Source organism: Emys orbicularis, chromosome 2 (genome assembly GCF_028017835.1).
Source record: "Emys orbicularis isolate rEmyOrb1 chromosome 2, rEmyOrb1.hap1, whole genome shotgun sequence".
Taxonomy (NCBI): domain Eukaryota; kingdom Metazoa; phylum Chordata; order Testudines; family Emydidae; genus Emys; species Emys orbicularis.
Window position 1 is genome coordinate 104,983,293 of NC_088684.1, and position 288,358 is coordinate 105,271,650.

The 288,358-nt window shown below is 41.9% G+C and overlaps 2 protein-coding genes across 3 annotated transcripts in view; both read left to right on the forward strand.

Moving 5' to 3' along the window:
* The window catches only part of ATP9B (ATPase phospholipid transporting 9B (putative)), a 292,171-nt gene extending 290,069 nt beyond the window's left edge, over positions 1-2,102 (forward strand). Inside the window, exons 29-30 of the mRNA XM_065397949.1 lie at positions 755-787; positions 1,966-2,102. Of these exons, the coding sequence (XP_065254021.1) occupies positions 755-787; positions 1,966-2,102 (170 nt within the window). The remainder of the gene's footprint in view (positions 1-754; positions 788-1,965) is intronic.
* A 40,112-nt stretch (positions 2,103-42,214) lies between these two features.
* NFATC1 (nuclear factor of activated T cells 1) lies at positions 42,215-186,796 on the forward strand. 2 transcript variants are annotated; one of them, XM_065398980.1, is made up of 10 exons: positions 42,215-42,356; positions 53,878-54,979; positions 67,895-68,054; positions 103,279-103,481; positions 107,272-107,444; positions 109,841-109,981; positions 128,137-128,192; positions 129,679-129,835; positions 151,741-152,427; positions 186,729-186,796. In XM_065398980.1, exons 1-10 carry the CDS (start codon positions 42,215-42,217, stop codon positions 186,794-186,796), a joined length of 2,889 nt encoding a protein of 962 aa, XP_065255052.1. The 2 variants fall into 2 exon arrangements, with proteins under 2 accessions (XP_065255052.1, XP_065255053.1); XM_065398981.1 differs by having other exon boundaries at positions 129,679-129,811.
* Positions 186,797-288,358: the final 101,562 nt, after the last annotated feature.

A 288,358-nucleotide genomic window follows, 5' to 3' on the forward strand; every position in this document is an offset into this window, starting at 1 on the left:
AGAAAATGAAGTTTTTAGATAACACATTCAGATAAGCCATGTCCCCCTCTATTTTTATATGAATAAGAACTTTTAACTAAATTAATAAAGGGTTTTTAAATATATTTCTTTTGAATGAGCATGTTTAACTCCTAAAAGTAATAAAAATCACAAATTTGGTGACATACAAACATTGGAAAGATTAAAAACTAAAAATATTTGACCCTTTCCTGCCGTTCTAACTTAGGCAAGTTACTCATTAATGATGAGTGTAGAATTGAGCTCATTATGCACATCTCTACGACATACAGTATACAGACTTATAGTGTATTTAGGCAGACTTGAAACTAAATCCTGTATATTTTGCAAGGGACGTAGTTTGACTAATAATAAGTATACTTACCAGAGCATTAACATTTCTCATGCTGCATCTTTCTAAAGTGAATTTGAACTCAGTTTTAAACTTGTAAGCTTCATTTGACTGTTGATGTAATAACTTATACTTTTGAGTCTCTTCAAGTGATATAACTTGGAGGGAACTGTCTGGCTACTTGTATTTTTAAAACATGCTTAATTTTAAAATATACTAAACTTTTCAAAATGCCATATTGTTTCAACTATATTGCATAGCATGAAATTATTCAGATTATTCTGATTAACACCACTTATATCTTTCTGATTTCTCTTACCTATTTCATTTTGTATAGCTAATCTTTTCTAATTTCCTTGTTTTTCTATAAATCTGTCCCTTTCTTATTTCCTTTCTTTGTAACAGGTATAGGCAGAGTGTCTTTTGGAGCTTTCTTAGGTAGGTAGAGTTACAATTTCCTCAAAGATAAAAAATACAGTAGAGAAACAAAGCCAAACTCACTTAAAAAAGACATTGCTGTTTCTAGTGTTCATGGGTGAATAAACTATGGCTTCTTTTATAAGACCATTATAAATTATAGGTAAGCTAACAATGTGTTTTCCAAGATATCTGGCTTTGTGGCCTTTGCATATGATTAGAATATAATCTGAATTTTACAAATATGACTAGGATTTCTCTAACAGTTTCAAAATGTCACAAAAGACTAGAAGTGAGATGTCTATCATTGCTGAATTAATAGGAATAATGTAAACCCTATCTCTTCCAATAATTGAGGCACAAGGGTAAGGGACCAAAGTAATTTAATTCTCCTGACTTGATCTTCATTTCTACAACCAACATCTCTGTTAATGACACACAGAAAATATGCCTCAACTTGCTGCTATTTATACAAATGGTGATGTCATTACATGTTTTCTCCTGTGAATATTCTTTCTATTTTTTGGCTAATTTTCACATCTGTGGTATAAGGAATGTTGGGTCTAACTGTCTAGTTCACAGAACATGAATCGAAAAATGGAAGGTGGGGTGCAAAATATGTTTTAATATTAAAATGTCTGAATGTGAATTTGGATTCTATCTTGGGGAAGACATTGTAAGAACAAGAGAAACCACGTGAAAATGAAAAAATGATTCTAACCCTTAAATGGATTCGTGAGTTTGATTTTTTTTCCTAGTGAGAATTTGTTCTAAACCCAAGCAAAACTGACGGAAATGTCAGGTAGGGATCAATAGCAAACTTTTCTGTACCAGAGAAGCAAGACATGCAAGAGTCTACCACTTCGTACTTTGTAAATAGTCCGATTCTTAGGTGAAAGCTTCACCCTCCCTCCAGCCACTTTACTCTGAGTAAAAGGACGGAGCGGCATAAAGGGGCCCTAAAACCCCTATATATGGCCCAAATTGATTAGATAGCATTAACAAATAATAAAGATAAAGGGGAACACTTAGAACTTACAAGTGTATTTCTGATTTAGTCAGTGTTAATTATAGCACAGTCTTGGATAATAGCATATGAAAACAATTTATAACTATTTAATGTCTTTTCACATTAGTGGAAGTCCAAGCATCTACACTACCGCCTCTTATAACTTATTTTCTCTTTTTCATTTCTACAGATGTTGCCTTTATCACGACTGTGACCTTCCTGTGGAAAGTGTCAGCTATCACTGTTGTAAGCTGTCTTCCACTTTACATTCTCAAGTACTTGAAGCGTAAATTTTCTCCTCCGAGTTACTCCAAGCTTACCTCGTAAAAGTGACTGTATTCCTACAGTTTTTTCACCCATGCCACTCTGAGAATTACTTAAGGTCACAAACTGTGCTTCAAGTGACAACATATTTGGGTTGGGCTAAAGAAAGAAAAACTAAAAAAAAATGGAGTAAACAGAGCACAAAAAGGAGGAGGGAACATCTGAGGTAACATAGAGAACTACACTTTACTGATAATATCATCAAAAGTAAAATAAACTTCATTTTCTTCACGTTGATTTTTTTACTTTTTTTCAATTGCTACAAGTAGAAAATAAACTGAATTTACCTTTGAGTTGACGATGCTTCTGAATGATTTGATCGCTACTGTAAAGGATGTTTTTCCTACTGCACTGTTCTCCTGCAAGTTGAACTAAAAGCTTATTTAATAGTAAATAATTTCCTAAAAGATTCAAATTATTTCCTTGTTGCTTTTCTATAGGAATATTCATTCCCACTTACATACAGTATAAAAAACCTAGATAATGTAAATGCCATTGTCCGTATTTGCTGCTATATATTACTCATCCTCAAACATTGATAATATGCACTATTTAAATGATGTACAGATGTCAGCATAGCACAGTATTACTTTAGGAGCTGTTGTCCTCTTTTCTGTACTCTCCATTCCTAGCATCAGTAAATATTAACAGATATGTGAATTCCGTTACATTGACAGCTGTTCTTTAAATGCACATGGAAGCCAAGTTGCACAAAATCTGTAAAAAAAAAAAAATTCTGTACATAATTCCATTGCGCCTACTGATTTGTACAGAACATCAGACATTGCTGTTCAGTAAATATGTTTTAAAAGTTCCTATCCAGTTTGTATATGTAAAATTGCAAATAGATTGTGTCAAGGTACATTTCTATATATCAAAAGTCCAGTAAACATTGTATTAGCTAATATGTTTAAATTGCCTTGTAATCTGTTTACTTAAGTTACTCAGGTAAAAAGAAAGAAGATTAACAATTTAATGTTACAGTAGGAAAATCCATCATCTTCCGGCAGGCATCTTTTATGTGTTTTATGAACCAGATTGTTGGATACAAAACTTGTAAAAAACAGAGGCGCAGATTCTCAGCTGCTGTAAATTTAAATAGTCCCATCAACTTCAGCGGAGCTGTGGCACTTTACATCAGCTGAGGGTCTGCCCCAGAAAGTGATATTCTCTAAAATGATACAATCTGAGGGGTCTACATTTTATGTACTGTATTGGGATACTGCGTATATGTTGTTTTTATTTCCTGTTGTGTATAAGTTTGCTTTTTCAAGAAATGTGTAACAGATTATTTGGCATAGTCTTTCACCGCTGAAGGAAAAATCATAGCTAATCCATGCTTCTCCATTAATGAGATTTATTTGTACATTTTTTTAAAATACCTTATATTGATCTCATCTTATCATAGATGTTTTGTTTGACTATGTCTTTTCTACACAAATCCTTTAGTGTCTGATAATGTGCCCTTTAAGTCATAATTATTATATTGTATGAGTGAAACTTTGGAGATGATAAATAACCTAACCACTTCCAGAAAATGAGACTGTTGCAGAGCGATTTGGACTGCCCTTCACTCCATTTGGTTTGTTTTTTTATGTTTTTTTTTCATAATAGCTATTATCTGCTTTTTATTTTTTAAAATTTGCATTCTTCATTATAAAAGCAATAAAGCCTAATTTCTACCAAATATTATTGATATGTGTATTAAACTTTGTAGTAGTGTTTCTTTTAAGTACGTAAGCATTAGTCATCAAAATAGTTTGCTGTGTCCTTATGAAAAATCATTTCTGTATATCTCCACAAGATGTCACTGTTTTTGTACTAGCTGAAACCTTTTCTCATTTTATGTCGAGATTGCCAAACTATTCTGTTTAGTTTAGTTTAAATGGTCATATTTAAGTTAGTTAAATATGGCCTTATTTTGTTGCTGATTCGCTTTAATTTCACCTTTCCTCCAATAAAGCATCAGATTATTTTGGACCATTGGGTGCATATAAACAATTTGAATTAATCCACAAATTATTAGCAAAGAGTAGTCTGCAGTATACAACCATTGTTAAACTATAATGATGACTTTTATTGTGAGCAATCACGTAAAGTAAAATCGAATAGATAAGCAAAAGCTTATACATTGTTGACCACCTTGTTTCTCTCTGTTATATATATGTGCACACAACTTTGATGTGGGGTAGAAAATTAAATAAAATCCTAAATCTAACTGGTTACATGTAAGGAATAGTATTACCTTAATGCAGCTATGTATGAGAGCTAAATTATATACATGTGCATTTGAATGTATTGTGTAGATATTCAAAATTTTGAATGTTAAAACTGCGAGGTTAGTATGAGAGTAGCTATATATAGAGATCATACATACAGACAAATCATTTCTTGTAGATAAGTTTACTAGACCAAATGCAGACAAACTGAAATGCATTATATGGAAAGTGAAAGGTTTGAACACTTCAGTGTTCTGTGAAAGGCTGTCCAACACAAGGAGTTCATTAGATACAAAATTGTTTCACTCAAGAGTAAGGGATTACAAATGCTATTTATTTTTTAAATCATCCACTGGTTACAGGAGAAAACACTAACCATCAAACACTTAAGGCACAGCCTAATTTCTTCTCCAATGTGGTAGGTATTTTCGTGCATATCAAATTGCCCTCTGTCAGAACTTAGTTATCCTAACTTAACCTCAGTTTCCTTGGGGCTGTTCTACTCTGAGGTCCACATCAAAAGAAGAAAAGGTATCTCTGGGCTACACTATTTCTCAGGCGTAGTCTAGATGGAGCAAAGGCTCAATAAATAAATATATGGAGATATACCTATCTCATAGAACTGGAAGGGACCCCGAAAGGTCATCAAGTCCAGCCCCCTGCCTTCACTAGCAGGACCAAGTATTGATTTTGCCCCAGAACCCTGATTGAGCTCACAACCCCGGGTTTAGCAGGCCAATGCTCAAACCACTGAGCTATCCCTCCCTTGAATAATTCCTTGAATAAATAGTTTCAAAAAGCACTTGACTCTAACAGCTGCATGGAATTTTTCAAATTCAGGCCTGCTTTCCTCAAGGCCCTGTTGGAGCAATAGAAGTAGAAGATAAAGGGCATTTTGTGCTCATTTATGTTACTCAGGCACACTCCATTAACAGTGGTATACAGGTAGCAGTATTGCACAAAGCTCAGAAAACACCATGTTACAATGCTTAAAATAAAGTGTTAGTATACTGTGGAATTTAGTGCAAAGTGAATAAAATGGCAAACAATTGACTCTGCAAACAGTTTTTCAGATTAAAAGTTGAAAATTAAAGCTGTCTCTCAAGCAAGGATCTGAAAGCAGAATGAATGGTAACACATTCAGTACGTGATTGAATAAAATATTTCCTGAGAATCTGAGTCTGCTCTCAGTTTACATCAATATACATTAGGAACAAATTAATTGATTTACACCAGTGTATGTAAGATCAGAGCTGGGCCCTGAATCTGTAAATTTTATCCTCCTAGGCACATTAGTGGGACCATCAGGGTAAAGTAAATGCTTATTTTATCATATTTGATGTAGACGCTAAAGGTGTAATTTTGAAAGTAATTAGTGATATACTTTTGAACATACTTTTAAGAAATCAGGAGGTGGGGTAAGAGGCACAGCTGGGCGAGACGAGACCAGGATGGAGCCAGTAACAAAAATTGTGCACTCCTATTTGCCCAGTAATTACGACAAATCTTGTAAACCAAACCTGGCTGAGTCTGCTCCATATTTGGATGGGAGAGTTCAAAGAAAAGCACAGGTGCTGCAGAAAGTGTTTCACTTCTATTTGTTACTTCCTGTTTCCTTCAAAGTCACTGTTCTTCTTCAAGTGATTGTCTCCATGGACTGCACTCCTGATGTGTGAAATCAGATTCTTTTAGTTGCCATGTCCATGGGAGCCATGCCTATGCCTGTGCGCACCCTCACCCAAAGCATAAAGAGTGGACTGGGCCCAGTCATTCCTCAGTTTCTTCTTACCACCATTGGCAGCAAGATTGAGCCCCTGCAGTGTCAGTTTACTCTGCGCACTATGCAATTGTCCTTAGCCTTGGATATTGAACGATTTTCTAGCACTGAAATAATTTTGCCTTTACTTCAGTTCCACAAGATCCATCCAGCAGCAGTGTGTGCACATCACCTCTCAAGCCAGGGCTGTACTGTATTCTCCCATCCTACAATGGCAAGATCCCTGAAGAGCCTCATGCATCTATTTCCCTCAATTTGTGAGCCCCGCCCTCTTGGGACCTCAATATAGTGCTGAGGGGGTTGCTGGGTACCCTGCTTGAGCCTGTAGAAACCGGTACTCTATACTACCTTTCAATGAAATCTGTCTTTCTGGTATTTAGTTACCACAGCTTGAAAGATAGGGGAGATTTAGCTCATGACAGGTCCGCCATATACATTGTATCATAAGGACAGGGTCACTCTTAGACCTCATGCCAAGTTTCTGCCCAAGGTTGCCATATAAATCAATCCATTCACCTCCTTGGTTCTCTTCCCAAGTCTCACTAAACTCTGGGGAAATCTAGACTTCATATGCTTGCTGTAGTAAGGGTGCTGTCTTTTTCTTCAAATCAAATCATTCTGGAACACACCCAGATTATTTGTGGCCTTTGCTAGTAGAGTTAACAGGGAAATCTATATTCTCATAGAGGTTACCTAAGAGTCTTTTCCAGCTGAATAAGAATGTGGTGTGAGTTAGCCAGGTAAGATCTACCTAGCCATATTAGAGCTCATTCCACTAGAGCTAACTGCAAAACTAAGCATCTCTGATGGTATCTTCTAGACTGAGCACTCAGTCCCATTGGGTAGATAGAAAGATTAACCTAAATAATTTATACAGAAGCCCCCAGAACCCCATAAGATTGGGTCCCTAATCCATGAACTATTGGAACTCATTTACAAAACTTTTCTTAAACATTACATGAATATATTGTCTTAGACTGCCTCTTTGAGGAATGTCTCTATATCCAAAATGTGTAGAGCAGCTATGTGCAGTTCAATCCACACATTTACAAGAGACTGTTCCTTACTAGAGGCTTCCTTATTGGATGTCAGTTTTGGCAGGGCTCATCTGTAGTCATTATTTAATAAGGACTCCTACTACCCACCTTCAAGTAATTAGACAACTACTTGTTGGTCCCCAAGACCAGGGTGATTTTTTTTAAAAATCAAAATTCGGATTTTTTTGATAAAATGCTTTTTGAGGAAAAATCTATCTAAAGGTAGTTTTAATTAAGATACATTATAGCTCAAAGATATCTCATTATGGAATAGGGATTATAAATTCTAATTCTATAGTATAAGACAATATATTCATGTAATGTTTAAGAAAAGTTTTGTAAATGAGTTCCAATAGTTCATGGATTAGGGACTCAATCTTATGGGTTCCGGGGGCTTCTGTATAAATTATTTAGGTTAATCTTTCTATCTACCCAATGGGACTCAGTGCTCAGTCTAGAAGATACCATCAGAGATGCTTAGTTTTGCAGTTCTCAAACTGTGGATTTGTGTCTCCAGAGATAACGTGCTTGTTAACAGCAAAAATGTTTTTAAATAAATAATATAGAGAGGTGAGAAATAACCAACCTCAACCCTATTGTCCCTCTGCAAATTTGTGTACACAGAGTCAATCCCTTACATCTCTCTAAAAGTGCAAAGTTCCAAAAAGTTCAATGACTAGAAGATTGTTGAGGGCGGAATAGATCTGGACAAGGAGAAGTCTGGAGAAAAATGTGAGAAGGGAGGGACAGGCAGTAGAAACAAAAGTGAAACTGAGCAGCACATTCCAGAAGTCTTGAGGTCTTTCTGAGTGTAGCCTTCATTGATTTGAGCACTACCATACCATTCTCTCACTAGAAGGGAAAACCTATAATGGCAGTAGGCTGTAAAAGAGACCCAGGTTGGGAATAAGAAATATATGTCTGCTGATGATGTTTTAAAGAAAGTCACTTTAAAACAGATGATGTTTTAAAGAACTGGTGGAAGTCACTTAAGCGCTTGGATTCAGAGACTGTTGAAGTGATAAAATCACTTTTAACAGCAGTAGCTTCTTCTGCTGGTGTAGAAAGACTATTTCCTTCCTTTGGACTAATTCATTCCAAATTGAGAAATCGTTTGGGACCTGAAAAAGCAGGAAAGCTTGTTTTTCTTTTCCAGATTATGAGCAAACAGGAAAATGAAGGTGAAGACGACTGAGTTAGCTGCAGAAGCCAATATTTTAAGTTTCTCATGTTGACCTGGCTGACAGTCGATTTTTTTTAATCTTCCATTTAACTACTTTAGCTAAAAACAATTTTAACAAAAACAAACCTGATTTTAAAAAACTTGAATGTTTAACTAAAGTCAAAAATTCATATGCTTGTTTTGTTAAAATATTGAATGTTTGCTGTTGAAGAAAAAAATCCAGAATACATAACGTTGTTGTTTTAGTTAAATAAAACAATTTAAATGTCTGTCTGGTGATGTTCTCCTCCTAATACAGCATGGCAAGAAAATCCTCCAAATATTAATGATTAACCTGTTGAATTGGAGATAGTTCACCTCCCAATGACTTCATAAATATCTGCTTCAATTACTTTTGGTAAATGAAATAACCAAACAATCATACATTTTCTGATATAGCTGTAAAACTAATCTGAAAAGTTTTCAAAATAAATCACTTTAAAAATGTATAGTGTGTACCTTCTAAAAATGAAACCTACGTCTGAGTTGTGAAGAATATGTACTAAGGTTATAACAACCAACACAAATGCTCTTTTATGTAGAAATCCATGATTAAATTGAGTCTTCCTGACTAGTGATTTAAATCAAATCCACCCTGCCCAAGAGTGGAATCTGTGTCGACAACCCAGCTTGAAGAACCACAGTTACTGTATGGCAAGGGTTTCAAACTCAATTTACCTTAGGGCCAGTGCCAGTTCTCAAATCCTCCCAATAGGCCAATAATGTCACCTCGCTCCCTTGGCCTCATGCTGCCTTGGCTGATTCTGCCGGGCAACTAGTGATGGTATCTCTGTCCCTCTCCCCCAGCCAGTGGGAGCTGTGGGGGGCAGTGCCTGCAGCAGAGTCAGCAGCGTGGCTACATGGGTCTCTCCTCTGGGGGGAGGGGCATGTGAATCTCTCCTGCCCGCTCCCCTCCCGCGCCCCCAGACACGCAATTTTAATAATAATGGTGTAACTTCAGTGGAGTTTCTCCTTATTTACACTGGTGTAAGAAGGAGTAGAATCAGAATCGCAGGCTGTATGAAGAACTTTGTGGAATGATCTCGTATCTAGGCTGGTAGTATAACTCACTTGAAAGTTAAAAGATAATCAAAAAAGCCCTTCAATCTCTCCGCCCCCTTCTTTAAGGCAGAAAATCAGTATGAATGAACACAGACAGCCCATATCAAACATTATATGTAAACAAACAGAAGGCACAGTATCTTTAACATGGTGTTAAATAGCATAGGAGTTTCTTTTGTAAACAAAACACACTCAAAACAAAATACTTCCCTATAAATATTAACTACCCAACAGATGCCCTCAGCAGGGTTCACAGCTGTTGTTGTGAGTGGGAATTTGCTCAGCCCATTGCTAATGAAATCTTCCTTAAATAGGGAATCACACTCAAATACCTATTTGCCACTCCATCAACCAAAAACATAATTTCAATCAAAATATTCTACAGCAAGGCAACACAGACTGATGCCTTGAACGGAATAAGGAAGGAAAGGTCTGCAATGATACATAGTCTCCACTTCTACATAGTCTTCCAATCTTGACAAAGCTGAGATAAAATTGCAGCTAAGCATTCACCTAGTTCAGATTCCACTTCCCCCTTCTCCCTCCCCGCAGGGATGGCTCTGTTTTTTGCCGCCCCAAGCACGGCAGTCAGGCGGCCTTCAGCGGCACGCCTGCAGGCGGTCCGCTGGTCACGCGGATTCGGCGGCGTTTCTGCGGGTGATCTGCCAGTCCTACGCCTTCGGCGTACCTGCCGCCAAAGCCACGGGACCGGCGGACCTCCCGCAGGCATGCTGCCGAAGGCTGCCTCAATGCCGCCCTCACGGCGACCGGCACGCTGCCCCAGGCACGCGCTTGCTGCACTGGTGCCTGGAGATGCCCCTGCTCCCTGCATCCCTCCTGCAGTCCCAGGACACACTCTGTGGCACTAAACTGCTGCATTTTTCTAGGAAGGGACTGGTGCTTGGGAATATGGGAGCTTTAGGCACTACTCCAATACAAATAATGGAAATGTCACCACACCAAAAAGAGGTGGTGGTTCTTTTAAATTGCTGAACATAACAAATATTTGTGCCCTTTTGTTCTTCCTGGAGTAAGCAGCTACTGTATTTATTATCACTGTTTCACCTGAAAGAAACACTAGGGGAGGCTCTGGTCATGATGTTTCAGTAACTTTAAGCGAACAATTAAAGCGGCATTGTAAATCCTGCATGCAGAACCATTTTCCATTGTTTCTCTGTAGCACACACTTGAGTTTCGCCATTGTCTTTTTGCATTTTGCTCCTAAGCATCGCCTTGCTCTTACAAAGCAAGCCCTGGATGATAGGCAAATCACAGGCAATTGCATCACAAGTCTGTTGCAAATTATTAATTTTTCCTCATAATTTGGGTTGGGAATTTGTGATATTCCCTGACTGTGCTTTCCAACATGAGGCGGGAGGGGAATTCATGTGGGACATAGCAGTGGCAGTCACCCGTTTCCTATTTGGAGGGAAAACCAGGAGGTTATTTGACCACACTGTTACAGATGCTCATCCCTGAGAGACTGTGCTACCTATCTCAGGTCAGCAGGGGAAGCTGAGCTACTGCCTTCTCCTACATACAGTCACCCACAGCAGCTGCCGCTCTGTGTCCTTGTGAACTGCCTCGTCAGCCCATCTCACTGTATGAGGGATGCATATATGAGAGGTGGGAGATGGGGGGGTCACAGCATTGTCAACTGGTATAATATTTGGTATTTTTCTTTAAGTCCCAGCTCCTAGAGTCATGTGATTACAAGAGAACAACTTCATTTTTTTAAAAAGTAAGTTTCTAGCCCTTATGATGCAGAGAAAAGCTTTAAAAGGCTTAAAGGGTCAAAACTTGAGACAAGGTGCAATTATTCCCCACATTTATCTTTTAAAATCCTGTAATTTGGGGAGCCTGCCTCAGGCTTTTTGAATGTCTAAGGATGGCAATGTTGTGGGGGAGGCGCTGAAAGGCTGTGGAAGCTGGAAAGGGTCTGGAAAGCTGAATGGCGGAGCTAAGTGACAGGAAGAGCTGAGCGCTTAAATGTCTGAGGGAGTGGTTGATTCTGAGTAGTTAAGGGAGCTGACTGGTTTAGCTGAGTTTCTGAATGTACTGTGGGGCACATAGGAGCTGGAGGCTCTTGGGGGAGTTGGTGTGCTCTGGGACTGCTGTTTGAGGATTGTTTTTCAAGAGGAAAAACTGTGAGAAGTGGGGGGAGGGGAGAAAGAGAGAGAGAGACCGACCCCAAGAAGTGGGAACAGAGCCACAGAAGGGGAGATTCCCACTGGTAAGGGAAAGAAGGGGGAGAAAGAGAGTTTGTAAGCTCTTGCGGGCAGGGACCATCTTTTGATTCTGTGTTAGCACAACACCTAGCATAATGGGGCCCTGGTCCATGACTGGGACTCCCTAGTCACTACAATAATGCAAATAATCATAATACAGATACATGGCTGGGGGAAGGATGACTCAGGGGTTTAAGGCAGGAAGAAAGAGACAGCAGATATGGGTAAGGAAGAGAGAGAAAAGAAGCCAGGGGATGAGGAAATGGGCCCTAAAAGGAGAAATGGGGAAGAAAGCTAAGGGCATAACTAGAGAAGATAAAGAAGACAGGGATGCCTAGGGAGGGAAGGAAGACTCCAGGATAGAGGTGCTGTGAGAGGGAGGAGGATAGAAAGGTCACAGAATGAAGGGGAGGAGGGGAAAGAGACCCAGGCAGAGGGAATGGTCAGTGATGGTAGACAGACAGACAGATGCTAACTCTGCTCGAGCTAACACGCTAACAATAGCAGCGTGGAGGTTGTGGCAAGGGCTGTGGCACAGGTTAGCCACCTGAGTACAAGCCCACCGGAAACCCTGGGTCCATACTGCTAATTCTAGTGCACTAGCTCAAAGGGATCTAGCATGTGTCTACCCAGGCAGGGAGGCATGTTCCAGCTGCAGTATAGACACTTCTCCAGGGGTGTGGGTTAAAGCTTATACTTCACCAAGCTAGCAATGCAGTGGGGACTCAGGTACTCTGCTGCTGTTACGCTGTCCGTGCAGCTTGAGTGCTGTTTTGCAATGTGGCCACTCTCACATGAGCTACACTAACTCAAGAGGGGATAACTCCAGTTAACACTGCAGTGAAGCCCCAATTAGACGCCTACAGAGTCTTCTCCCCTGGATGCTGGAGGTGGGGACAGAGGGGAGGTGGACAGGGAGCCCACTGTTCCCTATGTGCTGATTTTGGCATTTTGAATATTTTTCTCCATAGAGTTCCTATGGGCACTTGATGGGAGAGGTGCAAGGATACATCTGGGGTGGACTTGAATACTGCCATAGCTGCCAAATTTTGTGCAGCTCCATGTATGATATTGAGGCAAATTAATTGATTTGCATATTTACATGTATTTTGAACACTGCCATAAGCATAGGTTTTGAAAATGCTGTGTGGATTTAGTATTGAAGAAAGGCATTGGATGGAGACTACATTTCACTGACAGGGCTTCTCCCAGGCAGTGAAAGCAAGTATGGAGAGATAGGACTGGGGGTATGAGCTTGTGGGAAGCCAGGGGAAGTGTTGTTGAGTTACCAGGGGACCTGAAGGGAGCCTATAGAGAGGCTTTAGCCCCTATTAGCTCATAAGTTCTATATAAGACTTAGGTATTATTAACGCCTGTTACCCCTGTTCTGTTCCCCCATTAGTGCTAGGTTGGGCACTCACGCATTCTTGGGATACCTGACATTCTGGTACTTCCGGGAATGGCACGTGCCGCCCCCAATGGCATGACTCTGTCCCTGCCGGCATGACCTTGCCTGTGAGGTCACGCAGCACAGGAGAGCACCATTTTTAAGAGTGTCCCAACAGCGTGACCTCTCACGCACAGGACATGCCAGCAGGGATAAGGCAGGGCGCTCTTAAAAACTGCATCCCCCATCCGACACCAGCCAGAACCACGGCTGGATTTGTCTCAGTACCAGCTGGGGGACAAACCACCAAAAAGAGGACGGTCTGGTTCAAAACCCGACAAATGGTCTTCCTAACTAGTGCCAGCTCCCCACAGCCGCTCCTGCTCCCCTGGGTAACTCCTGTTCCCATCTTTCCCCTGATTAGCCTCTCACCTTTTCCCCACAATCTCCTATTTTGCCCCTCCTCCCCCAGCAGTTGCTCAACAAATCCCTTTTCTTTTCTATAGCTCCTGCTTCTCCCACTCCTCTCCCCACAGCTGCTTGTTCCCTACCTCCCTGTCCTCCCACTAGTCCCTCACCTCCCCTGCTGGGGTACTGACCCTGCCGCAGCAGCCATTTGTTCTCTCTGCTGGGTCCCATGTGGTTGGGAGGAGCAGGGAGTGGGGAGGTAGAGAGGCTACCCAGGTGCCTGCTCAGTATGTGTCACAGTGTCTGGTGGGAGCAGCCTAGCTAACTGGCAGACTGAATCCTCCTGCTTGCCTGGAGCCCAGCTGACTGCATGGGTTTAGCCTGAGCTGTGGGATACGAATCCGGCATGTGTGAGCGTCATGTGAGATGCGTGACAATTGCAGGTCTGGAATAGTGCACATTTATTGCTATTGCACCCGAACCTAAGCTACCACCTGCAGGTTCTCGTCCCCCTCCTCCAAAATTCCAGCTCAGGACTGGACCAGGAGAGGACTGATTCTTTTTGGCATAAACGTTTTACTTTGAAATGTTTTAAAGACTTCTAAAATACAGGGAACGGTGTTTAAAAATATGCTGGCAGAGGACACACCAGATCTTAATAGTGGATCCCCATGTGGGCATGGCTGGTTACAGTCCTGCTCGGCTCCTTTGTATAATTTTTTGTATGACGATTGGATGCAGGACCTAATGTGAATTGGGGATTTGTATGTGGATCAGAACTTCCCATCCATCTGTAGGGAAGATGAGAGTATTGGGCATTATAGAAATGGCTCCGAAGTGCAGGTGTATGGATCCAAGGGTCCAGTTTGGGCCTGGCCCATCTCTGTTAAAGATCTGCCAGTCACCAAGTGCAATGGTTAAGCCTATCCCATATAAAAGAAATACATTTGGAAATAATAATTGAAAATCATTTCCTCACTGAGCTGCCAGGACTTTAGGTCAACGCCCTGTTCCTTCTGCTGCTAATACCTTATGTGTGTTTGTGGTGCCACCAACTCTAACAAAAGGGACATAAAACCTAGAACTGAGATCTTGGCAAGGAAGAAGACATTTTTTAAAAAGTAGATTGAATTTGTAATTTTAAGGCTACACATGTTCTCTTAAAGTTAGAGAAACAGAAATACTGAAAAAACCCACGAACATTTAAAATGAGTGTTTCAAACACAGACACAAAAACAACTTTGAAGTGTGTGTGTGTGTGTGTGTGTGTGTGTGTGTGTGTGTGTGTGTAAATAGGCTTATTTTTTTCAGCCCGCTCTAGTAACAAGCCTTTCCCCACTGAAGTGATGAGCCCTATGCAAGCAGAGACTACCTCTATCGTACTCCAAGATCACTGACAGGGTACACGCTGACCTAACCATAAAGCAGCAATGTCAAACAGAAACCCTGCAAATTCTCCCCTGTGGTAGAATGTTATTCCATGTGTGTTTCCATTTTACCTGTAGAATAGTAATTGTACAAATTTGTCCTAAATGCTTGTTATGTGCAGTAAACATCGTTGGATCAATAGACATGGATGCAAGTAGGCCCTAGTTGAAGAACTTCTATTGCTAAACTGATAATCAAGTCCTATATAAACTGGGTTGCGATGCTGGAATGGAAGAAGGGCAGAGAAAAATAAGCTATCCGTGTTTGGCCAGAAGCAGATTTCTTTTGTCAGAGAGTGGGAGAAGAGCCAAATAGCTAGTCACACAACCACACCACTAGCCTACCATCTGTCCAAAAGCAATTACTGGGAAATGGCAGGTGAGCCGGGCAGAAAGAGGTTATACCTCAGCTGTAATGCAGAGCCAGCCATAGTCACTGATCTAGTACTCAGTGGTCTGTGAGTCTCTTTTCTTGACACAGAAGTAACTCATTCTGCCATTGAAGACAGATGAACAAAATGAGTAGTGGAGTTCACCGGTCGGGAATGGAAGGAAGGTTTCTTAAAGGAAAGTCTGTCGTGCTGGCAGCTACCTCAGGATATGGGAGATGTGCTGTGAGACATTGCAGGCACAGTTCCAGGAAGACTCTGGCCGACCACAGGAAACATGCGAGGGATGAAAGAGTGGTGCGCAAAACAAGTGCTGCTAAATCTATTTAGTTCTGTAAACAAAACTAACACAAAATCAAAGTGCAGAGAAAAACATAAATCTTGCACTAACTATAGTCCAGAGTAACTCTCTGCTACTTCCTGCTCCACCTCTGCCATTATGAAAGGAAGGGAGCCTTGAAGGTCACAGGCCCTGTGACCAAGGGACTTCTTGATGCCAATTGACAGAGGGCACAGGAGATGCATAGAGTTTTACAGGGATCCCCTGGCTTAGCGGGAATAATTCACCATAATAATTCACCAAATGTGAGGCAGGTGAGGTCTCTACTAAGAGCCCACTGGTTGTTATAATCACTGCAAAAGGTACGTACGATTATTTGTTTAAGGCATTATGTATCTGTGCTGCAAATTATATTCTTAAGGTACGTGAGTTAAGGCAGGTCACCAGAAGGTGACACTCATGATCCTGTCAGGTAGGAGGGAAGAGACACTTATCTCTTTCTAGCTGGTAATGTGAGTATTGTCCGCTTCACAATGGAGGCCTGTTTGCATTACTGAGCCTGATGCTAATGAAGAGCTTGCAAAATCACAGGAGAGCAAAACTGCAGGAAAAACACAAAACAGGCGGGGGGAGGAGGATTCTGTTTTCAAGCAAAGACAATGGATTTGGGGGTATAACTGAGGTACACGCTGGATTCTTCACCGAGGATACCACCTGTCAGTGTGTTCCCTCTTAAGAAAGGAGGGTCACAGCCAGGCTGGCTGGAAAATGCTGCAAAGCCTTGGGGTGAGCTAAACTTCATTAGACAGGAACATATCACTAATTAAGTCTAGGCTCTAAAGTGCATGTTATGATTCTATTTTACATGTAACTTTTTTTTTTTAAACAATACCTGGTACTTCTTGAATTTCTCTGTTAAATTAACTTGGACTTGTTTTCACTATAAACCTATCTAAGTGCTGTGTGTTAAGCAGAGCTATGATCTAAGGTGTAACTGGTAAGCTGAGGGTACTCTTTCTTTGGGAAGCAGCAGCTCTGTGAGTGCTGTGATTGTCCAGTGGACCAGGGCTGGACACTCCAGGGAGAAGGTCGGAGGGCTCTGGGAGTTGGAGCATAGCTATTGCTAAACTGCAAAGGGACAGCAGAGCCTATGTAGGCTAAGAGGGGAGAGCTTGTGTTGCCTGTGCCTGGTGGAGTCAGGGAGTGGACATCTTGCAGGCACAGACGAGGTTTCCTCACACTAAAGACAGGTGGTTGTGAGGTGCCTCTCAGCCCTGGGTTCCCCCAGGAAGTGTCACAGGCCCTGCCTTCTTCCTGGGTTACTTCCTACCCTGATGACCCATCAGCTACCCTCGCTACTTCCCTATCATGCGTATTTATCAGGAAGATGTGACCGACCCCCTTCCCCCCAGCCCACAGATCTCTAGGAGAAGGAGAAAGCCAGAGTCCACCTCTCTCACTCTCACCTGCTTAAAAAGGGCCCACACCACATTCTTTGTCAGCGATAGCACGGTCCATAATTGGACATAGGGGAGTTATTACTTTATGCAGAATGTATTGTCCTCAAACGAGTGAATAGACGTGTGGGATGATCATAGCAGACCACTTGGGGGATTTCCACCAGTGTGGTGTCCATCATGCCCCAGGCCTTTGGGAGGTCTGCTGTAGACCCCACAGCTGCCGCAGGACCCCCCTTAGCATCTTCCAGTTGTTCCTGTGTCTGGGGCTATGTTCTGAGTAGCTCTGTCCTGTAAGTAATCTGGATGCCCGTAAGCTCCTTGAAATTGTAGCGTGCTGATCTCGTAGCTGTTGACTCAAACACAGTCATGTCTGCGGGTGGCTCAGTGTCGGTGACTATCATAGTGCACTGGCTGATTTTAAACAAAAGAAGGAACAGCAAGTAATTCCATAAGAGGCATAATCATCTGGCAAGTGTGTGATGAGGGTGAGTGAGCAAACACTGGTGGCCTGAGCTGCTCTTGTCTCCTGTTTTGGCAAGCTGAACTCAACACACGTTCTGCTGCTTTAGTTTAGGCAGAAATTTTGGAGGGAAACTCCAGATAAGGTGCACTCTGACAATTATGTGGATAAAGATAAACACAGGCAAGGCAAAGAACTTCCTGCAGCCCTCTCCTGTTATCCACCTTTGTCTTTTTTTTTTGCATTTCAGGCACCTCCTCTCACTGCTGCTTTGGCTACTTGAGATCCCTTCTTCCTTTTCTACTTCAGCAGTTCTCCAAGTCCCAGGAGATGCGAGAGCTTTTCAGCATCCAAAATAGAGGAGATTGGAGAATCCCAGGTGGTGCAGAGAGAGAAAAGGTCCCAAGCAACTTTTAAAGACAGAAACAATACTCGAAAATGTGGAGCCTTTCTTGTGCGCAGGGCAGGTAGAGTGGGGAGAGAGTAATAGCTTCCGTAATTGGTTATCTGCTCCAAACCTGTTAACTTTATTATCGGTTAAGTTTTTCAAAGGTGACCAGTGATTTTGGTACCTTCAGTTTTGGGTGCTCAACTTGGAGACGCGGGGGCTGATTTTCAGAAAATGCTAAGCCACCCACCCTCTAAACAATCGAGCCTTTCAAGGTGTCTCAAGTTGGGCATCCCAAACCTTGGCCATCATTATGTATGGACTGTGGTAGGATCTAGAAGTATCAAACAAGATTCGGGCCCCACTGTTCTGGATGCTGTACAAACACGTAGTGACAGTCACTGCTCTGAAGAGTTTCATGTAAATTGGGACAAGATGCAACAAGTGAGTGCAATGAATGGAAAGAGGCAAACAAAAGAGAGGACAAAGGTAACAAAAGCAATGTTTGTTGTAGGTGTCACAATGGAGGGGGGGCTTGAGGAGGGACATGAGGAAGAAGAGGGCTCAGGGCAGGTTGTAGCTTTACAGATTAATTCTGAAAAAGAGTAATTCAGAGTGTGGCCTTAGGCATTATCTGAGGAATTCAAAGGCACAGTAGGGAGAAAATAATGGGAGAAGATGCTAAATAGAGGGACATGGGTGAAGGAAGTAGGGTGGAGGGTCACATGGGAGGGGACAAATAAGGGTAAGGACATCCTACCCTTGAAGATGAAGACAAGATGATTGAATGTGATGGTGTTAAACTGGATTCACCAAGGAGACTGAGGTAGTCAGAACAAGAGCCAAGGAAGATGATCCTAGAAGCTGCATTTTCAGTGAAGTGGAGGAAGGAAATTGTGCCTTCATTTGGCTTGCAAGGAAACAAACTGTTATCTTTAAAATTGTAAACCTGTTAATTTTAGACCCACAGTGTCCTTTTGTGCTTTGTTTGACATTTATCTTCACAGTATTATTCACAGGGTTTTGCTCATTTAATCAGTAATTTCTTTGCCTGGCTGTTTGTTGGGCTGGCTGGTTTCTGTGGGCTTTGGGCCCAGGGCTGCTTTAACTTTTTGACTGAATCGTATGCAGTTTCTTGAAAATCAATCAATAACATTAGCATAATACACAGAGTTGCCACCACTTTTTTTTTCTTAACGAATTGACTACTGCCAGCCTCCTGCACACACTGCTCAGTGTCCATGGTTTGCCCCAAGTTCACCAGTGATTTCAGCAGAACCGCAGAGTCCGTGGTCAGTATGGCCCTTGTGCATGGTGGAGAGGGATTGGAGTGGGGAAGCTAAAGCTTCCAGGTATACATCATAGGCATATACATTTTTGTGGTGAATGGTGTTTTTATTTTGAACTCAGGAGTAATCAATAAGGCTCCTTCAAATTTAATTCATACACTACAGGAAATATCATAGGTCTATTATAAAATACAGGAGAGGAAATACCTTAACTGTATTATAAAATTGCACCTTAGTGACACTTAATCCCTCTGTTGTGTGGTGGATGGGTGCTCAACACCAGCTCCAAACAGCTGGCTCTGCAGAGGTCATGAGTGCAAGCCAGGGGAGTATTTGTATGGGGCGTATATTTAAGGGCACTGCTAGAAAGTGGCTGCACTGAAGCTGCATGGCCTACCTGTGGTTTGGGGAGTCAGTTCCATTCCCCCAAGCCACACGGAGCCTGGTTACTCAAACTTTGCCCCATTCTTTTTGCATTGCATGAGTTGTATGAAAATATGTTTTTAATCCTAGCAGTGGAAACTATGGTTGTGCTGCTTGAGTTGATTAATATGGAATTTAATTGGTTCTCATTAGCCCAAGGTAAAGAAGACGGCAAAGCTAATTAAATTAACTGGTTTCACGTTTTACAGTATGCAAAACAAATTTCACATCTCCTGCCAAAATGCTGCCTGTAAACTAGTAACAGAGCTCAAATCACACACTGTTGTTACTCCTGCAGCATCCAGTGTCATGCCATTCTCTTCCCTAGGCTTATGGTGACCAGTTTGCTTCTTTATGGTGTTTCCTGGCATTTGGGAATGGGAAGGAAGAGTAAATTCAAGACACAGATAATGATTTGTACTTGAAGAATTTTGAATCATATTTGCTGCAGGCATTAGAGAGTATTAGGGACATTCTGCTTTGAGAGAGGTTTTGATTTTTAGCACACCATGCACAATGATACAGAGAGCATAGATACAAAGAGAGAATGCCCTAACATGACACGCTGAATGCAGAAGCTCACCAGTATAACACTGCTGGAGAGCGAAGGCCTTTACAGATCCACAACACAAACCTGTGTGCTGCAAACAGTACATCTGTCCCTATGCTATAATTACTTTTAATCTAATCCCAAAGAAACTCTCTAAATGCAATGCACATACACTCTAACATAACATTGGAGTTCTCCAGAAGAGGGTAGCGTTTGAATTACTGGTGGTCTTCTTTATATAAGTTGTTTACTTGGGTCTGAGTGAAGATCACTAAATATATTTTACTTTAGCCTTGGCCTGCTGTGTACCTTACTTATAGCTGTGTCTTCTTACTAATATTATTTGAAGTGTTGTTGTAGCCGTGTTAGTCCCAGGATGTGAGAGAGACAAAGTGGGTGAGGTAATATAAGAAGTTGGTCCAATAAAAGATATTACCTCGCCTACCTTATCTCTCAAAGAGCAGTTTCCTTGCTAAGAATGCAATCCTGGCATAGTCCAGAAGGGGGCAATACAAACTAAGAAATAGACTAGAAATAACACCAACGGAAGTAATGATAGCAAACAAAAAAAATCTACTTGTTTCAAGATACGTGAGAACTATTTTATGAAATCATATTTCAGTCACTTTGTAGGTAACAGTTCTCTTGATACTTCTCTCTTCCATCTGTATATTACTGCGGTTTGCTCAAACAGCAATCATTGCTCCAAAAAGGACTATTAAAAATGTAATTATCAAACAATATCTTCTTTGTACTGGAATGAAACTCAGACATATTCTACACTTCGTAATCTATTTTAAAATATCCCAGGAGATGCGTAATGGGAGATGAAGGTTATTTTGTCAATGGTTTGGCACCAGCCCAGGTAGACAGTGACCAAAAGTCTTTCGCTGTTCAGAGCCTATGTATGAAATGAATTTGTGTCCTCAGTCTATCTTTTAATGGAAGAATGTCCTCACCATGAAACCCTTGCTGGCAAGCCCATGGGCAGAGCAGTCAATGTTCCAGTAGGCTTGGAGACTGGTAGACCCTCAGGGTCAGGACTGAGGTGTATTGAAGGGGCAGTGTCAGGGGCTGGTTTTAACACTTTCCCCCATTCACAAAACAGTAATAAGCAGTCAAGAAATGTGCTACAATGTGGTTTGAATCTTTGTGCATGGCTTATATCGGCTGCAGTCTACGCTTCACAATCAAATGAAGACTTTCTAGTGGTGATGGAAGAGTCGTCTGTTGCATTTCAACAAGACTCTGTATCTCCTTTTGTCAGTTCTTGATCGTAAGAGTCAGTCACTAATTGTTTTGCCAGATTTAGCACCTTGGGTGGGCCTGTGTAACAATTTTCTGCCAGCCCCACAACTATAAAGGATTCCTAGTCTTAGGATCAGCTCTCTAACGCACCTCAAAATCATCATGGAGATTTTGGCAAGGGTGAGTCAGATGATCCTTTGGCACATGTCCCAAACTTAACTGGAACTTCACAATTCTCTCTCTCCCTGCTTATCCACTCTGGTTTCTTATCACGTTGCCTAAAATTAGTGATACCAACCTTAATCCTATGCTTGGCTGCTTCACCAACATCTGTCTTTATCTGTCTGTCCTCATGACACTTGGAACTCCCTCCCCAAACTGAACTGTGAAGCCACTACACTGTCCTCCCTCAAATCTCCCCTCAAGACTCATTTTGAATGATGCCAACAGGAGATTAGCAAAGCCAACTAGTAACTGCTAAATCGAGGGCCAGTTGGGGGTATTTGATATTGCTAGAAAACGTACATTGATATGTATGCTTTGTCTCTCCTCGTCCTCGCGCGCCCCCCCCCCTTTCATTTGATGTTTGTCTTGAGTTGTGAACTCAGGGCAGGGGCTTGCCATAGGTTTGGACAGCACCTAGTATACTGCACTCTACAATGATAATGTGTATGTAGTATGTAAAGATGTGAGTGCATTTACTGGGTTTTGTCCGTCTCCTCCCGCAGGAGAAGCGGAGCCCAGTGACTTGTGTTCTGGGTGAGTCTGCACATAGCTGCCAGCATGTAGAAAAGATTTGCCAGGGACAGGTGTCCAAATGCTCTGGGGTTCTGGGGCTTGCTTGGTCCCCACTCACTGGAAGTGCCTTCTGATGAATGTTAGGGTTTATACATAGCACTTTGCAAACATTAACTATGTAACTGTTGCTGCCTCTCTGTGGGTGGGTAAGTGTGGGTATCCACAGTTTGCAGATGTGGGCACTTGAGGCACAGGAAGATTAAGGACATTTCCAAACTTGGGTACATAAAGTTAGGCACATTAATAAATGCAGATTGATTTTTTAGAGGTGCAGCCAATAGAAGGGGCAGGTGCTCAGCACCCTGATTTCAGTGCCTACCCCTACACACCCAACCTTACAAATGTTTGACTCATGTGACATGACGGAGGCCACAGAGGGAGGTAGCATCAGAGGCGGAATTTGTCTCTTGCTCTCGTTTCTTTGTCAATGTTGCCTTTCATATTCCTGAGCAGCTCCTTTGTGTGGCAGAGCTCACGCCGGCTGCTAAAGGAAAGGAGCTGGTCAGTAGAACATTTGCTGTGGCCCTCAGACCATAAACGATAGGCTGGATGGCGCTGCCCGCTACTTAACTGGGATCATCCTAAACATATAGCTATAGATTTCATAGACCCCAGAGCCCAGCCAGGGATCTGAGAGTAACCTCTGATCTTCAGAGAAAATCAGGAACAAGCTTTCATTCCTAGTGATTGGTTTGTATTTTCAAAGCCGCCTTCCCCAGAAAAAGGGCGATAAGCTTTTTTTTTCCTATTTAAATAAAGGCTAAGATTCTCCTTTACACTTCTAGTTTCCTCGAAATCAGGGAGGCCTGTACCGTGGGCTTTGTGGACCTATAAAGGCAACTGCTAGACACTGTGTGGGAGATTGCTCTGCCTTTGTTGTACCTGTTCTGTGGCTAACCAGAAGGTTTAATTGCCCGGGGCTGTGTTTTTATGTGTATGTTTGTTTTGCCTTTTTATCAATATACACCAATACTTACAGGGAGCATCCTGCCTGTACAGTATGTTTGGAAAGGCTTGTTCCTTTGTACAGCAGCTTACAACTCACGTTACTTTTTTTTTCAAAACAAAGATAAACTAAATTGGTTGGGAGGGACGGGGAGAAGAACAACCCCTTCGGGCAGAGGAGAGGAACTTGCATATTTGTACATTCTAGGGGACATCTCAGACACCTGCTCCAGGGCTGTTTATTTGGCATTAGTTTAAAAAGAAAAATTGTGTGTGAGAGAGAGCGCAAAGCAGCGATCAGATGCTGGGGAAAACTGAGCATCATGCGGTCTCAATACGTGCTAGCCTGTCACTACAACGCAATTCATGATGGAAACATCACGACAAAATGTCCAGGAGTTTCCCATGGGTACCTTCTGATGCTCTGCAAGGTCATCTCTCTGGCTGTGCAAAATTGAGAGCTCTGTGTCCAGATCTAGCCCACTCTAGGCTGGGTGAGCGGATCCTGCAAAACATCTGTGAGCATTGTGAAAAACTTCTGCTTCACACACAACAGTCAGCAAAACCCACACTAGTTTTTCAGCACCTCAGTTAAAGAGTCCTAGCTCTAAGTTAGGGCCAGATAACATTTAAGAATGTTCCCTGACCTAACTGCGTGTGGATTCTGATTTTCAGATACGGTATCGGATGTGACCTAAGAGAGGACAGGTCATTATGAGACCTTCCAGATCTGCATGCTCCCTTTGGAGATCATTTAATGCATTTTAATTGCCTATGTTTCTACTTGGTATTCTCTTTACAGGCACCCATCAAAAATTGACTAAGCTAGATTTCAGCCATGCAGGCTGCTAATGGAGAGACTTTTTTTTATTTTCTTTATTCTTGCTCCATAAAAATGCCGCGAAACCTGAATTATGTTAGTCAGTAATATAACAAACGCTTTGTACCTAGCTGTTCTTTCTACTGTATCACATACAAGCTATTGCAAACCAACACCACATTTAGGGCCTCAACTGGCTCCCATTCCAGAAATGGGTGTTTTGCCATTAACTTTGAGGGGAGCAGCCTGAGAGCCCCTCCAACAAATATTCCCTACAGAGAAACAGCCCTTTTCCCATTGAAAATTTGAGTGAAAAGGAGTGGGAGATGATGTTTTAGATGTGTGGAAGTGAAGTGGTAGATTATATGATGGGGTTGCCTGTGTTAGTGTTAGCAGAGGACTGGACTTGGTGACCCAAGAGGTCCCTTCCAGTCCCATGTTCCTATTAGACTGAAAGTTATCAATTGATCCAACTCCCTAAGGAGTCCCCCTGCATAGAGGGAACCTTCTGATGCAGTAGAGCTGCTGAAGTGGATCCTATGAAACAACACCTCATAGAGAGCATTTCTGTGAAAAGAGGAGATCCCTTTTTCCCCAGAACTGCCCTTAGGGGCCATGGACAGCCAATATGAACTGCAGCAGCCCTGAGGCTGCTCTACTTTATACCAGAGACTGGATAAGCAGCCAGCCAGACCCGGATCAAAAGCCATAGGAGTGGCTATAAACCACTTTGAGCTGTATCAAGTACAGTTGACACAGCATAGGATCAGGACACCTCAGTCTAATAATTTCCATCACTAGTAGATTAACATGTTCTTGGGGAGCTACTGAGTTAAGTCTGCCTGAGCATTTCCAAAAAACCCTGCTTTCAGTGTCTCACAACTTGCTGTAACTTTCATCCATAAGACTGAAATGTTCCAGGCCTGAGGCAAAAAAAAATTTTTTTTTGGATGTCTGAGCAGTTCAGTAGATTTTTAAGAACAAGGAGAATGGGAGAAAATATGCTTTTCCCCATTAGAGAATTATCAGTCATTGTTGCCAAATTTGAAATGCAATTTCTAATGGAAATGAAATGTTACCCATGTGCGTCGCCATATTTCAGTAGCTACTCCCCCCCCCCCCAAGTAGATCTAGTTGGATAAATCTGACTACATGTCACTTTTTTTCTCTATGCTTCACTTCTCCATCTCTAACAGGGCGATAACAATATTTCCTTCCACCCCCATTCTCACTCACTTCCCTTGTCGGTCTTGTCTGTCTATACTGTACTTTCTGCAGGGCAGCAGGAACTGTCTCTTACTACATGTCTATGCAGCGCCTAGCACAATGAGGCCTGAGCTCAGTTGAGGCCTCTAGGTTCTACAGTCATCCAGCTAATTAATAAGCATAAGTTTCACGACGGTGGCCAAAGGAAAGAGAGGAAATATAAAATGGTGGCCTTGCATCAGTGCCAGTGCTAGCCCATTGGGGTCCCGAAGCAGGTATACCCTCCCCCCCATGCTCCCAGCACATAATAATTAATAGGGGGCCCCTTGAGCTGCTTGGGGCCTTAAACAATTGCTTAATCTGTTTATGCCTAGCGCTGGCTCTGCCCTGCTTTTACTGGAGTTTAACAGCTTTCTGATTCTGTATCACCAACAAGGTTAATAAAGAGTATTCAAGTTAACGTAGCAGCGTTGGGTGTAAAAAAACATGAGCAGAGACGAGAGAGGTACAGTAAGTAGGAGCATACACATGGAAAGAGCGAGCAAGTGGGATCCCTCAGGGCTCAGTGCCTAGACTTGTTCTCTTTAAAACTTACATAAATGAGCCTGAGGTTGGATCGGGTTGCTGGGTGTCCAGACACAGATGACATCATGATAGGAAGGAGGCTGTTGATAAATTTCAGGAATGCACCAGACTACAGGAGGATTTGGAGACACTGGGGAAATGGGCTAATACAATGGAATTCAATATTACACAATGGAAGGTTCTGCAGTTAGGGAGAACCGACAGCACATTTAAATAAAAGCTTAACAAAACAGAGCTGACGTGAACTAATGAAGAAAGCGAGCTGGGGTAGTGGTGAGTGATGGTAGGAAGGTGCAGCGGGGCAAGTGATAGCAGCTGCAAGAAAAGCAAATAAAAATGTACGAAGAGAGGAACTAATTCTGCAGCAACGGAGATAATGACTCCACTGCATCTGGCCCTTCTCATGTGGAATCCTGGTGCTCCCAGTACCAAACTCAGAGTTCAAAACAGGACGGTCACAGGTTGGAAAAATTGCACAGGAGATAATGAGTCTAGTTTAAGGATGACCGGGTCTGTCTCCTGAGAAAGGGCTTGGAGGTTATAACATGCTCAGCACTGAAAGGAGGTAGCTAAACAGCAATCTTACTATGTGCCTAAAAGAGACAGAGAAGGCTAATTGCTTCACTGTACAGGATCAAAAAGGATAAGAGCACAGATTAAGGCATTAAGGAAAGTAGGTATCAGAAGCAGGATTTTGCAAACAGAAAGCTGGATTCAGCCAGTCTCATTGCATTGAATAGCACCTTTCTCCATCAATAGGATTAGGCGGGAGTTTTGTGGATTTTAGTGGAGCCTAAAATTGGGATTTAGGCTCCTAAACCGCACACTTAGGTCCCTAAGTACCTTTGTGGATCTGATCCAGAGTGACTAGCATGTAGAAAGCCATTGTCAAAAGAAATATCAGAGCAAAAGAAACTAGGGTTAGATGAGTCGACGTCAGAATTTAGATGGTTAAAATCCACTGTCAGGAATTCACCACAAAAGAAATTAAGAATGAGAGACTCTATGAAGGAGATGTGGATCCTGCTTGCACCTGTGACTGACTTGCTGTGTGACCGTGAACAAATCATTTAACCTTCCTGTGCCTTGTTTTCCCCATTGTGAGGTAGAGATAGTAAAATGTAACCATCATTGGAAAGAACTTTGGGATCTACAGATAAAAAGAATGATGGAAGTGCTAAGTATTGTTGTTTAGGGAATCATCACATTTCCAGAGTTTGATTCTCAGACCTTCTGAGCACTCACAGCTCCCATAGTCTTAAGCTGGAGTTGTAGGAGCCCAACACCTCTGAACAGTATCTTAATGCAAAAGCTAGTCCAGTGTGACTTCTGTTGTACATGTACATTCTCTTAGAAAACTCTCAACAAATCAAATCCCTGTAGCTAGAAATTTCTCATGTTTCAACTCAGCCCAGAGATGGGTTGTTCTGGAAAGTTGTGGCAAAATCGGATGAGACATTTTTGAATTTTGCACCTGTGGAAAAATGTACATGTCTGGATTTTAAGAATTGTCACTTTTTTTCATAGCTTTAAAATGCCATGCCTTAATAAGTGTGAACTTGCCATACAGTAAGTTCTTGATGAAGACAAGTACATGTGACCTGAGAATATTTTGTTTAGAAAGGAGAAAGTTAGCATTTAAGTACCTTGAATTCCTTAACCTATTAAGGTTCATCTACTCTGATGGTTCCTGCAGGTGGTTCTCCTTACTGTTAGAAGGGTGCTGCACATTTTGTACAGTCCATATACAACTAATGATTAACTTTATGGATGTGAGTTGTTCCATTAAGCGATCAGAACCTTATCTATCTATTTTAGGAACTTACATGGCCCCTGTTACCATATTATCTGAGTGCCTCACAACTGTCAATGTGTTTATCCTCACAACACCCCTCTGAGGTAAGGAAGTGCTATTATACCCATTTTGAAGATGGGAAACTGAGGCACAGAGAGACAGATTAGCCCAGGGTCACACAGGAAGTCAGTGATGAAGCAAGAATTGAATCCATGTCTCCCAAGTTAGCATCTTAACCACCACCCCATCCTTCTCTCTCTAACATGGTCTACAATAGTAGGGGGCTTTGTTCAAACTAAGTCATCTTTCATATAGTCTCATCTGCTGGTTATAATATCACATGATCAAATACTGTACTCCCTTGACCACTTACCCTTGAGCACAGATCAACATCCTTCTTTGTTTTGGCATATCTATAAGTGTATGCTGATATACATAAATTACAAGAGAGAGGCTAAGTTGCAGCTGAAGAAGTTGCGAGTGGTTGCTTGAAAACAGATAGTCTGAATTGCTAGTGCTTTCTTGATGGGGGAAGTGGGAGCAGCTAATGCAGCCAGCAGTGTCTGTGGTCCCTAAGGATTTGGTCATCTGGCATAGAAACATGACCAAGACTCCAGCCCCCCTAACCCTGCTGCCCTTACATTGGCAGCATGGCCTGGAAGAACCCAGAGGGCTGCTTTTGGGACCAGCACTAAAGAACACTTCAGGGCACAGTATCCTCCCAATCCCAGACTCATGAATCATCCTGCTGTACACATACAAAATGGCCCAAGGACCCTCCACTCAATTCTTCTCTTTCTCCCACAGTCCCAAATGCTCCTCAAACTCATAAGGGCCTTCAGAAGATTTGCACCTAAGAACATAAGAACGGCCATACTGGGTCAGACCAAAGGTCCATCAAGCCCAGTATCCTGTCCTCTGTCAGTGGCCAATGGCAGGTGCCCCAAAGGGAATGAACAGATTATCATCAAGTGATCCATGCCCTGTCACCCAATCCCAGCTTCTGGCAAACAGAGGCTAGGGACACCATTCCTGCTCATCCTGGCTAATAGCCATTGATGAACCTATCTTCCATGAATCTATCCAGCTCCCTTTTGAACCCCGTTATAGTATTGGCCTTCACAACACCCTCTGGCAAGGAGTTCCAGAGGTTGACAGTGCATTGCGTGAAAAAATACTTTCTTGTGTTTGTTTTAAACCTGCTACCTATTAATTTCAGTTGATGGCCCCTTGTTCTTGTATTTTAGAAGGAGTAAATAACACTTCCTTATTTACTTTCTCTATACCACTCATGATTTTATAGACCTCTATCATATCCCCCCTTAGTCGCCTCTCTTCCAAGCTGAAAAGTCCCAGTCTTATTAATCTCTCCTCATACGGAAGCTGTTCTATACCCCTAATCATTTTTGTTGCCCTTTTTTGAACCTTTTCCAATTCCAATATATCTTTTTTGAGATGGGGCGACCACATCTGCACGCAGTATTCCAGGTGTGGGCGTACCATGGATTTATATAGAGGCAATATATTTTCTGTTTTATTATCTATCCCTTTCTTGATGACTCCCAACATTCTGTTTGCTTTTTTGACTGCTGCTGCACATTGAGTAGATTATTTCAGAGAACTATCCACAATGACTCCAAGATCTCTTTCTTGAGTGGTAACAGCTAATTTAGATCCCATCATTGTATATGTATAGTTAGGATTATGTTTTCCAATGTGCATTACTTTGCATTTATCAACATTAAATTTCATCTGCCATTTTGTTGCCCAGTCACCCAGTTTTGTGAGATCCTTTTGTAGCTCTTCGCAAAGACTTAACTGGGACTTAACTATCTGGAGTAATTTTGTATCTACAAATTTGGCCACCTCACTGTTTACCCCTTCTTCCAAATCGTTCATGAATATGTTAAATAGGACTGGGCCCAGTACAGATCCATGGGGGACACCACTATTTACCTCTCTCCATTCTGAAAACTGACCATTTATTCCTACCCTTTGTTTTCTATCTTTTAACCAGTTACCAATCCATGAGAGAACCTTCCCTCTTATCCCATGACTGCTTATTTTGCTTAAGAGCCTTTGGTGAGGGACCTTGTCAAAGGCTTTCTGAAAATCTAAATACACTCTATCCACTGGATCTCCTTTGTCTGCATGCTTGTTGACCCCCTCAAAGAATTCTAGTAGATTGGTGAAGCATGATTTCCCTTTACAAAAACCATGTTGACTATTTCCCAACAATTTATGTTCATCTATGTGTCTGACAATTTTGTTCTTTATGATAGCTTCAACCAATTTGCCTGGTACTGAAGTGAGGCTTACTGGCCTGTAGTTGCCAGGGTCCCCTCTGGAGCCCTTTTTAAAAATTGGCATCACATTAGCTATCCTCCAGTCATTTGGTACAGAAGCTGATTTAAATGATAGGTTACAGATGACAGTTAGTAGTCCTGCAATTTCACTTTTGAGTTCCTTCAGAACTCTTGGGTGAATACCATCATCCCCATACTCACCTGATGAGTACGGGGATGAATTTTCACTTGAAAATAACTGATGTGCTAGATTTCTTGCTTCTCAGTGATGACTGACCCTTATGATTTCCCCCTACTTGTTTGTCATCTATCTTGCTGTCCCCTACACATAGAACAGCCCCCATGCCCCATCTCACTCTCTCTCATCCTCCATATACCACCTTAATATCCACATCTTATTCTAGAAATCCTTCCCTCCTTTTCCTCCTCCCCTGTAATCCCACCACAGCTTGCCTGTTCCAAAGTATAGCTCAGTGTCTTGCCTGGTCTTGCCTGTCTTAGATGGTTGGGATGGGGAAAATATCTTGCTACATTTCTAAAGAATGGTGTAAATGTATGGCACCAGGCAAATGATTTAATAATAGTGGATATACATTTTGATAAGATTTTATTTCGAACAATGCATATAGTTATTTTTTCCTGGTGGCCTAGTGGGAATGGTCTTTATTTGACAGTATGTAGGAGAAAGAGTATGTAGGAAACATGGGTTTCATTCCTCTCCCATTATCTTGTGCTTCAGTGAATACAGCTAATAAAACCACTCCCTGCACTTATGCCATCATAGGCGATCAAAATGTCTGACTTCATAAACTGAGCAACTGTGGCCATGGATTGGATGTTATGTCTCTGGAAACCTGGCAAAGAGAAAAAAGGTTGTGAAACACGTCTGGCTTGGCTTATCAAACTGCCGCGACAATTTCAACTCCTGTGGAACCTTCTCCTGCAGTTTGTGTTGCAATTTCTTCCCCTCAACAACTCCCTCCCCTGATCATATTAAGGAGGGCCAGGTTTGATGTTTGTCTCTCGAGTTGGGGAGACAGGACTATCTGGGCAACTGGTAGGGTGATGGGTTGGATTTACTTGCCACTTTTCTCCATTTTTGTTTTTTCAAATCAAACTTACTTTGGTTTTAATTCACTTGAAATAAAAATGTTGTTAATCATAGAATCATAGGACTGGAAGGGACCTCAAGAGGTCATCTAGTCCAGGCCCCTGCATTCATGGCAGGACTATGTATTATCCAATACTGTACCTGACAGGTGTTTGTCTAACCTGCTTTTAACAATCTCCAATGATGGAGATTCTACAACCTCCCTAGTCAATTTATTCCAGTGCTTATCCACCCTGATAGTTAGGAAGTTTTTCCTAATGTCCAACCTAAACCACCCTTGCTGCAGTTTAAGCCCATTGCTTCTTGTCCTATCCTCAGATGTTAAGGAGAACAATTTTTCTCCCTCTACCTTGTAACAATCTTTAATGTACTTGAAAACTGTTATCATGTTCCCCCTCGGTCTTCTCTTCTCCAGACTAAACAAACCCAATCTTTTTCAATCTATCCTCATAGGTCATGTTTTTTAGACCTTTGATCATTTTTGTTGCTCTTCTCTGAACTTTCTCCAATTTGTCCACATCTTTACTGAAATGTGGCACCCAGAACTGGACACAATAGTCCAGTTGAGGCCTAATCAGCGCGGAGTAGAGCAGAAGAATTACTTCTCATGTCTTGCTTACAACACTCCTGCTAATACATCCCAGAATGATGTTTGCTTTTTTTTCAACAGTGTTACACTGTCAAGCAATAATGTTGCACTCAAAATTCCCCCCCGCCAATTTTTTGTATGGCTGATGCAGTTAAGGCACATCATTTTCATTGCCAACAGTACATAAGAGAGTGATGTGACCAGCATCACATCCAACGACATTTGACTGCCCTGACCAGATGGATCAGGTACCCATTTTGCAGCTGGGTGAACTGGAAGTGGCCTTTTGGTATGAGATTGAATGAGACTCGAACTGATTAGTTCAAAATTGTTGTCAAGAGCCTTAGTCACTCAGCCTCTGCACTTCTGGAGGCTGGGAGTTTATTAGAGCTGAGAAGTCTCTCCTATCACATTTTGTCCTCCTTGCATTCAGTGCTAGCAGAAAGTTCTGAATCATAGCCTGACTCATAAAACTGAATCTCGGGACTCTGGAAAAACTGACTTGCACAGAGTGAAAATGAAGGTGCAATTCACATGCCTCAGAGGTGAATTAGGTGTAAGTCTCACAATGGGTAAGAACGAATATGTACTTTAGGTCTCAGTCTCTCTCGGGCATCAGAAATCTCCTCCTCCTCCCCAGGGATTTGTTCTGCTGCCAGTTTGGACCTCTACATTAAAAAGCACTATGTCTTCACTTAATTAAACAACTTAAGCTAAGGCAAAAATATTCATACCATTCACTTCACTTCACTAGAAAATGGAGAAATCAGTAACAAATGGAACTATCCTGGCACTAGTATTACAAACGCTTCTTATTTTTGCTTTGTCATATGAACTATTAAGAAAAAGTCATGATAATAATTAATACTTCCCTTTTATATAGCATTTTTCATCCAGAGATCTCCAAGCACTCTGCAAAGGAGGGTTAAGTATCAATATTTAACATTGTACAATTGTTTCATTTTACAGATGGGGAAACTGAGTCACAGAGCTGTGGCGATCTCTTGAAAGGGGTGAAGGCCCAAGGTCACACAGCAGATCAGTCGCGGAACTAGAAATTTAACCTAGATTTCCTTACTTCCTGTCCAGTGCGCTATCCACCAGAACCAGACTGCCTCCCCAGTTGTAGTTAATCAAAATGTCACAAGAAAGAAAACTGTGGATTTTTTACTAATGATCTGCTGATTACATTAAGCTTGTTATGTCTGTAGCCCTGATCCCTGAAGCCAACAAAACGTACACCCTATTACATGGGTTCTCAACCTGGGGATTATGAACTGGTGTCAGGGACATGCAACCTCCCTGTTCTTCCTATATTGTTAATGAGAGGTGACCCTGGCTAAATCTTAGCTGGATGGGAGGCAGCCACTGGAATGGGAGTCCAGTGTGAAAAAGGGGGTGCTAATATGGAAAAGACTGAGAACCACTGCCTTACTCAGAGCATGAGTGTGATCTGCAGTGAGAAATATAGCATGTTATATTGTCAGAACACTCAACCAAAGAGAAATTTCTTCTAGAAACCGAGATAAATACCCCCTTAGCACCCTCACATGCCTAGGATTCAGGAAAAATGTGACCATATTATATGATTATGAAATTATTTCTGCGAACTACCATCTTTGTCTAATGCACTCTCCCTTTTCCTGGATATGGACTTGGTGTGGTTGTCTGATGTCTGTCTTTATTTAAAAAGTCAGTGTCTGAATGAGCGACTATAACTCCAGAAGGGTTTATGGTCTTTTGCCTGCAGTGCCTGGCTGTGTTCCTAAACAGTCATTTTTTTAAAAGCCCACTAAATCAAAAGCCAGGTAAATCAACGGAGCACTCTGAGTCGTAATGAGACCAGTTATAAGGTAAATTACAACATTATTCAAGCACACAAAATTCCTCCTCTGGCACTTGTCCTGGTAAGTGTAATGCACCTTCAAAGTGGTCAAATGTTTTCTGGCAGCCTCTGAAAGAGGCTGTGTCTGGGGGGATGGCAGGCTGCACTGAGCCTGTCGGTTTTCACAGTTTCCTTACTTTTGTGACATTGCAAGGCCAATATGTAGTTAGCAATTGTTTGAAATGTGCATTGATGTGTTTCCTAAATGATGTTGTATCAGCTACAAAAATCAGCTGCAAACTCTCAATTTCCAGTAAATCCTGTGACAATTTTCAAAGCAGGGGATTAGAAAGACTTTAATCAGGGGGTTGAGTGGGGAGGTTTGAGACTTGTACATTTTTGTTACAATGTATGAAATTATGAACAGATGCTCATGTCTCAGAAGCTGTCAGAGTTCCAAAGGAGGGAGCAAAGACCCAAATAGGGTAGCCACCTAAAATGTAATAGGCCAAGAACCCTCAAGTAAAGTGTAATAATTCATGTCTGTAGCATAAGTAACATTTCCTGATCTGTAGCTTTGGTTACATGATTTAGCATATCCCAAGTAAATACATGTGAGACAGAATGAGGGAGGTAAACTTGAATCGAATACTTAAGAATACTTAGCACTTATATAGCATTTGAACCCATAGATTTTAGAACATTTTACAAAGGAAGATAAGTATCAATATTCCCATTTTACAGATGGGGAAACTGAGGTGAAATTATTTGTCCCAGGTCACACAGTAGGCCAGTGACCGAGCCAGGAATAAAACACAATCCAGTGCATGATCCACTGGACTATGCTTCTAAAATAAGGTCTCTCATGAAGAGATGCAATTGAAAGGGTAAAAGTTTCTAAGCTTGCCTGAGAAATACTGTAGTTATTTTGTACTTGAGGGACCAGACATACTTCTCAATCTGCCAAAACCTCAATCAGGAACACAGTCTTGGGCAAAAATAAAAAAGAGGGAGATACCTGCGCATGCGTGCGCGCACACAAAAATAAGAGTAAAAAGACTTAAAATAATGTGAGATAAATTTCTTTAGCATGAACAATATTTCTCTGTAACCTCAGTTTCATGATTTGGCTGTTCTTACGTAAATACGTGGCAGTAATAAAAATGGGATAACTTTAAATTTGCATGAGGATTGAGAGTAAAGGGCCAATTTATTCCCTTACCTGCAAAGATACCCAGAAGGGGGAAAGCCAGTCAAAAGCTCTGCAAATTTAAACTTGTGGAGTTTCTAACTCATTCTTCCTTCAGTGGGAGAATCATAGAATCATGGAAACATAGGACTGCAATGGACCTCGAGAGGTCATCTAGTCCAGTCCCCTGCAATCATGGCAGGTCTAAGTATTATCTAGACCAGAGGTTCTCAAACAATGGGTCAGGACCCCAAAGTGGGTCATGAACCCATTTAAATGGGGTTGTCGGGGCTGGTGTTAAACTTGTTGGGGCCCAGGGATAAAGCCCAAGCCCCACTTCCTGAGATGGCGGGGCTCAGGCTTTGGCTTCAGCCCTGGACGGTGGGGCTCAAGTAACAGCCCCCCTGCCCGAGGCTAAAGCCTTTGGGCTTTGGCTTTGGGCCCCGGTCCAGGCTCAGGCTTCGGTCCCCCCTCCTGGGGTCTTGTCAGAAGGGGGTCATGGTGCAATGAAGTTTGAGAACGGCTGATCTAGATCATCCCTGACAGGTGTTTTTCTAACCTGCTCTTAAAAATCTCTAATGATGGAGATTCCACAACCTCCCTAGGTAATTTATTGCCATGCTTTACCACCCTGGCAGTTAGGAAGTTTTTCCTAATGTCCAACCTAAACCACCCTTTCTGCAATTTAAGCCCATTGCTTCTTGTCCTATCCTCAGAGGTTATGAAGAACAATTTTTCTCCCTCCCCTTGTAACAACCTTTTCTTTACTTGAAAACTGTTATCATGTCCCCTCTCAGTCTTTTCATCAGACTAAATAAACCCAGTTTTTTCAATCTTCCCTCATAGGTCATGTTTTCTAGACTTTTAATCATTTTTGTTGCTCTTCTCTGGACTTTCTCCAATTTGTCTACATCTTTCCTGAAATGTAGCACCCAGAACTGGACACAATACTCCAGTTTAGGCCTACTCAGTGTAGAGTAGAGCAGAAGAATTACTTCTTGTGTCTTGCTTACAACACTCCTGCTATTACTTCCCAGAATTATGTTTGCTTTTTTTGCAACAGTATTACATTGTTGACTCATATTTAGCTTGTGATCCACTATGACCCCACAGATCCCTTTCTGCAATATTCCTTGCTAGGCAGTCATTTCCGATTTTGTATGTGTGCAATTGATTGTTCCTTCCTAAGTGGAGTACTTTGCATTTGTCCCTTATTGAATTTCATCTTATTTTCTTCAAACCATTTCTCCAGTTTGTCCAGATCATTTTGAATTTTAATCCTATCCTCCAAAGCACTTGCAACCCCTCCCAGCTTGCTATTGTCCACAAACTTTGTAAGTGCACTCGCTGTGTCATTATCTAAATCACTGTTGAAGATATTGAACAGAACTGGATCCAGAACTGATCCCTGTGGGATCCCACTTGATATGCCCTTCCACTTGACTGTGAACCACTGATAACTACTCTCTGGGAATGTTTTTCCAACCAGTTATGCACCCACTTTATAGTAGCTCCAGCTAGATTGTATTTGCCTAGTTTGTTTATGAGAAGGTCATACGAGACAGTATCAAAAACCTTACTAAAGTCAAGATATACCACATCTACTGGTTTCCCCCAACCACAAGGCTTGTTACCTTGTCAAAGAAGCTATTAGATTGGTTTGACATGATTTGTTCTTGACAAATCCATACTGACTGTTATTTATCATCTTATTATCTTCTAGGTGTTTGCAAATTGATTGCTTAATTATTTGCTCCATTATCTTTCTGGGTACTGAAGTTAATCTGACTGGTCTGTAATTCCCCGGGTTGTCTTTATTTCCCTTTTTATATATTGGCACTATACATGCCCTTTTCCAGCCCTCTGGAATCTCTCCCATCTTCCATGATTTTTTCAAAGATAATCACTAATAGCTCAGATGCCTCCTCAGTCAGCTCCTTGAGTATTCTCGGACAGTGGTTCTCAAACTTTTGTACTGGTGACCCTTTTCACATAGCAACCCCCTGAGTGTGACCCCCCCCCTTATAAATTAAACACACTTTTTTATATATTTAACACCATTATAAATGCAGGAGGCAAAGTGGGGTTTGGTGTGGAGGCTGACAGCTCGCACCCCCCCATGTAATAACCTCGTGACCCCCTGAGGGGTCCCGACCCTCAGTTTGAGAACCCATGTTCTAGGATGTATTTCATCAGGCCCTGGTGACTTGTAGACATCTAACTTGTCTAAGTAATTTTTAACTTGTTCTTTCCCTATTTTAGCCTTTAATCCTACCTCATTTTCACTGTCATCCACTGGCATGTTAGACGTCCGATCACTACTAATCTTTTTGATGAAAACTGAAACAAAAAAATGATTTAGCACTTCTGCCATTTCTATATTTTCTGTTATTGTTTTTTCCCCCTCGTTGAGTAATGGGCTTATCCTGTCCTTGGTTTTCCTCTTGCTTCTAATGTATTTGTAGAATGTTTTCTTGTTACCCTTTATGTCTGTAGCTAGCTTAATCTCGTTTTCTGCCTTGAGCTTTCTAATTTTGTCCCTACATACTTGTGTTATTTGCTTTTATCTATTCTTTGTAATTTGACCTACTTTCTACTTTTTGTAGGACTCTCTTTTGAGTTTCAGATCACTGAAGATCTTCTGGTTAAGCCAGAGTGGTCTCCTGCCATACTTCCTATCTTTCCTATGCAGCGTTAGTACTATTCTGGAGGGAATAAGATTGTGGCATCTAACCTGTGCAAAGCAAAAGGATCTGTAGGGAAAGCCAGCATCAGACCTGTGGCTCTCAGGGCATCCATGCAAAGTGGAAACTCCTCTGTTAAACTCACTACTATGCCTTTGCTTTGCAATCCTTCTAATGTGGCTTGCTGAGCAGAAATTAATGTTGCTCCCACCAAGCAGCACTAAATTCCATGACCTATACTGACAGAAAGTCTGAGGGGTTCATAGCGGGCCATGCCACAGCGTGGTTGTTACAGTTCTGCCATCTTCTCTACCATGACATAGCCCTAAATCTGATCAGGCTCAATCATGTTGTCTTCACAGAAAAGGGCTTATGGGATCTCAAGAGTTGGGGAATGGTGCCACTGTGGCTCTGTTTCCCCTTTCCACATGTATCAGCCATCACCCTCAGGTTGACCATAGGCAGCTAACATGTTTTAAAACACTAGTATCTTTATCTAAGTCCTAAGCAGTGTTCTTTAGCATAGATTAACCAACAAACCTTGTGTTCCCAATGTAGACAGGGCCTTCATTTGTTCCTCTCCCTGTTCCTCATTCCTGGGACATGTGGCTGGAATGGTGCTTAGTGATGGAGATCATACAAATACCTACATAGAATGGGGCCCAAAGACTAATCAGGGGAGCTCTCAGCTGATAAACAGAGAAAGGGCCACTCCCCAGACCACCAGGAAGCTCACTGCTCTGAAGGGAGAGAGGTAGAGGGAGAGACTGACTAAAAAGCACCAAACAAAGGAGCGTTTCTTGCTCTTACATGTGAGGAGTCCCCTGGTAGGCATTCATTTCTCTGCTTGGTCTTCAGTACTCACTAGAGCAGGGAGTGCTGGTGCTGGGTTTATAGTTTAACCACAAGTGATTAGGATTCAGGCAGGAATTACAAGGTAAAGTTCTCAGGCCTGTATTATGCAGGTCAAACTAGGTGACTGAAATGGTCTCTTCCATTAAACTCCTTAAAATCCATTACCAAGCCAGCAGTTTGTAGGTATGTAGCATTCCCACACCATCATTAAGACTGAAGGGAAGGAAGGGGGAGATGGATAAGACTGAGAGTGCAGAGTAAGGACATCCAGGTCTCTCTACAGAACTCTGCAAGTCTTTCTCAAGTCTTTGACTGCAACTTGAGGAAGCACAGAACTCTTGAGTCAAAGCTAAAATAGGAGACAGCCCACACTGTAACACACTCTGTAGATGAAAGTCCTACAGAAGGTCTAAGCATTGCAGGGCAAGAGAGAGCACCCCACTCCTCCGGATGACCCAAGTTCACTAGAATTGCTCTGAACATTCCCTGATTGGCCCATTCTCTGTGGAAAGAGTTGTAGGGTTGGGTATTGGAAACACCAAATTAATTAAAACCAATTGTATCCATAGCAATTATGTGTAGGATTTAGCTATTTGATTTGGGAAAATTAAAAGAAAACCAACAGCAACGAAAACCCAACCAACCAAACCCAGGAGTCCAGGCCAGCTGCAGGAGTTGGACAGGCCTGTGTGTTTCAGCAACAGTGCAGAAGAAAGGATTTGGCATCTGGAAGTGGCTTTAGAAATAGGGAGGGTGTATTTGCTACAATAATCCATTGAAACAACAGCCATCTAAAAATAGGGTTGTTTTCTGTACTAAGCTCTTTGTTAGTCATCACCCACTCCTAAAATAAAACCCATGTAACAGTCGCTCCTAGTAGCGGCTGTAAACAAACTTCAGGAGGAGGGAGGAGAAGGGAAAAGGGAAGATGAGCAGCAGCAGCAGCGGCGGGGGGGTGGAGCAGGAGCAATTCCTTTTTGGGGTGGCAGCCACAGCCGCAGCCTGAACTCGAGGCCGGCTGGGCCCAGCTCACGGTCAGGAACATCTGGAGCTGGGGCCAGCTGCGAGCGGCTCTCTGGGCTCTGGACCAGGCGGCCACGGTTAGCTGGCTGCGGAGATTGCTGCTGCTGCCGCCTTCGAAAACTCCCTGGGACTTGGAGCAAAGCCACGGTGGTCCAGGCAACGGCATTAAACAGGAGGAAACAGACTGGGGATTCCGTCATTTCAGTGGAGAAGGGGGGAAAGGAAAGCACTGAAAGCAGACAGGAAAAGAGAGGCAAAGAACGAGAGAGCAGCTTTCGCCCTCCACTCTCTTCCCTGAGCTGCCCCCTAAGCACAGCGTTAGGGGCCGGGCACCAGCAGCCTAACCTTAGGGCTCTGTTATGTATGGGAGAGGGAGCCGCTGGAGGTTTGTTGGGACTCTCTCTGGATGTGTGCGCATTACATTGCAGGGAGCAACGTGTGTGTGTGTGTGTGTGTGTGTGTGTGTGTGTGTGTGTGTGTTCAGCAGAGTGACTCACTCGCTGGGCGTCTGGGTTTTCTCCGCATTCCTGGGAAAGGGTCTCCCTGCTCCTCTCACCGCCAAGCAAGTAGCTCCCAAAAATCGATATGCCATTAAAATGTACAGCGGACACGTTAAGGGGTCAGAAAACAAGCACTTTAGTTGACCTTACACCTCCCCAAGCCTCTTTCCAGAGCGCACAGGGCTGGCGCTTCCCATCTGGAAAGGTAGCTCCAAAAACTCCTTTGGCAAAGAGAGAGACTAAAATAATAGCTGCGATTTGTCATCCGCACTTGTCTTGTGGCTCATTTGTCCCGCTGCTCCCCCCCTCCCTAGAAGAAAACACCCCTTATGTGCCGAGCCCAAGTCCCTAGTATCTGACACTGAAAAGCACAAAGTCCCACAGAAGGAAAACAAGCTCAAAATCAAAGGCCGTTCCGAAGTGAAGATGGCTGGAGTAAAAATACAGTGCCCCCTAGCAGATTGTTTATGATTACCCCTTCACTTGAAGCGTCAGTGTCCCCTGCTGTTGTAATTGTTGCATCAATAAGCACTGATGTGGTTTAATAGTATTTTTTTTTCTGCAACTAATGAGAGGTGACCGACTAGGGAGGAAATCTTCCAAAACTCCCAACTTTTCAAAAAGAAATTGGCTACTATTCAGGACCGATTCCATCCATCGCCCACGCATTCAGTTACCATAGTGATAAAAATATAAAAACCTAGATAGATTAGACAGGATTCTACTTGGACTCTTAAATATTTTTTTCACTTTTCTGAAGGCATCTCTAATATGTGGGAAAGTGATACTTGAGAATACAAGAAATAACTGTATTCCAACCCTCCCTCCCTACACGTATGCATATAAGTATATCTAAATCGTATAACACACACTTCCTATCTGGAAGCCTCTTACGTAACAATAGATAACTGAAACAATTAGATCTTTGCTTTCTCATAATTAGTAATTTGGTTCAATTTGTTGTAGGAATAAGTTACTGAAGTTGGCTAGAGTAAGCAAACATTGAGCTCACTTGAATTTCATGTTTATAGATTAACAAAATCCCTTTTAGATTCTTGAAAAAAAGTTTTTGAAAAGTCTGCCTTGAAAGACATGTCTTCGTCTTTGTAATATCTGAATGGACAGTTCCTCATTTGGGGGGAAATATTTTTCTCGGGGCTCATTGTTTGAGGTGGAACATTTTCAATAATGACTTAGTACAATAATTTGCCTCAAAGAATCTTCTATGGCCTCCTGTTCCCCAGAAGCAGACAGGATTTCGTTTATATTGGGTTTATTTTAAACCACATCTGGGTGTCATGCAACAGATTTATGATTTTTTTTCATACACCAGATATTTTAACCGCCCTAACTCTCCATTTGCTGCTGTCCAAAGTATGGCCCTTTTTGCCAGCTGCGAGGGCAGAGGGAGAGGGTAGGAGCTGAAAGGGAAAATGGACTGAATTAAGAGAAGATTTAACTAATATCCCCCCCCCACCCGGCGCGCACTCTTTTAAAGCCTGTCTCTCCCAATTACTGCAAGCTTTGACACTGTGTCCTGTTTGAACTGAGGACAGGTCCTGTGAGATGCTATTTGCGACCCTCCGCTGGTCTCTTTGCCCCAGCTCCTAAGCGATGTTACGAGGTTGTGTTGCTCTGATAGTTACAGAATAATAAATAAATAAACTAATAATAAATCTGAGTGGCTGAAATCAAATCCGTCGAGTCTGTAAGTAATTTAGCAGAATGGGATTTTCCTTTTTCTTGCCTGCCAGTGGATGCTCTTTTCCAAATTTCCACAGCGAGGGAAGCCTGCGATTTTTTACATAATGATTTCAGCATGCAGGGCTTTTTTCCCCCCGCTCCCTCCCTTCCCTCCTTTTATTTCATGAACTAAATGTGCTGCTTACTCATTTGAAACAGACACTCACAAACTTTTAGAAATCTAATGAGTTTTGGGGGGGTGCCAGTTTCTGTGGGTGGGGTGGGGTGTGTGTGTGTGTGTATGCTCCGATTAATCTAAGTCTTTGTGCAGCAGCAGGAGCTGCTTCTTCAGCAGAATCAGAGGTAGGCGAGCGAGGGGGCTCCGCTTGGACCTTTCTCCCTGGCACTGAAGCTTGAAGCCTCCTGCTGGCTCCTCGCGCGTGCAGCTGAGAGGAGCTGGCAGGCCCCGTGACATCACGGGACGCTGGGCGGGGAGAGGGGCTGGGACGGGAAGGCGGGGGGGTGTTTTCCAGCTTTAAAAAGGCAGCCGTCTCCGCGCAGCCCTGCGTCAGAGAGAGACTTACAGATTCTTCATGCTCACTGATCAAAATACACCCCCCTGCATAAGACCCCGGGAGACGGGAGGGAGGGAGAGAGACGAACTTCCCAGGGGCTCCCTAGCAGGGCTCGCCGCAGTGCTACTGCCTGGGTTATGCCCACTCGCTCGCCCTCTCCTCTCAGTGACATTGCCCTGGGGACAGCTGCTGCCATCTAACGTTTCCCTTTAGGGTTTGGCTTCCACTGTGGGAGGGGAGGGGGGTGACACACACCGCACCTCGGTTTCCAAGCAAGCCAGAGAGCGCGGGAAGCGGGGCGAAAGAAGCGAGAGGCAGCGAGAGGGATCCCCCTCCTCCCCACCCCACCTTCACCCCCTCCTTGCCGAGTGGATGCCAAGCCCTGGCCTTCCCACTTCCAAGCACTTTCTAGCCGGACCTCCGGATCCAGCTAGAGGGAGAGAAACTTTGGTGGCTTTGCAGCGCTCTTCCTGCCCCTTCAGCAGCAGCAGCAGCATGAAATCAGCAGAGGAAGGTAAAGACCTGGGGTTTTCAGAAGGGTTTTTGCATGCCCCGTTGTTTGCTCCTGCTTGGGATTTGCATTTTAGGGAGGAGGGTGGAAGAGTGTGGCCGGGACAGTGCCCGGGGCAGCTCGTGTCGCGGAGGAAGAGGACCGGCCGCTGCTGGCGCTGGCTGCAGTGATTGGGAAGCGGTGTCCCCCTGGTGTTTCCCCAAAGCAGCCTTGAGGTTTGAATGCGACTTTTTGCCAATAGGTGTCTCCTTTTCCTCTTGCGCTGCATGAACTTGGCCTTGGCTTCTGGATCCTTGAGCTGCAGGCGGCACAATAAAATACAATGGAGTGCTTTTTTGGTGGACCTGTCAGAATCACAGGCAGGGTCTGTTTAGATTTAACCCGAACAGAGCCATTTTTTACATGTATTTTGTAGTTTGATTAATGCAGGCTCAGGGTGGAACAGTTCTCTGTCCAGCTGAAGGCATCCCAGGATACTGTGGAGTTAAAGTATGGCTGTGTGTTAATGTTTCGCGGAGTTATAGTGGGCAGAGCGAAGTTAGCTTGTTGAATCATTTTTAACCACTAACTTCTGACATGCAAATAGCACATTTGAAACGACAGTATTATGATTAAGTGCTATATGGTTTTCTGCTAGAATACACCCTATAACTAAAACCATGTGTAACCTTTCGAAAAATTAGAAAACCCTGTAAAAACAAAAAGTCTCAGGGTAATCTGAAACCTAATAATGATGATCCCTCCTCCAGGGTATCAAAACAAACAAACAAAAGCTCCAAAGTTCCTACTACGTTATTCTTTCATGTACACGAGGGGGAATATTTTCTCACACCTACTGTACCCTAATTCATAACATGCAATTACAGTACACATTATGCTATTCATGACAACTCATTTCCTTTTTTTTTTTTTTTGAATGCTCTTTCGGTACCCATAGTCCCAAAATGTTCTAAATGGGAAAATACATTAGCCAAGTTAATAGGAAAATCTTGGGTGCAGGTCTTTTGAAATATTTTACTGTTAGCACATGTTTAGGGTTGCAAATAAGGTAACCTCTGACCCCTAGTTGTTGTTTTTTTTAAACCAAGGGCCTGATCCAGTGACTTAAATGGGAGTTCTAGTCCCAGGACATTTTCTCCCCTAAGGCATCGGGAACCCGTGGCACTCTCTACAATAATAAAACTATTGTTTTAAAGAATAGTATTACAATCAAAGCCTTTTGGTGGAATCACCATTCTTTTTGTTATGAATGACAGACTGTAGCACAGATAAGTCACTTTCCTCTCTTGGCAGGTGTCATGTACGTTTCAGCTTTCTGTTTTGGAATCAGTACAGTTACCGGGTTCAGTGTAGACTCAAGCCTTCAATCTTCAACATGTGGGAGGGCGTTTGATATACCGCTCTTCAGTGTAATTAAAACCATCTTAAAAGGACATGGTGATTAAAAAGCTGATAGTGAAATTAGTCAATAGTGTTTATTCGAGCAGTTCTGAAGTATAGAACATGCTGCTTATTTTCTGAGTTTGCACAAGCATGCTAGGCTACTTTTCAGTGTCTACCTTTTCTGCACAGCTGGTTTCACTAGATTTCAATTGAAAGAATCCTTCCCGTACAATAACTACATGTGCTGCTGGATTATTGGACTCTGATACTGAAATCATTCAAACGCCTCTTTAGATGAAAGTTACGTATTGCAATATTAGTAGAGATTTCATGGCTTTTGCCTTCTTGAACTTTCAAATGCTGCATGCAGAGGACTTCCAAAATGTTTAACTTCATAGACAGTTAATGTTCTAGCTTCAAAAAATAATCCCGAAGACAAAAAAGCAAAAACATAAATGGGGGGGCAGTTAAAAAAGAGAGATTCCTCTTTATTTCTATGGTTTCCTGCTTAATTAAATAACTTTTCTTATTCCTGTGCTAAAATGTCACAAGCTATCGGCAATAATTCACTTTATTGTTGATATATTTTTCAAGGGGCTTAGAAATTAGGCCAACAGAAAGAATGATCTAATGCAGTAAATACATAGGGGAACTCTACAAGTAAAGATTGACTCTCTGAAAATTAAGGTTTACCACTGCCAAGTGGCAACAATCAAATATGTTATTTTAAACTTTAACTGTGAAGAAACTATCGCATCACTCTTGGGGGAAAAGTTACTATATAAAGCCTTATGGATCAGTACAATGATGCTTTGGAATCTACCAAAGTGTGGAGGGCTGTGCGTTAAAACTAATCAAACATGACTGTTATTTAAAGCTGAAACTGTCTTTCAGATTGTGGTGAACACAACTGGGGCGAGAGCCTCAGCTAGTATTAATTGTTATTGCTCCATTGAAGTCAATGGGGTTATGACAATTTGCATCAGCTGAGGATCTGCCTCAAAGTCATTTTGGGGGGCGGAAAGAGTGTCGATGTAACCTTGCAACCATTCGCAGAGTTTTTTTTTTCATAGAAATAGAACAGGTTTTCCCTTAAGTAATGAGGGTCTCCCTAGGTTAATGGCATTGTTTTAATCCAGGTTGTTAACAGACAGGACACATTCACTCAATCTTAACGCATTCCATCACTTGAGTTCTGTATTCCTACACAGTTCTTCAGAGGCGATGTGCCAATCTCAACATTTCACCGGCGACACTAATATTTGTTGGATTGGCAAATCAAACTGTCTGTGAATAAATAGCTCCGAACCATCGATCAATATCGAAGGTACCAGGGTGTAGAAACAAAAATGAAAACGATTCAATAATAAATGTAGCGGATATTTTGTAATGAGTCTCCCTTCCTCCTCCCCCTCCTCGTGTATCATTGGCAGGGACTCAGATGGAGAACAAATATGTCCTGCTAATCACAAATAGTTTATTACTATTTCATGTGTTAAGGGAAGGTGAACCGGTCTGAAGTGATGGAAAACTAATCATTTGTAGGAATGATACTGACTTTATAGAATGTCTTCCCTTGGATCAGCAGTAATAACCTAATGATTGACTATGAGCACTTGGGGGGTTTGTTGGGTTTTTTGGTCAGGAAGTGCACTTCTAGTTTACCTGCGCTTTTAGCTATAATTCAGAACCCAAAGGCTACAAAATACAAACATTTGCTTGAGAACTATTTCTAAAACAGGGCAAACCAAAGCGAAGTGTAGCTGGGTAAAAAGAAAATGAAACTCGCAATATGTAGACTCAAGGAGAAGTTCTGCATAGGTTACCGGTTTGAGCGAAAAGTAGCAACGCCTAGAAAACCAACGGCCACAAAGCCCAGCACTTTCAACTCCTAAAGTTAGGCACCAAATCCATATTTAGGCAGCAATACCTGGCCTGATTTTCAGGCTCGTGCTGAGCATTCCCACTGAAGTCAATAGCAGCCATGGCTCTTCGGCCTCTTTGAAAACCAGACCACGGTCTGAGATGCCTGAATATGGATTTAGGTTGATAGTGCTGGCTGTAGAGGACAAAGAAAGAGAGTACATTTATTAGCCTCGGTGGAGAAGGCATTCCATTCTCCCACCATTTTCTTCTGCTCCCTCAAAACCTTTAAGCCAGGCACCTTAGTGATCCTGCTGTTCCAGAGGTTTGTTTTAAGTTGATGCCAAGGCCTTTTACATACTCTGGTGATTCAGCCTTGCTTAGAACAAACAGCTGGGGGCAAAGAAATAATGGAAACCCTGCAAAGGCAAAGGCAAAGAAGGTTGGTACACAAGCATTACACAAGGTATTAGCAGTCTGTCCTGCCAATCGACTGCACAGATGTGCTATTCACAGCCACTACAGTCTGGTTCGCTCCAAAACCAATCCCCACTCAGCCTATCCCAATTCTGGAGTTGTAGGTGAAGACTGGGGAAATTTCAGTCGTTAGCAATATCTGTAACAATCAGACAATAAGTCAGAGACCACCACAAGTTCAACATCAGTTTAGTAAATTGCCTGAGGACAGATGTTGGCCAGCACTGTGTAAATCATAAGAAATAATTTGTAACTGCAGCACAACACTTTGTGATGGAAAGAAAAAAACAGAATGAATTCTGATGCAAAAAAAAATGTATTTTCTTGGCACTTTGTAATGGAGTTTTCAGCCATTAGCCTGGAAAATGGTATTCCCTGAGTTTATAAGGGAATGTCGTTTCCATAACTGCTTTAAAAATATTCCTTTGAAATCCAGCCTTAAAAATTCTGGGAGCTCAACAGTTTCATCTCAGTCCTGGCTCCTGGGACGGTGAGGTCATTTGCATTTTGTAGTCTTTAAAACTGGCTCGTATAATCCGAAATAAATATATTCCCAAATAGAGAAGAACAACATTCTTGTAAAGTGTCACTTTTAAAACAAAACAGGGCAAAATACAGCAGACACCATTCAAAGAGCACTGCAACTTTCCTTCTCAGCTTTAAAGGAGGGGGAAATAACGACGTTTATATGAATCGCTAATTCGGGGAGGGGGGAGCATTGTGCTTCTCTTTTAGATTGTCAAACAATTTGCAAATTCCCCTCAGTATGAATTTGAAGACTTGACCAAGGGAATTTCTCCTTTCCCCCACCGTACGTGTACAATACAATAGATAATATTAAAAGTCCCGTTGTAATGTGTTTTTATGGCAGTTGGCACTAGTGGGTGCTGCAACTAAATGCAAAATATTATGGCTAGCCAAAAAAAAAAAAAAAAAGAGAGAGAGAGAAAAAAGGCAACCCAGGGGCACTGCTGTGACCAGAAAACGACATTTAGCATGTAGCACAGCTTTGCACTGCAACCTGAAGTCCCCAACCCACACAGACTGGCAAGCTGAACTCCTCATCATGAGGGCCCATTATTAAGGTTTGTCAGTTAGCCAAGAAGAGAGAACTCCCCCCCACCCCCGTTTTGTAATCAGTGCGGTCCGGGAAACTTGAAACCGGTGGCAATTAAAATGTGTCTGCCAATGTGGTGGAGTGGAACAGAAACCCCTTCATTTCCCAGGTTCCTACTCCATGGCGGTTCCCCCATCCCGCAGTACAGCTACCCTCCAGCTTGCAGCTGTGGCTTGTGAGCCTCTGCAGTCGTTTCGCTTTGTTCATGCTTTATTGAGACACAGATTTTTTTTAAAGGAAGTTCAGGAACATTGCAAAAATGGAGGGAGGGGGAGAGGGCTAGAGAGAGAGAGTGTTCATCCTGGCGGTATTAGTAACCACATAAAGCGGCGGAGCAAAGCTCTGTCAGAAGCGCGCAGACACGTGTCCGTAGGAGGGGGAGGGAAGGGAGCGTGGGTTTCAGTTTTACGGTTCACGTTAGCAAAAAAAAGGGGACAGAAAAGAGACATCAGCAAGGGCAGCAAAACTGCCCGCGGCAATCGGGAGTTTAGCGAGGACCATCACTCAGCTTGACCCTGTCTGACTAATCAGCCCACCTGTCCAAGCCGCCTCTCTGGTGGGGAGCGGGGCAGGGGGAATCCAGAGCGGTCTCTGTAACTCGCGCCGGGGGGTTATTTTAAAACAAGGAACTAGCGAGAGGCAGGCAGAGCAACTCGATTGTTTATATAAACCCGGAAACATCAACAACGAGAGAGGGAGGATCAGAGACACAGACAGGGAGACACAGACAGTGGGGAGGGTCACATTACAGCCCAGAAGCCGCCTGCAGCAGCCGGGTGACTGTACCTGCAGCAAGCAGCTCCGGCTGATTGAATTACACAGAAATTACAGAGGAGACCAGAGCCTGCTTCTCCCACTGCTCACAGCCCCGGCGGCAGTTAACCCACAGCCTAGAGCAAGCAGCAGCCCATCGGCTCTAGCCCATCCCCCGGTGTCCCAGCCCGAGACACAACAGGCAGAGCCTGAGAAAAGTTGCTCCTTGTCGCCCAGCTGGTGGGGTTGGCGGCTTGGGCGCCGCGGCCGTCTCCTGAGACATGACTGGCCTGGAGGAAGACCAAGAGTTTGATTTTGATTTTCTTTTCGAGTTTAACCAGGGCGATGATTGCACCGGTGGCAAAGGTTGGTACAGACTAGGCAGCAGCAGCACTCCTTTGCCGGGGCTCAGGGCTTCCCTAGTTGTAGAGCTCTGACGACGTGCTCCATGCTGCAGGTGGCGTGGTGCTGAGATGCTATATGGGGGCACGTAGGAGTGATCACAACGCGGGGCTGCCCCCTGGGAAGGAATAGGAAAAGTAGTGGCGTGCTTGGGGGGCCAGGCGGAGGCGGAAGGGGGTTTGTATGGTTCTCTCTCTTTGTCCTAAGAACAGTACTGCTCCTAACAACAGGAGGTGGAGGCACCCCAGTGCTGCTTTTGCCAGATCCTGCGGCCCCCTGGATCCTCAGCGGTGTTGGGAGGAGGAGGGGGGGGGGCAGATAGAGGCTATAATGTTTGCAGGGAAGGGAGCCCTTTTGCCTTTCTTGGTTTGGGAGCTGGGGTGGGGATGGAGAAAACATTCGACTTTTGAGGTGTACTTAGTCCAGAAAGAAAAATGTTATTTACTGAGTGTGCAATCTTTTGAACAATCCTTGGTACAAACACAGAGGATGGTTGTCTATAGGAGTTTACCATCCAAATGAGAGAGAAGCCTGTAATATTAGGATCCACGTCTGAATTTTAAATATTGTAGAGTTGGGGATGTTTGCATCTGGGGTTTTGATTCCAACCTGTTAAAAAGAAGAGCTAGTGGTGAAATTCGGAGCTGAGTTTGGATTTCAAACCTCCCCCCACCCGCTTCGGGGGCCAGGTGTGTTTTGATCTAGAATTTTGCTTCAGGCTTGTCTTTAGTTGGTGTTGAGTTAGACGGTACAGTTCAGACACCATGAGACACAGTGTGAGAGTCCAATGGCATTTTTTTCATCCTTGGGGCGAAACCTACTGTTTGGCACTGAAATTGGCATGTGGAGAGAAGAGTGTTGTCACTGCATCCCGAGGAGATGTCACTTGCCACTTTTTCAGTGCTGGAGTTGCTCCCAGTCACACGCAACTGGACCCTGTAATGGAATCTTGGAGACACCCATCCTCCACCTCCCTGAGCATCACTAGAGCTACATTCCAAAGTTTTGACTTTCAGTCAAAGCAACACTCCAAGTATAGTATTGCAGCTCTTCAGTGTGCAGGTTTAATGTGCTGCATTTGTATTACTTACACTGTGACCATCTATTGCCCTCTCCTCTGGGACGTGCATGATGTCCAAATGCATTAATTAATAATGTCACAATGTTTTGCAAATCTGGATGCCACAAGTTAGGCACCTAGGGCTGAGATTTGCAAAGGGACCCAAGGGAGTCAGGTGCCCATTGAATTCCCTTAGGCATCTTGAAAATATGGACTTAAGCAACTAAATAGAAATAGTCTGATCTTCAAAAATCCTCTTTCTTAGATGCCTGGCCAGTGTCTCTTGCTTTCGTGCTCAGGGTCTAACTGATCACCAAATTTGCAGTCGGGAAGGAATTTTCTTCCAGATCAGAATGGCAGGGACCTGAGGGCGGAAGAGGGGGAGTGAGCTCCTTTCTCTTTGTGGATTGAATTCAGACAGTGTGCTAGAGACTGTACAAATATAGAGGCCTGCTGTCTATAGAAGCTTACCATCAAAATGAGAGAGGGAATGGATCATTTCCTAGGGCTTGTCAGGGCATATCCAACCTAATCAATTCCCTGCCATTGCAGGAGACTCAGGCATTGGTGGCCCCTTGGTCTCTCCTGTTTTGTGCCTGTGGACTCCTGAGGACTAAAATGCTTTAGTCTAACAAAAGTCACTGGGCTTAGTATAGGAGTGTTTGAGTTAAATTTGATGGCCTGTGATGTGCAAAATGAGCAAATGGTCCCTTCTGGTCTTAAACTCTGTCAAGTCTGTGAAAAGGGGTTGAACAACCTTAGCTCCCCTTGAAGTCCATGTGAGGTGCCAGTTTTTGTCACCCTTAAAACAAAAACAAAACAAAAAAACCTGTTTGTGTGCTCAACACTTTTCCAGAGGCAAACAGCACTTTGCAAGGTCAGGCCCCTAAGGCTGTAGAAGGATTGAAACTTCTGTTATAATTTAATTGGGGGGAGGAGAGAAGGGTAGTTCTATGTCACCATAAAGTGAAAAGTAGTATGCTTAGGAGTTGTCACAAAACAAGGGGTTCAGTTCCAATATTTGTTATACTACTGTGTGCTAACACACAATGCAAGGCCCAATATTGTGCAGTGCCATAATTTCCATGTAAGTCAGTGGGAGTTGAGGGTTCTCTGCATGTCATCGCATTGGGTGCAGACTATTGAGCTAATTTCCAAAATGGCACCATCAAAGCTGTCACTATCCATCATGTGAATTCACTCCACGTGTCAAAATCCAGATGAATTTTTTGTTGGACGTGTACTACACATGCTCAGTAGCCACTCGGAAATGTAATGCCTTGATTTTCTTTGTTGTTTCAAATTTTTCTTTTCAAAATACCAGATTGCTAAATAAATCAGGTTTATTATGGAATCCAAGACAAGTCCTTAATTATATTGGCATGAATGTCACCTATGGTGATCATAATAATTAATATGTCTTATTAAGATGCCACCATTTTGCTACTTTACCTTAACAAAATGGTGACAATTAAATTCTTTAAAAAATCTGCTTGGGTTCTACATGATGGACATGTGACAATTAACTTGTGGTGCTTAAAAGGTATGTTTCTCAAAAGTCTCCTTGTAGATGCATTTCACCAAGGCTTACTAGCTAGGTGGTATTATTATTATATATGCCCTTTTTGTTGCATTATGGGAGGAGTCTTTTAACTAATTGATGAGAATGTTTTCTGACCACAGAAGGAAATGATTCCATGGCTATAATTTATTTATTAATAATTAATACAGTACTGCCTAGGGGACCCAACTGAGATCAAGGCCTCATTTTGCTAGGTGCTGTACAAATGCAGAGTAAGATGGTACCTTCCCAAATAACTTACACTCTAACTAGATAAGACAGTTAAAGATGGGAGGGGAAACAGAGGCACAGAATGGCAAAGTGATTTGCCCAAGGTTGCACAGCAGGTCAGTGGCAGAGCTGGGACTATAAAATAGGTGTCCTGAGTCTCAGTCCATTGCCTGCCAGCACTGGACCATGCTGCCTTTCATTAGATCCAAATCTATTTACAAATCACTCCCTGTCATTCAGATTATGGGTTGGTGTAGTACGAAATAACCTATTCTTAGGCATGAAATAAGGATTATTTTAAATAATGCAGGTTAACAAGATTTATTAATACAGAGGAAAGATTAGAGCCTTATCAATTGCATACTGCTAGGAAGAAAGAAGAGGATGACAAAATTACATACCCTTGTGAACGGTGACACTGGCCAGGTTTTTTTTTAATAGCATTTTTCTTAAGGTATCTCCTCCCTTCACGGTGTTTGGTTAAAGTGTCAAACTAGAATATATTCTGAATAGTCTTGTTTCATCTGTAACATGTTCTAGGGTAATGTAATGAACCTCTCTTGGTAAATAGCCAGTTTCCTAAGGCTAAGTAGAAAGTGATTCAAATAGGTGTTGAACACATTAATGGTGCCTGACATGATATAAATCAGTATAAACATCTCAGAGTTACTATCAAATAGCTAAAATATATTAATTTTATGTAAATATAGTCTTTCTTTGAATCATTCACATTAAGAAATCTGAACACTGTTTAGCTGGATAATGGCATCAAATTGAGTAGGGTTGATAAACAAAAGGAACGGAGTAAGCTCCTGCACTGGTGCAACAAGCTCAGAAGCTCATTTGCATATTCAGTGCTACTGAGGATTGGGTCATGTTGGGAATAACAGCTATGGAAATTAACAAAGCTTTTCCGGATCTCAGCATGCAAGGTAAGGCATGATCACTGCCTGGGGTGTTTGCCTCTGGAGAGGGAAGGAAACAAACACTGTGTGTGAAAGGGCTCCTATTGTAGGGAAGCCTTACTTCCAATATTACTATCATTCAGGAATGAAGACGGTACCTCTTCCATAACAAAATCCTTAAAAGGCTGGTGAACATTAGAGCTAGTTGTAGTTTTAATTCAGGGAATTAAACTGAAAGCAAAGGATCATCTGAACTCAAAATGCAGGGGCTATTTTAGGAAGGCTTTGTTTTCTTTTCCCAATATGGGGCTAGATAGTGTGTAAGGGTACTGGCCTGCGGGAGGGGTGATCCAGAGCTGTCTCAACTCCAAAAGGAGCTCGGAAAGACACCGGTGAGTTGTGCCCACAGCATCGTCTCTTAATGGGGTGGAGGATGCATTGCCTTTGGTGGCCAGCTAGCTTTGCTGTCTTGTGTGAAGGGGAAGGCTACGGCTGCAGCCCCACAAAGGCACTAGCATGGAGCAGTATGGTAGGTATCCCTGGCTCCTGCACAGAGATATTGTGGGTGAGAGAGAGGCTGTGTGCAACCGTACCTCATTTCCTTCCTCCAAGTCCCAATCAAAAGTGCACCATGTGAGAGCAAGTACAATGTAGCCCTTTATAGTCCAATAGACAGAGGCCCCTGATTTTTAAAGGCATTTAGGCATTATGTTGCTCAGCATTGCAACACCTGACTGATTTAAGAGTCTAAATGTCATTTGCAAAAGGGATTTAAGCATTTGGGATAGCCTAGTCAATGGGGTCTTGGCTAGTAAATCCCAAAATTCCTCTTGTAAATTACATTTAGCTCCTAAATCAGTTAAGTGTGGTAATGTTGAGTGCCACAATGCCTAAATACCTTTAAAAATTGGGGCCTAAGGCATATGAAGTTCATGTGACTCACTAATGGTCATTCAGTAAGCCAAATGGTATTGATTCAAATTGAATTGTTTGATGATCTCTGACTCTCCTAGATTTCTGCACCAACTGTGTAACTGTGCCAGCACTTCAAAATGTGTATTGTAATTAATGTTATGAAATTGATAAAATACAGGTGAAGAGAGAGAACACAGTCAGTGCTTAAATGATAAGAGGATTATTGGATATTATTTATTAATGGAATTCCAGCGTATTTCATCACCGTGTGAATCCTTTACCTGGTCTCTGCTGGCTTGTCCCAGAAACCAGAGTAGGCCAATAGACCTGTTCTATTCCAAAATCGAGTTGTTAACTGGAACCAGTTGGAAACGTACCATAGTGGAACTTCTAGTTGTATGTGATTTCAGTGCAATGTATTTGATCATGTTGTTCATATTATATTCTCTCCACCCTGGTTTTTTAACTATTATTTATTTTCTCTTTGGGGACCATGGCTCACTTACACCAAGTGCAAGTTTCTGTCTGCAATATCACTGCAGTCTTTCAGCTCTGTGGTTTGAAGGCAGAATTCTGCTTTTAAGGTTTGTATCCAAGACTGTTAAGAAGAGTGCCTTGGAGATAAAGAAACTCAATTTCCCCAGAGATGATTTGCCTTGTTGTGCCACCAAAATACCAACATTTTCAAAAGTACCAGCCTTCAGTATTTGAACTACTTTGCATGTCTGTGTTATAGATTGCTCAGGAATGCCAGTGTTTTCATGTGATTATAGCATCATGCTCCACTAAGACTCAGTAGGCTAGTAGGTTAGTATATATGTGCAACACACCTCATGTCATTCATTTTTTTTTTTCAGAACACTATAATTATGCATCTTCAAATATAAATGCCGGTTTGCCTCTAAATGTGGCACATTCCTCATTGTCAACTCCATGTCATGGCCTTCAGACATCCAATCCTGTCATTTCAATTGTCCCATCAACAAATCATCCTTCTGGATATGGAGGACACATTGACGGTGGGGCCTCTGGATATTATCTGTCTCCAAATGTCAGACCTAATGGAGCTCCAGCATTAGAAAGCCCCAGAATTGAGATAACTTCTTATCCGGGACTGCATCATAATAACAACCAGTTTTTCCATGATGCTGAGGTTGAGGAAGCTATCCCAAATGCCAAGCGATCACCTTCTACTGCCACTTTGAATTTACCAAACATTGAGGCTTACAGAGACCCATCTTGCTTGAGTCCTGCAAGTAGCTTGTCTTCCAGAAGTTGCAATTCTGAAGCTTCTTCCTATGAATCCAATTATTCTTATCCTTATACTTCGCCCCAGACATCTCCATGGCAGTCCCCATGTGTGTCTCCTAAGACCACTGACACTGAGGAAGGATATCAACGCAGTATGGTGGCCTGTACTTTGCTTAATTCACCAAGACATTCACCATCTACGTCTCCCAGAACAAGCATTACAGAGGAAAACTGGCTAAGTGCTCGCAACTCAAGACCATCTTCTCCCTGTAACAAAAGAAAATACAGCCTAAATGGTAGGCAGACCTCTTACTCACCACACCACTCTCCGACACCTTCTCCTCAGAGTTCTCCTCGGGTTAGTGTAACGGATGATACATGGCTGGGAAACACTAACCAGTATACCAGTTCTGCTATAGTTGCAGCTATCAATGCCCTTACCACTGACAGCACAATAGACATGAATGATGGGATTCCTATTAAATCTAGGAAGACTGCAATAGATCATACCCCATCCATGACTCTCAAGACTGAACCAAGTGGTGAAGATCATGGGACCATATCACCAACTGCTGATTTATCACCAGAAGAGTTTTCCGGGTTTCAGCACATCAGGAAAGGAAACTTCTGTGATCAGTACCTTTCTGTGCCACAGCATCCATACCAATGGGCCAAACCAAAGTCTCTGTGTCCTACATCATACATGAGGTAAGGTTTCCTGAATCTATGAAGAAATTCTAACAACATTTTTATATGTACTTTTTCTCCTTTTCCTGTTCAACTATCCTTTCCCAAACACAGTTCCTCCCACTTCTCCACCTGCAAATATTTAACTGCTCTATTTTGCCATTTCATAATATTGCATCTTTGGTGTGTGGAGTGACCCTCATGAAAACACTGAGTGGTAAAAAATGCAGTTCTAAGAGTCACTCATCTGGGGGTTAAACTGGCAAGACAGTATTCTTTTCCCAGGAGACTAGAACCCCATTCCTGGCAGTCTAGAGACAAGGAATACAGGTACATTCAGAACCGTGGCTCTGTCAGTCAGTAGGACAACATGGTGCTGCTACACCATTGGATTTACTTAATTAGTTCAACATTTCATTTTTTCCCCTCATAAAATAATGGCATGCCCCACAGGTATGCCTGCTAATGGGGGTCTTCCAGGGCTCTTTCCATGTTGGCTTTTTATTCAGGGCATAAAAACACAACATGACTTGGTTATATTATGCAATACAATACCCTTATACACTATGCTCCCTTCATCTGAAAGCTACATCTGCCTTCCTTTGCGTGGAAAGACAAAGGTTTTTTCTGACATTGTTCTTTCAATTATTAAAAAAAACCTCATTGGAACTAGTAACACAAATAGATCCTGTCCCATTTATTTATCACACAGTAACACTGTATTGTCAGCAAAGAAAAAGCCAAATTATATTCAGAATTTTAAAGAGTAATAACCATGTCCTGTCCTCATGTACAGGGTTTCGTTCTTAAGTCTTCCTAGAAAAAGAATGAACACAGAGGGTGATGCTCCTTGGGATAATGCTGTAGAGATAAGTTTGGTTTTCAAATAGTTCAAATGCTAGTCTAAGACCTCTAATTCTGATCATAAAAGTCAGTGAATTTGCAGGCACAACAAGCTATGTACCTTGATGAAAGTTAAACTTAAACCGTGTTTTTAAAAGTGAAGAGAAAAGGTGGCTATGTAGGGAAAACACCTATGCCCACCACCCTCTTCTCTCCCCACTTCACACTTTAATCAATGCGGCATCTTCCTATCAGTGGCATCTTCCTATCATCTTCCTGTTTTCAAAAGTCAACTAAACAAATTGTGGCACCTTGTATCACAACAAACAGTACTGTGCCTCTTCAGCCTCAAACCCAGTCCTCCTCCTCCTCCTTTGTAGGTAGAATGATCTCAAGCATCTGTTTGAGTTCTCTTTAGCAGCCTGATCCTGTACAGTGCTGATCAATCCTGGGAGAGGCTAAGCACTATCAGTTCCAATGAAGTTGCTGGGTAGTGAATGCTCAGTGCCTTCCAGGATTGGGCCCTTGGTTTGTATAGCACCGGACAAATCCCTTAGGGCCTTCTTACATATTTAAAAAGGCTTTTGTGTTCTCCCTCCAAAGGTATAAACTAGTCTAAATTCATTGAAAGAGGCAGGCTTCTTTTTGTTTAAAATTTCCAGGGAAATAATATGACAATTTGACAAAAAATATCTTTCAGTTACAGAGAGCCTCTCTTCACGTTTTATTATATACACTCAGAATGCACACAACATTCCTATGTGCTAATACAAACAAAAAAGGTGAAATGTACAAAACTAAGCATCCGTATGCTGTGTATTTAACATTTTTTCCACTGTTTTGGTCTTGTGTAAAATATGTTTCCTGGTTTGCAATATGTTTCCATGTGATCTCATTAACTTGTGCTCCAGGGCAGCTGGAAGCTACCGTAGAAATGAGATTTTAAGTTATTTCACCAATCAAATACACTGACCAAGCTTCCTTCCACAAAAAATACCTCTCGTTTTATGTATATGAAAGAGTGCTGGGCAATTGAACACAGACGTCAACAGGATCACAGACTACGCAATAGAAATTGTTATTTTAAATCTTTCCAAAAAGACTGGATAAGAATTTGTCACAACAGGTCTGGATTTTTTTCCTGTTATTTTACACATCTGTTCTATTTCAAATGCAGGGATTGTAGGGTTAGGTTCCAACAAACAACACACATTCCAAAATCCACTCATAAGGATTTTTAGATAACCATATTTAATTACCTCCTGTATCTCTTCCTGAATATGTATTATAATTTTAATAAAAAGAAAGGGTGATTTGGAAAATCACTGGATTTCTTTCTTTACTTTTCTTAACCCCTAATTTATTAGTTTTCTTCAACCAGACCATCTGCCAGTGCTAAGGGCCACATCCATTTAGATTTATCTACAGAGGTCCTTAGACAATAAAGGAAACTATTTTTTTTAAATTGTTTCTAAAATTGGTGACATTTTTGCACTTACTGTATTTAAAACTAGTCCAATAATTTTAGGGTTTACGGGGGGGGGAAGGAGGGGAAGGAAGGGAGGAGAGTGAGAAAGAAGGAATAGATAACTGGGCAGAATAATTCCTACCTCAACTGAGGCTTGCCTGATTCTATGGTCCTTGTGTACATTAATTTCAGTATGGGTTCAAAGCATGCATAAGGATTGCAGGATTGGGCCAATTTAGACTCTGATCCCTATTCTGAGTTTAATGGCAAAACTCCCATTGACTTCAATGGGAGCGGGATTGGTTGGATGCTTAGACCCCAATCCTACATTGGGGTCTGCTAGCATGAACCCTTATGCTCACAGAGAGACCCACTGAAGTCCCTGGAACTCTGCATGGGTGTTGTGGATTCCAATGCAGAATTGTATGTATCTACATAGAGTTCCATTCAAGGCACGTGGCATTAGAAGATGTCGATGAATTGAGTCTGCCCACATGGCTCTCTCTGCAGGATCAGGACCTTAGCCTTTAAACTTGTATGCTGCACTTTAGGATGCAGAACATGTTTATAAGGGAAACAGATATTTACAAGATACATGTTCAGCGATATAAGCTGAGTGATAGCAATGTGAACCATTTTGCTTGCAGCAAAATGGAATATCTGCTATCTAAAATTCTCCATCTATGTAGGAAAATACTCTACTCTAAAGGTAAATTCTTATATGGAGGGTAAAGAAGAAAGGAGGGAAGATAGAATATTATGAAGATCACTTCCTAGTGTTTATTCCAAGATCTTTGTTATTAGGCTGTCTAGTGCTTATCTCACTTTTATTACATTCGTGATTTATCTGTAGACTCCATAAAACAAAGCAAGTGTAAAAATGTGACTCAGGCATCCTCTTGAATTGTACCTGTCTCAACAATCTGTAAAACGGATCATCTTCCGTTTGTAATTCCTCTTCTAGAGTAAATGCAGTACATAATTAAAAGGAAACACCTTATCAGCCATTTATTTTGGAAACAGATATTTTTCTGTATTTATCAAGCAATCTCTATATAAGTTACATCTCTCTATATGTACCTAACATACTTTCTCAAAATGTTTTTGGACTAATGTTTACTAAGGATGATAAGTTCAAAATCAAACTAGAAATACTAAATTTTATTTCACTTTTAATCTTGGGCATAGATAAAGACAATATCGTGACCAAATAGTATTTAGGATTTTTTTAACAAAGAAAATAGGCTTTAAAATAATTATTTGCATGTCCAAAAATTCTCTTTGTAGTATCAAAAACAACTGGCATCTCACTTCACAAAAATTCCAGATTTCTGAAAACCTCATGTAGGGTATGTATTTCTGTCTGTTGAGCTGATAGATCTGTATGTCTGGACTATATAACATTTGAAATTTCCTAGAGACTTTACTTGTCCATTGAAAAGCAACAGCTTCCTTTTGTATATCATACTTATTTTATCACATGAATCCAAAAAGTGTGATGGCCTGTAACATTCGTGTTTGCATTAATTGTAGGGCAGTATAGTATTGCTACATTCACTGGTCATGCATGGTATGTATGAGGTGTACCACATGAAAAGGAGCTTCCAGGAATTGAATGTCAGTTTCAGGTGGGCTTATTAAAGCTCCCTACTATGTTTTCTTGTATGGCTTATTTTTTCTAAAAGTTGAAAGCTAACTTTTTAGCTGCAGTCTCAATTTTTCAGCCTTAAAAATATACATACAAGTACTTGTGCCCACAGAAATGCACATTCATATATATATATATATTTACACATGGAAGCTGTAATTTACAAATACAAATTGTGTGGCAGGATACCCATCTACCTGAGTGGCAAACACACATTTGGTCTTTGTGCATGTGTACTTTTTTTTCATGGAATTGGTGTTAGATTCTTAAACCTCCAGTTTTGCAAACTCCAAGTGTTCAAAAATCACAAATCAGCACTCTTTCCCCCTCCTCCAATAATATATTTTTAAAATAATATATTTAGGATTCTTTTTCTTTACATTTCCCCTTTCTCCTTCTTGCAGTCAGGCAGAATTGAAGCAGCTGTGCTTAGGGGAGTGCATGGGCTGCTCCATCGGAAAGTATTGCACCTCAAGGGGTCACAGAGTTGGGGAGGCCATGGCTCCATCCCATAAAGATGAGCCAGCAGAGCTGTCCCATGGGGGTTAGTAAGTAACACCCAACAATGGGGTGTAGCAGTGGGCACACAGTCTCTGTGTGCCTGAAGTATCTCTAGCTATGCATCCTACTCCCTATAACAAAGCATCTTCAGGACTGGTATCAGTTCTCATATACCCACATGTTATATTTGTTGTTTAGGTAAAGTTGATTGCTATAGTATCCTGTGGGGCTGAGGTCCTGAGCTTGTTCGATTGTTGTAGTACGGTTCTGAGGGCTACCCTGGGGCAGTGGCTTAGTTAAACTGAACTCTTCTCTCCCATTGTTTTGGAATGTGTCCAAGCTCCCTTGTGAGATCTTTGTTAATGGCCTTTGTTTTGTTTTTTTTGATGGCTAGTTTTAGCATAGTATAATATTAAATTCAGAGCAGTGAGGGAAGCCTCCAATTTTTAACTGTGCTCTTTTTATGAAATATTTCTTTGCTGTTTCCATGCTCTTGTCTGAAAAATCAATAAGAATAAATTTTTGTCTATGCCAATACCTTTTGAAGTATAGGCTATGGGATGCTCAAATTCATAAGGATTGCCCCTGAGCATCATAATAATAATTTATATTTATATACCACCTTTCATCATGAAGAATCCCAAAGTACTTTATGAACTAGAAACAGGAGTCACTTGCTTCACATACCAAGGAAATGCAGCCACCTCTGTAGTGGAACATAGCATCTGTTTTAACAGCCCACGGCTGCATTTCTCTACTGTGTAGGATAGGAAGTGAGAAAAATCTATGCAAATAAACCTGCAGGGGGAATATACAGTAAATATATTTCTCATATTGCAAGCGCTTCAGGACTGTGACTGTGTCTTCACATGTGCTTTTACAGAGACTTATCCTATGAAACTTCTGTCTTCATTATTATCTCTGAGTTCTATTCTAATATAAATATTACTAATAACAATTATAATAGGTAGGCCAAGTATAACTAGTTACCACACTGGAATCTAGCTAGGGCATTTGTACTAACTACCCTATTCTTGCAAAAAAGTATCATGAGACCTTTAATAATCACCAGCAGTCAGGATCTTCCTTTTAAACTATAGGTAAGGCTGAACTGCTGTTTTAAACTAAATGTTGTTGTTCTTAGGGTAAAGATGAGATGTAAACTGGTTATTTAAAAAAAATGAATTGTCATGAAACTAAAGCTTACCATAGAAATTGGCATTAAGAAAGAAAAAACTTTCTCTTGACATGATATCAGAGATCTTTCCTAAACATTATTAACTACTCGCGTATAAAAATATCAGTTAAATAAATACAAGACTTTTAGAAGGACAGCACAAAGGTTTAAGATAGACCAGTACATTCCAACTTAATGACCCCATACTTCAGAAGCTTCCCCATTTGAGAAATTTTATTCATAGGAGTAGGCTTATTGAACTCAGTGGGACTAATTGCATGAGTAGATATATTCAAATGCATAAGTGTTTGAGAGCTCAGGCCCTAAATCTGTCCAGCTGGCCTAATTCTCAATTGCACTTTTCCGATGTTTAGGGCAAGGATGGATGTGAGAGAGGGGAAGGGAAGGTGGCTTATAAAAATGAATAAAAGGCACGTTAGCATTCCCACATTCTGGGCTGTCCAGGGGCAAGACTGGTGCCTGGTATAAACTTAGGCTTTACATCCCATGGTCTCCTAGCAGAGGATAGTCATGGTGAAATACATTCCAGCCATGTCCCCTATGCCAGGGGCTGGGAGCAGGGCCAGTGCAGAGACTTCACACCAGTTTTTCAGTGGTTAGGAAGACATTTTGCACTGGGAATATTCTCCGGGGTTGTTTCCACCCTCTTTAGGGCCTCATTACACTACCAGAGTGATAAAGAAGGGCTTAAGAGGGCCTGATTCTCAGTCACCCTGTCTTTGTACTTAGGCATTAGAACAAACATAAGGCTTGATTCTCCAATACACCATTTTTACACTGTTGTAACACCATTGACTTCAATGGATTACTCTTGATTTACAATGCTATACTGGAAGTCAGATCAGAATTAGGCCTCATGTAAGATCAATCACAGTGCTGAGACCCTTAAATATGACAGGGTCAGTTAAAGGGCAAAATCTGCAAAAGTTTATGAGCACAAGCTCCTTTTTGAAAAGTGATGTAGGCATTTAGAAACCTGCATCCCATTGACTTTCAGTAAGACTTAGGCTTCTAAATGCCTGTCACTTTTGAAAATGCAGCGTAGGCCCAGAAATCACTTAGGAACCTGTGAAAATTTTACCCAAGATCTTTTTTATTTCAACTGACATGATAACATACTGCTTAATATATTCTTTGTCCGCTAATCTAAATTTTTTCTATTAAAGACCGAGGTCAGTTAGACTGGCTAATCTATGATTGATTTAATCACATGCTTTATCTGGGTAAGTGAAAAAAGTCACTTTTCATCAATCTTGTAGCCTGATTTATGTCCTACTGGGTTCAGGTGATCCAGTTTTTTTAAAATTTAACTGACTTGAAACAAGCAGGCCTGCTTATGGCTTTTAGAAGGATCACAGCTGGATTTATCATGTCACAGGAGAAAACTTTCATTCTTGAGAAAGAGAATCTGGTGTGAACAAGTCCATGGAGCTACACCAATTTACACCAGTTGAGGATCTGTCCCGGTGTTATTTTCTCCACTACAATAGGGGCTTCACCAGCTTGTAGAGTTGAGCTCTCCCAAATTGATAGGGATCTTTTCAGCACTCAGATTAATTTTTTAACACTAAAATATTTGCTCCATGATTTTTTTCCTTTAACCATATTATGCTGCAGGAAATTAAGTGCATGATGAAGATAACCTAAAATAGGAAATAGCTCTGACAGCCACAGCCCATGAAACTGTTAAATTCATCACTCTGCTTCCTTTATCAGGAAAACTATCATTAATTGTCAATTTATTATCAGTCAGGATTCATAGTGGAATTTTGATGATTGATAGGAAGCTAACAGCAAACCAGATTTTTATGACCAGTGTTACATTAGAATCAGTAACTTTCCTTTGTATTTTACAATTTTAAGTGCTAATTTAAAGATTTTAAACAAAGAAACAAAATCAGGGGAGATCAGGTTATTTTCCAGTCAGTTTCATGTCTTTTATTATTATTTTTATTATTAATTATTATTATTCCTTTTGCACTTGAGGACTCTAAGGTTTGTGCTGGTAGTTGGATTAGTGCTTTTTTTATTTAGTGGTAAAATGTCTTAATCCAAGAGAGGCCATGTCCTCAGAAAAAGAGAGAAAAGATCCGTCAAATATGAACATACCTAAAACCAGAAACATCTGTTTAAATATGTGTGCTGATCATCAGCAGGAGATATGCAGGTGTTTTGCTCTGGTCTTTGTTATTTATTGTTGCAGTCAAATAGAGTTTCTCCAGAAAGTTTTCCAGGAATCTTTCAGGCAGAAGTATATCCAGAATGCAATATGTACACAACGGTGGTCTTAAACACTTGCCAGCTGCCTTTCAATAACTAAGGGCCAGGTTCTGCTTGTGTGAATGCACAGTGCTGGGGGAGGGCATAAGAGACCCTATCATCCTTCATCTCCTTCCCCCTATTGTTGCCTGCATAAGAACCAGACAGAATTGCAGTCCCTGTGCTTGGGTGAGCTGCTTTGCCCTTAATGCTTCAGGGGTACACAGCACACCTAAGTGTGGTAGGCAGGCCATGGTCCTGCTGCTCTCTTGCATCATTTGAGGTGCTGGCTGGCCATGTTGGGAGTAGTAAGCCAGCATCCCATAAAGAGGGGTAGTAGCAGCATGTTCTCCTTCCACACTGAGGAGTTCCAGTAGGCAGTCTGCAACTCTACCACCCAGAGCTCTGCCAGGGCAGGGTAGCTCCAACCCAACCCTTACTGTGGGCTGTGCCTGAAGGTACTATTGAGCCCAAAGGACTTCATTTTGCCCTCGTTGTATTCAGTGGCAAGCTTCCCATTGGCTTCGGTGGTGCAGGATCCAACCATAAGTATTAGCAGAGAAATAACTTCAGTACCTACAGTTTTCAAGATATATTCTATAGTAAGTATAAAAAAAAGTACAAGAGAATCTTAGATACCTAGATAACCATGTTTGTGCAGCACCTAGCACCGTGGAGCCCTGGCCCATGACTGGGACTTCTAGGTGCTACTGCAATACAAATAATTTAACAAGAAATGTATCTTAAGGAAAACTGGAAAATTAAGGGCAACTATAATACTGTAGGTATGTAGTATGTGTATGTATATATAATATAAATTACACAAAAAAAGATGTTTAAAGAACATTATTAAGGTTGCAAAGTCAAGCATGCAAGTTAGGATATGCCAGACTTAAGGTTTCCTGTGCAAATATTGAAAAAACAGAAACGCCCACCATGTGGCATCATATTGGCATCTACATCATATTGGCATCATCAGGCAGGTTGGAACCTTTAGATACACTACACTGATTTCTGCCACTTGGGCTAATAGAGTAACTGATAGTAGTAGATTGTCATCCTCTGTGGACCAGCACTAGCAGGAGAGGAGACACACACTTTGCCAGATAATTTCACAGATATTTGCTGACAGCAGGGGACTGGTGAGACTCTGGAATCTTGGGTTTCATTTCAGGCTCTGGAGGGGTGTGTGCCCTCGTGTGTGTAGGCGTGGCTTGACATGGGTGAGGCCTCATTTCTTGGGAGACAGGATTACGGAGGTAAATGGAGCAGCACAGACTCTTCTGCCCATTTCCCATAAGCTTTTCCCCTTCTGCCTTAAATCTGTCTGAGTCCTGTCTCTTCTTTCCCCTCTTCCCCCCGCTCCTTATCCCAGTCCCATTTTCTTTGCCTAATCCCAGTCTCCATTCCCCCAGTCTCCTTGCCCAGCCAGTCCTAATCTCCCCTCCAGGGATCTCAGTCTGACCCCATCAGTATCCTCCCCTGCTCCTTATCCCAGTCTTCTCCCACCCATGCCAGTGCCAGTTTCACCACTCCTTTTCCCAATCTACTCCTTTTCCTTCCCCCGTCTGTCTCTTGTCTGCTTTGCATTTGATTCAGGCAGCTTCCTTTTCCCCATGCTGGAACTCTGGCAGCGTGGAGGGTCATTGACAGGACAGAAGAGACGGGCTCCCTGCTCTCAGTTCCTGTACCCCTCCCCTCTTGGGTCTGTAGCCACCTTTGACCCTGTAGACCAGGGCTGGAGCATGTTTAGCCACTATGTGAGGATGGTGCATGTACAGTCCAGACGCAGGTGGGAGCTATGAGGGTATGGCGTATGCTCAGTTGCTCTATGGGGATGGCATATGCATTCTGGTCAGCACTGGGAATGTGAGAGTATGTCTATACAGGACAGAAAAAACGTGAAGCTGGCCCATACCAGCTGACATGGGCTTGCGGGGCTTAGGCTGCGGGGCTTTTTCATTGCTGTGTAGACATCTGGGCTTGGGCTGGAGCCTGGGCTCTAGGAACCTGTCGGGTGGGAAGGTCTATAAGACTATAACAGGGTTCAAAAAAGAACTAGATAAATTCATGGAGGATAGGTCCATCAATGGCTATTAGCAGGGATGGTGTCCCTAGCCTCTGTTTGTCAGAAGCTGGGAATGGGCGACAGGAGATGGATCACTTGATGATTACCAGTTCATTCCCTCTGGGGCACCTGCCATTGGCCACTGTCAGAAGACGGATACTGGGCTAGATGGACCTTTGGTCTGACCCAGTATGGCCATTCTTATGTTGAGCATACCTAGTGACAATGGAATCTTTGGAGATTTTAGCTATTAAGCTAATAAGTCTCTTCTGAAGTGTGATTTTTTTGGAAAGTTTATAACTTGGCCGTTCCTGCTCCAAAGCATGGTGATGTTAGAGCTGTTCAAAGTAAGGTCACCAAAAATGTGTAACATGTGCAAACCAGCATTTTTTCCCGTAGCTTAATTCTCAGAAATGGCTGAATCATTTTGATTATGACATTTTCCAAAAAACTCAGTCTGAGGAGACACCCAGCTTGGAAAATCTCAGCCTAAATGGTTAACATTTGGCAAAGTTGAAACCAACTGAAAATAAGGTCTTATAATGGGAAGTGTTGGGCAATACGGTGCTAGCAGCCCGGCCTATAATTACACACATGTCCTCCCAGTTACAAATTAAATGTGCTGGTAAAAAGGTACTGAATAAAAATTAAAAAGCAATTAGCTTTTATCACATATCTAGACTAAGGCCCCAATCACGGAAAGACTTGTGACTGGGCTTAACTTTATGTGTTGAGTCAATGGGACTATTTGCAGTGGCTCAAGTAAGCAAGTGTATTTCTGTAAAGTGTCAGGTCCTAAATAACAGACAAGGGGAGGAGGATATTGGGCTTCTGTCTGTCAAAAGGTTTTAGTGGTGACACAAACGATAAGAGTCTTGACTGGTTTGTGGAGCCAGCAGAACTCTGAGATGTAATTTTCTGCCTCAGATTGAAAAGGTGCTTGCTTGTACACTATGTGCATTCAATAGGGAACCTCTCTTGTGCCTGTGGCGTCCTTAAGACAACTAATTTCTATGAAAGAAGGTGATTTAAAAAGAAGGAAAATGCATTGCATGCCCCCAGCATAAATTCCTCACGGTTTTAATTCCTTAAGTTATTGTATTGGAAATATTTTTAAAAAAATATTTTGTTCTCATCTTTGCTGGATGCCATGGAGCTGTGTTCATGTCAAAGGCCTCCAGCTGACTAAGCAAGCAGCAGAGCCTGACAGGGTTGTTTAGGGGATGCTCATAGTTAACTGGTATAATGTCTTGGAGTGTATGGAACACTATCTATGTGTTATAACATTTTAAATGACTGGTACACATTTGATCATTCATCATTGGCTTGTCTCTGCTGTATGCCCATCTCAACATGTCTTTTTGTAAAATAAGCCAACCATAGACAGAGGGTATCTCTGGTGGATTATCTAATGCAAGTATCAGAACTTCGAACTGTCCCATTCACAGCACTAGTTCACTCTCCTCAAATCCTGGCTGTAGCCTAAGAATGGCTATACTGGGTCAGACCAAAGGTCCATTTAGCCCAGTATCCTGTCTTCCGACAATGGCATTGTAGTGGTCAGAGCAGGGGACTGGCTAATTCCAAATGACACTCCTTCATACAGAGACCAGGGAGGTGAGGTAATATCTTTTACTGGACCAACTTCTGTTGGTGAGAGAGAGAAGCTTTCGAGTTTACACATGGCTCTTCTTCAGGTCACTCCTCCTTATATGAACTTGGGCAAGTTAGCCTCTCTCTGTCTTGGCTTTCCCATCTGTACAATGGGAGTAAGTGCTTCTGTAAATCAAATTGAGATTCTCATCTGAGGCTTGATCCCACTCCTGTTCCTGTTCAAGTTAATGGAAAAACTTCCACTGACTTGTATGGTGCATGATCGAGCCCAGATATGGTAAGGCGCTATATAAATGCAAAGTATAATATGTAACTGTCTATTTTAAATATGTTGTACTATTTGAATACTATTTGAATAGAAGGTATGTTTGAAGGTCATTCTATTAAGAGACTTTACCAATTCCAGGGTTTTGAAAGATTATGCAGTAAACCTAAAACTTATTATTTCTATCAGAAGGCTGTGGCTAGCTTTAATTTTAAGACCAATAAAGTTACAGCAAGCCAGAGCCTATCAAAGACAGTTGTAACCAATGGTTTTATTTTGTGACATAAACAGTACATTTCTTTCAGTAATGCTCTCCCCTGACATTATTTTAAAGTGTGGTTCTCTGAAAGTGGCTCTGTAAAACCTGCAGCTTCTTATTGTTGTATTCAGTCATGTCTGATTGTTTAGTGACAATAATATGTCTTTACTATTTTTACTTCTGTTATAATTGCAGAGTCAATATAGAACTGGGAGACTGAGTTGGATTCTATTCTGGCTTGTATATCATCATCAATGTAATTCTTAATTAAGTTCTGCTTGAAGATCTACATTGTTGATGAAATATCAGCCAGAAAGAACCCTGCTTAATTTTGAGAATCCAACATGAGTTTTCAGGCTTGGAAGTTGCGGTGGGGAATATTTTTTTCTTGTAAACGAAGCAGATTTGATCTAGTCAGTGAGATACATTAAATGTAGAACTTCCACAATGCCAAGTTAATAGTCATTTTTAGACTAGAACCACTCTTTAAATTCCTTTGTATCCACCTTTGTCCTTTGATTCAACGATCAATACATTAAAGCGTTTTTAAACCATGCTTAGAAAATTTTCCATTTTGTTTACAAATCTGATAGCATCTGGCCCATCAATTATGCTTTACTCATAAATCTTCATAAAATAACCATTGCCTTTTAAATTACTTATGTCATGACATCCATATTGATGAAATTTTAAATGTAAGATGGTGAAGGATGAACTGCTAAACATGGTCTCTAAAGTAATAGAACCAGATTCTTGTGGTCTGTGATAGTCTACTTGATGTTAATATTTAATACACTTTCTCTTCCATTATAGCCCATCCCTGCCTGCCCTTGATTGGCAGTTGCCATCTCACTCAGGACCTTATGAACTTCGGATTGAAGAGCAGCCCAAATCCCATCACAGAGCTCATTATGAGACGGAGGGGAGTCGAGGGGCTGTGAAGGCATCTGCTGGGGGACATCCTGTTGTGCAGGTATTGATATTTGTAATGGCAAGGATGCTTGTTTATCCTGGCACACTGGGGCTAGCACCCCCTTCCTTTGCCAAAATAAAAAGTGCCAGGAGATCTTTAAAGACCACAAGCAGCATCATATATACCTTTAACTCCATAGACTGGCTGTAAAAAAACAAGGCCTCTGTATATGATTGTTTTCTTCCTTTCCTTTCTACTGTTGCATCATATTGAATAAGAAGATACAAATAAATGTGTATCTTATATCTGTGCACTAATTCCTAGCTTAACAAATACTTGATTAGAACTTAAATATTCACCGTGGCATATATCTGAGCTCCGAATCTAGTATCCTGGGTTCTACTAAACTTTTTAGTTTCTAAATCTTCAGTATTTAAGTAAATAGTGTCATAAACTGAATCCTCTTTGTTTTGCTCATGTGAGTAATCTCATTCATTTTAATGGGACTTCTCTCAGTAACAAGACGAGCAAGATTAAGCCCTCATAATATTTTGCTGAGTTGCACTGAGAACTAATTCAGTGAGAACTCTTTCATAGACATTTTTAAAATTATGGTGCATTTTGCTACACAGAATGACAACGAGCAGGGTTTCTTCTAGTAAGAAATGTTTAAAGGATCAGATAAGTGACTCTCCTTCCTTCCCTCCCTCCCCCTCTGCCCCCAAACATATTTTAAAGTATAGTAGATTCTCAGAGTTACGAACAACCTCTATTCCCGAGGTGTTCGTAACTCTGAAATGTCCGTAACTATGAACAAAATGTTATGGTTGTTCTTTCAAAGGTTTACAACTGAACATTGACTTAATACAGCTTTGAAATTTTACTATGCAGAAGAAAAATGCTGCTTTTAACTATCTTAATTTAAATGAAACAAGCACAGAAACAGTTTATTACCTTGTCAAATCATTTTTTAAACTCCTCCCCTCCCCTTTTTTTTTAGTAGTTTACATTTAACACAGTACTGTACTGTATTTGTCCTTTTTACCCTGTCTGCTGCTGCCTGATTGCATACATCTAGTTCCAGTGTGTGGCTGATCAGTCAGTTCATAACTCTGGTGTTCGTAACTCTGAGGTTCTACTGTATCAGGGCAGTTCTGTTTGTGTTTTGATTCTACCTGTAATGAATTCTGCTTATAAAGGCTCACACCTTATTCCCCTTACTCCCACGATAGTGTCCCACTGAAGTCTGCTAATGTGAGTAAGGCCAGCAGAGTTTGGATCAATACAGAAAATGATTGCCTTGAAGCTACAATGTTTGTTCTGGGAGTAACATCCTTTCAAAAGACCAGCTGTATTGCTGGATGGCTTCAGACCATGTAGAGTCTGTGCACACAAAGTCAGTATGTGTTTATCTACTTTAAAATCTATTATCAAACACATTATTTGAAGGAATTATGCAAGATCGAAATGATACTCAGTGGAGGAATGCTGTATATATTTAGTGAGATAGCTAAGGAGAGAGTGAGTGAGAGTCTGCAGAGTCCTAGTTTGTTGTTTGTTTCTGCCAAAAGTCATTGGTGACATGGGGTTATGGGAGAGACCTGCTGAAAGATGAAGAATTTTAGCTGAACGTTTGTGAATGGTCTTAAAGTGAGATTTGTGGCACTTGATGACAATGAATACATACTCTATTAGCTGCTTGATGCAGAGAAATGTAGATGGGAAGCATCAATTCACAGTGGTCAACTTGACATTTAAAAATTTCCAACTCGCGTAGTGGAAACACTGAATACGCTGCCAACATTTAATTGGGTTACATGTGTCCAGGCACTTCCCCTATAATCTCCTGCTCCAGTATGCAGGGAATGAAGTATACTGCCTCTGAATAGAGAGGACGGCAGAAAGGAAGGAAGGAAGGGGAAAATGAAGGGGGCAGACAAGTGGCAAAGAAAGGAAGAGGAAAGAATTTAACAAGGAGTAAGTACCCAGCTTGATCTGTTGGTTTGATAAAGATGAGTCTATTTTTCAATCCTTCTGTTATAATAGGGAGATTAAGTGCTACGCCCCTCTCACCCCAACCCCCACATTTCCAAAGGGGACAGTGGCAGAGTGCAGGGAGTTAACAGGCGAGCCTGCACTCTGATCACTCTGACACCCATTAGTTTCCCCAGGGAAAGCTGATTGGGGTAATTAAAGGTAATTAGCTAATCAGGCTGGTGAGCTCGGTGGGCTAACAAGCCAATTAGCTCATCAGCTCAAAACTGATAGAGCGACACAGGAAGGCAGTGCCAGGGGAGAGAAAGAAACAGAGCTAGCTGAGCACAGTCTCACAGAAGCCTTGGGGACGGGAGACCTCTGCTCCTCTCAGGTCCTGAGGTGAGGGCTGGAAGCATGGGGGCTGTTGTAAATAGACTGTTACACAGGATTGCAAGGGTATTGGTGGCGGAAACTCAAATAAATGGCACAGGGAGACACAGGCAATAGAAGGCAGGAGTGGACTGCCCCAGCTACATGGACAGAGAAGAGTTTTCCCAGATTAACCCTCTCTTCATCCATCCCAACTTTTACAGTGTCATCCACTCAGGAATATGGTGAGCCTTAGTTTACTGGCTTGGACCAGACTTGTATCTGTGTTTGGATTTTTTTAAAAGTAAACTATATAAAAGGAGAGATAATGTAGAACGCCCGAGCGTGAGAAGTGAGAGCATTGATTTCTGCAATAAGGCCCTCTGCGTAAGGGGACTGTCTGATGAGCTGAGGACAGACCAGAGCTGCAAAGTTCAGATCTGAATCCATGCTCTACCGGAGTGCAGGGGTGTTTTGATCTGGGGTTTTGGTTCAGGCTTTTTGCTCTGATACAGTGTAGCGTTTTTGATTGTGTTATGTTACTGAAATCCATTATGAAATTCTGCTGACCTCCACTGCTTCCCCTGTATGCTCTGCTTCCAATTTTCCTGCTCTGGTAGCTGCATTTATCTGTTGCTGTTACTTTTGGAGGGTTCATTTTAAACTTTTAAAAAAATATTCCCTTCCCTTTCCTTCAGCAACACAGAAGAGAAAATGCACTAGAAAAGACCCAAAGATGCTTCCCCCACGCATTGGAGACATTTGCAGGGTGTGTTAGGCCACAGGGGAAGTAGAGCCAGGGAGCAACCGCTGTGTGTGGCATGGTCCTCAAATACAGGAGGTTAAACTCTGTGGCAAATTGCCATGGAGGTTACTCTTCTCTAGCCAGCCAGTGTTTAACTCTTTTCCAGTCCGCATTAGCTCCCTCCCCCTAGTATTCACTCCTCCTGGAGGAGAGGAAAATGCTCAGCTGCAGTTGGGAGCCAACGGCTCTTGAGGGAAACATGCTCACTGTCAGGAGAGAGCATGGAAGGAAGGCAGGCTCCCCTCACAGAGGTGACGGGCTCTGCAGGGTGTAAGCCTAATTTTCTCATGGATCCTCTGGCTCCTCGAGGCAGGTGAAATTCATCCATGCTACAGAGGGCTGCACCATTTAAGCCTTACAATGGGGCTACATGATGGGAATGCAGGCAAGGCTGCTGCACAATAGGTGCTTACCCCCCCTCCCACTGCATGCCGTGGACATGGTCACCACCATTTTTATTATCAAGCAATGGGTCAGTATGGGGAGGGGCTACAAGAGTCATGTTTACACTGGTCCACTATCCCCCAACACCCAATCAAGTGGTATAGAAGGGCTGTAGTTGCTATTCTGTGCCATAGGGTTGCAGTCCTGGGCTCTGACCCCCAGACGGGAGGATGTTGTTCGCCTCCCAGCCCCCTTGCATCATCCACATAGAGCCTGCTTACTAGGGATTCCTGCAGGTAGGATGGATTTCCCCCACGTTGATGGCTGCACCCTCCTCCATGCATTTACCTATGATGATTTTTTCTTTTGCATTTAAAATTGCATATAGCGATGCTCACCTACCAGCGTTCCTAATGCAGTGTTCCACTCCTGCATATTTGCTCTCTACCTGCTTGGGTGTGGAGCTGCCACGGCAGCCCGGAGCTATCATCAGTCTTGATTTCTAAATGTTGGGAGAGCAGGATGAGCTGACACACCCAGCAAGCTAATAATGCTTCAGAACACTGGCAAATCAAAGGTGCTGGTTAGTCAGTGGCGATGAGGTAATGGTTGGCAAGGGTTTTTATACTTTGGCTCATAGAAATATGCTACTAGTCATAATTGCCTTTAGTGTTTAATAGGTAGTATTCTCCCCTCTGAGTCAGTACTGCATCAATGCCCCAGCCAGTGATGGGGGCATATGGTGCTGCTGGAGGTGCCATATTTCAGATGAGGGTTGAAAATTGAGAACCTGACCACTTGAGAAGCAAAATCCAGGCCCTGAACACATGGTTCTTAATGATAATGTTTCACTTTTTGCAAGAGTTAAGGTATTAACCCTGGAGTTTCCTGAGAAGTAATTTGTGATGGGCATTATAGAAAACCCTAAGACAAATTCATTAGATAGTTCTGGCCAAATTCTAGCTGAGGTTACACCAACAACGAATCTGACACATTCGAAGAGTCTAAAAGCTTTTCCCAGTTAGAGAGATTTCTCATTCTTCATTCTAAACATGATTGTCTAGTGTTGTATAAAATGGCTGCTGCATTCTACCTGGAGGTGGTGGCATTTCATCTGCAGGTCAGTAATCTAATGAATACTGCTTGTGTAGCACTTTGAGGGGAGGAAAGCTATTTGTAAAGTGTATATAGTCATGGGGAGGAAAGGCCCTAGATTATAAATGTAAGGTATTTGCAAGGTAGCCGGTATATAGTTATTCTAATTAACAACTCCTCTTTAGTGAAAGAAAAGTATTTTGGCTGCTTCTGATGGTATTTTTACAACCAGGGTGTGGTGTATCTATGAGAGATAAAATCCAAATACTCAAGAATGTTTAATTAAAACATTTAGCTACTCCCATAATGGACTGGACTGAGCAGTAAAAGAAAATATTCAAACAAAATGGAATAGGTTAAGATCTGCGTTCAAAATCTTATTTATTACCTGAATGCTTATATGTAAAGAATGTAAGGAATTTTCTGCAATATCAGCAGCAATTTGAGGTAGGTGTATGGCCAAGGAAGAAAAGTAGTTTTCGTTTGTTTTTTAAGATAGGGAAACTTGGTGTTAGAATTCGTATATCACTTGAAAACACATTAATATTGGAAGCATATTTTTCTTGATTCCACTCCCCATGCAACCCCACTGAAATTGCTGTGGTTACACAGGGTGTGTGTCAAAGCAGAATTTCATCTAATCCTGTGAGTAGCTGAGTGCGCTCAACTCCCTCATTTTATAGCCATAAAATGTCCTTGCCTACTATTTTATGCCACTAACCAAAATGATTTCCATTCAAATACACTTTCCACACACAAGCTGGATGGTACTGCTTTGTGGTGGACATTCTGGATGTTAAATGGTCCCTTTTACATCTAATCTATGCACTTTGGGCCAGCTTTCCAAAGGTATTTAAGCTCCTAGTGGGATTTCCAAAGGTGCCTATGCAGGCGAGGCTACTAACTCTCATCGAAATCTATTGGTGCTTAAGCACTTTTGGAAATCCCACTAGGCATCTATCTGCATCTTTAGGCACCTAAATACTTTTGAAAATATAGCCATGTGACCTTCTTTAACTGGTTGCTGTCCATTTTCACACTTGTAGAGTGTTAGCCTTTTCATCCAAAATATTCAAGGATTACATAACCAATTAATTAAATGGCTCGAAGACTTCAGGGACCAAACTCCGACTGCAGGGCTGTCTAGATGCCTTCAGGTCTCAAGAATTCTTATGAACTTTGTCTCACGCTTAGCCAGTAGCTAACATCATATTGTTTTAACTTTATGAGGCAGTGCCTACTCGAACAGTCACTAATGTATTTGGATCAGGCTTTTACACCTCCATTTTTTTTTTGTAGAGTGTTTTTCACACAACTGTATTTCAAATGCTTTACAGTATTAGGGAATAGAGTTGCAAAGTTAAATCAACAATGTCAGAGGGAGAGAGAAATGAAGACATATAGGCTAAGGCAAAAAAGAGACATTTTCAGATGATATTTGAAAAGAGATGAAGAGTTAATGAGCTGGCAAGTTTCACAAATGTTGTTCCAGGAAAAGGAGCTGCAGACAAAGCTCTCACACCAAGGCTCTGATTCATCCCAGCTCTTAAGCATGTGCTTAACTTTAAGCATGTGACCAGTCTAATTTAAATCAAAGTTAAATGTGTGCTTAGATACTTTTCTGGATTGGGGCCCAACCTTGATGTGCTTGTTTGAAGATACAGAAAGGACTCATTACTGGATGAGTCAAAGGAATTAGAGCGGTCCATGGGAGTAAGTCCATAGTGGGTCTAACTCATGACCATCTGACACTTGGTGAAGCGGAGTGGATATGCAAACAACCATGTTAAATTGTTTTCCTCCCTTCCTCTCAAAGGGAAAAGAGAAAAGGCCACTTTTTGTTAGTTAGCAGTGATTCCCAATTTTATTGGGAAACGATGAACTACATCTATGTGCCTTTTTAAACTTCTGCTTAAAAGCAAGCACCACCCTTTCATCCAGATAGAAATATAATCCTTTTTTATGGTAAGAATGTAAAGACGGCAGCAAGCACCTGTTAGCCAAATTGCAATTAATAGCACAAAGCCATACAACAAACCAGACAGGGAGTCTAGATTTTATAGCCCCATTTTAGACAGCCGGTACTACTCAAGAATAAATCTAAGCTGAATGGCTTTCACACTTCTTGCATCTGCATAGTTAAAGCTCTCCTCAAACTAGCAGACAGATAATCAAAACTGAAAAGTAGAATGATCTGGCAGATGTTTTATGGCTGCTTATTGCTTCCATAAATCTAACAAATGGGGGAGAACTTGTTGAAAGCTTTTCACCATTAAATAGGGGTCTTTTTTGGGGGGTGGGGTGTTGTGGCAAGAGGGCTCTCTTTGGTTACTTCACATAAAATTGCTCCCACAAGATTACTACATAAGCATAGCTACATCAGTGGCTGCTATCCTCCCTGGAAGGGCATCTCCAGAGGAAAGTAATAATCTGTATCCATGTATCAGCCGGTCAAGATTTTCTGACAATGTGAAGTGCTACTTTATCCCCACCTTAAGAATAGGGTTTTGGGGACAGACCTCTGTAGTTTGGAACAACAGCCCATTTCAAGTGGGAACCACAATTGCCAGTTGTCTGGTGATGCGTTCAACTCTCTCTTAAAAATGTCTTTTGCCTATGCTCAAACAGACACGCTGCAGCACATACTCCTACTGCTAAAGAGGCCCTATTGGTAGCAAAGATAATCAACTGACCATTCTGACTGGAGGGATTTAACAAACCTCTTGTCTATGATTCACATTTTATTTCCACTAGGAAAGGACAATACAGCAGGATGATGGTGTTGGGTGTGGAGGGTGTTTAATGGCCACTGTTTTGGCTGACACCAGGGATTGAACCACCAGAGCTATCAGCCTGAGTCACTACAGCTTCAGCTCAAGAGCCAAGCTCCGTTTCTGTGCATTCCCGTCTGTCTCTGTCCATTTGTTGTGTGGTGCTAGGACCATCTTTTTGTTCTGTGTTAGCAGCACCTAGCACAACCAAGTCCTGGTCCATGATTGGGACTTTTATGTACTACAGTAATACAAATAATTATTAATAATAATCCTCTCTGGATTGGACATAGAAAGGGACATGTAACACATGCTGACCAGGGGGTTATATTTGGTTTTTGCCTATGTTAGGAATGAGTCTGTTTTGGAACAGCCTTTATCAAATACACTAGAAGACCACTCAAAGTAAACTGAAAAGTATTTATTTTAGGGAGGAGGGAAGAAGAAAAACTGTCAAACTGATATAGAATGTCCTCCGTTGCTTCACCTTCACTGTCTCTAGAAATTATACTGTTCACTAGTTAATGGGGATATCTGCTCTCAACTTCCCTCCTTCTCAACCCTTCCCTGTTTTCCTTTTTGGCTGACTTTTGAGATGAGGGATTCAACAGGGAATATCACATAATTCTTCATGATCTGTGGATAATCTTCTACTTGTCCTTTGGTGATGATAGATGTGATGTGGACAGTGCCAACATTGCTTTCACGCTACTTACATACATTTTAATGGATATTTTCCATCGTGGTTGGATGTAGAAGGGAAGCAGGGAAGGAATCTATGTCTACCAATTTGCAGAACCTGGTCTGTCTGCTTCTATTGTCTGATCAATTTTGGTGCATTCTGTATACAGCCTAACCGTCTAAAAACAGTGCAGAGGAAATCTTTATAAAACAAAGAAAAGCAAGGAAAAGCAGAACAAAAAGGTAATCGTTCTTTTTCTCCTGACAAATACTTAGATCAGTATTACTATACTTTTTTACAACCATGACCAAATACCAAAAATTAAATTCTTCTGCTCCTTTATATCAGTGGATAATGATTCCACATTGTATAACATATGGTTCCTCACACTGATCTTTTCAGTTGTGGGTATTGTGTGCAGAGTGAATGGGGTTTTTTGAGCACCATGTGATAGGATGATCTATCATTATTTTACAGTGTAGTTCAAAATATCTCTGCTCTGACTGATGCTCATAGGGTACCATTAAGTAGCAGCTCCCTACTCCAGCCCTTTCCTTACCGTTCAGCCATCTGCTCATCATTATAGGACACTTCTTGACTTACGGCCTGTGTCTATGGACAGATATTCTTCTGTTGCCTGTAAGATGATGTGCTCTTTGCTCGCAAGCATTGAGTTCACAGCAAAGCTTATCTTAAATAGGGAAAAATCTCTCTGCCCACCCCACAACACCGAAGAAAGGGTAGTTCTGGTTGACCGAGTTGTGTCTTGGTTGTTATGATGGCAGAAAATGAGACATACAAGAAATAAAGTCTGACTGAAATGGACCAACTGACTCTTTACAGCTCCGTGCTAGGGAAATGGCTACCTGAGTTGCAGCAGATTAGCAAGGTGTTTGTAGTGCTTCTGGTCAGACTGTACTGCAGATACTCCTACAGAATTCATTGTTGCTAATTCAGTTTTATAAATTCAGTCTTGGCTGAGAGCTGTCAGACACAGCCCATGAGCATGGTATTTTTTTCTCTCTCACTTTTTAAAACTATATTAAAAAGAAATAGTTCATCTTAAATTAAACAAGAGAGAAGTCGACAGAGATGACAACGAGTCAGGTCTCTGAGGATTTATTTGCACTCATAGGAGTCCAAAACAGCTATAATTTAAAAATAAAAATTGACAAGCAGTTAATTGCATGGCCTAATAGATTTCTGTCTTTTGAGAAAATTATTCAGATGTCTGAGATATTAATGTTGAAAAGTGGTCCCTGCATGTACACAGTATTTACTCTGTAGCATTTTCAATAAATCTATGCTATTAGGCACCCTACAGTTGGAAATGCCTGGTTAGAAATGTTTATGATCAGACTTGCTAATTTAGAAGGCTCCAGTTCTGCAAGCTTCACACAGCTTGAATACACTTACTGTTAGTCAGCCTCAGTAAGCATTGGAGAATTGGCCTCAAATGTTTGTGGCCAGATTCTACAAAAGAAACAAGCCCTAATTCTGCACCATGGGACTGAAGGCTGGGAGATCCTAGAAAATCCAATCTGGGTAGCTTTTACTGCCTTTAATTTCCTAGCACAGATCCCTAGAATGAGTCTTTACTGATCCAGTTCTTAATGCACCTGTTATCCTCTAGTGAGAGGAAAAAAACAAATTAGAAGTACCTGAGCACTCAGTAATATCAGTATATAAATGCCTCATTACATGGGTACTGGACACACCAGGATGTGTCTCGAAGTAACAAATAAATGCTTTGGACCAGATAGTGCATGACTTCTGGACAGAGAAGGGTAGGGCACAAGGAACCTTACTCCCCCATTTTTGCAGTCAGTGTGAAAGGAATCCCTGAGAGTACTGCACCAGCATACTGTCCAGGTAGCCATGGGAGTGGATGCTCCTGAGTGGCAGAAGAGAGGTAAGGAGCGTCTGCATGGAAGTGCCTGTGGATCTCCTTGAATCAGTGTTGATCTCTGGAGATCTTCTGATCAAGGGAGTGGGAATCCAGGCTTCTGCATTCCATTTCCCCTGATAGAAGAATTCCTAGGATGCTCTCTATGTTGAAATTTAGGCTTGGTCTACACTACCGATTTATATCGGTATAACGACATCACTCTGGGGCGTGGAAAATCCACCCCCCTGAGCGACATAGTTATATCAAGCTAACCCCTGGTATAGACAGGCTATGCTGATGGGAGGGCTTCTCCGGTTGACATAGCTATCACCCTTTGGGGAAGAGAAGTACCTACCCCGACAGGAGAAGTTCTCCCATTGGCATAGGTAGCGTCTTCACTAAGTGCTACAATGGCACAGCTGCTCCGCTGAAGCTCTGTAAGTGTAGACAAACCCTTCCGTGGTTTCCTATGCAGATTATTCCCACATAGAGAACAGAGCCCTTTAGCCTCAGTCCAGCAAAGCACCTAAGTATGTGCTTACTTTTAAGTAAAAAGGTAGCTTCACTGAAGTCAATAGGTCTAGTCACATGCTTAAAGTTAAGCATATGCTTAAGTGATTACTGGATCTAGGCTTTAGTTATTTTCATGTTTATGTCGTGAATTGGACTTCTGTCTCAGTGGAGGATTGGGCTCAATGACATTAAAATGGAGGTACACTTTCAGTCCTGTTTATTAGATGAGTGAGCCAAGGCTTTGTGAATGCAGGCCAACTATTTATGACTTATTTGCTTGCAATATTAATTTCAATTTAGAAATCATGCACCAAAGTTACAAATGAATAAATCTGCTCCAGACTTGTCAGATTATTGCATGTTGACCAGCACCCATAAGCTGAAATGAAACAGTTAAAATTAAAAAGCTCGACCAAAAGCCAGATGCTTCTTTATGAACCATACTAACCTACCTGCAAAATACCAGCTAACCTGCATGAAGCAAGTGATTAATTTTTTACAAGTCTGCTTTGGTAACTAGACATCTGTCCTCTATTCTTAAAGTAATATCTCAGGGCAAATGATTTTTTTCCTCCTCCCTACTACCAATTACATAAAACATAATTTTCCTGGGCTATATAGTGTGTAATACAGCATGTATTGTATAGAAATATATAATAGGACCCAATTTCGATCTCACACCATTTTTATACCAATGTAACTTCATTGGAGTTATTCCTGATTTATAACTTTTTTTATTTTTGAGACGTTATAAGAATAGAATCAAACCCATAGGTATATTGTAATCTGTAAATATATTAATACAATATCTGTGTATGTGATTATAATACATATTTTCCTTTTGTAATCAGTCTTTGTTCCAACGAACAAAAAATGGAATAGGTGGAAAATATAGTGTCATGTTACTCAGACACAGTAGGTTGCAGCTTTCACTCTGAGCATGGGTTTATCATTTCTCTTCTCATGAAGCATAGCTTAAGAGATCTTCTTTGTTATGAGCCATGGAAGAGAGAAAATCCACCACAACATCTGTTATATAAATAAACAGCAGTAAAACATGTTGCATACAGTCCATGCAATGAAATCAAATAAACCTACTCCACCATGCATGTGTTTGAAAAAATAATTCAGCAAGAATTGCATATTTTCACTGTAACAATTGGAATGGGATAGTGATCAATTTACTTGCTTGTAGTAAAAAATGCAGGTTGCAGAGAGATCTGTAATATGATTTTTAATATAGGTTTAATGGTTTAAAAACACCTATTTTTAATGTTTCATTATCCAATCAAACTAAGGAACTTCTGCTTTTTGTTTCCACACGGACAATATGTACATTAGGGTTTAAAAGTCCAAGGTGTACATTTCAAATGGAAACCCATTCAAAGCAATAAACAGCTCTTAAAGACACAACGTCATTAAGTTCCGAAGAATTCTACAACATTACAGTGCCAAATGTTGAGGCACATTTTATTGACCTCTGCTCTTTGTGGCATTGATAAGCGTTATTGCCAATGCCTGGTCCCACTGACATCAGTTGCCAAATTCCAATTGTCTTCAACAGAACAAGAACTTGGTCCTTAATGCTTGCATCCCATACATGTAGAAACATTGATTGATACATCATCATTCTAGCAAAAGAGAAAAATCTTAACATAGACAAGCTCAATGTGACCTTTTTATTACTGTTCATTAGAGCACTCTAGGCATGTGCTTATGTCACAGTCAAATTAAGCTAAAGTTAAGCACTTGCTTAAGTGCTCTGCTGAATGGGGCAGCTTTGCTGAATTGGACCCATGTTGAGTTACTGATCATCTCTGTGCCTGAGTTTCCTCCTTTGCACAGTGTGGATAATAATACTTCACTCACCTCAGATGGGTGTTTGTAAAGCACTTCATGATCCTTGGATGAAAGGTGCTATTAAAATGCAAATTATTATTTATTACTGCGAGGCTTCCCATTATGAACTAAGCTTTACATTTTAAAAATGTTTAAATTTATTTTTATATGTAGATACCATCTGAAATGGTAGTGTTTTTATGAATAGCATGCATTTGTTTTATATATCCCGCTGATCTGTTGCAAGTCATCCAAATTAATATTGGCATTACAAAGCAGCTCTGGACTGGAATCACCCACTGGAACACAAAGATGTCCCTGTAACCTCTGATGCACCAAAATGCTATGCTGTCATCCTGATTCTCAGATGTGTTGTTTCTGGGAATGTCATGGGTTTTGGCTGAACAGCATTTCCCTGCTGCAGTGGTGGATTTTTAAAGCTCTCACACCCTTACGCATGCACAGATCTTGAACTGCACACTTGCAAGCTAGACATATACCAAAATATATATTGTCTACATATTTTGTTTTAGGGAACAGTACTTTTGGGGGAAAAACATGGTCAGTAAGATTGTTCCAAAATGGCAGTCTTACTTCAAGACCACAGTTTATTCCTCCTTCTTCCACAGCTTGGAAGTACCCATTTTGTTTTCTGTTACTATTTGATCTCCTCAGAGGCTGCTTATGATACTGATATTTGATACTGGCCAACATGTTTAGAAATACAATCCTGCATCTCTTTCCTTGCTGAGATTGTTCATTTCATAGTGGTTCTTTGGTCTGTTCTGCAACGGATGCAAAAATCTCTCAGCATATCAAGAAAACTGGATTTTCTGAATGGTATACATAATCTTTCATGTTCGCTCTATTACACCAAGGAGCACATTAATGGCTGCCAGTTACTGCAGGCTGACTCAAAATGGTTAGAAAAGGGGGCAAAGGTAGTGGAATCTCTGTTCTATCTTCATCCTTGACCTCTCTGCTGCTTTTGGCAACATAAATCAAGGCTTCCCACTGAGAGCTCATTTACTTTGGGCTTCCATAATATGGTTCCCTCCTGGTTCTCCTATACTCTCTCTCCAACATTTCTTTTGGTGTGTCCTCCTCTCCCACTGTCTGTGGGGATACCACAGTCCTCTGCCTTTGGCCTTCTCATTTTCTTACTCTATTTTCTTTTTAAAGGTGATGTCATCCTCATGCAGTTTTAAACACCTCTCATATATATATCTCCACATCCAACTTGTCTCCAACAATCCAATCCCACATCTTGACCTGTTTCTCTCACATCTCTTCCTTGATATCCTGCCACAAAGATAAGCCTAATATTGCCCAAAACAAACTCCTTATCTTCCCTTTCCACTATTCCTTCCTCTACTACCATTGAAACACCACAATGCTCTCCATCACTTAAGTCTGTAAACTGTGGGCCATTTTTTAGCTTATCCCTATCCCCACCCCCATATCTAAGCCATGTCCAAATTTTGCCGCCACTTCCTCTTCAATACTTCTAAAATGCATCATCCTTTTATCCCTGGAGTGAGAGCTCTCATCCGAGCCCTCAAATCTTGATTTTTTTTTCTATAACCTCCTCTTCTCTGGCCCCCATGACACCCACTTTGTCTCACCCCCCCTCCCATCCATATAGAACATTGCTTCTAAAATGATCTGTCTTGCCTGTTATTTTGATCTTGGCCTGCTCCCCTTTCTCCCCTGCCCCCTTTGAATCCCACTAATAGATTCTCCTTTTCCACACACCATTTAAGATTCATGTTATCACTTTCAAAGACATGTGTAACTCTGGATAATTAGGAAGTGGCACCCTTGTTTCTTTCTGCATCATGGTCTACTCCATCAATAATGCTAGCCTCATCCACCCATTTATCGGCTTCTCACACCTTCCATTTTTTCTTTCACACTACTTCTTCTGCATTCAATTCCCTCCCAGAACTAATGCCCAAGGCCTCTACCCTTTCCTCATTCAAATCCCTTCTGAAGAGTCCTGATGCCCTCAGGGAAACTTGCTGATAATGTCAACCTTGAGGAGTAGGTTTGGGATCATTTACATGTCTATGTCTATATTTATTGAACATAACAATCATATATGCTTCCCTATATATACCCCTTCCGCCAACCCTATGTGCGTTTGTGAGGAGACGGTGACTTCTTTTCTGTTTGGGAAGTGCCCAGCATATCGGCGGGAGCGCCTGTAAATAAACAAGAGTGAGTTACAGCACATCTCACCTTTTAATTCTGGAAAGCTGTTCAAAACCTGATTAGGGTAACCAATGAAAAGTAAGTTTGGAACTTTCATCCCATTCCCACATATCCATTTGATAAAACCACTCACTCGGAGAAGATCCTCAGTGCTGGCACAAAAGAGGCCCAGGACCTGGATGATTGCTGCAGGTCAGGGTTGAGCAGCATGCATGAGGCAGGACTACGTGGAAAAGCTCGCACAGCTTTTGCCCATACTGTCTCTGGCTCAAGTTAAGGCTGTCAGTGCTTAGGAAAACTAAGGAGTTATTGCGGCAGGGACCATCTTTCTGTTCTGTTGATACAGCACCTTGCACAACAGGGCCTTGATCTCCTAAGTGCTACAGTAATACAAATAATATCATTTATATTAATTTTCAAACATTTATTTGGGAGCAGAGGGAAGAAGCCTGCACATTCATGCTCTAGATGAGAACATATTTCACCAAAGTTAGCACTATTTCGAGTATGTTGTTTTTAGGATGACCATGGAAATAATTCCAATATATTTCCCAGCTCTGAGACGCCACCTCTACCCCAGTGTGGTTTAAACCACGCATGCTGCATTAAAAGAGCTGTGGGGCTGTAGCTTCACCATTTCTAGCATGTTTTGTTGTTTTGTTTTGGGGTTTTTTTTGTGGTAGAAAGTAGTTGTTTCACAGCATGTTTTTAATTGGAAATGTTCATTAAGTGTTTCAGAGCAGTGCAGTGAGTGTTCTTCAGAAGAAAGATAATTTAATTTTTTCTGTTCTGGAAGCTCTTCATCCCTGTCTGTGTGAAACTACTTTATTTACTGTGCCTCATTGAGCTTTGCACATAGCTCTGATTGTGTGCGAAGTTGTAAACAAACCCAGTGTTTCAGTGAGTTGTTAAACAGCTGCTGTGATCAATCTAGAGGTAGCTGCATTTCAGTGCTGAATTAAGTGATCCCTTAATATATGTAGTTTGTAAAGTAACTTGGGATCCTTTAGGAAGAAAGATATACTCTGGAAGGGTGTGATATTATTTTGGGGCCTCTGAGTTCAGATATTTACATTATTTTAAAGTACACAACATACACAAAACATGTACATCTTAGGAAATGAATCTAGATGAGTTGCACACACAGCATAAGCTACCCACAACCAATGGAGCAAGGGCTAATTTGTGTGCCAGTATATAAAGGTGCATTGACTTCAATGGCATGTCACTCATTTACACTAGCAAAGAATTTGGCCCACAAATGTAAATTTTTTACTGGCAATTTCTGTCACAGAAACATGCAAAATTGTATTTGACCATTTTACTAACTCAATCATCAGTGTTTGGCTGAAACTCCAGGGCAACAGTGACTGCTAAATAATATTACAGTAGAATCTCAGAGTTACGAACACCAGAGTTGCAAACTCACTAGACAACCACACACCACATTTGGAACTGGAAATACACAATCAGGCAGCAGCAGAGACGGGGTGGTAAAAAAACTAATACAGTACTGTGTTAAATGTAAACTACTAAAAAAAAAGGAAAAGTTTAAAAAAAGATTAGAGAAGGTAAGGAAACTGTTTCTGTGCTTGTTTCATTTAAATTAAGATGGTTAAAAGCAGCATTTTTCTTCTGCATAGTAAAGTTTCAAAGCTGTATTAAGTCAAGGTTCAGTTGTAAATTTCTGAAAGAAAAAAACACAACATTTTGTTCAGTTATGAACAATCTCCATTCCCGAGGTGTTCGTAACTCTGAAGTTCTACTGTACTCATCTTGACAATATTTAGAATTGTTTGAAAATAAGTGAAATATGTTGAAAGCTTTGTCCAGGACTCTTCATCATCTGAGGAATATTTATTGGAGATGACTTATCTGTGGGGAGGCTTAGTGTTTTATTCAATCACTGGTTGTCCATTCATATTTTGTTAATAAGAGGATCAGTTCTATTGCATATATATTGCTATCCTGTTTTAATACAATTCACAGGCACATCCTTTATATTAAGAGATAAATGTCACAGACTTCTTTTTTTGGTGAATCAGGCAATACCAATAGATGGGCTTTCCATTTCTCAACCCATGGAAATTCAAGATACAGAATACAACCTATTTGCATTTCTCACAGCCTAATCAGAATTTTGATGTTAAAATCATGAAATCCCAGCTATAATATATACCTGATGTACTCTTATTGCCAAATTCTCTATTAGCAGCTTACACTGTGAGGCGTATTCTCACAGAAGAAACTACAAAATGATGGGAATCATAGTCGATGAATGGAAATTATTTGTATTCTGTGGCAGGAGAATAGAGCCACAACTGTGCATTGATCAGTCAGTAGACCTACACCTTGTGCAAGCTGAGACCCCAGTCATAGATAAGTGCCGTAACAGGCCAAAGGTGTGTGTATATTGTCATCTGAGTGTGCATTCATCTAGCTCTTCTTGGATTGTGCCAGTGTAAATGAAAGCAGAATTTGGCCCTTTGTCTTTAAAAACATGTGAAGACAGATCGTATCCTACTGGCTAAAGAAGTGAGGGGTCTTAATAGTCCAAGTTAGTCCTTCAAAGGTCAATTATAATTTATATGTTAGAATTAAACTCCAAATTCAGATGAGATAGTAGTATTCCTAAAATAATATTGGCATCTTACATGGGTCTCAAAATGATTTTATGTTCATTAATTAACACAACACCCCATATGGCAGTGAAGTATTATAACCCATTGTACAGGAATGTGAGGCACAAATTGGTTAAATGTAGAGCAGGTTTGAAATCTAAAAACCTTTTGAAAAAGCTTCAACCAGACCAACTTAACTTACCCAAGGCATAGCATGTCTGTGGCAGAGCTAGGAATGGAAACTAGATCACCCAGTTTCCAGCCCCAGTCCCTTAATCACACGATCATCCTCTCTCAACAATATTTTGCAATTCTGTCCATTTTTTTGGGTCAAAATACCCCCCTCTTTGAATTCATTTATACAGCCATGGACAAGAAGTGGATAAGCGCTGCAAGTTTTGGAAGGCAGCAGAATTTTTGTGAATCACAAGATGAGTAAGAAGGCTGAATTCAGACCTTCATTCTCACACCTCTGTCCTCCTCCTCCCCTCCTCCACCCCCCAAAAAAGAAGAAGAAGAAGCAATCAGAGTTAGACTTATGGCCTGTCTGATTATGATAAGTCCTGCTGGGGGCATACAACTTTCTAGAATACTAGTGTCTTTGCTTTTTTCATTGAGTTTTCAGGCCTTACTCTGTGCTGTAGCTTTCTATGCAGAATGCTAATAGACTAAGATGTCTCAAATACAAATATTCTGTTGTCTTTGAAAAGGAATCTTGGCAAATCAGTTAATATGAAACCAGAAATTAAATGTTAAAAATATATTAATTTTCATGTCAACAGAACAGTAAGCTGAATATGAATATTCTGAATGTGGTTCTGTATTGCACAGTATTTATAGCACTCCAAATATTTACAGAGATAAAGCCTGTGAACATAGTGCCTAATTTTCTGTCTTCAAATGATGTAGTAGTTTAAATAGGCTTCATTTGGGGGGAAATTGATAATTGGGGGGAAGGGACAATATATTTATTTTCAATACGCAACAGTTTTCTAACCATCGGTGATCTAATATCTTATTGCTCTCTATAATCATCATAACTAGTCTGTATAGAACAATACTGCACCAAGTACCTCTGCATCTTTGTTCATCCCTGTGTGTAATAAAACCACACCTAATGCCTTAATCCTGTAACGTGTCCCATGGACAGACTGTTGCATTCACGCGAAAGAACTTGCAGGGTAAGAGCCTGAAATGAATACACCTGATCAACTGATGAATATTGGTTGTGTTCAAGCAGTGAGTGTTAGCTCAGTGTTGGGGCAGTCTATGATAGATGGTCTGAAATCCTGACACCCCTCCCCCCCCCCCAAAGTCAATTTCAGTGGCAACACTGTTTTGCTTGACACTGGGGTTTAGACCCATCCTCAAATCAGGGGAATGTAAAAATGGCTTAAAGTTACCTGCTGAGCTGTGCACATCTTAGGCGGGAGGGTATCCGAGCTGGGCTCCAGCCTGAACAGGAACCTCTATGCTGCTATTTTTAGCCCTGTGGTGCAAGCAGGGGTGGCCCTAGACTAGCTGCCAGCAACTGGCGCCCTAGCGAACCAGGCAATCGCTAACCTGCCCCCCACCCCCAAACTCCAAGGGCAGATCTAGGCTGAGGTTTTTGGTAAACTGGGAAAAATTTTGCCCCTTTTTTTCCTTTTAATGTTTTTTTTTTAAAACAGAAGCTTAATTATTCGGTTTGTCTGTCCCTCTGTCCAACCAGTGTTTCTGAGATCAGATAAAATAGAGACACGAAATTTTCAGAATAGATTTGTACACGACAGCTAGATGATATTTCAGTCCGATTTCAAATAAAAATACATTAAAAATGTAAATAATTTGTATTATTACAAATCCAAAATCATTCATTACGCTACTATCCTGCTTTAACTGCCATTATCACCACATCCAATATAGAAAGAAATAAGAAAACTCTCTTCAATGAACTTTAACCTGTATTTACAAAACACTCCGAATAAAAAACACTCTGTGCTCTTAAAACATGACTTTTCTTGCTTTAAGTTTTGAAAATTCAGTCACTAGTTCTTTTAGATCCAGTCTTCCAGCTATTTCATGCTCTATTGACATTGTGGCAAGTCCAACAAGTCTCTCTGGCACCATTGTTGAACGTAGATATGTTTTTATCAATTTTAACTTTGAGAAGCTACGTTCCCCACTAGCTACGGAAACTGGCAAAGTTAAAAGAATGCGTAGAGCTATAAAAATGTTTGGAAAACTGTTTGTGAGTTTATTTTCACAAACTTCAGTACTTCTTCAGGAGTGGAATGTTTCTTAAGTCGTCTTGAGAAAGCCTGAAGCTCACTACACAAATCTGTAGCATCAATGTCTTTTGAATTTTCATGAGTCAATGCCGACTCCAGTTTTATACAAAATTCTCTTGCTGTTTTCTTTTGCAAGCTGTGGATATCATCTAGAAGGCCAAATACTGACTCTAGTTGCTGCATCTGTTGAAATCTTTCGTCAACCGAGTGAATAGCAGTATCAAGGACTGCGAAGTAGAAATTCACTTTGAACCTTTGTTTTGGGTTCTGAATGGGTGTGTCTCGTCCTTCATATGAAAACTGCTGTTTTTTGCCGGATGCGAACTGACTCTGGTTCAAATTCTGTTGGAAAGTCTATTTCTTCAGCAAGCTCGAGAGAATCTACCAGTGTTCTTTCGAACCCTTCATCACTTCTGAATTCCTGCAGAATATTTTTAGTTTGCTGCAGTTTTTGAATAGCAGAATGTATGTTCAAGTTCTTTTCCTGAAGCTGCTTACTAGTGAGGTTAATCTCGAAAAGGATATTATACCACAAAATGAGTGAAGTCACAAATTTGAACTTGGAAAGGCCATCTGCAAGAGCTTCTGCATCTGAACGTGACATATTGCCAGATGATCCAGTAAAGGTAGTATCATCAGAAATTTCAGTTAGGGCATCATAAATGTTTCCAAGTTCATAGCGAAGAGTCTTCAAAGCATCAATGCGACTCTCCCATCTTGTCTGACTAAGTGGTTTCACAGTTAGAGAATTCACATGGCGAGTCAGAATCTCCCAACAGCGTGTTGAGCCTGAGAAAAACACATAAACATGTTACACCAGGTCAAAGAAACTGCTTGCCTCCAAACAGCATCTAGCAGCATCATTGACAACCAAATTCAGAGAATGCGCACTGCAAGGAACGAAAAAGGCCCTCGGATTGATTTCCATCATTCTCCTGTGCACACCATTGTCTTTACCCTTCATATTACTCCCATTATCATAGCCTTGGCCACATAAGTTTTCAACAGATAATGACATTGTTTCAAGCTCTTGTAGAATAGTTTCAGTCATAAATGCTCCAGTCGTCTCCTTCAGTGGTGTGAAACCCCAAAAATGTTCCTTTATGAGCACTTCAACATTATCTTCATCCGAAGACTTTTCCATATCCACAAAATGAATGATCGTCATTTGTTCAACATGACTCACATCTGGTGTACAGTCCAGTATTATTGAAAAGTATTTTGCAGAATGGGCAGCTTCTACAATTTTCTTTTTAATGGCATTTGCTAGGATTTGAATCAGTTCATTCTGCATATTTTTTCCTAAGTAATGAACCTGTGTTTCATGATCAGTTATTTTACATAGATGCTCCTTCATGACTGGACGAAACAAAGCTAGGTATTCAACAAATTTTAAAAAGTTTCCATTACCTGTAGTGTATAAATTTTCATTTCTACCGCGGCTGCAGAATGCTAAATTTTGCACACCGAGAACTCTCACTAAAGCAATCAGATGCTCTAATATTTGTTGCCAATATTCTTCTTCTTCCTTGATCACACGTAAATTTTCTTCATTGATAGTTTTTCTTTTTTTGCAATCATAATTCAAGTTCTTTCCAATTTTGAAAACATTCCAAATGTTCTGTACTACTTTCATGTGAAGAGAGAATTGAAGATATGTTTTCCCAGTCCTTCGAACCATTTGCAGTAAGTGTTGTACCAATTGCTTGATTTCTAAACAACTTGCAACAAAAGCAAAACACAGAGTCCTTTGACACTGAATATTGTAACCAGTTTTGATGAATTTCTTCCCCATTAATGAGTTTCCTCTTGTAATGCTGAGCAGAACATTTTCTTTTATTTCTATCCTTAAGGAAGGGAAATTCACGAACTTGTTCGGGTCCATGTTCCACGAGAATTTGCCGCACACTGTCATCACATCTGGGCCATGAAGCTGGGTCCCCATACTGTAACTTGTTTGTAACTTCCTCATCCTTTCTTCCTTCTACTTCATTTATTTCAATTTCTGCATGTGTCTCTGAAGGTGAATAAATTTTCTCCACTTCCATATCAGTCTGATGCTGTGAGCTGCCTTCATCTAGAAGTAAGTTTCCATCATCTTGAGTTTCCAAACTGCTTTTCTGTGGATGTGAGCTACCCTCATCTCGAAGTAATATACCTTCATCTTGATGTTCCAAACTACTTCCATGCGGATATGAGCTAACCTCCTCTCCAAGTAAAATTCCTTCATCTGGGTGCTGTGAACTGCTTCCATCTTTATTTGGATTAAAGAGAAGATATTTCAGGAAAGATCCCTGCTGTTTTGCTTGGTCCTTTTCCTTCTCAGCCTTTTGTTTATGATACACAGCTCCTGAGGGTTTTCTTTTTCCTCTTTCTTCCATGGGGCATTTGAATATTGTTATGTACTGTGCTTCCGACTGCAAGCATTATAGTGTTAAAGATGGCTGACACACCCACCACATGGTTGGTGATTTAAACCACATTGCTGCCATCCCAACACGTCTTTTCACTGCTTAAAGGTTCAATGATTAGTAACATACACTCACTTACCTATTAAAACAGTTAGTTACAGCGTTTACATGGAAACAAAATGACCTTTTTCGACGTTCTAACCCAGCACCGGTTGTTTAGAAAGTAATCCCCTTTCTCACCCGCTTGGAGTGTGACGTCATCACTTTCATAGTCTATTAAGCGTTAACGCTGTTACTTTTCTTTTATGGACCTTATTTATTACATGTGAACCAGTTATAACAAAGAAAAGTTCATAATTATACAGCCCAATAATAACAGTAAGGTTTAATAACGCTTAAAGATACTCACATTTTGGATTTATAATGCTGAAAGATGCTATTCTTTATTCTTTGGCACCAAGAAACATAATTTTCCACGGTATTCGCCCGATTCTTAACCATCTACCTGTGACGTATGTTAAAATGACGGTTTGACATGTATCAACTCATGATATCTCCGCTCTACATGAATTTCCGGCTATGCGACCTTGATGTATATTCGAGTTAGGTGTCACTAGCATTGCAGCTCTTGCCGCTGGCGGATGTGTTTCACTGCGGCTGAGTTATTGCTTATCAAAATTGCAGAGTGGGTCATCTTGACCCTACGTCGCAAATTGAAGAAAAAATCGCTAAAATATTATTTATTTTTGCAGTAAATAAAAGATTTGACATATTAATAAATTATCAGAAATGTAGAGAAATGAATTATAATTCATATTCCCTCCGTATGCGCACGAGAATTGAAACAATGACATCTTCGTTATTTTATTTGTATTTTTTTCCATTTTTTTTTAATTTATTTTTTTCCTCGAATTTGGTGCCCCATTTAACAAGGCACCCTAGGTGACAGCCTAGTTCGCCTATATGGACAGGCCACCCCCGGGTGCAAGTCTTAGTTAATTGACCTGGGCTCAGAGACTCACTGCTATGGCTTTTTCTGCAGTATAGACGTACTCCTAGGCTCATCCAAAGATCTGGGCCTGTTTGTGCACAGATATGCACATTCCTAATATAAAAACTGCACACGTGGCACTAGAGGCGGATTAAGATTTATTGGGGCCCTGGGCACAAAGCACATGTGGGTCCTCCACAACTTGGGGAACTGGGAGGGTCAGGGGGGCCGTGCCCATCCACTTTTTAACATGGGTGTAGTAGCCTCAGGCAGGTGTGGAGCAGCGGCAGCATGGATGTAATTTGAGGGAACAGGGGGGCATTGCCCCCCCCCCCAGACTGAAAGCTGCAGGCAAGAGGTGACAGGAGGAGCAGTGTTGCACATGGTTGCTGCCTCGGGCACAAAGCCCAGGCGGCAGTGAGGCAGCCTGTCATCGGGAGCAGGAGGGAGCCGGTGGGGGCAGCCTGGTAGCAGGAGCGGGGTGCAGGCACTGAGCGAGCCTGCTGGAGTTTGGCAGTCGCTGAGACCGGGCCAGTAGCAGTGAGAGATGCAACGGAGGAGGCCCTGCCTGGCTCCTCACTGCCTGTGACCTTCCCAGGGCCCTTGCCGCCTCCCAGCTGGGACAGGGCCTCTGCTCCCTGCAGACTGTGTCTGCAGGCGCCAGGGAGGGGGCAGGAGGCCAGACCAGAGCTCCCGCCCCTGGGTACCACTGGCAGCAACATGCCCTGGGGGGCAGGGACACGGGCTGGGGGCTGCTCTTGGGCACCTGGGCTCCCTCCCAGAGCAGGCGGAGGGTCCGGGGCTCCACACAGCAGCCCAGGCTCCCTGGGCAGCTCTTACCACTGCCCAGCTTCCAGGGGGCAGGGCCTCAGGGAAAGAGGAGGAACAGGGAACAAGGCTACAGTTCTGGCACTGGTAGCCCCCCACTTCCACCCAGGTTCCAGTGCTCCTGTGGGGTCCCCCAAATTGGTCAGGACCCTTGGGCACAGGCCCTGTGTGTTAATCCGCCACTGCGTGGCATAACTAACAGCATGTTTGCAACTATAAGTCTGTGTGGGGTATCTGTCTATACACATATTAAATCACTACTGCACTGCTCATCTACAGTCTTTTAGTAGTTACATGGTCACAAATATAACTTTCTAATTAAAAGGTGCATATAAGTGCAGAAAAGCAACAGTGTGAGTGGATGATCACAGTAAACTGATTTATAGTTGAGTTTCCAGGTAGGAAGGCGTAATGGCAGATAAAATGGAAAGGAAAGAACCTCTCTGTATGGGGAATTTTTTTAGCCAGGACACCAAAATGTGGGGCTTGAGCCATATATTTTTTTACACCAATGTAACTCTGTTGACTTCAGTGGAGTAACTTCTGATTTATACTGATCAAAATCAAGCTTATGGTATTTAAGTTGGAGACCTAGGAAGAAAACACTGGAGATAGTTGGTTTTCCCCCCTCCCCTCCCCCTCTGAAACGTTCACAGCCCTTCCCTACATTGTACAAGTGAGTTTATTTAACTGTAATTTGGAAGTCTCTCATGCTTCAGTTTTAACTGCTATGGATCCTGTCCAGATAAAAACACAGACAGCCTGCTGGGATATAAAAGCCACCAAAGGTCACATATGGTATATGTGCAGCAAGACAAGCTATCCAGAGGAAAAGTCATCATGTTGCATAGGGGCCAGCTGCAACCTACCAAGGAATCATGGAGTTGCTCATGGGAAGAGTTAATTTAAATGAGCTACCTGGTTCTAGTGCACCCCAGTTCCATCTCGGGTGCCTGATTCTTTACTTTCCACACCCTTGATGAGGAAGGCCTTGCAGCTTTGGAAAACTACTACAACTCTAGGACTGGAGTAACCGCCCTTGCCTGGGCGGGGGTGGGATGAGGTGCGATAGGAGAGGGAAGGGGAGAAACCAGTCAGATTGCTGATACAACTAGAGACAGGGGAGAGCTTCTCCTCAGTCTCACCGTGGAAAATCTCTCCCCTTTTCCTCCTGATTCCTTTTGTTGGCAGAGCACAAGGATAGTAACCTTAAGTACTGTGTGTATTGGGGCAAAGTGCTCAAAATGGCCACCCCTTTACATGTGTAAATTGTCAAATGAAGACCCCCCCTGAATTAGGGTATCATTCCCTGGAGTCTAATGACTTTGGAAAGAGTGCAAGCCGGGGTGGTTGCATTGTACAGCTGCTTCTGTGGGGGGAAGTCCCTTCTAGAAACAGGGAGCAGCTTCTGTGGCTGTTTAGCCAGGAGATTCCTGGATATGCTGCAAGCCAGCAGCCACGAAGGCTGTTTTCCTCTGGATGGAGACCTAAACGCCTAGTGAGCCAGTCATTGAGTGCACAGCATCTCTATTACATTACAATTAATTATTCCTCACAGCATATTTGCAGCTGGAAGTTTTATATGGATCTTTATTCATCATGATGTGAACAGCTGCTCTTTTGCTGCACTGTCAAAGCAAAGTCCAAGTGGCAGCGCAGGAAAGTGGCACATAAAACACACTCCAGCTGTTTTCCATTCACTCTCCTCCTCCCTCTGCTCCCCTCCCCTGGCACCCTTCACCCTCAGCCCATCCTTGTTTCTTTGGGGATGGGAGTCAGCTTAATTTTATTTGTGGACCAACTCTAATATTTGGACATGTGAATAATACATCTGGATTTTAAAACAAAGTTCAAATGAACTCAGAAAAAATTGGTTTAGTATTTCAAAAAAATATTGCAAACAAAGAACAAAAACTCTTGGTATTTTTATTACATTTTGACTTGAGGGTGGGTGAAGAGAGAACATTTGTATTATGACACAAAAAGATGACATGAAATCATTCTTAGTTAAATATGCAAGCAAATAGTCAAGTAAAATTCAGCCTAAGTTGTCATGTTCAGAGGACAACTTCAGATCTGCAAGAGCAGATTTTATTTTACTCTCAAATCTTCCTGCTTTGCTCTTTTAAGCTAGACACCCCTCTTCTTTTGACTTGCACATTCATCAAAGAACGCATTGTATAGCAGAGTTGATATGTATCCAAGGGTTAGCACTTCTACTTTTTCCAAAAGAGCCATGGCCTCGTCAGTGATGACAAATGGTCAAGAACTTTGTTTTATGTTGAATCCCATGTTGCAACAGTAGAAAGAAGCAGAGTCTGGCTCCCAAGAATCATCAACACCGTATCCTACAGGAATTAGGTGTTCTGTGAGTTCTTCCCTTGAAGTGCCAACCCTCATTTAACTTTGCTTAAGTGGTGGGCTATCCCAGCACAAGGCAGATGGCTCTGGGCAAAGGGAAATAAAGGGAATATATGACATCTCAATGGTATAGCAGTAATTTAAACACCATAAGAACAGTAATGTTAAAGGTTGAAGGATGCAGCTGCAAAAGGACAGAAATTCAATGAGAACCTTCAGTGATTTCACTCAAGCCTCCAACCTGGGATTCTATTGAATTCTATGGAGCTAAGTATCAGAGGGGTAGCCATGTTAGTCTGGATCTGTAAAAAGCAACAGAGTCCTGTGGCACCTTATAGACTAACAGACATATTGGAGCATAAGCTTTCGTGGGTCTGACAAAGTGGGTATTCACTGTCGAAAGCTTATGCTCCAATGCATCTGTTAGTCTATAAGGTGCCACAGGACTCTTTGTTGCTTTCTATGGAGCTGTCACTCAATGGGCAGGTGGAAGATTGCCTGGAGTGCTTTTCATCATTTGCAACTGGCAAAATAATGTCATGAGTTTCTTTCAGCTGGACGCTTCACTACACTTATCCATGCTCTTGCCACCTTGGGTTTGGATTACTTTAATGTACTCTACATGAGCCTACACTTAAAGACCATTTGCTACTGCAGAATGCAGCTACCCACCTATTCAGTGATACTTCCCCGAGGGAGCACACTACACCATCGCTCCTCCATTTGCACTGGTTACTAGTTGATTTTTCAGGTGAATTTTAAGATATGGTTTTTGATCTATGGAGTCTAAAATATTTTTGGTTCTATCTTACAGACCATCTCTCTTGACCAATGTACCAGCACTTGTGATTAGCAACAGGGGTCTCATTTGCTAAGGGGCAAAGGGGTCAGTGTCACCCCCCCCCCCCAATGTTGGTTTGTCCTCCCAACTTTTCATAGGTCTATATGCTCCATTACTTCTTCTATCCCCTGCCCCTCACCAGCAATAGTTTGAGGGATATAACATATACTAAACCAATTGGTTTATATACTAACCAATATACAATGTTCTGCATGTTGACACAACTTTGCCCTCCCCCATCCCCCATAATTTTTTCTGAAATGATGCCTCTGATTAGCAGAGGTAATTAAGGTAACAGGCTCATGGTTTAAATGGGAGAAGGCTAGTGGCTTGGCATCTGGAACTCCCTCCTCCCTTCCATCCCCTACTGATGCTGCAGAGCCCTCAGGGCACCCTTTAAGGCTCATCTGTTCTCCAAGCTTTCCCTGGGAGTGGAGTTTGAGCAAGGTTATGCAGTGGCTGGATGGAGAAAAGCTTATTTTGATAGGTATGATGGTTGTTTAATAGTCCTGTTTGAGGCAGTCATAGTAACTGGCTTTCTACAGAGAGGAAAAGATTGTGCAGTCTAGAGGTCTGGAGAGGCACGCTTTAGACATTGAAATAATTTTTCACATATGGGGAAACTGAAGCACTGCTCTGCAGTGACTTACCCAAGGTTACAAAGGACATCTGTGGTAGAGACAAGAAAAGATTCCCATGTCTTCTGACCCCTGTGTCTGTTCCTTTTAATCACATGACAGTCATTGCCCACAAGAGCATCCTTTCCCTCTTCCCAATTAAAGATCTAAAGGGGTAAGGCTCTATATTACTCTTAGGTGTTAACTAAATTTAATTTGTTTTCCTAAAATTCAGATTGAGTCTACATTGATTTGATGCTAAGTGTTCAGTACTAAAATTGCGTATGCAGCTAGTTTAAACAGATTGATCCTAAAATTCTCTTTTATATTGAAGAATTTGAAATGTTTGTGTCAAGCTGAATATTAAGGAACTTTTAAAAACCTGCCTATTTGTTGGTTTTTAATAATTTATCATGTGCAGATACCATAAAAAAGTCCTCCTGGCTGAATAGGGTTGCATACAGCAATACTGTACATAGCTCACCGTTCTGAGACTTAAATACATATGCATCATTTACTTTATAGGTCTTAGATTTAATTCCCTTGTTTACCTTTTTGTGAACATCTGGCTGCAAACATGCTTACCTAGAATATCTTCTTTTTTCCCCATATACTTGGTGGCCAAAAAACCCTTCCTAAATCAAGGTATTTTTATTGATTATCTTCCTTAAGGGCCTGATTATGACACCCAAATAGCACTTTACTCCTTGCAAGGTACTGTTTGCAAAGCTAATAAACACATGTATTAAGAAGTTTCTGTGTAGAATAGAGCAGTCAGCATTACCTTTAGTTATTCTTTCAGTCAAATATATACATTTTCTAATTCGTTTCTGACTGAATCTTCTTCTCTTGTGTCTTTGAGAATGGGATCATTCTTTCAGCTAGCTTTAGGAAGTCTATTTGTTAGAACAGGTTTTCTAAGTATTTTGCCATACTTTAACATGCCAAAGGCATAAAGAGATTGGAAGGAAACATGCAAAGTATTTGAACTGCCTTTCTCAAAATAAATATTATGGTTTATAATAGAAATGTACTTCCCAATATTGAAAATAGCCACTTTTGCTGAAATTATGTATGACATATTTGGATAGGATAATATCCACAAATCATTGCATTCTACAAAATATAACCGTCAACGGGGATTTATAAACGTTCACATTAAAATAACCTATTGGCAAATCCTACCTGTAATTTTCAAATACCATCATACTCCTCCCAACCCTGTCATTTTGCTAATTTAAGAGATGGACCCAAGGTGTAGAGTTTGGATCCTGATCTGAACTTCCCAAAGATCCAGTTTGCTCATTTTTGGAGGCTTGACTTGGTCCCATCTTCTCCATCACAAACACTACCTTGTGATTAAAAGTTTACTCTCTAAGTAAATCTTGCTGGTGAACGGGGGTTGTTTGGTATTGTTTTTTGTTGGTGGTGGTGTTTTCCCCATGCTTCTCTGGCTATTTGCTCTTAGAACACTTCAGGGACTGGATGTGCCAGTATTAGCAATACAGTTCTGCATGCAGCACGTACTATAGGAGAAAAGTTTGGATTTTTTTATTTTTTTTGGCGCTGTCAAGATGAATAGCAGTTTATAAGTGAAAATCAAGATATCTCAGTGGGAGAAGGTGTTGTGAAAGAAGTGACTTCAGGGTTTAGGAATTCCAAAGAAACCTTACTTCAGGCAATATTAGCATGATTATCAGAGCAAAGAAATTTGCCAACCAGGGTATCCTGTTTCTCACTGTTGCACAAAATTACATACGGTGACATGGGGCTTAATTCTGATCACAATCACATTAGTGTAAATTAGGAGTGACTCCACTGATTTCAGTGCAGTTAGATCAGTGTAAAACTAGGGTACATGAGATCAGAACCAAGTTCAGAATCTCCATTACCAGGTGAAATCAAATATCAATTGATGCTATTTGATATATCTCTCCAAATTGAGAAGCGCAGATTAGTCAACGATTAGTCAAGATGACAATAGAAGATAGATGACCTATTTTCACTCCAAAACCAAAGCAGAGATCTTTATCTGTGCGCTTAAGCTTTGTCTGCATCTTTTAGTCTATATTAAAACAAGGTCTTGGAGAATGTACTGCACTGAATGTTCAAATTTACTCAGCAAGGGGGGAAAAAAATCCCTCACCAAAACTACTTTGGGTCTGATTCTTATTTGCAGTAAAGCCCCTTTACACTGCTGCAGCAGAGGCCTTAGTATAAATTAAATTCAGGCCCTTTGAGTGCAGACATACTCATGCCAGATAAAATGTGATCTATAGGAGAGCAACATTTTTATTATGAATAATGTAGCTGAGAGCAACCTTGTTGCCAATGTTCAGCCACTGGGGTATTAAGAGAGGAGCTTCTGCTTTGGGACTGTGTTACAGAGGGAAAAAGATAAAAATAGGGTGTCTGACGCATGCATCCCATGCTGCAAGCCAGGATACAGAAATCTTTATAACCAAATACAGTATTCCAGAACATGCATGGAAAATATGCACGTGTGTGAGTGTGTAAAATTTTTTCCTAACCAATAGGAATGCTCATTCCCCTCCCCCCCCCCCCCCCCAACCGCCTTCCTCTTTTACAGGCATCTTGTATATATTTCCTTTACCTGCTTACAATTGTAAAAGTTCAGTGACTCTATTCCAGCTATGCCTTCACTGCCCACCCTCCGGTCCTTGTCACACGCTTAAATATTTAGAGAGTGCGGCAGGATATTCTTTCTTGTGACTAGTTCAGAGAGAGCAAAAGCTAGTCCATTCTCTAGACATCTGCTAGCTGCCAAAAATTCATCAAAAGCCCAAGTCGGTCTGTCACAGCTATTGATAGTGGTTGCCTGATCTAAAATTAGGCAGGCACAGTACAGGTCCTTTTAAAATGTTAATCCTTGCATTACATTTTGTTGCTTCTGTTGGCATAGGGGATTATGTGACATAATGCAAAAGTAAATAATATGATGCAATGGATAAAACTTAATGGAAAACACAAATTTGAGATCAGGTGCCTCATACTGCGTGGCTAGATCCCTGCAGCACTTACCCAAACAAAACTTCCATTGCAGTGGATAACATGAAGTCAATGGAAATTTTGTCTGAGTAAGGACTGCAGGGTCAGCTCTGTACTGATTTGCTTAGTGAGCAACCTATCAGAATTATTTATTTATATTTTTTCACTGAGTGGGCAGTTGAGCATCTAATGCTTTGTCGGGGCTCGAATGTCCATGTTCATTGAGTACCATAAATAATATCTATTTTCAGATTGGGAATTAAATAGATAACAGGGAATAGGTCTTCAAAGCCAGCCAAGTAGTTCATCACCAATTGAGGTTGTTAGGCAAAGAGCTGCAGTCTTTCCCAGGCATACAGAAATCATGAGCTGAGCCCCCCAAAATCAGGGTTGGCTTAAATTTAAATTCATGAGTGGCTTAAAATTCATGACTCTTAAAAAATAAATATATTTGGAATCTTTTTATTTGTTTTCTGGTTTTTGAACCTTTCAGGGTCACATTTTCAAGCTTTTCTCCACAAGCAAGAGGGTTAGAAACTCGGGTTTCTTTTTTAAATGAAAGCTGAGATTCTCACATATTAACTTGACCCCAGGAACTGGGGCTGTAAGAAAAACACCAAATATCCTGAGGTGAGAGTCATGATAAAGTCGTGAGAGTTGGCAACACTGGTCAGCTTTGATTTAAAACAAAACAGTCTTATGATAGCAGAGCCTGATCTGAGTCTACCATTTCTTCAGTCCTTTTGTCCTGATTCAGCAAAACATGTAGGGCCTTAAGTACGTGCTTAGTGTGCTACTTTTGCTGAGTCAGGGCTTTGACAGTTCTTCACTCAGTCTATTTTAACTTAAATCTCACACTCCTTAATATATCTAGATCCATGTATGTTTATTTCAATTTTTTGTCGTCCATAGTGAGTGAGTGGAGTTAGAAAAGAGAATCTTTAAAGGTAGCATTGTGGAGTTATATATTTCATCTCTTTCAGTAACTTCCAAGTCAAATTTGTTCAGATTACAAGTAAAAATACATTTCTTGCCAACCCTGTATATTCCACCTGGCACCTAAAGATCCAGCTGTATTCTTTCTGCCTCTTACATCATCACCAGTTCTGCCTCTTACATCAATGCTAAGGTTCTATGATTGGAAATGTTGAAGAGGTATGAGGCAAAATAGATTTCAGGTCACTCTGCAATGGCTGTATTGAGTCTACTGTGGTAACAGTAGTAAACAGCTATGACTCTAAGGCATGCAGGGGCAGATCCACATTGAGGTGCCTGTTCCACAGGGTCACAGCTTGTACTATAATTGCCCTTTAACTGTTCAGACTGGATCTTGAGACATTAGGAATTAAAGGTGAAACATCCCATTTTCATATACAATATAAATATATATACTTACAACAAGTCCTTTTTGTCTCATAGGGAGAGTCAAGTGTTTTGTGTGTGATACTATTTTATGCATTACAATTGGACTGTGTATCATATTAAAGAAGAATTTAGTAACTATATGCAAGATTAACAGCAGGAGTCAGATTCCTAAAGTAGAAAAAAACCTGAAAAGACAGTGAGGATAATAACATGTTCTGAAGACCCTGCTAGTTTGAGGAGCAAGTTACCACAAGTGATATAGAAACGTGGTAAATATAGAATCAAACCAACAAGAGACTTAGAATTGCTACAGTACAATGATATATAACCTTCTTGCAGTTATGCTTAAACTGGTGGCATAAACCCCTGCTGGAAAAGGATATCCTTTGTTAAAACTTCCCTCTGAAAGTCTTGGAGATAGAACTTCTTACACTCATTCAGGCAGCAAATTAGAAAGCCCCTGCTCATGTTGGTTTTTGACTCAAAAGAAAATAAGACTTTTCCCTGGTGCTAGTGGCTGTTGAAATGGTTAATTGAACTAAGGGATACAGACCATGGCACCTGTTTGAAGTGAACACTCAGACTTAGGTCTGCTTTTATCTTATAATAGTACTAGCGTTGGCTTAGTGCCATGTACTGGGGGTTCAGAAGAGTTAATGAAAATCATAATGCGTTCAACCTCCTCCATAATAAGCCATGCTTGCTTGCATTCAACCAAATGGGTCGTAGGCCACCTGTTGCTACATGTAAGGGCATAGGAGGGGCCAGTCTAGCTAGTCTTTAAAAAGAAAGAGAGAGAGAGAGAAGATGCTAATTGAAAAATCAGACTTTCTAACTAATTTTACTTCATTTAGATTTATATTTGGTAATGTTAATATAAAAAAAAGTAGAATGCTTTTAAAACACTTCCCACTCAATCTGCAGGTGAAAGCCATTTATGTGGTGTCCTAGCAATGCAGATTAGATAAAATACTACAGCAGTGTAGCTGAATCACTCTCTTTTTTTTCCTCCCTCCATGTATATTCTTTAGATAGGAAAATAGAAATTGCCAGACCAGATAAAACCATTTGGCCCAGTAAGTCTAGTCTGGCCACTACAGAAGGCAGGGATGTCTGAGGCTTCAGAGGAAGGTGAACAAATGCACAGTACACCTGGCCAGTGCTGTGTATGGGAGGAAATTTCCTGACCAATGTTGTGATTATCTGAGGGTAGGTCTACACTTACCTGGTAGTTCGGCGGCGAGCGATCGAACTTCTGGGTTCGACTTATCGCGCGTCTTGTCTGGACGCGATAAGTCGAACCAGGAAGTGCTCGCCGTCGACTGCGGTACTCCTGCTCGGCGAGAGGAGTACCGCGGAGTCGACAGGGGAGCCTGCCTGCCGCGTGTGGACCGAGGTAAGTTCGAACTAAGGTACTTCGAACTTCAGCTACGTTATTCACGTAGCTGAAGTTGCGTACCTTAGTTCGACTTGGGGGGTTAGTGTAGACCTGCCCTAAGAACCTGCAGTATGTGATTAACATTATTATAATATGTGCATGTACTGGGGGGAGGGGTTAATGTTTGTATGTATGCTCTACAGGATTTTACAATTCCTCAGGAAGGACTTGATTGGGCCAAAATAGCTTGAGATCTCATCTTCTAGCAGCATTTCAGTTCCTGTATGGTAGAAATACCAAAAGAAGACTAGACCTCATGTTGTTATTTTGACCCCCCACAATTGGCTTCCTGAGCTATTACTTAAAGAAAAAATAAGCAAAACACCAGTATCTATTATATTTGACTTTGGGTTTAGCCACATATTACTGTTTTCAGCTGTATTTGGGTTTGTGTTGCATCTGCACATGCAGCAACTAAAAATGTTATTCATAAAATGACTATTTACGGCACCTGGGCAATTTTGTGTGAACTGTTATCAGCAGCCACTAAGCTTATATCATATTGAAAAGCTAGAAGATTATGTACCACCAATGTACATATGGCAAAAAGCACACCCAGTGCTCTCCCAGGTCCTTGCTGTATCCTCAGTGACTTCAGGATGGATCTTAGCAGCCAAAGAATTCAAAACCAATTTTTGTTGTTAATATTTTTCTGTGTCTGATCTGATGATGATATTAGGAAACAGCTAGTTGTGAAGTATCTTGTTTTAGAGACAAAGACATAAATGGGAGGAAACTATAGAGCCCTTTGTGTCTGACTAGTGCACACTTTTGCAAGCAGCAATGGGCTCCATTTGCCATGGCATTAGTGATGAGAGCCATCAGCAGTTCTCCTGGCCCCATGTCTGCCAGCTAGTAGTCAGACACTACAGGAGACTTAACCAATTAGGAGAGTTCCTCCCACACTCCACACACCCCCATCTGCTGGCTGGATTTGCTTGGTTTGAGTGTGCTGTTTGTTATTCCAGCCAAAACTATGATCTGAGACCCTCCTAATCTGAAGGTGACAGATCAACCAGGTGAGCCAAACCAGCAGGGGTTGAGCTAAGATTGTCTCAGCTTGAAGTCACTCTTCGCTGGATGATATCTACAGTATGCTCATTTTTGATTAAGTTTTAGTTGGGGCTTCATTTAAATCTAAAAATGTGTGTCAGTATCATGAGAGGGGTTGCTGTTAGTGTTATCAAACTATTGGACTAAGTATCCAAACAGTAAGCCAGCATGATAATTTTTGGTCAGCTTCTCGTGTCCCACTCCATTAGGTCAATTTCAGATCTCTTCTACACCCATGTCACTCCATCAGTGCAGCAACACCACTGCCTGAGTCACTGTACGTTGACACCAGTGTAAATTAGATCAGACTCTAATCCACTGGGCCTGATTCTGCTCTCACACCAGCATACATCAGCATACATAACTCTGACATCAGTAGGGCTACTGTGGGATAGGTGAGGCCCATTGACTTCAATGAGATTTGTGTGCAATTATCCAAGAATTTGACACTTAGGTGAACAAATAATCTCATGCATATACAATATCCCCAGTCTATTCCAGGCAGCATTTACCAGCATTTTACACCTTCTAGTGATGGTGGGGGAATACAGGAAGTTCAGGGATGAATTGTGATGGTCCCTTCCAGTTTCATGTCCATTGGTTTTGCTGCCCTTAGTATTACTGCGGGAACATTGAGTCCATTGTTTTTCATAAAAGACTGCTATAGAGAAGTAATATGAAATTTTTTGAATGCATGCAGCAGGACTGTTTAAAGGCTAACTCCAACTAAAATGCCTCAGGTAACTGAGAATAATGAGATGTTTTCTGAGTGCACCTTTTTTATTGTACCAATATTATGTTACAGAAAAAAAGGGGGTTTAACACTTAGCACCTGTCACAAGTTTTCTCCTTGAATTAGACTCTCTTGCTTATAAAAATTTAATTGATTCCCAGCAGTTTATGTGGATGGTGCTTAGTAGGAGTTTTCTGTTCTCTTGCCAGCTACACGGTTACTTAGAAAGTGAGCCGCTCACGCTACAGCTGTTCATTGGGACTGCAGACGACCGCCTGCTGAGACCTCATGCCTTCTACCAGGTTCATCGAATCACAGGGAAGACTGTTTCCACCACCAGCCATGAAACAATACTTTCCAACACCAAAGTCTTGGAAATTCCACTTCTACCAGAAAGCAAGATGAAAGCAATGTAAGACCCATGCACTTTACCTGACTGCTTAGCAGTTTCCTCCCAGTCTATCCACTTGGTTTTTTTTGTTGAGTGTATGCTGCTGCTTTTTTTTTTTCCCTGCTGAATCTTATAAATAATCCAGCTTCCAGCAGTTTTCCAAAGATTTGTTGGGACAAATTGCCCCTAATCAGCTTAATGCCAGAAAAAACTTTGCAAATATTAATGACAACTGGTTAGTTTCATTCTAGAGTTTCAGTCAATGTCCTTATTTGCCATTTAAAGTGAGTATCTCAGTTACAGAGCTGTAAATATCTTCTACCTCAGCTCCTGCATTTAGGTTCTACACATGACACCTATTTACTCCTGTATGCAGTACTACAAGGAACAGGGCCTGTTAAAATTTATCTTTGGGCTGGGGGAAATCTCATAAAGAATATTTCCAAATAATTTAGTCTTTGTTAAGATAAATAGAACATCTTTTATTTATTATATAAAGTATCATTATTCTTTTCCAGTGAAATTTGTTTAGGTCAAGCCAAAATAAAATGTGACAGTAGAAGCAAAACAATTAGAATTAAAAGTAGCAAAGATACATTTATTTCTCAGTTAGAGCAAGGTATAATTATTCTCACAATCTCTAAGGGTGAAATTTACTCCTATGCAGAGGGGCCTATGCACCTTTTAATTCCCAGATTAGGTCTTAAGTGAGATATGTGTAGGTCCTCTTCACACAGTTGAATTTCATCCTAGGATAATACTGGTAGCGTGAAATTCATCCCAGTTCACAGGGCTTGTATGAGGTTCTCCAAATCCTTTAAGCTCCAGCATTAAGGTCTCAAGTGATATAGAGAACCTTGTATGGGTCCTCTGAATTTCACCTAGATGTATACATATATGGGGTGAAATCCTGGCCCCACTGAAGTCACTTGCAAAGCTCCTATTTACTTTAATAGAGCCATAATGTCACCCATAATGTTATATGTTTGTATATTTATTTACATATATACTTTTGCAAAAAAACAAAACAAAAAATCAACATGCAAACAACAAAAGCAGCAACAACATGTATGTCTGAATTAACTCCATTAAATCTCAGAAGATGCAAATTAAGGCTAAAACTCTGTGTTTAATTCATTTTACAAGAGCTACAGTGGCACTTGCAGCGGGGCTAATGGGGATCAGAGTGATTGCTGAAGGCTCAAGATGTTGGGACCTCTAGACTTTCATTATGCAATATAGTAGAATAGCCCTGCAACACTTTTGGCCAAATTATCTGCAGGTGTTAATTGACACAGATCCATTCAAGCTAGTGCAGCTGCACCATTTTATACCAGCAGAGTATTTCTTTGGCCTTCTATTTGATTTTTTGACAAGTAAGTAATATATTATTTTTTCTGTCACCAAAGTCATTATGTCAAAGGTGGCTGAAAAGATCTTGTGCCAGAGATGATCGATTTTCATATCAAGTTTGCTAGGCTGTAATAAACCGAGCTAGGCGAATAATTGATTTTTTGATTTGGTGGCTGAACTGAAAAAACAAACAAAAAATGTTTAGTTTTAGTTTAAGGTTTAGGTTTTAGGGGTTTTTTAAAATTAAATCTAGCTAAATTTTGAAATGAAACATTTCATTTCCACATTTTTTTAAACAAAACATTTTGGCTTTTTCAGAATCCCCACCCCCTTTTTTTTTTTTTGGCCAAAATTATTGCTCAGTTCAACCCAAATTGGTGAATAGTTTTGCGATTTTCAGCCTATAAACTATTCATCCCAAAAATGTCACCCAACTGCAGTAATAAAGTCCCATCAAGCATCATACACAATGTTTTGACATTTATAGGACTTTATATCTCTATGGCTTAGGGCTCACACTCCCTTCATGAAATCTGAACAATAGGATTAAAGATGAAGTGCAAGTCTTTCTTACAATTATGTGGATTTAGGCCCCAGTGCAGCAAAGCCCTTAAGCACATGAGAAATCCCATCTGCATTCACTAGAGTAGTCAAGCACATGCTTAACTTTAAGCGTATGAGTATTCCTATTGGCTTCAAATGGGACTGCTCAGATGCTTAAAGTTATGTTTGAGTTTAAGTGCGTCACTGTATCAGGGTCTTAAATTAGAACCTTAATTAATGGTGTGTTAAATTCCTTTGTTTTTAAATAGAAGCTAAAAATGATAACATACACAACATTAGAAGTGCAGGTTTCAGAGTAGCAGCTGTGTTAGTCTGTATCCGCAAAAAGAACAGGAGTACTTGTGGCACCTTAGAGACTAACAAATTTATTAGAGCATAAGCTTTTGTGGGCTACAGCACACTTCTTTGGATGCATATAGAATGGAACATATATTGAGGAGATATATATACACACATACAGAGAGCATGAACAGGTGGGAGTTGTCTTACCAACTCTGAGAGGCCAATTAAGTAAGAGAGAAAAAAAATTCTATATGCATCCAAAGAAGTGGGCTGTAGCCCACAAAAGCTTATGCCCAAATAAATTTGTTAGTCTCTAAGGTGCCACAAGTACTCCTGTTCTTTTTAGAAGCGCAGTATCTACTCCTTTGTATTGTAAGATCATTGTACTAAATTTTGACATTGACACGGATACTCCATAGCTCTTATGGCCTCTTCTGTCAATGCATATTGTTAATCCATTCATTAACACTGCATCTCTGATCTTGTCAGCAAGGGCCTCTGTTATTGTTAAATCCACACTCTTAAAAGGCATGAAGGCCAAAACTGGGGATTGCCTTCCACAATTCATGTTTGCAGAGTGTGTGTTTGATGAATAATCTTTCAGTTTGCTTCAGAATAGAATTCTAGATGTCTTGGGAAAAGGGAAAATGGGACACCGTGTGGGACTGGCCCGAGCCCTGCCCTCCCTTCCCCCCTGCACATGGGGCAGGCCTGAGCCCTGCTGCCTCCCTCACGCACAGGGCTCTCATCCAAGTCCAGCCTGCTCTCCGCAGGGGGCTGGTGTTGCCCCTTACCTGAGCCCTGCCTGTCCCTCCACACGGCTGGCGTAACTGCTCACCTGAACCCTGCCTCCTTGCCATGTGGCGTCCACCCGAGCCCTGTTTACACACACACCTTCACACGGCTGGTGTCACCGCTCACTTCCCCCCCACATGTTCCTCTGCGCCCGCTAGGGGTGCGTGCCCCACTTTTTTTACAAAAGTGGGCATCTGTCCTGTTTGCTCTTGCCAACTGATCATCAGCAGTTGGCAAGAGCAAACAGGACAGATGCCCACTTTCACCAAAAAAGTCAGGACGGCCAGGACAGGGCTTAAAAAAGGGACTGTCCCAGCCAAAACAGGATGTATGGTCACACTACTTGGGAGGGAGGGGAGAAGTGAAACTGTTTGAATGAATTTACATGTGCACTGGTTATTTTATCTAAGTGCAAAATAAAATTAAACTGTGCATATTCAGTGTAATAAAACACATGCTAGAAATCCATATCCAAAAGGAATTATCATGCATATATAGTAGTAATGTCCAGAATCTTAGTGTTTCTGCAGTTTTACTTTAGTTTTTTAGTGCATCTCGTATGTGCATTATGAATTAATGTTCTGCAATGTTTAATTTTGATATGTCCATGCAAATAAGTCCAGCAGGACTAGCCTTACTAGTGGGCACTATTTAGGAATTCCTACTTGTCCCAAAGATCCTGTGAAGATGTTAGGCTGGGGCTCAGGTTTTAAATAAATAAATAAAAGCAGGGGAGGGAAGGTAGAAATGTTGTATTTGTGACTTTCTGGAACCTGCAGAGAGTTAGTTGAAATGTCCTGTGTCGTCTTTTGGACAGCATTGACTGCGCTGGAATATTAAAACTTAGAAATTCAGATATTGAACTACGAAAAGGAGAAACAGACATCGGAAGGAAGAATACACGAGTGCGGCTGGTCTTCCGAGTTCACATCCCACAATCCAACGGGAGAACTCTGTCTCTACAAGTAGCGTCCAACCCTATTGAGTGTTGTAAGTAGCAATAGCCTTCTTGTTCTTGCCAGGTATTGTACAACCAATTGCCTGACATAAAGCCTGTCCTTGTCAGTATGTTAAATGTTGTTTCATCGCATCTGTCCATTGTCTGAAACGTGCTGTACATCTCAAAAATGTATTTTACATTGCATGAAAAGTATTACCTGTTTCCTTGGCAAAACAATATCTGGTCCCTTGTGCATTCACTCCTACAGGAAGTTCCTTTGCAATACAAGAAGAGCCATGTTAAGCTGCTGTTTGAACTTGAATTGACTTGGACAAGTTCCTTTATGCTGAGAGGCCCTTTCACAAGGGTAACTGCTATTAAGAGTTTTGGAGAGCTCCAGTTCAGCCCCATTTCTCCCCCACCAAAAAATCCCTTTGACAAGGAGCTAGTGAGGTATTTAAAATTGCCGTATTAGTGTTAGTTTACTGCAGTTTCAGGAAATTCCTAGAAACTGACCTTCAGTATTGGGATCTTTTTAATAGAACAAACATCACTTTATAAACCTGTCAGATTTGGACACAGACTTCTCTTCCCCCCCCACCCCAAGAATCCCATTTCATTCTTGCTCCATGAGCCTATTAAATACAGAAAAAGCCCTTTGCTTCATTTAACTTTACAGTTTTTGTCTAGCTGGGGAAAATCAAGTTTCTTTCTAACTCCTGTCGCTTCTAGTGCTGGATGAAATTCCACAAGCTTTTGGAGGTTCTTTTTGACTCAGATTAGCAGCCGCAAATTCAGATTCTAATTAACTGAACCCTTTTTTAGAGGACCCTTTACCTATCTCTTTTACTTCCCTTTGTTCCCCTGGAAGCAGCAACACAACTGAGAACAGTTTGACAGTCTGCCTTCCCAAATTGCCGTAGGCGTAGGATCTCAGCCACGGCACTCTTGAGGGGGAGGGAGGCTCTGACCCTTCCATCATCCCCACCCATAGCATCAAGTTCTGTTGGTGGGTTCAGAACCTGCTGCTGCTCTTTGTGCCATTCCTAGGAGAGGTGCTCCAGACTGCACAACATACCCGGGAGGCCCTGTGTAATGTAAGATTTGGGGTTTCTTGGAAGCACAGTGCCCTTTTGGGTATGTCTGGAGAAGAAGCATCAGAGAAGAGCAGACCCAGATTCCACCACCAGAAACTGATGTGTATCTATCAGGTCTTGAGACCAGAAACCCTTTTGCCTACAACTTAAAATCTTTCCTTCCCAAGCCGATCTCATTTAAAGAAACAAGCGTTTTTTTCTAAGAAAAGTTAAGCCTGTACTATGTATGAAGAGTAGCAGAACCTGCCTAATACTAAGAGCTAGAATGGCACAAGCTGGTGTCCTAAATACTATATCTATATCTATCTATCTCTATATAAAAATATGTATTTATTACATTTTTTCCTCCCTCCCCATTCTTAAAGGATTCTTAAAGGCTAAATTTTGCTAAGGATCAAATTCTAGCCTGAAGTGCACCTACAAGTAAAGCCAAAAATGAGAGCAAAAATAGCCTGATCCTACCTCCTAATTAAATCTATGAGTGTAGGATCAGGCTGTAATGCCTAATATGCCAAATTCAACTAGCCAGTAAAAATGAGGTTGGCTATGTCTGTGTGCCATGTAAGTCAGGATTGCAGTGTAAAATACTATGGACTGAGCGGCAGTGCAGTGTATTATCTCCAAACAAAGCAAATATTCTTGCAATATGACAAATGCAAAAAAAAGTGTACTGTATGTTATTTCAAATGCAGAAATCTGAAATAAGCAAGTGTCGAATACTCCATAATCCTTTGGTGCATGTGAGACAAGGAGGACCCAGTAATATGGATAAAGTACTCACGTCATTCTCTGAAGCACAGGTGTGCAGGCTGAATACCTCAGTCAAAAATGATAAAATATATGCCATGGGGATATAGGATACTGTTAGCATGGTCCATGTGCAATTTGGTACTCAGAGCTTAATGGAAGCATGCTCTCCAGCCATGGTCTGTAACTGGGTTACTGAGGTCATGAGTACAGTGCCATATAAATATTTGGCATAAGTATGATAGAATATGGCTTTATGTTATGGGAAATTCCTTTAAAAATAAATAAAATAAATATACCGTTTTAAGTATCACAGAACAAACTGGCTTTTTTAATTGAACAGAATGTTCTTTGTATGGTTATTTTTAATCCATAGTATCTTATCTAATAAAAGCATTGTTTATAATTAAAGCACTTAAAACCAACTGTACACTGAGTTTCCTATAGACCTCCTGAACTTTCTTGAGTTTCTATATCAAACTCAGTTTGTCTAATAAAAGTAAAAGTTGGGTCACTTATTTAAGCAATATTTACTGATTTTGTGTGTGTGTGTGTGTGTCTGTGGTTGTTTTGTCTTTTCTTCTCCTTTTAAAACTTTCCAGCTCAAAGATCTGCCCAGGAACTGCCTTTGGTGGAGAAGCAAAGTGCTGACAGCTTTCCTGTGATTGGAGGGAAAAAAATTATACTGTCTGGCCATAACTTTCTACAAGACTCCAAAGTCATCTTTGTGGAGAAAGCGCCAGGTATTTTCTTTAAAAATAGACAGTCTGCGTCCTTTTCTTGTTTTGAAACCCAATGGAAATTTGATTACTGAATGGTGGTAATGTAAACACTGTCAACCCATTTTCATCCACATGTTTTCCATGTCACTGGGTGGAACTGTGTAGGTGATCTCAGCTCTATGTCATGCTATGGTTGTATATAATGCAGTTATAGTTGCAGATATGTTTCATTGCAGGCATACAATTGTGACACTGAAAGTGAGAGTTTGGAGTTTATTTTTGTAGCAAACCACAATTGTGCCTGGCAGGTTTTCTTAGTTATTCTAGTCAAAGGCATTCTAAGAATTTCATCACATTTTAGTGCAAAAACCTGCAAGATACTGCTGCTTCTTAAACATTTTTATAATTAGTGGGGAGATCACATTGACAGCACCTTGGTGCGGTAGGTTTGGTGGGGAAGGGGATGTGGGTTTTTTTCCTTTTGTGGTGAATTTTTTTTATTGACCTTTAATCCTCAGTGTCAGGTTGTGTAGAAAATGTAAACCTTGAAGGGCTTTGATAATTTATTAGGTGTTGGTTTAAGAGGATTAACATTGTCAAAAGCCTGTCCAGTGCAGGCTCATTCATTTCAAAGGAACAATCTTATTTTTTGCCATTAAGAACCAAGGTTTCTCTCCCACACACACTTTTATTCATCAAGTTTATCGTTACTGTGACTGATATTCTAGCATCCTGAGTGTCCCAACTCACCCTCAATGGGCATTGAGGGCACTCAGTACCTTATGGGATTAGGCCCTATTTGAAGTTTCAGGTTAAAGCATCTGTAAGGATTGTAGTTCATGTAATGTTAATGCAAAATATGGTACTTTATTTCTGATGAGATGATGGTTAGAGTGGAGCTGTGAGTAAAAGGCAGGCTCTGAAAGGAGATAATTACAGAGGAGGAGTATTCTTGTTTTGGAAAGGGTTTCCCTGGTGCTGGCACAAACCATACATTCCACGGCTGCCTGCTGCAACCCCCTGAACTGTAAGCTGTCTTCTGAGCTCCTCAAACACTTAGCATCTCACAGCCGTTCAAGTGCAGGCTTTGACAGTCTGTCTGTTTAACCCTCACCATTCATTAAGTTCCAGTAAGACTGCACTTCCCTGCTGTGTGACTATTATCAATGGTATGTCTGTGGGAGGCATGTGTTTGTGCTGAGTCAGGGAATCTCCTTAACAAATCTCGTTAACAAATCAAAGTAGATGTGAGTTTATTTCAGAGTGGTCCCTTCAGCACTTGACCCACTCAAAGCAACCCAAAGAGCCTGTCTGAAATTTCACAATGGGGTTCTGATTTGGCATAGTCTAGGTAATCAAAACTATACCTAGGAATAGCTCCATTAACGTGAATGGCTCAGATTCTCTGTTGGTGCAAATTGGCTCCATTGACTTCAAAGGGCAACTTTTGACTTCAGTGGAACTACATTGTTTTCACACCTGCTGAGGATCTGGCCAGATGTGCCTAAGCAGTAACGCAAATATCTGTCCATTTTTTAGAAAGTGGAAGAATTACAACTTAAAAATATAAGTTCCAGAGTTTGTGTGAATTGGGAAGAGGGAAGAAAAGTTTGTTTCGTTTCTGTTTAGTCCTCCATGTATGAAAATGGGTTAGGATGACATTTCAAAAATGAAAACCTAGATTGGACTCATTACAGGAAGGAAACTGCCTTAAAGGCTGCCCTCTTTGATGCATGTTTTTTCTGCTTTACTTTCTCACTGCATTGGAAAATTTTTTGAAAGGTCATCCTTAAAGGGTACCTCTGAATATGAAGGTATCCAGTCATCTGCAGGTAACATCGCCTGGGTATATAAAGCTATCCCCTTTTGCAATATTACATGCTAAAACCAAAATTTGCAGTATGCAGCTTTCAGCTGCAGGGATCCAAATAAAGGCCCAATCCTACAGTTCTTACTCAAACAAAAATCCTGTTGCAGTCAAGGGGAGCTTTGAAGGCTCCTGGAATGCAAGATCAGATCCAAAATACAGTAGAACTTCAGGTTACAAAGTAGCAGCCATGTTAGTCTGTATCCGCAAAAAGAACAGGAGTACTTGTGGCACCTTAGAGACTAACAAATTTATTTCAACATAAGCTTTCGTGGGCTACAACTCACTTCTTCAGATGCATCATGCATGAAGTAGAACTTCAGAGCTACGAACACCTCTGGAATGGAGGTTGTTCGTAACTCTGAAATGTTCGTAATTCTGAACAAAACATTATGGTTGTTCTTTCAAAAGTTTACAACTGAACATTAACTTAGTACAGCTTTGAAACTTTACTGTGCAGAAGAAAAATGCTGCTTTTAACCATCTTAATTTAAATGTAACAAGCACAGAAACAGTTTCCTTACCTTCTCAACCCTTTTTTTTAAGCTTTCCCTTTATTTTTTTAGTAGTTTACATTTAACACAGTACTGTACTGTATTTTTTTTCTTTTTGTCTCTGCTGCTGCCTGATTGCATACTTCCGGTTCCAAATGAGGTCTGTGATTGACTGATCTGTTTGTAACTCTGGTGTTTGTAACTCTGAGGTTCTACTGTAAATGTAATTTTTTAGGATTTAAAAAAAAATGTAATAAGAAATCAAACAATGTACAGGTGAGCACAGTACAAAGTATTTATTATAAATAATGGCTATGTGGATGTGTATGCTGAAGTGGAAGTAAATAATAGAGTTCTTCCGCCTCACATAGAAAAACCCACAGGAAGAGTCCTGGGGCACATGGTATTGTGGGTAGGGGGAGATCCATATGCTAAGGGTTCCCTCTGCATGTGGATAACATCAGAAGAATCCCTCCCTGCCCCCAAATTGTCTAATGAATCAGGAGCTATTTTGCAATCAATGGTAAGTATTCCATCTGTTTCTACTAGAGAGTCCAGTTTGGTGTATAACTGAGTCTGAAATCATAGTCCAGTTTAAGTAATCTGGGTAGGTTTGTTGTACCCGTATGATGAAAGCCTTGTTTGGTACATTCAAATGGTTCAACCTTACAAGGCGCTGAGCAGGACCTTGAACACCGATAAAAGTTAACGGGAATCAGAGGCACTCAACACTTCGTAGGACTGAACCCAAGTCTCTACAAGCGATATTGCAGGCCTTCCTAGTGACACAACCTCCTTGAGATCCAAGATCCCATAAGAGGTAGCAAGAAGACCATCTGCCTTCCACTGTAAAATGATTAATCCCTTAGACAAAATCATGGCTACATTCAGAAAGTGAAGCTAAATATGTTGTCTACTTAACTTATTTTTCCTCTTGTTTCCTCGGCTCGGTTCCTCATTTGCTGCATCACCTAATGTAACATGACATTTAAAACAACTGAGAATGATGCATCATTGTCTCACTGACGGGCTTTTCCTAATTGTTCTTCAGCAAAATCACTAAATTGATTAAATTATTAAACAATAATTTCAATTACCGTTCATTCTCCTGATGGGATCATCTAGCAATTATACTTTTAAATAAAAGTAGGGCAGGAAATGGAGCTCCAGTGTAGTCAGTCTCTCTCTCTCCCCTTCCACACCCTTCCCCCCTCCCGCACTTAGAAAGTTAGGTTACTAATCTTTGTGAAGATTACTAGATATATTACTCACTTTTTTGTTATTGTTGTTGTTAAATCTAAATGTTGATCACATTTCTACTGGGTAGCAGTTAACTCTAGGATTTCAACTATTACAAATGTAATAGACCTTGTGAAAAATTACAATCATAAAAAAAAAAGAATGTAACAGTTATATATAATTTTACATTATGCTACGTGGGTTCCATTCAGTATTCCCTACTCAGGCAAAATCCCTAGGCTAGGGTGTTGATGTAATGTGAATAAGATCGTGATATTCTGCATGTTTAATTGGTTAATGCAGGATGGGATTTTTGTCTGAATAATTTCTTTGTCTGCTGAGTGCATTGTAGTCCACTGAATGTTTTCCCATGCATGAGTTCTGAGTTTTCTGTCTTTAAGGGCTAACCCTCAGCTGTTGTAATCTCCTGAGGAATGGCATTATCCTGGCCTCTTTGCGTGGGGAGTCTGTCTATCTTAACAATGACTCATACAAAAGGGAATCCCTGAAGAATGATCAAGTCGGTTCTTGAACTGGGGAGGCAGCAAAGTCGTGTTTTCAGTTAACCCCTTAATTGCTATTTTTCAGCAAAGAAGTGTTTGAAACCATGTGAAATACTAACACAGCCTATAAGATGCTGCATCTCTTGTGGAGAGGAAAGTGGTTAGTTGAGGGGATTAGTTGTATGACAAAGGGCTTGTTTAAAAGTAGAATTTCTTTGTAATACAGCACAGCATCAAGGCAGCTCTTACAAGATAAATAATGCGTCTCTTCAGAAGCGCACTATAATATGCTTAGACCTTTTATACTATCATAAAAAAGTTCAAGTACTGAAATAAGTCCTTATTTCAAAGGATTTTGGTCAATCCTTTATTGCTTGCACATCAGACCATATTTTCCAGTGATGAAAATCAATATAAAATGTACATCCAAGAAACTCAGCCACAGTAGTAGTAAAAATGTGAATGCCAGCTATGCTTAAGAGGTTTGACCTTTTAAATTCAGAATTCCCTGACATCAGTGGGTCCCACAATGACTTTGTTCATTACCCATTACTCTTACGTATGTTCTGCATTTTCAGTTTACCTCTCCATTTAAAGTTTCTGGTTTTCTCCTCCTGCTTGAAACAGAAAAAACCCAGATTTTCAAAAATGACAAGTGATTCTGGGTGTATCAATTTTTGCTGCTGGACGTTAGACACAGTATAAAAGCCTGGTTTATTTACTTATTTATTTTGTCATCATCTTCAGACGTTAGAGGCTCAACAATTTTGGTTAGACACTTGCAGCATGTAAGCACAAAACACCTTCATATTTGTATACAGGCATTTACACATGAAGAAAAGGCATGCATTTTATTTACATAATTTGATACAATTAGAAACACATTTGCTTTCTGAGGAAGTACACTGGGCTTAGAAATGACAAAATATTTCCTTTCTGACACAGTGACTCCAAAGAACATAGGTGCTGTTCTAATGTTACAGGGGATGATGCTGAGTAATTTGTTTTTCAAAACTAGTTTTTAAGTAGCAGCATTAATTTGCAAGCTGTAGAAGGCAAAGAAACACAAAGACAGTCCTATACCAACCCCAGAAATCACCATATTGGAGACCATGCTGCTGATTACCTTACAGCAATATTATTATGGAGGATGACCCACAAAACTGAGTATATAATTATTGTGACAGTAAAATAACAGTTTCTCCTCAGAATAGCTCACAAAAAGTTTCATAGGATAACCGGCCAGGAACAGAACCAAAATCCATAGCACCAAAGGACAGCAGAGACTAGGGACTGAAATGCTCATTACTGGCAGGACTTTTTCAGATTCTCCAGACTTGTCAGCTGTGGTGCCAAATAGTTCTTCACAGGATTACGTGTGTATTCCGTATCTTTTTTAGTAAGGCAGAATTCCACTAATTCATTTTAAGCCCCATACACACTCATTTGGTTCTATGCTTAATGACCAGATCAGGAGGTAAGAGAGTTAAAAATCTGAAAGGTAGGAGTTCAATGACCAAGATCATCACAGAACTGGTTTTTTAAAATAAATTCAAACCAAAGTTCTGTTTTTTCCCTTTAATTTATAGAGGTGTCTCTTTATGGACAAGGATATACATTTGTACTTCCCATGACAAATGTAAGTGCCCAAGCATTTCTCATACTTCTGTCATGGATATTAGTAAATTTCACAAGATAGTAGTATTGCTGTTTCTCTGGATGACTTCAGTGGTTTTGAACATGTTGTTAATTACTCAAACATCAAATCAGCAGTGATTACTAGCACCTATATATTTTGAGACCCAGCTACAAAGCTGACTGTCCTTAGATATTATGCCTAAAGTCTATGAAGCCTTCATAGACTTTAGGCATAATATCTAAGGACAGTCAGCTTTGAGCATATTATAGTCTCCAAAGAATGTCATCTTTGTCTGAGCATATTATAGTTTCCAAAGAATGTCATCTTTTTTTCTGTTTCTGGAATGATCTCAAACAGAACAGGGTTTTCTCAGATTTAGTCATTATTAGAAGCTATTAAACAAAGCTTTTTGTAAATATCATTTATTCTGTCATTTGCTATTTCAAACAATTGCTGAGTTGCTTAGCTGTGATTGTTTCTCTTCCTTGATAGGGCAGGTATAGCTCTTAAAATCTATACAGTTAGATGCCATGGTAAGGGATAGAGCCAAGCAAATAGCTGATTTTTTTAAATTATTTATTTGGTTTGGTGCTGAATTAAAAAATATGGGGAAAAATTCTGTTTATTTCCAACTGAAACAGATTTTTTTTTTCTTGATGGAACAAAATTTTGTTTGGGTCAAGTGAAATGCTTGGAATGTTGATTTGAAATGGCATTTTCTACACAAAATGTTTGATTTAAAATGAAATATCAAAAGAGTTCATTTCAAAATGTCAAAACAAAACATTTAGACATTTCAATTTTTTCCCCAAAACTGTTTGCCAAATTTGACCTAAATTCACTAGTGGTTTTGATGCCCCCAAAAATGCAGTTACTGGTAAATTTACTATTCACCCAAAAATTTTTGCTCGGCTCAAGTAACAGGTACTATAGAAAAGACTTAAGATAGTTAACGAAAATCAGGTTTCAGGTACATATGCTCAGAGAAAGCACATTTTAAATTTGCTTTCAGCAAGTATTTCACCAGGCAAGCTTAAATTCAACCATTATAAACTTTTGTGCTAGTAAAACCTGATCTAGTGAATGTTCACCGCCAGCAAACACAAAAGGGAAGGGACTACAGCCAACGCGCATTCATTTAGAAATGTGAACAAACATCTTGCAGATTGTTTTGCAATTTTCATGATCTCTAGCAAAGAATAGAACCAATGTGCTGCTGCTGTAAGGTAAAACTTCTGTCTAAAAGCATAGAAAACTGTTGGGAAATCTCAGCTTTGCCTGCTGAATATTGCCCAAACAAAAGCTTTTTCATACAGCAGGCATTCAAATGCAGTGTTGTCGCATGAGGTCATTTCGTTTACAAAACATCTGATAACTGATATGCTCCTGAAACACCTTTGCGTGTAATGGACAGTTCTGAGGAATCATGCGGGCTTTTCATTTTTCTCTGATGCACTGGAAAGCTCACGGCTTGAGTCTGTTTTGACGAGATGTGACGTGGAGACTGGTGACCAGCATTTTGGCAGAGCTCCATTCGGTAAAAGATCTTACATTCTCAGAGATCTTTCCATTGCTCTTTCTATTGCCAGTAGCAGTCACAGTTTGGGGGGCAACTAGCCAAAAAAAAGGGTAATGTTACACACTGGTAATCAAACTGTAGTTCATATAATAAATAAGAAAGTGGCATAATGTCCTTATAGATGAGCAAATGCTACATAATTTTGTCTTTGTCCGCCAGTTTATCAGAGGTCAGCACACACATTCCACTTAGTACTAAGAGTTTATGTACTGGCTCATGTGCAGTGAGATAGACTAGAAACTTGAGAGGCATATAGTTGGGAGCACAGAGCTCATGTGAAGGTCACTTGTACCTTGTTCCTAGAGATCTATTGGTAGCCTAGGAGGTTTCTGGCCATTGACCAGAAACAGATATCCTTGGGCTGATAGTGTCATCAAATAATGGGGTAATTAGATGGCTGAATCTTTTCATGTCTATACAGTAGCTATGACGTAGCTTGTAGGAAATGTCAGCATGTTTCAGATTTCCCTGGCTTTTTAGCCTAAGGAATGGTAAAGATAAAATGGGACAGCATCTGTACACATGAGATGGTATCATCACCAAGCCTCATTAGGGTGCCTCTGTCACAGTTAAGAGTAGTATTCATTAAGTGCCTTTGGTCAAGTACAAGCATTTACTGTGGACTAAGGACAGGTATTTTATTTTTTTTAAAGGGAGGCAAAAGATACGCAGGCAAGCGTGCCTATAGTTGCATGCTACTGCAATTGCACATGAAAATGAAAATTTAGTGAGCTACCTAGCCATTTGAGGGATAAAGCATCTGTTTTGTGCATGCAATGGTGTTATTTGTGTGCAGACCTCAGGCTTCAGCTTTGTACAATCTGATCCTTAAATACTATATTAATGTATATAGTGCATCACTTTAATGTTACCGATGATATTTGATGCACACCCCATCCACAGAGATAAGTAAAGGTCCAGTGAGCTAAAGAACTGTAGATCCCAATAGTAAAGCTCAGAGTGTGGTTCTATAGAAATGACTCTTAGAAAATGTGTGGTATTTTCAATCACATTTTCAATGAGGTTTAACCAGGATGTAATGGCAAATTCAGATGTGCAGAAGTTGACTGAACTGAGTAGGGGCAGGTTCTCTGGCGGTATCTATGGTTAGCTGGACTGACTTGTCAACATTCCTTCAAATAAGACAGTGACCCGGAGACCACGAGTCCAGTTGCCAGACAGTTGTTTGAGCATCCTTGTGAATTTTAGGTTACATCTGTGTGGAGCTGGCAAGAGGGCTCCTTCCTCTTCCCTCCTTTCCCCCACTCCCTGCTACTCTGCAAACAAACCTGATTGGCTGGGAGGGAGTGCCACCTAAGCACACAGATTTAACTCTGACCCTTTGGGGATTGGAGCTAATGAACAGACAAGAGGTGATGGGACACCAGCCTAGGAAGGATGATAACATGATTGAAAATTGACTATAAACTTGCTCCTTTCTACACAGATTTGTGCCCTGCATTTGCAGTTGTATCTCTTATTAGTAGGTTAATTTCTTGTAGGTGGCATGGTAGAAGTGGAGAGAGAAGGAGGAGAGGATAGTGGGTCAGTTCAAGGAGAGCATTCCATGTATAAAGAACAGCAAAGGAGAGAGTATAAAGATAAGGGAGAATAAGGGGCTCTGTCAAGGCTTGCATCATTTGCGGAGAGGAGTGCTGCAGAGGATGACATAAGAGACAAGGGCAGATTAAATAGGGAGGGAGTATCAAGGGCATTTAGCTTGAGCTGGATGTTTTTGGAGTAGAGGGAACCAGTGGAGGGATTCAAAAGGATTGAGGAGTGGCAAACTCAGATTGACATGCAAGGAAGATGTACTTATTATTTTGACTAGATCCGAGAGTGATGTGGGTGTGGGGGAGGCTGGAGAGGAGGTTGCAACAGTCATGATGGGAGAGGATGCGAGCCTGGATGAGAGGTGGCCAGATTTGGGCTCAACTTGGCTGCGCCAGACAAGAGAGAAGGAGAAGTCGAAGATGACTCCTGGGTTACAGGCCCAAGTGCTTAGGGAGCAGAGGGTGGAGCTGTCAATGATGACAGAGGCGTGGAAGGAAAGGAGTGGTTCTTGGAAGGGAAGATCTGGAGTTCAGTTTTGGTGGTGATAAGTTTGTTGACTGTAAAACATGCATTAGAGAAGTTTGAGAGACAGGATGAGACGCAGGATTAAGCTGAGGGTGTTGGCTCAGGATTGTATGGGAGAGAGTATAATTTGAAGATGGATAGACCTACGAGCAGAATTTGGTCTGAAGAACCATTCATTACTACTGTTGATAATGTGTGGAAACGAAACTGCTTAGCTTTAATTTCATGTTCCAGAAGGAGTTTTCAGGGCTGAGAATTAAGAGGAGGAAAAAACGATGATTTTACTTGTAAATGGAGTATATTTGATCTAGAATCATTGAGAGACAACAGATGTAGAACTCCAAATTCTGTTTCTGCAGTCAATTTTAGCAAAGAAACTTATTTAAATGATCAATCTCAAAATATAGTTAATTTCAAAGGCTTAGTTGAACCCAAAATAATGCAGTTTGCTAGAAACCATGTAAAAAAGTTAGATAAGAAGATACATCTTATAGACACTGCAAAGTGCTTTGTACTCAGCGGTAAATGTGATGCTATTGCTTTGGGGGTGTCTCAGTTTGAGAAACTTTGAGAAACTCCCAATCTGAGAAAATGTAATGGAGTCTGACTTTCAGATGGCGGGTGCCTACACATGCTGTGATACATAGAAGATGCAGGCTCTTATCTGATTTTTATTACATGGCTTCTCGACAACATTTTGTTGTTGTTGTTGTTCAATTGAGCTTTTTTTATTTAAACAGAACTTTGAAAGAAAAAATAACTAGCATTTACATCAGAGAGTGTGTGTACGTTTGAATACAAAACTCAGCTCAAATCTGCAAAAAATATATATGAGTAGGAACACAAAACTCAGCCTTACATTGCAAAAGTGTGTATACAAATACACCCAAAAGCCCATCATCGTCATAAAAATAAATATATTCCAGTTACGGGTGAACCTGTAATGATGGGTTTGAATTCGGCATCCAGAAGTGCAGATACTTATCAGAAGACCTTCTTATTCTTTGTTCTCCTAGAGACGGTCTCCCCCAGTAGGCACTGACATCTCTGGGAAAAGGCAACAGGTTGGGGGGAGTTTCAGACAGAAAGGGGAAATGAGCAGATGAAAGGGTTCTTTCTTGTCATGGGGAGCAAAATGGCTGGAGGGAATTGCTGTCTGGAGGGGTTTCTCTGGCAGGGAAGAGGAAAAGGTGGAAGGAGGGAGCATGTAGCTGGGTGCCCTTTTGACAGAGGGAGTGGGAAGAGCCAATGGTGAAAACAATATAACCAGAGGAGAAAATCGGAATGATGGCTGAGAGACGCACTGGCAGATAAGAGTGTCAGAACAGACTGAGCCCACAGCAGGAAGAGGAGGGGAGGGAGAGACAGAGGTAGGCACAGGCAGGAGATGCTGCCAGCCTGGGGAGAGGAGCTGATTGCATGCAGAGGATGGAGCTGTTCTGAAGTTGGCTGTAGTCAAACCCTACACCCTTTTATTTACATAGATGGTAGGGGGAAGGAGGGATTTGCCAAACTTCCTACTCAGTCCCTGTTAGTGGAGATCTAAGAAGCCGAGTGGTGTTGGGGAAGTTGAAAGAAAGGCCCTTATTGTATACACAACAGGCATTCTCCTGTGTTGCTCTAAACAATGTTTCCCCTTCCAGAGACAAACAGCTACTTAGCCAGTGCTGTTAATATTTCTGTTTTGTATTTGCTAGCGCACACCCCATCATAAGGCTCTTTACAAATGTAGACTGATACACAGTCTGTACAGAGTGATCAACTTCACCTACAAGTTATTGAGCCCAGCAGTATTTGGTTATGTACAGGGAAGAATGATTCCCTTCACTGGAGGAATCACTGGGTTAGGTTCTGTGGCCTGTGTCATGCATCAGGTCAGACTAGATGATCATAATGTTCCCTTCTGACCTTAGAAGCTATGAATTTCTGAGCCTTGGAATACAGCCACTTGTGGTGTGAGATAAAGCAACTGTTTAGCGGTGTGTGTAAGACAGTAAGTGGGGAGCATTTGTTCAGTACTGACTTGGAGAGAAGAGTGCCACCTTCTGAATCATCAGCATCATCTCCTACAGTTACTAGGTTTTAGGGCTTTCAAGCGATTAAAAAATGAATTGCAATTAATCATGCAATTAATCGCCTTGTTAAACAATAAGAGAATACAGTAACTCCCCACTTAACGTCCTCTTGCTTAACGTTGTTTCAATCTTACGTCCCTGCTCCATTACAGAACATGCTCATTTAAAGTTGTGCAATGCTCCGCTATAACATTGTTTGGCTGCCTGCTTTGTCCACAGCTGGCAGCCCCCCATCAGCTCCCCTATGTCCCCCCTAGCGCCTCCTGCCTGCCAGCGGACTCTGCGGATCAGCACCTTCCCCCTGCTCCCCCGCCTCCTACCCTGCGGCAATCAGCTGGTTCGTGGCGTTCAGGAGGGAGGAGGGCGGAGCGAGGACTCAGCGCGCAGGCTCCCCGTCCCTCCCCTGAACGCCACAAACCAGCTGATTGCCGCGGGCAAGAGGCAGGAGAGGGAGCAGGGATGTGGCGTGCGGAGTAAAGGGGGAAAAGAGGTGGGTTAAGGGTGGGGGCTTGAGGGAAGGGGGGGTGTGGGCGGGCCGAGGGTTGAGCCCCCCACCCCGGTGCTTGCACAGTAGGGGAAGCTGACGCTGCTGCTGCACAACATGCTTCTCCTAGCCTACAGCACCTTCAGCCTCCTTGCTTGCCTCATTGCCTGCAGTGCCAGTGGGCTGTGCCTGTGTGGGGTAAGGAGGGGGCACCTCCTATTGCTTCATACTCAGCAATGATGATCGTAGTATTAAATTGTTTCTTTAAAATTGTTTAAAACTTATACCTGTATTAAATTGCTTGTTTAAAACTGTTTAAAATGTATATAATGCCTTTTGTCTGGAAAAAAAATTTTCCCTGGAACCTAAACTCCCCCCCCCCCCCATTTACATTCATTCTTATGGGGAAATCGGATTCGCTTAACATCGTTTCGCTTTAAGTCGCATTTTTTAGGAACAGAACTACAACATTAAATGAGGAGTTACTGTACCATTTATTTAAATATTTTTGGATGTTTGCTACATTTTCAAATATATTGATTTTAAATACAACACAGCATACAAAGTGTACAGAGCTCACTTTATATTTATTTTTTATTACAAATATTTGCACTGCTGGCTACAAAAGTGCCGTGTAAATGCCTGTTCTCACTTTCTGGTGACATTATAAATAAGAAGAGGGCAGCACTGTCTCCTGTAAATGTGAACAAACTTGTTTGTCCTAGCAATTGGCTGAACAACAAGTAGGACTGAGTGGACTTGTAGGCGCTGAAGTTTTACATTGTTTTGTTTTCAAGTGCAGTTATGTAACAAAAAAATCTACATTTGTAAGTTGCACTTTCACGACAAAGAGATTCCACTACAATACTTGTATGAGGTGAATTGAAAAATATTATTTCTTTTGTTTATCACTTTTACAGTGCAAATATTTGTAATAAAAAATAATATACACTTTGATTTCAATAACACAGAATACAATATATATGAAAATGTAGAAAAACATCCAAAATATTTAATAAATTTCAGTTGGTATTCTGTTGTTTAACAGTACGATTAAAACTGCCATTAATCGTGATTAAATTTTTTAATTAATCCCACGAATTAACTGCGATTAATCGACAGCCCTACTAGGTTTCCATTGGAGGTTTCTTATCCAAGTACATACCTGACCCAGCCTGCTTAGCTTGTGAGAACTGATGGTATCTAAACACAAGGCTGGTTGATTGCAGGTCTGAATGAGAGGACTCCAACTTAATATCCACTCTCTCCTCTAGCATAGAAACCTACCCTTCCCTCAGGATATAACTGCAAATCAATCATCTCCATGTCAAGCGATAACATGAACATGCTTCATAAGGAATGAATGATTAGAAGATAAATCTAAAACTTGTGACTCCTATAATGCGGAAGGATTTGGATGGCAGTGAAATACACATTAACTTGAATAAGGGTAGGGTAGGCTATGTCTGTAGGGCACCCAAAAATCAAAACATATGGTCATGCCATATTCTGCTCAAACAATGTCTCCGTTTGGACCCCAGTATTGCACAGTTTGCTGTGGATCTCCTATATTATAAGGTGAACTGAGCTGTTCAGGAAATCAGTGTTGACAGCAAACTCACAACAATTAAGCAAACAATGGGCTCCTTTAGGAGAAAGTAGTTCCAAACCTTTGGTTGAAAAATATATCCGTGTAAAAACTACAGGCCCAATTCACCATTGCAGCCAAGCTCGGCTTAACTGCAGACTGGAATGAGGCAAAGTATAGGCAATTAAATCCTAGATAATATCTGTTCTTTTCTATGTCTTTGAGTGAGTGCATGCTTATTGGGGAAGCTGGAATATTTTTAACCTATTCAAGTAAAGCAAGACAATATAAGTGTCTACAAAGTCTCCTGTTATGTCCATTTCATGGAGGCAAAGGAGTGATCACCAGACAGAGATGTCATAGGCTTTCTGGTTTCTAGTTCTTTTTTGTTTTGGTAATGCATATTCTTTGATCTTGCTGTTCCTCTTCTTAATTTTTGTGTGCCTATAAAATCTTCATGTTAATGTAATCTTCCAGCTAAACTGCTGGTTTGAGTCTTGTGATCTCTTAAACCTCTAGCTATTCAAGAGCAATTTTCTGGTGTGTAGAAAGTAAACACAGTCCTAGAGATATATAAAGATAATTTCTGACATACACCAATAAGGATTAGAAGACAGCAGAACAATTCTTTGGAAAGCCTTTATAGCTCTTTGACTCTAAGTTACGGCCGTATGAAGAAAAATACTGAAGCCTAACAAACCACAATGTATCTAAGTAACTGATACTGTGAGGTTTACTCAACTTCTTTTAGCGCTTCTGCTGTGTTAAAACAGGCCTACAGTGCCTTTTTATGTGGAAATCTTCTAGTTGGGTGTGGTGGGGAAGCCGTTTCTGTGACTCATGCTGCAGGGAATTCCCTAATGATTTAGAATATTTTTACTTCTGGACATCTGCACAGTTTCCTTTAACTCTGCAGTGAGCAGTTGATAGGAGTGAACTACAAAGAACCATTCACTGTTGAGCCATTCCATTTTAAATGGGTGTTTATATATTGAAAAGTTCAAAAAAACCCATACTAATGAAGTAGGTGTACCGTGTTTTCATCACTAGTAACTCCAGGTGCTTACCACAGACTGAAAAAGAGTGATAAAGCGGAGCTGGATGAAGCGCACTCAGAACAGAAAATGCTATCAATAACGGCACATCACAGTTATCAGTCTTTAAATGTCAGACTTCCCAACAAATCCCTGTGTCTTCAGGTGACAATTACACTGATCACCAGCTGTAAATGATGACAAACAGCACTAATATTGCCCTTCCAGACTCTAAGATCCATCCTGAGTAGAAAGAGCCAAACGGTTTCCTGCTTGCATAGAACTTGTGTTATTTGTGTAGCTGGTTCCTCACACTAGGCCTGATCCAAAGCTCATTGAAGACTCCCAGAGTGGGGCCAAGATTTAATCTCTAGTAACGTCAGTGGGCTTTGCTCTGTGTTCTCTGTGGCGTGCCTCCCTTCCCCGTGCAAAAAAATTAAAACCCTGAGGCATTCTCTTGATCCAAAAGAGAAGCAAAATGTGAGCTTTGGAGAGAGATTTCCCATACGTCTATCCTTTCAATATACCATAACAAAATGTTAACAAACACTCTGACTGAAACGAGGCATTTGATTTGGAGAGCGGATTTTAAAAATACTTTGTAAACGTAAATAAATAAATAAAATAAGTTGCCTGGAAAAGACTCTCTCTCTTTTTGTATAACAACTGCCCATTTGGGTACAGTAATTCCAGAGAGTAAACTTTAACGGGAATGCCTGAAATGTGTCTGCTTCAGCTTTGTGTTATGTCTGTAATTTGAATTATTTGCATTTTGGAAAGGTATAAATTGCTCTGGTGTACTTTTGTTGGCCCTTGGCCAAGCAGGGAGTTGCCTTGGGCTGTGAGTCAGCCAGGCTGATGCAGATGTGGCAGACTTACAATGGAAACTTTTGTGGTTTATCGGTCCTCACTCCTCAGGCACATTCTGACAAGAGACGGTATCCTGCATACTTGGTAGGATACTGGGCATATGTGGCACTGGAAGAAAAATACTTTTCCCTGAGATAGGCTAATGTTTCAAGCCCCCACAAATTGTTCCATTCCCATCTTTTTTTTTCTTTCCTTTTTTCTTTCTTTCTTTTTTTTAATTTCAGCTGAACTGTATAAACCTGCAAAACATGTTTACTGTGAGAAGTTGACGTAGTGGTCTAAGGTTTCCCTCCTGGAGTTGATCCCAGTCCGTGGGCGTTGAGATTTCCTTCTCGGTTCACCAGACGTAACATGAAGAATTGTCTACTTTTTTTGTCTCTGCTTCATAACAACTTCTCCTCCTTATGTTTTGGTTAAATGAAATGTCACTAACTCTTAATGAGTCGTCTGTTCCCCCGCCCCCTTAAACAGCAAAGGTCTGGACATTCTCAAGAGAATTTCTTATTGGAGCAAAGGCTAGTGCTCTTATTAGCTTCTAGATAATAGCCAAAGAATAAACACAGCTCGGGATTATTTTATATATAACAGTTTAGATTATATCATTTAAAATGTTTCTGAAAAAACTCACTCTTTGTCATCATAAAAATTTCATAAGCACATAATGGCAGCACTGGATGAGATAATTGAAAGATTAGCTGTAGAAGGAGCCATTTTGAATTTTACAAAAATATTGGCAAGAAATAAAAACAGAATCCTGAATCAAGTCATTCATCTTGCAAGGTGGAAATTAAACATAACAAAAAAACCTGAAACTTGGTAATCCACTTACAAAGGCAAATTTAACACATGCTCACTACTAGACTGCACTTCTTTAGGTAAAAACACTACTAAAGCAGAGGTTCCTAAGCACACTGTAACTCTGAATAGTTTGTAGTGCTGGCAAAATTCTGATACTTTCAGAATCATGTTAATTTCGACTTCAGTTTAACTTTTTTTTTTTCACGGAGAAAAGATGGGTTGCAGTTTGACAGATTGTGGTCAGGTTTTTTTATTGTCAATTTAGAAAAAGCATCTGGTGGATTAATTCTGAAGTTATCCCCAGTACTCCTGCGAGGTCTGTTTAATCCTGGCAGTCCTAAAAGACACTGCTAGAAAGATTTGAGTGCTGGTATAGCTAATTCTTCTCTTCTTTCTCCCTACTATTGCAATACCTACTGCAGAGATTCTTTTTCTTGTTAATTTTTATTTGGTGGCATGATTTAAAATGGAGGAAGAAACTAAGGCATATATGCTGATTAGTTCTGATAGAAAACATTCCAAATTAGCTGTGCTCAAGGTGTGTAGCGTTCACACTGTGTGTCTCTTTATGTTAAAAAGAAATAATTTTAGACATAAAAACAATCACCAAAAGCCAGTTCCACTACAGCATTCCTTTCACAGTGGGAGTGCTGTACACAAAAATATTATTTACAGACATTTGTAATAAATCAGACAGTTTTAAATGTATCACCTCCATCCTTGGCATGAAAGAGAAGAGAGAAGAAAAAGTGCATTCACTGGTACCTTCCAGAGAGGCTGTTTTTTAAAACATGCGAACAGCTGTGTGGTGAAGTTCAAAATAACTAATATTTGCATTTGCATGTCCCAATGCTGCAATAAATATACAAAAGATATGACATCAAGTTTAATTTTCCCATTCACTCCAATGACATCTCATGCGCATTAAACCACAAGTGTCCCTGCTGCTGAACTCAGACAGTGATCTGTTTGTGGCCATTTGTACATATTTTTCCTTTTCTAGGTTCAGGGAATGGAAACCTTACATTTTGTATTATTTTTCTCATTTCCCTGCTGTTGAGTTTTGAAGCACTGAAGAAAAAAATCTCCTCACTGACCACTTGTTCCTGTATCAGTGAATTTTTTAAAAACAAATATTTCCCAAAAGAAAGCACCAGAAAACCTAAAACTCATGGTTTAAAATTAATCTCAGGTGGACACATTGAACTAATAGAACAGGACTGGCCAAAGCACAGCCTGCAAGCCAGATGAAGCCCCAAAATTCAACAATGTGGCCCACAGATATACTAGGAGCAGATCCTTCACTGGTGTACATCGATCTTTAATGTGGAGGTGTCACGCACAGACACTACACTTCCCAGCAATATTCCCGCTTGATCTAAGCAGCAGAAACTTGAACAGCTTGTGTCAGGCTGCTCATATCAAAATAGAATATTGCATGCTGGGACCTATTGAAGATGAGGACAGTTATAATTTGATACCCTTCATTACACTGTTTATCCTAACTTTTTAATCCTAACTTTTGGCTCTGATAGTATTTATCATTCATATATTTCAAAACACTTTCCAAAGGAAGGCAAGCATCAATATTCCCATTTTACATATGTGGAAACTGAGCAGTGAAGTGAGTTACTCATATTAGTGGTGGATTTTAATCCCAAGCTTTTTACTCCCATCCTAGTAACCTGTCCACTGGACCATGCTCCCTCCCTTTTAAACAAACTAAATGGGACCCCGTGCTCCAGGCAAGTTACTTATGTGCCTTCTTGGTTGGGCAAAGTTTGGGCAACCCATCAACAGAGCTATTTTCCTTCTTCCTCCACCCCAACAGAATTTTCATAACGTGTCAACAGCTGTAGGCTCAGGCTGAAGGGGAGAAAACAAAGCACAGAACTAGATTTATTTTTCTTCTTCTTTTGTCTTTTAGATGGTCACCATGTGTGGGAAATGGAAGCCAAAACCGACAAAGAAATGTGCAAACCAGTAAGTATGCCTTAAATATTGTAACATCGCAATTAAAAATATATTTCATTTCTCTAGCACTCTTCTTCTAGAGTGGGCTTTCCAAGACTTTGGCACTCATTCCCAACCCTGACAGAGCTTCCCTCTTGGAAACCTTTCTTTTAATGGGAGTGGGGACAAAAGGCCTTCAATGAAATCCGTTCTGAAAATAAATGCATTTGGAATGTGTATTTTCAATATCTGGATGGGGCCAGCCTGTGACTTTTTTTCTTTTTGCTGGCTTAATTCCACTTTGAGCTCAGCAAAGAAAGAAATTCAGTTCTGGGTTCTGCTTTTGCCAAAAAACAAAAAAACCCACCAGACACAACACTTTCTCTGGCTTCCTTGTGCCTTCTCCAGAAAGATTTGGAAGCTCCTTAGGAGACCAGCTTCACAGTTTGAGAACCATACATCTTTACAGACTGGATCACTGAAACCATCACTGAAATGCAGCTATTTATAGGTGGGAAGCACGGCCTCTATTCCAGTCCAGCAATCCTACACAACAGTTTATTAGGAGAAGGGAAGAATAATTTATCCAATGGAAACTACAGGGGAAATGTAGGCAAACTGTTTAAAGAATCTGAAACCAGCCAGGATACTAATCACTATCAGTCACTCTTACTCATTCAAAAAAGTCCTTGGGGTGTTTTGGTGATCAAAAATAGAGCCACAGTTTTACTTTTGGGTCTAAAAGCTGATGCCGTCAGCAGCTAAGTTTGTTCTTAGCACCCTGTTGGAACATTGTTCCACTAGTAATTCAGGGAAGAGAGCTGTCTAAGGGATCACCAGCACCACTTCATGTAGCACTTGGTGTCCTTTTGAGATTTCCCACCCATGCATTGATCAGGCCTAACCTTTCCGGGGTGAGAAGAGCTGACAAGATCAACCCCCAAACTGACATGGCTGGAGAAATATGTTAAATAAAAAATATTTCATTGTGGAACATGGAAATATTAAAAAAGGAAAATATTTTTGTGATACCAAGAGTAAGCGCTAATCACACCATTTAAAGCTTCTGTTCTTTCTATAGTACCCGTACTGGGCATCAGAGCAGCTCAAACATTATTAACAAATGTCACCCAGTAATGCCCAACTCTGATCTCATCATTCTGGAAACTACTCCTCTAAAAGTATAAATCCCTGGCAAGTAACATCTACAAACATGTTACATGTGGTACAGCTTTGGTTATCCTTCCTTCACACTTCTGACCCCAATAATCAAACTCATTGCTGAAGAAACCCATATCTAGGCCGAGCTGCAGGAAGTGTTAGCCAGAAAGGACCCAAAAAACCTGCTGCAGGCACAACCTTCAGTCCCACCAAGGCTAGCTTACCAGTTGGTATGCAGTGACGATATTTCTCTTTGGGAATTCAGCAGAGACATTCCCATAGTTGATGTACCCGTATTATTGTGCAGAGCTACTGTCTTAGATATGTACTGACTGTCTAATGTTTGTTTCTGTAGAATTCATTGGTGGTGGAGATACCACCTTTCCGCAATCAGAGAATTACCAGTCCTGTTCAGGTCAATTTCTATGTCTGCAACGGAAAGCGAAAGAGAAGCCAGTACCAGCTATTCACCTATCTTCCTGCTAATGGTAACAATATATTTCTAACCCCAGGTAGTGGAAACTAGAGATATGAATATTTGCTAAAAAGATATAGAAAAAAATAGAATGTAACTGATAATAATTCTGTAGCTCACTCGAGCAATTCAGGGCTGTAATTATTGCTATAAAATAAAAAATGTGAGCTGCCCCATTGGGCTGTCTCTTAATTTGCTGTCTGAGGAAGACACCTTCCAAATAAAGTGTTTCCTTTTTGGTGGTAGAGACTTCTGAGCTCTCTCTTGTTGGAACAAAATCACAACAAGCATTATTCGTTGTCTGCGAAGCCTGTGGCCACAGGGGGACCCTGGATTGTGCCTGTGCCTATATATGCTCAATACATAGAAGATGTTCTCATGTGGCATATGAGGAGAAAGAAGGTCCTCTGTGCCCATGGGCAGCAGAAAGACTAAAAAATAAGATTTCTGAGCTGTCTCTCAGGCTTCCTTGAGAGACAACGTCCCAACCCCAGAGAGCATATCATTCGAACAATGCTTCCGAACTCACCCCACGAACTGTGCTGTGCTCTGACCTGGAGCTGGCATGGGATTTGTCCTGCCACCCATCCTTCACCTGCCTGCCTTTCTGGGGTTGGAAATTGAGTCTCAAAGGCTAGGTCTACACTACCCGCCTGAATCGGCGGGTAGAAATCGATCTCCCGGGGATCGAATTATCGCGTCTCGTCGGGACGCGACAATCGATCCCCGAATCGACGCTCTTACTCCACCAGCGGAGGTGGGAGTAAGCGCCGTCGACTGGGAGCCGCGGAGGTCGATTTTGCCGCCGTCCTCACAGCGGGGTAAGTCGGCTCCGATACGTCGAATTCAGCTACGCTATTCGCATAGCTGAATTTGCGTATCTTAAATCGACCCCCCCCATAGTGAAGACCTGCCCAAAGTGAGGTGAGAATCCCTCCCAGTGTTACTTACAGGCCACTGTGAGTGCTGAACACACACGCTCCTTGAATATGGAGTTGAGAGGCCAGTTCTAGCCTAGGATTGGGTTGTGGAGTAGTTAATGCTATTTGTAGGACAGGTGCCTGGCCCCAGGTCAGAGATGAAGTGAAGTCCATGGCGTCCTTTTGCTGTCTGTCAAGTTGGTGGGCCAGAAGGACCTGTCAGTGACCCTCTGTAGAACAGGCCATACAATGGAGTAAGAGGGAGCAGGCATTGCTAACTCACTATTGAGCAGCTTGGCTCAAGAAGCATTTTTCTTTCCCTTGAGAAAAACAAGGCCCATTGCACTCATCTTTTCTGGTTGGCTCTTGCAAAGTCTGCATGCAAGAGGGTATTGAGTGTACCACTTAGGAACTATTCCAGGATCTCCCGTGAGAGAAATCGGATTGTGTGGCTATTTTCTTGAAGTGCCTTCTGTCCCCCGACTTTCTTAACATTCAAATCAGAAGATTGATTTCCAGCTGAATCCTACTCTGGAGCATTGCTGAAAAGCATAATGGGAAGGGAAATTGGAAGGTGTCTTATAAAATCCTTTATCTATATGAAAGGTTTGGGGTATGGGGACTTTCACAAGTGTGGTAATCTGTGCTGTTTTGGAACCTCATGTTGCCAAATGCTGTGAAGTGATGGTAACCTACCAATACTAGGTGCATTCAAGAGAGAGGTGTGTGCAATATTCATCATAAAAAAGATAAATTTACTCCTGTTTATTTACATTTAGTTATAAACTTTAAAATGGATCAATTTCAGAGAGCCCTTTTTTGGTGAGATAGGAAGGTTTATTTAAAGTGAAAGTGATCTAATTGTTGAGGGAAATGGGTTGGCAAGGAAAACATGCTTAAATTCATACTTTTCACATAGCCATTTTGTAGGAATTTTACACAAAGTAAAATGTGAGTTGCATGATATGGCTTGGAAAAAACAACCCTGCAAACATTCTAGATGAAACTCCATCAGATACAAATGTTGAATTTCACACAACTCTAGTTTGAGGCCAGTCCTGACTTTTATCATGACTTTAATTCAAAATAAAGCATCATAAAGTAACAGGGAATTTGACAGCAGCAGATTACTCCTTAAATGTAATAGAAGAACTCTACTGAGATGGTTGCCTCAGGTTTTGTTGAATTAGCCTAATTTTGCCAATCTTCCCTGCAGTGTGTATGTCTATGTATAGTCGAAGATTGTGTAACTCTTCTAGATGACAAACAGAAGAGTTATCATTCTCTTACATGATGCCTTCAGCAACAAACATCTGTTGTGATGGCCAGAGCTAGTGCTTACCTAGCCATATAACTTCCATAGATATTTAAATCTCAAGTCCGTTGCTGACTGCTATTTGCACTATCACACCTTCTTTCAAACAATATTCCTTTGTTTTTCATCTACCTGGCCCTGATTCTCCATTGCCCTGCACCTTATGCAGTCATGTACATGAGTGCAAAGTGGGTATAAAACACTACCCTTCGGATTTGGTAGCACTTTACAATCTCTTTCCACTGGTATAAATAACTTCCCAAGAAACAGGCATTGGAGAATGATTTCCTACTTTATTATGTTGAGCCCTTACGACAATGTCATTTTTTGAAACACTGTGGGCCTGATTCGCCACTCCGATACTGGTTTTATGCCCATGTAACTCCAAGGACTTCAAACCAGTGCAGCCGTGATTGACAGGTGTAGAACCAGTGTAAGAGAGTAAAAAACCTGATATATAAATAATTTTAAGAAACATGCTGATTTGTTTATGAACTCCCTTATGCCTACAGAAGTAGTAAGGACAAATATATTTTTGTAATCACCTGTAATTATTCAAAGAGTATAATTTTTGTATTTGGTGATGCTTGTAGTTGTTTGCATCATGTCCTTTACTGGTAAGGATGAGACATCTTGATTATTCTTATGTATGTATATACATGCAAAAATTAGACTAATAGTTTAGCACCAAACTCAGTTATCTCCAAATATGCTATATTTAATGCAGGCTTTTTTTAAGTTGCACTGGTTTATCTAATTTAATTCACAAGCTTCTTGTAGTTTGCCAAGATATTATAGAAAACCAAAGGATCCTTTACAAATTACATGATACATGTTACACTTTACATCTCAGCTAAACATTCCCAGAGCAAGGTACAATATGGTACCAGCCGGGTACTAGCCTTGTGCTGGTACTTTCTGTGGGGTTAGAGGGAAGGAACTGACACACACTCACACACCATAGGGTCACTTTCCAGCTGCTACCATAGTCTTAGAGCCAAAGTATTCCCCGCGTTTCTCCCCATTTTACAGAGGCAAACAGCCAATGGATCCAGGTAGTGATGGATTCACTCAGTCACAAGCCCTGTGAATGGCCCCATACAGCATCCAGAGAGTACAACTTTATGGCATGCTGAGAGTGCAGACCACTCTGTACAGCAGAACTCTCTGCTTTCCCTGCAGTCAAGGACTTCCTGGGCTGTGGAGACATGGCAGGATATTCCCCTCTCTATATAAATGGAAACAATTTGTAGGACAGGAGCTTACTTGCGGGATCATGAGTTTCTTCATCACAAAACTATATCCCATAAAGGGAAAACTTGTACATAAAATAGAGGCTTTACAAAGGTGAGGAGGGAGGAGAAGTGGAGCTGTGTTTTTGAAAAGAGGAGAGTCTGTATGAAAACTCTGGCTCGGACAGACTCAAACCTTGGGGGATTCAAAATCCAGTTCTGGTTCTGAATTTTGTCTCTTGGGTCCACCTCTGCTGAAAGTAACTAATCCCACCTCTCACTTTCCTATTATCATACGTAAATTACTCAGATGTTGATTTTTGGCTATTGGCTTTTTTTGTAAATATTGCTGCAGTATTATTCAGGCCTGAGCTACTGTATATCAGCTTTACCCTGAACCCTACAGGCTTTAAACTTTTGACATTATACACTGGACATATCTGTCACACAGAATATAAGCAATTTCCTTAATGTAGGTGAGTCCGCACAGCTCATTTTTTCATGGCCAAATACCAGAAAATATCCCAATTCCCCCCCACTGTTAAATGGTGTAGACCGTTAATCTCTGCAAATCAAGATGAAATTACCCTTCAACAGTCCACCCTTTAAAGGCAGTCTTCATAGTAGCCTTTTTTCAATATTTGCTCCGTAGGCTTTATTAGTATAGAATGTAATGTTACTTGTGAAAAAGCATTAGCCAACTCTGCATTTGTATTGTATTTTCATCTAGAAACACCATTAGTATGTGTGCTAAATATTTTTTATTTTGTGTAAGATTGGATATGTTTTTGTTTATATGAGTTTGTTATATGATTAGTTTAATCATTTATGTTAATATGAATATTAGTGGGCATAATCAGTAGGGTTTGAGGAATTACACCTCTACCCCGATATAACGCTGTCCTTGGGAGCCAAAAAATCTTACCGCGTTATGGGTGAAACCGCGTTATATCGAACTTGCTTTGATCCGCCAGAGCACGCAGCCCCGCCCCACCATAGCGCTGCTTTACTGCGTTATATCCGAATTCGTGTTATATCGGGTCACATTATATCGGGGTAGAGGTGTATCTAATCTGAAGGATGTTATAGGAGAAGGAAAGCACTTAAAATGTATGCTACTGTTAAAAATCCATTTGAGATTCCCTACAGCATGTGTGTGCTACTCTTAAGAAGGTCTAGATAAGACTAGGGTCCAGATTTTTAAACGGGTTAGACACCTAAATACCTTTGAAAATCTAACCCTAGTTCCCTGTCTCAGATGTAGATGTTTAAAGTTGTCCTGTTGCGTGGAATTTTGGAAAACGTTGAGAAGATTTTAAGAAATTCATTAACTATTAGAGTTAGGTGTCTGCTTATTCAGATTTCTTTTGAACAGATACATTAAAAATCAAGGAGATCTTTTTAGGATTTTGTCTCTCACAAAGAGGGGCTTAGTGCCATCTAAGATATCTGTGCTGTCTGCAGAGTGCTGATGTCACATACTGCTTTAGTTCATCCAAAAGTTCTCTCTTCCATTACATTTTGCCATGTACATGTTATTTTACAAAGCAGGGAAAACAATCAATGAGTTCATTTGTCCAGGAAAGGTTGTTATGATGGGGGAATGCTAGGACTTCCAAACTGCCTCTGTAAATTAGATCTGAAAATAGAGGCCAAATTCTGCTCCCAGGGCATGTCTACATTGCCCCACAGTTCAGACTGTGAGGGTGCAAAGAGCAGTGCACACCAAAAAGCTGTGCTGGAACTCCTCCGTGTGGATGCTGCAGGTGTGAACTAAAAGGTTCCTAGTTTGCATTAATGTAGTCCTCTTCAAATAGGACTATATTAGTGCGAAATAGGAACCTTTTAGTTCACACCCACAGTGTCCACACAAGGGGGTTAAGGTGCAGTACTTTGGTGGCACTGCTATTCACACCCCAGGAGTCCAAGCTGTGGGGCAGTGTAGACATGCCCTCAGATACACGAGTGTAAACTCGTATAAAGTAAATCTGTTGTCTTCAGTGAAATTATACCAGTGCAGCTGAGATCATAGGTTGATCTTAAAGCACTAAAAGATGTTTTAAGGTGTGTTAAACATAATAAAGAAAACTAGATCAATCAAACAAAAAGCTACCATTTTGAAAGTCTAATCACACAGTCTGAGACAGGAAATACCACTCTTGATCACATTAAAGAAAGGGAAGAGACTGTTTTTTCACACGATTTTAAGCAAATAGCAAAGATTTTGTGTATTCAGTGTAATTTTCCCCATTTAAAAAACATTGTTTGTTTTTTAGGAAAATTTTTGTGTTCCATGGGTGAAGTTAATAGGAAGTTGAAAAAGTTGGTGTACCTGTTACAATGACACCAAAAATATTATTTTGTACATTGTTGTTGGTAAAATATTTCCTGTTCTCTGTTTCACTCATGCTTTTAACTCTAATGAATTATTTTAAAATAATAAATTACTTTATAAATGTTATCCCTACCACTTTTATTATTTAGTTAAATGCAGGTGATAAGCTGCGTGATCTTCATTTAAAAGCTTAATATATTGGTTACATTTGGAGACGTTTGCTTCACCATATGTGGGCCAATTTTCAAAAGACCTCCGCTTCTATTTCAGCACCTAAACAAGCACCCAGTGTGCTGACCTCTTTTGAAAATCTGGCCACTTATTTAGGGGCCTAAATAAGAGCTAAGTTCTTTTGAAAATCTAACGCTAGCTTTGAATGCTACGCTCTTCTGAAAACCTGGTGCTTAGTTACTAGATATATCTTATTAATGTTTCATAGCTTTGCAGTATGAAAGTGATGAACGTTCTTAGTGTGTTTATGAAAATGGTGATCTGTGCCCACTGCACATTTTTTTCAGCATCCTACTCAGCTTCCTGCCTTAGTTCTAAAATTATCTCCTGACTATGCTGCAGAGGAGTACAATCAGCAGTTTTCTAGTGATTACATTTAGCAGTCACACCTCCATTTCGTCTCACCTCTTCCGCCAGCAGTTCACTTTCTAAGTTAACATGCTACATTAGTCATATTAGCTGAAAACAGTAAAATGAAGATGTAAAGCAGTGAGCTTTAATGTGACATAGAAAGCAGCTTTTATTGATAGCCACCTGACACATTTCAACTTGGAACTTTTGGTGAACTTTCATATCTGAGGTTGGCAAAATATGCATCCTTGCTATGTCTGCAAACTGATCATAGGATTACATGGGGAACCTGGGCCAAATCCTGTCGTGGGGTTGTAAAAAGGTCATAAAATGCACCAGGTCAGGTAACATAAGGTTAGAAAGAGGAGCTGTTCTTCAATGAATTTGCAAGATAAGACAGGTGAAAGTGACGTGGGCTGTATGTGTGTGATCGACAGACTAGCAGAGTTGTAGACCCTGGCTTGCAGAGGCCGTTCGGAAAGCTGCTGACTGACACAGCCAGCGCTCATGACAGACAGGCAGCTAAACCCAGATAAACCAAAGCAGAAAGAGAAAGTAACCCTCACAGCTGCTTATGCTACCACACAATTCAGTCCCATAGAAAGTCACTTTTAGTTAGTTCAGGGCTAACTCAGAAAACCAAAGAAACAACAGTGTAAATGTGCCTGAAGGTGGATGTAAATTGTATTTATGTCCACTGTAAATCAACTTTTTGCTGCCAAAGCTGTGCAAAGGGGAGCTTAGTATAACTGTGAATTAGGCCCAAACTCTCAAATATATTAGAAATGATATTGTCAGCATTGACAAGCATTCTCCCCCATCTTCTTTTTATAGGCAGCAAGATTCCTGAAGGGTGTGCAGTAAAGTCTGCACTAATCAGGGCAGAATAACAAGGAAGGTGGAATGGCTTGGAGGGAATTTTTCTTTACTTTTTTTTTTTTTTAAGGTGAAAATACGAATCATGGTTGCTCATTTCTACACAATGTGCTGTTACAATTTATTTCATTTTGGCTGCTATGTGGCTGAAAGTTACTTTTGACATTTAACAGTACAACAAAAAGCAAGCAAGGCTTTGTCAGACTCCTGTTTCCACTTAAACAGTGGATAAATTCATCATAACTGGGCCATCAACTCTTTTGTTACATTCCAGCAGCTGAGTGTGTTCTAGAGCAGCAGGAGAAGTGGAATCTCACTTTTGAGCCTTTTTTCTCCAATATTATGCTGTTGGATTCCTCCCCACCGTCTGCCCCTCCAATGTATATTTAGCTCTAGTGCAAGGGCTTCCATACTTCACCCAAATGAGAATCCCATTAGCCACTGGCCAGGAGTCAAATAGCCTCACCTCTTTTGCCGATTGCGCTCATCCTGGCTTTTAATAAAGAGATTTGGACTATGGACCCCACTGGTCTCAGTATGCAGCACTCCATCTTGATCTGAATGGCCTCCCGCAAAGATCACAGAGGAACATGTCATGATGAGACCTCTCTGTTGAGGTTAAAGGTGGTCACTTCCTACACTGAACTCCAGAGTTACAGTTGACCTGTAAATTCCATCTTGGTGCTACTGGTCACGTGTAAAAGGTAATTCTGAGAATTCAGGGCTATATTCTGGCACCTTAACTCTCACTGAGCAGTATCTCACTTAGCAAATAGTCCGACTGACTTCAAGGTACTGTTCAGCCTGAGTCAGGATGGCAGAATCTGGCCTGTGGTCCTTATCACTGAAGCTTCCTGAGCTCTCCCCTAAACTTTAGCATTTTAAGGGCTATCATCTGCCACCCTTACACAGGTGACGCCAATGTGAATACTCAAGATGTAAGTGTAATCAGGGTTGGACCATTAGGCTCTTCCAACTGGTTTAAAAGCCAAAAAGTAAAACTTCCGTAAAGGAGATGAGGTTTCAAATTGTAAGGGCTAGATAACATAACCATTTGGTTTTGTTCTCCTGGAGTGGCTGATCAGCATAATTAATCTAGCCCTGTAGTTGATGCTGAAGGGAATGCTGTCCTGGTGATTGCATCAGATAAACTATACACGAGAAAATGTATTTTGTAGGCTGTGGAGAAGGACTGTCTAAGTCTCTGAAGGAGAAGGCTGAGTAAGAGCTAAAATGGCTCAGAATAGCCAAGATCAAAACATGCTGTAAAGAGGGATGAAAAATGACATGCTGGGGTAAAGCCAGATTAGCCTGCTTGGTGCTGATGGTAGAGTAGGAGTAAAAGTATTGGTGGTATATTAGAATGTAGCCATTGATTGGCCAAAGAAACCTTCATTAAAGCAATTTACAGCACACTCTGTGTGTTAGTCTGTCTAGAGCCACCAGACTCTGGAGAGAGAGAAAGGAAGAGAAAACCTAAATAAGAGAGGGGCTTACAGAAATCCCAGGGCATATAAATATTTATAGCATAGAAAGTGAATCTTGTGAACTAGTTAACAATAATTCCTGTGTTTACATGATGAAAAATATGCATGTTTGATTGTGATTCTAATCTCAATGTACAACTTCCATCAATAAATAGTCCTTTAAACCAACAACCCCCTTGAAGATTACATCCCACACTGGCTGTACAGTTCTGCCTATATACAATAGGATGCATAAATTATGGCTACTCCCACATTAATGCCTCTTTGGGCACTCTGCCCACAATTTACATTTTAATATTCACAACTCCCTGGAGGGAAAGCAGACAGAGAGAGGGATGCAAGAGTAATTTTAAATATCTTGATGTAATATTTTACCATATTGCGGAATGAGGGTGCCTGAATCCCACATCTGTGTATTTATTAGGGCTGTCAATGAATCGCAGTTAACTCAAGTGATTAACTCAAAACAAATTAACTCGATTTTAAAAATTAATCGCGATTAATCACAGTTTTAATTGCACTGGTAATCAATAATAAAATACCAATTTGTTTATTATAAATATTTTGGATGTTTTTCTACATTTTCAAATATATTGATTTCAATTACAGCACAGAATACAAAGTGCACCGTGCTCACTTTATATTATTTTTATTACAAATATTTGCACTGTAAAAAAGCTAAACAAAAGAAATAGTATTTTTCAATTCACCGCATACAAGTACTGTAGTCAATCTCTTTATTGTGAAAGTGCAATTTACAAATGTAGATTTTTTTTTTGTTATATAACTGCACTCAAAAACAAAACAATGTAAAACTTTAGAGCCTACAAGTCCATTCAGTCCTATTTCTTGTTCAGCCAATCGCTAAAACAAACAAATTTGTTTACATTTACAGAGATAATGCTGCCCGCTTCTTATTTACAATGTCACCTCAAAGTGAGAACAGGCCAGGCATTTGTATGGCACTTTTGTCGCCAGTTTGCAAGGTATTTACATGCCAGATATGTTAAACCAGTGGTGGGAAACCTGTGGCCCACGGCCCGCATGCGGGCTATCAGGGTAATCTGATTGCAGGCCGCGAGACATTTTGCTGACGTTGACCGTCCGCAGGCATGGCCCTCCGAGCTCCCAGTGGCCACGGTTCACCGTTCCCAGCCAATGGGAGCTGGCATCTGGCCGCCGCTTCCTGCAGCTCCCATTGGCTGGGAACAGCGAATCGTGACCACTGGGAGCTGCGGGGGGTCATACCTGCAGACACTTAACATCAGCAAAATGTCTCACAAACCGCAATCAGATTACCCTGATGGGCTGCATGCGGGCCGCAGGTTGTCCACCACTGTGCTAAACATTCGTATGCCCTTTCATGCTTTGGCCACCATTCCAGGTGATGACACTTGTTAAAAAAATAATGCATTCATTAATTTTTTACTGAACTCCTTGGGGGAGAATTGTATGTCTCTTGCTCTGTGGTTTTACCCACAATCTGCCATATATTTCGTGTTATGGCAGTCTCAGATGACGACCCAGCATATGTTGTTCGATTTAAGAACACTTTCACTGCAGATTTGACAAAATGCAAAGAAGGTATCAATGAGAGATTTCTAAAGATAGCTACAGCAGTCGACCCAAGGTTTAAGAATCTGAAATGCCTTCCAAAATCTGAGAGGGACGAGGTGTGGAGCATGCTTTCAGAATTCTTAAAAGAGCAACACTCCGATGCAGAAACTACAGAACCTGAACAATCAAAAAAGAAAATCAATCTTCTGCTGGTGGCATCTGATTCAGATGATGAAAATGAACGTGTGTCAATCCGTGCTGCTTTGGATCATTATTGACCAGAACTTGTCATCAGCATGGAACCATGTCCTCTGGAATGGTGATTGAAGCATGAAGGGGTGTACAAATGTTTAGCATATCTGACACGTAAATACCTTGCAATGCCGGCTACAACAGTGCCATGCAAACTCAATTCGCTAAACAAGAAGCAGGACTGAGTGGACCATTGTTTTATTTTTGAGTGCAGTAATGTAAAAAAAATTCTACATTTGTAAGCTGCACTTTCACAATAAAGAGATTGCACTACAGTACTTGTATCAGGTGAATTAAAAAATACTATTTCTTTTGTTTATCTTTATACAGTGCAAATATTTGTAATAAAAAATAATGTAAAGTGAGCACTTTGTATTCTGTTGTAATTGAAATCAATATATTTGAAAATGTAGAAAACATTCAAAAATATTTAAATAAATGGTATTCCATTATTGTTTAACAGAGTGACTAAAACTGCCATTAATTGCAATTATTTTTTTAATCTCGTGATTAATCACAATTAATTGTTAATCTTTTGACAGCCCTAGTATTTATATGTATTGACAAACTGACGTGTCATGAAAACCGGTCACTTTTACCAGTGTTACATTTATGTGCATAGTCAAACTTCCCTTTAGTCATCAGTGCATGCAACTAAATATTATGCAGTGAAAACACCAATGAAGTTGGCATATAGGCTGTGAAACTGGAGAGCAAACCTTCACATCAGTAGGAATACCTTAAAAGAAAGACATTGGTGTTGCTTTTCTTTTCTAGGTAGGCTAAATCTTCTTTCCTCCAAGCAGCAAAAAGGAACATTTGCTATAAGAGATGATCGCAAGAAATCTTAATGAAACAAGTCCCATTTCAGACCTAAAATTAATCTATTCCAACCAGACATCTAGTTCCAACTCAGAACTTTCAAACAACATCCCAAGTGCTCAAGTCACATTATTTTGGATTGCAACTGGATCATACAGGCAAAGGCAAAGTATTTGGAGGTCATAAAGATCTGACAACAGTAAAGTTTTGTTTTAAAAAAATAGAAAGAAAGCTCTAACTTGTTTCACATGTTTTTTAAAACCATATTTTGACTTGATTTACTCTTGTCAAAGTTGCATGATTTATTTTCTATCATAAGACATTAATCATGTCTCTTAGAACTCTCTTTCCCCCCCTGTATTCAAAGAAATGTAATACATACTCTCTCTTCATTATTAACAAGCACACAAATCAGATGTCCCTGGGCTATCCCTCCAGTTTAACAGAGTGCACATGTCTCTACAATATGTAGTATCTTGTCTTCATTTGAATATGTGTTGAACAACCTAATAGTTTAACAGCAGTTGAAAAGCATTTAGTAATTGAATTACCTGAATGTACTTTCTAATCAGATAATGGTGCTGTCTGAGAATATACGCAAAATGAGATTATAGACATGATCTAGGTACAGGATTTCAGTCTATTTGGATACTATGCCGATACATACACACACATCAGAGCCCTTAAAAACACACATGTAGAAATGTTCAGGACAATCATGCTGACTAATTGGAGAATTGCTTTGAAATTAACAAGATGAAATTCAGTAAAGACAAGTGCAAAGTACAGCACTTTAAGGAGGAAAAATCAAATGCACAACTACAAAATGGGGAATAACTGGCTAGGTCGCAGTACTGCTGAAAAAGATCTGAGGGTTATCGTGGCTCACAAACTGAATCTGAATCAACAATGTGATGCAGCTGTGAAAAAGGCTAATATCACTCTGGGGTGTATTAACAGGAATGTCATCTGTATGACACGAGAGGTACTTGTCCCACTCTACTCGGTACTGGTGAGGCCTTAGTTAGAGTACTGTGTCCGGTTCTAGGTGTTACACTTTAAGAAAGATGTGGAGAAATTGGAGAAAGTCCAAAGGAGAGCAACAAAAATGATAAAAGGTTTAAAAAAAAAAAAGCCTTGGCATGTTTAGTTTTGAGAAAAGATGGATGGGGGGACCCGATTACAGTCTTCAAATATGTTAAAGGTTGTTATAAAGAGGACTGTGATCAATTATTCTCCATGTCCACTAAGGTAGCACAAAAGTAATGGGCTTAATCTGCAGGAAGGGAGATTTAGGTTAGATATGAGGAAAATCCTTCTAATTATAAGGATAGTTAAGCACTGGAATAGGCTTCCAAGGGAGGTTGTGGAATCTCTGTCACTGGAAGTTTTTAAGAACAAGTTCGACAGACATGTGTCAGGGATGGCTTAGGTTTACTTGGTCCTTTCCTCTGCACAGGGGGCTGACTTTGATGACCTTTTGAGGTCCCTTCCAGCCCTATGTTCCTATGTTTCTAGCACTGCTACTCATAAGTAGGGAAAGCAACCAATCAGCTTTAAAGGTATCTGATTTCTTTCCCCTAAATGGGGGCAGCAATCAAATGAATCCCGTAAATTAACAATTCCTGATTCACACTGGTGGAAGCAAGACAGATCTCTTCAGGTTCCTCTATTAGTGGCCATCACAATAATACCTGAGATGAGAATTGGGCGCCGGGGCTGTGTACTGTTTCAGACGGTTTAATCCCATCACTCCATAGAAGACCCAGCAGGCCAGATCCTAGTCTGTGTTTAGTCTGCTTAAAATTGTTCTTGTGGTGTAAAGAAGCCATAAAGCTGGCAAAAACACAACCTTTCTCTATCCCTCCATCATAGAGGTGCTCTAGTAGCTCCTGCCCCAACATGCCTCTGACATAGAGGGTACAGCAGGGGAGGGGAGGGCCTTGTTTGGGTGCTCTGGTGATCCCTGAATACCTGAGAGTAATTTATGCCAGAGCCTGGCCCAGTCAGGCTTGAATAAACATGGTTTAAAACTAGGTTTATTTCATATTCCCTCCCCCTTCCCTCTCCCTCCTCTAGTCTTTCTCCAAGCTCAGCTCAGCGATCCCAGGGACTCTGGGTCAATGACTGAAGTTACTCAAGACATACTTTGTGGCCCCAATAAATAATAAAGCATTGTCATTCCCATCCCACCACTACCACCACCGTAGCCATCTAGGCCCTGGTGTTTACAAACAGGGGAGGACAAATGCAGTAGGGGAAAATGGATTTAGTACATGGGCCACATTGCCACATGAGTGCTGTGCCCCCATGGTGACTCAATCTGTTTTTTGTTTTGTTGGTTTTTAAAACCTAGCCTTAGTCCTTCAGAAAACGTATCTTTTTCAAAATGAAAAAATAAAAATAGATTAAATGACCTATGTGTTTTTTCAAAGATTTCTTCCTTTCCCCCCTCCCTTCCCTCAGTTCCTAGAATGCTTCTGCATTTTCATTCCTCTTTCCTTAGTGAATAGCTGTTGGCTGAGAGAAGAATTTTTAATGGGATTTGGGTTCTCCCTTGTTAACAACACTGTGCCAGTTGTCAGCTAAGCAGTGGCAAAAAAGAAGCCACAGTTTACATAATCCCTACAATTATTAAAAGAGCACAGGTTGGTTTACTATGTATTGCTGCTGCTTTGCACATAAACGACTTAAAGGTTCTAGATTGCTCAGGTGCCTTTCATTTCTGTGGCACTGGTTCAGTTCTGCACCAAGATGTTACAATCTGATAGTTGTTTGGTGACCATTAGGAATGAATTGATTAATACAGTTCCTAGTGGAACATGTCCACATCACACACAAAAAGCACCATCTCAAAACACACCTTTGTTGAGAATCTCAGCAGAGAGTCCAAGAACTGAATGGGCCTGTAGACTGAGCTATCATCTTAATCACTAGAACTGTTAGTCCCTCCATGAGAGGGCTGAGACACCCTGACAGAGTATTGTGAGGTAGTTTGCATTCTCTCTGCAGCTGTTATGTAGTAAAGCCGGAGACTTCAATCTTTAGGGTGGACAATTTGTCAATTCTCACCAGCACTGACTTTTGCTTAAAAATCAAAATTTGGGGTGAAATCCTGGGTGTATTGAAGTAACAAAAATATGCTTAAAAGGTAAGTAAAAGTGGGGCCAAATTGATAACCATTTCTAAATTAGTGAGAATTAAGAGACTTCTAGATCAGTAGCAGATGAGATGACAGGTGTGGTATCTTCTGGAGGGATGTCTGGTTCTCTGTAACAGGGTTGTTCTGTTTGGATCAAGACTACTTGATGAGAGAGCTTTTCAAAGGCACATATAGCATTTAGCTGCCCATCTCAATCACAGACTCTAAGGCCAGAAAGGACCATCATGATTATCTAGTCTGACCTTCTGCACATTGCAGGCCACAGAACCTCACCTATCCACTACTGTAATATGTCCATAACCTCTGGCTGAGATACTGAAGTCCTCAATTATTGATATAAAGACCTCAAGTTACATAGAAGCCACCATTTACTCTCGTTCAAACCAGCAAACGTCCCATGCCCCATACTGCAGAAAAAGGAAAAAAAAATTCTACCCTAATATCTCTGCAAATTTGACCTGCAGGAGAGTTTCGTCCTAAACTCTTTTATGCTCCTTTGAAAATCCCAGCCTAAATTGTCACTAGTGGTGAGACATTTATTCCCAAGGAATTTTGTGTGTGTAAGTGATGAAAAAATGATGTAGCTATTTTTAATACAGTATCCAAAATTTGTAGATAGGTTCCAGATGAATATATCATATTCTGCACCTTGAACGGTGGATATTTTGTTTGATATGCTCTATCAAACCAACGGCAAAATAAATATAGGACAATAAATGTCTGGATTGTTAATACATGTGTGGAAATGTGACTTGATTAGGTTACAGTTAATAAGGATAAACATCTGTATAACTGAAATGATTATATTTTCTCTGTTCATTTGTGTTAATAATGACAAAAAATAAAAGGGTTTTTAAAAAACCCATCTGGATTGCTAAAATGTAAAAGCAAACAGACTTGTTAGAATTGTCTATATATGTGTGTACATATATGTACATTTTAAAAGCTTTTAGGAACCCTCTCGTAAATGTGCCTGATTTATTATTTTTCTTCAAGGCTTGATATATTAACTTTTTACCTTCTCAGAAAAACGTTTCAGTTAAACCCAGGCTTGCAACACTCACTGAAATATTTCTCCCACATTCAAACCCACACAGAGGGCCATTGTCTTAAGCCTAGTGACTTGATATGATGTCATAAATGCTAGTCTTTCTGAGCAAGAATTGGAGGTAGCTTTGATTTATTATAGCCAGTGCTGCTGCCAACACATGGTTCTCAGAGCTTCACATTAAATGAGATGACATAATGACACAAGTCCAGCAGCCTTAGGTGATATCACCAAGCCATTTAAAAACAATTAGCACAGTTAAGCTGCTTATCAGATTAATTTAGAACTTTGAACATTTTCATATTTTAATATTTCAAATTATGGACTGTCCAAGATCATCAGTAGACCAATCTAGTGCATTATATAAAAGCAAGTATTTTAAAATAATTAACAATGATAAATCAGATATATTTATCATTCCTTTGCACAGTAAGAACCTGATCTTTGCAAAGGTTTGGGATTACTCAAGTGAGTAAAATTACTCCCATACACAAGTCTTTGCAGGATCAGGCATCCTGTTTGTTATTTGCTCTTTTATAAACTGTGATCTCATTGTGGTAATTTGTTATTGGTACGTCTCAGAGTGGAGCAAATGCAGTTTTTAATTTTTCATTGTAATAAGCTGAGAGTCTGCAGTGCAGAGTGTTATCTCACCACCACAAAGCAGCCCTAAAGCAGCCTGCTTATTGACATTTGAGACTGCTGTATTAAATTAAAAAATAGTCCCCTTCATGCTAATAGTGCTGATAGATTCTGAACAGCTGCAGGGCTTTTTGTTGTTTGTCATTTTAACACTGTTTTGTAGCTAGAATTGCAGTGTCTCGTTCAGCTTGGTGTCATTTAAAGAAGACATTTGAGCTGACAGCCAATTTTAAATATTTGACCTGATAGTGTAAAGGAGATTAAGTTAATACTGTTTTCTGTTAAATATTAACTCCAGAGCTATTAATCATATTCTTGGTATCACATGGCTTTTCCCCACACATAATATGGGACATCTTATGTCACATGAAGCAAAACAATCTAAGAGTCATAAGTGTCCAAAAACTGAATGACAGAGGCCCAGCAATTAGCTTCATGGCAAATTATGCCTTCTGAAGGGTGCATTTGAGACTTAATGCCCGGTATCTGGCCTCAGATTTCTAAAGGTTTGAAGTTAGCATGAACATAAGACATAAAGGTAAATGGTGTCAGATACATTATGCTTTACCATTACTCTCCTGTTGGCTGATGACCTGCCACAGCCATGACAAAGGAACCCACTGGATTGGTCCCTAAGCTAGAAGAAGAAGTCTTGATAATGCAAGCTGATATTTAAGGGGCCAGGCTGCTGGTGTAAACTGGTGTGGCTCCATTGGGTATGTCTAGACTCTACGCTGCAGCTGGGAGATGTGATTCCCAGCATCGGTAGACAGACTTGCGCTAGTCCACTTGAGCTAGTGTGCTGCTAAAAATAGCAGTGTGAACATAGCGGCACAGGTGGTGGCTTGGGCGACCTGCCTAAGCTCCAACCCAGGGGGTCGGCAGACTTGAACTCGGGTGGCTAGCCTGGGTTTCCACCAGGGCTACAATGTCCACACTGCTATTTTTAGCGTGCTAGCTCAAAGTGAGCTAGTGCCATGCTGGGAATCACATCTCCCAGCTGCAGTATAGACATACCCAAAGACATCTGTGGAGCTATGCTGTGTTCTTGACCCAGATAAAAGTCATGAAAGGACTGTAGGGATGGGGATATCCGTTAGCCGGTATGTGAGGCCCTTCTTAGCCTTATAATGTGACAAAGCAAATACTTGTAACTTGTTTGTGGTCTAAAGAAATGCCCTGGTTTCCAGGATAATAAACTGATGCCACAAACAGAGCATCGAGTAGTGAATGGTGATGAAACTAGAGACAGACCAGAGAGGAGAAAAAACACCCTTAATTAATTTTTTGATGATGTGCATAAAATATATGGGACCTGATCGTCCCCTGTGTAGTCATTTGCAAAATGAATGTAAAACACCATCTTTCTGACCAGTAGCCTTTTATACCAGCTTTGCACAGATGCAAATCACTAACGGACTGGTCAGGTAGTGGAGAGTCAGAGCCATGGTTTCTTCCAAACTCCATTTGAAAAGTATCAGCTGGTGCATATTACCAGCTTCTGCTATTCCACTTGACAGAATTACACATGCTGGAGAGAAGCAGATACTGGATGGAATGTCACAAATACACTACAAGTCAAGTAATATAGCCATCCATTCCTGTAAAGAGACTAAGGTCTGATAAGAAAACTAACTGTAATGGTTTTCATCTGCTCCTTTCTGCAGACACACTCATCTTTACAAATGTGATTCTAGCTCTTCTGGGTAATTCCTTGAAAACAAAGATCTCACAGGGCCTAATTCTCTACACTTGAACCTGGTGAAGACATTTATAGTTCCGTAGAAGTGGAGTAAATGCTACTGTCGTGATTTGGTAGAACTTTTTATTCTCATTTTACACACTGTAAAAGGTGCAAGGCAGTGGAGAATCAGGCCCACATTCTTTAACAATTTCAACATTAATGCTTTTTTTCCCCTCTCCCAGTACAATACCTATATTAGTAATGAGATTAGCAGATAAACCGTATTTAACACTGGGGACCTTTCTATTACACTGGAAAAACACTTTGGGGGATTTAATAGACAAGATTTAGCTGAATTAGTTCAGAAACCTCCAAGTACATGTCTAAGTAGCCACTATTTACCTGGAGACCTCATAAATTAAGAGGTGCACAAAAGTTGGTGTAATTGACATCGGTAGGCCGGGGTAAATTGCTGTAGCTTGCATGCTGATGGAGGAGGAGGAGGTGGTGGTGTAGCAAGAAAAGCAACAAACGGGGTGTAAGATTAAGCAGGACCCAGACTTTGTCTTTTCACCTTCTTACATCATCGCATTGGTTACTTTTCTGGCTATAAACTCACTCTTCTGCCAGACCACATCCTGTAGATTACACCTACTCATCATTGTGGGGCCTGATCCATCTCTGTATTACTCCAGTTGTATACCAGTGTGACTCCACCGAACACAAAGTTAGCATGTCAGTGTCGGCTGATTCAGAACTGCTTTACATCAGTTGTCTGACAGCACAATCAATGGAGTTACACCCGTGTAAAGCGGGAGTAAACCAGTGGTGAATCAGGCCCGCACTGAGGGCTGAATCCTTTCCCTCTGTTCTGCTACTGAGACAGTGCAAAGCAGCTGGAAAGCCAGAAAAGGGCAGCCAAGGATTCCCCCCATGCAAGGGTATCCTCAAGTTGTGCAAAGCTGGGATAGTCAGCCTCCCACACACACTTCTGCATAGAAGGCATATTGGGGGCCAAACCTTCAATTGTCACAGCTATAGGCTGCTCTAAATTATTCTGGGGGCCTTTTCAGCCCCAGGCTGGCCCAGGATCAGAAGAGTGGAAAGCCACCCTCCTCAGCTGTAGCAGTGATAAGTTTGGTGCAGCTAAGGACTGAAGCCAGACTTATCGATACATAACTTTCCCCACCATTTACTTTGCTAATGAATATGGCCTTGACTGAGTTGCCCCTTTATAAATGTGCTGAAGACAGAAACAAGGAAATATACATATTGCTAAGTGAGGAAGCAAAGATGTGCACTGCAAAGGGTGTGAAAAAGAACAGCCTGAGGTAATAGAACAGTGGTGGGAAACCCACATGTGGCCCATCAGGGTAATCCCATTGGCCGGGAACGGCGAACTGCAGCCACTGAGAGCTGCGGGGGGCTATGCTTGCGGATGGTCAACGTCAGCAAAATGTCTCGCGGCCCGCAATCAGATTACCCTGGTGGGCCGCACGCAGCCCGTGGGCTGCAGGTTGCCCAGCACTGTCATAGAATCAGTGTTCTCAATGCTTCCCCCACCAGCCCCATGTGCCACCACTTCAACATTGACACCATAAGATTCATAGGGTGTGTCTACACTGCAAGGTGGGAAGGTCCCAGAGGTTGGACTGCAGTCCGAGCCAGAATGTCTACACTGCAGTTAAGCAGCCTCTCAGCCTGAGCCTCACGAGCCCGGGTCATCTGGCATGGGCCAGCTGCAGGTGTGTAATTGCAGTGTAGACATACTCACAGTCTCATAGTTTTAAATGAATGAGATACTGCAAGGGTTATTGAGCACTGAATTGTCAGTGGATTTATTTGGAATTACTTAGCACAGGTGTTTCTATAACTAATATATTGGGAAAATTCAGTATTCAGTGATCCTCGTATTTCCAGCTGTGCCAGGCTTTGTGCTCGTACAGTGAACCTAATGTAAAACACATGAGGATCTTGTGAAAGGTATTTTCTTACAGTCTCTGTGCGTCTCTGTTTATTGAGGTGTGTTTCTTTGGTCCTGAGTTTTCATAAAGGGTATAATATGGGTTTTATAAAGCTGTCCTTGAACCTAGAATCTCCTTCCCTGCAACCAGTACATTCCGAACCATGCTAACTAGCATGCAGCATGTGAGCAGGTGAAAATAGGAGGAGGAATCTGACAACAGCCCATTATCCATAATACATGCATCTTGAATGGCACTTGTGCACCTATTATGTACTTAAGCATGTTTTTACTAGTAGCCCAAGAAATCTTGAAGCAAGTGTTGCAAGCATCTGTGTGTAAAACAATATAAAAGGAGCAAAGTTAACAAGGGACTAGGAGGTTGTAAAACAAGGGTAGCAGAGTGCATTCACCAGAAGTAAAAACTGAGAGCATTAAAAGAATTTAACTATAGCTAATATACGCATGCATTTTAAATGGACTAAAAGCTCTTTTAAGGGTTCAAAATCCTCAAACACATGCATACACTTGGAACTGAATTGTTAGGTCACGGTACCCGGAGATATTTCATTGGTATCTACTCTACCCTAGCAGAATAGTTATTTTTATACCCTAACAGATATCCTGTGATAGTGCCATAAATTGCCAGCAGTGCCTAAGAGCTATGAAAGTATCTGCAGGTTTTTATTTGGGCAAGAAGATAAACCCTCCCATGAATCCAAAATCACTGCTCTCTTTATTTAAGTTTGGGTCTGGCTAGAAAAAATATGTTTATTCAAACTCCTTGAAGTCATTGAGGCCCAGATTATTAAAGGTGTTAGGCATTACTGTGCTCAGCATTGCAATGCCTAACTGATTTAGGAGCTCAAATCTCATTTTCAAAAGGGATTAAGACATTTTGGAGCCAAAATCCCATTGATAGTCAATAGGATTTAGGCTCTAAGTGCCTAACTCCCTTCTGCAACTGACATTTAGGCTCCTAAATCAGTTATGTGTTGCAGTGCTGAATGCTTAAGTACCTTTAAAAATCTGGGCCATAGAGGCCTACCTGGCCCTTCTAATTTATAGTTCACCTGACCTTGGAAGTGGGGATCTTTTCCCTGTGAACTGCATGTGCTGCTGGATATCCAGGAAAGGCAAAGTCCTCTCTCCCCTCTGAATTGCCTTTATTAGAGAGAGGCTCAAGATTTTTTTTCATGGTCAAAGGTCTGCTGAAGTTGCAAATTCCATACCAGTCACCCTTCATGTTTCAGAGAGGGGCATTCTCTCCATGACTGACAGGTACAGCCTCTTCAGCACACCTTTGGGGCAGGGGATGGAGGAAACAATTTGTCCACAATAGGAGCAGATTTCTTCTTGGTATGCAGAGTCTGGACTAACATTCTCCAGGAGTTGGCATTGGTAGTTTGGATCCAACTTGTGATCTCTGAGAGCTGGCTTCAACTTGTTGAATATTTTACACCCATTGGCTGGGTAGTAAGAAACAGAGATTAAACACAGTTATGTAAAAGAAAAAATAAATGAGATTCCTGGTCTTTCACCAAAAAAAAAAAAAAGCGCCTTATTATCAAAAACTCCTTGTCCATAACAATATTGTCATTTATCTTTGCAATTTTATTTCTGTTGAACTCTGAAAGCCCCATCTCCACCTTATTATTCTTGAATTTACCAAATGTGCAGACATTTATCAAATGGGCCATCAGTAGCAGTAGAAATGCAGTAGTACATCCAAGTTAAAATTTTTGCTTTGATTACTACAAATCCATGGAGCCCTTGGGTCCAAGGCTTCTACTGCAGCACAGCTATTTGCAAATAGATTTTTATAGCACATTAGTGCTGAAGGAGAGTCCAAAGAAAATAGTCCTTTTCAATATTAAAACCAGCTGTGACTTTCTTGTGCTGATGACTCATTCATTTTTTTATAGGGTGGGAGAACTAAGCAAAAGACACACAGAGTCTTATTCAAGACGTTGTTTGTTTTGCAAAGGGTATCCTAGCCACAAGCCAACTTGATCATACCAATATGCAACTCATGTTTATTTAAAACTTTTTTTCTCTTAACAGTTCCAATTATAAAAACAGAACCCAGTGATGACTATGAGCCTGCTCAAACCTGTGGACCAATGACCCAAGGATTAAATCCTCTCTCTAAACCATACTACAGCCAGCAGATCATGATGCCTCCTGATCCTGGTTCGTGCCTTGTGGCTGGCTTCACTTCCTGTCAGCAGAGAAACACTGTGATGTCATCTTCCCCCAACTCAAGCCCCAAGCTGCATGATCTTTCATCTTCTGCTTACAAGTGCATCACCAACCCAGGCCACAGTCACCTAGGACTTCAGCAGCCCGCTGGAGGTGTCCCCACCGTACAGGAAGTGCCAAGGTCTATAGTTGTGCACCCAAGTTCTCCAGAGCAATCATCTCTCATCATGCTGCAGCCGCAGGTGAGTCAACATCTGAGCAGTAGCTGTTCCCTTGGTTACCAACAAACACTCTATCCCAACAGTCCCTCTTCTCCAGTTCCATCCGTTACCCAAGAGCCAACCTATTTGCAGTCCTGCAGTCCAACTCACTCATCCATAATGGGTCAACAGCAGCACCAACTGCCGAAGGTTCAAAGAAATGAGTCTCCAACAAACCAACCACTGTCATTGCCAGAGTTGCATGAGGACAGTAATCATAATTTGGCCCCTATTCCTGTAATGATCAAGCGAGAACCTGAGGAATTGGACCAGTTGTACCTGGATGATGGTAAGTCTTCCACAGCTGTAGAGGTTTGCATTCAACCATATTGCTATATCAGTGAGTTCTTTTAACCCCCTTCACAATTCTGATGGAAGAAAGTGCGAATTAACAGCTTTGTGGAATGGTGCAGAATTTTGCTCTGATGTTCTCTGTCTGAGAAAGAGTTCTTTAATTTTGATTGCAATAATGAACGTGTATTTTTAAGCATTAAATGCTGTTAGTCACTGTAGAGCTAGCTGCATGACCAATAGCTACATTGCAATAATCTTAACCATATGGTCTTGGTTTCTGCCTATGCCAGTGACCTGTGGAATGGCAGTGAAAACATATTTAACATTGTCCTGTTCGTAATGCAGTGAAACTTCAGATACACAAATCTGATAATTGGAACTAAATCATAAACTGCTCTATTTCAGCTGAGAAAACTCAAATTAAAAACTGAAGCATGTCCTCCAGCTGATGGCTTTTCAGTCTGGTAGCATCTGCAGCTAGGGCTTTTTTCTTTAGTTCCTACTGTAGATTTGTAGCCAATGTTTTTTTAGTTTGTAAGATTTTATAGAGATATACCCACACGCACCACTCAAATGTTAAAATGCTGTGATGAACTTGTCAGACTTCGGTTTCCAAAGATTTATTAACAGAACATAATAAAGAGGGTAATCTGGAATTTGATTATATGACCTCCCTGAACTGTGATTTAGCACTTACCGCTAAGTATCCCAGTAGTATTCTGAACCTTCACTTTAATGCAATATGTGAGCTCCCTTTCAATAGCAATATATTTTTATATAATATACTACGCTATTTGGAAAAGGAATGTCTTTGAAATGTCTGTATTGAAACTAATTGGTACCAAAGAGCTTCTGAATGTGATTGTCTTTCAGGGAGAAATTATAACAAAAGACAATTAATTTTACTTTTTTAATATAATTTTGGCGACAGTTATTCATTTGATTTCAAACTGCATGATACTTGCTGAATTAGGATAAAAACATTAGTATTTTTGAGCTTGAATAACAGCATTTTGCTTTTCAGTTCTGAGAAAACATTTTTCCTTAATAGAGATCCTAATCAGTTACATGACAGACAAATCGAAGACATTTTCCTAATTAGGAGCACAGTTCATTAAAGTTTTACATGGCTGTTACATAATTTCATTGCATTTCTTTCTATGCTGAGGACAGGCTAGTCTTCATATAGACATGGTCCATTTTTTCCGCATGCATACTGCCATGAGAAACAAGATTAAAGCTGATGCAACCCCCAAAATGAAATAAACAAAAAGTAAAAAGCCCTAATCAAATGAAAGATTGATAGAAAACAAAGATTAGCCAGGGTGGGACTGATCACAAGATTAACAGCTAAAATCTTCATATAATAATCTTGGAGATTCAATCCATATCAGTAGCCGTCATGTAACTATGCCTCCAGAAAAGCACCACATTACCCCTCCACAAATTATACCCATCATCCCCTCTCTTCCTTTTTTGTTTAATACAATTTATTTATTTTACGACTAATAAAAAAATTAAAAGGATTACTTTGGAAGAGAGAAGTATAGGAATATCAGAACTCTCTCATTCTGAGCCACACTGATAGGCTGTGCAATTGGTGCAGTCCCACTGGGAGAAACACCCCGTCAGCATTCAGAAGGGTTCTCTGCTGCTCCCCATTGGAGGGGCATGGTTGGGCTCAGGAATATTGGATGCAGGGATGCACAGATCCGCTAGCCAGATCCCCCTCAGTGAAGAGGCGCACAGCAATCTCAGAATCTGCTACAGCTCCTAGCTTGCAGTAGATGTCACAGGGCTACTCTGTTGATGCTCTGTGTTCTGGAAAAGAGAATTTCACTTCCCCACCCCAAGCTTATTTTCTCTGACATAGCGTAAATGACTTTGGCACAGTAGTTATTTTGCAATCTCCGATCACTGTAGCCAGGTGATAGAATCCATACTTCAGTATGTATCATGCTATTTAAAGCCATTCTGGGACCAGCCACAGAACTAGAGACCGAGAAACAATCCCTGCTTTTATTAATAGTAAAAGAAAATACATGACTCTATTGTTACCCTACTTCCGCAAATTAAGGATCACTCTATTAAAGCAGTGGTAGTAAAATAATAGATATATATACATATTTAAGGGACAGAGGAAATTCTCCCAATTGCATCAACATCTGACTCCCAGAAATGTACCTGAGAAACTGACAAACTTTTCTCACAACTATAATGTTATGTCTCCTTTCCCTCCTCATCTCTTTCTTTCCAACTGATTTACACTGTTTACTTCCCTTCCTGCCAGTGGCAATTTTATTGATGCTTATTATTTTTATTATGTTCTATGTGCTAGTGCCAATAATAATGTTTTGGTTTACGTATGGATTACACTTTACATTAAAAAAAAAAACAAATTCACATTTCACCAGTGCCACCTCGAACACTATCAGTCCCCACTACGGTTAATCAGAAGTTAAAGTAGTAGTAGAAGTCTGTCCTTTTAGGGTTGCCCCATCTTCCCTAACTGTCTCATTGCTTGCAAGTGTAGCGAATAATTTTTATGAGGTTGTTTCAGTAAAGAGCCACCTTCTCATACCCAAAGACAGATTATAGAAGGATGGAGTTTTGACCTACAGGCACAGTTCAGAAGGGCAGCTTGGTTAGTGCAACATCTCTTGGTTTCCCAGTTATATATTACTCACTGAGATTGTGATACCTTTGCTCACAGTGAATAGTGCATTACATCATGAATTGTTTTACTGAAGTAATTGGAGCCAACTGTAGGTACTAATTGTAGGTACTCACCACTGGGAGTAAAGATATCACAAAGTGGGTCTGATTAACTAGGAAAAAGACCCTTTTGTTTGCTTTTGTTTGGCTGCAGTTAAAATCAAATCATCATCATTATTTCCCATTAGTATTTTATGCATCTTCAAGTGTTTTTTTTGTTTGTTTTTTTGGAGAATTATGTAGACTGTATGTATTTTGTAATAATATTTTGAAGGTGGAAAAGCAGAACACCAGTCAGACCAAGGAATAAGTAGCCAATTTCATCTTTATTGTTAATAGATTAAAATCACCTTCTATTTATAATTTAAACATTGATTCACTCATGTCTCCTTCAAACTGTTATAGCTAATTAAACTTTGTTTCTACATCTTTGTGTGAATAAACAATACAAAATCTGTCAAAATAAGTTAATTTTAATGCACAGCATTCCTTCCCTCCTACCCAAAATACACTACCCAACTCCCCCTCTCCCTAAAAGTAATTTAATAAAATCTAAGAAATCAAAACCAAAGGCCCTACTCTGTAAAAGGAGACATGCCAGTGATTCCATTAAGCCCAATAGTAACTTTTATAGCTATTGATTTTATATGGAAGGCGCTCAGATACCACGGTGATGGGTGGCAGTGTAAAACCCTAAAATAGATAGACAGCATGCTAATGTGACCACAGGACAAATTAAAAATCCAACCCTGGTTACACAAAGTGACATTTGATTCAGAGTCTCACAAACTTGCCTTTTCTTTTTCTGGTTTGATTTATATATCCCTAATTCTAATACATTTTAAGTAATCTTGGACCTGGAATAAACAGAAGTTTTCCAGGTTCGAAGCCTATGGGATCAAAGCAATATTAATTCATTTGGTCTGGAATAGGTCCAGACTTAGGCCATCTACATCACAGAGGTCCTTGTAAAAAAGCAGTCAGTGTGTTTATATAAATATATGCACTGTATATGATGTTTCAGTGTTGGTGTAATGATACTCAGCTAACATGGTATAAAGAAAAAACCCAAGGAGGCTTCTATTTTGGCAAGTAAGTGTTGGTTTTGGCAATTTCATTTTAAACAAAAACCAACAGTAGCCACCTGGGCTACTGATTCGATTGGTAGCCTGTTTCAGTACATGAATATCTGTCTCAAAAACATTTATAAAACCCTTGAAACTCCCCTTGAAAAATCATATGAGCTATATGTGAATATATTACTAATATTGACGTGTGTCTGGCTCAGTTAGCACTTTTGTGTCACATGATGCTGAGATTTAATCCCAAACAAGACTTTGACTGACTCCCAATGCTGACACTGCAGTAGTAAGGGCTGAGGTACTGTTTAAGGTGTTGTCCTTCAGATGAAAGAGTTAAAATGAGCTTTTATCCCTGTCTCTGTTGGTCATCCATGAAATTCCATATTTCTTTGCAAAAAGAGTAGGAGATGCCCTCCATGCCCTGACCACAGTCCTTATTCAGTAATGCAAGTGGTAATGTCCAAGACACTGTGTGTGGGAGATATTGCTGATTGCCTAATGGCTTCTCCCTTAGCAGTATTGAATTCGGGGTCTGATCCAAAGCCCAATAAGGTCAATGGGTATCTTTGATATGAAAGGTGCCTTATTAAAAGGACAGAGGTATGTCCCAAGCAGAGGCTCCTATACTGGAGAAAGGAGAAGATTTCATGAATTGCACGAGGATCGAACCTGGGAACAGCTCAGACACTAGGGTGATAGGACCTATAGAAAACCCTACAAGACAGACAGACAGACAGCCAAGACAGACAGACAGACAGCTAAACACAAATTCTATTCTGTTAAGTGTTTTCAGAATCATTGATTTATCAGCAATGAGTCTTCAATACAAAGCCAGGCAGAAGATTGTTCACAGGGCTCAAGATAACTGCCACATGAAGGAGAACTGGGCCCAGGAACAGTTAGCTATCATTGGCTTGCCAGGCCACTGGAGTACAAATGAGCTATACAGCCATTTGCAAAACAGAGCAGAATTATCACTAACTAGCCAAAGAGTCAGCTGCTTTGGGGAAATTAAGAACTGACCTGAACTTTTTCCCATCCCTGGAACCAAACATTATTTCATGTACTGAGATGTGAATGCTCGGTTAATATTTATTTTACACTTTTGTATGCTTTTCCTTCCTGCTCTGAGTCACAACTTGTGCCAAAATACCGCAAGAAAGTCCATTCTGATGGTATTTTCAGTTCAGTTTTGCTGACCAAGATGGCTCAGAGAAGTTTCCAAATTTTTGATTGCTTTACTCAGATGTTAGAAATAACCCTTTGTGGCCATAAGCAGCTCAGTAGAACTTAGTCTGTGGACTGGACAGGCCCTTGGTTAAAATCAGAATAGGGGTGGCCAAAGGTGGCTTAAAGTCATCTTCCCTGCCCCCACTTCCCATTCCTGTGCCTAGTGTAGCTTGGGTGGAACAAAGAATTGAGCCCAAATCTTCATATTGCAAGGACAGAGAGAATTCAATTAGGTGTTTTAATGCCAAGAAACGTCATTAGGGTTATGATTGGCACCCCCGCTGGCTGATACATTTTTTGAGCTGCAGCAGAATGACACTCAATTGTGAAATTATTTCCTGCCGTTAAAAACATCAAAGAAATGGCTTAGCATTCATTGGTAATGATATCTCTGCAAGCAAGAGGGAAACACATTGGTACCAACAGGAAAGGGATTTCATTGTGATCTGTCTTCTCAACACATTTTGACAGTTATTATATAGTCTTGCTCCCAGTTTTCATTTTAATTAGTACCGAGACAATAACAAATACGTTTTAATACAAAAACAATATTTATGTTTTGAATAAAGGTTGTGCTTGAGCTACAAAGTTCAAGTTCGAAACTTGCCCAAAGCCCATGACTGTTTGGACTCAGACTTTTGGGGTAAAATTCTGGCCTCACTGGTTTTTAAATTTGTTTCCTAGCACTTTTCCTTTGGGTCTGATTCCAGATGCTATGGATTTTAAGAACTCTCATGTGCTGCTTTGAAAGTTAATTCCTCCCCTCCCCCGTTTTTTTTGTTTGTTTGTTTTTTTAAATAAAGGGTTGGCTTCTGATCTTGATGCTATTGGATGTGTATGTTTAACTCCCTGCATAGTGACGAGAATATATACATCATAAACAAAGAAGTGTCTGAATTTTTCAGTATGTGGCTGACAGCAATTACTGAAAACACATCATCAGCTTCTTTTTAAAACAAGTAGGCTTTTGCCCCCATAATTATCTCGGTACAGCTGAGTTTTATCGTTCTTTGACCATGAATGCACTCTTTTCAGCTTCTTTTTTTTAATCTAAAAAAGTAAATTGGGAGCATTAAACTCCCAATAATAAGTAAAAGTGGCAAAACCACCGGTAAAGTGTTAGTGAAAGCTGCAGCCTCCCCAGCCATTTCATTTTAAACACGGCTCTTTTAAAAATAACTTTTGCAGTAAAAGTTTAACTCGTGGATGTAATGTGAGCTATTGCTAATGTCATTCCCATGAATTGCTTATATTGTCGCACTGTTAGATGTCTGACAAGTCCATATATCTCCGATACAGTATATATGAAATTCGGTTGCCTCTAAACCATATGTTCATTTTTTATATCCCTGTATATTTCTGAAGTGCACGTGATTTGGTGATATAGTTTATTTGAACAGGAACTGTAGCAGACAGAATTATTCTTTTGCTGAAATGTATCCTTTTTCATACATTTCAGCTTTGTGATTAAAGTGATTGGCTCTCAAGGCATTAAGTTTAGTCTGGTGCTGCCACAATTATGCCTTTGAAAACTTCTGAGTTCACTCTCTGATTTCCAGTAGTCCAGATGTCATTAGAACAACATGCAGGTAGTCTACAAAGTCCAGTAATACTGTCTACACTTCAGTCTGGATATGAGCTTTCCCTCCCTCCCTGTTGGCCTGGTCTAGCAGCTCTGGGGAAAAAACAAAAAGCTTTCCTCATGGAAAGTTTTACTAAACCTGGCCCCATGCTTGAGTCAAGACCCTTCTCATTTCTAATGGTAGTTGAAGGTGTACATGCTACTGTGGTAAAACATGCTGTGTCGTTAACCTTTAGGATGTAGGTGATATCTGATGGGTAGGAGAAATAATATAAAGGACTCAAATAATTCATTAGGGTCAGACCTTTAGTGGACGTAAATGTCTGAGTTTGAGTGGTAGACCATTAAACTAAACCACGCATGGTCAGGATAGCAAGATTGCCTTTTCACTGTTCATAGCAGTCTTTGTGAATAGAATCTCCCTGGAGCCTCACAAAAAGAGAGCCTCCAAAACTGTAAACGACAAAAACAGGTGTCATTTCCTGATTCCGCCCAGTCCAGTGCATGCAACCTATTGGTGCTAACATTTTAGATGCTGTGTGTTGTGAAATATAATGGTGAACTTTGATTTTATTCTTTGAACATTAACACAAGGTCTTTAAGAGTCCAATTCTTCAAGGTGTTGAGATCTCTTCTGAGATTGGTTGAGTGTCCTCAACTCCCATTCACATCCAGGGCTGCTGAATGAGGGTATTTTGCGGCGGCAAGGGTGAGCAGGCATCCAAAAAGAGGAAGGTCTCAGTGGGCAGTAACTTGCAGTAGGGATATCCTATGGTATTTTTAGTGTTCAGGAAACAACACTTGCATTGTGTGTGCCTTTGCATTAAACATTCCAGGCCATTAAGTGCACGCTGAGGCTGTGTCATACTGCATCTCTTCAAACTAAATACCAATTTCACTCTGCAGCCCTGGTACTCCCTGTGCAATTAAATGGGGGAAAAAATCACGTCTCACTTCTACATCTTATTCATTCTCTTACTTCCATAGTAATGGATATTGGCATTGGTGTTTCAAAAACAGGAAGGGGTTTTTAAAGTTTTCTTAGGTGAGCTGGGGAGAAGGACTTGCTGCGTTTCAGCTTCAGTAACATTACGTCTGCTTATAAGCCTGGCCTGGTGCCAAAGAAAATTTGTGGCTTGCAGAAGCAAAGACTTTCCTGAGAAAGCTTTGTTCGGATGCTAGCGCTCATTTTTGGAATATGATATTTGTTTAAAAGATTTCTGAAGAGTGTCACCATTGAGCTGTGCAATGTTAGCTGGTCAGGAGTTATTATCGTGTGAGCCACTTAAAGTCCCAGTACTCTAGTGCCCTGACCCGTCTTGACAAAAGGTATCTGGAGAAGTTGTTTCAGAAAGAACCCTTTTCTCCATTGACTTGAGTATAAAAGAAGTAACACATAGATCCCTGCTATATCTAGCAGGAGTTAGATTTAACAAACATAGAGCCCAATCCTGCCAACACCTAGGCATATGAGGAAGTTTACACCCGTAAATAGTCTAATTGACTTCAAGAACAGTGAACTTTGCTACCAGTTAGCAAGCTATTAATGTTATTAGATTACTAAAAAGCAAAAGATCTGCTCCTATTCCTGCTTAAGTCAACATTCCCTTTGGTTTCACAGGGAGTAGACCAGGCGCAAAGCTAGCAGTTAAAATGCATAATAGCCACATTCATTGAAATCTAGTTGTTGATAGACAGTCAAAGACTGGAGTCTCTTTTGGGAGAATTCTATGCAGCATAGTTGATTGTTTCATCTACATCTGCTTGACAACTGTGTTTTTTCAGTCAGACCTTTGGTGCAGTAATAGATGCTGTGTGCTTGCTTTCTTTGCAAGGCTTTATGGCAGCTTGAGCATCAGTCGTCTTCAGTGAGCTACTTGATAGGGTAACTCCTGTTCTTTCCTGTCTCAGAGTTTTCTGAGGGACTCTAATTGTATTGCCACCAAAGGGGAAGCTGTTTTCCCTGAGCTACTGTGCTAACAGGAGGTTTATCACAAAGAATCACCCCCCAGGCCCTCCTTGTCCTCCGCATCTGGGAAAGGCTGCCCAGTCTTAACATTGTAAATATCAGCAAATAAGCCATGTAGTGGGAAAGCATGGGCCTATATCTCTTTGACAAAATTAGCTGATTTCAATTGCAGACCAAAGAGCCTGCCCTGGGGCTCTGCTGAGGTGACAAAGACAGACTTTGAGGTTGAAAAGGCCTTTTAGTGTGGTGTGGGTTTGTTGGTTGTTTTTTTTTTAAACTTATCATATTTTTTTAAAATACCAAAGAGTATTAGGTGAAGTGAGATGGTGCTGAAAGAATATACAAACACTTGAGTTTTATAGTCCTGGAGCACCATATTTGTAGTTCCAGTATTCGGACTACCTTGAAAAACATGCTGCAGGCTACAAGAAGGTCATAATCAGTGGATCAAATCCTGCAATTTTGCCTTGGATTATAAAACACAGCCCCCAAGCAAAATGTAAGGAAATGGGCCACAGAGTTCCCCTGCACAACCTCTTTTTTTCATCCCCCTGCAGCAGAACCATGATTGTTCCACAGAATTTTGGCCATAACATATCCAGATAGGAATGGTGGAGGCAGGATTTCAGGCTCTGTTCTTACTCAGCCAAACCTCCCCTGTAATATGGACTTCAGTGGAAGCTTGGACTAAAGATTTGTAGGGTTTGGACAGTGGACTAAATTCTGTCCCTGTGTAAGCATTTTGAGGTCTGTGAGGTTGAATCTGACTGATAGTGGAATGTGACCCACTTTGACCAGTTGAGAGCAGAAATTCATGGATACCAAATAAATAACACCTACTAGAGACTGTATAAGACAGAGAGGGAGGACATGCTGCTGTTGCTTGCTTTTGTTGTTGTTACCTCTGAGGCTTGCAGAAATATGAAAGTGCAAAAGATTTATTAGAAACAAAACTAAAATGATTAAAATAAAAATAATAATAAATGGAGATATACCTATCTCATAGAACTGAAAGGGACCCCGAAAGGTCATTGAGTCCAGCCCCCTGCCTTCACTAGCAGGACCAAATACTGATTTTTGCCCCAGATCCCTAAGTGGCCCCCTCAAAAATTGAACTCCCAACCCTGGGTTTAGCAGGCCAATGCTCAAGCCATTGAACTATCCCTCCCCAAGTCATATTTATATACTATTGAAAACCTTTCCCTCACGGATTTGAATGTGTATGTGGGGGTGTGTGTCTTTCCTATTCATGACTGAGCTCGTTGAAAATTCTCCACGTCTATTGAAATTCTCCACATGTACTGGAAATATGAGGCCAGGCGGATACCCTGTACTATGGACTTTCTGCTGTCCTTAAACTATTCCAAAACTGAACTACCGGATGGCAGTTCTGAAACTGGCTCCACACTTTCAAATGCAGATGACTCTATTACTGAATGTTTTCCAGACATTTGAGTATTTGCTAATCAACTATTTTCATAGAAAATACAAGCCAACTGTAAAGATTATTTCTTCACTAGTATTAATTAGGTGTTTTCAATCTTAAATGAGAATAAATTAGAGCTCTAAAGCATTCCAAGATTTAAACATAGACTAATTTCTTGAAGACTTTTACCTCTGTGCATCTGGATTATCCATTGATGACCACTCCAGACTGAATCGCTTTATAATAGAGAACCATTGTACAAGCATTACTAGTGAGGTGAAATGTGCTTGTCTGACCTAAAATGAGGATGTGTTACACTTTAATGTCAAAAGAGACTTCAAGGGGAACTGTTATTACTGATGATAACTCATTTATATTGCTTGTTGGTTTTGTTTATTTTATATTTAGATAGACAGACAGACCTTTCCCCACTCCATTAAATGTTCTGTGGCACAAGATTATGCGTGCCTGATTCTGATCTCACACCGGTGTAAATCAGGAGTAGGTCTGTGGAAGTCAGTGGAGTGATACCACTGTAAAACTGGGGTTCAGAACTAGGCCAGATGTCTCTTCTTTGGCAGGAGAGTCAGCCAGAGTGCTCAGAATCATGTGGAAATATCCAGAGTGTTTTTCAGTAGCGTAAATAGTTTGGGAGGAGGGGTTTCATACGCAGGCAGGGGTGAATTTGGTTTTTGTGATAAAGACTGATAGCCCTGGCTGTAGCCAGGTATGTTTCTCATGGTTCTCTTTGAAAAGGGGCCTCTGGAGGCAGATCCACAGGCCCAGCTTCAATCCCAGCCTCTTTATGTCTATTTAAACCAGAATAAGTGATGGGATTATTACTTTGTCACACATGAATGTCAGTAAAATTGACTAGAAAACTTATCAGAAAAAGGAGAGAAGAAAAACTGCTTCCAAGACAGAAAGTCTTAGACTTCAGCAGGAATGTGCGCTCCTAAATGATCGTACACAAGCCAGCAATGGCTGCTCTGGAGGACTTTCCAGGAACTCAGCAGCTGCTTCCAGCAATCCATGCTAGATGTCTGCAGCCCAGACCAGAATTACTGCAACCTGGTCCAACTTTAGACTCAAAACTAGAAACACTGGGTGAGATTCTCCGTCGGCATGAATCAGCGAACCTCTATTGATGTCCGTGGAACTGTGCTGATTTAGGCCAGGTGAAGATCTGGCCCATCCTCTGCTAGAATGGCAGAGACTGAGGAGAGCAGCTCTTTGTAGAGATGTTAAAGCCTCTCTCTGCCAGCAGAGAATTTTAAGTGTTGCAGAAAGGTTTACAATATTTTGATGATAAAACTGAAGACTTGGGAAAAGGTTACAGTGTTGAAACCTAAGTCTAAGGTTTTGCAGAGGAAGCTGAAGGAAAAGCCTGGGAAACAGAACATCATTTTTTATAAATCAATGTAGCAAATGGAGATATGCTGATGGGAAGGCATTTCCTCTATTGTTTTGGCAGTCAGGTTGGTTACACATTGAGTGATAGGCCAGATTTTCATCCTGTGTTCAGCATAGCTCCATTGAAACATGCATCTGAGTCATCCCATTGTAATCAAGTTTATACATGCTTGTAAGATCAGATCTGTGTGGCGGGACCCTTGTATTCAAGTGGAGCCTGACTTAAGTGGGGTGCCACGCTGGGACAAGGATCTAACTGCAGTATCAGGCCCTATATTTGGTGATGGATATAAGCGTGTGTGTTTATATATATTTACTCTATTTGGAAAAAGATATCTCTATTTCATCTACAGTACCAATATTTTTGCCATAATGCTGTAAAATGTAGATACACATTGTAAAGTTTAAAATGAGAATATATGGCTGGTTTGGTGGTGAAACTACGTGTTGGTATAATTTTAGGGGAAGTGAGAGAGAATATTAATAAGAGGAAGGGGAAATAAAACATCTCCATTAAAAAAGATGAACAAGGAAGCATGAGATGTGGGAGGAGTAGGGTAGGATAAATGTGTGTGTGGCGGGGGAAATGGATATACATCTGAGACTGCACTAATGAATAACAATAGCCCATGATTTAACTGCTATGGAAAATATTATCTAAAGATGATAATGTCAGTGTGTGGGGGAGGAGGGGGGAATGACAGGGGGTGCATTGAACATAAAAGGATTAAACTAAACCAATGGGAATTAAAAAGCCACATTAAATTACCTTTATAGAGAGTTGTTGGGCTTAGCGTGTGGGTGGTGTTGGTGGTCTGTGATATACAGGAGGTCAGACTGGATGATTTAGTGGTCCTTTCTGCCCTTAAACTCTATGGTTCTGTGACTGATTGTCACTGACTTGGGGTAAGTCCAGGATGGACTCACATCATCCCTGCTGTGGTCCCATGTAAGTCACACAGGAAAAATTAATACAGCCAGGAGCAGCAATGGCCAGAGAGTCCCTGGTAGCATGAGTCTGTGGAGCAGCACTGCCAGCGAGCAGTGGCCAGAGCGACAACAGGGGTGCAGAGCCTCTGTACAGATGATTCTGGCCTCCTGAAGATATTTGGGGATCCATGTGGTTTGGGTAAGTTTTCTATGGGGCAGAGAAGAGCAAACCTCCTCCTCTGATCCTGGCAGGATAATTTGGTGTTATCTCTGCATGGATATCCTTTTGAGATATCCATGTACAAAGTTCCCTCCCACAGCTTTTCAGCAGGAGGGTATAATGTGGCCCAAATAACTCCAAAATCGGATAAAATGGTGGAAAATTACTCTTTGAGCAAACAAATACCAATACAGTCCAGTCACACCTCACTTACTGGCAAGCACTCAAATCAGCTTTAAGGGGTCACATACAGTAATAGAGTATTCACACAAAAAGCAAAGAGAAAAACAGAAAAAGTAGATTTTTTATTGATTAGATGGCTCACCAGTTAGAAAACATGTAAAAAAATATTAGAGATGCTTATTACATGAAGGAATTCTAGATGAGAATAAAGACAATTAACCTCTGGAAAGGCAGAGAAAGCTTTAACATGTACTAACACCAGAGCATATGGTTGGAGGAATGAAACAAGAAATCTCCTTACTTAGTAGCTTTAAAAAGATGAAACTCAAAATGCAGTTAGGGCCTGATCCAAACCCTATTGAAATCTTTCCATTGACTTTGATCGGCTCTGAATATGCCAAATCTGGGAAATAATAATAATTGTCACAAACAAATAAATAAAAGTTTTGCAACGTGTTATCATACATGATTTTCATCTGAATCCCAGGAATTCATTATAGAAGGATATTTAAATAAGATAGATTTACCATCCCCACCATTAGCAGAGAAAAAAATTAGAACTTGAAAAAAAAAAGTATAACATCTGCTTAAGTTTTCAAAGCTATATTTAATATTAACTCAGGGAAAGCACCTGGACAGAATGGTATGCACCAGAAATTCATAAGTGCTTCCAGACCAAAATCACCCTGATACTTACTAAGGCATTCATCTACATAACTGAAAAAGAAAGCTCTTCTCAACAGTTCAGTTTAACTACTACTGGTATCTCTGTCTTAAACCAAGCAGAGAACCAATGAAATGTGAACAGTCTCCTTGAACTATGACTGTAAAATATTCCTGCAAATTGAAACTTTAAGGCTTGAGAAAGTGTTAACTAAGGCCGCCTTCTGCAAGTTGCTGTGTGCAAGTGGAGCCCTGTATCCATATGAGACAGCTTGCTGAATCAGGGCCTAACCTTGTATATTCAGATCACACAGGCTTTGTAGCAAGGCCAAATTTATTGGAATAATGAAAATTACTAAGGACTCAAACAACAAGAAGAAAGAATCTAAATGCTGAGAAGGCCTTTGATAAGGTGGAGTGGGATTGCCTTCTAACAACACTAAAAACTTGATTTAGTTTTTATTTTTTAAATGGTTTAAATCAATATATAACAAACCTATGGCTAGAATTAGAAACATAAACATATCATCCTGCTTTTGTTAGGAAGAGGGTTCAAACAAGGCTACCCACTTCCTCTCCTGTTACTTGTGACCTTCTTGAGAGCCTTTTGATCAGCTAATTTGAGATCATCCAACAATGTCTGGCATATTGGTGGTTGAATATAAAACAATGCTTTTACTGTGGTTAAATTTGGCTTTGAGCAAGGGCCAACGCAAGTCCTAAGTCCTCACTTAAGCTCTATTTAAAGGCAGGACGTAAGTGATTCATAGGGCTTATGAGGGCCTCTGAATAGGGCTGAATTTCACTCTGTATTGTGGATGATACTCTACTTTACAGCACAATCCCTAATATGCCCTACATACTTTCATTAACTGAAATTTTAAACTCAGCAAGTTATCAGGATACAGAATTAAAACAGGAAAAAACAAAATGATAAACTTAAATTGAGAGGGCCACACCACTGAAGAAAAAACATAAATTCTTAAAATTATTTTAAGAACTCTTCTTCAAGATAGCTATGTATGAATATTTTTTCAAGTTCTAATTTTTTTTTCTTTGCCAGTGGTGGGGAGAGTAAATCTATCTTATTCTAAATATCCTTCCCTCTCACATACAGTGATGGGAATCAGAAGTAACTCCCCTGAAGTCAGTGAAATTACAGTGTTTCATAACTTGTGTAAAAAGAGAAGAGAACCAGTCCTCCTTGCTTTTATTCCAATAGGTGGTCTCATATACATATTAAACTATTTCAAATAACATGCAATGGTAACAGAAACAGTGTATTTAGTCTCACCTGGCATATTTGCTTGTATTCATTATGGGCCTGTCCAAAGCCCACTGGAGTCATATTACGTTAATATATAAAGGTTAAGGGTATATACAATAATCTGAAATATGATCTGTGCACAATGGGGATGATGTATAGATACTTGGGGGGCTATCACTTTGACTGTCCTAACTTTCTGTGCCTTCAAAAAAATGTTTTTTTAAAAATTTGGTGTAAAATCCATAACATACACGCAGCACTCCTACAGAGTCAACAGGGTTCTAATTGTGAGTAGTAAACATATTTTCAGTGGCAGATATACAGGCCTGATTCTGATCTTCTTTACACCGAAGTAAGTGGAGTTACCATACACATATTTTACACCAGTGCTCGTGAGATCAGAATTATACCCACAGCCTATAGAATGTTACCAGGTCCAGTGGTCATATGTTTGCATTAGCATAGCTTAGTATGGGCATTAGAAGTATCTACGGCTAATTCATTCCTTTCTCAAGTCTCTTGAATTTCTGTATTCATTTTCATGGCCTACAATATGGAAACCATAACATTACCTTAATGTTTTTTCTTATTGAATGTGGGATTATTTGAGATCATTCGGTGCTCTATAATGTTTTTCTTGCAAGCAGAGATCCTTATGCTGTATATGTACAAAAACTGCATTGCAGCTATCTACAGCCATGACAAAGAGAGAACATTAAAGCCTCTAGCTCAAAACATTCATCTTTGCTAATCTGGCCTGCAGAGACATTAGCTAATCAAGGCTTGATACTCAGTACAATAGGACAAGTGCAGTAAAACTACCTCTGTTATCCTAGTGAGCGCTAAGAGTTATCATTCCCATGGCCAAATTACAGGGTTTGTTTTGTTCTAACAAGGCCCACAGCATACAAGACTATCAACCGTAACAATGAATCTGATGTAGTGTGTGTGTTATCAACTCCCTAATAACTGTCTCTCTCTCTCTCCTTTTTTTTTTTTTTCCCTTTCCCACCCCATTTGTGTGAATTTGTCCCCTGGAACTCTTCTCTATCAGGCCCTTGCAGCTGCTGTTATTTTAGATATGGCAGGAAGTAGGTACCGGAAAACAGCAAGAGCTCACAGCACTCAGAAAAATCTAGAAATTCCTCTGCTTTACCCAAGGCTCTGGCTCCAATCAAAGCCAGTTTAAAAAAAAAAAAAAAAAAAAGAAGGCGCAAGCAGACAACTGTGTCTGGGCTGCGTATGTCAGAACTGAGGTTTTAGCCATCACCTTCTGCAGGGTACTCCAGAGTTATTTGATACGGCTGTGTAAATCACAGAGTACTTGGCTCAGAGAAAAGTTCCACTTCAGTTACACTGTAGAGGTGGAACTGACACGTGTGCAGAACTGACTTCTGCTTGCACAGTCTGTAACCAGCTGAGAAAACCCCCTTTTGAGTCCCCAGAGACAAGTGCTTCTAAAAGCTCATCCATTTTTATGCTATCCCCTCTCATGTCCCGTGTACACATAAAGAGGATCCGTTTACAGGTCCGTCCAGTGTGTTTCTCTAAATGCATTTAACATCGCTTAGAAAAATACACTGGCCAAGGGTACTGACGGAAAATACATGGCAAAGTCTCTAAAGCAGAAAACTTACATCACGATTGTTATTGTTATTTGAAAGTTTGGATGGAATACTACTTAATCTGTTCACTGCAGAAATTTGTAGCCATTTTGAATACATTCATTTTTGAATCAGGCTACCTCTAAAAACTGACTGAAAAAAAAAGAAGAATGTAAAAAAGAAACAGACAGTTGATGGGTAACCCCCCTCCAAAATCTTGCAATTCAGTAAGGGATCTAGTAAAAAAAAAATTAACCACCCCTTAGTCCTCCAAAAGATGTCACCTTTAGAACTGTGGGTTTTTTAATAAAGAATTCTTGATATTTGACACAGCAGATAAGGAGGAAGACGTCCGCCCACAGACATCTTACACCATTAGCAATCTAGTTAACATCTGTAAATGTTTTAGGGAGAGAAATTACATTTTAAGACGTTTCTTTTTTAATTGCAGTCTCCAGATGAGATTTGTTAGAGCAGGGAAGTGTATCCCGTAGCGACTGATGTCAATAGTGAGTAGTCCCTAAAGCCAGCCAGGACTGGGAAAGCCATGCTGTTTGCTGCTCTTGGCACAGCTCCCTGCTTTCACAATGTCAAATTTAGACCCGCCTTTATATGCACTTTCAATTTTTTTTCCACAGTAGCTGTTGCCAGCAAGCTGTAAACTACCGTATATCACTCAGATTTAAGAACCTAAACTTTAAAACAAATTAAACTCTTGTTGACATTGTAATAAAAATCGGAATCGAACTGAACAGCTCGGTAAAAGTGCACTTCAATTATTTTATGGATTTAAGATTGTTTTCTAGGATTCCCAGACTCCCAATACAGCAAAGTTATTTCCTCTTGGCAGATCACTGGGAAAAAAAATTGTTCAAGGGATAAAATTATGTGGCAGACACTAGGTTGAAGCCTAGAGGGAGGAAGTGGTGTCTCCCCAGCACCTGTAAATATTTGTTCTGTGTCTTGACCAGAAGAGCCTCTCATCCATACTCTGAAAAAAATTCAAGGTATTTATTTCATGAGTAACAAAAAAAAAAAAGTTTAAAATGTTCATCTGGCGAAACTTGGCTTTTAATTATGTGTCTACGTGGTTTTTGAAAGAAAACAGCAAGATGAGTCTGATCCACCCTTTAGAACTCTATCCAAGTGCAGGTAAATGCATGTAGTGCATTAACTCCCTATCACTAGTGTCTATTCATCTTTCATCTCTATACTTAGCAGTAATGTTTGATATTCTTTTTATATTTTTTTTCTAATCTGTAAACTGGAAACAATGGAGGTTTCCACTGGATTAAATGCCAGGTTTCCATTCTTTATAACATTTCCTCTCAAAACAATTTGGAATGAAAGTATTTCAGATATGTGAGTAGACAGAAGCTACTGTCGATAATAATTTGTTAAATTAAATACTGTTTCACAAAAGGTGTGGTGTACTGGGAATGCTATAGCATGGAGCAAACACAAATCAGTCTACACAATCTTTGATCAAAGCCTTTTTTGCAATCAACTTTTTTTTATTACACCAATAAAGTACCTTCTTACTTTTCTAGGGCCCAAACCTGAAATGTTCTGAGTTCCCAATTATTTCTGTGGGAGTTGAGGATGCTCAGCACCGGATACGATCCTGTTTTTACTTCCTGTCACAAAGTTATTTCTGAAGTTAGGGCCAAACCTTAGACACTTGGGCTCTAAGGCTATGTACCTACGTCTATATTTAGGCACCTTAACTAAGCGTTCTAGTTTTCAGAGGTGCTGAGCATATGGAGTTCCCATTGGAGAGTTGGGAGCATTCAGCACATTTCAGGAGCAGGCCCCAAGTTTGTCATTATGGAGATTCTCCATGTCTGCTGTATTAGAAACTGGAGGTGGTTATCCCTTCCGGTTAAACTTCTGAGTCCATCACCCCACGTGACTTAGCATTCTGATAGAGGCAGCCAGTTTTACTCATTGTGTAAATAGATTTTTAAAAAGAAAAGGCTACTCATATAGTTTTAAAGCTCTTTCACACAATTTTATTGCCTAAATTGTCTCTGAGTCGATCAAAGTGCACGCTGAATTCCCAGTAAGTTTTTGTGTACTGCAGAATCATAATCCTTACCAGGGGAACCCCATTGTAACTTTTCAGATCCCAACATGGTGAGATTTTTGAGTATTTCCAAGTGCTCAAGAAATAGCAGGACAGATTGTTGTGGCTGATTGTAAGTGATTGTTTAGAAAGTACAGTGGAAGTGTTTTGAATTATGTTCCAGCTCTTTAAGTGTGCTTAAAAAAAGAACATTCTATGTCTCTCTTGTTCAAGTGCCTTTTTCCTAGCTCTTCAAAGATGGAAGTGGTGTAGCAGGTTTGTCAGTGATTAGATCATGTGGCAGAATAAATTTCTCCTGTGAATATCAGTGCACTCAGCAGAGTTCTGTATGTAATGCTTCAAGCTAGCAAGGTAGGGTGGTGAGTTCTTCAGTTCTTACCAGTCAATGGAGCTTATTGAGTTTCTGCAGCCAGATCTGGTGTTTACTATATGCCAATAACTCCACACAACCTTGTCAGTCCACACTAAGGGCCATTTGTTGGGTCCAGACAAGCTATGTTTGGTGACAGGACTTGAGAGCTGGGAGGAGGGGCCAAAGCAAAGGTGTTTTATCACCATCCCAATTTCCTAATCCTGAGGCTTATTTGGCCTCCAGAGAAAATAAGAGCCACTTCAGAGCTGTTCTAATTTGTGCCTGGCTGCCAAAGATAACAGGCGTGCAGCAACACTCTGGTCCCATGCACTCTATCCTGACTATGCCAGTGGGGAGATCCTTAGCTGATGGCTTTAAAACCATAAGTGCGACACAAAGGGACCTGGGTGGTCTGAGGATCTGGTCTCTAGGTTCTGATTCTGTTCTCCCTTACACTGGTATAAATCCAGAGTAACTCCATTCAGGTCAAAATTTGGGCCAAATCCTCTGGGCCAAATTGACTGCAATGAGTTATATTAGTAGAGATTTTTACCCAGTTTAGTTACCTAAATGTAAAACTGCTGTGAGAGCAGAATCAGGCCCCTGAATTCTGCTAGTGCAAGGACCACTAACAGATAGAACATGTATGTCTCTTAGAATTCCATGGGTTTTTAGTAATTGACCTTTTTGTGGTTAAAACAAAATCCCATGGAATTAAGTATAGTTCATGTTATGGTAAGGGCCACGTCATCTTGCTACAGACATTTCGCCACAGACATCTGGTTTCTGTGACAAGCTCACGCCACATTTGTCACATGACTCTTTGTCTGTGCCATTCCCTCCAGTACATATTGCCAATTTTAACTTCTCGCTCTGTTTTTAACACTGGATAGGAATGACATACTCATGACCAAATGACTCTGACCAAATATTGTGTGAGGTTTTGTCAGCTTTTCCCCAACATGCTGAAAAGTGAGTTGCTTCTGCTTCTCTGATACACCATCAACTCAACAATATTAGCCTTTTTGCACAGGACAGTTCATGACTACACACCAAATCATCAATGGCTGTCCTCTCATCTTCAGACAGAAGAAATTATGTGCTGAATGTTGACAAACAGAATCAAGCCTTCACCATGTATTTCTGGTCACAATGACAACCTCACTCAAAATGTGCACGTGACATTTTGTTTGCAGGCATTGCATACTTGCCAGCACAAACACATCAGTGGTTTGGAAGACACATCAGCACCCAGCCTTGCACTCCATAAGGCACTCTGAAATCACAGAATCATAGAAGTATAGGGCTGGAAGGGACCTTAAGAGGTCATCTAGTCTAGCCCCCTACCATGAGGAAAAAATAAGTATACCTCCTAGACCATCCCTGAGAAGTGTTTGTCTAGCCTGTTCTTAAAAACTTCCAGTGACAGAGAGCCTTCTTTCTGTATAACTTTGGTAACTGTTGTAAAAGCATCTAAAACTAAACCAAATTTGAGGGCTTACCCCTTAACCTGCCAGGGCCCAAAAGTGGAACACATGCACGACAGAGTCCCAAGATGAGAGATATCAAAAATCCCTATTAATTCAAGAAGACCAAAACACTGTTGGATTCATTTCTTCTCTTTTTAAATCCTCATTTTCATAATTCTTTATTGCTGATGTAAATAACTTTCAAGAACAAAAGTGAGGGGATGCCAAATTTGTGTGGAACGAAGGTGATTTTGCAACTAAAACAAGTGAAGAAGCTCCTTAGAATGAGATATAGTGGAGAGACATGACTTGGGACGAAAAGAGGAAGCCTACCAGGGTTCCATGACTCTGTAGCTTATAAAGTCTCTGGGAGATTTATGATTAAGGCTACGATTTAGTCACAGCAGTCACGGATTTCGTGACTTTATCGGACCTCCGTGACTTCTTCCACTTCAGCTGTCAGCCGCTGAAGCCAGGGCTGGAGGCGGGACTGTGGGCCCCATCCCTGCTGCAACTGGGGCTGGATGGCTGGAACCAGGACCCTGCAGCCCCTGCCCTGCGGTATGCACCCCTGTTCCGCAGCTGCAGCCAGCTCCAGAGTGGGGGCTGTGCACCCTCCCGCTGTGCTCCATCCCCACAGCTTCTGCTGTGGGCTGCAGCTGGGGCCGTGTGCCCCTGCCCAGCAGCTGCAGTGAGTGCCGTGTCGCCCCCTCATGGCTTCCCAGTGCCCTGCGCCTTCCCTCCCCCCCAACCTCCCGTTGCCGCCTAGACTTGGCAGGGCTGCAGCTGGACTGTGCGCCCCTGTCCCGCAGCTGTGGGTCTCAGCCTTTGGGTCTCAGACATTGCAGGGGGTCTCAGCCTGTCAGTCGCCGCCCCACCCATGGGACTCCATTTCTCCCCCTACTTAGCCCTCCCCCCCCCCCAGTTATTTTTAGTAAAGTCACGGACAGGTCACTGGCTCCGTGAATTTTTGTTTATTGCCTGTGACCTGTCCGTGACTTTTACTAAAAATAACCGTGACAAAATCTTAGCCTTACTTATGATCTCCTTGCTGAACTCCTTCCAGTGCAGTTGCTGCAGTATCAAGCCTTTGTTTTTTTGACTACTACAACTATCCTAACCATAGTGGGCTGCTGTACTTTGGACCTTCACAGAGCATCTTTTCAGGACACCTTTTCAGCCAGGAGCACCTAATTACAACTTTGCCTGAGCAACTACCCATTTGTACACACAGATGTCAAGAGTGTGTGTGTGTGTGTAAATTTATCAACCTTAAAAATATCTAGGTTTAGGCTTTATGTAATCTACTGCACACATTGGGACAAATGTGGACCTGGTGTGAACATGTCAATTCCTATAAAGTCAATAGTGTTGCACCTGCTCAGACAAGGTTTGAATATGTCCTGTTATCTGTAGAAGCCATTTCTAGTTTTGAGGCCCGATCTTGTGCTCACTGAAGTCACTGAAGTCACTCCAAATTTTGCCATTGATTCAGTGGAAGCAGAAATGGGTCTTTTACTTGTTCCCGGATGTGAAAGGAAAAGGATACTTGATGAAAACTCACCTGTGACCCACCTTCTTTCGCACTACATTTTATGTATATATATTTTGGCTTATTCAATATGCCCCAGCTGCACCTGAGCTAGTCTTTTAAAAACACTAACGAAAGGCTGCTCAGTGAAGAGTGTTCCTGATGATCACCAGGGGCCACCCTATTATTACATTAAGTCAATTAGAGACCATACATGTATGTCCTGTTGATTTGATTTAGAACTAACTAAAGCTCCAGTAATGTGCAATTACAAGAAACTTAATGACCCCTTTATATCAGATGCAACCTCCATGGCACCTAATATACTTTGATGAATTGCTCATTATGTGCAATGTTAGAAAAGCTTCTATAAAGATTAATAATTGTATAATCAATAGAGAAATTCAATCTTGTTTTGGCTCTTTTTAAACTCTGAAATCAATGGACCCTGTTTTGTTCCCCGCTTCCCTTATGTAACCCCAATGTGTGTGTGTGTGTGTGTGTGTGTGTGTGTGTGAGAGAGAGAGAGAGAGAGAGAGAGAGAGAGAGATGATATTTTGTCAGGCTAAGCCACTACTTTGATTATAATAGGAATTCCTCATCAGCCCTTCCTAACACATTCTAAAAAATGTTTGTTCTTTTTCTGTATATACTACTCTCCAGGTGTGCCCAGCTTTTTCTAGCATTGAGGTGTGTTTCTGGATACATGATATGGACAAGTATTAAAGTACTCTACCCGATATGTCCATAGTGGTAACACTGAGATGCCAGAGTTAGTCTAACCTGCCTGGACCTCCTAAAGCTGAGTGTTAAGTACTCAAAGTCTGAAGCAATCCCTGAATATTTCAGTTTGCACCATATTTCTCAGGATAATCTGGTATTGTTGCCATATGGTACCGCTTGCGGCTGACCAACCCCATCCAAAATACCTCCTACCTGGGAAGGGGAGAGAATAGTAGATATGCAGGGTGAAATTACCCAGTTGCAGAAGGCCAAATAAGAACTGTGCAGTACTTAAGCTCTGTTTTAAGGACTTAACTGGAACATGCTGGCCCTCTTCACAGGGATGAATTTCACTTCTAAGGAGACATAAAATAGAACAAGAAAGGGAAAATAGTGCTGTGCTTCGAACTTTCTTTCTCTAATGGGTTCCTCCTCACCACCTCCCTCTGTCATTCCCCACCTTAAGTCAAGCACGAGTATCAAGTCATATTCTGTAGCTAGATTAATGGTGGCCCACATACATTAGATCTGGGCAATCTCCAGAACACTGGAGTTTTATTTTTCCAGATAGCCAGCTGCAGACATACATATGCATGTGCATGTAGGGGATAGGAGATAGTACCCTCAGAGCTGTAATAAAAGCCAGAGACAGTAGTTCCCTGATACTAAACTTCAGCAACATGCTTGGTACCTTGGGACTTGAGCTAGCCCCTTATTCCTCCCCACCACGCCATGAAAATTACTAGTTTCATTACCCATTCCAGCAGTGGAGTTGAAAATTGTTTTGACTGTGAGCAGGCAAGCAGGCAGACACAGAGGACTGCATGATTTTCAGTGCCACCTCATATAGCTACTTGACCGTCTTCCTTTGTTGCCTCTGCAACAGCTCTAAGGCTTTGACTAGTTTGTTGTAGAGGAGGCAGGAGCTGAGGGTAGTTAGTGTAAGGACACTACCATGTAACTACCTGGTTCTCTGGAATGGCAGTCAGTACCCCTGTAACCATAGGCAAAGCAGCCACAGGCTAACCATTAATTACTAATATTTTCTCATCACTAGTTTATGTGAGGACCCATATGAAGCTACAAAGCATATGGAAGTAGAGCATTTCTGTGGCCAGTTCTCTTTGTAATTGTCACGCTTTTATCACTATATGGCACTGGAGGATGTACTTGTGAGTTAAGACTGTGAGATTTCACTGAGATAGGGTATAAAGTGTGCGAATGCACCCACACAGAAAACCGATGCAAAACTAAAATGAGTCAGGATCTTATCAGTTGCTTATTGTGTAGTTCGGTTGGTTGTTGAGATAACGCTGGTACTGGTGACTTGCAACATAGTCAAATAAAATGTGGACACTTTACAACCTGGTGCAATTTTGTGCTGTTTAGCTTGTGGTCCAGGAGTTAGCTACGTCACATGCGATCAGATTAAAATTCTGAGAAAACAGCAAAAATTATATGGTCAAAACTTTTCAAATGTGGGAATCTAAAGATAGGTGTCTAAATACTTAAATAAAAGTGGCCTGATTTTCAAAGATGCTTGTCTCCATGGGAGCTGCTCAGTTCCTCTGAACATCAGGTGGCTTTTATTTATGGTTATTTTTTGTTTGTAAAATGCTTTGAGATCCTTGGATGGAAGGCCAATTATTTCAGATGTTGCTAGCTCACAATTTTATCATGAGTCTTGTGATATTCAGTGTTTTTCTTAAAGCCCCACCTACTGGAATCAGGAGATGGCATGGAAATCTCAACTGTCATTAAAAAAAAATTCTAACTGTCATACTTGGGGAGAAAAGGTTGAAAACATGAAGCTTGTGAAGCCTAAATGCTCAGAAACCAGGAGCCCCACAATGTATTGTTTTGAAAATCTCATGATTTTTAAGACATTATCATGATATTTTGGGGATTTAAGTCATGATTTTTGAATCCTGCGGGTGCTGTTTTTCTGTTCTAGGAAATAAAATGGAAGGTACCATTGAGGGTATGTCTACACTACCCGCTGGATCGGCGGGCAGCCATTGATCCAGTGGGGGTCGATTTATTGCGTCTAGTCTAGACGCAATAAATCGATCCCCGAGTGCTCTCCCGTCGACTCCTGTACTCCACCGCCGTGAGAGGTGCAGCCGGAGTCAATGGGGGAGTGGCAGCAGTCAACTCACTGCAGTGAAGACACCACGGTGAGTAGGTCTAAGTACGTCGACTTCAGCTACATTATTCACGTAGCTGAAGTTGCGTAACTTAGATCGACCGCCCTCTCCCCCCCCTCCAAGTTTAGACCAGTCCTCATTGTCAGTTAGAACCGGTCTGAGACATTTCATTCCAAATGTTAGGGGGTGAAGCTGCATCTTCTGTAGCAAAGAAGTCTGTATGCCTAGGGATGAAGACACACCCTCTCTTCCATCCCACCCAGCTTCTGTCACCACTGATCTTGAGCCTCAGCAACATTATGTGACATTCTCATGAGTCTTTTGTGGCATGGAAATTCCATATAAAACTTGCAACTGTGCCTATTTTGTTTCTCTTACATGTGCTCTTAGGAAAGTAAACACATGTTTTTGGTTAAAATGTGGTTTATTTGTCCCCTTACCGCTTTTTGTGTGTCGACTGTGGCTTGCATCATGTCGGGCCAAATCCTGTGGCCTTTACTCAGGCAAAATCCCTGCTGAACTCAGGGGGAGTTTTGCCTGAGTGAAGGCTGCCAATTATAGTCTGTCAAGTTTAAACTTCTGCTTTAAGAAAAACAGTGTCTGATCACTGTTGTCCTTAGAATATAGGGGGAAAGGTTAAGGGCCAGATCCTAAGCTGGTGTAAATCAGTGGAGCTTCCCTGACTTCAGTGCTGTTTCCAGCAGCTGAGGGTCTGGCCCTAAAAATGTATAGAAAAGAGTCTCAAAATGCTCTCAGGCTTTCATCTGTGGTGGATGAAAAACATAAAACTAGCACGTCTTGCATGATGTGATATGGTGAGGCTGGGGACTGGAACTCATTTAGAATGGGCACCCAGTCAAAAGTCCCAGTCAAGTTACTGCCACACAATGTTGTCACCACACTTCAGTGAGGAACTTTTCCCTGTTTAACCCTCCACAATGCTTCCACTGTGGAAGTTTTTGCATTATTTGGCGTTATCGGGCTAAATAAGGAAACAGGTAGTGCAGGTAGGAAAATTATTCCATGTTAATGGCTGACTGTCACGTCTAACAATACTATTCATCCGTGCCAAACCTACATTCATATTGAGGATCATGTTTTATTAAAACCTGCTACTTGTTGTCACTCACTTGCTCCACTGTCCTATTCACTCTTTCCAAAAATAGCATGCCCCGTGGTGATGGCTTATTATGATTAACAGATAAAAATAAGTTTAAGGTTTAAATGCATCCAGGACACCTGAGGTAATACAAGATCTGACTTCTGCATGGAACGTGTGAAGTTATATTTTCCATTGCTTCACAAGACTGGGGTTTGGGGGTGTTTTTTTTATGTTTTGTTTTGAATTCAGTAAGTTTCAAAGTGATCTGTGGTTTCATGTTGCAGACTTGCACCTCAGGAATTAATATCACCACTTTTTGATTATAATTTTTTTCTATTCATAGCATAGTTCCTGCTTTTAAAACACAACTTCTAACACGACCATTTTTTCCCGATCATTGTTATATAATATTGATATATATATATATATATATATATATATATATATATAGTGATGACATTTATCCATAAAAGAGAATTGCTGCTTATTAAAAGGGAGGGGAGGAAGGCTCTCTGGCAACAAAAGTAGGATTCTACTGTTTCAAAAGAGTGCACACCAGGAGCTGTATCTATTTACTAACCGTCTATGTGTTTATATTTAGCCACTTCTCTTTAAAAAAAACAACAACAGGGGAGGCATTTTCCTTGTGGTGTTTCTATTTCCTACTTATTAATTTGTGACTTCAGACTCCTCCTTGATGACGTTGATGTACCGCATTTGGGCTACATAGCTGTAGCATCTGAAATAAGGTCACATGATAGTACAGGAACCCTAAGGATCTAGATTTGAAGTCTCCAGTGGAAAAATCAAAGGACAGACATTGTAGGCAACAAAAGCAAATGCCATAATATGTTACATTACTAAAAGAAAACATAGTATTAGTGCCAACCTCATTGTCTCTAATGTTCTGTTTCTTTGGATATAGCTTTTATTTTTATTATTCATTTGCCAAGTGCAGACAGTGTGCTCAGTACTGTACAAAATCGAGAAGAGAATGCTGTCCCTGCTCCACAAAGCTTGCAACCTCTGATCTGCTGAAGTCAGTGGGAATTTAGGACACTTAGCCCACGGAAAGATTAGCTACTAAACTCAGTACACAGTAGAATCAATACATAATTGTAAACATCCATAACACGAACAGAATGAATTGTTTGAGAATACAGTCGGTGCCCTTTTTTTTTTTTTTTTTTTGTTTTGTTCAAGTTTAGGTGGCTTATTTTGTTCAGGTCCAGCTTTGCAATCTACTATTGTTCTGTTCCATCTTAAAGGTGATGATCCATACTGTTCATAGTTAAGCAAAATGCACACAGTATAACACTGCATATACAGACAACATAACTGCTGTTAACAAAAGCCTGATCTGAATATGATGCAATAGATTCCTTTGAACATGCTGTATAACCATTCTTAACAATGGGACAAAAAACTGGATCAGAAGAGACTTCTCAGCGTTTAACTGTTGCTATCTTCATTTGCATAAAAAATGCACAACATGTTAGTGACTCACAATATATGTGATTAACTGAAGGCCTTTTGATGCCACTTTGTTTTAAATATATCAGACTTCTTTAAAAAGAAACAAACAGAGTACAGTAAAATCCTCTTGATCAATATAAGCCCTCAGACATTTCCTCTGTAAACCTCCATCAGACTTCCTCTTGTAATTATTTTGCAGCCTTGCAGTGACTTATGTAGAGAGCTACGCGTGTGGGGAGGAAGGGAGATGGGGGGGGAGGCAGATGGCAGCGCATGGAACAGGTGACGTACAGTGTGCACATCTATACCGCTGCAAGCCTTTCTGCCTTAATAACTTGGAAGTACACAGAAGTCATTCTGTTCTGTATTTTAATACAGAAAGATATTGATAATGGCAGGCCGTGTCTCCTTTTGTAAAATTAAGAAACACCAACACCGTTGCATTTGTAATCTCAAAGTGCAATCATTTATTTATGTAGCATTACTAGTATTTGAACCGGGGATGGGGGAGGGTTCACTGAAGGTAGCTTCTTGCCTGGAGCAAAAAGACATCAGTAGTGGTTTGGGTTCTTTATAGGTAAAGTGTGTAATCAGAAAGGAATGTAACTATAACCCACAGCCTCATTCGGCATTCTGAAGATACAGAACTCTCAGGCCCCAATCCAACTCTGCTGAAGTCAATGGAAAGTCACTTATTTCAGTGGGCTTTGGATCAGGCCCATAGTGCTGTCTGACGAACTTGCCAGCTTCAACCAATCAGAAACTTGAAACATAATCAGGGAAGGAAGGTGAACAAGGAAGGTTGTGTTAATGTCAAATTCTCTCTTCCCTACATCCTAGTCAAGTACTTAGGCTTACTGTAATATATTTTAAAAAATCAGTGCTACCTATCTTACATCATTACCCAAGGGTTAACTCCAGCTTCTTACCTGCTGTAGGCTACAGCTCCCGGCCCAAGTGAGGGCCACAGAAGGGCCTGAATGGAGCAGGACCAGTACAATTCTGTTGCAGAGGCAAGAGCAAAAGCAAAGAGGCCTCTCAAAGGGTTTAATCCCCCCTCCCCCCTCCGAGCAGTGTAGCGCACAGCTTCACTGCGGCCTCGGCTGTGGTTCTACTCAGGCAGTGTGCAGGGAGAAGGATGTAGGCACTTGCACCTACAGCTAAGCAAAGTAGCTCTGTGGTAGCAGAAATATTCCTGGGTAGGCGCCTTAAACACTTTATGAAACAGAAGCTCGGAAGTGTAGGTAGGGTGCTATTATTTGTAATAAAGTTCATACATATCAGGATACATTCTTAAAGGGGCATTCTCCTGGCTTCTTAATCTACGGAGGCAACTTTCTACATCTAAGTTTTGGGCATCTGTGGCTCTAAAGTCAGTTGTTGTTTTGGAGTCTCTTTGGGAACATTTGGCCCTTGAGACACAGTATAATATTGTAAAGCCATAGGGGAGCTGATCTAGCGTTCTTTGTGCAGCAAAAACCTTACCCCAATAGTTTATGGACCTGTTTCACATTGGCATTATTCCCATTTTACATCTATGTAACTCCTTTGATTTGAGTGGAAGGACACCGCACAGTGGTGTATCAGACTTGATGTTGAGTGTGCAAGGAAAGCAGAACTTGGCCTAGGAAGAATAAATATTTTATTAAACCAAAGTGCAATATTGTTATCTCTATTCAAAGCAGTAGTCAAATATAAGGAAAGCAGAAGTTTGCAGAAAACTTTTCCTTTTATTTATGTTTGATGCGAATCCATGCTATAGACCAAAAATGTAAAAGATATTTCATTTCCTATAAAGTTCCTATCCATATAAGGAATCCATGTTTCTTTAACTATACAGGTCTGTCTCATCTTACGCGGGGGTTCCGTTCCGCGGTTAGCGCGTAAAGCGAAAACCACGTATAGCCAAAACCCCATTGAGTTCAATGGCGGGCGAAATCACCCGCACTACAGGTATAGTATTAAAACTGTTGTTTTTCTCTTTTTTTTTGTTTTTGTTTTTGCTGACCGCGTAAAGTTGAAATCGCGCATGTTAAATGCGCGTAAGATGCGACAGACCTGTATCCGGTACCCTGTTTAAAAAATAGGAACTTTACATGTTGCATCCGTGAGATATTGATTTTGCTATTTAGTAAAACAAAAGTTTCCATTTCAAGGACATTTTAAAGCAAAGTTAAATATAAGAAGAAAAAACTCCTTATTAAACTAAATTGTGGTGTAACAGCTCACCACATCCTGCTGCAGTGGCATCTGATGTTTAGCAAAGGAAAGGTTTCTCTTTCAGGCTTCTGACAGGTACAATGGTCACATGTTACCTGCATTTCTCAGCACTATTATTTTTTTTTACTTGATGTCAGTGGAAAAGCTGAATATGAAGATGGAAAATATCTGTTAAGAGAGGGCATTGTGGGGAACTGTAGGTGTTAGCTACCAAAGCAACAATGCCTACCTCTTTCTTCCCCCTAACCTCCCCACCCCCCGAAAAATCACCAGAAAAACAAACTAAAAAAATCTGATGACAAATGCACTGTAAATCATCATACTCAGCTCTTTGAATTGACAGGAAGGAATCTGTTGTTCTACAGGAACTATTGTTCTAGACTGTAGGCATTGAAAGTTAGAGTGTTTAGTTCTATTCCAGATCTGCCACTGAGGCCAAGTCTACACTGCAGACTTCTGCCTACATAGTTATGACGGTCAAGGGTATGAAGAGGTGTGATCCTTGACTGAAACAGCTCTGTTGGCACAAGTCCCTAGTGCTGACGCAATCATACCAACAAAATTGCACTTTATCAGTATAGCTTGTTTCACTCATGGGGCCGTTTTACTATACTGCTACAAAGCAACAAACGAGGAACATTTGCCCAGTATAGTAAACCTGTGTATCTATACCAACAAAGTTTCCCTATTGTAGACGTAGCCTGAATTACTGAACGACTTCTGGCAAGTCAGGGCTTATCTACATGGAGCAGCAATGCGCGCAAGAGGGGTGTGATTTCTAAAACACATCAACATGTTGTGCACTAATTGGCCCATGTAGACCCTTCTGGCACAAACTAAAATGCCCTACTGTGCATTAATATAAATGGGACTACTTTAAAGTGCACTAGTGAACTTTTCGTTCATGTTAGCCGGGTCTATATGGGCCAGCTAGTGCACAGCATGGTGCACATTAGAAATCACACCCCTCTAGTGTACATTGCTGTTCTTTGGAGACAAGCCCTTAGTTAATTCTGCATGCCTCAGTTTCCCCATGTGTAAAATGGGTATAGTAATACATACTGCACCAGAGTTCTATGATTGTTATTTTAATTGCTGTGTGTAAAGCCATTAGTTAACATGGATTATGTGAGTGCAAAATACTGCTACTACTGGGATGTTTTGGCAAGTGAGCAGTCATGTGCCCTGTGTTATTTGAACCCAAAGACCAAGTTTGCTTTAGAAATAAACTCCAACATAAGCCAAAATATTCCTTGTGCTACTTACTCCATATACACCATACCACCTCATTTCAGTAACAGATTTGCAATCCAAAGCTTGCCCATACATGAGAGCAATAGGTGAATCTCACTGAACACATGTTGAATTTTTTGCTTGACCAGAGGGAGCAGGAGCCATTCCATTATGGTTTGCATAGTAGGAGTGCATTTCACTTGCTGTGTGGAGCCTGGTTGTAGCCATATGGTACTGACAGAAAAGCAGGGTTCTTAATAAAGGTGCTAGATGCATGTAGATGGAGAAAGTGCAGAGTTTCATTAGTCAGTCGCAGCAAACATCACATAAAAGAGCACGTACTTTGGTCCTAGACCGCACATACATGCTGAATGATTTCTGCCTGCTCACACCCACGGAAGGGCATTCCCTCCCAGGCTCAGGTGCTTTAGTGGGCAGCAAGGGAAAGCCCGCTCTTAGCATACTTCTACTGTTCCTTCCCCTTTTATCTTTTCAGACAGATGTTATTTTCCACTTGTATCTGTATTGCAAGACTTACGATCTTTCAATACTTATTGCTGGGCAATAAGATAGAAATTCTTTTGCATCAAGCCATCCTTTGTTCCTCAGGGTAAACCTCATTCCAGTACACGCTTTAAAGGACTCGTTCTTTTCATTTATTGGCAGGGTAAAAAAAATGAAATGAAGTAAAGAATCACACAGAAAAGACTTGGAGACCTATCCTTGAATTCTCTATAGGTTACAATAGATGAGAGTGATGTGGAACCATGCTGCCAGCTACTATTCTGGTTCCTTATCACATCTCAGTTCCCTTGTTTTGGACATTTTGTGGCTATCCAATGACAATGGCTACATTGTAGGCAAGGTACAACTATCTCTTGGGTATCTGTTGGCATGGTGGAGCGGCTGTCGTTCAACAGATGTTCTTGGCATCTGCTTCATCAATTAGTGCTTGTGCACTACAGGTAAATTGAATAGTATCACCATTCTTGATTTTTACAACATGGTGGAGTGGCTGTCGTTCAACATCTGTTGAACAGAAAATTGTGCGTGGCTGTCACACCTAAAAAACAGTGGAAGTCCACCTATAGCGAGAAAACTATATATAAGGTGAGCATGAACCTCAAACCCTCATCCCCCTGATCCCCGGTGACTTCAAGAGCTCCCGGATTTGGCCCTGATACTATTGGGTTTCATTATTTTGAGTTAGACAAGATGTTGGTGAATGGCAGTTGTGATCTAGTGGACTAAGCATGGGGCTGGGAGTCTTGGGGCTGGATTCCATTCCCAAACGCTAGGGAATTGCTGTCTGACTTTGAGAAAGTCACTGAATAGCGATTGGTAACATTTTCAAAAGCATTTAAGTGACTGAGGGATCCAAAGTCCTATGTTCAAAAGTGACTTAAGGCACTTAGGAGCCTAAGTCTCACTGAATGTCAATAGCTCAAAAAGCCAAAGGTGCTGAAGTCATTTTTGAATATACAACTTAGCTCCTAATTCAATTAGGTGCTTTCGAATTTTTTTCCCGTTTGCCTTGGTCAGTTTTTGCTGCTTTTTGACCTTTCCCTTGACATCTGTGTCAGGTATTCCAAGTTAAAGTAAATCACACTTTCCTTGACTAGACTACAGAACATGACATGCTCTTGGCCTGAGCGTCAGGAGATCTATGTTCTACTGGTTTTCCCACTGACTTATGTGGGCAAGCTCCTTGATCTCACTGCCTCGGTTTCCCCATATGTGAAATGTTGATAATAACACCTATCTACCTCCTTTCCAGAGCTGTTGTGAGGATAAATTAATATTTCTAAAGCAGTATATATAAAGGCTAAGTGGTAGTATGAATAATATCTGATTATTATTCAGTGTTAAAGAAACATATAGAGTCGAAGCAAAGGTGTAACTCTATATCTGGCCCTCAGGTAGTTTGCACTTGTTGCCACATTTTACATGCCATATGATTTGTAGTGTAGCCAGTGTTGCCAGAGATGCTTATCAAGGTAACTTCCTTGACAAGATTGTCATGGAAAATCTTTCCCACAGCATAAGTGTTTGCGTTCGGGGAGAGGTGCAGTTCAGAAAGCTGTCCTGAGCCTTGTAACCTGTAAGTCTGTGGTATTATTACCCTTAATAGGCTATGTGCAGCGTACCTCCTTGTCACAGTGCAGGGGCTGTGGCCTAAATTGGTTTCCACTGGTTACTAATATGAAAGATAAACTCCATGGCACCATCAAAAGAAGTGTTTGTGTCTTTACATGTCATTTCCATACTGCTCTTATAGGTTTTTTTAAATGAATAGGTAATCACCAATACCACTGCTAGTCTATGGCTGAAGAAGGACCTGCTTATGAATTGGTATCTATCAATCCACTGACCGCCTTCTGGGACTCAAATCCTGACTGATTCGTGTACTGTTGGTATAAAATGTGCAATAGGTCTGAAGAAAAAACATGTTCAACAACTAATTGCTTCAGGAAGTTGATTTTAGCCAGGCCTGGCTCTCGCCAACAAACACATGGAGTTATCTGGATGGCAGCGAACTGCAGCCCACGAGCGAAGGGAAACTTGGGCTTTTCCATGGTCATTCCATGACGTGGGCATGTGTTTCCGCCTCCCAGTAATGTTAGGAAACTCAGCAGTGATGACAGCCTCACTGATGGCATTTTGTCTATCTTCATGTAAATCAGGTGGTCGCAGTGGTTGCAGGGAGGTGGGGTGGAAATAGAAGGGATGTTGTGCAGTTCACTGTAGATGGCCTTTGCCAGGTTCAGTCATTTCCTGTCCGTCTGCCAAAAATCACAAGCTGATAAATGGACATAGGTTGAGTGTGGGAAACTATAGGGTTGATGATCTTTGAAGGGGAGGGAGTGAGGAGAATGAAAGAAGAGTCACGAGTAAAGAAAACAATGCTTTTATCAGTGGAGATGCAGTCTGACTGGCTGATGCTGAGATAATGCGTCTTGCTTATTCTTTTCTTCAACTTCTGGCCAGGGTTTGAATTTGCTCCTGCCCAGCTCTCACTCTTTATTCACACATTCATGGCTGTTGATCAACATGAAAGGAGAGTATTTTTATTCATTTTACAGCTACCAGTAATGGAGAAACACGCACACACATTTTTATCATCATTATTATTATTATTTATTAATGATACCACACAGTGCAAGAGCCCACATGCGTAGTCCTGTTCTGCAGAGGCATTGCAGCTTCAAGTGCTCAGTTCAGCACCCGGCAGCTTTGCGTTTTGTGCACGCCACTCTTGTGGAAAGAGGGCTAACAAGCAGTCCTATGGGCTATTTGCATGGAGTAGATAACGTATTCTAAGACTTTCCAGGGTTCGTTACTTTGAGCTTCAGAGCTTGTTCTAAATGACATGTTTTTACTTGTAACTAATTAAAAATGTTAAATATGTTTAATGCAATAGAAGACCCAAGATGCCGCTGTTTTTGTGATGTATTTTGCATGTTAATAACCATGGTTAATCCTGCTCTTTTGCACATAGGTCAGTCTCTATCAGTTACTTACTAATGTTACACTTAGTGTTCTAAAAGATAGCGAAACCATGAAGAAACTGATACAAGCTTCAGTTAACGTATTTTACAGCAGAAGAAATAGTAATTGCACAGCAGTTTCATTCTAATCGTTCTTTTTTTTCCCTTGTGTTCTTTCTTTACAGTAAACGAAATTATCAGGAATGACCTCTCCAGCACCAATGTCCATTCAGAGCTTGCAATACTGGACTAGTTCAAATCCATATACTTTTAGCTCAGCTGGTATATCAGCTACAGCACAGAGCTGTCAAAACTGAATAAACTGAAGACATTACCTGGTACCATTCTGATCTTCCGCCTTACTGAATGTTAGGAACTGAAGATTTACCTCTTGCCTACAAAGAAGTATCTCTTCAACCAACGAAACATCTTCTTTAAAGAAAATCATCTCAAGAGGAGAAAAAAAGGGGAGGGAATAAACTCTAAGATGGCACATTTCATGGGATAAAACTGGGAAATTCAACAAAAGCTGATGGCTTGTCCCCAGCACTGAGCCTTTTGGCACCACTGGAATTCAACCCTGGAAGTGCCTTATTTTTCCAGATTGTGGCATCAGGACATTTTTAATAGGCTTTGAATTTTCTACCATAAAAAGTATTTGTAGGTGCAGAAGCTATAACGCTTGCATTCTGGCAACTGATATTTTAAAAATCACAAGACAGCCGGTTGGAAAGGGAATGACATCCCTACTCAAAGTCAAATACATTTATGAATTCCAGAATTTCTTCAGCTTTTCCTCTGCTGTAATGTACAGCCTGTTGCCTTATTCTCAGTGCATTTCAAAAGCCTCCCGATTTGTCATCTCAGCTCTTTCTTTTTTTCATATACCGTCCTTATTCTCTGCTAGTGAATCATAGGATTGTTAGTCATAGCATGTTAAGATTTTGATTTTAATCTGGCTTCAGTCATAGCACAAGTATGTTGAATAGCACAAAATAATAAGGTTGATGGACAAAAAAATTGAAATCTATCTATTACACGATAGATGTATGTGTATGCATGTACATACATTCTAGTATATATGCATATATTTATATATGACAAGTAATATAGGTGATTGCCTGGCGAGGGCACTGAATTCAGCAATAATTTCCATTTCTGCAAATGCATTTCAGATCCCAAACAATGTTTCAGCTACTTTTGTTGACGGTTTGTAACACCTAAGACAGGTATGCATTTTCTTTCCTCATGCAGTTAAGCAAGCACTTTAGACAGTCAAGAAGGATGCATACAAAATACATAATTATTTACCAAATGGCAAAATATGAAATAAAGAAATTGTAAATACCATTATGAAAGAGTGTAAAATATTTGTTCAATTATAAGATTATTATTCCACGGAAGCCTTATAATTCTCTGCTACATGTACGAAAAATAATATTACCAAAAAACAAATGTTTAATATGCAACGCTGTACAATATGTTTTCAGATTAGCTAATGTTTATGGCGCACCAGATAGGCTTGTAGCGTAGTCTTTAACATTGTATTTTGTACAATCAATTGCTTATTATATAACTAGCAATGACTTCTTAGTTCATATAACCAAAAAAAAAGAGAGCATGGTTTAATTTAAAAATGTTTAACGTTAATATTGTGCCTTAGGAATCAGCGACCCCTACTGGAAATATGCCTGAACAACACCTCTGTGTTGAGGTCGTAACTAATTAACCACAATGTTATAAAATTTGAACAGATTTCACAAAAAAGTGAAATTCTCCTAAACATTTTTTAAATATATTATTCTGTACAATTATGTCTTACTTTCTTTTTTTTTAAATATTGAAAGCCATATATGTCACATTTGCACATTACTGTGAAGACATGAGAATATAATATGGCTCTATGTACATATTATGCTGTTTCTGGTCCTAATAGTAGTCTGTAATTCCCAATCTGTTTAATCCCAGTTATTTACCCTGTGTTTAGCATTGTAGAACTTGCATGAAACGTTTCTTGTAGACTGCCATATAAAAAAATAAAAAGTTTGACAGATGTCAGCTTAACTTGTAGTTAGAAAAATAGATCCAATAAAGCAAGTCTGGAAGCTAGCGTTAGAGTGGTTCATTTTATGTTACCTTGAAAAATCTTCCTTTCTCATATCAAATAAGCATTTTACATTATATACATATTTACATATATATCACACGCTCTTCTATTTGAAGCTATTTGCATCCTGCTGCAGCCTACTAATATACTTATCTTATTAGAGAAGTAAATGCCTTTTGACAACAGAATCACACTTTTTTCTCCTTCTTTTAAAAGACATTACTGCCAAAGAAATAAAAATTGATATATGATATAATTCTCAGATGCTATTCACTCTGTACTTCAGAAATGTCAATAAAGTGTGAGTGGAGGAACCTATTACAGAAATATCCTTGGTGAGGCTTTGAACCCCTCCTCCCACACACACACAGTCTGCATTTCTGCAATAACTTTAGCAAGATAATCAACTGTATGTTTTGAATATGTTGCACCTCCTTTGTCCTTAATTTTTATTTTTCTTCTTTAAGCTATTCTGAAAAAAAAAATCTGTTACTTTTAAGCCTGGATAATGGAAGATTATGCATCTCTTGTATATGTATTCATAAAATAAAAAAATGCAAGCAGAAATCTTTCCCTTATGAGTATGATACCTTGTGTTTGTACGTGTGTTGTAGTTGTTAATTTTATTTTTTTAAAAACTTTTCACCAGATTTATTTATTTTTTGTTTGGTTGGGGGTTTTTTTGTTTTGAAAAACAATGGTTCTGAACTGAGCAATTATTTCCCTGGAAAACCGTTGTAAAAACGTACAAAGTGCCCTTTGCATGTATGTTTAAAAAACAACCCAAGCCATTTTCTTTTCTCCATGGATGATTCTCACCTTTAAAAATCCCTGACAGATCAATTTTGAAAATGAATCAAACAGTACAATATTAGCCTTGCAATCAAATATTTGTATTGGCATTGTATTAATTGCACCACTTTCTGTTCTGTAACCCCCTGGAAGCCTTTCTGAAGTCTATTAGCTGCAGCGGGCAGGATTTGGCCCTGCTGTTTTTAATTCAGCATATGAATGAGGTCTTTATGTTGGATTGGGGGTGTATTGCACACACATAAAGAAAAATTCACTTCACCGAGCCCGTGGGCAGTCTATCGTGCCAAGAGCAAGGATATAGAAGCTTTGTAGTATGGTACCTCGCCCCATAGAATGTTTTGTTTCTTCTGAAAAAACTAGGAGGATGTGAACATAATCAAAGTTTGGCTGAACTCTCTGAGTTTCTGGGTCATCTCATCAGATGCTGCAGTTGTATGTAACACTGTAACTATGTAACACTGACTCATCCAAATCACAGGAAAAAAACTGATATAAGTTTATTTGAGTTTAATTAGGAAATATACATAATGAACTACCATTCCACAGTCACCATGACCCTGATTAAGTAAAGTATCTATAATCAGGAAAGCTCTTAAGCATTTGCTTAAGTGTTCCACTGAAAAGGGGTGGACCTATGCATGTGTTTAAACACTTTCCTGAATCACAGCCTATCTTTGCTTTGCATTTTGTCTTTAAGTTTAGTCTGAGACATTCTCTAGAGATGATATTCAGCTTGCTCTTGTTCCTGTTGAAGTCAATATCAAAATCCTCATTTGACTGCAGTGAGTGCAGGATCAGGTCGATGGCAAATCCTGGCGGTGGCATGCAGGATATGTCATGCCACAGAGTAAAGCTGACTGCAGCCACATTGTGGTGTGTAGCTACACATATCAGTGAAAGGCTCTGGCAGGGGAGGCAATGGGGAAAGGCTCTGGCAGTGGGGAGCATCGGGCAAATCTCCACTTGTTTCTCCATCTGTAAAATGGAAATTATAATACTTTCCTCACAGAGATGATGTGAGGATTCTTGTTGTGAAGTTCTCTGAAGATGGACATAGTAAGTAGCCTATTACAAATTCTTTGCTACCACCCTATGATTGTGGCCACATTTTATACAAAAATAAAATGTCCGCTCACACACTGAATTCATTTGAGCCACATGTTTTGGTCACGATGCTACCTGACTTCGTATAAGCTTCCCTTTCTTTCCATTGCCACGAACCCCCAAGTCATAATACAGCAGACCCAGCCATGCCAAGTACATCAACCACATCTTGACCATAATTCTTTAAGCAAAACATTGTCTTTAACAAATTCCTAGCTGACTACATTCATTCATAACCAAAGCATAAAGTGAATCCCACACATGCATCTGGTACTGTTGGACTAAATAGTCTTCCTGGAACTGCGCCTTCCAGATTTCCCTCTAGAGCTGAAAATGGCAAATTTCAAGGAGTTAAATTCCTTGGATAGCTCTGCACTGCCATGAAGCTAAACTTTCCTCTACCATGTGTGTAATTTTACTGTGTTCATCTTTCTCGTTTTACTGAATTTGTCTCAATAAAAAACAAAACAAACAAAAACACTCTAGTGAAGTATACAGTGGAGGAGAGAGAAGTCCAGGGCCACAGCATAAATCGTGCTTAGGCAGTCGTCAAACGGGTGTTTTTATAAATTTTTAAAACATGCCAATTTTTCAACATCATGTGCAGATAACTCATTGGGCTGCTCATCAAAACAAAGCATTCCCAGTTTTTCTAACTCGTGCACATTTCTCCAACAAACAGATTAACCACTTGACGTTTTTTATTTGCCTGCCTTTTTTCTGCTTTTTCAGTGACCAAGTATTATTCTTTTCTAACTCATTTGATCCTGTTTCACACACACACACACACACACACGCACACATACACACACACACACACACACACACACAAAGATCTTGATTCTGCTCTTTTCAGGTAGCCAAATTATATGTTCAGTGCAGATCAGTTACAGATTCGCGTATGGTTGGATTCAATTATCAAGCCATTCCGGACTCCAAAACCAACTTTTTTCTCTTCTTTTTTTGGCTAAGACTATATTTTTGGATCATGCAAACTTGAGGAGATTTTACAGCTGGAAAGAGCTGAGCATCCAAGATTTAAACCCGCTGGTAATACTCCTGATGCTTATGGTATACCATGTGCACCTTGGCTTTTACTATTTAAGCCAAAAAGCTGCTTATCCTGGTGCTCATTTAGCTACCTAAACTATAGGGAATTAGGAGTTTACTGTTTGAATGTGCTGCTAATTCAGTTTAGTCATTTTAGGGGATGCCAATGTAAAAAAAAAGCCAGGGGGTGGGGGGATATGTGGGCAGGGGTTCCAAATACTCACATGGCATCCGTTCTGCCCTCCCAAAATGTAGAAACTCTTTCAGTCCCACATGCTGCTCCTGGCCTCATTTGTTGCCCCCGTGTCATTGAACAATAGACAGATTCTGGGGAGAACATAACATATAATGTTACAGAACATATTTGCAACACACATCAAATATCTCATTACCAAATTTACACCTACTGGGGCAGATTTTCCAGTCTGGACTTAGACTTTAGAATCATAGACTTTAAGGTCAGAAGGGACCATTATGATCATCTAGTCTGACCTCCTGCACAACGCAGGCCACAGAATCTCACCCACCCTCTCCTGTATCAAACTTGTGTCTGAGCCATTGAAGTCCTCAAATCATGGTTTAAAGACTTCAAGATGCTGAGAATCTTCCAGCAAATGACCCATGCCCTGCGCTGCAGAGGAAGGCAAAAAACCCCCAAGGCCTCTGCCAATCTGCCCTGGAGGAAAATTCCTTCCTGACCCCAAATATGGCAATCAGCTAAACCCTGAGCATGTGGGCAAGACTCACCAGCCAGACACCCAGGAAAGAATTATCTGTAGTAACTCAGATCCCACCCCATCTAACATCCCATCACAAGCCATTGGGCATATTTACTGCTAATAGTCAAAGACCAATTAATTGCCACAATTAGGCTATCCCATTATACCATCCCCTCCATAAACTTGTTAAGCTTAGTCTTGAAGCCAGATTTGTCTTTTGCCTCCACTACTCCCCTTGGAAGGCTATTCCAGAACTTCACTCCTCTGATGGTTAGAAACCTTCGTCATGTACCTGGTGCAGCTTGGGGATAAGGTTTGAAAGATGCTTTATTTCACCTTTGCTCACCCTAGGGTCACTGGGTACTAGGCCAGTCCCCTGGAAAAATGGTTAGCTACCCACAGCCCCCGACCAGAGGCAGTTCCAGAAGCTGGAAATTGGCGGTGTGCAAGATGGATTCCCCTGCCTTATCCCCTTTCCCTTGGTCACTCCACCTATGCTAAAAGCCAGGAGAGAGATGATATAGGAGCTCCCACGGCAGTCGTACACCACCAGAGATTTCCATTATGAAGAGGGAATCCTTCTAGAGCTCTTTAAGTCAAAATGGGGCCAAAGAACAGGGCCCTAGTACCAAATTCAGAGTTGGGGTATCTGGATGCAATTCTATCTTGGCATTAGTGGGAAGTGGGTTGCATCTGCCTGGTGTAAGAATGTAGTGAGATTAGTTACCCATCATAGTTCAGTTTCTATGTTTTTGTGTACAAAAGGCACATGAACTAGATGTCTTGTGAGGTAATTTTTTTACACATATAAAGGACTTTGAAAGAACAGACCGTACATTTTAAAATTGTCTGGTGCACAGCCCTGAAAATATTTACAAAAAGGATGCTATCTGAACACACAGCTGTATTTTGTTCCCAGTATTTCAACAAGAGATGGGCCTCACCTGTAGGGTTGACTTTCAAATCCAGTTCACCCAAGGTTCTGGGCGTATTAGGCTTCTGAAATTCTATCAATTCCTTTATATGTGTGATGTTCATCCCCATATGTCATTAACAAAATATAGTTAGACCTGGTCTGGAATTTCCTGTCTTTTTTCAACAGAAAATGCAATTTCTACAACCTTGAAGTTTGTCAATTTTCCACCAGTAAAATCTAAATGAAATATTTTGTTTTGGCTCAGGGGGACCAACATCTAAACATTTCACATTTTCTAACCAAACTGAATTCTCTATAGGCTGAGCTCCCTTCCTACTGTGGTGCATCATGGGAGTCATGTGACCACAGCCTTTGCTCCACCCATTGATTGGATGCTTTCCTGGAAACTCTTTGTCAGCCTCATGTATTTTTCCTGCTTATCTGGCCCCCTTCCAAAGATTTCTGTCTGAGCGGGGGAAATCTGATGTACTGTTTTCAGCCTGCTGGGATACTTTGTTTTATGGTAAGCTCCTTTTATGTTTTGCCCTATTAAATAGATTGGCTTTAGCCAGATAATGACAATATACCTTGGGGAATACTGAATGAGTTTCAGTCATGCCTTTAGCTTCCTGCTGGGCAAATCAACATTAACTCCGTCCTCATAACAGCACACAAGGGAAATAGGTAGGGAATCCAGAGAAGGCCTAGTGTTCCATCAAGTGTTCAAATACCATGATGACACACAGTGTATTAAAACCTAATCTATAGGTAGATTAGGCAAATAGCTACCATTCCCCACAGATGTTTTCTGGCATATCCCTTAGACCATTCACAGCAAATCAAGAAAATACTTATTTTTTCAAATATTAGTGACTCTGGGAAGAGCAGCCAGTGAGACTTTAAAAATACTGCAACAAACTGAATGGACTACGGTCCTCTCCTGGATGAATCAGAACTGCTCCACTTTGTGTCATTGGTGCCTACTAACAGCTACCAGTGATTCGTGCTTAGCCCATGGGCCTATGCTTTTGGAGCAGGAGACTTTGAATTCCATCCTAACTACTGCTGTGGCCACATAGTAACAATCGTGACTTTCCTTGATGACCATGCAGTTGTTTATAGTACACCATACCTTAGCTCACATTGTTTGACTTGAGCTAAGTCAGAGAGAGAGGAGAGCAGCCAAAGGCAAGGCAAAAATTGTTAGAGTGGTGTAATGCATGTTCAGCAAACTTGTGCCCATGAATACTTTTTCTAGGTGGACACACCTGGCTATAATGAATGCAGAGGGACCAGGGTTACTACAGCCAAGGTGACTCTGCAGGTGCTTTGGCATTAGGAAACTCATCAAGGACCAGACCAGTGAAACGCTCTGTGGGCCTGATTTTCAGAGCATCCAGAACTGCAATTGAAATCAATAGCAGTTAAAAAGTTGAAACCCCTGTTGTGACTATAAAGCAATTGTACTTCTATGCCCTTTTAGGTGACTCTGTCACTCGTTATGAATTGCAACAAATCTGTACCCATCCAGCAATGGCACAGTAGTTGTTATCGTGCACACAACGCCATGTAGAGCCTCCTAATGACAGAGGAGATAGACAGACTAGTGTGGACACCCCCCAAAGGATGTTGTCTGGCCTAGGTGATCACAGTGGTTCCTTCTGGACTTAGAATCGATAAATGTAACTGTTCAGAAAGAGAAACACAAACACGTGCTTAAAAATGTCTTCCACACCTCTTAAAATGTACAATTCTTTCTATCAACATGTTTTAACCATCAATAATCAAATGAGCCCAACCCCACACCCATGGAAGTTAATGGCAAAATTCCCCTTGACTTCAACGGGTGCAGGATTGGGCCCTGATAAGACATCTAAGGCAGAGGTTCTCAAACTGGGGGTCGTGAGCCCTCAGGGGGTCACAAGGTGGTTACATGGGGGTTGCAAGCTGTCAGCTCCATGGGGCTGCCAGCCCTGAGCCCCCATTAAATTAAATTACCTCCCCCCCCCATTTTTAATTTATAATAGGGGGGTCACACTCAGAGGCTTGTTGTGTGAAAGGGGTCACCAATACAAAAAGTTTGAAAACCCCTGCTCTAAGGATTGAGAAGTGAGCCTTTGTTTCATGATGCAAAACACCCTGGAAAAATAAGGGATGCAATACAAATCTCTTCTTTCAATTGGATTAAGCATTTTCCTGTGATAAATGCTCAGTGGCTCTGTGAAGGCTACCATCATGCAATTCCTCGTTAAATAGGGTGTACGGGGGTCAGCTGTGTTTGCAGACGGGAAGAGGAAGTTCGTGCACAGAAAAAAAGCAGCGCAGAGTGAGAGGAGGTGAAAAGTCACATGGCTGGTAATTGGTGGCTTAGTCTAGCAGAACATGAAGAAAGTGTAAGCAAGGGAGTAAAGAAGAGTTTTAGTTTTATGAAGTCCTCTGCACTATGCCCAAGCAAAGACAGGAGCTGAGAGTGAACAAAGCCAAAGTTAAAAGAAAGAAAGAAAAAGGAAGAAAGGACTCATGGTATATAGCTAGTTATTCCCTGCCCCAGCCTGGTGAGTGGGAAATGCCTGTTTGGAATTGCATGAAAGAACATACCAAACCTTATTCCTTAGCAGTAGAGGTTGTTGGCATATTATAACTAGGAGTCCACCATGTGGAAGCATCAACATTATGACAATCTAAGCAAACCTTCACTCAGTCCATGGAGCTCAGTGGCATGAGTTGTGCTCTGTCCTGAACTGACATCTGAAAGACCTGTGTTTCATTGCAGAGCCCAGTCAATTTCCTCTGTGTTGCAGAGCCAATGCACCTGTCTCCTATAAGGGAGGGAGGGTCTTATGTTGCTCAGTAGTGAGCCTACATTGAGCTACTTAAGGAACTGTACTGATGGATTCTGAAGAGTCCTTTCCAAGAAGCCTTCTTGGCCAGCAGTGTTGTGATCACAACCCTTAGACACTGATGTTGCAAGTGTACTCTGAAATGTAAAAATTACACCTTTTTACACAACTGTGATAATACTCCCAGTGTGTATTTACTGCTGTCATATCTGCTAGCTTCACCGAAGTCTATATTGCTTTTACACCTGGTAGCATAGCAGAATCAACACTACTAAAAGGGAATGAAGTGGATTCTGTTTCAGTTTATGTATGAACAGACTTATTTGGTATATTCCAATCTGGCTTGCGCAGGTGCCATCAAAGGCAGAATTTGGTCTGCAGATCCTTTATCACTGATGATGATGATGATGAAGGGGAAGGAAAAAAACTCAGCTTGATGTCCATATTCCAAGGAGAGTTTGCAGGAATAGATGTGAGTAATATATTTTTTTAACTTTTAAACTGGCCACTGGTGATCTGTAAATCACTGAGAGACAATAAATATAGAACCCCCATGCTGCTATTTCTTTGGCTACCTTTTTTTGGAGCTGTAGTGTGCTTTAAAGATGAAAGCATTTTATTTCTTCTTTTTTGCTTGTGGACACAGTGAGGTACTGTATGTTCGCAGACAGTTTCGTGTGAAGTTAATCAGATTACTCCATTTAACATCAGTGCATGTCATGCAACTGACAGCCCATGTAGCTCTTTGAAAATATAGGTTGAAGTAGATATTTCTGGTTTGTTGTTTTCTGTACAGAATGCACCAGCATTATTTTAGCTAGTCAAATTCAAGTGTATACACAAGATGAGAAAACTGCAGTTCTTAGTCTAGAATATTAGGCAGATATTTCATATGTTAACACTCATAATGGACGTGTCTTTGTCTTCTTTAAATAAACTATCTAGGAATTCTGAATTTACAGTTAAGATATCGTCAGTGCTAATAGCTAAAAGGAAAGGAATTGGGGAATTTTATGAACGTCTGTTAAACTGCGGCGTGATTGCCTTAAAATAAAGATAACTCCTTGCTCATTTCCTCCTAATTATAAATGCAGTTGCTGCATAGACCAAATTAGTGAGTGTGTATGTATATGTAAATCCTGCTGCCCTCTCCTGGGTGGAATCAAGACTGTTCAGCTACATGGCTTCATACAATGAAGAGCAAACAAAGCATCCCCTTTACTCAAGTATATAAGAACGGGGGTTTTGAAGGAAGTTCTATGTTCAGGCCTGTCTTACTCCAAGAAGTTCAGTGTGGCCACGTTGGACAGCATGCGTCTTAGCTTGGCAGCTGCTATAAATTGTTGGTTCTGTCTTACTGCTAGCCATTGAGATTGAAGTTATGCAGAAGGGGCAACAATGTGGGACATAAGTTACCTATAGCTCAGGCTCATGGTGGAGTCACCTCTTTAAAAAATGGTGTATTAAACCGCAAATGAACTGAACCAATTACACTAATATTCTTCATGTAAACAAACAAAATAACATTGGAAAAGCCCCCGCCATGCACTGACACCCATGAACAGCATCGCATTGAGCTGGTTGGCATACTTTAACAGCTGGGTTTTCCTTTGTACAATAAAAAGGTAACACGATAAAGAGATATGTGGTTGTTATTGCTCATTGGCTTGGCAATGATATTGAATGTGCACATTCATGGACAGACTCCCAGTGGACTGGGGAGACTTATATTTAGGCTCTGTGACTACTAGACGCCGCTGCTACTGATAGTAGGATTTTTCACCAGTAAACAATGAAACACGAAAAATGTTCTGCAAAATCCTCCCATAGTAGCCATGGTGAGGATTAATGAGAAAGCACATGTGGCTCTCAGCACAGGCATTGTCATGTAAAACCACATAAAAACATAAAGGAACTGCGCTAAGGAACACAGGCTTACTCAAAACAAGGGCAAGTTCAGACATCTCGCTCTTCCATTAACTGCAGTAGCCATGTCAAATCAGCCAGAAAATCTGTTCCATTTTAGTAGGTCATTAGAACTCCCATACACTGAGATGTAAAATAAATCACAATATCTAGTTACTACCATGAGAGGCACATTCACTGTAGATAGATGCTTAGCTATAGTAATAAACTTTGACCTACATATCCCCAACCCAAAATAGACAAACATGTACCAGAGTTAAAGTTCAGAAATGGAGCTTGTTCCCAGCAATAATAATGGAAATTAACTATTTTTAAAATTCATATAACATATTTCAGGGATGTATTATGTTAATGTCTGAAATATATAACATTTGTAGTAAATATAATGCTGTGCATGACCCTTGAAGGTTGTACACTAGTGCTCATGAGCAGGGATGGCAAATTGGTTATCGCTGCTACCCAGTGGGCTGGTGAATGACCTAAAACCCTAATGTTTCCCCTTCCTCTTCTCCACACCCAGCATCATGAGATGTAGGAATAATAAACATGCCCTATGCTGTTGTCTGACACGCTGAAACACTGAGATTACAATACAATCCTGCAGGATATAAATCTCACCGATGCTGTCGGGTGATAGAAAATGCAGAAATGCCATTTCTTTCGGTGCAAACTCCTTATCAGTGTAATGTATCTGAATGGTTTGGATTGAAAGAAAAGACACTGAGTCAGCCTGACCTCAGATTTCATAGGTTTTGCACAGAAACTCATTATTTGGTAGTCTCTCTGGTGGCTGTCGAGGGAAATATCAGAAATTACAGGGCATTTTTTAAAAGAGCAGAGGACAACCCCAGGGTTCTGATCGACGTCCATCTCCCTATGTAATAGACCCTTCTAATGTCTTTGCTTGTATGTGAGACTTACTGCTGAGGGCCTGAGAGCTGCTACATTTTCCTGCAGAATCAAGGCACTCCCAGTATCTGAAACGGTACTTTGTAAAGCACTTAGGGTTATCTTGATTATCAAAGGACATCTATAAACCTCAATTCTAGTTTCTTCTTCTGTGTTTTTAAGTATACTTCAAAGAGCTGAATGCATGCATAAGCCTCTAATTTGTTTTACCAGATCCCAATTACTATTTCTAAAACGGCACTACTGTGTTTGAGCATTTTAGATAACATGCTAATGAAAACTCTGGGTATACCACTTTGCCTCCAGGTTTGTATACCTCATTCTGCCATGGCTATGGATGGCCTCAGGCCTATGCTACCTTTGTGGTTGCAAAGAGCCCCAGACATCCAGGTGCTTTGTACCAAACAGCAAGTAATTCCAATAACCGAGTTACTGACTGACCACCCACTCTTTCAGAGGCCTGGGGTCCCCTTCTCCCTGTTCATCTTCTCTGTTCCTTCCCTATCTGTGGTCTGGCACTAGGATGCAGGCTGGCAAGGCACCAAGCCAGCTTTCCTCCCTGCTTTGCTTGTTATGCTCCTGGCTGGCTTGCATATGTGCTAGCAGCCTTTGCACGCACTGCCAGATGGGAGTTGTCATGAGTATATAGAGTTTAGTGGGTGGGGCCACCACAGGTAGGGAGGGAGCTGGATGAAGTCCTGCCCACCCTTCTCTGTATAAAGCCCCAAATAAACCTGGTGTTGACCCTGACCATAGAAAGTAGCTTTCTAATGTGGACCAAGATTTATGATGTTCACAATGTACTTGTTTCCTTGCCAGTACTCTGAATGCTTTTCCAGCTCTTTGCTGTTTCACAGCAGAATAGGAGTCATGCTGTCAGAGGGCTAAACCCACTCATTTGTGCACTGAAATCTTTGCTCTCCGTTCCTTGCAAGTGGATGATTTTATTAGATCTGGTTTTATACTAGATCGAACACTTTCCCTTGAGAAAAAACAACATTTCTTATACTATCTGTTCTCTGAACAATCATTTGACACAATTCAGGTGATAGTAACATATAGTAACTACTTCCTAACAAATGAAACTAGAATTGGAAGAAGCCCCTGCATCACATTTCCCTCTCTATGCTGTGATGAGGTATCAGTCTCTGCTATGAACAATTTCAGTACTAATTAGAGCTGGGTGATGTTTTCCAAATTTTGAATTTTTTTGATTAAATTTGTCGTCAAAATTTCAAATATTGATGTAAAACCAGGTTGGATTTTTTCACAACACTATTTTTCAACTAGCTGCAGAACTAGTCATTTTTGTTGCTGTTGACATTTTGACAGGGAAAAGGTTCTCATTTTTCCAAATAGCTCTATTGCTAATATTATCAATTATTTTGTTAGTCCTACAGTGCCACAAATTTGCACAGATAAAAAGGAATAGGCCTGATTTTTTTTTTTTTTATCTCAAACCTATGTGACTTCACTGCTTTCAAAGGAGTAACTCATGGAATTATGCCAGTTAGGTCAGCATCCTGGCCCAGTGTCCCTGCCTTGAAGAGCTTATAATCAAAGTGAAAACAACGTGACATGGGATGGCAACACATATTGAGAGGTGTAGTGGAAAGGGAGGGCAAAGATTACAGTAATCACAAGATCACTGCAGTAGCTGGATTCACCCTGGCTGGCACATGGAGGCAAAACTGTTCCATTTGTTCTGGCCCTCTCTGATCCCCCTAGTGGAAGGGAGATTGTATCACAGCTGACTTTCCACACCATGGACTTTTAGTTACTGGAGGCTCTGTGCACTGGTTTATACCAACTGAATTCAGCATCAGTAGTGTGTAAACCTAGCCTTTAGGAGGCCTTGGATGCAGCCCAGACCTCAGCCTGTCAAGAACATGGGGAGGAGGGGAGAAGACTCCATATGAGACACAATAATAATGTTTTTAAAGATTTGAGATGTATTGAATTTATTTTGCACAAATAATATTGTCTATAATCTTATTCAGTATTTCACAAGTTCCTAGGCCTATAGGTGCAGTTACCTAGATACCACTAGATGTCCCTGTCAGTACCTAAACTCCTATAGACAGGGGACTGTATCTCCTACCATGAATCTTGATCATTCATTTCTTCTGTTCGTTCATGGAAGGTTGTGAATGCTATACTCCATGTTTGGACACACAAGATCTACTCTAGGGAGTTCTGCTGCCCTAGGCAAACCTGCAAATATCCATCTCTGCTAGAGACATAGTCACCCATGCAGATACTGAGTTGTTTTGCTGTCTGTAATATTTGTATTGCTCTAGGCGACCATCTATTAAGTTCTGCCTAAATGGACTAGATTTGCTCTACTGGCAGTATTTCAATCATGAATCCCCTGGAGTCTTTAACTCTCTGAAAGCCGTGTCCCATCTTGGATGATGCAACAGCTGCAACTATTTCAGTTACCAGTGAAATGACTTGGCACAGTTTAAAAAAAAAAAAAAAGACACCAGTGAATGCCTGCCAGGGAAAATGTTCCCATCCCTGTGCTCCATTAATCCCTGAAGGGCCTTAGTGTTTGGTCCAGAGCCCCATAACTTCCAGTCACGGCTAACAGGTGTGCTGAGTATTACAGCCACACTTTCACTCCAATGCTTGGATGCAAAAGCAATAGGCAGGAGTCGTTCTTTGGGGAATGGGAAGAGGAGTGATCTGATATTACCCACTTCTGGATTCTTCAGACATGGGGACCATTTTGACAATTTGTAAGAAAGCCCCTCAGCTCAGGTTATCCTGTGACATTCTCTTCCAAAATTATTTCTAGTCTTAAATTCTACAGCCCGTGTCACGCACAGCTGGGATTCTTTACAACAGTACAGAATGATACAATTGGAATGATTCCCTTGAAGATAGCTTTACTCCCATATAAGATAATGAGTAACCCAGCCAAGACAAAGGAAGAAAAAGAATATAACGAAATAAATCCAAAAACATGTGGTTAGTGTTTTTCACTTGCGCTGGGTTTTGTTTTTTAATTTAGGAAAAGATTTTTCCTTAACTTTTATATGTATATTTTTCTTCATGGGACACCAGTGCTGCTTGTCGAAGTTTATGCCTGAAGCAGGTGTGTGTGTGTGTGTGTGTGTGTTTCAGAGTGTAGGCTCTCCTGCTGTTGGGGCTATTGGTATACCGTGGTCCCGCCTGTATATGCTTTTCACTGTGTTTCTGAATGGCAAAGAGAACTGTCCTAGAACTTAGAACAGGAGATGCTGCCATACAGAGGAAGGTGTGTTTCAGAGCAATGTTTGGGTTTCAAATGAGGAAAATTTAAAAACTAGCATTTACTGCTTGAGTGCATACACTGTGTATTGCCAAATTGCTGCCTCTGAGGTTTTGATTTAACCCTTCCTCACTATTGGGTGAGTGTTGTCCATAAACATTACTGCAAGTCTGAGAAGTGCCTTCAGCTATCCTGGTGGTCTCTGTTCCTACTCAATCTCCCTATGTCCTTGAGCACAGTGGGGCTAAGTCTGCCCTCTATTATGTCTGTGAAATCGTGGCAGTTGTATGGGTGTAACTGAAGGCAGAATTTAGCCTAGTGTGTTTATGCCATGCAAGAAACAAAGGCCTAGATAAATGCAGCTCACTGTGGAGTTGTGCTTTCAACCAATATGTAATAAAAAAGAGAGAGGTTACATTCACACTAGGAGTTTTGTTTCACTCGAATCACCATAAGTGATCTCAAAGGATTTTATGGACTACATGTGTGATGATCCACTTCAGCTTACCACTGAACACAGCCACTTCTGGGGTAGAAACCCAGCAGGTATTTGTGCACCAAAAATACTGTGCACAACAGTGTTTTAAAGAAGGGAAGTGAAGAATAACTTCTCCAATTAAAAATACAGGGAGACTCTTAAGCAGGTAAACTGCCAAGCTGATAAAGTGCTAGAGTTGAAATTTGGCCAGAATATCTGCACTGTTACAAGAAACACTGTTGGATCAATAATGACTACATGTGGTTAGGACTTCAGCTTTAGGTATAATCTTAAAACTGACCCCTCCAGCAGCATAACCCCTGTCCCCACACCATCCTGTAGCATCTAGTGTACTGTTGACACTCATAAAAATTGATCCAGTAGAGACTTGAGTGAAGATCACTACTAGTGATTCTCCAACCTCACCTCCCACATCACACTAGATTTTCTTTGCAGGTCTCCTGTCCCACTACAGCCTGATCCAAAGCCTATTGAAATGAATGGAAAGACTCCCGTTAACCTTAATTGGCTTTAGATTCAACCCTTACTGTAATATGTGAGATCTGCCAGAAAGAAGATAGCGAAAAAAGATTCAACTGCTGGCATCTCTCTTCCTAAATATGTCCTCAGTGCGTATTATAATTCCAGACAGTTTCTATTATAGGGTCAGCAGGTAGCGACCCCTTTATTTAGGTTGCCTAATACCTTTCATTATAAAAGATTCTTGCAACCTTTTTATTTTTATTAGAATCTCTAACACCTCCCACAGTTTGAAGCAGGCATTTGTACTCTGGCAGGGAGAAAGCCCTTGGGCTAGAGAAATGCCTTTTTTTTTTTTTGTGATTGATGAAATTCCATTCAAGTTTGGTAGTTAAAAATCACCCTTTCCTTTCTCTATTTGGTATTCCTCAGGAAAACATTGGGAGCCCGACAAAATTAAAAAGTGAGCACTGACATTCTTTCTCACACACACAATTGAACTGTGCCAGTGCCACTACCAGAGCAGCAGCATACACTTCACTGGGAAAGTATGGGGCTTCCAGAGCAATCGTAGGAGCAGGGAGATTTTTTTTGGGGGGGGGAAGCTGGGTTCATCACTCTGACTTCTTCCTGGACCTGGAACGTGGGGCAGTATCTCCCCCAACTTCTAAAGTGTGTAGTGGGAGAAAAAGAAAGCATTGGGATGGGCTCCTCCAACTAATCCCCTGACCTAACACATTACCCCAACAGCTCATTTCCACACACACACACCACTTCTGGGGGCACCACATGGTGCAGGAGCCCCCAACTTCCCAGGAGGGGTAAAGAGAGAGGTGGGTTGAGATCTCTTTGAACACCACCAAGGACATGACACTAGCAACCCAAAACCCTCCGTTATCTCCACCTCTGCCACCCTTCTCCCTGGGATAACAGCCTTCATCTGCTATCAGGTAATATGGTTAGTCCTCAAGTGGTAGCAGTGTGTTCTGCTGTGCTTAAGGTTCAGTGTTCAAGCTGTGGTGATGATGGTGGTGGATTGGGTCCTTCCCCAGAGGCTAACAGAGGGACAGCTGCCTTGGGAAGAGAAGTGGCCAAGAGCCTGGAGTGATCAGTGGAGCTCCTTGTGCAAAAGGAGCTGGGGCAGGACCCCAGAAGCACGACTTGCTAGGGGGACCTGGTAAAGCCCTGGGGAAGGGGCAGAAAAGTGTTGGGGAGCCTGGATACAAGGGTGAAGGGCTAAATTTTGTTTAATAATAATTATAATTAATAATAATATCAGGAAAGGAGACCTTATGGTTAAATTCAACATTGTATTTGAGTGTATCGAGTCAGGCCCTGAAGAAGAAGGGAACATAGGAATTGCCTTACTGGATCAGACCCATGGTCCATCTAGTCCAGTATCTTGCTGCCAAGAAGGGCTAGCACCAGATGCTTCAGAGGAAGGTGTACAAAATCCAGAAGTAGACTGCTGTGGTATAATCTCATCCTAATAGTTAGAAATGGGTTTATGCTCTGAAGCATGTGGTGGCATATCCCTTCCTAAATTTCCTAGCATTAACTACTATAACTCTATTCTTGAAACCCCAAGCACAGCAATGCACCCATTCAGAGCGGGTACAGTGGCACTCTTACAGTACCCTTGTGTGTCATGCAATCTTCCATATGGCAGACTGACTCCTCCTCCCCAACCTATTTGGGAGTTACATTCATCTCAGGAGATGCTAACAAGCAGCAGTTTGAGAACTCAGGTTGTGCATTTGTGCTTGAGTCTCCATTCAGTGGGTGCAAAGAGGCATGAGGAAGTCTCCCTAGCTTTTCTCTTCCCACCCTTAACCAAGCACCTGAGCAAGGATCAGGTTCAATCTGGCGCACTGAATTCTTGAGCCAGAGTTTCCATGATAGGTGAGTTTGTAATCCACAAATGGAAGATTTGCTGACTAGCGGTAAGAAAAGAAGGCTTGGTCCCTTCACCTCAGTTTTAATGTTAGAGAGGAGCCTATACTAACTAGAGAGGAGCCTATACTTCAGGACTTAGATATGGAGCCAAACTTACCTAAAGTTTGGCGGGGTGGGATCTGGGGTTTTGGTTTGGCCTATGTTACAGACAGGACTCAGTTCTTACATTTGGATCAGGATTCAAATCTGCATTTCAACAAAGGAAAGTGGGTGTTGAGCACTGTCTCCAGTTTAAATAGAAAGGAGACTGGTACTATTTTCCTCTTCAGCTATGTACTGGTAGTATTAATCAGCAGGACAAGTTTGGAGTGCTGATAATAGACCTTCCATACAACGGCCTCTGCAGTAAAAACCCTCTACGCAAGCATCAGCAATTCTTGAAAGCAGAATATTAGCATGAATACCTGAAGACACTTTAGATTGCAGGCCTGGGATAAGTTGTCAAATATGAGTAAATTGGAATCAAATATGTCTAGAAGTCAGACTACCTAAAGATGGAATAATCAAAACCATCAAAGCCTGGTGCATAATGGTTTGAGACAAGTGGTCCGGCAAATATTGTTCTAATATCATCTTAACCACAAGGGCTGCTCAGATGTGTTTCTTAAGGAGGTTGAAGTTAGCAAAGAGTACTTGTCATTAATCTTTTATAATGGCTTTTGGGAGCCACAGTTCATTTAAACATTTTACATTTTTATTACTTATGTATGCAGGGCAGCAATTAAAGCTGTCGTGGTCACATAATGAAGACTAATGAAAGCAAGAGTAGGGCAGGTTTTCATTTTCTGTCAACCTGAATATCCATCTCCTTCCACAACAATAATTTTTTTTTTGCTTGAAAGACAGCTCCCTTGAACCATCAAACTAAACACCCTCACAACTGTACAAGATGAACTATGAAGACTGAGTGGCCCCTTTTTTTTGCTAGGAAGAAGAATACCACTTGGTGATCACATAAGCACCCTAAAAGCCTCTGTCTTTCTCAATGCGAGCAAAGCTGGAGCGATATAACAGCGTCTTGATGGTATGTTTTCTTGGCCACTGTGAAGTAAGAGCTTTGGAGGAAAGACAGGGATTACTCATCCCACAATTAGTCATCCTGCAATGCAGTTTTATACTTGAGAGAAATGCTATTCTGTTACCAAGTGCCCAGTTTTCATGTGTTTTTGCTTTCTCACATTATAATTAAGAAAGGCTAGGAGAAGCAAAAAAGTTGACTCTTGCAGTTTTGGGGGCCCTGAAAAATGGGTCAAAGGGAACAAATGCCATATCCACTCATGTGTGTCGGTACATTTATTATACCCAATTAGCCTCAGTGCAAGTTTCACATTTCATCTTTTCCTCTACTTCATCATTGTACATCAGTTTCCCCTTCTGTCTATTGGAGACTCATGAATATGGGCTTTTTTATGCAGGGATTTCTTCTGAAATAGCTGTTCCTGATTAGCTCCATGTGTGGACATTCTTATTCAGGAATAAGAGCATTCACATCTCTACTGTAAATCAGGCATAATCAGGCAGACCTGAAGAGCTCTGTGGAGCTCGAAAGCTTCTCTCTCTCTCTCTCACCAACAGAAGCTGGTCCAATAAAAGATATTCCCTTACCCACCTTGTCTCTTTAATCAGGAATAGGCAATCTGCTTTAAAATCACACCCTACCTTATTCTGGATTAATTTTCATGTGTCGACAATACACAAACCTAATACACAACCCTTGCAAAGTGCCTGTGTGTGTCACTGCTTCTCCTTGGAAGGCCCTAAGCCCCTCTCTTCTGTTGGCTGTCTTTTCTGAAGTGTTTTTGTCATAGTGTGTATATATGAAGAATTAATTGCATTAAGCTGGTTTAGCGCTCTAGTTCCAATGCATGGTGCTACATGGGGATGTTCTAAGTTTAGGGGTGTCCTCCCTCAGCATGCCTCGCAAGTATACCATATGCCAGTTAGGGTTTGGTAAACTTAACGAGGTAGTGCTTCTTGTCATTTAATAATGGACTCATCCAACACCTGTGGTAAACACTGGCTCCTGATGGAATTGTTTCCTGCTCTCTGTGCCAGAGCAGATCTCTCTCTGATGTGTGGGTCATAGAAGCAGGAGATCCTGAAGGGTTCTCCCATCCCCAAAGTGATACACTGATTTGTAGTCTAATAACAAAATACAGGGGTACCTGAACATCCTAATCGACTGAAATTTTGTATTAATGTCCCTTCACTGGAGCTGGTCTGAGTCAAGAAGGCAGTACAGATGTAGTAAGTGTTAATCATAAATATCAAGAGACAGAGTTTAATGGGACAAAGCCTTCAGCCCTTACTCAGGCAAAACTCCCGTTGAGTAAGAGCTGATTAAGGGCTTTAGTATTTTGCCCCAAATAGTTCAGCTAGCAGGGCCAGCTCCAGCTTTTTTGCCGCCCCAAGCAGCAAAGAAAAAAAAGAAAAAGAAAAGAAGAGAAACCCGATTGAGCTGCCGCCGAAGTGCCGCCGAAGAGGACAAGAGGGAGTGAAGGACCCGCCGCTGAATTGCCGCCGCAGACCTGGACGTGCCACCCCAACAACGGACGGACTGCCACCCCATTCTGTTGGCCGCCCCAGGCACCTGCTTCCTTCGCTGGTGCCTGGAGCCGGCCCTGCAGCTAGTACGACTTGACATTCTTCATTGATCTGTATATGGCAACTCCACTATTGCTTTGGCCATTTGACTTTTGCTTTTAGTATTTTTAGGTCAAGCCCAAGGCATGTGTCATTTGAATACTGCTGCATAAAGCCCCACCCTGTCTGGCTCCTTCCCAACATGCACTTCTTTAACCTCCCCAGTCTGTGGCCCACCAATATCCCCTCCTTAAAGAGTGAACTTGGGAACCACCCTTCTCTGCCCCATCTTTTCTCCCCTCCATGACAGAACCTTCCTGATATTATACTCCTCATTGATGCTGAGTTGCCAAATCGTCCTCTTCTAAATCTATTTCAGGAGCACAGAAATCTGCCTGAAAAACATAAGATCATTTATAGCTTTACCTACCCTGATATAAATAAAGTTAACATCTTCCTGTTAGAGATACCAAAACAAGATCTGAATATAAGAAATGAAATCTGGCAAATGAAATTTAGAGCAAATCATGGGCCAAATTGACTTTACTTAAAACAATATTAAAACAGATGAGATAGTGTATTTCATTTGGAAAAACAGCTTCTGTGTCTGTGCAGTAACTACTGCACTTCTCCAAAGGGTGTTTTCCCCCCCACACAGCCAAATTTAGCCAAATATAGCTTGGAGTATGAAGGTGAAATACCCATGAAAATTTCTGGGCCAAATTTTGCAGTGGTGCAAGTTGATTTGAAATCTGATGTAAGTAGCAAAGCAGTGTAAACTGCACCAGGTGTTGAAAATGAGTGTAACCTACATGCTGGTAAATGTGGGGAACACATTTGTAGCAGGAAAGCAGCTACACTAAAGCTATCACCAGCTGCTCTAACTCACACTACATCATTCCTAGCACTCTTTGGGATCAATTTGGCCCCCTGATGCAAGCAGATGACAAGCACGGTGTTCCCTTGCCACAGAATACCAAATCATTGTAAGTTATGCAGGTCACCATTAAAATGTCAACATCTAAGTACAGGAAATAATTTCTGTCTCTCGGCTGTCTCTGTGCAGCAGCTGTAAGTACGTGGTACTTTCAATTGCAACCACTGTACTGCACATGTGTTTAGAGCCAAATGGGTGCAAATTACCTTGCTCTTCTGCTTTTACAACCATTTTTTGGGCTCTTTTAGAGTCCTGTTTGTATCTTTGGGGAAACTGGCCCATTATCTAAGGCCTTGTGGATATTCATATTTAAAGTGGTTTAAAAATCAACTTAGTAAACTGGAGCAAAACCCCCTCTGTGGGCACTCTGAATTGGATTTAAACCATACACTTTAACTTAGTAAGGAATCCAGTACTGGTGAAAGGTGCACTGGAAGGTAAGTTCTGCATAGCCACGGAACAACTGCATCTCAGGCAGTGACACTGCAAGATTCCTCATGCTGCCTCCTTCATCAGCAGAGGGGCTTTTTGTCTGTGTGGAGGCGGTGTTTTGTTTTTTATTCTTTACTAGTCTAAGGCTCTGATCTGGCAAAGAGCTCTGTGCAAGCTGACCCTGCGTCTATGCAGAGCCCAAATGAAGACAATGAGGCTCTGGGCAGGTGCCGTGATCAGCCCACATGGAGCTCATCATCAGAACAGTGCACAAGCCAAGATGGTAATACAGATATAGGGTCACCCTTTGCTCTCCATGACAACAGTATAAATCCAGAGTAACACCTCTGAAGTTAATGCAGTTATCTGGTATTTACACCAGTGTAACTGAGGGTATGTCTACGCTGCAGCTGAGAGCAAGCTTCCTAGCCTGGGTAGACAGACTTGTGTAGCAGAGCCCCTGCTAGCATGCTAAAAATAGCGGTGTGGATGTTGCAACACCGGTGGATGTTGGAGGCCACCTGGGCTTGGACCTACCTCACCCTGGCAGGCCGAGGTTGGGTGGCTAGCCCGAGCCTCTGCCAGTGCTGCTACATCCACAGAGCTATCCTTAGTGTGCCATTGCAAGCCCCGTTAGCACATGTCTGTCTACCCAGGCTGGGAAGCTCGTAGACGTATCCTGAGAGCAGAATCTACCCAAAAGATTTTTTTTAAATATATGACTATCCCAAGATTGTTCCTTTAATCTACTCTGCTAGATTCCAATCTGTTCATAGAATGTAAGGGGTGGTGTTTCATTTCACTTTGCTTCTGCTGCTCTTGTATGTCTCTAGTGCCAAGGGTGAGGGCTCAGGCTTTGCTTTTCTCTTTCTGAGCTCAGATTTTCTTTCCCCGTATTTATTCAGCATGGTCTATACAGCACGCCTGTGCTCCTAAATCTGCATACATCTGCGGCTGCATGTTGTGCTCAGGCTGTAACAGAGTCAGAAAATGAGGCACATCCTTGGGTGAGCTGCAGTCCGTTCACAAAAGGGCAGAGAAAAGTAAGGAGGACGCCGTCGGTGAAAATCCAAAACTGCACTTCTGCCTTTCTCCCTAGGGCTCTGTGAGACCAGCGGCACAAAGAAAGCCATTTCCCCGAGCCTTGGACTCCTTACTAAAGGAAAGAAAGAAGATCACTACAAGCCCCAGGTATTTTGTTAGCTGAAAGCCTGGTGAATCTTCTTCTGGTGCCAGCAACACCTCCAGTTGGCAAGTGCACTTGGCAAGCTGCAGTCACTGACACATACGTTCTCTGTGGCATGTGAGAGTCACCAAGATGAGATGTGTTCCCATCATGCCTCTCAAGGTACTCCAGGCAGCTAACTGTGGCACATTTGGCCATTCAGAGTGAGAGAATGAAATTGCCAAATGAAAGGGATCAAGTGAAAACCGGTGGCCTATCGGTAACATCAAACAATGTGGACATCATTTCAATAGGTTCAGTATGGGGTTCGTATAATCCTTAGTTTTATTTTTTCATAATCTCACTATAGCTGCAAAGAATGTCTGTGTGAAAAGGGACATTTGAGAACAGAATAATAGGACACTGCCACCTAGTAAGGAGCAATTAATCTAAGCTAAGGCCTCAGTTGTGCCATTTAAGTTGGTGTGACTCCAGCCTTGCTCAAGGAAAGGACGAGGAGGTCTTCTGCTTTAGGGAATCAAAATGCTTCCCTAAGTGAGCAAAGGCAGTGCGCTCTCCACTACACCCCTTCACGGGGAGCAGCTTACTACCCCCTGTGGCCCACCAGCCCAGCCAGCTGGTGTGTAGGAGTGGAGATATGGACCTACCTCCTTCTCCCCACTCCTTTTGGGGTGCCACATGCTTTGAACCCAAGGAATACAATTCTGCTCAGTCTTTATGTGAATGATGAAAGCAGAAGGGGAGTCTCATTGTGCCCTCTGCCACCCTTGTGCATCTACATAAGGGCCAGCCAGAGTCTTGCCCTAAGTTCTTACACTGCACTCATCACCACGCTGTCTGAAGAGGACTCGTTTCCTTATTATTATCTGTCAAGACATGTTAACTTTCACAAGGCCAATGGCACTCTTTTTAAAAAGGAAAGATAAGAATATTTAGCATTTACACAAGGATTTACATCTTCGGACATTAAGTCATTATCCCTTATACTACCCATTGAGATAGGCACAGAGAGGCTAAATTGTTTGCTGAAGACCCCACAAATCCATGGCAAAGCAGGGTGAGCGTTCAGGAGTGTCTGAGTTTTTGCCCAATGCTCACTGGATGTCACAACCTTCTTAATGTGATCTAATCCTGGCATATAAAATTGAGTATGGTACTTGTTTTTCTCAGTGCATCAAATGCCTCATAAAGGGTAATAGAAACCAGGCATGTGAATCTGATGCTTTGTCCTTTGCAAAGAGTTACACTACGTGGCTCCATGCTATATAAAACAGGCTGTTTGGCAGCAGTATATCCAAAATTCAAAGTCTGAATCCATCTATGAACAGAGCCTGGGTTTGTGACCTGAAAACACAATCCCTCCTGAACTGAGCGTGACAGAAACCCTGCTGTCGTAGTAAGTCAGCCCCTCTTGACTGTGAAGACTGAGGGCGTAACTCACCATTACCTTGCACCATGTGTAGTCATTTGACACTTGCTTTGCACTAGTGTAAATAACTGCACACAAGCTGCAAGGCCATAGAGTTAGGGATCCTCAGTCGGCATTGATGTTACGTCGGCAGTCTCTGGAGGCTGGAGTTTTCACAGGATGGAATAGGTAACCCCACAATGAAGCAGCCCTGAGTGTGTCTCGACCGTATCTGGCACTGGCTATGCCTGGCATGGCCTGCCCATTTACCTTATACAGTAGCTATCCAAAAAATATGGACACAAGGAGTCATCGCAGTTCCGTCCTACCAGGAAACAAGATAGCACAGCAGATATTTTAAACTTGGTTTGGTAATTGTCTGGAAAGTGGTAGGAAATGCTCCAAAAAAAGAAATAGAAAAATAAACTCCAGACCACGCTTATATCACTGATACAGCGTTGAGAGCTGTAATTCAGGCAACACACACAAAAAGAGGAGAGAGAGTAGTCCTAGCCCTTAGAGCAGCATTTATTTCTCATTTGTATTCCTCATGCTTCCCCCCCCCCCCACCCTCCATCCCTTCTTCACAGGCACCCAAGGCAAATAGGCCTGTGACCCAGAATGCACAGTGCGCAATATCCCATGGGGCAACAACACTCTCAAATCTCTCCTGGTGCTGCTTTTCCCATTCTGTATTTATGGAGAAACTGTTCTGCAAAGCAATCTCCTCCCCATTCTGCTTGTCCCTCATCTCCCCCCCCCCCCCAACCACCCATCCCATGCCAGGCTGCCGGGGTGACTGCTGAAGGAGATTCAGTAACTTGCTGCAATCACATATACATTTCCGGACTTAACCAAAAGGGGCTGGAAAATGAGCCATAGCCTCCCAAGTGGAGCAGAATCCACAACTGGCTCCTTAGCCAGTTGAGTCACCCCACTAGCTAATTTTTTGTTTAAATAAAATTTAGCTAAATCAGGCAATTTGAACTGCCCTCCCAGGCCTACTTGGCAGCCTCTCAGGAAGCCTGATCTATGCCAATCTGCTAGGTTTTTTTCTCTCTCTCCCCCTCTCAGCAAGAGCTACTGTAGCAGAAAGAAGGCAAAGCACACACAAGGAGAGCTCCAGTGTTAGATATCTATCACGTAAATCTTTAAGCCCCCAATTTGGCTTTTTATCAATTATTAGCCAGCTGCCAAATGGAGTTCATTGTGTGTTTCTTTTCCATGTAGATTGATTGATTGATTGATTGATTGTGTGTGTGTGTGAGAGAGAGAGAGAGAGAGAATGCCCATATGGTTCAAATCCTGTGAGAAACAAAGTCCTCTCTCTATATACTTTTAATGCTTTATATACTGCATCGTTCCTTTTTTGTTTGTGTGTCTAGCTCTCTTGAGTAATGGTAACTTATTTCAAACGAAAGACTTGGATGGAGGAACCGGGAGTGTCTGCCAACTGTTCTGTACCAAAATAAAACCAAACACCCCCTCTCCTAGAAACGGTTATGGTCTCCCCAGGTTAGTCATGACTGGATACACCCACACCCATCCCTCCCTCAGAGCAGTGGCTACTTTATTTTTGGTTTAAAATTCTGAAGATTAAAAGAAAGACCCTCCCTGAAGAACATGGAAGATCTGTAGTGCACACTTGGGAGCTGAATTTCCTGTCACTTTGGGGTAAGTTAGGAGTACTTACTCTCCTTTCACTCTGCTGAAGCTGAGGATGAAGATGGTGGCAGGGAGAGGAGAATTAGGCCCTTAGGGTATGTCTGTGCTATAGCTGGGAGAATGCCTCCCAGCTTGAGGAGACAGAAGTACACTAGCTCGGCTGAGCTGGCACACCGAAAATAGCAGCGTGGACAGTGAGGCACTGGGGGAGACTCGGGCTAGCCGCCAAAGCTTGGATCCAGGGGGCTGGATGGGCTTGGACTCAGCTTGTTAGCGCAAGCTTCTGCAGGTGCCACAATGTCCAGTGCTAGTTTTGGCGCACTAGCCTGGCTTGAGCTAGCATGAGTCTGTCTACCCAGGCTGGGAGGTGTGCTCCGAGCTGCAGTGCAGACATACTGGCAGGGTAAAATCGTCGCCAGTGTGACTCACTGAAGTCAGCTGAGTAAACTGAGATACACTACAGGTGAATTCATTTGCTGGGAGGTGTGTGTGTGTGTGTGTGTGTGTGTGTGTGTGTGTGTGTGTGTGTGTGTGTGTGTGTGTAAGATGGTCAGTGAAGATTTGCAGCTTTTTTCCTCCAAGTTGCTCAGAGAAAATAGACAAATATTGCCTTCACCCTGATGCAGAATGCAGAAAACCTGTCTGTGAAGATGAAAACCTGATCTAATGTAAACTAGTCTCTATGTAGTCAGCTGGAGTAGTGTGGAAAGGATGCTTTTAGCCATTGCCTCGGCAGATGCCCAGCCTAGCTAGGAGACTATGAGCTTTACAGAAACTAACAAATGACAATCTGCTTTTCCTACATTATCCCTACTATCATACTCCCCTGACCTCCAAACTTTCAACACCCAGGCAGCAAGGAAGTCTCCGTTAAAACAATCTTAATTTCTTAATACAAATGTCTCTTAAGGAGCACTGGCCTCTACTGTTCACCCAGAAGCTGCACAACTCATGCTGGAGATGGCTCAAACAAGAAGCAAAGACGGGGGCGCAGGTCGCTGAGCGGGTCCTGCTAGAGCAGTTTGTCCAGATCCTGCCCCCTGGGGGAAGAGAGTGGGTGTTGCGACATCACCCTGACACCATGACGGATGCCATCCAACTCATGGAGAACTACCTAGCTGGTGAGTCCCCCATGATGAGGCCCCCCTTCAGGGTCGGCTGGAACCAAGAGCCCTATGCCCCTAAAGGAGGGAACCAGCCACGGACCCCAGGATCATGAGGAACATCCGCCTCTTCCCTCCCTATCAGAGCTTCGGAGGGCTCAAGGATCATGGGGTCCCCAACCCAGAGGTCCAAAGCCATTTACCCGTACTCCAGCTTGGGAGACCACAGGTCCACTGGAGGCCATGCCCAGGCCCATACACGGCCCAGAACTTGGGGAGACCTGTCATGACCAGACCGCCCGGGTACCCCAGCAGGAAACCCCACACGCCACCCAAGATCAGGACCAGTGTTTCACGTGTGGCCATTCTGGACACTGGTCCAGAGACTGTCCATACATGGAATGTAGCTTTGGGAAGATCTGGACTCCATGAGCATGAGCACGCCCTAGGTACCCAGCAAAATTGACCATCCCACTGCAGGTAAATGGGAGAGAAGTGATGGGACTAGTTTATTCAGGATTGCCGAGACCCTGGTATGAAGGACAGTGGTGCCTAATCCTGGCCCAACCCAGGGCACCATCATGTTACAGTACGTGCTTGGGGACGTGAGGACCTACCCCCGCATGGAAGTGACTTTAATGGTGGGGAGACGCGAGGAGCCCCTGATGGTCGGTCTGGCCCCGACCCTGGCCTACTAGTTATTTTAGGCAGGGACTGGAACTATTCTGGGGAATTGTTAGCCAAACTGGTGTGACACCTGTCCAGTGGCCAAGAGCCCCTACCTCTAGCCCCCTGCTGGCCTGAAGATGCAACACCTGCGGGGGTGGGGGAGCTTGCTGACCTTGGTGAAGGTATTTCCCAGTCCGCAGAGTCAACCCAGGCCAACCAGGCCCCCTCCCAGCCAAGAGGGGAACTCCCCCTCCCCGCCCATTACCTGAATCGGAGATCCTGACTCGCCTCTCTGATTTTGTGGAGGAGGAACAGGCTGACAACACCCTCAGTCGGGCTAGGTGGCAGCGGTGAACGGGAAGACTGTCAAACCCCACCAAGTGGGACACTTCCCACACTTTGCGATTCAAGGGACCGTCTGTACCACATAGAGAGAGACCTACCGACCGGTCTGACATCAGCTCTTGGTGCCCCAACCGTACTGGAGGGAAGTTACGCGACTCACCCATGCCATACCTGCAGCTGGGCACCTTGGAAGGGAAAAGACACTAGTCCAGATTTTAGCCTGGTTCTTTTAGCCAGGGGTTTACTGAGATGTGGCAGACTTCTGTGCCTCATGCCCAGAGTGCCACCTCACCGCACCTCAGCCAGAGGAGAAAGCCCCATTGATCCCCCTCCCACTTGTAAGTGTACCCTTTGAATGAATTGGAGTCAACATAATTGGCCCGCTGGAGAAGAGTGCTGCCGGATACCAGTTCATTTTTGTTGTAGTGGACTATGCGACCCCAGTACTCTGAAGCAGTGCCGCTGCGCTCCATGAACACCAAAGGGGTGGCTAAGGAACTTATGAACATCTTCACCCAAGTCGGGGTGCCCCAGGAAATCCTGACAGATCAAGGGACAAACTTTATGTCCCAGACGATCAAGCAGCACTGCCGGTTACTCAAAATCAAGACCTTAAGAACATCGGTATACCACCCCAAAACGGACAGCCAGGTAGAGCATTTTAACCAAACCCTAAAAACAATGCTCCAAAGGTTCATCCTGATGGATGTCCAGCATTGGGACCAGCTGCTCCTGCCTCTCTTGTTCGCAGTCCAGGAAGTACCCCAGTCTTCCACTGGCTTCTCACTGTTTGAGCTTTTATATGGGAGGCACCCCGGGGGATTTTAGACCTCGTGCAAGAAATGTGGGAAGAGCAACCGTCCCGAGCCAGCAACTTGGTACAGTATGTTTTAAACCTGTGGGAGAAGCTTGAGGCCCTAGGCTAATTTACCAGGGAGAACCTCCTACATGCCCAGGATACCCAAGAAGCGGCCTACAATAACCGGGCGCGTCTCCGGGAGTTTCAGCCCTGTGACCGGGGGCTGCTACTGTTGCCCAGTTCGGAGTCAAAGCTCCTGGCTCTCTGGCAAGGACTGTATGAGGTGATCTGGCATGTGGGGCAGGTGAACTATGAAATCAAGCAACCAGATAAACGTAAGGAACAACAAATCTACCACGTGAACCTGTTAAAACCGGGGAGAGCCGAGGAAGGCTTACTAACAGTGCCCTACCCACCAGAGCCTGAACTAGGCCCACAGGCCGCAGAGGCCTCAACTCCAGGGGTGGTCAAAACTAGGGACAATCTTACCCCAGAGCAGAGAGGGCAGGTGCAAAAACTGATCACTGCCTTCTCTTCCATTTTCTCGACCCGACCAGGGAGGACTCACTGGCTAACTCAACATATTCAGATGGACCTGGGCATTAAGGTCAGGGAGCAACCCCGGCCCCACCCTCAGAAGCTTAGAGAGACCATGAAAGAGGAGCTCTGCTTGATGTTAGCGTTGGGGGTGATTGAGGAGTCGTTAAGTGACTGGAAAAGCCCCATGGTACTGGTCCCTAAGCCTGATGGAAGCAGTCGCTTTTGCATCGACTTCCACAAGGTCAATGCAGTATCGAAGTTAGATGCCTACCTGATGCCACGGGTGGATGAATTGCTTGACCAGCTGGGAAAGGCAGAATACATCACAAGTTTAGACTTAACGAAGGGCTATTGGCAGATCCCCCTCACACCTGAGTCCAGGGGGAAAACTCCTTTCTCCCCCCCCCCCTTGGGCTTTTCCTGTTCCAGACCATGCCCATCGGTTTGCATGGGGCCCTGGACACGTTTCAGCAGCTGATGGACCAAATTCTCCATCCCCATAGCAGATATGCAGCCGCATACCTAGATGATGTGGTGATTTATAGTCGCGATTGGCAGCACCATTTGAAACATGTGACCGCGGTCCTGCAGTCCCTCAAGGAGGCTGGCCTGACGGCAAACCCCACCAAATGTCACCTTGGGAAGAGTGAGACCATATACCTCGGGTACACATTGGGAAAGGGCATAATCCGACCCTTGATTAGCAAATCCGGGCCCTCCAGCTGTGCCCCACCCCGTCCTCAAAGAAGCATGTACGCCAATTCCTAGAACTAGCCGGATATTACCACCGCTTTATCCCAGAGTTCTCCTCCATTGAAGCCCCCCTTTCCAATCTCAAGAACGAGAGTCCTAAAAGGATCCAGTGGACCAGAGCCTGGGAGGAGGTGTTTCAAACTCTGAAGGCCCGGCTCTTGCAGGAACCCGTCTTGTACAGCCCTGACTTCGCCAAGGAGTTTTTCTTAAAAACAGATGCCTCAAACATGGCCTAGGAGCAGTTCTATCGCAGGTGGTAGGGGGCAACAAACACCCATCCTGTATATTAGCAGGAAGCTATTCCCGCGAGAGAAGACCTAATCTGTAATCGAGAAAGAAGCTGTGGCGGTAAAGTGGGCCATGGACTCGCTCCATTATTATTTTCTGGGCATGCACTTCACCCTAGTTACCGACCATGCCCCCCTCCACTGGCTCCGTGCCATGAAGGACACAAATCCCCGAATCATGAGATGGTACCTTTCCCTCCAGCCCTTCTCCTTTCGCATCCAGCTTCAGGCCGAGAGAGCCCATCTGAAAGCAGACTTCTTTTCACGGGTTGGTGGAGAACAGTTGATGGAGGGGCAGACCCCAAATAGAGTCATGGGGAGGGGGAGAAATGTGTGAAGGAGCAGAGAGACAGCAGCCAGGCACAGCAGGGGTTAAAGAACACCTGTGGGTTCAGCTAGCCCCACCCTATTACACCTGCAGCCAATGCCAGGCCTGGAGGGGGGAGAAAAGAAGGGAGTCTGGCTTAGTCAAGGGCTGACTAGCGAAGAGGCAGGAGCTCTCTGTATGCCTGCCTGAAGGCACAGACCAGCAACCGGCCTGCCAATGCAGCCACTGGAGGCAAGTAAATCTTCGCTGCCCAAGGGGAACCTACAGAGAAGTCCCAACTGCGGGACAAATGGACGAGTGGGGCCACGCCCCAAACTAAGAGGATTGGCATGGGGAGCAGGTCAGGAAAACAGGCCCTGAACACCCTCTTCATGGCTGGGAGAAAGATCCATCTCCCCTGTTTAAGGGGTTGAGCAACACAGGACCCTGGGCCACTATCTGAGGGAGAAGGAGGGGTCCCCCTACATTCCCCCAACCAACAATCTAGCCACTAGGCTGCCCAGACACTGAGGGCCCTATCACAACATCATATATAATTTGGGGGTCTATACTCAAAATTCATCTATAGAAATGACAGACAGGTACCTTAATCACTTTCACTACAGCCACATGTATGTTGGGGATCAGCAAAGATAACATCAATGGGTGTAAAATGTGTTAACTACACATTTAAAGGACACCAGGAAAGCTTATCATAAATTTGTGACTATCTAATACAAAACCCAGGTGTGACACTCAGAAACCTGAACTAATTATCTTAAGCTTGTTGAACTTGCTTACTGTATAAAAGGACAATACAACAAAAGTTACTCAACATGGTGCACTTACTCAGACTGCCTCAATTTTGAGGACTTGATTAGACCAATTTTTATTCCACAGAAACTGGTTTGTCTAGCATCCAATTATATACATGGAGGGTGAATATAAAAAAGCTCCAAGCTGGGACAAGCACTCCGGGTGTACTATAGTCTAAATGTTCAACCTTCCTCTAGATATGAAAGAATAACATGGAACCTTGTATGTAATGGGTTAACTGTTCCATAGCTATTAACCTTTCCTGTTTTCATGAAAATTCCATGCACGTTTCATAGACTTTAAATGTATAAAATTACATTTTATTTTTATTTTCTTCCCTGACATATTTTAGTTGGTTTATATGGTGATGGTGGTAATAAGTATTACACCAAATAATACCAGGGATATAACAACCTCGGTGGTGACAACAGATGTGGATAGCACTTCAGGCTATTTAGAAAATAAAGACCAAAGTAAGTGAGGTCAGAAGCAAGTCAGTGGTCCCTGAGAGAGGTCAGCTGTGGGTCTTGGAAGGATGTCTGAAGTTTTTCTCTGGATACAGACAGTTATCAGGTCCCTGGCTTAGCAAGGGAAGTTCATTATCTAGAAACATCTGCCCTGTACTGATGGGGTCAGAGGGAGGATGAGCCAGTGGTTATGGCACTAGCCTGGGACTTGGAAGACCCAAATTCAATTCCCTGGGTTGCCACTGACTTCCTGTGTGACCTTGGGCAAGTCACTTTGTTTCTCTGTGCCTCATTCCCCAAGTGTATGAAAAAAACCCTAACAAATAAAAAATAATAATAATAAAGAAAGAGGAATAGCACTTCCCTGCCTCTCAGGGGCATCATGTGGTTGAATATATTAAAGAATATTAGGCCCTCTGATACTATGGTAATGGGGCCTTAGGTATAAGTACCTAAGATAGATATCTAAGTAGTTAGGTAGCAGTACCACATGTCAAGAGTGGTAGTTAGTCACCATGTTGTTCTTCACTGGAATAAACTCTACCTGAAAATTAAAAGTGTCCATAGCTGCTAAATGGACATCCAGGTTGGATAACCAGGAAGCTAGCACCCACGGATGCCACAGTGAAGGTGAAAATCAGCAAGGGAATGTACGTGTAACGCACAGGGAGGGATAGGCCTATGTTATCAGCTGAGCCATGGGGGTACCTCATTGGAAGCTAACTAATAATAACAACACCGTGGTAAGCGCCCTTGTTGAAGATGGAGTTCTTTGCCCTGGTATCCAGCAGTTACTGAATCCGCCTTCCAGTGAGTAAAAGATGCTGTTGTACCTTCACCTACATTGGTTGCTGTGAGTTTTCAAGGTGCAGCAGAGACCCTGTTAATGGCAATGGGAAACCAGCCCTCTCCTTCAGGATTACAGTGTTCTGAAAAGCCTTCATGAGGTGGGTAGCAACAGCCCCTTTTGGCTTCAGAAGCATTTAGCCAAGTGATTGGGGATGGCCACGAGAATTAATATAGTGGCCACAAGCTGGGCAACCCACTGTATTTACACCCTGGCCATTTTAATTGCAGTTTGAACAGAATGGTGCTGAGCTAATTATAGGTATTTATGTACTTACAGAATTATTGAGCTGAGTGATAAGACTAATACAGGAGCCCACACTGGTTGGGAGGGTGGCAGCAAATTAAACTGGCCTCATCATAGGGGGGTAGAAGTTGTTAAGAGCTGATGTAAAGATAAGGCGGAGGAAGCCATGTGCAGTGCACACCACCGTTTTATTGGTCCTACAAAGACCAGGAACTATGCTACAAATTCTTGATTGCCTTGTATTGCACCTTATCTAATAATTATCTATTTACACATATACAGAGCACTCCTAACTGAAACCGTCAGCCTGGGAGTCTAGGCTGCTTGCTCAATTGTGACAATATTTGCTTCCAGAAGGAGATTTCCCTTCAGTTGTGAACACTGGAGGTGCAAGATCTTCCTCATGCATTTCCCCAAAAGTACACAGTAAACAGATTTCTTTAGAGCTATGATGTAATGTTGAATGTATTTTCACGAGGTCTCTATATGCTTACCAAAGAACCAGCCTTGCAGTAGCTTATTGTGATGTCTGAGGAAGTGGGCTAGTGAACCTGAAGTTTTTGAGGTAACAAATCATGCCGCATGTGGCTATGGTTACCAGCATGTAGGACAGCATACACGTATGTGTGAGAGAGAAGTAAGTGTGTGTGTGTGTGTGTGTGTGTGAGAGAGAGAGAGAGAGAGAGACTTCATCATTGAAATGCAGCGATTGTGAGAAAAGCCACAAGTTAACTCTGAGAGAGAAGGAAATAAAAACCTCTCCAAAAATTGCAAACCTTATAAAGTGATTTTACAAGATTTTTTTTTTCTTGGCAGCAGCAGATTTCCATGTGTGTGGAAGGTCTCTCTTCCAAATTCTGCAGATGTCAGTCTGTTTGGGGAAGATTCCCAGGGGAGAGGGCAAAAGGCAACTTTTTTTTTTAAATACCCAAAAAGTGAGTGTGTGTGTAGTGTGCATCTGAGATTTCTAGGATTGATTGTCCTTTTCACTTGCATATTTCACCAAATAGCGGAGTATTTAATGGCAGCAGTGACCACAATGCCGTCAGTGCTCTAAGCATAAACAGTTTTTTTTCCACTTTATATCTAGCTATCTGCATTCAATTCCAAAGCCACTTTGCAACTTTAACACAAAGCTGAGACAAAATTAAAAAAAAAAAAAAGTTTGCTTCTTTTGCATGTGAAAGTTGTGGTGGACATGTTGGGTACTAATTTCATTTTTATCATTACAGCTACAACAACATAGAACCACATTATAGCTGCCTTGGCAGCCACACCTTCTGGGCTGGGTGTTGTAGCCACTGTGGTTGTATGGCTCTCATTGGCTTCATGGGGAGCTGCACATTCCTGGTGCAGCAGCATCAGGTTCTATATAGGATTCCTAGCGGGGATGTAATTTGCTGTGTGTGAGCTGTATCTCAGTTAGAGCTGCTCATATTTTTTTATTTGAATTTTTGATTAATTTTTGAGGGGAGAGGTATCCTGCAAAACTGTAAGAAAGTTTTCCCATTTTTTCAATCCGCTCTAAAGCTAATTGGAATTTTTTTATTTAAAAAAAATCACTGAAATTTTGAAAAATGTAAGAAAAAAAAAACTTATAAAAACAATGTCATGTTTTATCAACCAGCTCTACTCTGAGTGAAGTCTCCTCTCTTTTTTTGTTTACCCCACTACCGTAGGCTTACAACCCAGTTACAAAGAGCTGTCTCAAAAAGAGACAAAAGCAATGAAAGAGTCCTGTAAGTGAACTATCCCCGCTACTCCTGCGAGCCCTGCTTTCAGAGGCTCTGTGGGTGCTTTTGGCTCATCAATCAAATCTGAGTTGGAAGTGCTCCCACTACCTCTCTCGCTGCTGTTCCTCTGGCCAGTGTCTCCAGCATGCTCAACATCTTAAAAAACACCCCCTAAATAATAGCGCATTAGTGCTGGGAGAGATCATGACTGAGACGGTTATTGAAAAAAGGGGCCTCAAATCTTTTGAAAATTCAGATTTGGGGCCCGATTCTCCTGTCACTTGGACCAGTATAAATCAGGAGTAACTCCCCTGAGATCAGTAGGGTTACAGCAGAATGAAACTGATCAGAATCAGGCCCATTAGGAACTTCAAGGACAATAATAAGTTCTTATGGAACTTGTGTTTCTTTGGGGCTGTACTAAAGGACTGCTGGGAGAGATGCCGAGAAGGAGGAAATTGGAAGTTACTGGTGATGGATGAACTGGGAGTTCCAGGCACCGTGCTCTCTAAATTTTAAGTTTGTTTCACCTTTCCTGCTACAGCGGATATTAATTTTTATAAGAAGGAGTTGGTCTTTGGAGTGGTTATTTTTTGGGAGGAGGAGTTAGTTTGGATTTTAATTGTGTGGCTAAATCCCCTAGTCAGCTTTGAAAATCTCAACCTGTGTATGTGTGTGTGTGTGTGTGTTTTCATCTCATAAATTAATTTAGATTATATATAAGGAGTGCCGCAAACTATGTGGAAAGAAAAGAGGTTTACTAGCTGATTGGCTATGTTTATATTTCTCTTCCAGTTTTGTGTTTTTGTTGTTGATATTGTTCAGCAGCTGCATGGAACTGAGAATCAAGAGAAATAGGGGCAACAACAACAACAAAAGTAGCAGAATCTTAAGATTTGCAAGTTTCCATGATGTGGTTCTACCTTAGAGGAGAAGGCACTCTGATACTATGGAAGGCACTCAGATGCCATGGGGATGGTAAACCTTGCTAGTTAGATTCCTGGCTGGAAACAATGACCAAAATTTGAAAAGGTGCCATCAAGAACTGAGGAAGAACAAAGCTGCTGAGGCTTTCCACTTTAAAGAACATTCAGGAGAATGAAAGCTTACTCCTGCTTATTTCTTCCTTCACAAATTTGTATAACTACCTGCAAAATTCTTTCAAAAGTGGACTCAGCAGTCACCTAAACTGAGCACACTTGCTACCTAATCTATCCCTGCTCATCACCTTGGTATGCAAGTGAAACCATATTAGACTCCATTAACTTTAATCTCCAGGGTCCTCCTATTCGACCCTTTTAAAAAACAAGACACTGAAGAAATTATTTAGCTGATGTTCATATTAACCCAAGAATTCAGTTTATTTTGGTTCAATTCAAAATTAGAGATGGGCCAGATCCTCAAAGATAGATTCTCACGTTCAGGGATGTTTGGATCCAGGGTTTTGTTTTATTTTCCTGCCCATCTCTACGCAGGATTAAAGACTACAGATGAGATGTTAAGAGGGGGGACTTTAAGTGCCGAGAGGGAATTGGGTGTTTATTGTAAGGAGTTCCAACTGAAGAATGAGGCCCTAAGAGATTTCTTCAGGCAGAGCTGGGGTACTGTAGTATAAGAGATGATGGAAGGCATGTCCATCCATGAGGGACAGTGAATCATGCAGAGAAAATGTCAATTATGTAGGCCATTCTGTGAGAATCTGACAATGGCCAAGAATGGGAATCAATATACTAACAAAGAAAACAGGCAACAACCGGAAAGAGTATAAACGTGTAGGGTAGGCATATATGGGGGCAGACAACCGGCAAAGAGGAAGGAAGAAGCTAAAATAAGCAAAGAATGAACAGACAGGAAATAATAGTAAGCAGTGAAAGAGGTAAAGTGTGACTTAGAGGGAAATAAGAGAAAAGAATTACAAAGCTAAATCTAAAATTATACAGCTGTTACTTAGGGGAAATTTCTCTGGTGTCTGATGCCAGTGCAAGAGGCATAACAAAGAAATTAGCAGAAGTGCTGTTGAAGTAAATGCGAACAGAGGCAGTTCTGAATCCCTGATAACATGGGGGATTTTTGAACCCTGTGTTAGCTTGAGCAAGTCACTTCACTTCTTTATGCCTTAATTTCCTTACCTGTAAAATATGGATACTATTTCATGAAGCAATTTGAGCTCTATTATTTTATTTTGATGTCTTGGGCCTAGGTCTCTTACGTACAAGACTGTAATTCAGGAGTAACTTCACTGAAGCCAATGGAGTTGGTTCACAGGAATAAAACAGCACGGAATCGGGTGCCTTGACTTTAACCAAAGAATTACAGGGCAATGAAACATCAGCTGGGACTAAATAAACTCTTTAAACCAGATCAGAGATGAGAGTCAGAAGGGTACAAAAGGGAAAGTTTGACAGGTCAGTAATTGAGAGAATGAAGCCTCTGCAAAAGGGTAGAATCATTTATAGCAGCACAAAATTACACATAATAAAGCAATGTGTTGAAGGCAGCCTAACTGAAGAAACAGCAAAATCAACATGAAACTATTTTGCTTTAGTAAACAGTGGTTCAGGCAAATATTTTCTATATTTTGGCTGCATACACTCTCTTTCCTGTTCTCTGAAGTTTGCTTTGAGTTCCAGATCTGAGCAAATTGTGTGTAGGCCCAGTTACCCTTGCAGTTCCTGAGCCTCACCGAACCTTTTAGTGGGCATTATCTGAGTTTTGTAACTGAAACCAAGCAAGTGTCACATAGTTTCAGGTTTTTGCTGTGACCATTTTGGACGGCTCTGAAATAACATGTTGGGGAGATTCCAGAAATCAGAGTCTGAGCAACTACTCATCCATAAAGAGGAACATACTTTGTGAGACTAAGCAAGGTGGTGTGAAAATGATCCAGGGCAGCTTCTTTGTTTAAAATATAAAATAAGGAACTGGAAAGGGAAAAATTGATTATGTTGCTTTGCCAAGCACGTGTGCCAGGGCTTGAGCTGTAGTGCCCAAGTCAGCTCCCGGTTGCACTGGGGAAATCAATGGGAGTCACATCCATCTAAAACTGGTGCAAGTGAAACACGAATGAGGCTTATATGTCTTTTACATGTCTGAGCCTTCTGGTGATTATGATGTTCTGACAGTGTGCTCAGCACTGTACAAGACATAAGTCTCAGTCTGTGCGCTCACTGCAGACACCTCTAGATTCTTTCACCTGGAGTGAGATGGAACTCAGAGCCTGATGGGAGGAGGTGGGATATGGTGGCTTTAAGCCATCTTTGCATCTTCTGATCCTGAGCTGCTCTGGGGGGCTAAGTTAGACAGCCCTGGGGGCTGTCCAAATCCCAGCAGCCTCCCTAAGCTGTGCTATGGGCCACAGTGATGCCCAGAATTGCTGCAGCATTATTGCTGTGGACCTCCCGCAACACACCACTCCTGCCCCCATCCACATCCTGGCGTGCACCTTATGCTAGGGCTTCCTGTGGGATCTCAGAAGGCAGGCAGCCTTCCTTATGGCTCTCTTCTGCAGTGTCAATGCCGGTAGGAGTTCAGGCTTCTAGAGCAGGTCTGAGGATTTCACTCCTGATTTTTTTTCAAAAAAATTGATTTCTTATTGTCATTGCTTCCCCAGATTTTGCCATGCAACAAGAGTTCTCTTCACTTGATAAACATGGTGAGGGCGGGTTTAAGCTCTGTTTTATTAAGTTTTACATACAAGTAAATTATTGAACTCCTTAAAATCTCTTATTTTGAACATTAAAGGGAAAACAAAATCAGATTATCTTTTTCTGTTGGTCCCAGGGAAACTATATGGCAAAATGTTAGACATGTGGAGTTTATTTATATTTGGAGAGATTTTTTTCAAAATAATATATTCATTAACAGGTTGTAAGGGTAAGCTCTTTTTAACACCCAGTTTTCTCAGCAGGCAGGTTTGTCCAGCTCTTCCTTACCTCTGTACAGAACCTAACGCAACAGAACCCCAGCCGAGTCTCAGATCTCTGGGTGCTGCTGTATTACAAACAATAAATCATAAATTAACATAAAAAGTAGCTAATGCATAGAAAAAAAATGTGATTCACTATCTTAATGAAATCATTTAATTTATGGATTATTTCTAAAGATCAAAATTGATTAAACTCTATTCTAACATGAGCAAATAAGTCAAAGTTGCCATTTCTTTTCTATCTTTTCAAACCAAAGCCACGATGGAATTATTCAAGTGCAAAATCTGTCCGTTGCTAAAATCTGTCCATTTTCTTGCTTTAACTCAAATGTTTAAACTATTGGCCCCTTAACTCTGCATCAGTACAAATGGCAATAATATAAGTACGTTTTTGGACAAAGCATCCATTAAAGAGATATTAGTGTCATTATGAAGTGATGATAAACATCCTGAGTTTATGTACACTAAAAGACCAGAGATCAAATAGATTTCCTTGCCTGGGAGTTGACTTGTAAAACATAATGATTGTGTTGTTGGTATGGTAGTGTAATGGCTGTAGGATGTAGATGAGGATGACCTAGATTTGAGAGGTGGATTTTCACATTTTTAAAGCAAAGTGGTTTGTGTTTGAAATTTCAAAGAGAGTGGGGGTATTCTGTGATTGTCATCTTCAGTAATTTCAGTGTAACCCTCAGGTCTGTTCCTTTTCATGATACTGGCACACGTGCGTGTATGTGTGTATACGTACTACTGCCCTCTATCGGAGAGAATTGGAACCATTTCAACCGAGTTATATAGGCCCTATATTACTAACACCTTAAAAACAAACAAAAAAAGATTCTCCTTTAACTCAAAGGGCAGAGCCATGTGATTTGGAGAAAGGGGACTTAGACTTTACCCCCACAGTTGTGAAGTTCTGAATGGCCCAAGTGTGCAGAACAGTCATAGCCATTAAACTGTAATAGCCAGAGGGACTAGTTTTCTTCTGCGACTCTGTACGTGTGCGCACTTCGAAGTTCACTTCCCCCTTGCTGCCTTCAGTTAGCTGTCACTCAGGCAAGGGGCGCACACAGACCAGAGATGCTGCACATTCAGACAGTTCTGAGGAATTCCAGAGGGCACAGTTCCAGCCCCTGTTTTGGTTATTAATCTGTTTTGTGTTAACATTAATGTCTTCAAAAGAATTCTGGGTTCCAGTCAATCTGGAGCTCGCTTTTAGTTCTGTGATGCAGTTAGGGTTGGCTGATTGAACAAGATTGAACCCATCACTGCACAATGGAATGACAGTCCAAAGCAGCATTAATGCAATTTAGTAATACGGGTGTGTTGGGTCTTTTGTCCTCCACAAAGTCTGAGACATAAGAGCTGTCTGTCTGTGAATGTGGAAAATGCATTATCCAAGCAGCAAGAGACTGTTATCTGCCACGTAAATAACTGAACCCAGAATATGAACCAGGTTTGGTTTGCTGTGTACATGAAGATATTTGTTATCAGAAGCCCCAATCACATTAAGGCCCTGCCATATAAATACACACACTCACACACACACCTCCCCCAAAGAGCTGGTAATCAGAATTAACACATGATGCAACATGTTGGTGTGATAACCAAGTGGAGGGAGTAGAAGAGGAAGGACAAGGTTAACAGTGACAGGAAACTAAGGTTATATAGACTGGCTACCTACATCATTTGTTAATGTTGTTAATGGTGTCAGTAGTTCCTGCTGGCCACCTGCCTAGCCATTATGTTAAAAGGCTAACATGTGAAAACCCTTTCTGTACATAAGTTTGGGTACCTTTTATGCTTTCTGCAGTAATACATATGGAGGAATATAGCCTGATTGTATTCTCTGTTTTGTTGTTGTTGTTGTAACAAAATTAAATCAAAACAGCGTGGCCTCAAAGACACAGATTCTTTGGACCTCATGGTACTTGGTAAAGTTTGGAGTCATCAGATACGCACAAGTTTAACACTCCCTTGTATATATTTTCCAAAGGAATATTGCAAAATGACTATTGACTGATTGGACTGTTTTATGAACAACTATCAGGGAAAAGATAGAACACTCACCGCCATTCTAACTGGATGAAAGACCATTGGTGATAGATTGCAATACAGCATCATACACCTCTATAGGCAAGCATTAGAGAATGTTCAGGGTCAACCATAAGTGTTTCATGGTGGTGAAAGTGATTGGAATCAGTATGATATCCCTGCTGCTTTTACTCCTAGAGAGTTACTGTATGTATGCCACAATCATCTCAGTGAAATCTATCTAACCATATCCCTGGGCATACCTCTGAAGAGCTTACAAATTAAATAGACAAGACAGACAAAGGCTGGGAGGAGAAACAGAGGCAGAGAGAGGTGAAGTGACTTGCCTAAGGTCCCACAGCATGTTGGTGGCAGAGTTGAGAATTGAATCCAGATCTCCTGGTTCCTTGTCCAATGCCCTATCCACTAGACCATATTAATATAAATAGAGCATAATGTTCATTTGATAACCACCAAAAAAGTGACAGACACCTCTAAAATCCCAAATTAAAAGTACAATTATCTTTCAAAGGCACAATATGTTTGATTAGGTCCAGTGCACTACTTTTTAAAATGCACTATTTTAATTTCCTCCTTCTAACTGGCATGAATTCATATCTGAGCATTTCGAAGATCTTCCTCCCATTTCTTTGAACTAAGGGGTGAATTTTTTAAGAGGGAAACAGATCTTGTACATAAAAACAAAACAAGTAGCTCAAAAGATGAAAGGTCAGCCCATTAGAGCCTTTCACAGGGTCCTCTCCTCCGTCTGTGCCTCAGAGCACACATCCTCCTTGGAAGTGTTTCTGTTAGCATGTTAATGAGCACGTCACCCATGGGAAGCTCTCCATTTCCTGGCTGAATATAGTATGGAAAATTAAATTTCACAGAAAATATATATAAAATCCAATATGCCTCTATAGCAAATGAAATTCATATGGAGTGGCCAGATATTAACAGTCGTTAATACTTAGCAGAGTTATATTTTACACATTGAAAGTGCTGTACAAATATTAACTACTTCCCTTTCTTTTCCTCCATGTTCTTGCTCTTCCATTTCATTTCCCTTCTGCAATATCTCTCTTCCTTTTGTCTCTCTTTCTCACTATCTAGGAACTTACATGTGCCCCACTCCACCCACTCCAATCATTGTACTATCTGAGAGCCTTCTCCACAATTTCCCTTTACTAACCATGTCACTGCAGCTGGGACCAATAATATTTGTTCTAGCTGAGTGTATGATCCACTGTTCACTTTTAGCCTGACCCCAAACTAAGCTCCAATTTTTTTCTTTGTCTGTGGAACAAAGTAGAAAAATTAGCTTTTGTTTCTACTTTGGAAGATTTTTTTGTGTAAAATCTCTTCACCTTTATGGGCTTTGAATATTATCTTTTAAACACAGGGCCCCTAATGTTGTGTTTTGTCCTTTTTTTTTTTTTTAGCCATTTTTCTGATTCTCTGCATAAGAACCTGAGCAGTCTGAATGGCTTAGTATTTAACTGCAGCGTCTCAATTTTATGTGGTGAAACAATAATTATAGACAGCTAATTTTGTACAAGGCAACTTCTAATACATAAATAAACAAACTTTTCCTGGCAGGAGGTGAGGGGAGCCCAGAGTAGAAAGAAGGTTGTGAATCAGGGTGTGATTAGCATGTGTTGGTGCTATTAACTCCACTGGAGTTAGTAGTTAATATATTTAGTGGCAGGGATGCCAACTATGAGCCCCCCAGAAATAGACGGCTGCTCTAGGCCTTAACGTCACTGCCTTTTATTTTGTTTTCACCAGAGGCTTTCTCCAGTCTTCCTTTTACGGTTTTATGTAAACTCTGGGGTCCTACTGGATGAAAGTGCTCTCTGTTTTTCAGCAGAGCTGTGGTTTTTGGATTTTACAGCCCCAAAATTACTTCATGATGATCCAGAGTACACATCACAGCTCAGAAACCACACGGGAGTTGTGTTGGTAAAGGAAGCTGAGAGTTGCTGAAGTAGCCAGACTGAAATTTATAACTGTGACCTGGGCCTTGTCAGGCCTTTATGACACAGTGTAAAGTGAATTGCTGCTTAGTCACCAATTTGCTTGGCAAGATTGGTTGTATTAGGAAATACATAAAAGGTCAGACAGTAGGAGTTTGTCTAGACATCCTATTTTGGATTATATGCTCTACGTGTTTCTGTGGCAACCTCTGCAAAACACTCATATTTCAGGAATATTTTTAAAGAACCTTTTATTTTTTTTTCTGTAATAAGCTACAAAAGTTTTTGTGAGCAAAATTAGCTCTGTTCTTTACTGCATTCAGCCTGTGGCTATCAAACTAACCATTTTAGAAATGGAGAGGAGTTACCTCTACCAGTCTCTCTCCAGACTATTGGAGTTCCAGTAATGCCTAATTCATAATGAAAGGAGAGGTGATTCCCTCAGGGAGGAGTCTGTGACTTGGAGAAACATGTGGAATTACCATAGATGAAAGAGCCAAGAGATAGAAATGGCATGTTTTCTTTTGGCTTCTAGCTGAAGTTAATTTACAGTTCATCTGCTAGTGACTTGCATAGGCCCAATGACGAGGATGGGGATATAACAAATAAGCCATCAGGATCTCTACCTAAATAGAAAACCAAGTTTTGCAAGTAAAAGGGGAGGGGGAGTTACCCCAGATTTTGCAAGTAACAACTGAGTCCACTAGAATTCCAGCTGGTTTTTTTTTTTTTTTTTTTTGAAATCTAAAAAAATCTGGGGAATAAAGTATTTTGTAGCAAAAGAGGAAAAGTAACCTGCCAAGCAAAATGGGCTTGATGGGCTGATTTTTCTACTTCCATGACATTTTTATTATTATTATGATTACTCCCTTACCTCCTTTCCCCTCCTCCAAATGAAAAATAGGAAAAAATCCAAATTTAGGCCTTATGGATTTTTTTTTTACTCCATTTTTAAACTGAAAACATATATGTGTACTCCTGGAGTTTCAATGACATTAATTGGATTTGGCTGGGCTTTCCAGGTTGAATCACATACATGCCAATTTAAACTAAATAGAATGTAGCAAGAGGGCTTTTTTATGAAAGCCAAGGGTAGATTTATATTGTCTACTTAACTAAAAATTAATAAATAAATAAACATTGTAGACAGCCCTTTTGACCAGGATCATTAAAATAAGCGTGTGTCTTAACATTGTGATTCTTATCATCTGGTACCTGGAAAATGGTGTTTAATATCCATTCTTGAAGGGCCTGATACTTATTAGGCTGAGGGTTTTTTTCATTTTTCATAATTATAATCTTCTGAATAAATAACACAGTCTAAGGGATTTCACATTGCCATCTGATGACATAGCCAGCACCTGGAGTCATGTGGTATTAATTCAGTGGGACTGCACAAGTTTTATAATAATATAATCCTTAGTACTTGTCTAGCACCTTGCATCAATAGATCTCAAAGAACTTTCAAAAGTGGGCATCATTAGTCCCATTTTACAGATGAGGAACAGATGGGGAGAGTGAGGCACAGAGAAGGAAGTGGACAATGACTACTTGCAGCTCCCTTTGGCTTTCATCAGAGCTTACTCAGCACCTCTGAAAATCAAGCTGTAAGTAACTTAGCCACAGTCACCAAGGGATTTATCAGCAGGTCTGTGAATAGAAGCCCTGTCTTTTGACTCCCAACCTGATGCATTAGCCACTGGACCAAGGTGCATTACTTAACAGGAGGGTTTTAATGATAGCTGCTGGAAGAGGGCTGCCTAAAAAGTACTCTTTGTTAGGAGTATGTCGTTCTCTAGAGATGTCTGGTTTATGCTCAATTTAATCCAGATTCCTTTCCTTTTTCCTGATGTTCATAAACCGTGAATGTTGTTTCTGTAATATTTGATACATAATTCTGCTGAGATGGTGTATTATTAAGTTGATTTGTTAATCTACCTATGAGATGCCATGCTGAGTTATGATTTAGGGCTTAGGCTGACTGAAGGCACCATGTTACTGTATTGATCCAGGATCCTTGAAACTAGACCAGGAAATGCAGTGATGATGATACCCTATGAATTTGATTCTGGGGACTCCAGTGCCTCCCAGTCAAAGTGTGTCATTTTGTAGTTACAGCTATCACCAAGGAGACTACATGGAAGGCAGGGGGATTATATGTGTATTTGAAGGAGTGTTGTGACTTCTGTTGGGGGGGTGTGACGAAGTGGGAATTTTCTGTAACATTTTTATGACCTCCTCTGTATGCCTTAGTTTTTCCTATATTCTGCATGGAAACCCAGTAGAGGAAAAAGGACTCTTTGCTCTGAGGGCAAGCTTAGGGTATATCTACACTTAAACTGCTACAGCAGCACAGCTGTAGCACTTCAGTGTAGACACTTACTCAGGGGCAGCAAGTTTCATAGGCCTGGGAAGGCTAAACCTTCACTGGCCGAGGCTGTGGCCCCGTCCTGAAGCCAGCGGGGACTCAGCTCCAGCCGTGGCCTCAGCCAATACAGTAACACGGCCCAGGGGTCAGGCCAGTGGCTTGGGGATCAGGCCAGCCAGCACAGCCCGGGGTGGCTCGGGCCGGCCGGCGGGGGGCAGGCCAGCTGGGCCATGCAAATATAGGGCTAGCTGGCACAGCTCAGGCCACTGGGGGCTCGGGGCTCCAGCTGTGGAGGGAAAGAGCAGTTTGGGTGTGGGGCCTTGGGTGAAAGGGGCGGGGCCAGTGGGGGGGGGGTTCACCGGCTGCCCATGCACTCGTCCCAGTGACAGGAGGGGTTCTCCCATTGCTGTCGTTAATGCACCTCCCTGAGAGACAATAGCTAGGGCAACAGAAGAATTCTTCCACCTAACACTGGGGGCTAGGTCAGCATAGCTACATCTCTCAGGGGTGTGCATTTTTCACACTCTTGGGAGACGTAGCTATGCCAGTGTAAGTTTTCAGTGTAGGCCAGCCCTAAGAGACATAGGTATGAATGTTGCCTAGCTGTCTCAGCTTGAATGGCTGAGGGCCAACCCCATATCAGTGGAGAATCTGAGAAGACAATGGCAAATCCAGTCACCAGGATATTGACACGTAGCAACCAATGACCTAGAGGGAGATGGAATTCCCGACCCCTCAGCAAGGAAGCTGAGCAAAATCCTCCAGCTAAAGAGCAAAGGACTGGGAAGGTGGAAGTGGGCGGGGGAGCTAAGAGTTGGCTGCTGGAAGAAATTGGGGATCCCACTTGGGAACTGACCAAGGAGGTCAACCTGAGAAAAAGATAGAGCCTGAACATGGAGTTCACTACAGCTTGGCCAGGGCTCTGGGCTAACCAGAATGGACTTGGACTATGCTTTAACCTTAGTTTCTCTATGCTAACCTAAGGACTTCCTATGCTGTGTTGCAGCTGATTAATAACCCTACTGTTTTGACAACACCATTTGAGGGGCACTGCAAATGCTTGATGAGGTGCATTAATCTCTGAACAGTGTACAAGTCTCTGTCAGGAGTCTATCTCAATTGGACTCTCTGACCAGAGCTCACGGTATAAAGCAGGAGTGCGGTTGCCCCAGAGGTTCAGTCTCAGGAAGCGGAGAAGCCGCATGGTCCACCCTGAAGGAAGAGTGAGTCCCCTTGGGGTCTGGCACACTGAAGGTGTTCCTCCAAGAGATTGTTCCAAAGCTGTCGGCGTAGCACTGATCCTGTGGATCTGTGACAGAGTGAGGGTATGCACACTCGCATGTGTACACGCATGTATCAGGAATGTCCCACCATCACTTAGCATTGTGATTCAGTGCTCCAAGAACCCCTACAAACAAACACACTCTTCTTAGTCTGCTTGTTCCCCGAGATTTCCAATTGGAAGCATTTGATTCAAATTGTTTCAAGATACTAAAATAGGGAATGACGGGAAAGTGTCCAAGTTGTATGTGAGCAGGCAAACACCTTCCTGTTTCCAAATTGTTTTCAGACAGGTTAGTTTGTTCATGCTTCACTTTGTATATTGCTTATAAATTGAAAGTTTATTTTTGTTAAAAAATAATGTGTAATACAAAGACTGTAGAACCACATCAAATATTCCTAACTTCCATCACAAATCTGTTCTCTATTATTATGATTATTACTCCTATAGCGCTGTCTGGGCAAAGGTGCTCTGCAAAAGGATAGGTTTGCCAAACAAGTAACAGGTCCCTGCCCTAAGGAGCTTACAGTCTAAAGGCAATTTTGGCTTGATTTTCAAAGATGTTGAATACCCACAGTTTATATTGATTTCAGTGGGAGCTGTGAATTCTTGGTACCTTTGAAAATCAAGCCAAATATATATAATTACTTCTTCCAGTAGGATGTCTGGAAGTCATTTATAACATTTTAATTAAAAAAAATATTCTTGGGTCTTTTAAGATTAGCTTTAATCTCTTTGAAAGACTCTCCACATTATTCCCATCTGCAATTTGAAGTGAACCTGAGAATGCCTCCAGCTATTAGGGAAAATCTCATTTAACATAGCAATATCCACCTCCTGGGATGAGCGACATTCCTAGCTCTAAATGTGAATACAAATAGAAGGTTATCTACTGCTCAGGGAGGAAAAGACAAGAAAGCACCAGAACTACATGTCACTGGAAACTTATAAGTACACGGGGCTGCAGGCAGGATATTTTGGACTTGGGACAAAATGTAGAGTAATCGCTCAGACTCTGCAAGAAGGATCATATCATTATCCCCATTTTACAGATGGGGAAACTGAGGCACGGAGCAGTGAAATGGCTTATCTACTGGCAGGCTAGTGGCAGAGTTAGGAATAAACCCAAGTTTCCTGAATCCCAGTCCAGTGTTTCTAGCCACTAGCTCACACTGCCTTCCTAAAGCTAAATTAAGGTGAAATTCAAACTAAAATGATGTTGAATTATAAAGGGTAACAATGTTCCTAACAAAATGAGAAACTAGGTTTCTCTTAACCACCACACATCTTGAGAACTGGAGATTCTATCCTGTTGTAGCATCAGCAGTCAGATCTGCCGTTCGATCCCACTATTCGCTCAGACGCACAAAGACAACTGAGCCTTTCAGCAGCACACTCAGCCCTTCAGTCCATTCACCTGATGAGCATGGGACTTCGCTTCCATTCCACTCCAAAGCTTCCACCCAGTTTGCCCTAAATGACTTCCCTGGATGCTGGATGTGTATCCTGTGCATTTCCCTGGTAACTGGCATACAGCCGGCATAAGATTCTTTGGCACATATCCATTCATCTTCACATTGCACACATGCTTATATGTATATATCATTATTGATGAATATATTATCTGGCAGCAGTTTTATATAAGATAAAAAACAAATCAACTTTGTCTCTCTTGCTTTTGTTCATGCTCTTTATCTTTCTTGACTAACTTTTTTTCTCCCTGTTGGGCTCCCTCCTTTCTTAGGTCTTTTCCAATGTTTTTTCCCCTCCAAATAATTATTCCCCTTGCTGAATATCGCCCTGTATTCAATTCTCTTTCTTTCCCATTCCTTCTGTTTATTCCTCCTTTCTTACTCTTTCCTTCTAGTCATCATCCCCATCTCTCCCCCACGCCCCAGTCCACCTCTTCTCCTACCCAGTTTGTCCCAATCTCTGCAGTGAGAGGTAGAGATCAGGGAGTGTATGATCCCCAGATGGTCAAGCCATAAGTGGCACCTGCATTCTGCAGCTGCTCAGCAGCTCCTCCTCCTCCTCACACTCAGCCTGAGGCTACATCTACACTACAGGGGGGGGGTCGATTTAAGATACGCAAATTCAGCTACGCGAATAGCGTAGCTGAATTCGACGTATCGCAGCCGACTTACCCCGCTGTGAGGACGGCGGCAAAATCGACCTCCGCGGCTTCCCGTCGACGGCTCTTACTCCCACCTTCGCTGGTGGAGTAAGAGCGTCGATTCGGGGATCAATTGTCGCGTCCTGACGGGACGCGATAAATCGATCTCCGAGAGGTCGATTTCTACCCGCCGATTCAGGCGGGTAGTGTAGACCAGGCCTAAGTAACTGGATGTTCACACCTGCTGCACAGCTGCTCTGCAGGAGTAATGGGGGAGAAGAAGGTGATGCAGCTGCTCAGAAGTTGCAGAGTGCAGATGCTATTAAGATCCATATCAGCATAACTGGGGTAACCTGACCTTCCCTTAGCCCTTCCATGGGGCACAAGAACAAAGGGCATGAGACCAGAGAAAAGGTGACTTGTTAAGTGCTGCCTGGCCCCTCAAATCAGGCCGTTCCCAACACTAAACCAGATGAACCGCATGGCCAATAGGATCCCAGCCTCTTGCAACATTATTTAATATAGTAATATCCCATCAAACATCAGGCACTGGTGCAGCTAAACTGGGGTTAGCAACAGTGGAAATTCATTTACATTCCCTAGTGTAGACAAGGCTTTGATGTTGGTTATATAACCAGAGATGGTCCAGCCAGATCCATAAGCTATTTTGAAGACTTTCATTCTCTATTAACAAGAGTATCACAGACAGGGCCGGCTCCAGCATTTCTGCCGCCCCAAGCAAAAAAAAAAAAGCCGCGATCGCGATCGGCGGCGGCAATTGGGGGGGGGAAAGCCGCGATCGGCGGTGGGTCCTTCGCTCCTAGAGGGAGTGAGGGACCTGCCGCCCCCGAATTGCCGCAGGTGCCACCCCTCTCCCTCGGCCGCCCCAAGCACCTGCTTGTTAAGCTGGTGCCTGGAGCTGGCCCTGATCACAGACAGAGAGAGTTCCCAGACAACACTTCATCTTCACTCACTCATTTACAACTACCTGTTCTAAAAAAAAGTTCTCAGGCAAAAAAGCTCTGTATGATTGGCTGCTCATAAATCATATGCAGCAGTCATACCAAAACATGCCTACTGTGTTCTAAGAACAATCACATGAGTATTTATTGCTATGGCGAATGCAAATATCTCAATCTGCGCTGGACTTGTGTTCAGAGCCAAAACAAACTGAAGATTACCAGCTCCCCACCATTGAGGCCCGGCCTACACTTACCTTATTTCTCTAAAATTTCCCATTACTACTAAAACCTGTGTATCTCCATCCATGGTAGCAGCGAGGCAAAAGGTTATTGCACACAGGGTGCCAGGTAGCTGCTGTCAATTTAAGAACCATCTCATGCAAATATGTTCTTAGCAGGAATAGATGGCATGGAGTTGGAATTGCCTAGGGCGCGGTCTACAGTAGCTCACCCATCATTGTTAGTGCCAGTGGAAAATTTGTAGTAAAAAAGCCTCATGTAAATACCCTGTGTAAGAAAGCCCAGGTCTTTTGGCTGTTTCTGTCAACGGAGCTGACCTGCCTATTGAGGTGTGGGCGGGAAACGTCCCTAATGGCTTATTGGGAGCTGGAAAACACCAGCTTCCTTGAAATGTCTGTGGCCAGGTGTAAATGTGCCTTGAGGTTTTATTGTGAACTGTTTTAAGAAAGAGTTGTGGGCAGGGGGGTTGGCGGGTGATTACTTAGAGGATAAGTAAACAAAGTGTTGGTTGGTTTACATCAATTATATGCTTGGCTTCTTTCCCCCCCCCCTCCTGAATGTCAACTCTGCATTGAGCCACAGAAACCAATTTTTAATCTTTATGTCCTCATCAAAACATGGTGGTTTGTGCAATTCTGTTTTGACAAAATGCCAGCAATACATTTGTAAAAAAACAGATGAGATTCTGCTTGTAAGAGCTGGATATTAGTATGAGTTGCCTTCTTGGTAAGACCTGGTGTAACAATTACTATACTAAAACAGAAACTAGGGCCATGAGGCATGTCTCTGGATGATGACTGCACCCTTTGGGTAGTGATGTAAGGGTAAAAGAAATGCAATAATTACTTTAAAATGCCTGCCCTGGATTCCTCATCTCTCTGGAATTATTCAATAGAATATAAATTGTCATCTGATCCTGGCAACTAATATACATGTTGGGATGGTAAGTACAACCAGATCATTTTGCTACAGCAGACTGTTTTCTCCCAGTGTTCCTATTTGTAAAATCCTTTAATAAAAATTGCTTCCGTCTGCCTCCCCTGTCTTTATTCTTTTACCTTCCTCTTTCCGACAGTGATGTGAGTAAGGCTTTACACCATGAGTTGCTCCTGACTTCCTGGAGCCACCACTAAATGGGCCACTTAGACAGGCTTCCAAGAGGAAATTGTCTGCTCCCCTCACCTGATCGGTGAAAGCAAACCTTTTTCTTTGAAGCTCTGCTCAAACCAATGGTGTGTCCATGTGAATGACGCATCCATAGATTTAATATCCCCTACTTATTATATTCTATTAAGATTAACATCCGCTGGCCCCTCATAGATATATATCCATACGGTTAGGATAACTCCAGAACTGCACTAAGAAGGTTGCTTCTGTAGATAAAGATACTGTCATTGTTGTAGAAACATACTGTTATAGAGTTCCTTTTTCACGAAGAGTTCTGTTAGTGGAATTATATAGTATATGCATAGTCCTCTAAATTTAGCTGTTCCAATTTAAGGAACCATGTCTCCTAGAATTGGTCAGATCATCCTATGACAGACTGACAATATCCTGGACAAACCTTATGGAATTAAGATAAACTTTGCTGAATTAGGTTTAATACCTTTGGGGTCCATTGTATTAAAAATTCAGTTACATATGTGCTATTGTGGAATTGTATGTACCTTCTCTAGTAGGAAGGGGATGGTAACGTACATCTGCTGTTATCAGCCCTATAACCCTCTTCCCCAGAGAGGTATGCACGTACTAGTTCAAATTGTATTCTCCAATGACCATCAAAAAAAGGATTTTTGGATAAATAGCCTGGTTTTAAACTGACTCGGGACCCTCTTTCCGATCCAGCAAATATACAGTACCCCTGGTCATGGAGGCCCCAATCCTTAGAGAAGGGTTGGAAGGACTAGGTCTACTGACATCCATAAGACTGGGTGCTGGTTCTGAGCTGAGGCTGCTAGGAACTTGTGAACATAGAAGAAACCCCCTTTGTGGAGTTTTGCAGGCCTGCTCTTGCCAGTGCCCACATTAGAGTTGTGGTGATCTCTGGTAAGCTTATTAGCATGCGTGTAGGTTCTTTTATTGCTTTTAATAATTTTTCTGTGTAATATTTTTACCTTAAAAAATAGGCTTGCATAAAAAGAGCTGTGTGTTATCTATAACCATGGGCAGTCACACCGTTAACCATCTCTGAAGAGAAAGCAAGCAAGCCTCCTTGGGAAGCCTGTCTCTGCTGGGAATAACACAGTGAAGGCAGAGAACTGTGTGGTCTGGAAAGGCTCCGGTCAGAAGGGAGTGAGACACGGGTCTCCACTGCACTGACATGTAGAGATGGAGTGAGAAAGGCCAAAAGCCGTGTAGAGTTGGACCTTGCGAGGGGAATTAAAACCAATAGTAAGAGGTTTTATAGCCATATAAATAGGAAGAAAACAAAGAAAGAAGAAGTGGGACCGCTGAAGACTGTAGATGGAGTGGAGATTAAGGATAATCTAGGCATGGCACAATGTCTAAACGAATATTTTGCATCGGTCTTTAATGAGGCTAATGAAGGGTTTAGGAATAGAGGCAGCGTAACGGAGGGGAATAAAGGAGGGGGGGTTGACATTACAATACCCGAGGTAGAAGCCAAACTCAAACAGCTTAACGGGACTAAATCGGGCGGACCGGATGATCTTCATTCGAGAATATTAAAGGAACTGGCGCGAGAAATTGCAAGCCCGTTAGCGATAATTTTTAATGAATCTGTAAACTCGGGGGTGGTACCGTTGGACTGGAGAATAGCTAATGTGGTTCCTATTTTCAAGAAGGGGAAAAAAAGTGACCCGGGTAACTACAGGCCTGTTAGTTTAACATATGTAATATGCAAGGTCTTGGGAAAAATTTTGAAGGAGAAAGTGGTTAAGGACCTTGAGGTCAATGGCAATTGGGACAAATTACAACATGGTTTTACGAAAGGCAGATCGTGCCAAACCAACCTGATCTCCTTCTTTGAGAAAGTAACAGATTTTTTGGATAAAGGAAATGCGGTGGATCTAATATACCTCGATTTCAGTAAAGCATTTGATACGGTACCGCATGAGGAATTATTGGTTAAATTGGAAAAGATGGGGATCGATATGAAAATCCAGAGGTGGATAAAGAACTGGTTAAAGGGGAGACTGCAGCGGGTCGTACTGAAAGGTGAACTGTCAGGTTGGAGGGAGGTTACCAGTGGAGTTCCTCAAGGTTCGGTTTTGGGTCCGATTTTATTTAATCTATTTATTACTGACCTCGGAACCGAATGTAGAAGTGGGCTGATAAAGTTTGCGGATGACACAAAGTTGGGAGGTATTGCCAGTTCGGAGAAGGATCGGGATATCCTGCAGGGAGACTTGGATGACCTGGTAAACTGGAGTAATAGTAATAGGATGAAATTTAATAGTGAGAAGTGTAAGATGATGCATTTAGGGATGACTAACAAGAATTTTAGTTATAAGCTGGGGACGCATCGGTTGGAAGTGACGGAAGAGGAGAAGGACCTCGGAGTCCTGGTTGATCGCAGGATGACTATGAGTCGGCAATGTGACGTGGCTGTGAAAAAAGCTAATGCGGTCTTGGGATGCATTAGGCGAGGTATTTCTAGTAGGGATAAGGAGGTGCTGCTTCCGTTATACAAGGCGCTGGTGAGACCTCATTTGGAGTACTGTGTGCAGTTCTGGTCTCCCATGTTTAAAAAGGATGAACTCAAACTGGAACGAGTACAGAGAAGGGCCACTAGGATGATCAGAGGAATGGAAAACCTGTCGTATGAAAGGAGACTCGAGGAGCTCGGTTTGTTTACCCTAACCAAAAGGAGGCTGAGGGGGGATATGATTGCTCTCTTTAAATATATCAGAGGGATAAATACAAGGGAGGGAGAGGAATTATTTCAGCTTAGTACTAATGTGGACACGAGAACAAATGGATATAAACTGGCCGTGGGGAAGTTTAGGCTTGAAATTAGACGACGGTTTCTAACCGTCAGAGGGGTGAAGTTCTGGAATAGCCTTCCGAGGGAAACGGTGGGGGCGAAAGACCTCTCTGGCTTTAAGATTAAGCTTGATAAGTTTATGGAGGGGATGGTTTGATGGGATAACATGATTTTAGTCAATAAGTCAATAACTGCCATCGCTGGTAATTAGTATCAATGGTCAATGTGGGTCTGGCTGGAGAATCTTGCCCGCATGCTCGGGGTTCTGCTGATCGCCATATTTGGGGTCGGGAAGGAATTTTCCTCCAGGGTAGATTGGCAGAGGCCCTGGAGGTTTTTCGCCTTCCTCCGCAGCATGGGGCAGGGGTCGCAGGCTGGAGGATTCTCTGCGACTTGAAGTCTTTAAATCATGATTTGGGGACTTCAACAGCTGAGTCAAGGGAGAGAATTATTCCAGGAGTGGGTGGGTCAGATTTTGTGGCCTGCCTCATGCGGGAGGTCAGACTAGATGATCATAATGGTCCCTTCTGACCTTAAAGTCTATGAGTCTATGAGACTGGGGAGCTGAAAGTCTGAGAATGGTGCCCTCGCTGGGCCACTGAGGGGAAATGCAGGTGCAGTTGCCTTGGACTGTGACACTGTGAGAGTTTTCTTGATTCTTAACAATTAATGAACATTTACTGTCCATCTTATTGCAAACCTAATCCCTACGTATGCAAACATAAAGGGAAGAGCATTTCCATTCATCTACACATAAAAATGGTGGATTAGGATCCAGAAGATATGGATAATTGACAGCCACATTAAACAACAGACCCAGGACTGACCCCTCTGGAGCCCCACTAGAGATGCCCTCCCAGTTTGACAGTGAACCATTGATAACTACTCTTTGAGTAAAATCTTTCAACCAGTTTGCACACTCACCTTATTACTAATTTCATGTAGACTACCTTTCCCTAATTTGCTTATGAAAATGTCATGTGGGACTGTGTTAAATCCTTACTAAAATCAATATATATCATGTCCACTGCTTCTTCCTATCCACTAGGCCAGTAACCCTGTCAAAGAAGGAAATTAGGTTGGTTTGGCCTGATTTCTTCTTGACAAATCCATACTGGCTATTCCTTATCATCCTATTATCCTCTAGGTGCTTTCAAAATTTATTGTTTAATAATTTGTTGGAGTATCTTTCCAGGTATCAAAGTTAGGCTGACTGGTCAATAATTTCCTGTGTCCTCTTTGTTCCCCCTTTTAAAGATAGGCACTATGTTTGCCTGTCTCTAGTCATCTGGGACCTAACTCATTGTCCATGAGTTCTCAAAGATAATTGATTATGTTCTACCTTTAATTATGTCCTGAATCTATGCCAGGTTTGTAGATGGCTGCTGAGGCTAGCAATTCAGATGGTCATTGCTCAGTACAAGAGGTATAATGCTTATGTAATAGTACAGAGAAGATGTTGCTCTATGGTGCACCAAATCTGGCCCTCGTGTTTGTGAGAGGCAAAAGGTTGCCTTTTTCATATTGTTCATAAGAATGTTATGTAATTGCACAACAGCCAGTTGAGAAGAGTTACGCCTATTTTTTCCTTCAATGAAAGTAATTTGAAGGACACCTTCAGCATAAAATTCACATTTCTGTCTGAATATTTTTACTGTTATTAGAACTAACACCTAAGATTACTGTAAATGAAAGAAATTAACTTTTTTTCCCTCTATGTTATTCAATGTATGTACTTTGTGCACTTTGACACCACTTTGTGTATATTCAGTTTCATGGCTCCCAGGTATAACCTGTAGTCAGTGAGGACCCAGGTCTGCAAACACTCAAGCTCATAAGAACATGAGAACGGCCATACTGGGTCAGACCAAAGGTCCATCAAGCCCAGTATCCTGTCCTCTGACAGAGGCCAATGGCAGGTGCCCCAAAGGGAATGAACAGACAGGTTATCATCAAGTGATCATGAGTCACTTCATTCAAGTGTGTAGCCATATTGGATTTGTGTTTGTAGGATCATGCCCTTAAACAATTTTGCATGTTGTTTAAGTTGGTCTTCCACAAATCAACAGGTGAATTTTATTTAAAAAGAGGAAACCGTGATAATAAAATTACAAAAATTGGTGAGAGGGTAGGAGGTGAAGGGCAGGTGGGAGCACCTGAAATGGCCTTGACTAGTTTTTTTTATACTGACTAGATTTTAAAAAGAGGTTGTTCCTTTAAAAAACATTAAGGGCCTGTCTACACTTGAAATGTTACAGCGATGCACAGTTGCAGCTGTACTGCTGTAGTGCTTCAGCGTAGACGCTACCTACGCTGACAGGAGGGGTTCTCCCATTGGGATAGGTAATCCACCTCCCTGGGAGGCGGTAGCTAGGGCAACAGAAGAATTCTTCCATCAACCTAGTGCTGTCTACACTGAGGGTTAGGTCAGCATGACTATGTCTCTCAGGGAAGTGGATTTTTCACACCCATGAGGCAACACCTTAAGCTGACTTAATTTTCTAGTGTAAACCATGCCTAATTCTTGGTGGTGGTTTTTTTTTAAATGTCCATGCGTATTGTTTCATGGCTTTATCTATGATTTTTTTTACGTGGAGGAGCAGAAGTTAAAAAAAACTGCTTAAGCTTGAAAAGAAGTAAAACCAAATATTAGAGAGAGATTTTGCCAGATGGCTACATTCAGTTATATTTTTCTTTACTAGGGTTGGCTTGTTTTCTTGAAAAATAGAACATAATTCTACTGGAGTCATTACTCTAAAAGATTTCAAATCCATTTGAACTAGTAATTCACTGATATATAATGGAGCTATGGTAGTGGCCATTGATTTATGGTGAATTGATTTTTGAAGCCTGACCCTTGCACTGTATTGCAGAAAGTGTTTTGGGAAGAACTCAGATAATTCAAAGATCATCTCAAAGAATGTGATCTGCTATTCATGGTTTCCTTCTTAATTCTCAATATAGTCACATGTGATTTCATTAGCACGGCTAGAGATTCAATTATAATGACATTTATGGAGGTGGGGAGTGGGAAGGGACTCTGTTGCCTCATTCCTCTTCATAATTCAAAAGGAGAGGGGGGAGGGATTTTTAAGTTATCGCCACAGCCGTAGATTGTTGGAAAAACATTTGTAACCATGATCTAAACTGAGAGCCAAAATTAAAGGCTTCTAAAGTAGAGAACAAAAATCTCCTGGGGCCCTATCAAGTATTTTCCTGGAATCAAGACTAAGAATTAGGCTTCTATTTTGTTCCATTGAAGGTAATGAATAATATTTAATAACCTCCTTATGTTATTGTTGGCATCTCTCTGATGGCTATACCCTTACTGGTCAGCATGGATAATGGATGGTAGAAAAGGTGCTAGGTTGTTTGTATATGCCTTGGCTAGGATTTTACTATCCACATTTAAGAGTGATATTGGTTTGTAAGAGGCATATGACCTGACAACTCTTTTTTGAAAAACTAATTGTGGCTTCATTTAGGGCAGATAGGAGAGAACTATGTAATTTGGAATTACTGTACAGGAGGTACAGATGGGGATAATCAGCTTTATCTGAGTGTAATGGTCGGACAATCTAATCTGGGTATATTTCATTTGAATAAAATTTGACTTTATTTTGGAGGGGAGGTAGGTTGAAACCAGGATTGATCCAGACCCTACCATGCACCTAATACTCTCCACTCCCGAGTTCAAGTTGCAGTGTATGTACTAATAGATTATAATTCTCAGACCGGTTCATAATCTAACAGTGAATATTTTCATTTACATAGAACATCATCGGTAGAGTATACAGTTCAAGAATATTTAAGGTAACTTATTCAGCAAGTTTGTAATCCCTATTCTCCAAACAACCCAACAAAATCAAATAAACCAATATAAATTAACCTGTTGTTGCTATTAAATTAAGCTGCCTGTAATGTGAGGAATAGTCATTTAAACCACTGCTTTATCTCCATCCTCAGTTATGTTCTCAGATAGCACAAAAGACTTGCTTCTCTTTCCCCTGAAGAACCTCAGGTGTAGATAAGTGATGCTACAGCCAATAGGATCAATAGCCTTGTAGGATCAAAGGCTGCTTGTTTTCATTATTGGGTCCCAAAAATGTTGGAAAATCATAATAATTTTGTCCTTGTGTGTTGAGGGGCCTTTTTTTATGGCTGCTGTTGAGCCTCTCTAAGTCTCCTTATAGTTCTGACAGTCTAAATCCTCAACTGTGCATCAGAATCCACTAGCAGATTCCATCCTCGTAATCGCTGCGTGTTTTCAGTCGATGACGTTCAGTGTTCCAGACATAGGTGGCGGGTGTCTCTTGCATTTGGGAAGACTGGGCGGGAGCGCCGGAAGATCCCTGGAAGTGGGGGGTTCCACCGGTTCCCAGATCATGGCCCTGTCCTCTACTCTGCCCCAAGGTCCTGCCCCGCCTCTTCCCATGAGGCCCCGCCCCACTTAACCTCTTCCCCCCCCCCTCCACCTCGTCCTCCAAGGCGCCCCCCACTCGCTCCTCTCCACCCCTCTCCTGATGCCCCCTGGTCCACTGCTCACTCCTCTCTGCCCCTTTCCCCAAGCCCCCCACCAGCTGCCCGCCGGATGCTTGCTCCTTTCTGTCCCCTCCTGCTTTAAGGGCGAGCAATGGCGGGGGAGAGGAACAAGCAGCGGGCAGTGGGGGCGTCCTTGGGGAAGAGGCGGAGCGGAGGCGGGAAGAGGCCGAGCGAGGGCAGGGTCTCAGGGTGGAGCGTGGGCTGAGCGTGGGTGGGGCCATGGTCCGGGTGCCAATGTCCCCTCCACTTCTCAGGAGTTTCTGGTGGCAGCGCTCTAAAGGCAGCAGGCCGGTGCGTCTCCAAGAGGAGGTGTGCTGACATTTCTTGCTCTGTTTCGGGAGGCTTAGCCTCCCCAACTCTCTTATACCCGCCACCCATGGTTTCAGATCAGTAAAATTGATAAACTGGCTGAGAATTGGGGAGGCTAGCCCATCCCTTGCCAGGAGAAAAGCATCATTTAATGCCAGTGAAACATGGTGGCAGTGATTTGTGGACAGAATTCTCAGAGTGAAGCAACTAGCAGTATAAATCATGGCACACAGTTTGAAGCCCAGTCAGAGCTGTTGTTCCCAAATTCTGTCAACTGACTGCCTCAGGAAGCTGGCAGACTAATGATAAATGTTAAAAGCAACTTGTTTTGGCTGGATAGTAGGGATTATAGAGAGACAAAAAGGGAGTGAATACATTCTATTAAGTTGAGTGCCTCCCCTCTCTTTGGATGTACACATCCATACAGTTAAAATGTGGGCCAAATTCAGAGTTGTGTGAATCCTATTGGTCTGGATCCATAGAGCAGTTTATGCACAGGCTGGTTTGTGGTGTTTCACACTCCCTGCATTTCATTTTGAAGTTCATTAAAACAAAACTCAGCCAAAGCCATCAAGTATAGCCTAACTGGGTGTTGAAAACATGCACAACAACTGAATGTTTTGCTTGAAACTAGAGATGAGTTCAAGCTGCACCATTCCCATCCAGATTTCAAACAGCTCAAATTTTTGCATGTTCAGATCCAGTTGTTTTGTTTCTGTTTTATTTTGTTTTTCCCCAGTTTATTATAGATCCGGGCATTGCATAATCATTATTAAAGACAGAAGCCAACTTGAAAACTCACATCTGGATCCATGTTTGGATTTTGGACAGCCTGACGTTCTGAAACGTTGATGCCCGGGCCTGCTAAATTCTCAGCCCCTGCTTGGCAACAGGGTTGTGAACCTGGTTTGAGATTTGGGTTTGTAGTGGTAACCCAAACATACCTGAATCTCACCTGATTTTGGTCTTTGCTATAAAAGTCTTGTAGAACAATGGTCTCATGCCCCTGAGAAAGCAACTTTATTATATTTGAAAGTTCACAGAACCATGCAGAGACTGTAACTAAAGGTGAGGAAATCACTTTAATTTAAACACAGCCCCAATGTGGGTGCAAAGACTAAGATTAATCCACTTGGGAAAAGCAACCTAATTTAAAGTGAGGCTTTTCACGTTCATTTCCATAATTGGTTAGAAATTCAGCTTTGATCTAGGAACATTTTTATTTGTTTTAACTATGTCCTATTTAGTGAAGATGTAATAATTCAAAACAATTACATTAAAGTAATTATACTTTAATAAATATAAGGTTGATGCTTTAGTCCGTAATAGAACCTGTACATTGAGGCAATTAGCAGCAGCAATTGAAAAGGAGGGAGCTGATTGTTATGTTTGTGGAACGGCTTCATTAAAATAGTAACAAAAAATCTATTCATCTTTCTCTAAACATCAACAATATAAAAATTCCTCACCTCAAAGTCGGGTGCATTAAATTATTTTAAGCAAACAAAATAAGATACTAGAAGTTGGCATGTCAGGATATGATTTACAGCATGAATTAGATTCTTTTGTGTGATCAAAGATATAATTAAACTTCAATAGCAGCATGTCACAATATTGAATGGCTTGGTGAAAAGCTGATCTTTTAGAACCTAGCTCACAATGAGAAGCTTTTTTGCTGCTTGTGGGACATGCAACCTGGCTGCATTGCTTGTTCAGTGGCTAGACACATTTCCACATTGTTATGCACAAAGGAAAGGCACAGCTTTACCCTTTGCAAGACAAACCCAAAGGTACTGTATACATAAAGCAAGCAAAAAACAATGGCCTCTGTACAAAAGAAAAGCATTTGCCTGATATTGTATGTTACAGTTACAGGAGAAAAATGTAAAGGGAAACCATGAACTTAAAAATCACATTTATGTCTGAAAATGTTTTACCTACAGTATTAATGTTGCTTAAGACTACTGTAAATGGAAGAGATTAGAGAAAAACATCTATTTCTCTTTTTTTACATTTGTTTACTTTGTGCATTTGAAAGCACTTTGTCCACAGTCAATATCACTCTTTTCCCTGTGTAGGTACTTTCCCCTGTGTGTTTTTGACACAGTAAGGGGGAGAGAAACACTTAGGGGTTTTGTGTGTGTGTGTGTGTGTGTGTGTTTGTTTTTTAAGAACAATGTGATTCCAAAACAAAACACAAATAGTAGGAAGAGATGGAGAGACTCCAAGGCAGGTGTAGTGTCTGAAACTGTTTGTGACTCATTCTCTTTTTGTAGTGCATAAAAATTGGGTAATATCCCTTTAAATAGTTTGGGAGCCCTCTAGTCTAGTGGGCCTCCCTGTCTTCTGTTGTAGAAGCCATCTGAACCTGCCTGAGCAGCAGTGTACATAGGTAGCTAGGTCTTGTTTATTTGTGCATAGTTAATAAATACGGTTAGTTGGAATCCAACTCTGCCATGGTTTCCCCATGGCATATAGTGAGGAAACACAACACTTTTGTTTGTTAAATTGCTAGATATCAATTTGACTATATCTCTTTGATATTTGTTCACTTTTTAACAAGACAAATCTTTTTCATGTGGCAGATAGAAGTGAATAGTTAAATTCTTATGGTTGGTGGACCCCTAACTTAGGGAAACTTACACCATCATTTAATAACTTATTTAATCTAATTTACTAATAGCAAAATTTACTGGGATGTTAATCTACAAACAAATATCATTTCCCCCTCTGACACCATTGCAAACAATCAGTAGAATGAAACTGGATTCCTTATTTAAACTAATTTTCTCCTTTCTCCTCTTTCCTCACCTGCATCCATTCAGTCTCTACTCAGCCATAGAAACATTATTTAGCTACCTCACCTTCACCTTGGTAGGGAGGGAGTTAAATAAAATCCTAGTGCGAGGGTGGTGCAGATGGGAGGTTGCTATGTAATAATCTAAAGATACTGAGCTATAATTTTGTGAATACTGCATGTGACCCAGTTATTGAGTGAGACTGTATAATTATATTAGGGGCTAGCCAGAATGGTTATTATACATGTGTTCTTTAACTTAGTGAGGGCTATTGGACGAACAAACAGGAAGGCAACACAATGACTCCCCAGATAAGAGCTCACATTTGAAAGACAGTGGGGAAAGCCATTAACTTTGAGGATCCTATATTCTGTCCACAGTGAAGATGCAAGTCTTATGCTGCCAGGCTTGGAGCCTACAGATCTAAAGGACACTAAACAGTTGAAAAGCTCCTGTCAGGATAGGAAGCTGGGGTCAATTGTCAGGGGCCTCCACCGGAACAGGCTGACATAGAGAGAGGCTCTGCAGAGGGAGTCTGAATAAATTGGACCTTTCCCAGACCCAGGGAATAGTAAGCCTTCAGGAATACAACAGGCATGTGTATAGACTCTTTATTGTTTTAAGATATGTTTTCTCTTAAATGCCTTGCTTCTAATAAAGAATACTTTACTTAGGAAGGCTATCTGGTCACTGGTCACCATTGTCTTTGCTCCGAGAGGAAACAGAAGATAAGTCAAACCTGCTGAGGTAAGAGCAGATGATCATAGGGGATTTCAGCCCAAAGCCTAGTCTCAGCATGGGGGAATCATGTGATTTCACCCCAAGAGAGAGATCATGGCTTAAGACTCAAGACTTGCGGCGGGGGGGGGGGGGGGGTTGACTCAAAGAATCTAGCAGAGGTCACAGGTGCAGTTAGCTCTATAAATATGACAGAGCGTATCTATGTGATTACACTCACAAGTCAACTAGCAAATGAGCCTCTGAGGTTAGCTGGTCTTCCATGTGAAGAAATGTCCTACCTTAGAACTAGTGGGTTTGAATAAGTGAGACTCACCAGTGTATATAGTTCCAAGGAGAGGTAGAGATAAGAACAGGATAGAAAGGGAGGTTATTGTTAAAGGAAAACACAGTCAGTACCATGTGGTGTTTTCACTTCCCCCTTTTTTAGGTATCTGTCATATTTTATTGGTTAAGAGCTATTTTCTAAGATGGGAGTACAATGAGAACTTCGCTTACCAGTAGTCTGCTAACATATATAATTTCTGCTCTTCATTTTTTTTACCTTGAGTAGCAAACATTTAATATATTTGTGTCATGTACCCTGCTCACTAGGACTGCTGTGAGGGGAATCCAAGCTGCTTCTGCTCTGCATCCCCACGTGTTCCAAGCCCCTAGAGCATGAATGGAGTCCAGCCATTTCCCCAATCTTGGAGACCCTACTCACACTCTCAGGGAACAGACCTTCTATATGGCACCCCCCTTCTCAGAGTTGGAATCCATTGTCCAGCTACCTAACATCTCTGGGCACAGCACTGATCCTTCAGACTCCCCAGTACTTAAACATACCCTCTCCCAAACTCCACCTGAAAGGTGTGAAGCTTTTGGTATACAGGGTAACTTTCTCAGGGGCATGCAGTAGTTGAGAAACACATACACACACTCAGACACCTTGCACACAGTCTAACACTTTTATGCTCCTTTATACTTAATCATGTGAAGCACAGGAGAATACAGATCATACAAAAGATTGCCCCTTATTATCTCACCCTTCCCTTGGGAGCCGTTAGGGACCATCAGTGTCCAGGAAGGCAAGCAGTCCCCTGTTACATGCTGGATGGTCTCTCCCCACTGGCGCCCTTTAACCAGTTTCTGTGACCTTGCACTCCCTTGTGCCACACTTCTCTTCTTGTCTTATTCTCTGTTCCTGTGGGTTCCCTTATTTAAACTTCTCCTGATCATCTGGCCCCTTTGTTCTCCTCCTGTTAAGTTTCCATTGCTCCTATCTTTCTCCCTTCAGAGGAGTCAGCTAAACTGGTTTTATAAGGATGCATCTTACCTATTGTTCCCAGAAGATTGTTCCTGAATAGGGTTGATGAGGCCGAAGCATGGTTCTGTTGTATCTGTCTGGGTGCGCAGAGCCGTCCCTAGGGTACGGCAAATCGGGGCAACCGCTCCAGGCCCCGTGGACTGGTACGATTGGCCGGCGCGGTCAGTCCTGGAAGTGACAGGTCGGTCCCGGAAGTGACGGATTTGTCACTTCCACCCGAGGCCCTGCACCCCCCTAGAGATGGCCCTGCTGGTGCGTACCTGCTACAGGGCCTGTCAGCAATGGTGGATCCACATATAGGCACAGATGATACAGCAGTTTCTCATAATGCAATTTAACAATTTCAGTCAGAATTCAGAAGTTGTACAGATATAGCCCCAATTCATCACAACTTGTTTCAAAAAACCTCGACCTGATTCTCCTCTTGCTGATTCCAGTTTTACATTGTGATAACTCCACTGATTCCAGTGAAGTTACTTCCAATTTACACTGAATCAGGCCTCCAGTGTTCTTAGGAGCAGCAGCAGCAGCAGGTTCACTGTAGCAGAACTGTAGCATTCTCGAATCTATGCGTCAGTCAAATACAACGCACATTTTGAACGGTACCCCAGGGAAAGGCGGATTCACTGGGCTTCACAGTAATGAGGCCAGCAGGTCTCCATAAGTGCACTCTATCTCTTCTTATAGTGCATGAGATAATACTGAACTTCTGAACCTTAAAGTTTATCAGGCATTCAGCAAGTTCAATTGCCACAATGCATCCCTCTATTGATGATAATGATCGATCTAATCCAAGCTCCCTGTCATGTGTAAATCAACAAAATAATTTCATTGGCAATCATGCACTTTATTTCTACTTTACCATTTGGAAGTGAGTCCCACTCAGTTTGGAGGCATGATACGGTGAAACTATATATGTCAATCAGTCTCCTTCCAAAATCCTCCTTGGAATGTGAATTCCAAAGCATGAAGTTTCCATCTACAGAACCATCAGAGCTATGACTTGTCATGGGCAGCATCCCATGACTGACAGAGTCAGACTGAACACTTCATGGCAACAATGCTTCAGCCCCTGGAAACTAAAAACAGAGGAAAAGAATGGTTTTAAAAATACACATTTCAAGACGGTGGTATTTTACTCCTGCACTAAAGTTTTTAATTATTTTGAAGTTGGATAGCAACTCTTTAGGTTTAACTAAAAAGAGACTAGAAAGCTCTTTGGCAAAGCTAAAGGTGAAAGTAAAGATGGTCTTGTGGTTAACTCAGTGTATTGGGATGTTGGAGACCTGGATTTTATTCCTAGCTCAGCTACAGATTCCCCATGACCTTTCCTGTATGAAAGTCACTTATAAGGGCTTAATCTTGCAAGATGTACATCTCCATATGACTATGCTACAGAGTTAGGTCAACATAAGGCAACTTACATTGACCTAAGTGTGTAGGTGTCTACACTACAATATTCCTCCTACCACTTAAACTTGCCTGCTACGACGACCTAATAAATCTACCTTGGCGAGAGGTATAGCGCTTAGCTCGATGTAGTTAGGGAGATGAAGTGTCAGTGTAGAAACTGCGTGGGTAACGATGACTTTAGTGGCCTCCAGGAGGAGTCCCACAATGCCCCATCATGACCACTCTGGTCACCGTTCTGAACTCCACTGCCCGGTAGCAATGTAAACTGGTACACTCCCCCTCCCCTTTTGAAGCCCCGTAAATTTTTGAAATTCCATTTCCTGTTTGGTCAGCATGGAGAGTTAACCTAGCAACTGCCAAGCTGATCTTGCCAGCTCCACGCTGCAGATCTGCTCCTGCCTGGGTGGGGGTCTCCTGGGTCTGTGGGGAGAGGAGGCTATGCAGTCACAGGTTCAATCCAGCCATAGGAACTTGGACATCTCTAGTCAGATCACTCAGGGCATGGTGGAGAAGGGCTACAACAGGGACACTTAGCAGTGCCACGTGAAAATCCAAGAGCTGCAGCAGGTGTACCTGAAGGCAAGGGAGGCAAACAGTCACTCTGGGGCAGAGCCACAGACATGCTGCTTCTACAAGGAGCTGCATGCCATCCTTAGCGGCAACCCCACCTCTAACGTCAAGCATGCCGAGGATACTTCGGAGGAGTGGGAGTCACAGGGCACTGCGGTGAAACCTGAAGATGAGGTGCTGGACAAGGAAGAGGAGGTGTATGGGGGATAGACAACCAGGGGATCCAGTGGCATGGCAAGCCAGGACCTGTTTTTGACTCCTGAGCAGTCAATCCACTCTCAGCAGTCCAGCAGTGGTGAGCCTGATGCAGGGGAGGGAACTTCTGATAAGTACTCAGTTCGCTTCAATATTGCAGGGAGACCTCTTTTCATATATTATTTTTTAAATCAGGTTAGATGAGTAGTGAACCAGTAGAGGTACAGTTGCTATCTGCTTCTCATTCCCCTATACAGCTAGGCAGAGAACAGTTTGTTAATGCACACCAGGATGTCCCATGAATCCTCCATAGAGATCTCTAGGAAACTTTCCAGGGGGTAGTCTGCAATCCTCTGCTGATGGTTTCTGGGGAGGGCTGCCTTATTTCTTCCACTGCGGTAGGATACTTTCCCACACCAGTCAGCAATTACTTCAGCAAGCACCATTGCAGCACATGGGCTAGCTGCATAAGGACCCGGTCTGCAGCCAGACGCATGCAGCAGCTGTTCCCTTTCAGCCTTGGTTACCCTCATGAGTGAAATATCAGCTAAAATCACCACTGTCTGTGGAGAACAGTGCCAGTATTCTGTTCAGTTGCCCTATCTGCTTGTACTGATGCCCGAGTGCTACCCCTCATTGTTCCAACTCGCCCCCTCCCTGCCCCCCGGAGCCATACTCACCATGGCTGGGACTGCTGCCATGCTCTATGAATCCCAAGGAGAAGTGAGAATGTTGTGCTTGTAACTTGTGTGGCTCAAGGGGAGTGGCTGCACTCACAATAGTATCTCTATCCATCATTTCTTTAGCAACTGAAAAAGTGGCAATGGAAGATGTGTTCCAGGATGTCCTGCAAGCCTCTGGTGCCTTGGATTGTAAGCAGAGGGATTGGAGGGTGAGAATCAATGATGAAATGCAGAGGGATAGCGAGGACAGGAGAAACAGGCAGCAAGAGATGATAGTGCTGCTCAGGGAGCACACAGACATGCTGCGTTCCTTGACTGAGTTTCATGCTGAACACATCTGTGCTCGCCTCCCCCTACAGTTCATAGAGAACTGCATTCTGGGACCTCCCTATACTCCCCCACCCCCAACATTCCATGTATCTTCGGGGGCCACAGCATTACCCCAGCCACTCCCACCCTGTGGGAAAGTACACACAATGACAGCCGCACATACACCCTGCTCTAAGAGACTGAGTTGGCATAAGTGTTTGTGAATTCTCTGTTCCTTCCCCTTTAAAGATACTTTTACCTGTATGCATGAAGTTTATTTCAGCTTTAAATAGGCATGTTTGCATGGGTGTGGAATAAAAGCCTATTTTTGGAAACTTAATTCATCCTTATTAGTCTATAACATATGGTGGCTGCAGCCAGTATTCAAAGATAACAGAAACAGTTGCTTTTGCATTGTTATATTAGCGTGCACACATCACTCATTGCAAGGTTCATAGCACAGAGCAAAAAAAATCCAATGCCAAACACAGCACACTACAGCAATACACATTACAGTGGCTCACTGTTAAAATGCTCCTGCAAAGCCTCCCTGAGCTGAATAGCTCCCCATTGAGCTCTTCTTATAGCCCTGGTATTTGGCTGTTCAAAATCAGTGAACAGCCAGTCCACCTCCGTGCTTCACCCCGCAGAAACTTCTCCCCCTTTGCTTCACATATCTTATGAAGCACGCAGCAGGCAGCTATGACTGTATTTTCTTCACTGAGGTCTTCAATCTTGTGAGTAGACAGCGCCAGCGGCCCTTCTAACAGCCAAAGGCACATTCAACAGTCATTCAGCACCCACTGAGCCTGTTGTTGAAGTGCTCCTTGATCCTGTCAAGGTGGCCAGTGTACGGCTTCATGGGATATGGGAGTAGCGGGTAGGCAGAGTCTCCCAGGATCACTATTGGCATTTCAACACCCCACAAGGTCTGGAAAGAAAATCCCTGCTTTCAGCTTTCTGGACAGGCCTGTGTTCCTAAAGATGTATGTGTTATGCACCTTCCCTGACCGGCCCACATTGATGTTGGTGAAACAATCCCGGTGATCCACCAGCACTTGCAACACCATAGAAAAGTAGTCCTTCCTGTTGAAGTACTCTGTTGCAAGGTGGTCTGGTGCCAAAATAGGGATATATGTGCCATCTATCACCCCACTGCAGTTCGGGAACCTCATTGCTGCAGAACCATCCACTATTTCCCACACATTGCCAGAGTCACAGTCCTTCATAGCAAGATGCAAATAATGGCCCAGTGCACTTGCATCTCAGCAACCCCCACTATGGATTTACCAACTCCAAATTGATTCCCAACTGATCAGTAGCAATCTGGTGTTGCCAGCTTCCACACAGTGATTGCCACTTGCTTCTCCACTGGGAGACACCGTTTTGGTGTCGCTGCACCGGAAGGCTTGGGCAAGTTCTGCACACAGTTCCAGGAATGTGGCCTTGTGCATCCGAAAGTTTTGCAGCCATTGCTCGTCATCCCAGACCTGCATAACAGTGCGATCCCCCCAGTCAGTGCTTGTTTCTCAGGCCCAGAACCAGTGGTCCACAGTGCACAGCTGCTCCATGAATACCAACAGCAATCTTGGGAGCATAAGCTTTCGTGGGTAAGAACCTCACTTCTTCAGATGCAAGACGTGAATCTGAAGAAGTGAGGTTCTTACCCACGAAAGCTTATGCTCCCAATACTTCTGTTAGTCTTAAAGGTGCCACAGGACCCTCTGTTGCTTTTTACAGATTCAGACTAACACGGCTACCCCTCTGATACTTAACAGCAATCTTGAATTGCTTCTTTCCCTGGCTCACAGCCAGGCAGCCATGAAGGCATCATCATCAGACACGCAGCTCAGGAAATACTGCAGGATCAGGCACGTTGTGTTCATAACGCTCAGCGCAATACTGAAGAGCAGGGCAGGATCCATGTTTCTCACAAAGACGGCAGACATGCAGATTAGTGGGGCTTTTGAAAAGCAGTGCAAAACCTAATAGCATACCCATGGAATGATGGGATGGAGAAAGCTGAATCATGGGATGCTGAACCCATGTTCCCAGACACCCCTGCATGACTCGTTTGAGCCCATGAGGCATTGCAAACCCTTCCCAAACACCCCACACTAGATAGTGGTGAGTTGCACAGGGCACTGCACTGTACTGCTCTCTGCACTGCACTGCACTGCACTGCACTGCTCTCTGCGTCGATGCAAGCACTGCTACTGTGGACGCACTCCAACGACAGGAGGACTGTAGTGTGGACATGCAACAGCTGTATTTACTGTGACAGCTGTACATCAACGTAACTTAAGTTGACTTAATTTTGTAGTGAAGACAAGACCTCGGAGTCTGATTTTTCAACAGTGCTGAGCATCCTTCCTTCCCAGCAACTTAAACTAGAATTCTTGGTGCTAGAACTTTGTAATATCAAATCAAAAAAATGGAGGCAAAGTCAGTGTCCAGTTTTCAAAATGTTGGCCTTTTTCTCCCTGTACCTCAAGCTCCTCATCTGTAATAGGAGAGGAGACAATTAATATTTCTTTTCCTCACAGGGATATTGTGTGGCTAAACTATTTAATATTTGTGAGCTGGTCAGATACTGCAGTGATTAATGTAATAGCACAAGCCTATACATAAAATATTGTATTGACCATATATATTTAGTGCTTTTAATAATGTTCCATTGTACCGTGTGTATCTGAATGATTTCAGTTCTAAATAGACTGGTCAGTTTTTACTACTCTTTATCATTGTAGTCCAATTTAGTCCCTTCCCTGTCCCCCCAGCATATGAACAATTAATGTTACACTGTGTATGCTTTATTTATTTGATCTCCATATCACTACTGATGGTAGTAACATTATCACAGTGCACTATGGTTTGAGTAATCTGTGTTTTCTCCTAGAGTTATTCATGTGTTAAGTGCCACAATTAATAAAAAAAATACAGTAGAACAAATATCAGTAAAAATACAAGGGTCATACTACTCATTTGCAGCTGGTCTACCAGAAGGTCAGTGATTATGCAAAAGTCCATTTACAGTCAATGGTTTTGCAGTATTGCATCAATCTATGTACTAAATAAAGAGCCTTCAAACAAAATAGGTACCTAGCACACTTTGGAGCATTGCATAAATAATTAGTAGTAGTAGAAAATAATACTAAGGGTGAAATTCTGCTCTGAGTTAAATCTCTTTAAATCTGGAAGAATTCCATTGACTTCACTGAAGATAATCTGGATTTAAAGCAGTATAAATCAGAGCAGAATCTAATTCCAGAAGTTCAGAGTTAAGAATCTATCTCAGCTTATAACCTACCCAATTGGGCCTACTTACTGCAGCTCGTGTAAGGTCCAGTTCTGAAAAGGCTGTGATCATGTGGAGCTGCAAGAAAAAGGATGGAATCCTTAGTTCAATATACTAGTTCAGGGCAAGTGTGCAGCCAAATCTCTGCTTTTGGTGGGTATTGAGAATAATGGGGAGGCAGCCTGCTGCTTCTCTCCAATGTTAATTTTGGACCAGGTAGACACATTGGCCATGCGCTTGACACATTCAATTTCCACACCTGTTTTCTTGTAGAAACCTACCACAGAGGTCATGCCTGCAGCATGCATGGGACTTCAGAGCCACTCTGCCCCAGCTGCCTGCTTCCCTCATCAGCATAGTAAGCGTTGTTTGCTATTTAGTCTCTAAAATTTGCTTCTCCAGTGCTGCCAAACATACTTGTGGAGCTTACTGAGCCATTCATTTAAATGGTCGTTACACAGGAAACTGCTGCTGGAAAGTTAAGCGTCGTTTCATATTTAAACAAATGGGAACAGACAGACATAAGGGCCATACGTGATATAGTGGAAAAATTGAATGACTTGTATATCCCACAAGTGTCCCATTGAAAAGACATGAGCGGCTACGTAACTCCATAAGTAGATGCTGCTTTTTAATGAACAGAATAACATGGAGCAGCAGTGAATGGGTTAGTGACTGTAGTTCTTCTGAAACTGCAGCCATTAAAAGAAAGGGATTTACACAATGGTAGCATTGGTGTTTCCTTTTTGATTGAAGGAAAGTGGTGATTAAGGCCAAGTATGCTTATTTTTGGCTACTGTGGACTCTCTTTCAGCCTGAACCCGCCTAAAGAGTGTACTTAAGGTCAAACAGGTTGCATATTTTAATTGTGAAGTAAACAAGAAAAGGGAGGAATTTTGGTGAAGTAGCTTCATTACTTTGACCATAGAAATATAAGATTTGCCATTTTATAGTAGACTCTGTTTCCTGAAGAGTTGAGCATCCATATCATCAGTGATGCCCAAATAATCTCAGTTATATCTGTGGCACCCTTTTGCAAAGTTCTAACCTGTGCATGGTTTTGTGAGGTAATATATGTGCAGGAGGACAGTTAAAGGGGTGACTGGGTTGTGAACAGCCAGGCCCACAGCAGAATACTCTGGGAAGGTAATAAAACAGACACCAAGTTGCTCTACTCACAACTCTTGATGTTCTATAGGAAGGTTTTGTCACATTTGGTCTTCTAGTCTCTTTTTCATCTGGTCTTCTGTCTATAGACATTGTGTAAATGATGAGTATAAAGATAGACAGGGACTCCTAGGTTTGGCCCAAGCAGTTTTCAGCAATGTTATGTTAGCTGTTATGGCCATGCAGTGCCCATTTTATCACGAGTTCTCAGGTTGTGGGGGTTCACCAGAATCTGCCTGAAGGGCTGTGAGCCTGTTCTCATTCCAGTCTCTAGTCTTCTACTGAAGTGGATTGTTCAGTCACTTACAGTAGGTCAGCGGTTCTCAAACTGTGGGTCGGGACCCAAAGTGGGTCATGACCCCATTTTAATGGGGTCGCCAGGGCCAGCATTAGATTTGCTGAGACCTGGGGCTGAAACTGAAGCCCGAGCTCCAGCCCCACCCAGGATGGCGGGGCTTGGGCTGCGCCCCGCCGCCTCCCCCTCCCCCCCCCCCGAGTCATGTAGTAACTTTGCTGTCAGAATGACGTTTGAGAACCCCTGCAGTAGGTCCTTCTCAGTGTAGCAGTAAACCATTGAAGTGATCCCTGCAGCATCTCCTCTGAAACAGAATGGGAACTGACACAAAGGATTATGTGGTATGCAGGTCCTTTTACAGGTAGCTAAATGTGGCATCGCACTATCAAAGAGGTTGAGGACCCCTGTGATGTATGGTGTTACTTCTTACCAAAGCTTTGTCTCCAACCCCATTGGTAAATGTTGATATAACATGGTGAAACTAAAGGGGCATACTGTGTGTGAAATATTATCCATTAAAGTCCACCTCCAATTAAAACTATAGTGACCTACTATAAATCATTATACCTGACAACTAGAGCCCTGCGCGGATACAAAAATGTGAATCCACATCCGATCCACATCGCCCAGGATCAATCCATGATCCGACCTGCGATCTGGTAGCTGTCTTTTACCTGTATCTGCATCAACATCCGCACCAGCAAGCCATCTCACAAGGGCTAGCTACGGGGGGGAGGAGCAAGTGGGAGGCAGGATCTTGCAGGGAAGAGGCAGCGTGAGGGTGGGGACTAGGGGTAAGGGGCAGCGCGGGGGCAGGGTCTCGAGGAGAAGGGGCGGCGCAGAGGGGGAGCTAGCGGGAAAGAGCGTTGCATCACGTGCTGCTCCCAGGGGCTCGCAAGCGACTGCACACAGCAGCCGCAGTGCATGCTGAATCACAGAGGGGCAGAGATATGGGACGCTGGGGCCCTGCCCGCTCCAATTCCAGTGGCTAGGCCGGGCACTGCTGCCCAGGAGCTGGCAGGCCAGGTCCAGGACTAGGAGCGTGGCCAGTGCTGCCAGGCTGGGCCATGGTGGGGAAGCTGGCGCTGCCTGAGGGGCCCGAGCTGCTGGACAGGAAGCAGTGCGGCGAGCAGGTGCTGGACAGCGCTGACTCCGGCCTGCTGTCCAGCCCCAGCCACTGGCTGCTGCTGCTGGCCCCAAGCACACTGCACCCCCCGGCCTGCCCAAGCCAGACACCACAGGCCAGGCACTGCCGGTGAATAGAGCTCTGCGCAGTTGTATCTGCATCTGATCCACTATCTAAAAAATGGTCCGCGGATTCACAGAGCTCTACTGACAACTGTCCTGTGTGGCTGGGAAGGACTTATGTGAGAATTTTTCATGGCTCAGCCTGGAATATCAGGAGGCCTCCCTGAAATGTCCTAGAATGAAACCAAGAAGTTTTACTCTACACCATCCTCAACGAACAGAAAAGTTAGCAACTACAGTCTGTTTCCTAGACACATTGCAGAATGCCTTTCTTCTATTCAGCACCACCCACCATCTCCCACACTCATCACCACCTCTACCTTCTCCTCACACGTAGTGCATTTTGGAGAGTACTACACAAATCATATTCATGTTAATAGTAAAATTATATTTTATTAACGTTATAAAAATCTAGAAATGAAAATGGTTACCATTGGCCATTATTCTGAGCAAACATTCTAATTTCTTATTTTTTGTGTGTGTTTAGTCAGGGGTGATATTATAATCTGCTGGAAACACATGCTTTTTATTTTAGTTGTATAGGTTGTGCAAGTTCAACATTTAATATATATTTTGCCTGCTGGTTTGTTATACTGGGTATAATAGTGTGTTGCACACTAAAGGCCCAGCTATTTATTTTGTTAATATTTTTGAGCACAAAACATAGGCACAAGCTTTTGAAAATCTTGCCTGGCCAGTATGCAAAGTAACTCCTAGCTGAGTGAGTAAATCTCTAAAGAAGGTCATCCTTTGTCAGGTATTCTCCACATTTAATTGTTGAATAATGCCTGTGCCCTTCCATCTACATTTTCCTGCTTTCATTAACAAACCAAATAGGCTATAATTCCCCTCTCCCCAGAGAATTGCACCCTGATTCCAAGATAGTCAGGTGAAGTAACACAGCTGCAGTTCATGATTATGACCCAAGAATTTTTTTTCTAAGATTTTGCCAAAAAAATCAAGTCAGAATTAGTGAGTACAAAACACATCTAAACAATGGAACACATACAAATTAAAGTACCCACCCACTCTGTTTAATACATATGCAATGAGTCATGTCCAGAGCCAACTGTGAGAAATCTGTGTAGGTGGGTTTTATTTAGTTTTCTTTTTGATTGCTATAGTGTTTGTCTTTATCTAATAATTATTGCACTCTGAGCTAATAGACACTGAGATCTGATTCTTCAAAAACAGCCTAATGGTACATATTCCACTTGTTATACACAGAAATAGATCACTGTGGAAATATAAGGGAATTATGCTGGGAACTGAAATATACCAAGATGGCATGGGGTAAAGGTTATTACCATGTGAATAAGTGTTGTCTTGCTCCTTTTCCCTCCCTGTGTTACCATACTGAGGAGGGGGATTTCTCCTTTAAGAATGTGGGTTTTGGGACTATACTGGAAATGAGATATTGAGCCTTACCTATGGGCCAATGGCTTGAATCCACCCCAAGCTGGTAGTAAGTGAAGTCATTGCCATCCACTAGCTGGATCCATAATCTATATAAAATGAGATTGGTGGCCTTAGTTCCTAGTGAATAACTAGCCACATCACACAAATTACCAGCAGTGTTGGCATCTTTATTAATCGTCTTAGCAGAGAGGCCAAAGGAAAAATAGGCGTGGAGTCTGAATCACCTTCTCACGCCTTGAAATGGTCCCTCCAGGTTAGGGTTGAGGCACATTGGCAGAGCAGCGTGGGGAAGCTAACAGTGCCACTCCCTCTTCTGTGCTCATTCTGCAGATGAACAAAGAGGAGTTCAATGTGCAGAGCTGTGAACTTGGCACCTTTCCTAAGTGCTGCATTTGCTTCTGGAAACCAAAAGAACGTAGAAACGTGGGATATTGGTTTCTTTGCTTTGGGATGTGGTTTGTTTTGTAATTATTTTATTTGAGAAACACGCTTTAAGCTCCATAATATGTAGTAAACAATAGTAGAAAGCAAGTAAGGCTACTAAGGAATGGAGACCATTGCAGGCTTTAATCACTCTTGTGTTATACTTTAGTAATTGCCCCTGGGTTGCGAGATCACACCGGAACCTGCGGTTTCACAAAACTTTTAGAACTCTCCAAACAGTGGACACCTGGTATATTCTGGTTGGCCACAAATATTTTTACGCATTTTGAAGAACGTTGTTTCAGGGTAAATTGTAAGAAAGGAATAAAAGCTTGTGGTGGGATTTTCAAAAGAGCGTGGTGGTGGCCTAACTCTGCTCCCATTGAACTCCGTCTCCTTGTTGATGTCAGTGATAGCAGAGCTCTGCTCAGCACTGAACACTTTTGAAAATCCCGTCCTTAATTTGTTGCTACCGTGAATAGTTTTGTTAACATCCTTTCACTTGAGAAAATACATCCTCAGAGCTACAGTGCACTTGGCCAGAAAGATCTCCTAGGGTAAATTCCTTTGTGGCGGTGGTTTTCCTTCATCAGGATTTCTTCCATCAATCTTTCTACTTCCAAGGCTTCATTTTTCCCCCCTCTTCATTTGCTTCAAATGCTCACTCACCCATTCTCTCTACCGTGGTACAATCCCTTGCTTTTAATCTCCCAGACTCTTCACATCTCACTTTTAGACACTAGCCCTCAGTGCATTCCAATAGTACCGTTCTTCTACTGCATTCGTTATCAGCCATATAAGATAGTAAGAAGGTTACCCAATTTTGTTAATGTGACAAGCCGCAAAGACGGCCTGATTTTGTTTCCTCCACCATTGGAGTTGCTTTTTCCTCACAACTCACACAACTTTTCCACACCCATCTGCCAGGCTACTCAAGGAAACTTGGTATTTATTTGCACCTATTCATAATTGCTGTGTGCATTTACAACCATTTAAAATGATCATCTGACAAAGACAGTGAATTTTTTAAATAAATCTATTTTAAATTACAATTAACCTCTCAATCCCCCGGATACCACTTATTCAGAAAGAGCCTCAGTGAACACAAAGGCTTTGCAGAATGCCCACTGTCACAAGTGTGCTAACTTGGTCTTTTTTGACCCACTGACCCCCCCCCCCCCCCCCCAGAATAGGCTCAATCCAGAGTTGAGCCCAACCCCATCCCCCAAAACACACACACTGCCTCCAGGGGCCCAGAGTTCAAATTTAAGGTCTCAGCAAGAAAACCACAGCTGATCTGAACTGCTGATCTGGTAAGTGGAGAAAGGCGTGAGTCACTTAGCCTCCTTCCCTGGGGTGTCAGGACTCAGCTGCAGTGAGTACAAAGGAAAACCTTTATTCAGGCTTCTGGACCCAGACACACCCTATATCTCTTCTTGCTCCCATACAGAGGAATGCAGTCAGTGCTGGTTAGCGTTACCACACAGATTCTTCCTAAGTGATGGCCTCCTAGATTCAGTAGTTATGGAAGGGACTGCTACTATTACACTAAACTATCAAGCCTGAAATGGACAGTACAAAAAAAGAAACACACACCATGAAAGCTTTGGTTCCAAATCAAATACCTGAGGTTCAAGAGGGTTTTTAATTCCTCAGAACAAACTCCTACTACCCCAGTTGATGTCTTGTAGAGTGTGTTACTCTGTACATCTTCATGGATTTTTTGAGTATTCTAGTGAAACAGAAAACTGGTATTCAATAGAAGCTAAATCAATTCCATTATATTTCCTCTCCATGGTCAGTCTAAAATTCTCCTTTCAAATAGAAAAATGCAATTCTCCTCTCCCACCCCCTCCTCTAAAGGATTGGGAGCAGAACTTTTTAGTCTGTTCTTAGAGTGACCTGTCTTGTGGAAGGAGATAAACAATTGGCAGCTTTCCTCTCAGCTTGTGATATACAACACTCCTGTGGGCTCATGCCCCTTGTTTGCTTGTGACCTGCTATGCTCTGCACATATATCAGAACAACCTGTTGTACAAAAGATCTCTCTATTGCACTGATATCTTATTATTATTTTATTTGCTTGGGGAGGATAAATATAAGCACTGCCTTAAAATTCATTACTGTAGTAAAATTCAAAACCTTGTAGCACTGCACAGGTCAGACCGTCTGCAAGTAACTCCATTATTATTAGCTGCCCTCTCAGTGACCCCCTTCCTCACCTCACACAGAGGAACATAACAGACTCCTGCCGTCACCTGCTTCTCTGAGGATAACAGGTAATTTAGTCTCCATGGTAGTTTATGTGGCTATACTCCAGTTGAGCAGGGACTGGCAGTCCCAGGAGTCAATCTCATCTGGAGCATAGTTCTCCTAGTTGAAGTGGTAAGTTTAATTTATTGCATATGAAGAGAGTACAGAAGCAAAGGGGTTTTTTCCATGTTAAGTGTTTTCCAACTGACCCCTGGAGCAATCCTGGCAAATAGGCCTTGATGAGATTATGGGGTGCTATTGGACTGTTAAAATAAAGTGTTTTCCAACTGTCGAGAATAAGACGTCAGGACCACCAGATCACATCACTGACACGTGCTAGTTATGCAGAGGTCAACAGTTCATTAGGGACCTGATCCTGCAGCCACTGAAATTGGTAGATATTTTGCCATTGTCTTCAATGGGAACCAGAAGTCCCAATATTTGCAAACCATAATCTGTGTTCTGCTATCAAAAGTGTGTAATGCAAACCCTGTTAATGTTATGGGAACTGTATGGGAACTGATCTGAGTCTATATCCCCATACAAGTACAGGGCCCTAGGGATTGGTGATTAAGCTAATAGTTGGATTCAGATTCAGAACTCTTGTTTGTGGGTAAATATTTTGAGATATTAGGATTCAGATTTGAGAAGAAAAGAATAGAAATGATTGAGTCAAAATATGAACCAGGAAGGGAAGGGAAAGCTGCATCAGCTATGACGCAAGAGCAGACAGACAGGAGAAGAGAACTAATTTATTTCTAATTATGGATGTCTGCATTCTACATTGGGGAGTGGTGGGAGTAATGACAGAGATGCACACGGCTCTTTTAGAGCAAGGCACAACAGCAATATCAGGATATGGGAATAGCTAAAAAATAGGCATCAGTACATCACACATGAATATAACACAGAGGCTGAGAGCCCCAAGCCCAATAATGTTATAAAGTGTGTGTAGTGCGTGTGTCTGCGGACTCTCCTGGTGAGGCATAACTTATTAAAAGAGACAATGAGCTAAAATGAAGTAACAAGACTGAGTGTCTCTCTGGACCAAAAGTATCTGAAAGTTGGAGTAATACAGAGTGAGGCCAACAGTTTTAGCAACACAGCCAGGGATAACAATATTTGATTGGACAACTTCAGTTGGGCCCCCTATATACAACTTCAAAGACCCATCCAGCCAAGTATCCTTCCTAACCCATCCCTTCTCATCTACTGCACCCCATCCATTTCCTAGTGACCCATACTCTTTCCTTCCAATGGCTCACCAGTCTGTTTCTCTTGTCCTTTGCCATAGGCTGCCCACTCTGCCCTTTACCTTCCCGTTCCCCACTTATCAGATCCATAGTGGCAGCTGGCTGTGTATTCCCAGGTGGCCTCTGATCAGCTGTGCCAGGGGCCATGGATTTAGGAAGGAAGGAAAGCAGGCCTTCAGCAAACAAACTGTCTGCCATTTTCACACCCTAGCCAGCTGTAGTTGCATTGTTGCAGTGGTAGCTGAGGCCTTGGGATAATACAGCCTTCTCTTTTCTCTATGGTTCCTCTCCTTTCCTTTCCTTTCCTTTGTGATGCCTCTTTCAGTCCCTGCTGGCTGGTAATTTTGGCCACATGCATTCCTAAAGAAGGGAAGTTGCAAACACTCCAGGCCCTAACACTTCATTTTTTCCACCTCAAGCCAGTTCACTGGTGGGAGTACTGTACAAATGTAATAGAGCTTTTGGGTGATGTGTAATGCTTTCATAAGTCATCCATAAGAACCTCTGCCATTGACCGTTGCCCTGGGTGTTGATAGGTGGCATAACACTCCTTTCCTTGATTGGGTTTTGTTGTTGTTGTTTTGAATAAGATCTCCATAGACCAAAATAAAATAATACCCATTGACTTTAGCTAAACTAGCTCTCGGAAGGTTATAGACTCAGAGCCCTAAGACTATAATGTTACAATGCTGTGTGGCTCTGTCTCACCTGCTGTGCCGTGTGTGTGTGAGTGAGAGAGAGAGAGAGAGAATTATTATTCGTATTACCTTATTGCCTAGAGGCTCAAACTAGTCCAATAATAATGCACTAGAACTGTTCAGAATATGGATCTGGATCTGAGTTTTGAGCCTGGCCCAAAATTCGATAATGAGCTGAGCCATAACCCAGGTGTGGAGGACCACCAATCTTTTTGGTGTTCAAGAGCCACATCTGAATTTGGTGTGTCAGTCCTACTCCAGCACGCTTCCACATATAGACGGGATGCTGTGCCTATGGACCCCTGATGTGGGGGGGGGGGTAGGGAAGGCAGAGAGAGCATGAGTGCTCCCTCAGCACCATGTTTCTCCCTCCTTCCTGCCATCCTATGGGAAGCCCCTCATTAGCTGCTCTACAGTGTTCCATATCTGAGAGTGCTTGAGGAAGGGGGAGGGGGCAGGTATCAACATTGAAGAGTTGGCAAGTGGCTAGTAAGGGGTAAGGGAAAACTGGCAGCAGTACAGAAGCAAGTTACCTGAATATGGAAGCCCTGTCCAATAAATGTCATGAGATCCAAGAGTTTGGAGGGTCCAAATCCCCTGTTTCTTCTGGGGGCTGAGAGCAAACCTCATTCATACCTCTCCTGATGGAAGAATTACAAGAAAATTCTGAGTTAAAACTTTGAGTTTCCACTCCCCCTGCATGTGGGAATAATCTATGCAGGAGAATGGGGCCCAAAAGGGGAGAGATTAAAAATTAATTTCAGCAGCCAAAAACTGTAGCAGCTGTGCTGGTTTTCCAAAAAGTGTAGTACCCCAATAATGCCTATAGGAATTACAGCAGTAAGCAAGCACGCGCGCACACACAGACTCAACCCTGTGCCTCATAACCTGTTGTGCTGAAGCTGATTGCCACTCTTTCTACTTCTCTTCCTTTCTGAACCAAAACATAAGCTTTTGGGGCAGATCCCTGGGTCCAGTTGAGATATGTTCAAGACAAGATAGAGGGAGAGAATGGACAGAGAGGCTCTAAATCACCTTTGTACCCCCTTGATCCTGCAGCTGACCAGGTTCTGGCTTGGCTGCCAGCAGAAATTAGAGCAGCCTAAAGACTGCTCTAAGTTACGCCAATAGGAACAGTGCCCTAATCACCATTCACCTGGCTGGAGATCACTGGAGTGCAGCAATGTCCTGCACTGTGGGAGGAACACTGGGAATGAACAAGAAAGGGAGATAGTTCTGTGACAGAACTATGCTTTGTTGGCTACTAGTAAGTGTCAGGTGAGTCACACTCAGTCAAGTGAAGATTAGTTTAAAAAAATCCTATTGACTCTCTAGTCAAGGACCACTATCTCACATGTACCTGTCTCAGCCAACTGGCTAATGTTTGGCCATATTAAGATTTAGATACATAGGGTGGCATGTCTATGCTTGTTGTCTTGCCTGCTCATGATTTTTCTGAGACTTCAATAACAAATCAAATAAGAACACCTTTAAAAAAAAAAATAGCGTCTTTTAGGTTTTCCATTGGTTAAATATTTGTCTTCTGCCATAAATTCACCAAACTTCCTTCTGTCTACTTGGGACCCTGATTAAAATATGAATCAAGTCAAAGACACTTCCTGGAAATTTAACAACTCAGAATTTTGCTCTTTGATGTACTTTGTTCTGTGCTAGCTACTTCAGTGTCATTTGTTTAAGTCCATGACACACACAGGTGGCGGTTAAATACAACCATACTGTGGGAAATGCCACCAAAATGGTTGCATTTTCATCTCCTATTTTAAAATTGTATTGGTCTTGTGACTACCACTACCAAATGTTTATTCTTCTAAAGATGTGGGGGAAATGATCATTTGGGTAACTTCTTATGGCCTGCCCTGCACTTCATATGTGGGCAAAATTCCCACTCTTTAGGTTCAATGGGCGTATTCCCCGAGTATGAAATACAGGATTAGGCCGACAATGTGTGTGTTACCAGAAAGTTTATAATACTCCTAACATGAATATGTCTAGAATAGACCTTATCCTGCAGTCTTTACACAGTCAAAACTCCCATTAACTTGATTGGAAGATTTGCCAGCAAAAAGGCTGCAGGATTGTGTAAAAAACAAACAAACCAACAAAACAAAAAACAAAACAAAAAAAAACCTAAAGTTAATTCCAACATTCCCCTTCTCCCCCTAACTCCCTAGAAAGAGCTCTGCTGCTTAGGGTCAGAATTTATCTAAACAAAGTAGCAATAGACCAATCCAGGCAGGTATTCCAATACTTCATTGTTCTGATAAAACTCTTTTACAGTCACTATCATTTTTTATAAAATTAAATATAACAATATGTAGAAATAAATGTTAAACAAATGATCATCCTTTTTCTCAACCCCAGTGTGACAAGTAGCAATAAATATGACATTAGCAAAATGAGTACAAGAAGAGGAAATCTCTGCCCCCAAAAGTTTAAGGACTCAGTCATGATTTTACCTGCTGCTTCCACCTTCATAAGAAAGGGGAATCTCAAATCCCAGCGGCATTTTGCCTGCACTATGATGAGGTGGGCAGAATGTCCTCTGGGATGCTAGGAAGAGACCCCAGTGCCTCAGCCTAGTGCAGAGTATGCTTCTCCCAGCAACAGCCCCCCAGTGCTCAGTATTAATGCTGCTCCCTGCAAAGAGAAGGAAGAGGGAGTGTGGAAGAGGGCTTCCTGGGCCCTCTCACCTGCCTGTACACACATGCGCCATCTGTCCCAATGTTAGACAAAGTGTGCTTGATCCAACTCCCATTAAACTCTGTGTGAGTCTTCACATTTAGTTTAATAGGAGATGGATCAGGCAGTCAATGCACAGGGAACTGGGGAAAATAGGTAGAGCATAGTCATGTGAATATACATATTTTTATTGTAGGTCAGAGAGTAGATGGTTAATGGTGGAAGCTCAGCTCATGCTTTACAGACAAATACAATACAGAAGTATAAATACTCTGGTGACGAGTGCTATAGAAAACGCTAAGATAGAACAAAATAAAATATAAAGGAAGAAATACACAATCTTGGTTTGTGAGATTACTGAGTAAGCATTAAGAACCACAGTGTGCTAGAGAGTAGAGCTGACCCAAGGCTGAAGGAGCAAACAGCAGCATGGACAAATGTCATAAATCACTCTGACAAACCCATCATTATATCTGTAGAAAAGACCACCTACAAGGTTAGAGGCACTAAAGGAAGGATTCTCTGTGTCTGCAGCTTCTGTACTAAGCCATATAGCTGGAGATAGATTACCTTTCATAGATTGGTATTTATTTTGAACATTAATAACAAGATTTCTTCCCAATTAGAATAAAATAGCCATTATTTTCCCATGAGATAAGAGAACAATTTGATTTACGTGACTATCCTGTCATATCTCGACAGCACAAAATTATGAGGTCATTTCAATATCACTTAGATTCTGAATCATCTTGATAGCCCACTGAAAAATTATTAGATGTTTTCTCACAACTTGAACACACAGTGTATATTTACTTTTCAAAGAATTGTTGTGACCTGTAATGCAGATAAGAGACTTCCCTGGTGGGGGTAAAACAACATTGTTAAATCATGTATCTCAGCAGCTTTCCAGCAGAACGTTTTAACAGATCAGTTTGGTGGGGTCAAAAAAGGGAGAGCTCAATCTTGTTCCCCAGCAGTCCAGAGTATATAGGACAGAAACTAAATCTCCTTTTGCTTTTTTTTCTGTTCTGAAAGAAGCAGTCCACTTTTTGTAATTTATTAAACTGTTTACTCAGGAAAATTCACACTGACATAACCTTGTTTACAAATGTTCTATTGAGGACAGCAGCAAGTCAAGTTTCATTAGCCATCACAACATATCATAAATCATGTATTGCAAGTCAAGAGTTTGTCAAAAGAGAACAACTATGGGTGTTTTCTCTTTAGTAGATTAGCAGACTTCTTACTGGCTTCTCGCAATTCTGGTGCTAAACCAACCCTGGTAATGTCGTCCTCTCTCTCTTTAAATAAAGGGAGATAAAAAATACAACCCACCCAGCACTACCCCCCAGCCTCAAAATGAGATTCTAGCTGACTGATAATCCAGGAATTTAAAAATTTGAATGGAATTCTTTGTGAGTAGGTCATTTCTAGAGTTAGGTAATATGGCACCACAAACTGTGCTTTGTGTGGTAATGCTAACTGATGTCCACCTTGGGTACATAACGAGGTGTGAGGTAGAGCTGCATGTTTCCAGTATACCCATGAAATGCATTACTCATCAACAGCATGTTCCAGAGTGTTTTACAAATTAGGAACTAGGCAATCTGTAAGGAAGGCTATGACTGATATTTTCAGTGTGTGCTGTGTTTCTGAAACATCGATGTGCTGGTTCAGTAGCCAGTCTTTCATTTGGTTTTGTTTGCATTTCAAGGGTCAAGGAGTAATTGCACACACACACACCTGTGCAACACAATGATGTTACTTTTGTATCGCTATAGCACTTTTTCCATCCAAAGATCTCCAAATGTTTTCCACGCATTAAAGGGTCTATCTTCACAGCAGCCCTGTGTGGAAGACACGTCGTTCTATTGCTACTTTACAGATGAGGAAACAGGCACAGAAAGGTTAAATGACTTGCCTGCATCACCCAGTCTTCTTTGCTCTCATTCGTGCAGCTTAGACTATCCTGTGTATTTCTAGTATTTCTCTTGCCATTGGTATTGGCCACTGCTAAGGTTAGGACATTGGATTAGATGAAAAATCTGGCATACCTTTAAGAAGTTGTACATTTGGGGGGGGAGGAGATGTACAAATCAAAGAAACAATATTTGAAGTGACAATTTTGTTAAGTGCTTTTTATTTTTGTACAGCAATCCTTAGGATTATTTTATTTACTATCATGATGATTTGAAGGACAACATTTTATGTTTAGGAGAAAAACGGACAAAGTGCATTAGCTACAGCAATAGGATAAAATCCTATGAGTACATGGACAGGAAAGACAGCCAGTCCACTAGAGAAGATATGGGCTTGAAAATCAGTGGATCTAGGTTCCAGTCCCAGCTCTGCTCCTCATTTGTTGTGTGACCTTGGGCAAATCACTTAAATTATGTGAGCCTCAGTTTCTCCATCTTTGTTTTTTAATGGATATAATTATACTTACCTTTCAAACACTTTGAGATCTGTTGCCTGAAGGGGCTCTGTGACAGTCCATGCCCCTAGGGTCAGGGCACCGTGGCTTATCGGTCACAGTCTATGAAGCCGCCCTTCAGTGCAGGGCAGTGTGGCCTAGCAGCCAGAGTCTATAAAGCAGCCCTTTGGCGCAGGGCAGCATGGCCTAGCGGCCAGAGTCCATAGCACTGCCCTTTGGTGCAGGGCAGCGTGGCTTAGCAGCCAGAGTCCATAGCGCCGCCCTTGGGTGCAGGGCAGTGTGGCCTAGTGGTCAGAGTCTATAGCATTGGGGCACCCCCTATGGGGTGTGGCAGCCCCGGTAGGGGGGCCCGGGCCCACCCGACTCCACCGGGCCCCAACCCAGGGTCCTAACAGTGGTGTAGCAGCTTGCCACTGACTCAGCAAGGGGTCCTACCGAAACACGCTGAGTTTCCCCGGGCCGGAGGTACCACGCTGTCACCCTCCCTGGGTCACTTCCTACCAGAGTCTGTGTTGGGGTTTCCCATGAGATGTCGGGTCCTCTGTGTTCGGCAGGGCCAGTCGTCTCCAGGGTTTCCTCCAGTCGCCGGGGTGCAGGCGGGCCACGGCTTCAATTCCTGGTGCAGTCAGAGGCTGTGGCAGGCCCTCCACAGGCGCTTCCCAGGCAGGTCCTTCCCCTGCAGCCTCCCACCCAGAATGAGCTGGGCTCCCTCCCTTTATACTACTAGAGCACTTGGAGCATGCCCAGTCTTGCCAGGGAGGCGGGACTTCCGCTGCCAATACCACAGGCTCAACCCTGTCTGGGCTAGTGCGGGGTAAGCAGACCCTGTCACAGGCTCTATAAAATAATTATCTTGTGAAAATGTTTTAAAATCAATCTCCAAATTGAGAGTGCACCTGTCTGAAATATTTGGGGGGTTTCGACCTTTCGCACTGGAAATTGCTGGTATCTGCCCCATTAAAGAGACAAACATATTTTTTAGTTATGACAGATCTTGGAATCTCATGTGGCAATTACTATTTTCATTTCTTATCTGTTTTTTTTTTTTAAGTGGCAACTTCTGTTTGTTCCTTGCTTTGTTTCTACCCTGCTTTATCAAAACAAAAACCTGAAGAGAGAAAGGACGAATTATGCTTAACTTGAGTAAGATGTGATATTCCATCCCCTTAAACAGTTTTTGGTATCTTACATCAGAAAGGAAAGCCCCTTTTTCGCATACAACTTACCAATATTCAGAATCTATTATAGAATGTAATATTTTTTATCATACAATATTTTTCCAAAATTCACAGGGTTCTAGCTTCTCCTTTATAAAACACTGATCTACACTGACACAAAACATGACCACTTATAATAGTGATACTGCAGCATTTTGGGCTATTCCTGTAATAAAAAATAAAATAATATATTTAATAAGGGACTTGCTTCCCATTGTTTTTAGTAGAAGTCATGCAGTTAAAACACGGTTCAGTACTATTTACCCCTGAGAATAGTTTGAGTGTTGTAGGTTCTTTTGTACTCGAATGTATATGAACGATCTATACTTCCTGAATTTGTAAAGTAGCCTAAAAGTGTTTTATTTAGTATTAACAGATCAGAAATGTGTAAGAGAATGGATGAGACCGTTTTCTGACTGTATTGAATATCTATCTATCTATCTAATCTTCCAGCCACATAATGTGGTGGTGATAGCCATGTGATAAATTGCATTTACCATGCACCATTGAATGCCTCACTTGCACTTTGCCCATTAATCTATCTCCCACGGGACTACTTCTAACAATCCAAACCACTGAACAGCATCAAACAGATGCTATTTTTTTAAATCAACCTGCCACAAAAACGTTTCCTTCTTTCTCTCAAATGTGGAAATTTCCCCCACAAGATTACACTGGCCAAGGCTTAGGATGGGCAAGATTCAGACTTGGAAAAGTGAAAGATTTAAGGTCCACTAACCAGCAAACAGTGCTGCTAAAAATGGAACTTCATTCCTCTGGAAAGGTCCCTGAAAGATCTTAAGTTAGCAGACCTTAAAATCATAACATTATGTAAAGAATAGAGGTTTCTAAAAGAATTATTAGATATTTTTTCTCTCCCTCTGAACTCTGAATAATTGGTCTCATGGTGACTGAGGCACCTGAGTTTGTAGATGGAAGGATACAACAAACTAATACTCTCGCTGCATAGACTATCTGTGGCGTTTCTGTTCTTGAGCTGCCTGCGGGATCCCAAACTCATTCTGATAACTCTTCTGCCGAACCATCTTGTGTACATGTTCTCACTAACTTGTGAGCACGCACACACACACACACTCTCTCTCTCTTTCTCATTTATATATGTCATATAGCTTGCAGCTAAAAGTGTTTATTGCTGATGTTTACCTTTGTGCACCAATTATGTCTCTCTTTCCTTCATCTGTAATGTTATTGTTTTTCTATCTGTTAAACTTGTCGGTTGTTGGCAAGAAGGGTCACTAAGAGAGCATCAGAAAGTATCGTTAACACACACACCTTTCTCAAAATGAAGAGGGGCCGGATGAAGACTTGTGTTCACGCTGAAGTACAATAGTTTGCAGTAACTTAAAGAGCAGCACTTTCCCTATTGCTCTTTTATAGAACTGTATCTCAGTAATTTATTATACATAGGTACCAAAAGAAGTTCATGCTGAAGAACGTTTAGGGCCCCTAGTGGTTGCCTAATGCAAACACAAAAGTTTCTGCTGAAGTTTGCATTGAGGAGCTCAGCTTCAAACGTTTGTGTGTTGTAATATTTGAAACCACATCAAAGATTATCTCCAAATTCTGCCCTTTTTAATTTTTCCCTAAGTTGTATTATTCAGCTGTACAATATGGTCTAATAGTTTGCTTTTGCTCTACATTTAATGCTATTGTAAAACACACAAAAGGGAACAGGATTAATAAAATATGTCCTGGCAATTTTTTTCCTCATAACTGATCTCTAATAAAATGCACAGTGTCAGACATGTCCAAAACTGAAATAAGAGTGATTGAAGGCAAGAGAAATGTAATGAAACATAAAGCACAAGGAAAGGGTAAATTAATAGTCACACTGATGAGGCAGATATTTCTAATAAAAATGAGTGGACATGGACTCTTGTATGGTTCCATGACAACTTGTGATCAGAGGTGGCCACAAGGTGTAATGTTTGGACCCACATCCGGTTTTCCCTAAAGTTTAGATTTGTTCAGGGGGAGTTGGTTCAGGACTAGAGCGAGGCAGAATTTCTCATCCAAAAGTAATTTGATGAAAGATGCAGATTCAGAAATACCTAAATTTTTCATGACTTTGCATCAAATTTGCCAAATTGTTTCTATCTAAAAATCCCCCTCTAAAATTTCCAAAAAATGTGCAACATTTTGTTTCAACATTTTCGAAACAAAACATTTTGATTTTCCAATAAGAAACTCTTTTTTTTAAAATTTCATTCATTTTTTTAAAACTTTAAATTTAAATGTTAAAAATGCACAAAATTGAAACAAATGATTTTCTTTTATTATTTGCTGACAATTTCAAAACATTTCAATTTCAGATCAATCCAAAACTTTTTTTTATTTTTTCAGAATTGCCACTGAACTGAAAATCTCTTATTTGTACAGCTATATTCAGGACTATCATTAATGTAGAAGTGTCATCTGATCTTGGCTGAGAAATATGGGCTCAATCCTGCAAGATGCTGAGCAGTCTAGCCCCAATCCAGCAAAGGATGTAAGCATGTGCTTAACTTTAAGCACATGAGCTGACCCATTGAAATTAATGGGATGATTCAGAGACTTTTCTGCATCACTGCCAGAGCACTCAGCACATTTCAGGATTGAGCCCCAGCGTGCTACGTGGTTTATTGCAGTCATATTGGGAGAAAGCAAAGGAGTGAGAAAATCAGGGAAGAGGTATGGAGATGCTACTGCGGTGACCTTTTGTGTTTTTAATGCATCTAAGAGAAACATTGTGATCTCTAAAAAAAACAAAAAAACAACAACAAGGAGTCCTTGTGGCACTTTAGAGCAGGGATGGGCAAACTTTTTGGCCTGAGGGCCACATCGGGGTTGCAAAACTGTATGGAGGGCCGGGCAGGGAAGGCTGTGCCTCCCCAGACAGCCTGGTCCCTGCCCCCTATCAGACTCCTCCCACTTCCCACCCCCTGACTGCCCCCCTCAGAACTCCCCGACCCATCCACCCCCCTGCTCCTTGTCCCCTGACTGCCCTCCTCAGAACCCCAACCCATCCACCCCCCCGCTCCTTGTCCCCTGACCGCCCCCTCCCGGGACCCCCACCCCTAACTAACCACCCCCTGCTCCCTGTCCCCTGACTGCCCCGACCCCTATCCACACCCCCACCCCCTGACAGGCTCCTCGGGACTCCCACGCTTATCCACCTCCCCACCGAACCTCTGCCCCATCCAACTCCCCCACTCCCTGTCCCCTGACTGCCCCCCGGATCCCCTGCCCCTTATCCAACCCCCCGGCCCCAACCCCCTTACCATGCCGCTCAGAGCGACATGTCTGGCAGCTGTGCCGCCCAGCCGGAGCCAGACATGCTGCCGCACTGCCCGCAGGAGCTCGCAGCCCCTCCGTCCAGAGTGCTGCCCACACGGTGGTGTGGCTGTGGGGGAGTGGGGACAGCGGGGGAGGAGCCGGGGGCTAGCCTCCCCGGCCGGGAGCTGAAGGGCCGGGCAGGATGGTCCCACAGGCCGGATGTGGCCCGCGGGCCGTAGTTTGCCCACTTCTGCCTTAGAGACTAACAAATTTATTTGGGCATAAGCTTTTGTGGGCTAAAACCCACTTCATCAGATGCATGGAGTGGAAAATACAGCAGACAGGTGTATATACACAGTACATGAAAAGATGAGAGTTGTCTTACCAAGTGGGGGGTCAGTGATCTCTGTTTGACATGCAAATCAGGAGTTTGTCTGTACCAGTGTAAAGATGTGGGACAGATCCTCAGCTGTTGTTAATTGTCATGGCTCAACTGAAGTGAATGGAATGGAATGGAATTACACTAGCTGAGGGTCTGTCCTGTGGCTGTTAAAAATCCTCTTGGTTTTCTTGTCAGCTTTATCATATGCAAAGTATTGACTCTATTTGCTCTTTACAGGAATCCGTATAGTGCCATTCTGGAGTGAGAGCTGACAATGAATTAAAGTGCATTAAACCTTAAAGTTGTCAATAACAGCTAGACTGTCTAGAAAATGGTTGCCCTGTCTTAGCCAAGTGTTCCCATCCCTGGTTGGGCTTTTGTATTCATGACACTCATACTGCTCACTTTGTTTTAAGGCCCCGTTGAGCAAAGCACTTAAGTAAATGCTGAATTTGAAACACTGAATAAATCCATCCTTAGTAAACAAAGCATTTAAGAACATGCTTAATATTAACTATAATAGGACTACTCACTTAAGTGCTTAAGTGCTCTTTGCCTGATTCAGCAAACATCTCTATTCAGCAAAGCACTTAAGCATGTGATTTTCAATTTCATTGTCTTCAGTGAGACTTAAGCTCATGCTTAAATTTTAGCAGATACTTAAGCACTTCGCTGAATAGGGACCTAAACATCCAGAACTCTCTTCCACTTCTTTCTACTGAAACAGATAGACCTTAATTCAGGCCCCTTGTAATTTGAGGTGGAAAACAACATGCAGTTCAGCGCATACATTCCCATATCCAAACACAAGAGTATAAATGGGTGTGAGCCACAAAGTTTGGATCTAGAATGAACTAGCTTTCACTTCATTGTGCTCTGGAGGTGGGAACCCAGAGCCTCCTTTATAAAGTCTGAAAAACATCTCTTTCTCATCCAAATCCCCATTTATCAGAAAGCTTCATGTGTCCCCAAAGACCTTGGTATAAGCAGACTTTTATTGTCAAAGCCATCTGAAGTGGAGGCAAAGCCATTTTTCACTTTTTTAATATAGAGATATTGTTTATATGAATACAAGTGACAATTACTTTCCCTAGCTGCCTTTGAAACTTCCAAAATAGTCTTAAGTCGCAGCCAAAGGTAATGTAGCTAAGCTTCCCCAGGAGAGTGTCAGTACATGGTATTGTTTCAGAGTAGCAGCCATGTTAGTCTGTATCCGCAAAAAGAACAGGAGTACTTGTGGCACCTTAGGCCTGGTCTACACTAGGAGGTTATGTCGAATTTAGCAGCGTTAAATCGAATTAACCTTGCACCCGTCCACACAACGAAGCTATTTAGTTCGACATAGAGGTCTCTTAAATTCGACTTCTGTACTCCTCCCCAACGAGGGGAGTAGCGCTAAATTCGACATGGCCATGTCGAATTAGGCTAGTTGTGGATGGAAATCGACGGTAATAGCTCCGGGAGCTATCCCACAGTGCACCACTCTGTTGACGCTCTGGACAGCAGTCCGAGCTCAGATGCTCTGACCAGCCACACAGGAAAAGCCCCGGGAAAATTTGAATTCCTTTTCCTGTCTGGGCAGTTTGAATCTCATTTCCTGTTTGGACATCGTGGCGAGCTGAGCAGCACTGGCAACGATGCAGAGCTCTCCAGCAGAGATGGCCATGCAATCTCAGAATAGAAAGAGGGCCCCAGCATGGACTGATCGGGAAGTCTTGGATCTGATCGCTGTGTGGGGCGATGAGTCTGTGCTTTCCGAGCTGCGATCGAAAAGACGGAACGCAAAGATCTACGAGAAGATCTCAAAAGCCATGACAGAGAGAGGATACAGCCAGGATGCAACGCAGTGCCGCGTGAAAATCAAGGAGCTGAGACAAGGGTACCAGAAGACCAAAGAGGCAAACGGACGCTCCGGATCCCAGCCCCAGACATGCCGTTTCTACGAGGCACTGCATTCCATCCTAGGTGCGGCCGCCACCACTACCCCACCACTGACCGTGGACTCTGACGATGGGATATTGTCGACGGCCGCTTCCTCGGAGATGTTAGCGGACGGGGGAGATGAGGAGGACGAGGCAGTCGACAGCGCTTACAACGCTGATTTCCCAGACAGCCAGGATCTCTTCATCACCCTCACAGAGATCCCCTACCAACCGTCCCCAGGCGTTAACCCTGACCCAGAATCAGGGGAAGGATCAGTCGGTAAGTGTTTTAAACATGTAAACATCTATTTTGAACAGAACATTCATATTAACAGTGGGTTTTTCATGATTTGTTTGCCCTAGGCGCTTAACGTTTCAGTCCTTGGCAGTGCAACTACTGCAAAAAAATCTAACAATGTCCGGTTTATCATGATTGGTTTGCCCTAGGCGCTCTACTGTTTAGTCCTTGCCAGTGCAGCTACAGTAAAATTCAGTCTATATGTCCAGGGATGGAGCTGAAATCCTCATGGGACATCTCCATGAAGCTCTCCTGGAGGTAATTGGAAAGCCTTTGCATGAGGTTCCTTGGGAGAGCGGCCTTATTGTGTCCTCCGTAGTAGGAAACATTTCCGCGCCAGGAGATCATCAAGTACTCCGGGATCATTGCCTTGCAGAGCAGGGCGGCATACGGCCCTGGTCTTTGCAGGCTTTCCCGAAGCATCCGTTCTTTCTCGGTCTCTGAAATCCTCATCAGAGTGATTGTCATAACTATAAAGGGAAGGGTGACAGCTCTCCTGTGTACAGTGCTGAGATCCCTCCTAGCCAGAGACTCCAAATCCTTTTACCTGTAAAGGGTTAAGAAGCTCGGGTAACCTGGCTGACACCTGACCCCAGGGACCAATAAGGGGACAGGATACTTTCAAATCTTGGGGGGGGGAAGGCTTTTGTGTGTGTCCTTTGTTTGAGGGGTGGTTCGCTCTTGGGACTGAGAGGGACCAGACATCAATCCAGGTTCTCCCCATCTTTCTAAACAAGTCTCTCTTATTTCAAAATTGTAAGTAAAAGCCAGGCAAGGCGTCTTAGATTTACTTTGTTTTCTCAACTTGTAAATGTACCTTTTACTAAAGTGCTTATCTTGTTTGCTATACTTTGAACCTAAGACAGAGGGGATTCCTCTGAGCTCTTTAAGTTTGATTACCCTGTAAAGTTATTTTCCATACTGATTTTGCAGAGATGATTTTTACCTTTTGCTTTAATTAAAAGCCTTCTTTTTAAAAACCTGATTGATTTCTCCTTGTTTTAAGATCCAAAGGGGGTTTGGATCTGTATTCACCAGGAGTTGGTGAAAGGAAGGAGGGGGGAAGAGTCAATTTCTCCTTGTTTTAAGATCCAAAGGGGGTTTGGATCTGTATTCACCAGGAGTTGGTGAAAGGAAGGAGGGGGGAAGGGTCAATCTCTCCTTGTTTAAGATCCAAGCAGTTTGGATCTGTATTCACCAGGGAATTGGTGAAAGGTTTCTCAAGGCTTCCCAGGGAGGGAATCCATCGAGAATGGTGGCAGCGGGACCAGAGCTAAGCTGGTAGATAAGCTTAGCAGTTTTCATGCAGGCCCCTACATTTGTACCCTAAAGTTCAAAGTAGGGATACAGCCTTGACAGTGGGCTATGTGACTTTGTGGCAGGGGGAGGACGGTTACAGATCCCCTGCTGCGTGGCTCTGTGATCCAGGATAAGGACCGCTGCATAAGATCTCTAACCGCCCTCCCCCGCCACAAAGTCACATAGCCCCCCCCCCCCCCCACACAGAACATGAAAACCACCTCCCAGACTGACCAGGGTGCCTAGTGACTGCAATGTGTGTGTGACCTGCTGCTGAACCTGCCCCTGTGTCTGTACCCTGGTAAAGGTGACTGTCCTGTCCAATTACCAACCCCCTTCCCCCCCTTCAAACAGACTCTCCTCAAAAAGAACATGATGGAAACAGTAATTAACAGGAACATATTTTTTATTAGCAACTACACAGTTAGGGGATGAAACTGGGACGGGGGCTTGGGTGAGGCGGGAAGGAAAGGACTTATCAAATTTTGGGGAATGACACCCTTCTGCTCCTTGAGCAGTCTGCAGGGGTGGAGTGAGAGTTTTCATGGACTCTGCCGCCCCTCCTTCTTGGTACTTTTGGTGAGGGGGGTATGGGACTTTGTGGCGGGGAAGGGCGGTTACAGATAGACTGCAGCGGGGCTCTGTCCTCCTGCCTCCGGTCCTGCAGAACATCCACAAGGCGCCGGAGCGTGTCCGTTTGCTCCCTCATTAGTCCAAGCAGCGTTTGAGTCGCCTGCTGGTCTTCCTGCCGCCACCTCTCCTCCCATTCAATGTGTGCTCGATGGATTTGGGACATGTTCTCCCTCCACTGGGTCTGCTGGGCTGCCTCGGCTCGGGAGCAGCCCATAAATTCTGAGAACATGTCGTCCCGTGTCCTTTTCTTTCTACGCCTAATCTGCGCCAGCCTCTGGGAGTGTGATGCCAGGGTAGGTCGGGAGACAGTGGCAGCTGTGGGATGGGAAAAAGGGAGTGAATTCCTCAGAAAGATAAATTTTGTTGTGAACAAAGAACATAGTCTTTCTCTGTGAACAAGACCATGCACAGCACCTATCACATGTGCACTCAGGACAAGGTCGAATTATCGGCCTTCGCATTCAGTGCCTGGGGTCTTGCAGTGCAGATCAGAGAAGCGGGGCAGGACAGCGGAATTTGGGTAGCAGGCTGACATGGTAAGCCGTAGACTTGTGGCTGCTTAAAACTTTAATAATAGCACTGGCCTCCTTTCACGGTCAAAGCAATGCTCCTAGCGTTGGCCAGTTCCTGCTGCCAGCAATCCGGCAAGCATGAACTCTGCCCCTGTCCCACCCCCTCGCGGCTGTCCCAGGGAAAGATCCCTGTATGCTGCCCCTCTCCCGCCTCCACCGCGTGGCTGTAAACCGCCGGTTACAGTTCTGTAAAGGAACAGGCAAGCAGTCCCAATACTAACATTCCCCTACCTAATTCAAAGCAGGTCACCATGAGCTACATCACTGTCAAGGCTGTATCCCTACTTTGAACTTTAGGGTACAAATGTAGGGGCCTGCATGAAAACTGCTAAGCTTATCTACCAGCTTAGCTCTGGTCCCGCTGCCACCATTCTCGATGGATTCCCTCCCTGGGAAGCCTTGAGAAACCTTTCACCAATTCCCTGGTGAATACAGATCCAAACTGCTTGGATCTTAAACAAGGAGAGATTGACCCTTCCCCCCTCCTTCCTTTCACCAACTCCTGGTGAATACAGATCCAAACCCCCTTTGGATCTTAAAACAAGGAGAAATTGACTCTTCCCCCCTCCTTCCTTTCACCAACTCCTGGTGAATACAGATCCAAACCCCCTTTGGATCTTAAAACAAGGAGAAATCAATCAGGTTTTTAAAAAGAAGGCTTTTAATTAAAGCAAAAGGTAAAAATCATCTCTGCAAAATCAGTATGGAAAATAACTTTACAGGGTAATCAAACTTAAAGAGCTCAGAGGAATCCCCTCTGTCTTAGGTTCAAAGTATAGCAAACAAGATAAGCACTTTAGTAAAAGGTACATTTACAAGTTGAGAAAACAAAGTAAATCTAAGACGCCTTGCCTGGCTTTTACTTACAATTTTGAAATAAGAGAGACTTGTTTAGAAAGATGGGGAGAACCTGGATTGATGTCTGGTCCCTCTCAGTCCCAAGAGCGAACCACCCCTCAAACAAAGGACACACACAAAAGCCTTTCCCCCCCCAAGATTTGAAAGTATCCTGTCCCCTTATTGGTCCCTGGGGTCAGGTGTCAGCCAGGTTACCCGAGCTTCTTAACCCTTTACAGGTAAAAGGATTTGGAGTCTCTGGCTAGGAGGGATCTCAGCACTGTACACAGGAGAGCTGTCACCCTTCCCTTTATAGTTATGACACGCCCCCCAAATCACAGATAGTGTTGGACGTTTGGTTCCACACTGGCTGTGATTTCTTTCCTGGAGCTCTAGGAGAAAACAGAGTTAATAAGACACATGTACCTTTAGACATACTACTGATTATATAAAAACTAACAATATGTTTCATTACAAGAACAATTGTTAACCAGTTAACTCTGGGAAACTTTCCCGGGAGAGTGCATCAGCCACTTTGTTAGAAGCTCCCGAAATGTGTTGTATTTCAAAATCAAAATCTTGGAGAGCTAAACTCCACCGAAGAAGTTTTTTGTTATTTCCCTTGGCGGTATGAAGCCACTGTAGCGCAGCATGGTCTGTTTGTAGTTGGAAGCGCCGTCCCCAAACATATGGGCGTAGCTTTTCCAGCGCGTACACAATGGCGTAGCATTCCTTTTCGCTGATTGACCAGTGGCTTTCCCTCTCAGACAGTTTCTTGCTGAGAAACATGACAGGATGGAATTCTTGATCTGGTCCTTCCTGCATTAAAACTGCTCCCACGCCTCGCTCGGAAGCATCTGTGGTTACTAGGAACGGTTTGTCAAAGTCTGGGGCCCTTAGCACAGGGTCAGACATGAGTGTTGCCTTAAGCTGGTTAAAGGCCTTTTGACACTTATCAGTCCACTGAACTGCATTTGGCTGTTTCTTTCTGGTTAGGTCTGTCAGCGGGGCGGCGATTTGGCTGTAGTGTGGTACAAATCGCCTATAATATCCGGCCAAGCCTAAGAAGGATTGGACCTGTTTCTTTGACTTTGGAACCGGCCACTTTTGGATAGCATCCACTTTGGCCTGTAGGGGAGTTATAGTTCCTTGACCCACCTGGTGCCCCAGGTACGTCACTCTGTTTTGGCCTATTTGACACTTTTTAGCCTTAACAGTTAGTCCTGCCTGCCGGATGCGCTCGAAGACTTTTTTCAGGTGCTCCAGGTGTTCTGTCCATGAATCAGAAAAAATGGCCACATCATCGAGGTAGGCAACTGCAGATTCTCCCAATCCTGCTAGGAGACCATCTACAAGTCTTTGGAAGGTGGCGGGTGCATTTCGCAACCCGAAAGGGAGTACATTGAATTCATACACCCCTGCCTGGGTGACGAAGGCTGACCTTTCCTTAGCGGGTTCATCTAGTGGTACTTGCCAGTACCCTTTGGTTAAGTCTAAAGTAGAGATGAATTGGGCATGTCCCAATTTTTCCAATAGCTCATCTGTGCGTGGCATTGGATAGTTGTCAGGACGAGTTACAGCATTTAGCTTACGGTAGTCCACGCAAAAGCGTATTTCCCCATCTGGTTTGGGAACTAGAACCACTGGAGATGCCCATGCACTGGTAGAGGGGCGGATTATACCCATCTGTAGCATGTCCTGGATCTCCCTTTGTATAGCCGCTTGGGCATGAGGTGACTCCCGGTAGGGTGGGGTTCTAATTGGGTGAGCATTACCTGTGTCAATGGAGTGGTATGCCCGTTCGGTCCGTCCTGGAGTGGCTGAGAAAATCGGTGCAAAGCTTGTGCACAGCTCCTTTATCTGCTGTCGCTGCAGACGTCCCAGGGTCGTGGAGAGGTTCACCTCTTCCACGCCACCATTCCTTTTTCCTTCATAGTAGACACCTGCAGGCCACTCCGCGTCATCAGTTTCCTGGGCTGTAAACTGGCAAACGTTTAATTCTCTAGAATAAAAGGGCTTAAGAGAATTAACATGGTATACCTTAGGCTTTATGTTGGAGGTGGGGGAGGCTATGAGATAGTTAACAGCTCCTAGGCGCTCCTGGACCGTGAATGGTCCTTCCCACGACGCTTCCATTTTATGGGCCTGGAGCGCCTTTAAGACCATGACTTGGTCTCCTACTTTGAAGGACCGTTCTCTGGAATGTTTATCATACCAGGCCTTTTGCTCTTCCTGAGCATCCTTTAGGTTTTCTTTAGCAAGGGCTAAAGAGTGTCGGAGGGTGTTTTGTAGGTTGCTTACAAAGTCTAGAATGTTAGTTCCTGGAGAAGGCGTAAACCCCTCCCATTGCTGCTTCACCAACTGTAATGGCCCCTTAACCTCGCGGCCATACACAAGTTCAAATGGTGAAAACCCTAAACTGGGATGTGGTACAGCCCTGTAGGCAAAAAGCAACTGCTGCAACACTAGGTCCCAATCATTGGAGTGTTCATTTACGAATTTACGTATCATGGCCCCCAAAGTTCCATTAAACCTCTCCACCAGACCATTGGTTTGATGGTGATGAGGGGTGGCAACCAAGTGATTCACCCCATGAGCTTTCCACAGGTTTTTCATGTTCCCTGCCAGGAAATTAGTTCCCGAATCTGTAAGTATGTCGGAGGGCCACCCTACCCTGGCAAAAATGTCTGCTAATGCCTGGCACACACTTTTAGTCTTGGTGTTGCTTAAGGGTACAGCTTCCGGCCATCGGGTAGCAAAATCCATGAAAGTCAGTACGTACTGCTTTCCTCTGGGTGTCTTCTTTGGGAAAGGACCCAGAATATCCACAGCTACTCGCTGAAATGGGACCTCAATTATGGGTAGTGGCTGGAGAGGGGCTTTAACCTGGTCTTGGGGCTTTCCCACTCGTTGGCACACCTCACAAGACCGGACATAATTAGCAACGTCCTTGCCCATTCCCTCCCAGTGGAAGGACTTCCCCAACCGGTCTTTGGTTCTGTTCACCCCAGAATGGCCACTGGGATGATCATGGGCTAAGCTCAAGAGCTTTACCCGATACTTAGTGGGAACTACCAACTGTCTTTGAGGATGCCAGTCTTCCTGGTGCCCACCAGAAAGAGTCTCCTTGTATAAAAGTCCTTTTTCTACAACAAACCGGGATCGGTTAGAAGAGCTGAGAGGCGGTGGGGTGCTCCGCGCTGCCTCCCAAGCTTTTTGAAGGCTGTCATCTGCTTCCTGCTCGGCCTGGAACTGTTCCCTTGATGCTGGAGACATCAGTTCCTCCTTGGACTGTGGACTGGGGCTTGGTCCCTCTGGAAGCGATGCAGGTGCTGGGGCTGTTTCCATTGACTGTGAACCGCTGTTCGCTGGTGCACTATGTGGTATCTCAGGCTCTGGCTGAGCCTCTTGGGTAAGGTTATCTGCTGCTTCCGCCAGTTCAGGCTCGCTGGTGTCCTCTGGCATTGGAGTTGTAGACGGGCTTGCAAGCGCTGGACTCAGTGCTGACAATGGTTCTGGTGCTGGTTGTGTTGCCAGTTCCGGTTTTGGGACTGGCTTTGGCTGGGTCTCTGGGATTGGATCCACTACGGCTGTTGCAGTCGTTGGCAGGGGATCCGGTTCCACCACCTTTGTTTGGGTCTCTGGTAACACAGACGGGGTCCTGGTGGACGGCTCAGGAACAGGGATGGGGGTGGAAGCTTGCTTAGCCTGGCTGCGGGTGACTATTCCCACCCTCTTGGCTAGCTTCACATGGTTGGCCAAGTCTTCCCCCAGCAGCATGGGGATGGGATAATTGTCATAGACTGCAAAAGTCCACATTCCTGCCCAGCCCTTGTACTGGACATGCAACTGGGCTGTAGGCAAGGTTACAGACTGTGACACGAAGGGTTGAATTGTCACTGTAGCCTCCGGGTTGATGAGTTTGGGGTCCACTAGGGATTGGTGAATAGTTGACACTTGTGCCCCAGTGTCCCTCCAAGCGATAACCTTCTTTCCGCCCACTCTCAAGGTTTCCCTTCGCTCCGAGGGTATGAGAGAGGCATCTGGGTCTGGGGTTCTTTGGTGTGATTGGGGTGTAATGAACTGTAATCGGTTGGGGTTCTTGGGGCAGTGAGCCTTTATGTGCCCCAGTTCATTACATTTAAAACATCGCCCTGCTAAGGTATCACCGGGGCGATGTTGGTTGATGGAGACTGGTGTGGTGGGGTGAGAAGGCGTCTGGGGTTTCCCTTGGGATGTGGGTGGGGCCTTGGGTTGTCCCCGGTGATAAGGTTTTGTTTCGGTTTGCCCCTTCTGATATTCGCTCCAACTGCTACTAGCTTTTTTCTTTTCTGTCACCTCCACCCATTTGGCTCCAATCTCCCCCGCCTCGGTTACAGTTTTGGGCTTCCCATCTAGGATGTACCTTTCTATTTCCTCAGGAACACCCTCTAAAAACTGCTCCATTTGCAATAGGAAGGGCAACTCTTCCGTAGATTTAACATTTGCTCCTGATATCCAGGCATCCCAATTTTTCCCAATGTGGTAGGCATGTCGGGTAAATGACACATCAGGTTTCCACCTTAGGGCTCTGAACCGCCGACGGGCATGCTCAGGTGTTAGCCCCATTCTGATTCTGGCCTTGTTTTTAAAAAGTTCATAACTGTTCATGTGTTCCTTAGGCATTTCAGCCGCCACCTCTGCTAAGGGTCCACTGAGCTGCGGCCTCAGCTCTACCATGTACTGGGTTGGAGGGATGTCGTATCCAAGGCAGGCCCTTTCAAAATTTTCTAAGAAGGCCTCAGTATCATCGCCTGCCTTGTAGGTGGGGAATTTCCTGGGATGGGAAGTGGTACCTGGAGAGGAGTTGTTAGGATGGTCTGATGCACCCTGCCTAGTCCTTGCTGCTTCCAGTTCCATCTCTTTTTCTTTCAGCTCCATCTCTCTTTTATGGGCCTCCTGTTTGGCTTTTTCTTCTCTTTCTCTCAGCTCCATCTCTCTTTTATGGGCCTCCTGTTTGGCTTTTTCCAGCTCCATTTCTCTCTTGTGGGCCTCCTCTTTGGCTTTCTCTTCTCTGTCTCTCCGCTCCATCTCTCTCTTGTGGGCCCCCTCTTTGGCTTTCTCTTCTCTGTCTCTCAGCTCTATCTCTTTTTCTTTCAGCTCCATAGCTCTCTTGTGGGCCTCCTCTTTAGCTTTTTCTTCTTTGGTAGTCATTTTCCTGGTTTTCTTGTGCTGGGTCACACCCCTCTGCAGTTGACTGAAACTGGGATGTACTTAGCTCAGGCTCCTGCTGAGTGCTGCTGAGTTAACAGAGACTTTCTAACAAGCTACTCCCGAGGATGTAAAAAGAAAAGAAAAAAACAATTCACCTTGTAAATTACCTTTACTAGATCAAAGTTTGCTCACTTATTGAACCGTTCTCTTAACAAAGGACCTTGTTAAAAAAAACTTAACACCTCTGCCTTCAGGCAAGGAGAGATAAGATATGCATCTACCTTCAGCTCTGCTTTCCAAGCAGCTAGAAGGAAAAAAAAAATCTTACTGGCTTTTGGGTTTAAAACGATCCCACCGCTGTGCCACCATGTCAAGGCTGTATCCCTACTTTGAACTTTAGGGTACAAATGTAGGGGCCTGCATGAAAACTGCTAAGCTTATCTACCAGCTTAGCTCTGGTCCCGCTGCCACCATTCTCGATGGATTCCCTCCCTGGGAAGCCTTGAGAAACCTTTCACCAATTCCCTGGTGAATACAGATCCAAACTGCTTGGATCTTAAACAAGGAGAGATTGACCCTTCCCCCCTCCTTCCTTTCACCAACTCCTGGTGAATACAGATCCAAACCCCCTTTGGATCTTAAAACAAGGAGAAATTGACTCTTCCCCCCTCCTTCCTTTCACCAACTCCTGGTGAATACAGATCCAAACCCCCTTTGGATCTTAAAACAAGGAGAAATCAATCAGGTTTTTAAAAAGAAGGCTTTTAATTAAAGCAAAAGGTAAAAATCATCTCTGCAAAATCAGTATGGAAAATAACTTTACAGGGTAATCAAACTTAAAGAGCTCAGAGGAATCCCCTCTGTCTTAGGTTCAAAGTATAGCAAACAAGATAAGCACTTTAGTAAAAGGTACATTTACAAGTTGAGAAAACAAAGTAAATCTAAGACGCCTTGCCTGGCTTTTACTTACAATTTTGAAATAAGAGAGACTTGTTTAGAAAGATGGGGAGAACCTGGATTGATGTCTGGTCCCTCTCAGTCCCAAGAGCGAACCACCCCTCAAACAAAGGACACACACAAAAGCCTTTCCCCCCCCAAGATTTGAAAGTATCCTGTCCCCTTATTGGTCCCTGGGGTCAGGTGTCAGCCAGGTTACCCGAGCTTCTTAACCCTTTACAGGTAAAAGGATTTGGAGTCTCTGGCTAGGAGGGATCTCAGCACTGTACACAGGAGAGCTGTCACCCTTCCCTTTATAGTTATGACACCCACACACACAGAGTCCCGAACAGGAGGGGTGGCAGGCTCCGTTGAAACAACCAGTCCACCAGTGCGGAGCCTGTCATTCCTCGAGTTTAGAAGCATCCTTTGCATCACTACACTACACCCGCTCCCCACCACAGTCTGCGTCCCAGTTTCAACACTTTACTGCAAAAACAGTAATAAAGACAACTGTGTTCATTAACAAATTTCCAGTGATTTTATTTTTAAACGTGTGTTGGAAGGGGGGGAATGGGGGGAATGGGGTATGTAACTGGAGAGGATAGTGAACATTCACTGGGTAAAGAAACGGGGGCAGGTTCAGCTTCTCTGTAAACAAACTTAATAGTCA

Excerpts from the sequence above, each read along its gene's own strand:
- NFATC1 (XM_065398980.1), top strand. The coding sequence starts at position 42,215 with ATGCCAAGCCCTGGCCTTCCCACTTCCAAGCACTTTCTAGCCGGACCT. Across the intron at positions 107,445-109,840 it reads GTCCAACCCTATTGAGTGTT|CTCAAAGATCTGCCCAGGAA; the intron begins GTAAGTAGCAAT and ends AAAACTTTCCAG. Across the intron at positions 129,836-151,740 it reads CAATATATTTCTAACCCCAG|TTCCAATTATAAAAACAGAA; the intron begins GTAGTGGAAACT and ends TTCTCTTAACAG.